The sequence below is a fragment of the Notothenia rossii genome, assembly GCF_949606895.1.
Source record: "Notothenia rossii genome assembly, chromosome: 5".
Lineage (NCBI taxonomy): Eukaryota > Metazoa > Chordata > Actinopteri > Perciformes > Nototheniidae > Notothenia > Notothenia rossii.
Genome location: NC_136903.1, coordinates 23,042,012 through 23,330,369, shown reverse-complemented (window position 1 = coordinate 23,330,369; position 288,358 = coordinate 23,042,012). Strand labels below are relative to the sequence as shown.

The 288,358-nt window shown below is 41.3% G+C and overlaps 9 protein-coding genes across 17 annotated transcripts in view; 4 read left to right on the top strand and 5 right to left on the bottom strand.

Moving 5' to 3' along the window:
* Positions 1–33,141: 33,141 nt before the first annotated feature.
* On the bottom strand, positions 33,142–69,373 carry mrpl23 (mitochondrial ribosomal protein L23). The gene is made up of 5 exons (XM_079681131.1): positions 69,223–69,373; positions 68,192–68,314; positions 56,951–57,033; positions 50,854–50,927; positions 33,142–34,394 (listed from the first exon to the last, which is right to left on the bottom strand). The coding sequence occupies exons 1-5, from the start codon at positions 69,240–69,242 to the stop codon at positions 34,230–34,232; spliced, it is 465 nt and encodes a 154-aa protein (XP_079537257.1). The 5' UTR covers positions 69,243–69,373; the 3' UTR covers positions 33,142–34,229.
* Positions 69,374–75,791: 6,418 nt separating this feature from the next.
* LOC307039251 (SITS-binding protein) lies at positions 75,792–102,699 on the top strand. 2 transcript variants are annotated; one of them, XM_079681129.1, is made up of 10 exons: positions 75,797–76,840; positions 78,275–78,446; positions 88,269–88,476; positions 88,698–88,848; positions 91,249–91,446; positions 91,874–92,142; positions 92,248–92,384; positions 93,120–93,241; positions 97,940–98,119; positions 98,254–102,699. In XM_079681129.1, the coding sequence occupies exons 1-10, from the start codon at positions 76,376–76,378 to the stop codon at positions 98,425–98,427; spliced, it is 2,076 nt and encodes a 691-aa protein (XP_079537255.1). In that variant the 5' UTR covers positions 75,797–76,375; the 3' UTR covers positions 98,428–102,699. The 2 variants fall into 2 exon arrangements, with proteins under 2 accessions (XP_079537256.1, XP_079537255.1); XM_079681130.1 differs by lacking the exon at positions 98,254–102,699 and having other exon boundaries at positions 75,792–76,840; positions 92,248–92,380; positions 97,940–98,078.
* Positions 102,700–107,539: 4,840 nt separating this feature from the next.
* On the bottom strand, positions 107,540–129,546 carry cpt1ab (carnitine palmitoyltransferase 1Ab (liver)). 5 transcript variants are annotated; one of them, XM_079682817.1, is made up of 19 exons: positions 129,406–129,546; positions 122,944–123,108; positions 121,787–121,929; positions 120,336–120,507; positions 119,613–119,714; positions 118,999–119,136; positions 118,765–118,842; positions 117,708–117,815; positions 116,916–117,003; positions 114,493–114,688; positions 113,679–113,867; positions 113,474–113,579; positions 113,075–113,191; positions 111,386–111,550; positions 110,746–110,877; positions 110,464–110,616; positions 109,710–109,823; positions 109,377–109,469; positions 107,540–109,283 (listed from the first exon to the last, which is right to left on the bottom strand). In XM_079682817.1, the coding sequence occupies exons 2-19, from the start codon at positions 123,082–123,084 to the stop codon at positions 109,200–109,202; spliced, it is 2,319 nt and encodes a 772-aa protein (XP_079538943.1). In that variant the 5' UTR covers positions 123,085–123,108; positions 129,406–129,546; the 3' UTR covers positions 107,540–109,199. The 5 variants fall into 5 exon arrangements, with proteins under 5 accessions (XP_079538943.1, XP_079538944.1, XP_079538941.1 ...); XM_079682818.1 differs by having other exon boundaries at positions 129,402–129,541; XM_079682815.1 differs by lacking the exon at positions 129,406–129,546 and adding an exon at positions 126,008–126,149.
* On the top strand, positions 129,293–154,354 carry LOC307040199 (uncharacterized protein). Of its 2 annotated transcripts, none has more exons than XM_079682813.1 (14): positions 129,293–129,353; positions 144,052–144,125; positions 144,464–144,549; positions 144,750–144,789; positions 144,902–144,982; positions 145,300–145,407; positions 145,513–145,622; positions 147,219–147,267; positions 148,695–148,815; positions 149,631–149,725; positions 149,949–150,014; positions 150,173–150,272; positions 150,954–151,106; positions 151,214–154,354. In XM_079682813.1, exons 1-14 carry the CDS (start codon positions 129,317–129,319, stop codon positions 152,599–152,601), a joined length of 2,508 nt encoding a protein of 835 aa, XP_079538939.1. In that variant the 5' UTR covers positions 129,293–129,316; the 3' UTR covers positions 152,602–154,354. The 2 variants fall into 2 exon arrangements, with proteins under 2 accessions (XP_079538939.1, XP_079538940.1); XM_079682814.1 differs by lacking the exon at positions 129,293–129,353 and adding an exon at positions 129,602–129,740.
* A 36-nt stretch (positions 154,355–154,390) lies between these two features.
* On the bottom strand, positions 154,391–159,768 carry uevld (UEV and lactate/malate dehyrogenase domains). Of its 2 annotated transcripts, none has more exons than XM_079682831.1 (12): positions 159,245–159,768; positions 158,416–158,500; positions 158,247–158,312; positions 157,983–158,146; positions 157,414–157,555; positions 157,246–157,337; positions 157,051–157,156; positions 156,134–156,304; positions 155,880–156,044; positions 155,564–155,651; positions 155,267–155,390; positions 154,391–155,106 (listed from the first exon to the last, which is right to left on the bottom strand). In XM_079682831.1, the coding sequence occupies exons 1-12, from the start codon at positions 159,284–159,286 to the stop codon at positions 154,942–154,944; spliced, it is 1,410 nt and encodes a 469-aa protein (XP_079538957.1). In that variant the 5' UTR covers positions 159,287–159,768; the 3' UTR covers positions 154,391–154,941. The 2 variants fall into 2 exon arrangements, with proteins under 2 accessions (XP_079538957.1, XP_079538958.1); XM_079682832.1 differs by having other exon boundaries at positions 157,468–157,555.
* A 342-nt stretch (positions 159,769–160,110) lies between these two features.
* On the bottom strand, positions 160,111–172,949 carry spty2d1 (SPT2 chromatin protein domain containing 1). The gene is made up of 6 exons (XM_079682820.1): positions 172,358–172,949; positions 171,889–172,003; positions 168,807–170,576; positions 160,909–161,065; positions 160,736–160,816; positions 160,111–160,634 (listed from the first exon to the last, which is right to left on the bottom strand). Exons 1-6 carry the CDS (start codon positions 172,415–172,417, stop codon positions 160,544–160,546), a joined length of 2,274 nt encoding a protein of 757 aa, XP_079538946.1. The 5' UTR covers positions 172,418–172,949; the 3' UTR covers positions 160,111–160,543.
* A 2,506-nt stretch (positions 172,950–175,455) lies between these two features.
* tmem86a (transmembrane protein 86A) lies at positions 175,456–187,342 on the top strand. 2 transcript variants are annotated; one of them, XM_079682837.1, is made up of 4 exons: positions 175,460–175,596; positions 179,642–179,835; positions 181,328–181,592; positions 182,209–187,342. In XM_079682837.1, the coding sequence occupies exons 2-4, from the start codon at positions 179,725–179,727 to the stop codon at positions 182,634–182,636; spliced, it is 804 nt and encodes a 267-aa protein (XP_079538963.1). In that variant the 5' UTR covers positions 175,460–175,596; positions 179,642–179,724; the 3' UTR covers positions 182,637–187,342. The 2 variants fall into 2 exon arrangements, with proteins under 2 accessions (XP_079538964.1, XP_079538963.1); XM_079682838.1 differs by lacking the exon at positions 179,642–179,835 and having other exon boundaries at positions 175,456–175,596.
* A 4,890-nt stretch (positions 187,343–192,232) lies between these two features.
* LOC307038766 (immunoglobulin superfamily member 22-like) lies at positions 192,233–204,842 on the bottom strand. Its single transcript, XM_079680445.1, is given in 22 exon segments — positions 192,233–192,407; positions 192,410–192,559; positions 192,939–193,027; positions 193,130–193,251; positions 193,405–193,602; positions 194,177–194,245; positions 195,218–195,278; positions 195,280–195,311; positions 195,313–195,323; positions 195,761–195,881; positions 195,884–195,893; positions 195,895–195,917; positions 196,035–196,069; positions 196,072–196,147; positions 196,395–196,441; positions 196,444–196,550; positions 196,809–196,845; positions 199,901–200,006; positions 200,403–200,608; positions 203,889–204,027; positions 204,119–204,334; positions 204,531–204,842. Coding segments are annotated over 20 exon segments (1,680 nt in total). The 5' UTR covers positions 203,908–204,027; positions 204,119–204,334; positions 204,531–204,842; the 3' UTR covers positions 192,233–192,246.
* Positions 204,843–212,482: 7,640 nt separating this feature from the next.
* Positions 212,483–288,358, top strand: part of b4galnt4a (beta-1,4-N-acetyl-galactosaminyl transferase 4a) — a 164,195-nt gene continuing 88,319 nt past the window's right edge. The window contains exons 1-2 of the mRNA XM_079682839.1: positions 212,483–214,034; positions 277,104–277,216. Of these exons, the coding sequence (XP_079538965.1) occupies positions 213,893–214,034; positions 277,104–277,216 (255 nt within the window). The 5' untranslated portion in view covers positions 212,483–213,892. The remainder of the gene's footprint in view (positions 214,035–277,103; positions 277,217–288,358) is intronic.

The window sequence follows — 288,358 nt, the reverse complement described above, 5'->3', positions numbered from 1 at the left end:
CAGATGAAAGTATTTATATATTTGCTCACAGACACAAAACCATGCAACTCCACTGATGGATTAAAGAGAGCATTTGCTCAGCAGTTAGCATTGTGTCCTCTCAGCTGGAAGCATCTTGGTTTGCGGTCCTTTAACAAAAGGTTATAGGAAATAAATTGAACCAGCCTTTCCACAAAAGGGAAGCCACTTATCACGCATTCTGTGAAATAAACATTATTTTATTGACTGACAGAGCGAGAGAACATTATATTTATGGTGTACTTAGGACAAGCATCTAATGGTTTGAAATTGCTGCATGGTTTTGGCAGCAGGCAGAAAGCTTTATGACACCCGAGTTGAAGTAAAACGTCAGCGGGCATATTTCATTTGATGCAAAAACAACCTCCATTGGCCTTTATCTAATTGTTTAGAAGTTTATTAGAGCCAAGTATTTTTGTGTTTCTGACAGATCCCCTTTTGTGTGTAACAGGAGGAGAGTTTTGGATCATGTGTGTCAGAAAGGGATTTAGGACGGATGTACAGTCATACTTGTTGAAACCAAACAATGTGACTTTTGACAACAACAGAGCAGAAATAATTTTTAAAAACAGCTTCATCTGGTTGTTACGGCTAAATTGCTAGCTTACACGAGAACCGTAACCTTGTCATGCCGCGTTTGTAGCAACACTGTTTATTAATCTAAAAGATAAGTTGGTTTTAACCAAAATCACTGCTTTTATATTAATACGGTTGGTTAATGAGAGCATTATGACTCAATCATAATATTCACATCATAGGGATTAACACATTACATGTCATTTGTTAGAAGCTTTTATCCAAAGCTACTTACATACATTCAGTACTGTGGACAATCTCCACAGGAGCAATTTGGGGTGAAGTGTCTTGCCCAGGATCACAACGACATGCTGACTGCAGTGGGACTCAAACCTGGTACCCCCTGATTCGAAGTCCAACACTCTATCCACTGAGCCACAGCCGCCCACCTCAAGGCTTTTTAATATTTTCATTTGAAATCCTTACGTTATGTCACTGGTAGCTGTTTAAACTACTGTGTTTTCTTTTTAAGATAGATGTTTCCACTTCCGTGTTTTACACAAAACGTAAGGAACCTCTTCAGGAAGTATTCTTTATCAGATGGAGCCTGTCTGTGTATATGTCATCGTTTTTATTTCACTGGCCTGTCTCTTGGAGGCTTCCTTTCCTTTGAGGAAGAGGGAGGAGGGGGACACACAGATATGCTTCCTCATAGAGGACCTGATGACAGAGATGAAGGAATGAGACACAATCACAGATAAGAGAACAAAAGAGATGAAAAGAGGGAAGGAGGTAATCTCTGCGTCACAAGATTAATCCCTCATTAGATCAGACCACATTTTCAGAAACGCCCGGCGTCATGAGCGCGGCGTATGTCTTTCCAATCCAAAATGTTCTCTCTCACTTTATGCATCCCTGTCCTCCTGGTGACCGTGGCATTGCCAGAAGTTTTACACAGGCCGAGCCGCAGGATGAGAGGCACCCTTGGGGCTACTGGAGCATTCTGTGACGTAGATGACAGAAGAGAGGCAAATGTTAAGCTGTCACTCTCTGACTCTCCCCACTACAGACATCCCAGGCTCTTCAGAGCTCTGTCACATCCAATGTGAGCAACACTAATTGTTTTTTAGTCAGCATCTGTGGTTACAATCTATCTGGAATTTGAACTTACGTGACAAGGTCACAAGATAAGATGTAGTGCGATTATAAATAATAAATACCATTGGTCTCAAGATGAGGGATGAGGTGACTGGTGACTGTGCGGCCAAGGAAGTGGGAGCAATGGTTAATCGTCAGATCAGAGCAAACAAGCCCCCGCGCTGGAGTAAACCTTCAGCCCCTCTGAAGGGAAACACAGGTCTTCTTCTGCCAAGACACGCCGGATTTACAGAAATCCTCACGGAGAGAAGGGATGGGAAAGGAGAGCAAAGCAAGCAGGGAGTGAGAAATAATGAAGGAATAAAAAGGATAAAGAACAGAGGTTGATTTCCTTAACCTTTTAGCCCCTACCCCATCACCCTGTGCAACCCTCAAAAGGTTAGGTCTGCACGCCTGGCATGGGGACTATATAGGCCAGAAGTAAGGAAATGGCAGGCGAAGGAGGATGAGAGCAAGATACCTTCCCCGCTCAGCTATTATTCTTTGTTAACCAGTTTTTAGCACTGCTCAGCCTCTCTGGTGGTTTTAATTAAGAAAGGAATCACCTTGGTTTTGCCAGGACCCCTAATCAAAACCAGACGCGAAATTTTAATTGAACCAAGATGGACCTCCACGTTGTACACAACTGGCTTAATGTGACAACTTATCCCATCACTACAGCAGTGTTTCCCAACGGACCGGGGAGAAAAACATACCCTCAGTGAGGGGAATCTGGGGTGATAGTTAATATCCCTCCGATTTCAGAGGGCTGTTGTTTTTGAAACAACGCCAGTCTGCTATTTAGTACCTTATTAGCCTCTCCTTCTGCGTTACATTATTTACATTATTTGCATGATTTGCATTGCGTTCGAGCCTCGACCTGCACTTCGTCGTCTGATGTTATGACCATTCGTACAGTACCGTGGCGGCATATGTCTGGTTCTGGCTGTTTTCGAGCCAGTGGAGCTTGGCAGTGGAAGAGCGAGGAACACATTGTGTGACTGTGTGTCCAGTGCGAGCCAGCTCTCTGGGCAGGGGAGCTTGCTTTTAGCTGAAAGAAAACAAGAGTCTGAATGAAAACGACAAGCTCAGAGCTGAGGATGTTTTTTTAGCTACAGCCAAAGCACCAGTTCCAGTTCTTGCTGTAACCCTGCCATAAAGATAGTGTTTCATTCAGCTTTCAGTCTTTATATAACCAAGGCCACTATTGACTTTTTTCCCTCTCTTTCTCTCACATGTTGACAGTTTAGTTGAACCAAAAAATTGCATGGGGACAGATAATCTACCTGCTTCATGTTCCCTGCCTGCCCCCTTCCCCTAATCCCCTGATAGTGTTTGGATTACCTTGAAAAACAATATTAATAATTTGGAGATGTGGCTCCTCGGTCTCCTGCTGTGTGCTTTTATTTCTTTGCTCATTTCCTTCTCAAAGCTCCCTTGATGTGGGGCTTGTTGTGCTTTTCTCTGAGGAGTGTGAGACTGCGGTGAGTTATTACGCAGGCCCCTCACCATACACCCTCTCTAACCTCTGAGACCAAGTTTGAAGGTAAACTTCCCATAAGAAACCGTAAAGTCCAACGTTCTTCATATGTTGAGTTAAAGCATGTGTTAAATAATAATCAGATAGAGATGTTATGTTGGAGGAAAAGCTGAATGAAATTGGTTTGATATGTAAATCCAGCAGTGTATTTGTGTGATGAATGTGCGCAATTGGACATGTCATCGACCACTCATCGTTTCCCACCCAGGCAGATTTACATGGGGCAAGTCAATGAACTGTCTACCATTCAAAACCCAAAGTCACCAAAGCCATGACCACAGGCACGAGCAGCATCCTCTGAGGGACAGAGATAAGAGGGAGAAAGACTTTCCACCAGAACAGTAAACTCTCCGTGTCATATTCAACGTTATTACTCATAAATCAAGAAGGCAGTTCGCCTTGTCATCATTTATCTTTTTCCCATAGATGTGCAGCATCCAATTTTCTTGGTAATCGCTCCCTAATGTTTAACCCTGAAATTTCATTCAGTCTTCCTGCTACATAATCTCTCTACGCATCTCTCTTTTTATCCTGCTCCCCCCTCTGGCCGCTCTCTTCCCATCCTGCGTGCTGCAGTGCAGCTGTGTGTGAGCAGCAATGGAGGGAGGCCCAGATGAGAGGGGCAGGGAACTGGCTGATTATTAGTAAGACAGAATGAGAACTAAAGGCTTCAATATGTCCTGTAGCATTTCAAGTGGGACAGGGTGAGTCTGTAGCCAATTTAATCGGCCACAAGGAGAGAGTGTTTGCCTTTGCTGCGCTCAAAGATTGTTATTCTAACCACCCACTCTCACTAGCATCCTAAGACCCTCCCCACTCCCCTCATTGTGCACACCATCCCGTTCCACGAATCCCCACCTCAATTATTTTACCCCAAGTTGGTCAGCTGCTTTGCAGGTCATGAAACTAGGAGGTTATTTTTCTAGAAAAATGTTTGTGATTTAACCACAGTACTTCACTGGAAGCCTCACATGTGGGGAAATGTTTAATAAGACCTTCATGTTTTTATGATGATTAGTATAGCATGCAAGCAGAAGATCCTTCAAGGCTCAAGGTATTGAAGTAGTCAAAGACAGCTGAAATATTGCAAACTCTCACTCAATGACTCATTCAAAACATCCAAATACTCAACATGCTTGTACCACACACAAACTCAGTGTCGTAGCTTCTGGTCCACCAGATGTCAACAGGCACTCTTCTCCCCGGGCTCCGTAATGTGTGTGTGTGTGTGTGTGTGTTTGTGTGTGTGTGTGTGTGTGTGTGTGTGTGTGTGTGTGTGTGTATGTGTGTGTGTGTGTGTGTGTGTGTGTGTGTGTGTGTGTGTGTGTGTGTGTGTGTGTGTGTGTGTGTGTGTGTGTGTGTGTGTGTGTGTGTGTGTGTGTGTGTGTGTGTGTGTGTGTGTGTGTGTGTGTGTGTGTGTGTGTGTGTGTGCACATGGCTTGAAAACATGCCTCTATCGGTTCCTTTAAGGACGGGAGGGGAGGGCGATGACACAGGCGGTGATGAGAGGGAAGGAGGGGTCACGTCACAACTCCCTAACATCATCCAGCCAGCAGTCTGCTCCAATACGGCGCCAAAAGGAAAGAATAGCTGCACCCATGGTGATAAGTGCATAATAGACATGAGCATTTTTATGTCCATCCAGATTCATCTGCAGTCTTGTGAGATTTTGATCAAAACAGGGAGTGTCAGAGAGTTGTTGATGGCTTGGCCTCAGTGTGAAGCGGATAGGCCCAAAATAAATAAATCCTAATATAATCTTAGTTGTGGTTGGACACAGCATGAGAAGACTTTTGATCTTCCCTTGAAATAAAACACTACTGTATATCTGCCTCTGTGAATTATCAAACCCCCTAATGTTTACTAAATGCCAAAAATACCATGCTGACCACAAAAAATGCCTTGTCGATTTCTGGATCTTACGTTATCTATAGTGGAAAAAGCAGACAGGACAATCTGTAGATGAGAAACCTCTCGTGACATGAAACACCAGCTAAAATGCAGTGAATACGTCTTGTTAGCATAGATTCCTTCTGCGGCTAGAGAGACCCTTGCTAACTCGGAGCTGTTAAAACAAACAGGGAGGTCCCTGAGCACAGCACTTTGGACAAAGGTTAAAGCAATATCCCCCAGCACTATTCATTTCAGAGAATCTATCCCACTCACAGGCTTTGATCGTCTCTCTCATTCTCTGCCCCTCTTTCTCTCTCTTGCTTACCCTGAGCTGGTGAGGAGGTGGTTGTGTGTGTCTGTGCGATGAGAAGGAGAGTTAATCTTGAATACTTGGAAACATCATCTGGCCGACTGCAACAGCCACCAGCGGGATCTCTCTGTGCCGAGGAAAGCACAGAGATGAAACCGCAATGATAAGTGCGATAAGTTTGATCTGCACCTAGATTCGTACATGTAAGCATGTGTTTGTGCCTGTGTGAAGTAGAGTTACGAAAGGCCCCAGAGGAAAGCTTATCCCTCAGGCTGTTTACCTCCACCAGAGCTGTTTACTTGACCCCTGATGATTTAGATGCATAACTAAATAAAAACAGCCAGGGAGGTTCAAACAGTGAGTGACGCATAAAGGGTGCACGAGGTGGGACAACACTGTGTCTAATGATGTCTCACAGCTGTCTCCCCACGTCACATTCAGCATTAGGGATGAATTAAGTACAACAGCTATAAATAATCCTACATCAAGTCCTTTTACTCAAGAACTACATGAGTAATTTATTGTTTTCAAAACACAGAATCCTTTCACGTGTTCCATGAAAGTGTGGGTGCCGGCCAAATAATACATTTCACTGAGGTTCATGGAAACGGGCCGTGATTCACACATTTCCACAGAGGAGACTTTTTTCTGAACTCACACAATCTTCCTATTTGTATTATACAGTATAATAATGTATACCATCCTGGAGCCGATTTCAATTCAACATTGTGAACATTTGGCCATGTATACAGTGTTGTTTATGTTTTGACAGGATGAGCATTGTTGTGTAGCAACGGACCATTTACATAATTTTTCGGTGTTGTACTGTAAGCACTTACATAATGCCCCCATTCATTTGGATTGAACTGCAGCTCCCTTCAAGGCCCCTGGACCTACAGACCACAGGACACACACCCATATGCTGGCTCACATTCATGGGCTCATACACTTTCTCATACATTAAGGGAAAAATAATTTACTGTGAGGTTTGAAACAATTTCACTCTGATGAAATTGATGAAAAAGAAAAGAAACAAAGTCAGTAAAATAATAAATACAAGTGGACATTTTTGGCTTGAATTCATTTCGAAATAATCACGAGCACACACCCTAGATTAACCAATATTTGTTGACATGCATATATCATGTTATGTCGTCAATGTGATCAACATCATGGGTCATGTGATTTACAGTAGACTCATGTTGCTGAACTTAGCCAACGCCAACACGTAATTTCGCTGTGGTGACGACTACAGCGTAGGAAATATGTGAGAGGTATAGTTTAGATCATGTTCTCACATAGCATGATGTCACTCCTTCAAAGCAGCCGTCTTCGCCTCACTCCCACACATACACAGAGGTCACAGCCATATTGAAGCTCTCGGTTATGAGTTGATTTATAGTTTGCGAAGGATTTTGCTAAATTCTGTAACAGACCATTATCAGGTGCATTTAATACACAGTTGTGTGTTTACTGGCTGTCAAGTGCAGGCAACATCGTTATGGAAATGTAGTTGATTTAGCTCTAGTTAAATCATTTTATCGAGGCAGTACCTTTACCACTTGGATCAGGCCACATTACATATGTGTTTATTAGTCTGTATTGTTTGTAAAGCTGTTGCTACACATGTCAGTTTGTTTATATGCCGCAAACAGCCATGGATTGAGGTTGTCACAAGTGGCATTTGATGTGGAAACCATGCCCATCGTGCCCCGTGATAGAGAACAAAAGTGGGTTTGCTCTGGAAATTCCTCTCAATAACAACAACATTTCAGTCTCACCATGAAAAACAGACTAAGTCATGAATTCGTTATTTAATTAATAACGATAGTGATTAAATGTATTCTACACTTGAGTGTGACGATTACGACATGAAGATTACAACATTTAATAATGTGTACATTTATCAAAGAAGCTGAGACTATTAAAACGTTGTTAACCTTGTCCCATAATCTCAATAAACATCTCTGCAGACACTAGTCAAAATCTCTGTGGAAAGCATCCCGATCACACACTTTGTGGTTTTCACATGGCTTTTTTGTTGCTCTCTATATGAAGCTAGGGGTACTATAGCAGCTCTAGCAGGACTTCCCATGTAGCTTCTGTAAGGCCCTGACACCGACGCATATATCCGTAATTTACACTCATCCAGTTTCTCTCCCAGAAGTGGAACCAGGCTGTGGTAACATGCTTTAAATAGAATGAAGGAGAAAGGAAACAAGAAGAAAAGGAGTATGAAGAGGAGGAGAAAGACACACAGTTGCAGATGCATTTACCAGCTGAAGGTAGCCCTGCTTCACTCTGATAGTGACTCACCAGCTGGAACAACGCACCATCAAAAATTATCAGCCAACCGTAGCAGGTGGCTAAATTTGGACATGCGTGCGGTGGCCACGGACACAGTGAGAACCATCTTCACAGAGACTTCAGGTAGTAGAGATGGGCAGCAAATATTATGAATATTCATTCTCATAATCCAATTATGGAGCACACAAAAATAGTCATATGTTAGGTGACGAAATTATGTGAAAATTGATATTTAGTCAATGCTCAGCTGTTTCTTTTGTGGTGATAGCAATATGAGGACGGTAGGATAGCCACTATAAAGGTTTTGGGCTTTAAGTGTGTTTGGCTCTGTTCAATGACTGAAGCAGTGACCATGCAGCTGCATCTGTCTGACACCACTCACCGAGGCTTTTCCATCTCACAATCTGATTACTGTTTTATTTGGAGAGTGTGATAGTCTCGCGCTCTATTTTACATCCACACAGTCATTCTTTTATACCATAATGTGCAATCACACCAACATGTGCACACAGTAAGTGTTTTCAGACAGGGCGAGTGAGTGATATTCCTGGTGTGGTTGAAGGGTGGAGTGGGAAACAGTGGACCAAACCTGGTTTAAAGTTAGAATCACGTTGCCATATGAAAATGATCTCATTTCTAAGTCGAGGGAAACCCTGATGGATACTTTGGAACACAAAGCAGTGGCAGTGCACGCAAAGTCTCTGTCATGCATGATAATAATCTCATAACACTGAGTGATATGATGTCAACTCCATGGCTCCTTTTTGGTGCCAGTGAGTCCGCTAATCTCATGACATAATGTCGTACTGTATGCCCAGTGCCTTATAGATGTCGAGATCATGGTTCTTTTTTCTCAATCTATATGATGAAGGAAGGAACATCTTTGTAATGGCTGTCATGGAATAAACCAAGAGTAATCAAGCAGATTACTTGGCTCTATATTGTGTTGGTCTTGCCAGCGGTGCGGCTTTTGTGCTGGTAAATATTTGCTGTGAGTTGAGTAGCATGGCATCGGCACATCACAGGGACATTTTGTGTTTCCCAAACATCAGGCAGGTGACGTCATGAGGCCCTAATGATGTTTAACAAGCCCACCCAGTCCAGCATCACCCCATAAACAACCCTGATATACCCTTAGTCCACTGTCCAACTACTTTGCAGTACAATAGAACCAAACACCCACTTAACCGGCCGTTCCTTCATGTTGTGTTAAGGTTAAGGCCATGGATCAGCTGTTTTGATGTGGGGAAGCCCTGTTTGATAATTACAAAGGAAGAACAATGAGTGACTGGAAAACCCATAACATCACCACTCCAAAAGTGAAAAAAATAAAAAAGCGGACACACGGAGAGAGAGCAGAACGGAAGAGGCGGAGGAGAGAAAAGTGACAGTAAAAAGTCATAATTTGTGACAGATTAGCAACCGCTAGTCCAATTAGAACAGCAGAGGACAGGAAAAACAAGGGGAAAGAGAGTCGGGGTCAGTGGGGTTCATTTCCACCCAGCAAGCCTCAAACACACACCCCCACACACACACATAAACAAGAACTTGCATGGAGCAGAATTTTCCAGCAGGAGCCCAATTTGTGTTTGGGCTCACTTACACTATTATATTGGTCCAGTATGATCTCAGCTCAGACTGAGGCTAAATGTCTGTGTCTGTCTGTTTGTAGGTGGGATTTTGGGTTTATGTGTGTCTGTGTCTGTGTCTGTGTGTGTATGTGTGTGTGTGAGTGATTGTGCCTGCAGTTATGTGCACGTGTGCATGCATGCATGCAAAATTTGCATGTGTGATATCCGCGGCGGCGGGCATATATGTGAGCGTGTGTGTGCAGGGCTGCCAGTGTGTCTGACAGGAGAGCAGAGGTCATGCTAAGGTTGGGATGAAGTCAGAATGTAATTATGCTTCAATGAACCAAAGGGGAAGTAATAAAGACCAGCTGCATGTTGTGTGACTCTTAAAGTTCCACTTAAAGCAAGCTGCACATTCTCCCTGCTCTCCCGCGCTGTGCTGAGAAGGGGAATACACGGTATGCTCATGCTCTTGCCTCGAAAAAGGGATACAAGGAGAGTTTAGAAAAATACACACATGTATGCACACACACCTGCACATACAGAGACATTATTAAAAAGCACAGGTTCAGCAGCAAATAAAGAGATAATAAAAATGGGCAAAATATTACCTCTCATATTCTACTGGGGCGGGGTTGCCAAGGTGACCTGGTGTGCAGCCAGGGACAGAGATGGTCTCTATATGGAGTGCATATATGGGAGGAAAAGGGGGTGGGAAGGGAGGGCGACTGACCAGGTGGTTTCACTCGGGTGATCCAGTCTCGACTGTCAAAAAAAGAAGGGAAGGGAAAGAAAAAACATCAACTGGCCCGTCAAAAACAAGAGGGAAAAAAGGGAGAACTTTATCTTCCCCTGAATGAGCCTCCCTCTTTTCTCTCTCCCTCCTGTGATTTTCCCCACTCTTTTCTTTCCCTCTGTTTCACTTAAATCCTAAATCTTTCTCTTTCTTTTCTTATTTTGCTCCCTCTCTCATCATCCTCTCCCCATCTGTCTCACTCAGACATGTTTTCGAGGGCCTGCCATCCATAGATACCGTTTCCACCAACAGTAGTCAGCCAGTGCTGAGTGTAGAGCCCCTGGGGAAGGTGGGGAGCTGGGGGAGGGCCTCGGGGGAAGGCCTGCTGGGTACGGGGTGATACGGCTGAGTTGGAGGGGAGGTCATAAGCCCTCCTACCTGATAACCACAGCAGCTCTATCTGGAGACACATGGAAGGAGGAACACACTGGCCCATGTCCAGTACAACAAAAGAGACAAATTGGACAGCAGTGTTAACAAAAATTAACAGAAATGTGTGTGTCCACCCTGCAGTCAGATCTAATCCAAAATGTTATGGGTTCTTCCCTGGCCGATCTTCCCTGGCTCATGCTACAGTGTTTAACCAAGTTTAATGAAACCCGGGCCAGTAGTTTTCCCGTAATCCTGAATACAAACTAAAAAACAAATCAAACACAAAACAGAACCACCTTGGAGGAGATAAATAGCCAGTATTATTTGCGAGCATAGAGTATGTTGTGACATTAATTACATGGTATGGGGATACATTATATTTATATTGCTATGCGTTAAAACATTTAAAAGTCACTTTTAAAATCTAGCTTCATATGTAATAGATGGAGTTTTGATAGAATGAAACAACATTGGTTTCCTGTAAGCTGTAAGTGATTGCTTTAACTATTGGTCCCCAGAAAATGTGAATGTGTTGTTTTAAGGTGATGTTCCTTGTATACTTTTATATGAGAACACTTCAACAACATTTTTAAATTAAAGTCAATGAACACACTTAATGAGTAGAGAAACAGAGGTTTCCACCGAGTTGATACACATGGTTACATTGTTGTATAAGATCTTCTGGTAATGCCTGGCTTATGGGGTCCCATGAAAGTATTTACGAGTTATTGGGAACTTATATGAAGGAGAGAGAGAGGTACTACTTGGCTCTTACAGCTTAGCTTCCTAGGGGGGGCGCCTGTATCCCAGAAGCTTCCCGGGAAAAACAAGCAGAACTTTATCAGGGAAAGAACAAGTCACCGGGACCTGATGTGGCAACTGGGGGCCACTGTCAGAAGGGAACTACATTAACAGATACTCAGCAGTCACCAGTCATCCCTGAAACATGTGGTTCCTGTAAAAACACCACCCCCACCCCCATGAACCCCTGCCACTATCCAGTCAGACTGCCCAATCGTCAGGGAGCGAGAGATGTGTTTTTTCCTGAGGGTGTCCCCCATGGGTATGATGTATGCGTGTGTTTGAGTGTGTGCACAAGCAAGACAGGGGAAGCTCATTATTTTAGTGTCAAGGTCCACACCACAACACTGCAACTGGTATTGATTTAGATGAGACTGAGCGGGAATGTTTTTCCGACAAAGTTGTATGCCAGTCTCTTCCAACTTAGCAATTAAATGGAAAAGTATAAACATTTACATTATGGTTTTGATTTTTTTTTCAGGCATTTTTCCTTTTGTTCTAGATCCTTTATGGAAAGACGGGGATGACTGGAAATGAGGGGAATGGCATGCAACAAAGGTCCTACAGGGACTCTCCACCAGACCCACCAGCATGATAACTCAATAAACAATTTTTTTAAAAAAAAATTTTTAGCTGATGTTCTAATAAATCAAGGATCTCACAGTGATTCTAACAGAATTATACACATTTAGTCTTTTTAGGCAAAGTCTTTCAAGCTACAAGAAAATCATTTGACAAAATGTACTGTTGTTTTAAACTCAATAGCCGGAGATAACCCAAGTTCATAGTTTTGTGAGGCACAAAGAAAATGGAGAATATATTTATTTGTATATATATACATATGTATATATATACAAATAAATATAAATAGTTTATTTGAAGACCAGTATAAGATCCAATATGGTTACAAAAATTAAATCTTTTAATTTGTGTGGTATAAAAAACGTATTTTCACAGACCTGATAATGGCTCAAACTAGATGACAATGATTATATCAGTAAAAGTTATTTATTATATTAAATATTGTTGGATTTGTCTGATTATCACATTTTCCTTTTGCTTGAGTTAAGTGTGTAATTCAGTTTTTGATCTATATTTTAATGAGAGCACTCTTTGGACAAGCTGTTTAATGCCTTTTGGAAATGTGATGTGAATGTATGCAGAAGTCAACGGACTGTGTTTGTATTCTTCGTTGTAGAAATGAGGAATATTGCGTGTGACTCTAAAGTCCGGAATATATTTTGAAGTTGATTCCAAATATTTGGAAATCCCAAAGAGAATTTGTCAAGGCCGGAGGAAGGTGACCAGGTCACTGCGAGGAAGCGAAAGCTAAGTGCTCAATAGAAGCAACATGAACTCAGCAACACTTATTTTCCATTCAACCTATGACCCTGCTCTGAACAGGGAACACACAAATAAATGTCATACTTATTCCTGGCAGTGATGTTTCATTTCAAAGCTGCCACTTCTGTAAGCATGTGACAATCCAGAGCCATGAACTAGTAAACACATCCTTTTGGAAAACTCAACACATCTCCTTACAATAGATATGGAAGAAAAACAATTCTGGAGAAAGCAACGCTTCTGAAAAACACATCAGGCTATAAAAAAAAGGGACAAAAACACATCCTGTCTCATATTTAAACCTTACTGACAGGCAACTGATAAAAGTACAAAAGGAATAACAGGCAGGCAGGTGTCAGGGTTGGCATCCTGGAGAGCATGCCCAGAGAGGGAGAGAGGTAGAGAGGATGCATCTGGGTCCAAGGTGGGCCTCTGACCCCTGGGCCCCCCTCTACCAAAGAGATGTCTGCAAAGCGGAAATCCTCTTAAATAACAACTAGAAATCAGACTGTCTGAGGAAAAAAAAGGCAGCCCAGGCAGAAGAACTCTTTCAGACTGAAATAGCACTGCAGCAACAAGCATAGGTTCCTTCATCTATTTCAATGAGAACATTGTACTTGCATAGCTGGGGTGCAGAGGGAGATATCCCGCTCCCCTTGTCAGCAGACCGATGTTACATCATTTGTTTTGCAGAGGAGAGGCAAACAAGGCACATATTGGGGGCACCAAAACATTATTGGAAAAAGGGGCCCCTAGATGGTTGGCATCAATTTGCTCTGCTGTCACAAGGACCGTTACAGGAAAACATTCCTGCCGACTGCCATAACACTGTACAACAAATCACCTCTGGCTGGAAGAGAACTCTCTGCTCCATAGCTTCTCTTGGTTAACTGGACTTAAACTCCCACTGTACATTTTACATTTATATTCAATTTAATATTTAATAATCCATTCCTTGCACAATTAATGTATATATAATATCCTGCTTTGTATTTTGTTACTGTCAATTTGTATTTCCACATGTATATTTTCTACATGTATCTTTTTTTACTTTATGCTATTTTATTTATATTTCAGAAATATTTTGGATTGTATATTTCTAGGGTTTTAATTTCTCTTATGAACATTGCCTTGTATTTTTATGCTGCTGCAACACAAACATTTCCCAAATTGGGATCAATAAAGTACTTCTTACCTTATCTTATCAATCAAAACTTTAAAGCTAAACCTGTCATATGATAGCTGAACACTTATTTAGGACAGCCCCCCCCCAGTGTTAGACTGCGTCCTGCATCATTTAAACTATAAACAGGTGCTAAAAGCACGAAAAATATCGTAGTGTGATCTTTTTGCTAATGTTCTATTTAACTTAGAAGCATTGAGGCAGAAAGCAAACTACTGTGACTCTGACACATATTAAGAGTTGTTCAACCCTGAACAGAGCATAAAAAAGGTTTTAGGGTATTGCATATTTCATTAAGTTACAAATATTTTCTGGAAAAAATGTTCTGCTTAACCCCAAAATTCTATGATCTACCGTCTGCAGCAGTTGGACAGATGAGCATAGTCATGAGATGCCCTATTTCTTCCACAATCGCTAATGCTGAACCCCACAAATAGCCTCTGTGTTGGTAGGGAGAAGGTTGATATTCAGAGAAGGAAGGAGGAGTGCATCAGAAATCGCTCCTTCCTACTTTATTCGTTTTGTAATTATATGGCAGACCTACAAACACAACGTTTTTTTTATGTGTGATAAAACACAGCTTCGAGGGACACATGCCCATGCTCCAAATGATGAAACAATAAAGGACAAACGAAGGCAGGACTGATGGAGTCAGACAGTCAGCAAGGTAAATACAGTAAGAATCCAGAGACACAGACAAGATGTGTCGGCGGACAGGCGTTAACTCAGGATACTAATCCATGTTGAACTTTTTCCCAGACGCTTGTATCCACATAACTGATGTTCTCCTTATCCACGTGCTATCCATTTGCTCTAAATCACGCAAACACATTCACTCTCATATACAAATGTATTAAAACATACACAAGGGCTAATAATCTCACTCCTCTCGCCACATAAATCAAGGATACACATTGTGTAAAACACAACACCATTAAGCAGATCACAGCCAAAAAAACACGTTTTACAAATGAAGCATGTGCCAAATTTTTTGTCTCAACCTCTTGATTCAAAGCAACCTTGAAGTTGAAATATGTTTCACTGGATACATTAAAAAGCTCTCTGTACAAATGTGTTAGTATTTTACTTGATAAATGAAAGCCCACTGAGTGGTGGTCCATACTTCAGCCGAGGTAAGAAGAGGACACAGAGTGTCCAAGGCCTAAAACCAAACACTTCAACCCCAAAGAGTCCCCCAACTCCACTATAAACCCTGTCAAAGATCTGTTTGAAGAGTTTTGTGTGTGTGTGTATCCCACCCCACATTTAGGAAAGTTCTGCCAAACACAGATCCATGTAAGGTCATTAGCCCACCTCGGACATCTCTGCTTTGTGTCTTAATGGCAACTTCCCAAACACTCAGTTCTCTCTGCCAGGGCTCCCCACCACTCACACGAACACACACACACACACACACACACACACACACACACACACACACACACACACACACACACACACACACACACACACACACACACACACACACACACACACACACACACACACACACACACACACACACACACACACACACACACACACACACACACACACACACACACACACACACACAAACACACACACACACACACACACACACGCACACACACACACACACACTCAAATAGAATACAACCTGGCTGCCATAGTGTAGAAGGCCTGGAGGAGCCCAGACATCAGTCTATTAATAGTGGTCCATCTGATTGTGTGTTGCCCAGGGCGAGAAGTTATTTAAACTGACTTTTGTTATCATTATTTCCTCTAATGTATCCAAAAGTCCAGCATATTTTAAATTCAGTTTCTCCTCTGAAGATGCCCTATCAATATGGAATCAAATTAAAATGTTCATTTGCAAATCCTTTTTTAGCTGATAGACTTCCCCCAACCTAGAATGGACACAGGACTGGTTCGCCTTTGGGTTTAAAAGACCAAGATAGCAACAGCAAAAATGCCAAACTCAAGACTTCCAAAACCATTTAACACAAACCAATGGATGACGTCACAGTGGCTACATTCCCTTTTTATGAACAATCTATGGTCTTTACAATCTGATGTAAAAGACTTGTAAAACTCAAGTGAGTATATTTCTGGCGGGAAGTCATTTTTCCTGTTTAATACATATGGGGTCTTTACTCGTATGTACTGCCTCCAGGAAACCGCCATATGCTCCCACACCGACAAAAGCTCTTGCGTATTCTCCTGTCAACTCGGTTTTTATGTTACCAAACGTATTCCCAGCCATATGAAGGGAGTTATTCCAGACTTACTGTGTTACCATACTCAGTCAGTATGCTACTGTGTGACAAAGTTTAGCTTGTGCCGGTGCTAACTGACCAGTTTTACATGTATACAATTGCTGCTGAGATCGTTCAGTACTACAAACTTGACAAAACTCAACTTCAAAACTCTTACCATATGCTGAAGAATTCCGAAAGAGAGCCATTAATGAGCTTGATTTGTTCATGTAGTGTTACCAGTTGTCAGCCTCTCGATACTAATCCTGGCTGCCTGCCGACTTTTTTGAGACTTGGTCCTGTTAGGAGCTAAAAGCGTTTAGTGCCTCGTAATGTTGATAATTGTTTTGCAATTGGATTAAAATACTTGTATTGCCTAAAGGGTCTTTTTGTATCTCAACCTTATTAAGATAGTTATTGTTATAAGTCGAGCACAAAGTAAGTCAAAGAAAAAAATGCCAGCTTCCATGTTATGAAACGTTTGTACCGGGCCGCTTAATATTTTGAGCATAATAAAGAGTCATGCTTTACTTGAACTCAATACCCCTGTATCATGCCAGTGTGCTCTTTTCTCTTGTGGCGCATAGGTAACATGACACTTGGTCAAAAATGTATCTCTTAAGTTATAACCAGATTTCCGGATGTTGCCAATCTTTTTAAAACTGTTTACCTATGGTTTGTTGTTTTAAACTTGCCCCTTTTATGAAGTGTAATAAATGGGGAACTGGCACTGAAGACGAAATGGACAGAGGACTGACCGTCTTGCCTTTGATACCTTCTCAACTTGCTGTTGTTTTCTTCAGATCTTTTTTCCAGACATCCTCAGGGAATACATGAGCTGTGTGATACTGGACTGATCAATGTGGGTCAGAACAGTCAGTTCCTCTCATCACCAAACAGCCACTCATACTCATAGGAGCCAAGTTTAAAAAATAAAAGAAACAGGGCAAGCGTTTGGACGGTTTTTCTGTGTGGCTTAAGCTCTGTGTGTGTGTCCTTACAATAATGGGGCCCTGTAACACAGCTCCCTGGCTTTCACTATTATACTGCCCCTCTTGTAATGCAGTAGGCGCTGGCCACGTCACTGTCGATAAGAAAATCTACCCTTACAAACAAAGATAGACTGAGATGAGATCACTTTCTTATAGAAGTCTGTGGGAAGGCTGTGCTCTTCTTTGGATTTACAGGATCGTGACAGGAGCCTGCTGTTCCTAAAATTCCTAAATGTTCACACCTCTGTCCCAGCATGCAGCTCTTACCGCCACGTCAGGAGACGGACACTATTTCGCATTTACATTTGCTGCATTGTAGGAGCGGCTGTTTTTGTTTAAAAATGATTAGGGTTTGAACCATACAGGGATTCTCAGTGGGAGATTATCTTTAATATAAAAAAATATCCACCAGTTAATCCAGCAGTCTTAACAACATACCTATGCAATGAAACAATATGGTTAAGTTGTTTTTCAGTGCGCCGTTCTGCACTCATCACCTGCAGTGAATTTATGAGACCCCTCCATGGATGAGGTCAGCGCGTTTAGGGTAAGCGATGTGCTGGGTATTTTAGTAACTGAAATGTACTCCTACATGCACACGCACAAACACACACTTCCACGGACAGTAACAGTGTGTACACACAAACACACACTTCCACGGACAGTAACAGTGTGTACAGACAGACAGACAGACACACACAAAAACACACACACACACACACACAAACACACACACACACACACACACACACACACACACACACACACACACACACACACACACTCATACAGAGAATGACTCAGACGAGCAGAATGTGTTTGCTGCCTGCTCAACTCTCATCTGGAAGTTCCAGACATGAGATAACGTGGATCCAATGATGACTTTCTGTCTGACCGATGGAAACCGACCCCTTGGGCTGAGAGCTGTTACTTGCTCCATGGTAGATACACACTTTCTCACACACACAACTGACACAATCACAGCAGTACAGAAACACCCCAGAGCTCCTTTGCATGGTTCAACTTATACCAGACAATCACATGAGGCGGCATGCTGATGATCTGTTGCATATGGTCGGGAGGAAATATACGACTCACGCCACACATTCATTTACTTAGCTGTTTGTCTACGATTAATCAGGGAACTATATCCTGTCAGCCGCCTACACAACAAGGCATACATCTGAAAGGCAATGGTGCGGCACAGCATGTGTAACGTTCAAAGACTGCTCCGGATATATTTGTGTATGCATGGATGGAGGATTTTTAAATGGGAAAGGGGTGTGAACGTGGATCAAATGCAGATCATGGGATGATTGTATGCAAGGAAAACACCCCGGTTCGATATGCAGGGCACGTAAACTGAAGTAATATCTGTAAATAAAATCTTTAAAGGTCCCCTATCATACTGTTTTTCATCAATATATTATAGGTCTCAGATAAATACAAAACATGTCTCTGAAGTGTTTGGCTCGAAATACCAAACAGATCATGCATTGTAGCATCCCATAAACCCCTCTATTTCAGCCCTGTTTCAAAAGTGCTGATTCTCTGGCCGTTTCTCAATCTTGAGGATGCTGGCTTGGTAGTCGCGTACTTCCAAGTCACTTCCTTCAGAAACGAAGCAAGTATGCTTCCAAGCCACGGCTTCGGATAACAAAGAAAAATGGAACAGGCTAACAAGCGTGCCACTCTCTCTAACGGTTTCAACCTAAACTGTACCCAAAATAAATACCTCACGATGTCTATCTAATTATGAACTTGCTTTACTTTCACGGAACACATTTTTGGTGATAACAAATGTAACAAAGTAACATATTTGCCAACACATGTTCTACGCCGCTACATACTTACATTTAAATGTGTGCTGCGTCGGTTCAGCCATTCTCCGCAAGGGTTTTTGAAATTGGTCCGTGCACAAAGCATTGTGGGGATTTTAAGGACGCGAAGTCTACCCATGTGCAGCCTCAACATTTCCCCCAAACCAAGGACGCGGCCTCCCTCGGTGGAATTCCAAGTATGCTGGAGATTGGAACAGTACTTCGACGGCACTCGATGACGTAGCATTCTTGAAATATTGGCTTGGAAGCCAGTATCCTCGAGATTGAGGAACGGCCTCTGTCTGTTACTTTAGAGGAAAATAAGGAGCCACTCCCCATGCCCCTCTGAGAGATATTTGGTTAAAAGAACACAATGGTGCTCTAGGAGGAGATTCAGGTGATAAGGTGGGGGGGGGGGGGGGGTATACCTTGGTTGGTGATTGGCTAATGGTCACACAAGCCAAAAAACTTTATGAAATCATGAAGTGGCCAAAATCTGATCAGCTCATTTTCAGACAGGTTTGTATATAAATGGATCAGGATAAAAAGTGAGCGAATCTTTTTTCCTGAAACTTTCAAAATCTCTTTCCACAGAGGGGACACATGTTTATGTATAAAAGACATGAAAAAGTGGATTTTGCATAATAGGCAACCTTTAAATCTCAGAAATTGCCGTTTACATCAGAGGGGTCCTCATGCGTCAGCTACCACACATACACACTAAGAGATGTACATGCATTTCAAGTTATTGCTACAGTATATACTTGTGACTACACAGAAGCACCTGGGTTCCTAAATCGGCTCATTCTGTACAAACCCTACGTATGCAAGTATCCCATTACAGATATATCCATGTTATTTTACCCCTTTGCCATTTCCCCCTCCGGCCAAACGTAACACAGTTTGGAAACTCAACATGGATCAGTTCCCATCATTGCCATAGTTGCCATTTTCATAGTGTTAGATTTTTCCAGAGTGGAGAACTTCTGTTTGTTTTTACTGCTACTGTCAAATTCGGCTGCCCTGCAACCTGATTCATACTGCCGAACCTGACAGAGCTCCTTTGTATCATAAAACTGGCACACAAACTGTGCGTCGTATATACTTCACACACAGACACACGTGCGCACACACACACGCACACAAATAAACACCTTACATGAACTTATGATTAGTCTTCTCAAACACACACACACACAAACACACACTCGAACGTAAATCTGGTTTCTTTACATCAGAGTTTCCTCCAGTCCCCCTTGTTTGGAAATAATAAGCGGCATTTAACAGGCACAGAATGAAAACGGGGGGAAAAGAAAGAGAGAATGAGCAGCCACACTGTACACTCATACACAGAGTGTGTTTGAGCGTCGATGTTGCAGATAGAGCATGTGAGTGCGCAATAACAACGATAAGGACTGATATGATATTTATTTAACACAGGACTCTATTCCTCCATAAGGTGCGTTCACACCGCAGTACTTTCCCCACAAAAGTTCATCACAACTTAGTTCATGAACTAAGTACAGATCGCGTTCACACCGGAATAAGTTCCTGGGGAAGGATTAGGCAAAGGAAGCCGCTGACGTCACTTCTTCTTCTTCGGGTTTACTGGCAGGACGCAAACAACTTCACGCGTATACTGCCGCCCGAAGTCCCCGGCCGGCCGGAGTCCCAGCAGCTTCTACTGAAGCCTTCAGAGTAAATCGCCAGAACGCCGACACCTCCTCATCTCCACCGCTCCCAAGTTTTCTTTTGTGTTGCCATAAGTTAGTCTCTCTGCGTTTCTGCGCTGGGCTAATGCTAATAATGCTAATGCAAGGATAATAAAATGGCGGCTTCACAAAACTTTTTTGGAGTTTTTATTGGCCCAGCCAATCAGACATAGGAACCTTTTTCTCCCACGAAAGTACTTGCTCTCTAGCAGGGACAGAAAACTGACAGAAAAGGGGATAAAAAGGTTCTCATTAACTAATTTTAGTTACAGCTCTTTTTGGTGTGAACGCGACATTTCTGAACTATATCGGAACTAAGTGGGAAAAGTACTGCGGTGAGAACGCGGCTATGGAAAAGCAGAAACGAAGGAGGGGGAGGGGTTGAGGTGACTGGGTTGGGGGGGGGGGGAGAAAAAACAACTGTATTCACCTGATGCCAGACCATAACATTATGACCCAATCCCTGTTATATTTACTGGTGGGGAACACTCGGTGGTGCAGGAAGCAGCTATAACATTGTTTTTCCCTCCTGTTAAAAAGCCTGTGTTCTAGTAAAACCTTAGGGGGCTCAAACCCACAGCTCCCTTCAATCTGCTTCCAGGGGGAAAGCTGAGTCACCTGAGCCCGCCTCTGCCCTCTGGCTCTCTCGTTCTTTCTTTCTTTTTCATCCTTCTTTGTCTCCATCTCTTCTCTCTGCCTTTGGAGGTAACCACAAAGTAAAGAAAGCCAAAAGGGGGGGCATTTTATATTGCAAATGTACTTACTGTTAACGATTCTTAATGTAAACCACAGGAGAATCTGCTTTAACACAATTACATAAATGGCCAGAAATATATACAGTGGATAAATACATTTGAAATACAAGCAAGGGTCTTTTGTAACTTTGCCTAGATAATGTTGTTATATGTTGTGCGGTCTACAGATTTAGAGATCGTGAGAGAGAAGTCAAAGAAATACAATAGAGTCCCTCTTTTATGAGTCATTTAGTGGGACATGGGCTGCCTTCTCAAGATGTCATCAACACAACAGAGGGATCTTTCACACACACACAAACAGATATTATGTTACAGGAACAACAAGGGGAAAAGGCTGAAAAAGAGAAAACAGGCCACGATCATAATAAGGCCAAGGCAAGATGAATCTGTTGTTGTCTGGATGAGGACATCGTAGAGCAAACTTTTTAATTACAAATAGGTCAGACCGTATGATGTTGTTGTGTGGTCTCTGTGTAAACTCCCTCAATATTTTGTTTTGAGACTTGCGTGGATTCCTTCCCTTTTGTTTGTCTTCAGGAGACCCAGGAATCTCTCTTTGCGACGCAGCACTTTGTATACAGGAAGGAGAGAGAGAGGGAGAGGGAACGTAGGTCATTGCTTTTGCAGATGCATCCTCAGCTGCCTTTTTTGAGTGGCAAGACTTGCCAGGGTGTTACACTAACACTAGGTTTTGGCGTTGAGTAGCGCCAACAGCAGTTCCAGTCACTTCAGCACCACAGATTAAGTGTCAGGCTGGAACTGCGGTGTGCAACATTAACAGGGCATTCACCCCCCCCCCCCCTTACCTCGGACTGCCTCTCACTCGGGTCCAGCTCCCAGGGCTGTGGGCTGATGTTGTTATTGTTGTTTTTCGTGCTGAGAACAGGAGTCCCAGCCAAAACGGACTCCTGTTACAATAACAAGACCTGGGGGCCACTGCTCTGTTGCTCCCCAGTTTTATTTCACCGGGGAGCACCAGCTACGATGCCTGTGGACAATCAACAACGAATTTGCTGAGGGGGGGAAGTGGGAGATCAGCCAAAGACTGTTCTTTTTCTTTGTCTTTAAAACGTGCGCTGAGTCTTTGTCACTATCTCTTCTTTTTTGGGTGTTATTGGCCTCCACAAAAGGCCACACATGTTAAAAGGCTATCTTACATGTACACAAGATCATTGAGGACGATTTAAGTCCTAAACATAAAAATGCATGCACGGAAAAACAGATAGACCAAGCAGACACACATGAAATGAACCAAACACACAGAACGTGGGATTGGGCTTCCATATGGCACATGTGCATACATGTGAAAACAAGCGGTATAAGGATCCGGTCAAAAACGTATATATTTAATTGCAAAATAAATATAATATACATTTCCAAAAGGACCATTTTTTTGCCTAATTTAAAGTCTATTTAACTTCTTTTTTGTGTGAATTCACCTAGTACACTTAAAAAAAAAATGGTTTAACTTAAAAGTACTTAAAATATTTTTGTTGACATTGGAATTAGAATTATACTATTTCTCCAGCGTGTTTAAAATATACCTAAAGGAGGATTCTGATTAGGCTTCATTGTTTTTGTGTTTTTGGAAATGTTCCAAGGCAACTTCGCAGCTTATGACTCACGTTAACGCCTCTAACAAACAACAACAGCAGAAGATTGTTTTCCGGACCTGGCCACATTAATCCTTGGGAAAGACTCCCCGACCAAGTCTACCCTCACAGGGGAGGGGAACAAAGGGGAGGTCAAGGACCAACTTGACCCAGAGAAAGTGAACAACGTTTTAGGTACAGATCATCTGTATTTAAATCCTAATCATGAATGGATTTCAATGGCATATATCGTCTAACTTATTAAGTCTTACATCTAATGTCTGCTTTATTTTTTTAAGGTGCAGTGAGCAATATTTAAGAAACACATGTTATTAATTTCTGCATTTTGTTTATTATTTGGCTGTATTTCTGTTAAGAAAATTGCCATGTGGAAAGCATTCATAATAAAAGATAGGGTGTTTGAAGTGCAGATTAAAGACATAAAAGTGTTATTTTTAAAGTAGGTTTGCAGTACATTATTTTTATTTAGTTTAAATGTATTTTTGGGTAAGATTATGTACTCTGTAATGTGGGGAAGGGGATTACGTTTGTTTCTGTAATGAACACAACAATGTATGGATTAAAGTATTTTTTTGTTTTTAACGCAGTTATAAGAAGGTATTCTCATATTGAATGATTAAAAAACACATGTTTTCATCATACTGTTATTGGCTCTTTGACATCACTGGTAATGGATAACTAAACAGAGTTTTTATTATACTAATAGTATCTCTTAGAGTACACTGCATAAATCACTAATGAGCTGATATTGTATTGAAAGGATCCAGGTAACACATTGACATTAATCTAAAAAGCTGTTATCTGGGGTAAATATATTCAGATAAAGTGAGAATAAAAAATATTAAACTAGGGAGATATCAAATGACAATACTCCGGAGGTCAACCAGCATGCACCTGCATGTTGTGCTTTAATTCTTATATCTTCATATCTGACGAGTTGACCATCCCTGACGTTGACTTTCATTTCTAATTTCACAAGACATAATACAGTTTAAGCCCTATACTGAATGCTTTTGTAGACATACTGTACACCTGTCCCCCTAACACATGCCAAGATATCAACCCACACACAGTCCAACAAGTATTTCATTTGTGGCCTATGGCAACGTTTTATCATGCAGATACATTACACTAGGGATTACTACAAAAAGTGCAAGCTTTCTGGTAACAAAGGCGTTACTGATGTTGAAGAATGGGGATGTCAGTGGAACCCCTCAGACCCCGCTGTGCCCTGACAAACTGGGGAAAGCCTACTCATTCCATCCAAACTATTTACATAACTCCATGGAAAAAATTGGCCCGTACGAGTTAGCTTTTCCATGTGCGCCACATAGTAGAGATGCTGTTACAATAATTGTCCTCTTACACGAGCAAAGGGCATACACAGTACAGTATTTACAGTTTGAAAAAAAGACGAGAAGGAAGGTGAGAGGGAGAGAGGAAAAAGGGAAAGAGAGGGAAAGTGAAAGAGGGAAGGAGAAAACTGCTGATCAGGAAAGAGAGTGGGGTTCCACGGATATTCCCCCAAAACAAACACATCCATGTTGATTTTTGTCATTTTCTTGGCTCTGTGAAGTAGTAGTTGGCAGAACAGTGAGTATGAACAGTATGAACAGTTTGTATGACTGGCTGTCATAGACTTATAGGTGGCTTCCCGCTGCCTCAGCGTATGCCCCTTCCCTCCCGCTGTGATGACCCTCACCTCTCTTAGTTACACTCTCTCTGTGGTTGGCCATTTCATCTCTTTCTCTCTCCTTCGACCCAGTTGAAAAAACAATCAACCTGGGCCCAGTTGTGCTGCTTGCAACACCTACTGCCCAGCTGGCATCCATTGTTTTCAATTAGTTCCAAGGCACGTGTTTGACAGCAAGCGTATTTGCATACGTGCAAACTTGCTTGTATGTTTTTGCAAGCATGCAAACATGTATCAGGGTGCAAATGTGTGCACACATCTGGGCATAAACACATTTTTTGGTGCATTGAATGATCAGCAGAAAATCAAGCAGCCTGGGAAACCCATGGAAGGACACGGGTCTGAGCGGGCCCAATTATTAGGAACAATCCATCAATATGCAGAGCAAGGCTCAGCAGAAAAACATGGCAAAAAAAGTGAAAGCCCAAAAAAATGTGGTTCTTACGAGGAGGGAGAGAAAATTCTGTCTTTACAATCCCCCTGTTTCAGCTTGCCAACTTTCTGCTGGCTGTTGGTAGTGCGGAAATGAGAGCGTGCTAGATTCTCCCCTCCCGAGAATAACACAAACCCCTCAAAGCTCAAATCAAACACACAATCCACGTCACAGGAAACCATTTTGAAGCGTAAAACCTCCCAATGGGAGCTCCATTTGAATGCTGCGGGTATGCGCTGCCTTGCTCGCCCCCTGCGCCTCCCCCTCTCTCCCCTCCTGCTCTCTCAAGGCTTCAACCACAACCTAACCCGAACCACATCACCTCTCAGACGACAAGACTCCCTTTCTCTTTCGCTGTCCATTTCCCCCTTTATTCCCTTTTTTTCTTTGTTGTTCTTCTTTGCATCTCCTTCTCTCTCACTATCTCTGCTATCAACAATTATAATGTCATCATCAATGTAAAATACAAGATGGATAGATGGATAGATGGATGGATAAGCACATCATTTAATCGGGTTAAGGGTCATTAGCCAGCCCTCTCACTTGAAGTACTCCAGTGACCTCTCCTGCCACCAACCATCGCCACCACCCCCCGAGATCTCAAACGTCCACCACAACTATCCTACTCTGTCCTTGCTTCTCTAAGCCACCTCTTCCCCCTTCTTCTTTCCCCTCACCGCTTTTTCCTCCCCTTTGCCTGGCAATTGAAAGCAGAGGTCAGGAGGGCATATGGGAGGCAATCACAGTAGTTTGTTTTGGCTCTCTCACCCCCACACGAAAGTCCTTGGCTATGCAGGAGCAATGCCGCCACCTTGCCTGCTTGCTGCCTGGGAAACAAACACATCCCTTAATCACCTAGGCCCTGTATCCGCCAAGGCCACACTAGTTGAGCCCCGTCTGACAAGCTTAGGCCAGAGAAGTTGGACTCCATCTGATGAACTCAGGCCATACAAGTCAAGCTCTGTCTACTGAACTCAGGCCACATTAGTGGCAGCCAGACAGTCAAATCCAGGTCGCACTAGTTGAGTACCCTTTGTTGAAACAGTGCCAGTGAGGACATACTCTTCAAGCTCAGTGCCTACTCAACCCAGGCCACTTTAATCAAGCCCTGATGTCCAAACCTAGGCCAGGAAAGTTACTCCCCATCGGGTGAATTAAGGCCACTAAAGTCCGGCCATGACCGTTGAACTGAAGCCAGAAAAGGCTGTGTGAGCTGTTCTGTCATTATGTTGGCTAAGTGTTGCCTAATAGTGGGATTCTCTGACGTGAGCACTGCACAGCTTAGGGCTGGCTACTAAACGAGATGTAAGACAGATGAGGAGACGCTTTAAGAAAGAGTCAGTGGCTAACAGCCATTTAGACCAGAGATGAGTTTAGAGAGTTATTTTGTGCCATCAATCCCTCCCTCCTAATCCTCAATAAAAGATATAGCTTCTTAATCTCCCTCTCTGTCCATCTATCTCTCACCAGTTCACCTTCTCCCAACAACTTCCGCTCCATGCTTTACTGCACCTTCACCATTCTCTTGCACCCCCTAGTACATTAGTCATGAACATGCTCAATTTGGAAGGCATTCAAGGCCGAGAATGTGTTGTGTTGGGTACTAAAAACCCGGGCAGCATTTTTTTCAGCTCCTCTTCCAGTGTCTGCTTGAAAATGTGAGCTAAGGCGGGGCCTCAGATTTGTGTTATACTGTAAACCACAGCATTCTCAGACCTTAAAGAATCTCCCCTTTGGGATCTCTTATTAGCATGTACTGGGTAAACCCATACACACATAGCCACCATGCCCACCACGTTACGCTCTGTCTCCATTGGGATGTCAGACAATTAACCTTGAGTTTCTGCTCCCTGGGTGATATAAAGAGATTAGAGACCCAGGTTTGATTGTGCGTGATGAGAAGAGGCTTGTGTTAAAGTACAGAAGATCTCATTGCTTCGAGGAAATGAATTCACCCAATCTCAGAGGCTCATTGTTCCCATGGTCTCGCGCCTCCTCTGTTCTCCTCTCAACCGTGTTTCAAGTCAGAGTGACCTGCGGGCAGGAGCAAAAGCAGTGATACTCCTGCTGATCCCCGTCCAGCCCACCGTGCAGCCAGGCGGCAGCTGAGCTGAGCAGGTACATGAAGCGCTGAGACCGGCTGGGACTTCCAGGAAGTTCAGCATCAGGGATCAGTGTGTGTTATTGACTTGGCAGAGCCTTCAGACAGTACGATTCCACCAGTGAGGGGTTCGCTGACTGCATATGCGTGTAGAGCTCTGTAGTCCAGATGGGTGGCCAGGCCCGAGTTGATTTCTGTTTCTTTATTATGACAATTGAAGTCATTTGAACCATCGGATTCTTCTCTCTCTCTCTCCCTGAAACACATGCATGCTTACTGCACTAAACCTACTCCCATCTCTTTGCTTCTCTTACGTATGTATCACTGTTATTAAGTTGTTTAAAATGCAAATGTATGTGTTGAACAGCTGGAAGGGACCACCCAACCAGCAGAGGAGTATTGTGTTGATAACAGATAAGCTGAAATGGAGTGTCAGGAGAAATTCTTCCCCTCCTTAAGACAGTCGTCTGTGCGTAAGCCTCACAAACACTATGCCACAAAACAACAATGCCTGGTGGCTCCTCCCCCCCTCCCTCCCATGGTCACCACAAACAAATGTCAGTGCAAACACAGATTAAAGGCCCCACCACAGTCCCTTCAGTGATGAAAGATGGCATGTGCCATCTTCTAGTGTCAGGGCTTCTAATTTATCCTAATTGATGTTGTGACAGGCAAAGAGCGGAAGGATTTCCGGAGGAGCGCAAAGTGGGAAAACAGCATTCAGTTTTTATTAAGCCCGAGCACTGCTGAAGAAAACAGAATAAGACGAGGCTGGTTCAAAGCACTTAAGATATTCATTGCTATCGGGATGTTAAGAGCATTCCATGAAATATAACAAAAAGTGTATCTCGAGCCGGTTTCTCAAACTTACCGACCCCACCTTTAACAACACAACTGTAAATTACGTGTGAAATGCTTAAAAAACATAATTAAAATGATGTTTAGATGGTAATGCATAAATAATAACTTTAACCTGTTAAACCCCGAGCCTGTTTTTCAGGTTTCAGGCTCGAAAATGACATTCCCAGAACAAATTACCATACATTCCCTTCTAAAAGGGTTAAATTAATAATCTTTTTTCTCAAAGTAATGATAAACCTGTCAGTTGGATGTAGAAAAGTCAGATTCAATATAGATGTTTTTTATTTTAAAGAAAATTCAGATTGAACTTGGTAAAAAACTATAAATTACAGTGTCCGTCCAAAAATATTTTGTACTTATAGTGAAAACTAACCTTGGATGATGGGTTAGTAGACTAAAAGCTTTAGGAATCCAAAGTGCAACATATAATTAGTACCCTGTATCAAGATTGATGCAAAACAATTGATATTTGACCTTTTTAGACAGATTTAGCACAAAAAAACTCTTCTGGGGCCATTTGGGTGGATTTTTCATATCTCTGGCTTCCCTTGCTGGATTTTGACATGTGACATATCTTTCTAACCGTCAGAGCCAATGGAATCGAGGGGAACTCCCACATAGTCCTTATTTGATAATGTGTGTGTGTTAGATTGCCGCATAGCCAAGACCGGAAGCTGCGATAACTCTGGTGGCTACCATTAGCAGCTAACTTTTGCTCTGCCATTTTTACATAAAAATTGAATTATGGATTATAAATAAGACAAATTATTGCCCAGAAACTGTATCAGCCTATGGATTAACCGATTCAGCCGCGTTTTTTCTCGTTTTAATGCCATTGAACACGTCTTTTGATCAGATTGACAGCTACGGTGAGACAATCTCCCTAGAAGCTACGTAAAGGTACGTGTTGTGATGTCTGTGTTTGCTTCACCTGTCGCAAGTTCGGATCACTCAGTGATGATACTATATACCTAAATAATCTGTGGAACCTCAGTTTTTAATCGGATATCTTGTATGTGCAGCTACGATAAGTAATAAGGGTACTTTTCTCTTGAGTTCTGTGCCAATGTCCGTTAGCATTTTTCGCTAAGGGGTCATTTAGATGCTTCTTATGAGACTTGTGTTTTGTTTTGGTAAAAATGGTTTGTATCGTCAGTTAGCTGAGATTATTTCCGTTGATCTGGTATAACACATTAATAGGTTCTTAAATATTAAGAAACCGGGGACCTTGGGGCTTAACTTAATCAATTCACAAAATCAATTCAACATGTTTTATCTATTAATGATGTTCTGTGTATTTACTTGGTTCAGTGTGTGCTTTAAATATACACAACATTAGGAAATGCTGTCATACCTTTTTAATAATATAAAGGATCTGTTTGATAGTAAAGCATACTGATTCTTTGTAATTTGAGCAGCGATAAACAGCCGGGCCACATGTTTTTTACAGCGTCCTGCTTCAGTTGTTGCTCCTGGCTCTGAGCCAGCAACTGTATAGATGTGAGTACAGTATGACCGTGTGTGCACACACAGAGGGGCCACATCATGGTACACTTTATGTATGTGTGAGTGGTTCAGAGTGAGGCATGAACGCGAGTAGGGTGTGTGCATACGTGTGTGTCTCTTTGTGCGCGTGTAGTACATTCTCAGAAAAACTGAAGATGTTAACTTTTTTTTATGTAAGGGTGCATACGGTACATGGACTCACACTGAAACAGACACACACAAGTACGTATACACACTTACGGGGTGACAGAGTGCACTGGCTGAGCTCAGATAAACCAATGGCAACCTGGGGAAGGAGGAATGTGTATGGCGCTGGTCCAAGAGAGGCCGTCAGAATCCTCAGCAGGCAACCCCGGTTGTCTTAGTGAACACGAGTGTGAGTGTGTGGGTCTGCACTAGAAGCTGGTAGGGGTAGTAATTGTGTTCTAATTTTACACATAGATTCTTGTGAATTGAGTGAATTTATGCAACTTCAATTAAACATTTTGTTGAGTTAAAGCACACCACAATATATGCAAAGCTCTCTCTTCTCAATATGGTGGGAATAGGATGAAGCACAGCATTGCCTTATCTGCAGCGTTACTATATCTAAATTCCTCAGCAGCTACTGGATGCAATGGAGCATCTGGAGGTGAAGAGTTTCCTTTCAAGTCGGCAGTAAGGAGATCTGCCCCCTAGGGAGGACATAGAGATCGAGGGTGGGCGTTGTTATAGTGCCACTCATCCCACTAATCCCAAGAATACAGCATGATGTCATGCAGATTCCAAGCGTGGACTGCAGCAGCTGAAACAGGATCATGTGTGCACTTGACTAATGCACACCCGAACATGAATAAAGTAAAAGGAGAGAGGTGTAAGGAGGGGAAAAGGAGGAGATTGAAGAACTGTTTAAAATATTCAACCCGCCTTCCATTAACTAGCCGTAGGGATGGGAACACGACCTGCACTGTACATCTCATGAGAGAGAGAAGGAAAAAAAGAGGGAGAGAAAGACGGTGCACTGTGGACCTCTCATCCGGTAGCCCTTGAATCCAGCTCAGCATTTTCTCAGTGATGTCATCTCTTTTTCACTCTCACTTCACCCTCTTCACTTTCTCCCTCACCTCCATCTGCTCTCTCTCTCTCACTCCATCCTTCCTGGGCTTTCTGCGTCTCGCACGCACATGTTCGCATCTCCCCCTCTCGGCACTTTCACAACGTGTGGTGCATTACAATATACGACGCATCTTGTCCAGCACACATCGATCCCTATAAATCTGTAGCGACGTGCAGTCATTCCGAGTTCAGCTGGGACAGGAGGTATGGGGCTCGCTCATTTCGGTGCATACCTCTCCATCCTCCCGTTTCTTCACACTCCAGAAGAGCAGCATCATCTGACAGGCAGGGAGAACACTGTGTTAACTAACATGGAAATGGCTGCCAGCTGCACGGACAGGGCCGGACAGGGGGGGGACACATTGTGCTTGCAGCTTTTTATTAGGTATGAAGAGAAGGGAGAGGTATGGTGAGAACATGGAGGAGAGGAGGGCAAGGAGAGGAGGAGTGTATCTAGCTCAGGCACACAAAAATACTCTTCCTTTGAAGTAGTCATTATTTTTTACAGCAGTGGAGTTTGATGTTAAATATTTACAACGTAGACAGGTTTGGCTCACTGAAGAAGAAAAAGTGAATTCCATGAGGGAAAATTTAACAAAAACTGAAAAGCGTGCGCTAAGATTTGTGACTTTAGGTGCGAGCCCTCTGCAGGAAACGGACCGGTCTCTGCCAGCAAGAACTGGTCTGATCTGCTCTTACAGAATCTCCAAACACCTGCTTACATAAACTGCTCTGCTCCTTGGACAAACTCATTGACATCAATAATGTACGTCTTAAAAGCTTAACATAGTCTTCAATCAGTAAACATAATTATACATTTAAAGATTATTTTTTATTCAGAAGCGTATGTATTTATTGTCTGTCCTGGTCTAGAGGTGTACTTTACAGTGACCATGTAGTTGCGATGTCACCAAATGTTCTCACTAAATACTCAAATGTTTTGGAAAAGATCACAACGTCAAAGGGCTGATGCTCCTTGAGATGTCTTACTTCATGTTCCACAGCCAGGGTGATGCACCATCGCTGATGTTCAATGTGACCTTTCACTCCTGACGGAAAGACACTTATCACTTCAGACTGCCTTACCTACTTAAAAAGGAGCTCTCTGCTGGAGTATGCAGCAATATGGGGGGCAAAATGTCTGCTCAATAAAAAAAAAAAGGAAAAAAGGACCCACAGTAAGAGCAGATAAACCGCTAATGTCCAGATATTTAAGAAAGTGATTTCGCATGTATCCCGTCTCAGAAGTTTGTGATGTAAATGTTGCATTTTGAGGTCAATCCGTGGTCTTTTCTGGCAAGAGAAACACTTTAATTCACGACCGAACACTACGCAACTTTGGCAGGTCCTCCACACATGTTATCACTTAAAACTGCAAGTCTATCATTTTTTTTAGCTCATGTTACATCCTTACTGGTCAGTATTATGTGCTAGATGATCTTGTCAGCAAAATTATCATGGGTAAAAAAATAAAAATATTTTTTGTCTTTTTTTCTGTTGAATCTTAATGATTTGAGAAACACATTTCTTCTATAAAAAAATTGAATCACTTCGAAAATATGTTACATTTGGTGACTTGATCTTCGTCTATGACTTCATTTATTGTTTTACTCATTCTGCCTCAGAATGTTTTTCTTTTTAATGGTTCTTCCTGTTTACTTGTTCTTCATAAAGAGTGAATATGACTAAGAGACATTTATCTGCATGAGCAATAGATGAGCTCATTGACTGTGTGTGTCGCAGTGTCTTTGTACGAACAGTATCCCAAAGGGCCAAAGCATAACATGTCAACAGAGTCATAATATCAACACATCAATGCAAGTTCACATCCAAAAGTAAGTGTATCTGACTTTAGGTGGCACAGGGTTTCCCCCTGACAAGAAACAGGGACAGATTAGTACTTGGAAAACACCAGAACTTGATTTCCCAACATTCATGTGGGGTCTTCTCGGGCCGGAGGAGAGCGGGAACAGGAATTTGCTCTCTCTCTCTGTTGATTAAGCAGCTGTTTCTCTGGAGGTCCGGACTGGGCAACGGAGAGAGAACAGAAAAGAAAATTGAGTGGCTGTGTAACAGGAGGCTTGTTTTGTTCAAAATCAGATTGCTTTATAGCGACGCAGGGGGTGAGCGGTTCCAGGCAGCATAATGGGCCAACAGGATCAATATTGACATTCTCCTTAGTGATAGCCGAGTTGGCTGGGTGAGGTCAGGGACTGGACCTTTGTATTAGCCGTCCAGCATTAGTGGTCACGGCTGGGGGACACTTACTGTAACCTTGGCCTCTCAGCATAATGGAGGGTCTGAGCGAGCCCAGGAGAGATCCCTCCCCTTTATGGGCCTTATTACCGTAAGAGAGCTCAGTCCTCCTGTGGCCCGCTTCACACAGATCATTACTTTGTCAAAACAGCTACCAGACCACGTTGGCACAGGGAAGGCCAGCTTGTGTGGCGGACAGCGTCTTGAAGTGCCAGTTGTTGAGCGCAGCAGCCGTGGGAGATGAGGCAAGGAGAATACAAGAAAAAAAAGTAAGCATAGCCCTTTTGGACAGCCAGCCATTTATTAGTTCTTATTCCAACAGCACTTACAATTAGACAGATTCACTGGCAAGTCCTGCATGCTAGGCAAACACACACAAACACTGGGCACTCTCGGAGTTATGGCAAGAGGTGCTACCACAGAATAATAAAACACTCCAGCAAATTCCGTGTTGTTGCTTTGCTCAAACAACATCTCGATTGTTGTTTACCTAAAGTGGTCAATTAATCCAAAGCAAACTCATAAAAGAGGAAAGGATGTGGGTTGTCCAGGTAGTCTGATCCAACTGGCTGAGAGTCAGGGCTACTAGGGATGCCACAGTACACTCTCCCCAGTGTAGGAGAGATACGAGGAGACAAAGGGTCAGCAGAGGAAACAGGAGAAGAGGAAAGGAAACTCCTGAGGAGAGAGGAGAGACGAAGGAAGAAGAGGTGCAGAGGTGCGAAACAGGAGGGGTAAAAGAAGAGGAGGTGGAGCAGGATGGGAGGATAGGAGGGCATCTGAGGTGAGGTTCTGCATGATGGGCTGGTTTCATGAAAGATGGACACGGGCCACTCTCCTCCTCCTTTGATTCTGGTCTGGCTCTGTTACTGGACCGAAGCCTTGCATATACTCTCTCTCTCATATACTCTCTCTCTCTCTCTCTCTCACACACACACACACACACACACACACACACACACACACACACACACACACACACACACACACACACACACACACACACACACACACACACACACACACACACACACACACACACACACACACACACACACACACACACACACACACACACACACACACACACACACACACACACACACACACACACACACACACACACACACACACACACACACACACACACACACACACACACACACACACACACACACACACACACACACACACGTCTCCAGTCCCCCACACACATGCTCATTCCTCTTTGCTACACACTTGTGACTATTTCTTACAGAAGTAGAAGTGACATCACAACAGTGGCGTTGTAAGCCAATACATGTTGCTCCCAATCAAACACCCACGTCACGCCATATGAGCACAGAGTTCCCGGTCAGTGGGCTGACTCAGAGTCCGAACCACTCCGTGACCCCTCCTCTCCTGGGGTCAAGTTTCTGCCTCTGCTTCTCGTCCTCCATGAACTTCTGCTCCATCTCTTCCATGGAGCCCTCCTCTGGCGTCTTATCTTTTTCTGGGAAGACATCCGGGAAGCTGAAGGTCTGGCCCTGGGCCTGGGATTCAAAGGCAAAAAGAGAGCAAAATGAGTAAAGAAAACATTATGATCCTTCCTAGTAATAAGAGGAATTCGTTTTTTTACTTTCACTTAAAATCATTTCACTTGTTTGTGCAAGAAGAAAGCATCAAACTGTATTTTCCCTTTCTCTTTGCAAAACGGAAAGTGAGATACTCATTCGGAATTCAGGAAACCGTTTCTCCTTCTATATTCCTCTTCCAGTTACACTGCTCTTTCTCTCTGGCATTCAATATATCCAACTCTCTCCCACATGTAATCTCTCATCTCTCTCCATTTCTCTGGTCTTGATTTATTCAGAGGGAAAGGATGGTATCCATTATTTATTCCATACCAACCCATCTCTGGCCATGTCTAATGCATCACTGGCCCAACCGTAGTCTGTGTCAGGCCGCCGTAGAGTACAGTACACACACATGCCTGCACACCCACACACACAAAAAATAACAGGTCAGCGGGTGCATGCATTCACACATATCCATAGCCTATCCCTCTCAGCCTCTCCCATGGACACCTGGCAACAAGAATTCACTGTTATGAGTCTCAACTGGAGCCAAATCATTGTAGTCCTTAAAGGACTCAACTTGATGTAAAACCGTATTATAACTTTTGATGATGAACTTGCACTTCAATGTGTCATTTGTATCACTGAGTGTTTGGATTGTGAGCAAACTGCTGATCCTCACATGTCCCCACAGTGATTAATTATCACTAACATTGTAGTTTACGCCCAAGACAGCCTCAACTCTATAATGACAAATAGTCAAATGTCATTATGGGACTCATACACTTCCATATTAATTTAAGGGGCCTATAAAATGAATTGCTTGCATGAGCAGAATTGTCAATCTTTTTAAATATTTGAACTATTTTGTTTGGGGTCAGTGTGTAGGCGTTAAGGAATGGTCTGGCTCTGATGTGAATGTAACTTTGTCTGTCTCCAACCCCCAAAATACCAAGAGAAACATGCATATAATTACCACATAGCATGGTTTCATTCCCAAAGGGGGAGACAACATGAAACTCACTCAGCCAGAGATACAGAATGAAGCTGGGCTCATCTGCAGAACCTGCTTGGCTGGGACAACCCACAGCAGGAGTCTTGGGAATTAGTATTTTATGTTTAATCTTGTGCAAGTATAATTGTGTTTGTTGAGGTGTGTGTTTGCATGTACTTCTATGCACGTTATGACCAGGTAAGAGAATAATAACATTCATATAAAACCAAATAACATGCAAGAAAAATAAGGACTGGATACATGCTGGTAAGCTAAATAACACACAAAAGTAATTAAAAAATATAAAATGTCACGTAAAAATGTGAAGTATTTACACTGGTTAATGCAAAGCTTATATGTGAAATGGAAATAAGTGAAAATGATATGAGCATGCACCAGAGGAGCTTAGAGTAAATGCTCAGGATGCAAGAGGCATTTTTCATTATACATTGTCACCTGTTTGTTTTGAAATCAACGGCAATTGTTTCTCAATTTTTTTATAAAAGTTAAAAACATTGAGCCCCAATAAGCCACTGTCTTTTCTCATTTTGTTTGTTGGAGAGACCACCGACCATCTTACACTGGCATTTCTTAGTTACTGACTAATGCTAATTAGAGGTTTTGAGTGATAAACAAGACACCCTGATGGGAGAGACTGGCTGGGTCTTATCCTACACAGACCCAGAAGTCATTGCATTAAGATATTAACTAGACTCAGTCTTTATGTGTGAGAACTAAAATCCAACCCGACATGTCCAGTCTGACAATACTTCCATGACGCTGTATCTAATTATATCCAACCATCCAAAACACACCTATTATGGAAAATTATGTTTTGGTATAATAATGTTTTGGTACACACACTTGAATCCATTTCAGTCTAAACTCTTTGATACCAGCTTTAATGACCAGCTAAAGCAAACCAAGCGCAACCTTCAATCAGAAGGAAAAACACCCTGTTCCTGTGCAAACTACAGGAGGGTTTCTAGTGAGTGCCGTAATGCAGGAAGAGAGACCTGAGTGCAGTCCTGGTGGGGAGGAGAGGGTTTAGTGAGGCACAGGGAGAGAGCTGCAGGAGGAGCACCTGGTGGCCAACGGCCCCACCAAGACCCTCGGTGTCTCTCTGTACATTCAACCATCGAGGAACGCATAATCCAGAACACAAACACTGCATTAGGCCAAGGGAAGACCAGTTTACTGAGGGAGTAAGAGGTAAGAGGAGAAAAGGATAAGGATGTGGCAGGGAGAAAGATGAGGGAAGTTGATGTGAGGACGTAAATGGGGAGGAGGAAGAGGGAAGTAGGGGTGACGGAGAAAAGGGGTCTACCACAGCACTGCAAACACTGAACCTGGCAACGGGGGGAAACAACGTAGCGGCGAGCCAAACAAGACCTCACCAAATATGAACCAAACGTTGTCGCATGACAATTCCCAGTTATACGGCGCAGTGCTGGACACCTCATGTATACACATGGCGAAGATTAATACCGGTCTCTGAGAGTGCGATTCACAAAAACAACAAAGCCCTAAGATTGAAATCAACAAAGCCCCGAGACTCGTTAAACAAGTCTTATTGTTGGCAGCAGGCTGCACCCTGTGTGTGTGTGTGTGTGTGTGTGTGTGTGTGTGTGTGTGTGTGTGTGTGTGTGTGTGTGTGTGTGTGTGTGTGTGTGTGTGTGTGTGTGTGTGTGTGTGTGTGTGTGTCAAGCGTCTGCTGGACACATTTCCGCAGTTAGAAAAAGTGCTGGCAGACAGCGCTCTTATTTTTGTTTGAAATATATACATCGCAACACAAACGAGGCAAAGCCCATGTCCCCTCGGTCATGATGTGCTTCGAGCCAAACGATCTTTCCTGTGTGTCTGACTGCCGCTTTCCAATTGTGTATTTGTGTGTGGGAGAGAGGGGGAGTGTGTGTATGACTGCAAAATGAGTGATTTAAAGAGGAGACTGACCTCACCAATAAGGACAAATGTGGAGAAAGACAGTCAGGCGTTGTGTTCCTCAACAGGTTTTCTTTCCATCATCCACTATGCTTCCTAGAAGACAAATTGTAGGAATAGATATTTTCCCTCACTCTGCAATCATCTCCACTATGCTTCCAATTGACTTAAGCTTCCATCCAGGAATATTGGGATGAGGCCCCACGCTGCTAGTGATGTAAACGTACTCCTCTTACGCACACGAACAACCCATTACACCCAAAGTTTCCCCTCTCAATGGGAAAAGAAGGAGAAACTCTGGGGGGTTAAGAGGGAAAGGCAAATGTTGTCATTGACACCCGACCAACCCGTTTCACTTTCCCCATCTGCGTGCCCGTGTATGTTTCCTTATTAAGCTCTAATTTAATGTCTCGCTCGGTTCCAGGAAATGTGTATTTATGGTGTCGGCCTGCACTGTGTCATTCGGGGACCACTGTCAGACTTTTAACCAGTTCATTCGGGAAATCTGTGAAATTAGGGACCACAATCAGCAGTTCCATTCAGAAAATAGTTTGGGTCTTTGATGGTATCTACTGCTTGCTTATAGTTTGTGGAAGCCTCAAGGGTAAAACTGTACTCAAGTAAAATGACTTTAAATCAAACCTGGTTTTGTGTAAGTGTGTATGTGCTTATGTTGATACAACAGAGTCATATAGAAACCCTAAGTAATCCTGTTTGCAGCCCCAGAGGGCAGGGGGGGGGGGGGGGGGAGAGGAGAGTGAAAATAGAGAAGACCAAGCGAGAGATGGAAAGAGACACACAAAGGACAACTGTATTCTATCTGATTGACCTTTGCTTCTGATTTGTAACAAACTAAGCATGCAGTCGTAACTCAAAAACAGCCGTAGGGTTGGGGTTTGGGGGGGGGGGAGAAGAGTCCTGGTGTGCGTTTGTGTTTGCAGCAGTTTCCTAGTAAGAGAAGGGGGAAAAAATTGAAGAATTTTCAAAGAATGGACAAATGTGTGTCCTGGAACCTTGGAATGCATGTGAAATCAATACAGGGGGGAAAGTGAAAGGGGTGACTATTTTATTATTCATTAGATTAGATTTAAGTATGAAAGCCTTAGTTGTTCTGGCTTGATGTGTTAAAATGTCTTTGATGAAAACAGGAAGGTGCCACTGCGCACAGTGCTCTACCGACCTGGAGCTGAATAGCACATTATGGAAGCAGTCGGCATCTCCGGACACAAAAGGCTGATTCAACCTGCTGCTTTGAGAAGTAAAACATACGGGACATGACCGGGCTAGACTGGAACAGAACCAGACCTCCCCATGTGACAGATGAAAGATATATCAGCATTTAAATACTTCTTAATGGGCTGCACAGTAAGCACAATCAGAACTATGGTACAAATGTGGACATAAAAAACTAAGAATTGGGCTTTTAAAGATGATTACTCAACTCCATTGTAGTAGGTTTTATTTCATTTTCCAATATCCTCAATCCACGGAACAGCCTCCGTCATATCAGTTTTTATGTCCTCTGGAATGAAGTCATTTTGGAGCAACATTTAACTACTATAATACTATTTAACAGCTGTACAATTACTTGAAAGGTCATATAGGGACTTCCATTCAGATAATCTACAACTTAAATATTGAATTCAGCACTCTTAAATCCTTGAGCACATAGAACTATGGAGCTAAATAAGATGTAACTGAGGGTTGGGGGACAAGAACACTGATTTCTTGGAGGAAGACACTTGACAGACTTAAAGAACAAGCAGCTCTCAATGTGGTCACAGTGACTGAAAAGCCTTTAAGTGGAAACGGAGTCATTTCCCCCCACAAAACCGTAAGAGACTGTCAGACACACTACATATAATTCTTGTTAATGACGGACCACGCAGAAGGCATCAGAAGATATCGACATTCACAAACCAGTCAATACAAATCAACCAGATGTTGGCAGCTGACATTAGAGTAAGGTCAAATCTGGACCACGCGCTGAAACGGAGAGGTGTTGACGACGACGGGGGGAAGTCTGATGAGGCTGTGGGTCGTGTGGATGTGGTGGCAGTGTGGTGGTGCGGTGGGGTAAACCGTGGCAAAGCTCAGAGACATCTTGAATAGAAGTGTGTGGTATTGAAACAAGAACCAGAGGTGTGGTAGAACCCTATTTTGGCCACACAGTAGGAGAGCCTGGCAGACTACAGAGGGAGAGACCTCAGTGATGAGGTTACCAGGATTAGAGCAAGGGCAACCCCCTGCTGAGTGTGTGGGATAAATGTGTGTTTGTGGGTGTGTGTCAGTCCATATAAACCCTATTTAACGAGGGAAATGTTGACTGCAGCATGCTCTTTTGCAGGAACTCATGCAGTTGTACGCATTGACACCTGAAGTTGCTTATTAAAAAAGAGCTATCATTTTCCTACCGTTGGCCAGTCACCAGTTCCACTTGACAAGTTGTAGTAGGCTGTACTCATTACCGTACAAGGGCAGCTCAACTCAAGAGAGGAGGATTTACTACACTCTTTCCAACCGGGATTTAGCAGCCAGACTGTGGATTATAAAGGTGTGATCACACCTTTGCAAGTGTGTTCTTTGGTCTCAACCACAGATGAAAACGCTGTAGCATTCTTCTCTTCGGTTCATTTAAGTTCACACTGCCCAATTACAAGTGAACCGGGGCTTGTAAACGAAAGTCAGATGGACTCACAAGTAGCTTGTTTATTGGACAGAGTTTTGGCAACCTGTCATCCTGCAAGATTACACATTTTGGCAGCCAAGGAGCAAGGGGGTTTGATTCCATTTCCTTTAGGTGTAACTAAGAATTTTGGACTGCTTTTTGACATCTCTGGTCTTCATACCAGCTGACCAAAGTGATCAGTACAGGCTGTGGTTTGCCCTTGCTTCATTTTGTTATGCTGGCCGTTCCAAGCATGAGTAACTGCTGGCTATCCGATGTAAACATCCGTCTCCTTGTACCCATAAAATCATATGAGACAATTACCAAACAATGAACAACATGTTCATGGGAATGTTCTTTTGGACTGTTTTGTGTACTTAGTTCACATTACATGACATGTTCTAAAAAGCTTTACCTCATTTAACTTACCAGGTTTGCGTCAAATTGTATGTTTCACCTGAACAAACCAACTAAAAGTTGGAAGTGTCAAAGAGGTCCACCCTGAACCGAGAGATGTTTTTCCCAAGAGTTAGATATGTTTGATGACGTGTGAAAGCTTAAACTCAGGGCGGTCTTACATACTAACAAACCCACAGTAATAACTCTGAAAGGCTAAAAGACAGAAACCTTGGCTTTCTCAAGTAGATGTAACACCAAATCTGCAAACACCCTAAAAAAGCTTCAGTGGTCAACTGACATCAGTCCACTCTGACACAGTCCAACTGTTCTCTGATCTTAGGTTGGATACCCACAACTGCATAGTGCTCTAATATTGTTGGTCTCTATAATGACTCAGCCTAGTCTTGTAGATTCTATGGGTGCTTTTAATCTTAAAACTGAATAAATTGTGGAAGAAAACTGGTAGAGGCGGGAGAGCAGAATGGAAAAGGGCAGAAGATGATGACTAGTCTGATAACTGTAAACAGCTCCTGTTGCCAGGCCCTTGGGTGGGCCACACATTCACTCTCACTTTATCTCATTGACACACACACACACACACACACACACACACACACACACACACACACACACACACACACACACACACACACACACACACACACACACACACACACACACACACACACACACACACACACACACACACACACACACACACACACACACACACACACACACACACACACACACACACACACACACACACACACACACACACACACACACACACACACACACACACACACACACACACACACACACACACACACACACACACACACACACACACACACACACACACACACACACACACACACACACACACACACACACACACACACACACACACACACACACACACACACACACACACACACACACACACACACACACACACACACACACACACCTCTGTCCAGTCCTCCTAGAACAAACCATGCCAGGAACTGAAAAGTGAGACAGAGATGGACAGAGAGTAAGGAGAAGGGAGGGTGAAAGGGTGAGGAAAGTCAATACCAAGATAGATAAATCTGGACTTTCGTTGTTCACGTAGGAGAGACAGTCAATTCAGAATGATTTAATAGGAAAATGTGAGAGAATACTATGAGAAAGTCATTTAAAAATGAGGTGAAAAAGTCAAACTGTTCAGATGACTTGAGGAATTTAGCAAAATAACAGCTGAGAGAAAAAGAAAAGTGAAATAACTTCATTCTGTTAAAAGACAGATAAGTGGCAGTGAGAGTAGACCACTAACCAATAGCATCCTGCTGTGGGTTCATTAAGGGTCATGACCCAGACCCTCCCTCCAATTACAATGACATCTCCTCCACAGTTTGGCAACAGCCAAATTACTTGGTCTGCTCTGGCTTGCAGCAGCGTATGTTTGTGTGTGTCTGCATGTCACTCATATTAAATGGCCTATGGGACATAAGGGAGATAGAGAAACATCTTTCAACACAGTTTGCAGACAATTGTTTTTGTGCATAGATGTATGTGTACACATGGGGGAATGAATTGCTCTTCGAGTGATGCTTGATTCAGCAAGGATGCTAATAACCTCTTCATCGAAATTCAGGGGTTTACTCCAAAACCAGGAGGTGGTTAAAAAATCTGTTTCTCACATATGACTGTCGGCTTCTTTTTATGCTTTAAATAAACTCTGCTTTGGTTTAAATTCAGATTTTAGCTGGAAACATAGTGAATTTAACATATATTTTGTTATCATGTTATGAATGCATGGACTCATATCAATTTTAAGAAACGATGTGATGTGTAGTTATAGCCTTACACTGAAACTAAAGCACTTTGAGCTGCACCCAATGCATTAAAAGTGCTATACAAAAAGCTTATTATCATTATTATTATTATTATTATTATTATTATAACAAATCGGAACAGTCCCAAGCAGTGAGGCATTACATTGTGATAGGCATTTTGTATTGGCCAATACCTTACCATGTTTGTGTTAGATTTGACATTGGCAGTCACAGAAATTCGGATTGGTTCATCAGTGAGGGTTTTAATACACCAAGTATTTTCAGTCTACCTGATTTTGTTATGATGAATATTATTCTGTTGTATATGTGGTCAGTAAAATGATAAAGTAAGTACGTGCTTTGTGGGACAAAGAGCAGGAGCAGTAGAGAGGCAGGTGGGCGAACACTGGCTCTGGTGTCGACTGAAAATACTTTAAAATCTTTAGCAGGGACCCTCTGACATACTAGTACAGGGCAGCCAGTGATACATACATAATAATAATAATAATAGATTTAATTTGTTAGCGCTTTTACAGGTGCTCAAAGACGCTTTACAGATAATAGTGAAGAGAAAAGAAAAGAGAAGAAAGGATAAGCAAATACTTCTGCCCGGAGACAAACGGAGGGTGCGAGTAAGGAAAGTCTGTTTGTGTGGGACTGTGTGTGTGTGTGTGTGTGTGTGTGTGTGTGTGTGTGTGTGTGTGTGTGTGTGTGTGTGTGTGTGTGTGTGTGTGTGTGTGTGTGTGTGTGTGTGTGTGTGTGTGTGTGTGTGTGTGTGTGTGTGTGTGTGTGTGTGTGTGTGTGTGTGTGTGTGTGTGTGGTAGTTTTCATGTCTGGGCATGTCTGCTCAAAGCCTGCTACTGGAGACATTAGACCCTGGTAACAGAGCTCTCAGGAAAAGATCATCACCATCTAAATACACACCCAGCCACCCACAAAGATGTTAACATTCATCTGGGCTTCAACTGGACACTCCAAGAATAACAACAACAACAACAACAATAATAATAACAGTCATGAATAACACGACCAAATCTGTGCATATTAGCAATAATTAAAAACAGTGAATCATATTGTTTTCAGCCATAGACCCTGACCAATGTACCTTAAAGTCAAATCACACCTAAACCTTGCCTGTCTGAACCCCCCACCCCCATACACACAAATAAACAGCTGTTCACTATCATTATCCTCTCCATCTATGTCATTCACCCCCCCAACCCCCACGAAGTACCCCATTTCTCTCTCGTCTACGCATGTAAACAACCGTCACACACCCTCCCCCCCCATTTCAAGCATCTTCTCAACCTACCCTGCCCCCTCTCAGCCCCAAACCCAACTATCTAGGCTAACAAACACATACACACGCACACAAACACACACACACAGTTAGACCATTGCACAAAAACACACACACTCACCCCTACATGAACATGCAACATAAACATCCAGGCATTGCCCCTGCCCCCTCCCTGACTCTGAAGAATGCGGGGACCAGCTGGTGGAGAAAATAAAAAATGAAGAAGCATACCAAAACAGGAAATGCATCAGCAGGGGCCTATCAGAGGGCTTTATCAGGTCAGTGGCAGCCCGCTGAGAACTTGGGTGGCGCCGCATGGTGATTGGCTGATCAAAGTGGCAGCTGTGTCATTACAGGTCAGGAGGTCAGGGGTAATCATGAAAGGTTACGAGCATGTGGACACGCACTGTGTGTGTGTGTGTGTGTGTGTGTGTGTGTGTGTGTGTGTGTGTGTGTGTGTGTGTGTGTGTGTGTGTGTGTGTGTGTGTGTGTGTGTGTGTGTGTGTGTGTGTGTGTGTGGTGCTAGGCTATCTTTATACAGGGGGAACCTGGAGGAAATGTGGGAGGAAATGAGGGTGATGAGAGAAGATGCTGCAGAGAGAGATAAGGTAAGAATCAATCGAAAACCACAGAAGAAAAAAACTATGCTGGATATGTAGGATGAGAGAAAGAAACCTCCGGATTAAACTGTATTCATACAACTGAAGTGTGGTGTTGATTAGAGGTTACATTTCACTCAATGTCGGTACTGTTCTGCTTTTTAGACATTGGTCTTGATTGTATCTCTTTTTTTCTTTCTTTTTTATTTATATAAATATCTAATAAGCATTTGCCGAAGCAATACATCTGCATCATAGTCCTGACATTAGAGCTTGCATCATCCAAACTCAATTGATCTGAGTCGAAAGTCTGAGAAAAAAAACAGACAGCTTCGACTGAAGCCATTCAAAAAAAGGTTTGCGTGTGAGGTTCCAAACCGGATGGTGAAGACCCTGCTCTGGTCTCTATAATTCATGTTCTTTCCCTACTGAGCTCTAGTGAAAATCTACACACACTCACACACGCATGCACACACACCATTTTTCTTGGGAGTGAATTTTCCAAATCAGGAGACACATAGGGAGATGGGGGGCCTTTCAGTGAAGCTTGATTGCCAGGAAAAAGCTTCACCTTTTATTAGACTCACCACCAGCATATGTGCGCACACCCATATATATTGTACACACGATAATTAGTGTATCAGCCCATTCCTTCCTTCCGACGACGATTTAGACGCCTAGAATGCTGACAGATACATTACAGTGAAAGTAGGGCTTCATGAATCTTGATAAAATGAGAATCAAGTTTTTCTCACCGAGAACTGATTCTAGAATTTCTCTCCCATTTGAAGAAAGAAGACGTTGCATCTGTCATATCACAGGGCCTATATGAGCTCATTGGAGAGAGTACGCTACAGTTTGGGCAGTATCAGATTGGATATTTTCTGCTGGATGTTCTGGTAAAACTTGGCCTTGATAGCTTCATAACAATGGATTTTGTGGTAATATTTGAGGTGATTGAGTAGGTTTTTGACATTGGATGTTTTTGTTTGCTTTCTGCTTTGAAGAGAAATATGTTGATATGCTGCTACCAACATGTTAACATTGATACATAAAGGTAAATAATGATTTTAGAAAAATGCAATTTTTAGCTTTCGCTTCAAGAAACACCATTAATATGCCACATAGAGGTTAAACATCTCAGCAAATACAAACTATAGAGAGTTCTATAAATTGATTAAAGATTTGTGTAAGATCAGACATAGAAACCAACATGTAAGTGTACAAAATGTGACCATCTTTTGACAGAGGAATTCTCTGAATCCATGGTCTTCTTGTATGTGTGTGTTTTGTTTAAATATTCATATTCAGAGTAGTGAAGATGACCCGACATGCTATTTAATTTACGTATTGTACGACAAGGAATAACATAAGGAATGCCCTATGCTATGAAAAATGACTTTTGAGTCTCAGCACCTTGTTATCGTATTCTACTAAACAGCAGCTCAACATACAGAAGAAGCATTAACATGTAAGAATTAGAAGTGGAATGGATTGAAATAACAATGTTCATTTGATAAATCTGTGAGACAAACAGAAAAGAAAAAGGCACAGGGGGAGAAATGGCAGAAGTTAAAAATGTTAATTGGCGTGATAAGCAAGGGTGAGGCAGCAAAGGGAAGTGAAGGAAACAGAGCGGCAGACAGACAGACAAGGCTGGGTGAGGAAAGCCTGTGTTTGCGTGACAAGGTGGAAAGGAGGAAGGGGGAGGGAGGGAGGGAGAGCGGGAGACATCATGATCCAAATAGTTGAAAATAATAAAATTCCACACAGATAAGCAAGATTTCCCCGTTGGCCCAACCCCCTGAATCAGCACCTTCAGCTTCAGAGAGCCGGGGCTTCGCTTAGAGCAGAGAACATGAACACGGAAGGGGGTGGGGGGGGGGTCATGGGGATCCTATCCTGTACCCCTCCCCACCTCCACCCCAGCCAGATAGGCATAAAATCTAACACACAACCCAAGTGGGTCTATTGTTGAGCAACTACGAGTCAATAACAGATAGGCAATAAGAGCGGCTAAAGAGAGAAGCTGTGCAGCAAAACGTTGCCATCTAGTGTCAGTCAAACAGAGGAGAGCCAGATTTGGCCACAGCTTCCCTCTCAATGCAGCTGTTCCCCCAACCCCCCCGCCCCTTCTTTTCAGCTGTGTCACAACTCCTCCATGTTTGCCACTCAGGCTCTCCCTCTGTTTGTTTGTCTCTCTCCCTCTCTCACTTCCCGCTCCCTTTCACTTCAAGTGATGCCTTCCCCGTGGATGGAGCGGGGGTGGAGAAAGCGACAGAAAGAAACACGGGAAATTAGCAATTTGAATGAAGCTACTACTTATTCTACAACTGTTGGTCCAACCCCGTTTGTTTTGTTTTGTGGTCGGCAGGTCGGGACGTTGCCATGGGGAACCGAGCCTTAGGACTGCTGCGACTGGTACAGCGTGCCTTCAGGGGCCGGGGCACTGGAGGAACATCTTGACACCTTATTTACTACTTTGCAAACTTGGCTACCAGGCATACAACCAACAATAACAAGCCTCTAGTGGCTAAATGGCATATTTGTGTGAAACCGTCTGCTTTCACTGCGAGAAAATGTGTAACCCAAGCAAGAAAATACAACCAATTAAAATGTACGCATACATTTATATGGACTTCCAGACAAACACACTATTGAAAAAACACCGGACATAATATTAAATAACATTTAAAAAGATAAAGAGTTTAGGATATGTATAAATGGATCTAAGCAGTCCTTAGCACATGATCGTGACTACTATCAAAAATAATGACATCATTGGTTTATGTGTGACCACAACTAGCTGTTCACTAGATGAAGGTCGGCATCGTGACAACACCCTAGACCATCTGTGCAACTGCTCTCCATCTGCTGCAAAGTTTACCACTCATCATCTACTTTCACTGCTTTCGCCCTTACGCAGACTCTCCGCTGACTGTATGAAGTGAGCTTTTGTCTACTGATAAACTCTGTGGAATGGAGCTTGTGTGGGATTTGTGCTACCACACCCCACAAAAGCACGGACTGACGACGATGCTCACAGATTCCCAGCGAGGTGTATACAGACTGTCAAACAACGGTTCACGAGTGTTGATTATTCTGCTAAATGGTTGAAAGCATCCAGCAGGTGCCTGGACGTGCCATGCGGTGCTCAACACGCAGAAAACACAAACTGATGCTCCTCCCTTTGAAACTCATCTGAAAACGTCAGAGAAAATGTCTTAAATGCTTTTCTTCACACGGATAACATCAATCAAAAATGATGGGTGAGATTTACTCACCATCTAACAAGCTAAATTAGAAAAAGTTTAAAATGTTTCCAAATGTAATTTATCTCTTTTAAATTAAATGAAAATTCAACCACATTACTACTCGGAATAAAAAAAAAAAAAAAGTATCAAAGATGTCTTAGAGAATCTTGTAATGTTAAAACCCAACATGTTGTTGGAAGGATCAACTCGCCAGCTGCAAACAATCTGCTGATTAGAGCTTGTAACTTGTATAGCATGCATTTGACATTTACAGCATAATGTGGCACTAAACTGGATCATTCAGAAAAGCTGACACTGGTCAGGCATCCCATTCATATATTCACAGCCTCACCCTCTGGGAGCTTTCAACATGCACTCTGAGCACTCAGCCTGCTCGAGTGCTGCAGCTGGCACCAGCCACCAGAGCTCTCTTGCAAACTAGCTGCCACTCCAAAGAGAGAACATAACCAACCCCCCCTCTGACCAAAACCCACCACAGCCTTTTTATCTACACGCCATGCAGAGAGGAATTAATAATACATGTTTGACTGACAATAATCTTGCTGAATAATGACTCAAATCCTTTAAAAATTACTTTAATTTCAAAGGTTGATTGTTTTATTTTTTCTTTGGTTTACAAAATGTTCAAATGGAAATGGTGGCATGGCGCACTTTAGCTGTGAGATGTGCCAAGATAATTTGAATTCGGGTAAACCACAAGGTATGACATGCATTATGAAGATGTAAAAAAGCCTTTTTCTAACAGATTTTCTACAAAAATGCAACAGGATTTCATGATAATGAAAGTAATGTAACTGTCTTTGTAAACAGTAGAGTGTTCCTAAAAACCTGAGTAAAATGTTATTACTCAAAAGGCAATGTGGGTCAGAAAATCGAATTACTCCTACTGTACGTGAAGTAATGTCTGTAACGGAGGTAAAAAAAGTGCAATTCACAATTAGGTATTCCAACAGCAGCCTTTACAGCATCAAATAAATGGAACCGTATGAGGTGACTGCGAAAATGGGCTAAGCTGTCGGACTCTATACACACACCAGTGCCATTGATGTGCAGCCAGACCTAAAAGCAGTCTGATAGACTCAAGATTTTCATTTTGTACTGCTGTTTTTGTCACCCAACCACCACTACCCTATCCCACACTCACACACACATCCTCTTCTCCTCCCCCTGATGACTTTGCCCCGGCTCTGGACCTCCCTGCTCTGGCATGACTCCATCATGCCCTTAGTCGCCTCCCTGTGTGTGTGAGCCCCTCACACACACAGTGCACATTTCATACATGCAGACGCTATCTCTCCCCCTGTTACTGGGGTCCCCCCTAAGCCTGAGGAAAATGGCCGTCACGGAACCCCGCTAACGGGAGGCCTCCCCTCAACCACAAACCAAGACTAAGGAATGAGAGAGAGAGAGAGAGAGAGGGAGCAAACATAGTACTGCTGCAATGTTAGCGGATGGAGGGAGCAGGGGGAGAGAATGGGGAGAGGGAAGGATGAGGGGAGAATGGGGGGACCGTGGTGTGAGCATCGACCCACAGAACACTCTCCCACATGTGGAGTCAATTAGGAACAATCTTGTTTTCTACCCACCACTGCAAAAGAAAGGAGGGTTTTCTGGGGCTGTGTGTGTGTGTGCGCGCTTGTGTAAATGTGTGTGTGCGTACACAAGAGAGGGAGAGTGGGGTAGGAAAAGAAGTTGAGAGCATGTTTTTTCCAAAAACCGGCCAGAGAAATAGGCCGGATATTCGGTTTTATATCAAGCCATTTTAAGCACAAAGAGCCAGCATCTGCCCGCTGTTCCCCGTCAAATGAGCATGACTTCAGAAAACCGCAACGTGATTGGGACTATAGAGCGAATGACACTCACGGAAAAACATAATTCCGTATGGGGTTGTGCATGCATGAATGACACACACATGTCAGAGATGTGTGTGTGTGTGTGTGTGTGTGTGTGTGTGTGTGTGTGTGTGTGTGTGTGTGTGTGTGTGTGTGTGTGTGTGTGTGTGTGTGTGTGTGTGTGTGTGTGTGTGTGTGTGTGTGTGTGTGTGTGTGTGTGTGTGTGTGTGTGTGTGTGTGCTGTTCTGCATCCTCACACCTATCATCGTCGTGTGCGTCTGTTGAGACAGAAGCATCACTGGTGACTCCGCAAGGAATTCCAGACGCACACAAAATCACAGGCCACTTCCTTGGTGTCAGACAAGAGGAAGTCTCCCCTTTTAAAAGATTCATGGCTGCTTCAATTATGTATCTTCTTTCAAATTGTCGTGTTTAGACAATTTTCATTTTTCATTCGTTTCAAGATTGATGGCTCCCAGTCGGGTGGGCGGCGCGGCATAAAGAAGTGTCTACACCGCTGCTGATTTATCTGGGCAAGATCAAAACGACAGGCACAAAACAAAGGGCCCTTGCTTTTTACGCCGGCATCAAAGGCGCGTTAAAACAGCAAATTATTTTGACGTTTTAGAGGAAGGTTTGTTAGATTTCAAAGAGTAACATACTTCAAACACTGGCAAGAGGTCCTGGGATTGGGCCTTCCTGACCCAAAGATTACCTCAAACACAGGTGTGAGGGCAACTGCTGTGATGCAACGAGGAAATCTTGTCTGACATCGGGAGTGTCTTATCAAACACACACACCAAGTGTAGATGATTGCTCACAGAAAGGAGAGCTACCCCAGATGATAAACATATCTCAATATTTCCTGTAATGAGTCTGGCATGTAACCAAGGACAACCTTTTACCCTCAGGCCCCTCAGAAACCCAGACTGCAGCTCGAGCAGAGGGCAGCCAGAGTGTGTGAACCCCAGAGGGGGAGAGAGATGCAAGGTTAGGCTGCACACTTTGTGAGCATCTACTTTTCATGAGAACATTTGATATGGCATTCGAGCAAATCAAATGTGTGCCCACTGATGTTTTATTGTTACGTGTCTCTTCATATCTGCATTTGTGTGCGAGTTAGTTTCAGAGCTCACCTTCAAAGGCTGCCAGCCCCTCAGGGCTCTACGGGGGCACATCGACTTACCCATCTCACCTCTCTCACCCGCCAAGTCTCCCTTTAAAAAATAGCCCATGACACAAAAGCTGAAGGCTCAAGGCCTGAACATGCCCTTTCCCCCCTGGGTGTTGTTTTTAATAATGCAGCCCCCACAATAACAAAAAACACAGAGGTCTGGCTGAGAGAGAAAGAGAGGGAGAGAGACAGAGAGAAAGAAAGAAAGTTATTGTGGCAAGGTCTTCACCTCCCATTGTGTATGGGACAGGAGTCAATGAGCTAATGCTACTCAAACAACACACTAAGCAGTAAACAGTCGGAGTGGGAGGAAGAGAGTGTGTGTGTGTAGGTGTGTGTGTGTGTGTGTGTGTGTGTGTGTGTGTGTGTGTGTGTGTGTGTGTGTGTGTGTGTGTGTGTGTGTGTGTGTGTGTGTGTGTGTGTGTGTTCTCACCAGCTGAACGTAGGCTACTTTGTAGTCAGGCTGCTTGATCTTCTGGTTTCGATGATTCCTCTTCTTGTTGGAGCCTGATAAAACGAAGAACAGCCGTTATTGTACTTGTTGGTAAACAGGCATGACTAAGTGTGAGAGTGTGGTTGTGAGAAAGCAGACCGTGCGACATAGTGAGGGTGGTGACATTTATGAACATGGTGAGAGTAAAGTTTCGCAACATAACGATATGCCGTTGAGACCATGGAAGTGTTTCATCTTGGAGAAACTTTGCAATACGGCCTATAATGAGGTAACTTGTCCTAAAGGGTCTTGTTGGACAATGTAGCAAAAGGATGAGCATGATTTTTGCTATAATGTATTGAGTATGTTAATTGAAGAGGTATTCCATTCACTGGAAGAGATAATGCATTTGTGTAACAATATGAACTCTAATGTAATGATAATCATTATCAGAGCCACAACAATTAGTGGATTTCTAAATGAAATGGCAAACATTTCTGAATACATTTTTTCAAGCAAAAATGCAAAACATTTAATCATTCCAAATCTAGATTTGTAGATATTTAGCCTTTGTCCTAAAATTGGGTTTTTGATTGTTGATTAAACAGTTGACATTTAATTGAATCACCTCGGATTTCAAGTCATAATAATGGACATTTGTCATTTATTTTTTGTAATATTAAGACCAAATGTATAATGTCGAGGGATAACGATGAATTAGAATGAAAATCAGAATGATTAATAATAAAGGATTATGGGATTTCATTCCGCACCTAGGTGAAAGTTAGCAAAATGACCAAGGCACTCCTTATATTAACCTGTAAAGCAATTTTATGTTTCATCCTTTATCTGAATAACAAATATTATACCATATTTTTTTTCCAAGAAATAATCTGTGTGTATGTGTAGTAAAGCAGAGCTTTAACGTGTTGACATTTGAGGTCAGATTAACCTCTTCCCCATCTGAAGATGATGAGGACATCAACCTCTTTGCTGTCAGACCTCTCTAAGCCTGGAGGACAGGGGACTCTGGGAGCTGCTCAGTGCGTGTGCAGTCTGGCTTCCAATAAATACATTAAAATGATATTAATTTAGCGGCACTTCACAATGTAATCTCAATCTTTACGCTAGGACAAAAACACTACTATGAATTGCGGATAATAACCACAGCATCATGTTTCATCTCGGCCTTAAACTCTAATCTCAATGAGACCCTGGTGGTCAAGTCAACAGGCCCTCTGAGTAACTGCCATTGCCGTGGGAACGGTTTATGACATGAAAAACAAGGGAAACATTCCGCTGTAATGAGTCACTTGTGTGTGTCTGTATGTCTATATATATATGTGTGTGTGTGTGTGTGTGTGTGTGTGTGTGTGTGTGTGTGTGTGTGTGTGTGTGTATGTCTATATATGTGTGTGTGTGTGTGTGTGTGTGTGTGTGTGTGTGTGTGTGTGTGTGTGTGTGTGTGTGTGTGTGTGTGTGTGTGTGTGTGTGTGTGTGTGTGTGTGTGTGTGTGTGTGTGTGTGTGCTTCCATCTGTGTGCGTTGTATGTGCAGCTAGTAATCACTAGCCAGGCAGCCTACTGCTAAGGGAAAGCCCTGAGCAGGGTTTTAAAACACCCCCACACGCCCCCCTGGCTAACTGGAGGCCCCTGTGTGGGTGTGAGACAGAGGTAACGAAGAGTGTTTGCCTCTGTGTGTGTATGTATTAGTGTGTGTGTTAGTGTATGTGTCTTTGTGTGATTGCTGAGGAAATCCACAGGGAAATGCTAGAACCTTTGAATGATAAAAGGTAAGACACTGACCTGTCCCTGATACACACACACACACACACACACACACACACACACACACACACACACACACACACACACACACACACACACACACACACACACACACACACACACACACACACACACACACACACACACACACACACACACACACACACACACACACACACACACACACACACACACACACACACACACACACACACACACACACACACACACACACACACACACACACACACACACACACCTTGAAAAAGGAACAAAGTGTTTCTCTTAATTCTCGTAGCCCTTTCCTAACACATACGGACACACAGACAGAGCTTTCATGCAACACTCGCAAACGTAAGCACAATTTCTCCCACTTTGAGATTGCGGTTTGGCAGCCAGCTATCACGTTACAAATCCCAGGCCAGAGGGGTAACCATGGCAACTCGTTCCAAAATACCCTTGCCGCCCATGGAGGAAAGAAAGGGTCGTTTGCGCCCCTGCTTTCCTCAGCCTCTTGCCGTCTTTACGCTGCCAATGGAGTGGAACCCCTGACGCAGACAGGGATACCTTCTCTGACGCACCTTGGGATCAACGGGGGCCCTGAGCCGCCCTTTCTTCTCCGTCCCCCCACAGTTCACTGCTTTCCTTCCACCCACCCTCCCGAGGGGCTTTCCTTTTCCTCTAGCTTTTAATGACAGAACCCTAATAAACAGCGTTAATGGGTCCTCCAAAATGTAGGCTAGGCTAAGCTAGACGCCTCTCCCCTCTTCTCCTTCCTAGGCTCTCCTCCAGAGGTAGAGGGGGCTCCTCGTGGCCGGCATGGAGAGAGCGCGTGCCTCCTCTTTTCAGCACATCCATCAGTTTCTCTCCAACTTCAAGCCACCCCTATGTCCTCTACTTATGTTGTTCCATGAACTCGCAAATTCCTTGACTTTTAGGGAGCCCCCAAATCAGTCCATGCTAACTCAGTTACCTCCCCTAATAAAAAGTCAAGAGGATTATTTAGTCAATGATATAACACTCTGGGCTTAGATCATCCTTGACAAGGGGCAGAGGGTTGGGATGACTGCGGAGAAGATGGGGCACTTAGGGTCCCGAAGCTGCAAGTTTGTAAGTGAATAGTATGTGTTTGTGCGGAGGGAGCGTGGGGTGTCCTGGGACAGCTGGAGGCTGGAATGCTGCAGCAGCAGATTGTCAGATAAGCAGCTGTGTGTGTTAGGGGGAAAGGAGAGCCAGGCACGCTAACCACTACCGCAACTAGCCGCTGGAAAACACTCCCGCTGCTGCATGTCAACGGGAAAATGCCTACATCGCGATCTGGAACTGCTAATCCCGGATAACCACCAGCTTGTCTCTCAAAGACAGAATTAATAAGACTTTATGCTTTCCAAGAAAGAATTACATTTCTGTGAATCCGACAATCCAACATTTCATTAACAAACTTGTCGACTGACACAACAATGGGATGGACATAACCGCAATGATCACAGAGAAAATAACCCAGTGTAAGAAAAAGTTTTTAGAGAGTACTTGTCCATGGACAAGTGAGTTTGGCAATGTACTTGTCCGAATACATTTTTCACTTGTCCGGGCCACTGGAATCTTCTTCTTCGCAGGCCCATCGTATTTTACATTTTCCCATGGTTTTACGACACCGCTAACGTAAGTGAGCGGTAAGATTTTACTGCATCACACATAGGGTTGGGCTCTTATTATACATCAATGGTTGGGTATCGTTTGGATTTTAACGATTCCGGTTATGCTTTTCGATTCCGGTTCTTTTCGGTTCTCGATTCCGGTTCTTTGAGAGGGTAAAAATAAGTCCCATGCCAATTTCACTGGGAGAAAAATATATTTCTGAAAACATTAAGTCAAATCTGTATTCCTATTTACGAATCACTTCATACAGTTTCATTTTGTTACGGTTATTGAATAAAATTATATAAAAATAATAATCTCTGCATTGTTTAGTTAGTCCTAAGTGGTGCAGTTTGAGAATGTACAATTGGCCTAGTCTCCTCTGATGTTACACTGCAACCTGCCTGTGAGACAGAGTCCAACCACACAGTCTGTCCAATACATGTCCTGCAACACATATGCTACAGCTGCCCAGCTGCTCACTATTTGTAAAAGGAAATAAATAGTATTTTCATTTCAATAATGTACTTTCTATACCCAGCTTGATAAACAATACTGACATCCCTGTGCTCCTCTGAGTCTGGGGGTCCGGGATGTGAGGACAGCGCGAGGACACAGACAGACAGACAGGCTGGTTCACTTCATAAAGCAAATAGCGGTCAATATTAAATACATAGGAACTAAATCGCTTAATAACCTTCATTACTTATCTGAATAACAAATATTATACCATATTTTTTTTCCAAGGAATAATCTGTGTGTATGTGTAGTAAAGCAGAGCTTTAACGTGTTGACATTTGAGGTCAGATTAATCTCTTCCCCATCTGAAGATGATGAGGACATCAACCTCTCGGCTGTCGGACCTCTCTAAGCCTGGAGGACAGGGGACTCTGGGAGCTGCTCAGTGCGTGTGCAGTCTGGCTTCCAATAAATACATTAAAATGATATTAATTCAGCGGCACTTCACAATGTTATCTCAATCTTTACGCTAGGACAAAAACATACATAGGAACTAAATCGCTTAATAACCTTCATTACTTGTTAGAGAAAGAACATAAGAAAGTTTGCGGATCCGCTGTGTGTGTGTAGAGAGAAAGAGAGAGAGAGAAAGAGGCTGAGCTGCACCGATCAGCTGATCCGGAGCACGGAGAGAGAGCTGCGGTCCGCAGGGACAATTTGCAAATGTGTTCTGCCTTTTTTGTAAGCTGAATTTATCAATAATTTGTCAATAAATATGGGCGAAATCAATGGAAATATGTACTTGTCCGATATTGTAAATAACACGTCCTGGACGATCGGACATGTGCTTTTTCGCACACTGTAACCATAATATTATTTATATATTTCCATCTGAACAAAAGAAATATCATGAAGCTTAAATGTTTTCCACAAGATTTACAATCTAATAACTAAATTGTTCAAAAGAGTCAAGTCGTGCAATTTTGACTTTTTTTTTTTTTCGTGAACATTTTGTATCTGGAATCCATGGTAACATGAATTGTAGCTACTTCACAAAGCCATCTTATTGCATGAATCTGAGGTCACTTATTTTTAACAAGTCATCAAATTACCTTTTAAAATACTTTACAGCGAAGAGGTAGAGTTTGACAAACAGTGAAAAACTAAGATGGCGGGTGTGTGTGTGTGTGTGTGTGTGTGTGTGTGTGTGTGTGTGTGTGTGTGTGTGTGTGTGTGTGTGTGTGTGTGTGTGTGTGTGTGTGTACCATTTGTTCAGTTACTCACAGCAGCTGCAGTAAAACTTTAGGATTTAAATTCAGATGAAATGTTTGTGGCTTGGTATTGCATTCCGTAAATCAAGTGTTTTCATCACCGCCTTAACACTCTCTCCGAACAGTTGGAAGAACTCCATGTCTTTACATAGATGTACAGTCATGCTTTGTGTTATGTTCTTCAATTGCTAGCTTTTTGCGTCATAATGTTAGTGCCTGTGGCTATAAAGTCTGTATTGTGGGTTTTTTTCTCCTCGTACTCAGTCCACTTACAGTAAATAAAATGAGTTTCATACTGGAAACAATAATAAAGCTAAATCCATAACATACCACAGACCTATACTGGGCCCGAGAGAAACAAATCTATAATGCTGCATACAATTGCTCTTACAGGAATAATATGGTATTGAATTGTGGGAATTGAACTAACTTAAATTGTCCTTATCATTTCTGTGTGTGTGTGTCGATATTTTACAGAGAAAACTGTCTACAATTATCTGGAAATGTGCCTTGGTAACTTTCACTCATGAATATATTATCTTAATGTTATCTGAGCTTGAAGTTATGAACGTCATCTGAAACCAACCTGGGGACAGTCAAAGCCAATTTGGAAAGACGCAAGGATAATCAGACCCGACCCAGAATGCATTTGACCCGGACAGACCCAAACAGAAAGAAACACCAAACCTAGCAGCAGCATGAAGCTCCCACAGCTATGGAGCAGTCGCTGTCCAAAAAAGGAGCAATACGTAATCTATCCTGCAAACCAACTCATTTTGAAAAATAAATAGATATTCTCCTGTGATAATGACGCAAGAGCAAGTCAACTTCAATCCATTCTATCAGTTAGTTTATGAGAAATACAAATATCTCATGAGGTAATGTCAATAACTCCAAGTTGTGTAAATAATACAGCTCCCTGAATGTATTTGAACACACTTACCAAACTGTATCCTGGTGCGAACTGCTCCAACAGGGACATTATAGATGTTCTCCAGGTAGTTCTTTATGTCACACTTGGTCATTCTGTCGCAAAGGGAAAGAAAAGAGGAACATGGGGAGAAAGGGGGGAGAACAGGGTGTTAAACAAGGCTTTCAGCATCAGAGATTACAGTCAAGCACTTGCAGGGTTACATGCAATCAGTGTCCATCATATAACATTAAGTTCACTTAATTGACACAGACAAAGAAAAATGATACAGCTTATTTCCACACTGCATTCCCATAAACTCTGCTGTTATCTTACCTACTGTAACTGACAGGACACTCATCTAAACCCATATTCAGCTGTTATACCCTGGCCCATAAAGTGGAGAGAAGAGAAATGTGAGTGTCAGTGTTCATCCAATTAGATGTCTGCATGTATTGATCGCGCCCGGTGAAACCCTACACAGGAAGCGAGCCTGGCACCAACTGATCCGGTGGGCCAGCTCAGCTGAAGATAGCCCACTTGGCAGCATTTGGAACGGAATGGTCCGACCAGAGGAAGAAAGGTTTTTAACTGCTAATCAATCTAGCCAATCGGATTAGCCTTGTAGAGAGCACTTCCCAAATGCGTCTGACAAAGTGCTTAATAGCGACGCTGTGGTCTGACATGAGTGCCTCAGATATGGCATATTCTATCAACTCATATGTTTTTCTGATAGCACCGGATAATATATATTCCCTATTTTCAGAGAAAACAACACAATACCTTGAGCTGCTGTTACAATATTAGGCAAACAATTGCATGAGAAAATCCCATCTGTGAACACAAAGACTCTTTGTAAATAAGAATGATGTAATATATGTTTCCATGCAGAGCAAACAAATGCCTTTTCCTCTATAATACGCTACATTTTGACAAAGCTAGCAGTGAAGTAGCATAGATTCCTTCAATGTGACATGCTCAATTGTGTTTATCAAGAAAGGTAAGCCTGTTTACGATACTTCAGTAACCATTTCCACATTTGGATCAATCTTTACCGAATTAGGATGGTTTGATGGGCTGACTCTTGAGTATTATGATTTTCTATCAAACACCAACTTCAGGAAGCTAACTTAGTTACACTACCTGAGTTCTCGCTCTCAGACCCAGTACTGGTCCATGAGCACTGGGATTGTTAGGGTGAAAGAGTTGCTGCATCAGTATGCAAAGAAAGATGTAAACGTTTTAAGGCCCTTTGAAGCCAATGGTCCCCCCTTTACCCAGCCGAGAGGAGAGACATTTGTTTCTCATGTGACATGCATCTTTCTGCTCCATTTCCACCCACCTCCCCCCATAACCCCAATCTCACAGTGTGTGTTCTGGAGGGCAGTGAAGTGTAGCGGCCTGACCGGGGGTACTTGAGATCAAGAGACGCAGAAAGAGAGAGTGATAGTGTTGAGAGACCGGTTTTCCTAGAAAGCAGGGGAGGGGAGCTGGAAATAAGGAAAGTGGCTCGGGGACTGCGAGGTCTCGTCCGGATCATTTAGCAGACGGACACTGATCCTGATTAATGGCGAATCTAAATCCTTCTGCCTTTACCACTCAAATGATCCAGTCACCACAAATATAGAGGGGCATAAGACATCGCACAAGCATGGTCATATCTGATACTCTGCACTAATGTTTATTTTGTCCGCTATGTTGTTTGTTTTAGTCTTAGTTTATAGTCTTAGTTTAGGTCCTGTATCTAATGTATGTATATACACACAGTATGATTATATATTTATTATTTTTGTCAAGTTTTAGTTAACCTAAGCTAATTCAGTGTTATAAAACTATTTTAGTATAGTCAATGAAAATTGCTGACATTTTAGTCATCAGATTATAATAAACATTTTACTCAATCTAGTCTAGCCAAAATATAACCTTGATTCTTCCTCCCTAGCCATGTTGTTGTTGTTGATATTGTTTACTTTAACTTGGTTTCTGCAATTCTCCTCACTGTGCTGTTTATTCTGCTGGTCGTAGTCCTGATAGAACTGCTGCATTGAAGAAAGAAATATTATATTTAGTCTCCTGTTATTTGTGATGGAAAAGGAAAAATCATTATGGTGATGTTTTTATTTTTAAACTACACTTAAATATGTCTATTTGTTGTCAAGCACTGTTGGTGCTTGTCTCGTTACAGTCTTTAAAAAAGGTTATGGCGAACTTGTATACAAATATATTTAAATGATATATCTGAGTATATATATATCTAGGTGACACAAAGATAAAACAATGAGAAAAATGAAAACCAATAACTCACATAAAATTAATGATATACATCATTATGTATCTTTATCAGTAATCAATACCAGTAGTGATCTAAATAGAAAATGTACCACAAAAAATACTAGACACTGGATTTACAGGGGTTACAGTAGAAAGCTGTTTTTCTCTGACCTGAGTCAATACATGACATTTCAGCACAACTGGAATCAAGTCTGAGAGGAAGCCTTGGGCTGAAAGCTGAGGAGAAAATGTCAAGTTAAGTGTACATAAACAAGGCTAAACTTAGACAAAGGCGTGGTGTCTTCCATGGTGATGCAGGCAGCATCTGATCATCATCCCAGTATAAACACCCATCTGACTCCACAAGCTAACCTTTCACACCTCTGTCTCGCAGGAAGAATGAAAACCTGCCTCCAGCAACTGCCAGGGCGAAAGGCATCGTTCCTCAGCAACTGGTATATATTTATACGCAAACACACATGCTACAAAGATTCCTCGCCCAAGATGATGAAAGAACTCCAAACACAAAACCTAGAAAGGCTTCAGATGACGCAGACGATGGATTAGGCTCAATTATGGTCTGTTGTTGCTGAGCAGGTTTAAAACAGGCACACTGGCACTATTGTTAGAAAACAATTAAAACAGTTATACAGTTCTGAAGTGTAGATGTGAGATGAAAGGCATTCATCTGATATCCAGTAGTGCTAACACAAACCGGTTTCTAAAGGGACGCAGACATGGATTAAAAGTAATGCCATTGTTTCACCTTGCTGTGACATGGGTCTAGAACAGAGGTGTCCAAACTACGGCCTGGGGGCCAACCTGCGGCCAAGGGTCAATTTTGTATTGGCCTGCAGCAAATTCCAAAGTATAATGGCCAATGGCTCACACATTACAAAGTGCTTCTCTTATATTGTATTTCTTAAATATTTATGTGAAAATATATTACAGTATTTATAATAAGCCCCATTTTCAAATAAATGTAGTCAAATCAAGTTGAAAACCTTTTTCTAACGATGGTAGTTGATAAAAAAAAAGAAGAAGCCAAATAACTTATTTGTATAACAAGCTGGAAGTACACCCTTCCTATTTCCCCTCATTATAAGCAATCTGAGGATTCTGTTTTATGGGATAAGCTGCCAACACTTTTTGTAACGAAATAAATGAAACCCTATGGACAGCTGCAATGTAGGCTGTTTTTTTTCTTAAAGCATATTCAATTATCAAGGAAAATTGACCTACATTTGATTGATTTTGCTCACCTCAGTGAAAAATGTTTAGACACCCCTGGTCTAGAACGCACACCTCTATCAGCTTCCCTCTAATGTAATCCTTCCTCTGCAAATGAATCCTTACTGTATGCTCCGGGATATTTCCTATTCACAGTTTGGACTAACTCACACTAAGCCCAGGAGATGGGGAGTATCAGTTCCAGTAGTTTAAGGCAACCATTTACACCTGTGCCCCGAAAGCATATGAGAAAAGTAGGTGAAAGGGCACATTTAGAAAAGTGCGGGACAGGACAGAGGCAGCTTTGACAGTCTTTGACAATGAGGATAGTTAATGTATTCTAAAAGCTCAGAGACTACTGCTTGCCCCTTGTCTATTAATGTGTTGGTGCTAAAAGAACATCTGCCAGGTGAAAGGGTGGTGCCTCTTTTGTACATAAAGGATACCCTATACAGCTACCCACTCTCAATTATCTTTAACCACAAATAATACACAATATTGACTGAAGACTCACTGTGCAACCCTATGTTTGACAAGGAGATTAAACAATTCTTGAGTTTATCGAAAAATAGCGTCTTTTCAAGGAATAAACTGTTTCTGCAGAGAGAAATATAATGATAAACTATACTATAAACTTGCATATAAAATATGTCCCTCTATTGTACATGTATTTCAGCTATGTGTCCAAAGATGTACTCAGGCAAAGTATAAAGTAGAGGGCACAGCTTTCAAAAGGATGGATGAGTTAATGGAGAAATCAAGGCGTCTACATCTTATAATATATATATATATATATATATATATATATATATATATATATATATATATATATAAATATATATATATATATAAATATATATATATATATATATAAATATATATATATATATATATATATATAAATATATATATATATATGCAGACGACTCAGCAATATATTTGGCAGCCTCTCAAAGTCATTGGTCATGCTTTACAAAGGGAACAACATTGGGTGTTGGAATTGATTGTGAACAACAAAATAATAAAAAATAACAGTTGTAACTGGAAGTGTATATTGACAGTGTCATCAATGTTGCTACTGAGACTTAAAATGTACAAATCTAAATTGTGAATTAATGTTGACCTTAAGAGGTTGAAACATATTTTTTAAAGTATAGGGTCCATCAATCTGACCTTTTTAAGAAAGTGTAAAAACGTAATGCTTAAAGTGGACCTATCATGCTATATTTGAATAATATAGTATAGGACCATACCTATATAAGGCATATTTATACTTTTTATTTTTCAAAATACCAAACAGATCATGCATTTTAGCCATTCCTCATTTCGCTCAATTTAACACTGTCTTTGCATGGGCTGATTCTGTGAGAACAGCACCATCTACAGGCTTGGCATATGTACTACAGCGTCTCCAGCGCTTTCGAACAGCAATGTCCGTGGCTGTCTCCTCCTGATTGGTGGAGTTGGCCCAATAGCCGTAGCGCCACTTCTGTGACGTCATAGAAGTGTTAAAATCTGGATCAGTCTGTATCAGATCCGTTGCAGCCCCTTTTTAAGAGATTTGGGTATGGAGGAAAATAGAGAGGGTTGTGTTTTCTGACACTTGGTGAGTTCCCTGGAACACCGGGGACATATATTCATGTATAAAAGACGTACAAAAGTGCATTTTGCATGATAGGTCACCTTTAAGTACTCAACTATGGCTTTTTAAAATAACAAAAATTGCAAAAGGTATGTTCCGCTTAAAAGACATTTCCAGAGGCACCAGCAATGTTGAATTCGATAACGCAATCAAATGTGTTCGTACTAACACATAGCACTCTTGCTGTACTCATATTGCTGTCACCTTCAGGGTTGACCCATAATAACCCATAATAAAAAAATTGAAAGACATACCAAAAGATATTTTATCACGATAACAACCAACAGTTTGTTAAGCGGTGGAAGCGTGCGTAACTGAATAACTGTTATATGAAATGTCAATATGGTAGATCATTTTCATCGTTAGGGTGGATTAGTGGTCATCACGGTGCGTCATGTTTTAAATATGGTGCGTGTAAGTCAGTGTGAGACAAAACTCACAAACTGGCATCGTTGGTCTCCGTGCTGCCTGTTTGTGGAGTCCTGGTATGTTTGTTGAAACATTATTCATTAGAAAGCAATGTGTCTGTACATAGTACATGCAAACCACTGCAGATGTAACTCATTTCATCAAAAGGAAGAAATGCATGTCAAGTAATGATAAAACATCAATGCTCCAAACATGTTCTCACTCTCTCCTCCCTGCCTTCTTCTTCTTCTTCAAAAATAAATAAATAAAAATAATATGGTGCGTGTAGTCTACTGTATAAACAGAATGCCATGCCACAGTCCTTATAAATTATTTGATACAACAACATTTGATCCAAAGAATGGGGGTGTTGCTGTTGTCATGTCCTTGTTGTTGCATGAACAATACTTTGCATAGGAATGACTCATCATGCTTTTTTGTGGCTCTCATGAATCCTCATTGGAAAGGTTGCTTGTTTTAGCAACTTGACATGGCAAACCACTGGAAAACTTTAAATGTGGTTCCCCGTTTGATAGAAACTGGGCTGTATCTACATTTGGTCTTTTATGGGGCCTTTTTGGTTGGCAGATAAGCATGATGAATGAATGCAACAGGCACTTACTGCAGTTTGGAGGAACCTCAAGCCCTTAACATATAACTTAACTATTTGGCCTGTTTATTTTGTATGTAAGTATCCTTTTGTTGTGCTGAAGTAACATTATTAAAAAAATTATGACTTTCAAAACTCTGTTAAAAAGGGATAGTTTTGAAGTGTGGTCGAATGAGGTAGTTATTAGGCTGGCTAGGTAGGCGGTATTAAAAAGGCATTTTTGGCATACACCAATACAATGTTATCCCACTGCCTCCACTGATGTTTTTTATTTTTTATTTTATAAAGCCCTTTAAGTTTATTTTTTCGCATTTCAGGGTCCACGCTAATAAATAAAAAAATGAATGTAATGTGTAATCAATACAGTCAGACAGAGGAACTTTTATATTAGCTATGTCGTTATGGAGAGTTCACAAACAGGGTTCTGTATCAAGGCGAATACCATAAGCAATATGAGAATATTTTAAATGCAAAGCAATGTTAATAGGAAACTAGATAAAAGTGTCGAGGCAATCTCAGCCAGTACAAGGAATGGATGATTTAATGGTATAAGATAAAGATCCAACGTCATGATGAAAACATGCAAAACAAGAAGAATTCATTAGCAATGAGGCGCAGCATACGTTAGGGTTAGCAGTCACTGTCAGAAAGAAATGACTTGACAACTTTAATCTGTGGCCTCAAAGCAGAATTACCCTTTTGATTTACGCTTTTCTTTTTTTAACAGCTGAAGGATCAGTGACATGCTGATGTTTTGTGATCAAACAAGCATCTCAGAAATGATTTAATGTGTAACACTTATCAACACATCGTTCAGTAAGGTCAAGTCTGAGGTACAACAAGTTGTCCACACACACACCTAGACACACATACTTGCACACATCAAAGTACATTGTGTCAGAGCGGCTTAGTGGTGAGAATGAAACAGGAGAGTTGTTTTCTGCGCAGATGAAAGGCAAAAGAAAGCCGCTCCTCATTGTCAGCCTACCCCATTGTCAGGTTTGGGTCGAGATATGCACACTCACTACTTTAACCCTCCCATCTACAGAGACAATAGATGCACAGAAGTTGCTCAACACTAAGTATCAAGATCATAATAGCAGACTTTGTTTAAGGAGAAAGCCATTGAGGAACCTGAGATTTAGGGAGAGGAGACAGCTGAGAAGTTGAGAGTATGAGAGCAGCGTGTGAAGGATTATATTTATTGTTTGTGTTTTTGTCTGACAATAGAACAGAAATAGATCAAAGAACAGGTCACCAGGACTCAGTAAACTCCTCACAGAGAGACGGGTCAACAGTTAGTTACACTCCACTACCAGCTGACTAAATGTCCTCCTATGACATAAACTGAGGTTAATTAGCCTGAAGAATACGCTAAGTTCCAACTTGTTTATGAAGTGGAACGGGCGAACAGAATCAGTGATTGTCATTGCACTCATAACATTGTTGGATCCAACAGGTGCTGAGTGGAAGGACAATGTGAGCTGCTGTGTGCTCATGCCTGATTACAGTGAGAAACCGCAGCATGGTCTGGTTTCATAGTTATTAGACAGCATAGCAGCATGAAATGTGACTGAGTAGTAGACCGAACACAAAGTTCAGCTTTCTTCTCTTTGTGGGTGTATGTGTTTGTGTTTGTGAGTATGAGTGCTTGTGCGTGTGTAGTGTGGGTATGTGTCAGTGCTGGCCTCTATCCATGCCAGGTGAGGCACAAGAGGTGTGTGTGTATGGGTGTAAACCCAGAAATTTGATGATGTTCCTTCTAGAGCGGGGAGGAAATACTAACATAGCACAAAGGGTTTGAGAACAATCAAAAAGACAAACAAACATGTCCCTCCAGCAGGTAAAAAGAGAATTATGAGAGAGCACGGTCCAGGTGTCTCAAACAAAAAGTGCCAAAGAGGGATTGGTTTTGGACTCGGTGCAAAGGGTTTAAGAAAAGCACAATAAACAGCAGAGCCCAGGGTGGGTCAGAGAGAGACATGTGCAGATGATAGCAAGTGCATATGAGTGGAAACAAGCAAGAAAACGACATAGATAAAATAAAGGCCACAATGTGTTATTGCCCTGAGAACGTCAACATTACCACTTCTTATTAACAGCTGCTCAGCACTACAACATATCCAGGCCAACACCCCCTACCCTCGAGAGTCATAACTACAGCAGCTCTTAATGTAATGATTGCTCAAACCCATCAATAAGCCAGAAGTGGGATTGATTTATGGTTTTTGTCACTGTCTCTTTGTGTGTCGATTTACTACATTTTGAGTATGAAAAAGTAAAAAAATAACAGTGCTCCGAGCCCACACTGAGGCCCCAGCAGCATATCAATCAGCCGCGCACCTCTCCCAGGCATCAAAGACTGCAAGGAAAAAACCCTTACACACCCTTATAAACACACAGGCACCCTGCACTTACCCACTTTTGTGCATATATACACAAAGACACACACCATTTTTACAAACGGACTAACCCATACTGACAAGCGCGCACACAGACACACACACAATTACATAATCACCATAGGAGTTTGGCAGAGAAGAGGCAAGAATCAGAGTGGGAGGCCAGGCACCTGGATGAAGAGATTATGGTCTAAACCCCACCAGAGACACATAGATGATCTGCCTCAAACTTCAATTTTTCTCCCCAGTGTGGGCTCTGGCCTTCTCAGCGCCTGAGGAGCGCTGCTAACCTCAGTGACCTTGGCTCGCAGAGGTACTCAGAATCAGATCATCACTACTAAGTGCTGAGTAGTGTGGACCTCCTGCTGCATTATATGACAAAATACCTCTTGTCTAAACCAGTTCATTTTGTTAAAGATAACTATGTGACAATGAGACCTCATTAAACCGATTGTAGTAATATATATATGCGCTACTATATAAATATGTGATCAGCCAATCACGTGGCAATTCAATGCATTTAAGGAATGTAGAAAGGCTTAAGATGATTTACTGAAGTTCAAGCTAAGCGTCAGAATTGGAAAGAAAGGTGATTTGAGCGGCTTTAAACGTGGTTTGAGAATGGTTGTTGGTGCCAGAGAGGCGGGTTTGAGTATTTCAGAGAATACTTTTCTACAGGAATTTTAACGCACATAATGTCTATCATTTAAAGAGAAAATACCCATTGACTGGACAATAACGGTACGTCCACACGGCAGCGTCGCGTGTTTCAACGGAGACGCTTCGCATTCACTTTGAATGGGGTGACGTCACGCTCTGCCGAACTGCATTGTGGTTCCGTTGCGTCGCTTTGTCTCCGTTGCTTGCTTCGAAAGTTGAGAAAAGTTCAACTTTTCAAGCTTCGACGGAAGCGCCAGCCAATCAAATCATATGCCAGTACAAGCTCTAGCCAATCAAACCGCGTGCTTGTGTGTCCAGGGCGGGAGATTAATGTGATTGGTTGTTGGTTGCACGCCAGACACGCCCACCGGCAAGCTTCAACGCGACGCTGCCGAGTGGCTTTTTTTATGCTAGAGGTCAGAGGAGAATGCATGATTGTTTAGTAAAGGAGCATTCATGTGCAACACTAGAAACAGTAAAGTAGTATAACAAATAATAAAACCCATTGGACATGAACTTGGAGAATGATCAAGAACATATTACTATTATTCTGTGTTTAGATATTAATATTGGCTCCTTTTTGTTCCACATAACGCTGTCTACAACATGGACCTGTGTAGCAGAACATTAAAGCACTTTTGACCTTGCCTGCCGCCCAACGTCAGCCTTTTGCAAGTCATCCTTGAAACTGAGTTCATAAAAGACAGCCATAAAGTGGTGGTAGCTGTCGATACTGTTAAAGACTGGGCAACAGACTTCTGTTCTTGGGGCTGTTACGCCACCTGGTGGTGATGGTTACCAACTCAATAACACTGCATATTACTGGTCCAGCTGGTTTCAGTGAGTGCCAGTAAAAACAAATGATTGCAGCCTAAAACGTGAAACATATGTCCATTATATAGTAGTTCTGAATTCCGTTTAAATAATAGTATATTATATTACAAAATAACCTAAAATATTTGCAATGCCAAATAAAACAGCTGATTTGTATTTTCATAATATTGCAATTTATGCAGGGCGTAAGCTTGTTATATTTATATTTGCAAGAAGCACTGTAAATGTTGCTTTAAGAGTTGTTATAGTCATTATATCCTCAAGGTCCAGGATCCCTGTGGTAATTATCATCCAGTCTTCAGAAAAACACATGGTGCTGAATCCATACCAGGTCTACAAAGCTGTTCTGAAGCTGAACGGCCTGTACTTGAGGAAAAAGGCAGCTAAGAAGACAAAAACATAAGCCTTTTAGCATTAGGATTGATGTTAAATTTACAAATTCACCTTAAAAGCAACCCATACGTTTCAAACTATCAGAAGCTATTATTGTGAGCAGTAGCTGTTTCAGAGGAATATATGTTCTTTGTAATGTATTGTACAGCTCTATTGAGACTGGAGAAAGAAAATACAAATAGAATTGTCCATAAAAAAGAGAGAGGTTATTAGATAGTGGTGATTTGCAAGTTCTATGGTAACGTATGACAAACTTTTAAGTAAAGTAGACTAAATTCCGAGTGATGACATGTTTTCCTGTCTTCCTCTTAACATGTACATCAATACACAAATGCTTACTTATTTCCATATCCTTGCAGTACTAGTAGTAATCGTAGAAGTAAGAGTTTAGAATATTAAAATGTGCAATACACAACTGTGAAATTTGCTGTGTGGCATAGGTACAAAAAAGTGGCAAGTTTGCACACAATACATATTTTATTTTTTTCCTTTTAAATAAAATGGTACAAATTACTACTGTTTGTACACAATACACATTCAGTTTTCTCTGTAATAATAAATAAACATCGATAGTTTCAAAAGTTGGCAGCAGTGTCAACTTTTACTTTGGAAACTAAATATGGCTAAAATACAAACAACCATTAAATTATTCACAGACACACATAAGCCACATTTATGAAGATAACAATCATTGTTTTAGTGTTTTCCTTTTCAGAGCGTAACTACACACTATGAACATTTGTAATGGTAGAATACTGATCATTTGTACTTCCTTTTATGCAGCTCTTTGGAATGAAAGGAAAGATCTGGAAGCAAATACTTACTCCATTGGTGTGCGAAATTGGACCGTGTCAGGCGGCTGCTCTTTTCCGGGTCTCACCAGAGTCAGGAACCAGTTGGGTCTAAAGATCCTTAGCTGAGGGTTTCCCAGCTGGTACAGAGGGTATCTGAGAACAGAGCCAGATTCTTATCATCCACAGTATCATTGCCAGACATCCTGTAGTATTTCCTACAATCACACTAACAACTGGGTAATCATCAAATTACATCGTGTGGTGCAATTTTTGTTTCATTAGCTGTAACCAATTATTGTCAAAAAGGTGATAAAAGCAAAAGTTTCAAAAGAGAGAGGCGTAATGAAAAACCACAGGATGTGATCACTGTTTGTGGTTTGCCATCCAAATCACACAAACCACACGCTTTTCCTTTATGGGATGTAGGTAATGACTTATGGAGATATTTGGCTTTTAAGATGCTAAATGACTTAGTATGTTCACCAGCTGCACGTGTAAAGGTTTAGCAGTTTTCACTTGGATCAGCTGGAACCTTTTAACATCTTTTTATGCACGAATAGTTTATATCGTAGATGCATAAACTGGCCTGCTTTAGATTGTTTTGTTATAGCCATGGGAGAGATGTCGGGCCCTTCCGTGCTAAGAGAGGAATACATAAGCCTGGTGAGTTCCTTCACTTTCTAGAAACCATTGCAAGGTCCTGGGTGTCATGGTAACCCACATAGTAACAGTACTCCGGCTGTAGCTGCATGTAAGCGGAAGTTTGTTTTTAGCATAGCTTGCTAATACTCGATACGTTCTTATGGCATAACATCATTTTCGATTCACACTAAGCACACACACACAAAACAAATTGAAGCGCACTCCACATGTGTAAAATGAGAAACCAATGGGCGAAAAGCTGCATTAAGACATAAGGCTGGAAGGGCAGCTGAAAGAAGGCTGACATGCTAATGTTAGCTGGGTCTGCTATTATACCAAACTAAGATTCAAACACAGATGTAATCTCTACTTTGGACGTATTTATGCCTATAAATACGAATAGCAAACTTGAAACTTACAGTAGCCGTGTCACTGGCATCACTGGAACCGTTTTATCAAGCAAGCTGTCAGGTAGTTGTTTTGTAGTCTTTTCAAGGTTGTCAAATGCTACACGTGCATGTTTCTACTTCCGGGTACACTCAATCAGCGCATGCGCACTGGATGTAATCCATGCCCTTGCAGAAAACTTCACCCTTGCACATTTAAGAGACTGATTGAAGGTCCACTGGAAGTAGCCTAACTTAGACCTGTTCTGGCTGAAGTTATGTCAATGGACTTCAAAAAAAGAGATCTTAATATATTGAGAAGATACTTTGTGAGTGGTCCTATATTATGTTGGAGCAAGTAAGTCTTAAAAATCTGAGAACACTGAACTACAAAGACAATATATGGGAGTCTACTATTGAGCAATAACACTCACAATGACGGGAAATATGGGACATGAAAAACCAGGAGTTGAGGTTTTGTTTTTTTGATTACATAATGAGATAGGCTACCTTTAAATATCTGCTACCAATTGGTATCAAACTGAAAATTGAATTAAAAGTCATAACACTCAATAATGACAAGTCTGAGTCCTAATGCCAATCAGACAAATTTGCTTAATTTGAGACAAACCTAATAATTCATAATTATCATGTAAGAATTGAAAATAAATCAGTAAAATATAAATAATATTAATAAATATTAAAAGGAGTGCTTTGTTATAATCACCTGTTAAACGTGTTTCTCAAATGGTATTGTCCTATTTGGACCAACAGCTTTAATCTCTTCCTTGGATAACACTACAGTAAATATAATATTTGTAGGGCTGTCTTTCTATTGTGGCAATGTAACTGCTTGACAAGTATTCAGGGCACATATAATGAGACAGCAGCAGAGGGAGACCTTGTCCCATCTCTCATTCAGACCCTTTGCCCTGGCGTCCGACCTCACAGCCTACGATGTGCTTGCAACAGGGATAAGAGACTGAAGGACCCCTCAGTGAAACTCGACCCCCTGGCTCAGACCTCAGACCTGGCAGGAAATGGACCACACAGACAGCCCACACTATGCCAGGGAGGGGAGTTTCCATCCATATGGTGCCATGGAGTGTGTGTGGACAGTATAAGGCAGTAAGGCATTTGATTACTATGCAGTTGTTGTAATGTTTACTAGTTCGCCCATGTATTTATCACACTTTCAGTGTCCTGTCATACCCTCAGTTGTCTAATTGAATGTTTTGCTATGAAGAAAAACAACTGATCCATGCAAGCATTTCATTGGTTGTTTACTTGTGTGTTGCTCTGGAACTAGTTCACAGGAAAGCTGATATGAGAATGTACTTTCAGAACTACTGTAATGTAATGCAAACAACTGGTGCATTCAAACTTTAGATTGTTTATTAATAAGATAAATAGTTAATTTATATTGAATTCTATTAACTTTCAATCAATGTATCATCATATATGAAGAGTGTATAGTAGAGTACAGACCGCAATGTTGGTAACAACTGTTCCAGTAATACAGTGTTATCATTTATGCATGGCGTTAGAACAGAGATTGATTGCTTTTTCAAATTCCCGGATCAGTCCCAGACAACTTTTGCCTTCCTTTCATAAACCATTTATTTGCTACAATGTTGGATTATGAACTGGAAAAAAGAACGACTTCTTCAACACGCCAGCCCAAATCTCACTGTTAAGCAATAGATATCTGGATTTTCTTTTTATCACTGATCAATGTCAATAATATGAAACAAAAAGGACATAATTAAAACTAATACATGACAATAAATGAAGAGAGACTAAGGAACTAACAAGCAACAAGCCTTAATGTATTTTTAAGCTGAGTTGTTGGGCTGTTGGGATGAGATACAGTGTTATGCATTGCCCCTGTGTTGTAGATTGGCTCTACTATTTTTAATGGCTTCATTTATCCAGCTGATAATCATTTTCTTTTTCTTACATTTTCATTTATTCAACTCAGGTTCTAAGGGGAGTGGAGGGGTCCGCAACATGAACCGATACAACCTTAAGCCAAAAGTCCACTCTCACACAGTTATCCACCTGTGCCATTTATAGATGTGATTCAAGCCTGTTTAAATCTACACTATCTAAGTATGTTTTATTGCTTTTTAAATGACTGAGGCAAAAGCCTGTGAGGAGTCTGCTGCCCTCATTACTTTTTCAATTTAATCCTTACGAATTGTCTTTTTTTACTTATAGTTCAGTCTGGCATATGTTATATTCCACTTAACTCCCTGCCTTTACAGTTAAATTACTGTAGTGTTTGTGACATGCAGTCATACAAAAGCAAACACATAATACACAGCTCCTCACAAGCATATGTTAATACATGCACATACATTTCTTACACCCATGCTCAGTTGGACATGTACAATTTAGAGAGAGAGAGAGAGAGAGAGAGAGAGAGAGAGAGAGAGAGAGAGAGAGAGAGAGAGAGAGAGAGAGAGAGAGAGAGAGAGAGAGAGAGAGAGAGAGAGAGAGAGAGAGAGAGGGGGGTTTGGAATGAAAGTTCAGGTCTGGGGCAGTGGAAAGTGGCTGTTTTTGTCACATTAAAAAAAGGGTGAAAGTAAGGAAGGAGGAGGGAGTGCTCTACAGCAGAGGTGGATAGAGGGAAACAGTGCAGTCTACAGCGGTATTGTCCCGCCAAGAGCGGACGTTGGGGCCACATGGAAACTTTCCCCTCCGATTCTCAGGCAGAAGAAGTTGTCGGTATTGAATATCCTAGAGAAGAAAAAAGGGAAAACGTAAATTGAAGATCCAGACGTGAAGATGGAAAAGTTTGTCAGTTCAACGAGTAGTTTTGGATGTAATGGGACTATTTGAGTGTTTCCCTGTAAAGCCACTTCCTAGACCATACAGATGCTTTAAATCATTTCCCTAATTAGTTAGTTAAAATATTTGATAATGAGTTTTCATATAATACAAAACACATAATCCAATTACTGTAACAATAGCAGCACTAGCACCATATAGGGGCGTGGATGAAGAACAGGTAGAACTTGATCAAAGACACTAAGAGCAAACATTGAGAGTCCACATTTGAATCAGTGGTGGCTTGTTAATGTCTGCGGTCATATGCAAGGCTTATACAGTAGGATTAGGCTGCAGCATGTTATGTGTGTTATGTACCACAGTCAGGGATAAGGCAACTGTGTCAGGGGAGCCAATTATCATTTTTGGCAAGAGTTGTTTTTAAAACCATTCTCATCCTCCGTTGACAATCTGTAGCAGATGTTAGCAGATGTTAGCAGATGTTTCAAAGATACAAGAATCACAAAGCCTCAGTGGCTTGTTATCTATAAGGGTTTACTGAACAAGTCAGTCTATCCATTCCTACATTTTTAGATACACTTATGGTACAGTATGGCTCTAGGAAGGATTTGTCCGCTTTGGTTCGGACTAAAACAAATCTCAACAACGATTTGATGGATTGAGATGGTGTATGGACATGCCCAGTGCCTAGAGGATGAATCCTATGAATATGATGATGCCGTTTTCTTTTTCATCTAGAGCCAATAGCTAAGCCAACAGTTGTCATTAATCCAGTGAACTTCTACCAAATGGATAGAAACAATATTTGTACAGGTCTTTTGGTTAGGATCAAGTTGCATCCTCCGGGTCTCAAAAGTTAAGTCAATGTGCTATTACCTGCTTTCTTTCTGATGGCCAACAAGAGGCAACTCTAGTAATGGCAAAAAGAAGTCCAAATGTACAGAAGTCTTAGAAAACTACCATAAAGAGTTTGACTCCTTGATGGAATATACAAATGAACTACATTATCTAATTATGCTGGTTTCAATAAGAATGCTTGATTCCTAATGCCTTTATGGTCTCAATCACTTGTCTTGTTACCCTTACATATAGCATGATTTTGAAACTGCAGGTACATTTGCAGTAAAATACAGAACAAAGCAGAGTATGCTTAAGGGGGGTTCGACAGGTCGCTACCAATGGGTTGACCTTTTTGAATGTTGCCTGTGTTTACTTCATTTCAAAGTGAAATGCTTCCAAATGTTCAGTTTCTGTCAAGAAAAGTAAACTGTCATATTTATGTTGCCTAAAGTGTCTGCTTCGGTTATAATGTTCTACTCAGTCATGAAATTTCTGGTTCCAAAATAACGAGATGGCGACGGCCAAATATTCTTCAAAACAGTAGTCCTTAGTAGTGCTAGTTTTGTTTTATAATGTCTATGGTTATGATATAGTCCCTGCACATCTAGACAAGATAATCCTATCTGCCTCAGTGTTACTTTGTGGTTAGTGCTAACAATCAAATATTACCATGCTAACAGGATAAACTAATTTTTAAATTAAGTTCTTAATACTGCTACTTTGAACTTTATGTAGCTTGAGGCAGCCCACTTGACACACAACTTCTAAACCATTAGCTGCTTCACCCCACAACTAATTAAACCCCTGCCCCCTCGCCATCAACACTAACACTACACTCGGTCCGAGGAAGTGATCAGTTCAGGTCAGATTCCTTTGTTTTTCATGTCCCGTGTTCACACTCTCTAAGGGAGCTGGTGCATGCAAGCAGTCCTCGGACTATTAATAGTCGTGAGGGATGGAGTCGGGGGCAATCTGGATGGTGTGTACATTTAGACCCTCCCCCCTGGATGTTTTGTTGATGTCATAAGGCTGACCTCTGACCCAGGAGCCTGGCTGCCAGAAGGCCCATGTTGAACTTGAATTGAAGGGGTCCAAATGCAAGCAAACAAACTGCAAACACATGTACAGTTACATGCCCAAATGCACTAATTGAATGTATAATCCAAAACTGTTTTTAAAATAGAGCTGGACAAATATGTCACCAAAGCGCTCATTGTTCAGTAGATTATTCCCCAAGAGAAACTATCACATGACATCTTCTGACACACTAACTGGCTTTAGAGCTTATTTGTCTTTCATTCTCAAACTAGTCGGTGTGCGGACAGCAGCACCGTTTTTTTCCCTCATAAATAATCAAAGTATCAAATTAATCATCTGCCGTGTTCTGTCCTGAGAGTTTTGCACTTACAGTAATCCATAACGTCGTACACGATCAAGCACTGATTTTTAAGAGATTTTGAAATACAGTTAGAGTAGGGTGATTGGGTAAAGTGCTCACACAGGTTCCCACAGCCTGATCCAGTGTCTCTGCCCCTGCCAGAGTTATGTGATGGATCAGAGGGCGGGGGGGGTTGACATGCATAAACGGGGACAGAGGCAACTGATCTTCAAGGTATGCCAGCCCACACTCTTTGGATATCTTGTGCACAGCACCGCGGAAGAGACCTTAACCTACAAACATAACAACATTGTTCAAGCCACGATTGCTCTTGTCTTATTTTTGGGTTTGATACAGTTGTTGTTGGATACCGATAAAGCCAGTACCATGTAATAGTAAGAGCTTTGTTGAAATGAAATTAATAGTGATACCGGATTAAAACGACTCATCTGTATACAGTTTAGGTTTCAGAAAGTTATGACAAAGGATATGCTTCTGTGAGAGCCAAGAGTCGAGAGCTGCTTTGAATTGTACACGATTTTGCACACATGGATATTGACTAGTTGATAGTCAAACAGTGGACATATGCTTTGATTATAACTCTAGACACAATGGATGTTGACAGTCCAAATGCCACCTTTTACCCTTGAGGAACTCACAAACAACATTCTTGCCCTGAAATGTCTTCCACACTATATGAACAACACAATTTATAATATATTTTATATCACAACCTGAATCTATCACAGATTTGTCTTTATTGCTTTACATTTATATTTCCGTTGTATCTGATTCTTCTAAAGCAAAAACAATTACATGCAAAATGTTGTTTTCTTTATTAAGGTTATTGTAAGTTTATTCCTGACACTTCATTAGATTCTGCATTGATTAAAAAAAAATGGTTAAAGTTTACCAAGACTTAACATTCAAAGGGACAGAATGCAAAACAGTCCATTATTGCAAAACATAAAACTTTCGGCCACATGCAGGTTACAGATTTCTCACTTTATTTTATTTTAGGTTAAAGAGAACACCCTATATATTTGCATACAACTTCCTAGATTTGTTTCTATACTGAAATGTATTTCACCTACTTAAACACCTTTTCAGTTTTAGCAAGACATTTCTTCTAATGTTTTGAGATTGTGTCAATATGACAATAGTATAGTGTGTGTAATGGCCAAACAGTAATCTAAAAGGACTTTAGTGCAGCAGAGAGCCCTGGAGCTTGAGCAGGAGCATTTGGTTATCCATCTCACTTTGTAAACTTGGCCAAACTGGCAATACAAACTGTATCCAACCCACATCTTTCAAACGTACTAATTACCCAAACCCCTCAGGAATAATTATTATAAGGTGAAAATGTTGTTGTGACTTCTTGGTTAGTTTGATGAATATGTCCATTAGATGTAGCCAATAAAACATGCAAAATACACTGCTAAGATCATTGTGCTTATGATTTCAAACAGAATCATCACGATTTCCTCTCTAATAAAAATATGAATCACCCACAATATCAAATTTGGATAAGGAATGGCAATTGACGCCCCTGACCATCAACAAACCACCGGGTGACAAGTCTCCACAGTCTCTACGCACGGAGAGCGCACGGTGAGTTTGCAAGCAAGCATGGGGATCCCTCCCTTCCATGCTCTCCGTGGCCTCTTCGCCCGGGCGGTCAGTTCCAAGACTCAGCCAAACCCTCCCGATCCCCCATTTCCCTCTCCCTACCTTTCCCCTGAAGAAACAACCCGGCGTTACGTCAGAAAGTGCAGGGCAAGCAAGACAGCGTCTTAGGAGCTATTCGTAGGCATTGCTGCCAAACCCGGCTTCGGGCTGCTCACGAGCTCACTGCAGCCAATGCAATTTACAAATGCAACCCTTTTGAAACAACAGCAGTATGTGGTAAGTCACTTAATCATCCATACGGTTTTATTGACGCGCTGGGATTTTTTTCTCTCACAGCTTTCTTCACATGACAGATCTCTGTTGGTGGCACAATTGCGCAAAAAAGCAACAGCAACATTGTAAACGGTGTAAAGATAAATAGTAGGCTGGTTTACCCTGTAGCCTCACTGAAAACACCATGACATGATGAAGCAACAGAGATACTTGTCGCACAGAGATTTCTGCAGCATTTTTTGTGTGTGATTCTTTGCTTATCTCAAAGACAACATGCCCCACGCTCGAAATAGGAACCCCAGCCCCATCCCAGAGGTAACATGGGACACGGGACTGAAGGAGATGAACGAGACCTGGAAAGGAGCTATAGCCTGTCTCGGGGTTGCCGTCTTTTTTGTCATGACTATCGGGATCATTTATTGGCAAGTGGTGGACCAGCCTAACAAGAACTGGATCCTCAGGGGGACTTTTAGCGGACTGATCTGGGAGAGAAGAACCCACTCGCTGGTCATACAGACCCTGGCGGAGGACAAGACCTATGTGGAGATAGACGTTGGGAACGTGGGGAACCCCGACATCGAGGTTCCCTTTGTGAGGAACCTGTGCTGGCTGAATAAAACCGAGTTCTGCTATACGTGGGACTCGGTGGCCGAGGTGAAGATTTCCCTGGAGGTGAATGAGGAGACGGAGTGCTACAGTATGACCTGGGTGCCGGTGCACTGTCATGTGGAGCTGAAGGTAAGGTTACCCTCTTAGAGAGCAATACAAATAAGTTGAACCAAATACAATCAATATGCCATTTTACTTACTATGTCATGTGCAAAAGGCAGTTTTGCATATATATCACTTTCATGCCTTAATTTGCAGTTTACTTGATGCTTATTGGCATTTCATTTCGTATGGCTCTTGTGATTTTGGTGCACAATGTAAAACACAAAATAAGCGGGTTTTTTCTCATACAAATGAATTACAAGACGTCTTGTTAGTTGTCTGTTTTATATAATTGGTCTTCTTTAAATTATCAACTGATTTCCACTATCAAGGCTGAAAAAGATCAATTAAATGTGTGTCCCAAAAACACGGTATGTTTGCAGCATACTATGCTGTACAATCCAATGACATAAATAACTTTATTCATTAGATTCAGATATAAAATATTGCAATTTTTTATTTATATATATTTATTTTGATTTCAATAAATGTTTTTGTATTAATACTTTTAAATAATACATTTCGGAAACCATGAAATCCTAGAATATTTTGATTTGAGTTATTATTTAAATGTATGTTATAGACCAACAATATATTTGCGTGACTGCCTCATCCCTCAATTTAACTACATTCAATTTTTAAGGCTTTTTGACATGCAAAGTACTTGCTGTACTTCCCCCCCCCCCCCCCCCCCCAAGCTTAATTATCAAAGGAATTTAACTATTGGGATGTTTAGAGAGGTTAATCTGTCCCCACTGGAACATTCCTCACAATAACCCCCTGTCATGTGATGTGCCTGCTCACAGAAAATCTTTCCAAACCAAAGTCGCCTTTATTTGACCATTTTACTTGGCACCTGTTTCCAAACTCCTTAGCAGAGCTCGGATTTGCTGACGTGAAATAAATAAGCTGCCATTCTGCACATTTGTCACACTTTGAGGGAGGACAGACTTTCTCTTAGAAAACCCTCTGTCATTCAATCCCTCCTGCGTGCAATGCTTTCTGAGACAGTCTCATGTGCCAGCCATAACATACCGCAGAGTGCCCTGCATTTCTCCAGTAAAGTAGCAGTAACTTGCTCTGTCAAAGATTAGAATCATCAATACTAATAAGTTATCAGCTATATAATGTGATACATCTGAAAAAATCGACTCCACAGTCCTTATAGCCACTCATGCTTTTTATTTACACCCATTATTTACATTTTAGTCAGCCAAAAGCATTTGAGGAAATTGAGTGTTTTTCTAATACCATCTACTGTCTTTTAATATGCCTTAACACTCTTTTTATCAATAAACTTTTACAAATATTTCCTTTTTTCCAGTCAGCATCAATTTCACATCTCTAACAGCTAACGTCTAACAGCTGTCTTGCCTCTCTCTTTATAAATGTCTACCTCTTTCATTTCATTGTGGGTCTTTCTCCCTAACACTGTTTTTGTGCATGTCTGCATCCTTTCAGGACTGCTTCTCCATGACCAACGTGTCCTGGTACGGTGGTGCTAGTGTCCGTGGTCAGACCTGGCCCATCAACGATCAGAACGCCACCATGCAGCCGTTTGTTGTGAGTGATCTTAAGAGCAATCCATTTGGCTTCGGCTCCGCTTTGGAGCGCTACTTCCTGGGCTCATCAGGTGAGAGGTCATTGTTGGAATCAATCATTTTGAATCAACTGAGATGTACTGTTAGTGTAGTAGACTGTCATGTCATTAGCAAAAGTGGAGTAACAGTTCTTCTTCACACCTTGGTCTGTCACAATAAGTAGGACCTTTCGAAATCTTTCATATGACACATTGTCAGCTGTTCTTCCACACTTGCCATAAGTGCAGGGTGAGCAGAAGGGCTTGGGAAATGTGACCCCATATCAGCTGGTATAAGATGTGTGGCGTGAATCCCAGGGCGTGAGGGAAGCCCTGTGGATGTTGTTGTGTTTTTTCCCCACCCCCTCATGCATGTGTTTGTTTGTGTTTGAGCTGAGAAAAATAGTCTGACCGCCTCCAAAACCAGCTGCCCTCCCAAAAAAACACAAACCACTGACTGGATAGGACGACCCTCCCAGTAATAGAGTGTAACACGATACTGTCTGTGGAATCTTTGTACATTAATTTAGAGATTAAACTACAAAGGGAAGCAAACCATCTTAAATTAACTCTTAGGGATACTGGGGTAATTGGCTTTTGTTTCTATTAAAAGGGCAGGTTGGATGAGGGACCTGCTGACTCTTATAACTCACCAGGTTATTTAAGGGGTGTTAGATTTTTTATCCTGGGGGCAAACGGGGGGGATGCAAGGACCAGTGGCGGATGTGAATGGTTAATGTGACTGATGAGGAACTTGTGTGTATGTGTGTGTGTCTATATGTGTTGCTTTCAAGCTGTGTTTGTGTGGAGTTAGCTTACTTGCTTACTGCTGAATAAACTAATCACCCTATCTTGAAACATGAATAACATACTCTGATTTACAACCAGACATTTCAAAATCCCATTTTACACCAATGAACATTGGAAAATAGGCTATTTTTTACATTTACTAAGATGTTTGACTTTGCTTGGGAATCCTTTGCAAGTATAAATGTGTGTATTAAATATCTTGAAAGTTCTCAAATCTAAATAATATGGAATAAACGCCAATAAGGTCAAACAAACAATTATCGATAATGGCTTTGCTTATTTTTAGCAGCAGTCTCACATACATTAATGACAGAAACAAATGCATGCACATGCACATACACATTTTGGGATATTATGTAACACAGTGGCAGGCTTAAAAGAGAGTCACATGACATAAATCCCTTTTCCACCTTGTGAAAGGTCGCCCGTAATTATCAGGACCCTTTAACCCTTTGTTTCTCCGTCTAGCTTTGCACTGAGAAAAAAAACCAGAGATGAGATCCCTGTGAGAACAACTGTTTGAACGTTGCCAAGAAACGACTCGCAGACACACACAGTACATAGCCCCAAACATAGCAAACTGATGCTCAGCAATGACAGCAATGCCTAATGAAGCGTTTAAGGTATATTTAACATGATATCTTGCTTTAAAGTTCAAGGATGTTTTTGTTTGGCTCTTATAATGTTCCTCAGAGAAAAATGTTGTCACAACTGAAGACGTAGTGCAATTAGTATTGGCTGCTCTCCTTTATCTAGGATCTGTTTAAATAATTACTGATGAATGATCATAATTTGGACAGAAGTTGGACTGCTTGCTTATCCACGCAGCTCATGAGTTTAAAACAAAAGAGACCTAACAATGTAAGCTGTCAGGCTTTAGACTTGGTAAATGTGTTCAGAATATTTCATCACAACTAACAAAGGGTTTAGCCATCTGATTTGGAAGGTCCCATGCTGCAGGTAGAAAAGTGCTATTTTCATTTTCAACACAAACTTGGTGTTTTGGTGGGGATTCATCATGAGCCCTTATCGGAGAATAAGCGCAATTACAGTGTCAAATGTGCAATTCAATTATGGGAAATAAAAAGTGTCCGATTGTTACTGGTATACACAAAAGTCTGCAGCCTGTATGAGGGTCGGTTGATTCCCTTATTTCAGGGTTAGGTATAGGTTCCATTTGTTGTGCATTTTTTGTGTGATGCGCACAGGAAATCCAATTGTTATCTTGCATAAATCTTCGAAGTCCTTATTCGAAGTCCTTCGGGCTCCTGTAAAATAACGTGTAACTGTGATATGCACATCAGTCGGGTTGACCATCATAATTACTTTCGCCAAGGAGGTTCTATTGGGTTGTTTTGTAGTTGTCTGTTTGTCAGCAAGAAAACTACTGGCATGATGTTCATAAGATGTGGTGGAAGGGTGTACCATGTGCAAGAAAGACCCTGTCAGAAATATCAGAATATCAGACTGTCACTGCAGCATTAGCCATTCTCTTCTTTCCATCAGCTCTGACTAAGCCATAACTGTGTTGTTGTTGTTGTTGTTGTTGTTGTTGTTGTTGTTGTTGTTGTTGTTGTTGTGTGCTGGGAAACAATTGAAGCAGCTTTAATGGGGATAAACAATCCACAAACATGTGAGGATAGTTAACAGGGTCCTTCTTGGAAACTGTGAGTTTATGCAACCGTGTGAGGCTTAATCAGATTATCGGTTTGATCCTAGTTTTGGCAGTAAAATGTTATTGTTTATGCATGTAGACTGACCAAAATCAAATTAAATGCAGAGCTAAAAAGTACTTACAGCACTTAAAATACAGCCAACATACTAAACCAACTATTTTCTATAGAACAAATGTAAATTATAACCATATTTATGTGTCTTGTGGTTGTTGTGTTTTTCAGAAAATAAAGGGACTCTGCTTTCAATAATCCTACAAAAGTTAACTTAATTACAAGATTTTAAGTACATTATTATGTAAACCCTACCATTTGTAAATAATTATCCTCTCAGGAAATGTAGCTTTAATGTTCTGCTTCTAACTACTGTATGTATCATTCATTATGATTCAAGCCTCATTTCTAAATTAGTTGCGGGTTTGTTTCTTCAGCTCCCGTCGGGTGAAAAAGACCTCTAGTATGTTTGTTTAGCTCAAAACAGATTCCTGAAAGGCATAGCACCATGTCTAATAAAAAAGCAAAGGTCAGCACTTGTTTAAATCATTTTTGGTGAATTGTACTTACAGCATAATTAACAGACTGACAAATCTACATTTTGATGCCTCATGTTTTACTAAATCTGCTTATACTGCCGTTTTAGTTTAATATTGGCTTCACAGCTGTCTAAGCCCAGAGACTGTATGTATGGGACCTGTCTCCACTGCTTGTAGTTGGTCATAGGAGCACATTATAAGTGTGGTAGGCAATATGGAGCTGTGACTGACGTTAGTAAGCTAAGAGGACTCCTGGGGACGGTTTAAGAGCAAGACAGATGGACTGAAACAAAAGAGCAACAGAGTGACCGGAATGTAATAGTCAATATTAACCAGGGTTTGGAAGAGAGCGCAAAGAGTAGCAAAGTAAAGAAGAGGTAATAGAGCAAAGCAGAGAGACAGTAGACAAGATATATGCAGCTGTGCCGTAGAGTGACATTTGAGAGTGTTGCCAACTGGAGGAACTTGTCATAGCCCCACCTGTCTTTATCCATACAAAAACAACTGGGCTACCAAGAACAGATTAGATATCACTGAAGCTACATCCTGCATTAAAGACATAAGAAGGGACAAGTTGTCCCAAAGCTTTAGCAGCTTATTCCTACATTTACTCAACTGGAGGTCTTATGGATACAGTCCATGCAGAGTTACAGTGAGCACATGTAAGCGGAGATAGTGTAGGTACCTACTTTGGAAAGTATTGAGTGCACATGGTCAAATCACACGACAGTGATCAGGTGGCTTGACAAAATACTGGAGGACCATTACAGTAAGTGATGGCTCTCTATTATTTGCTTTTATCGTGTCTATTAAGGGTCAGTTTTTTTTCATCAAATAAAGATATTAAAATAATTCAATTTACAACATGAATAGACATTTTCATTTATTTCCTCAATCACTCACTCTATTCACAACTCACTTATTCACTTCCTAACTCACAGCTGGTGCCATTTGTGATTGATCAATTAATTGTTTTATTAAATTAAAAAATAAAGACTTGACTGACAATTTACAGTCAGTCTAAAGACAAAACAGGGACTAGGAATAACTAAATAGTGAACAGTGATTTGAAAGTACAATTATCAAGTAATAAATAAGAAACACATATAGTATATTAATATTTGTATGTGATTAACAGATGCATTTACACACACATTCTTTTCCTTACTTTTAAATGAAATATACCTTTGTTTAAAATGATGAATACAAAAAGGTGTTCTCAATATGAGCATTATTCATACTCTTTCAAATTCAAGTACACTGAAAATACTGAACGTTGACTTTAATTAAATGTATTATGTCAGCACAGTTCACATAACTTTATTAGGTTAGTTGAAAGCAATAATATTAAAAAACTTAACAGTCATGTGAAATCTGTTGACATTCAGATGTTTAAGTGTACAGATGTACAGTATGAAAATCCGACAAATAACGGCTCTCATGAATGTTTCCTCGACTTGTCACTACAAATAAGGACTTGGAGAAAACCTGTTTGTTGAGTGTGTGTTATCTCTTACTTTGATATCATCTAGCTCTGGATCCAATAAAAGTAATATATCTACTATCTCTTCTTATCTGCTGTTTTCCAAGACACCCTCATTTTAGTGAGCAACAGAGATTACAATCACATATAATTTCTAGCAGATTTATAAGACTTCACAGAATCTCCTTAAAATATTAGACCACCTCCACACACTCATGCACACACACAGTGATAGTATATGTGGATGGTGCTCTCTATTTCTTTTTTATCTCTCCATCATTCATTTAGCATCGTTTCCTCTCCCTTGGCATCAACACTGCTAACCATTTAACTGTATTTCTGCGCCTGACTCAATCTTTCCATTTGGGATTCAAAGAAATTATACTTTGTTGCTTCTCCTCGTTTGTTGTTTGGTTACTCAGAAGGAATCGGCCAAGAAAAACACACAGATAGGGATTAAAGTTATGTAACAGTTATGGAATTTATTTGTTTTCTTTCATATAGTGATTATAATCAGCTTCATTTTATACAACAGAATTTATACTGGCTAGGATTAGATAGATAAGTAAGTAAGATGAGCAATAGTGGCGGCATTAGAATAAAATCAAAGACAAAATGAAAAGTCAAAATGTTTTTCTCAGCACCCACAGACAAAGTGTGTGAACAATGAATATATTTGAGCTGTTACTGTTATACTAAATATATAAGAAGCTTAAGTTTAAAAACCCAACATTACAAATGCACAAAGTTTAGGTGTTGTAGACTATATTCTGACTTTATGCTGTCATCTAATTGAAAAAATACGTACTTAAGCCTTAAAGGTGGTGTAGGTAATTTTGGAGAAACCAGCTCGAGTGCGCTAGAATTTGAAAATACACAGCCAGAAAAAATCTGCCACTTCCTTACAGAGCGCGCACATGACCAATGAGGGCACGAGATAAGTTTGTGCACAGATGGAAGGCTGACAGGCAGGTAGGCCATCCAGTTATTTTAGCCGGGCCGGCTAAAATGATTGGTCGTGCTTTTTACAGTACTACGGCTTCCAGAGATGAAATTCTTTAATGGATTTTTTGTCAAAGGACTTAAGATATCGATTGCTATCGGGATGTTAAGAGCATTCCATGGAATATAAAAAAAAGTGTATCTCGAGCCGGTTTCTCAAACGTACCTACTCCACCTTTAAGTAAGTTGTTTAGTAGGAATAATAGGGAAAAAAGAAAAAAGGCTTGTTTTCTTATTCTAAATAGCTCCTGGTTAAGTATTCCCTCAGCCTTTTCTTTGTCCTTATTCCAACCCCAGATCACTGAGTCACACGAAAACAGAATTAAATGCTTAAAATATTCAGCTCGGATGTAGGAGGAAAACAAGCTGCCCCTCTGTTACTCAACGGGTCAGCAGGAGGTGCCTGCGGGCAGCTGCCCTGAAACCTCCACTCTGCAGGACAAGTAAGAGGTGAAACACTTTAACAATGACTCACTTGGCCAACTGAAGCTTTGTTAAAAGAGAGCTGTCATCTCCTGTATAAAAAGGCTACTATAATATGAACATCATCCCTCAAGATTTTCCACAGTCCATGTCCTACCTAATACTTTCCATCAAGGACAACAAGCAAGAGAGAGACAGTTTTTAATGGAGGGTTTATCCAGCCGCGTTAGTACACTTATATTACAGTATCAACTGTCCACATTAACACAACATGTGATCAGTCTGTGGTTCTTCATCACAGCTCTGTTTATTTTCTAAATAATGATCTTCTATATAATTGACCTGTAAATAAAGTATTTCTTAAACCAATATCCAGCAATGAAAAATACTTTTAAATAACATAAAAGTATTTGAATGTTGTATCTTCTGATCTCCTTTCACAGTTGTGATGTTTCTACGGAACACAGCGTCTCACACGGGAAACAATAAAGCTGATTGATGACAGGAATGGAGCAAAGAAAAGGCCTCTTTAGTGTTTCATTGTTTTTCTTCAATAAGTGGAATTGGAAATGTACTACCATGGCAAGATCCCAGTTTTGTGGCCATCAATTTCTTGAGGTTGGGCAAAGAAACTAAGTTTCCATTGTTAAGGAAATGCATGCCTGAACACGCACGCACGCACGCACGCACACATACACACACACACACACACACACACACACACACACACACACACACACACACACACACACACACACACACACACACACACACACACACACACACACACAATGAGCATTTGAATGCACCTTTTATAACCTAACTCAGGTCTGTAAATGTGCACAGGTGTCATAAATAACAGTATAAATATGACAGGTAAAAGAGTGTAGCCCATCTGGCCCGGGGCAGCAGGGAGTCATTCAACTTGGTTTCCCACCCAGACCAGCCAGTCTCCGAGGGGCTAGACGCCACATTAAAACCTTCCTGACCCATCAGAAGGTGCGTGGGGTTAGACTGAGCGAGAGAAAGTGCCGAAACTTTAGGGCCCTATAAGTTCTGCTCTGTTTTCCTTGGATGTCTACAGTTTCCCATTAAAGGGAGTGTGTGTGAATACACAATGTGTGTGAAGAGGCAATCTTCATTTGTGTGCCCCCTTAACAGCTGTAAAAAAAATGAGGCATGTGTGTGTCAATCATTCAAAACTGCCCAATGAACTTAAATCATTTTTACGTTTTGCCTTTCTGCTGCTTTAAAGGTGAGCGGATACACTCTGTCAGGCGTATAATTTTGCTTTTGAGAGCTAGTGGAAAATATTTCGGGGGAAGCTTGAAGTGTTTAAGGAATTGTTCTAAAAATAGGGTCTCATCCCCCCACGCTTTGCCTTTAACTCCTGTGCACCCCGCTTTGGCTGTAACTCAAGGCCTCAAACCCGCTTCACTTTCTTTAAATAACACTTATTGATTCCTGTTCCAATCTGGCACATCCAGAGATGTGTGTCTGAGCCTTAAACTTATATAACTAGAGGTTAGAAGTTCATTTAGAATCAGGAGTTCCCCCTATACTGAAACTAAATGTGTCAAAGTGCTTTGAATAGATCTGTTTAAACCCCCAGAACAGATTTAGTATATTTAACATTAAAATCGGCATGTTTAAAAGCTAGAATAAAAGGTAGAGCTGTTCCTGACCAGATTGTCCCATTTCTCTGAGGCCCTGCAGTGTCATTTCCCATACAAATTAAATGTGACTCCAGAAGTCGTGCTTGCAAACCTCACTTTCCACCCTGTGTGCACTTTGGTAAAACACACTGTTTGCAGCCTGCTGTATCTGCACATCATTCTACGAGGCTGCTCGGTGTCTGGTGTACTCAGTAGCCTCTATTTCCACTGCCTGCATTCCTCTTCCATCCTTCCATAAAGCTGTAACATTTTCTCCTGCTGCCCCACTTTCTACACCACTCTGTATATTCATTATTGAAATGTGCAGTTTCATGGCACCCCTGTTATCCCCTGTTAATTATTTTATCTATTTTATCGCTCAAGGTTTGAAATATATAATGCAGTTTCGATCAAAACCCTACGTTTATCTGGCATTATGAATCTATAACAAGCAGTCGGGGGGTGACCTAATACCTTGTGAGGGGCAGCTGAGGAGTTACCAGTATCTCTTTGACATTATCCATTGCAAACACGTTAGCCGGTTGTTGAAGGCTCTTCAATAGGCTTTATGCAGCACTTGAAGACTGATCTTTAAACTATTAATCTGATTATAGACCCGTATCCTGCCGGCTCCTGCAGGTCCCTGCCTGCAGGAGAACAGTAAGCCCATTGAAACTAGAGAGGGGGTGCGGAAGTGAGCCAAGCTTCCAGCCCCGGTTCTCAAACTGTGAACCCTCTTTGGTCTCAAATTCTAATCTATTTATTGATCAGCTCCCAAATTCCAGTTTGGCACCTTTTGAGCAGTTGGTGCAAAATGTAAGTGAAAGAGAGGCTGGGTTGGGGGTTCTGATCAATACTGGCTGGGTTCTGCTGACCTGAGATGGGGCAGAGTAGCAGCAGAGAGGAAAGGAAGGCAGTTAAATCTGGGAGGGAGAAGGTGGGAGTCAGGACGGGTGAGAAGTGGTGAGGATATGGGGTAGGGGTAACCTGAGAGGGACAAGGCATTCCTTGCAGGGCAGCTACATCTGCGGACACAATTATCCGCTTGACAAAATCTTACTTACAGTAGGGGAGAAAACGAGAAATGTTCTGAAGACGTAGGTGTTGTTTTTCGTACCTCACGACCAAAATTAAGAGATGTTCCCTGGAGTAAAACCCAGAAGAATAAAAAATCATCTTCAATGTGACTTTGGATAGGTATCCCAGACTTCTCCCATTGCTGTGCAGTGTAACCTACCTACCGAGAAGTTGCCAGCAGTGCCGGTGTAAACTCATCTAACCACATACTGTGATATCTCATACTCAGGGGTGTTTTTCTCACATCTGAGCGGAGCAATATCAGCTGACACAGCCCACACTCTACCTCCCACAACACTCCATCCGTCACGCTCATCCTCGTCTCAGTATCACTCGCGCACTATGTCATATCAGAGGAATCTGCGATGGACCGTCTCATACTTCCACTGCTTTTCATTGCTGTACATTAAGACTTGCAATATATCTGTTTGAAGAGGCACATATTATCTGAGGGTGGTAGCTTTCAATTATATTATATTTTTCAAAACATGTATTTTATTACTTTGGAGTATTTGGCAGGACATAAAACATAAGATGTCATTTGATAAAAAATATTTTAGGGAGTTTGAAATTAAATGCATTATTTTCCATTTCGTTTTATTGTGAAATAAGACAATTTTACCAGTCTACCATACAGTATTTATTTGTGTTACCCTCCACTGCAGTGTTAGGTGGTACATAGAATACTATTTGTTCTAGATTGTTGTCAGTATTAGGTGGAAGGACAGGGGTTTTGTGGCCTTTGCACTCAATCAATTTGTCGCTTGTAAAGTTGGAGATGTTTTGGGAATTGTGTTTTTGGGAACTTGCTCTACTGTTCTTATATTTATCTTTCTTAAAAAATCATCTCTTTTATTGTTATGAAATTATGAATGCGTCATCAAGGACTGTTGATGTTCTCCAGTTGCTTTTCTATTGGTTGTTCTCATTCAATTGTTACTTTGACTGTCAGAGCCTCCCATGATGCACCATGGCTTTCCACCTTAAATCTATGATGTGGGAAATTGACTGATCTGACAGAACTTTAAAAAAAGAAATGTGCCTACCCATATTTTGTATTTTATTTAAAAATGTTCACTGAGCAAGTATTTTTAATTGGTAACAACACTATTTTTGATGTATTTCATAATATAGACAGATCTGAAGCATCAAGTATGGATCTCTGACCAGTACAATGTGATAAACACCCTGTGCCCTCTCCCCTCTCTTTCTCGTTGCAGGTGTGGCAGTGCTTGTTTCTCCTGATATTCGTCTGCAGCTGGGGCTGGACAGCCGACAGCAGTTCTGCCTGCAGTCGCTGCCCAGTATGGAGCGAGAGCCTCTGCAGTACACCGTGTGTGTGGCCAACAATGTGAAAGCTGCTCACCAGGAAGCAGTGCAGCAACTGTACCAGCACAGCAGGGAGCTGCCCAACATGAACACTCTGTGGTACGTTCAGTTAAGATGAGGATTAGTGGTGGGTTACTTGTCAGAAGTGGAACTGTGTTGATTCATATTATCAATAAATCAAGCCGTGGTGCATCTCTGGTTCCAGTTACCACAGACTTCAACTTTCTGGGTATTTAGGGAGTGATAAATACACCAAGGTAGGTATATACCAAGGTTCCTCAGAGCAGCAGATCCGTATCATCCCTCTGTGTGTACTACAGGCTGCCGTTCTGGAAGCTGCTCACTAACATGGATTCGGGGCCGAAGGTGGAGAGGGAGCTGAGGACTTTCTCTAATCGTCTGAAGAGACACCAGCTTGGGGAGGGAGTCATCAGCCTCAATGAACATTCCACCACCCTCCTCTCCGACATGGTACGAGCTCCTCACTCCTCACTGCCCGCCACACTGTCTCTTTACTGCAGCCTCAGAGTCTTTAGTAGACTGGCAACCTTTAAAAGATAAAGTCATGCTGTTCTGCAGATGGATATGACTGGCACATGCATTGGTCCCTTGTTGCTCCTTAGCAATGGACTGTTCTCTTAAAAGAAAATTAACAACCTCTGTAATGTCCAAATTGACCAATCAGAATCAAGTATTCAACTACGCTTTGTTATAAATCACATTAAAATGTATATCTGTGGGTTTTGACCAGACAAAGCAAGACGTTTAAAGGCATCACCTTGGACTTTGAGAAACTGGGATAGACTTGTTTCTATATTTTCTGACGATCAACGATTAATCGTGAAAATAAAGTGTGAGTGATGAATAATTGTTAGTTGCAACCCTTGGCTCTAATTATAAAAAAGTATGTTTGTACCAACAGAGAAGCTGTTTTACCAAAATGTTTGTAGCCAATGTTATCAAAGTTTTACTTTCTGTCATACTCTGGCAACCTTACAGTAGTTCGCATTTCACTTAAGCATATTCAGTTTAGTAGCCTTCTGCTATAAGCATATCTCTAATGGTGCAAATGATCTTTTATTCAGCCTTTATTCTTGCACTGTGTAGCTGTAGACTCCTGTAATCCTCCTCCTTAACCATCTGGGCTGTGAAGCTGGCGACGGTTCATTGGTCAGAGGCTCAAAACTGGTCAAGCCTACAGTAGAGATGAAAGACTTTTCAACTTAAGTAAATCTCCAGAGTGCCGGAGACGGGCGAGGAGGGAATGAGGGGGGACGGGTTCACAGAAATGTCACAGCGTAGAAAAAAAAGATGGTTGAGTACTTCATGTCCTTATGTTGAAAAATAAGTCTGAATGTAAACCACAGCACACTGGCCACTTCTTGGAAATATGTCTCATCATTTGTAAATCTGATATATCATGATCACAGACTATACTCCCAGTATTTGGGATTTAATTATACTGCCTAGAAACAGGACCACTGTCAAGTGGATCTAAGTCAATACTTGAGATCTTCCATTACAAAACAGATAAGAGAAGACAAACAGAGACTCTCAGAACTGATCTCAGGTTGCTCTGAGAGTGGTAACCGTGGGATGGTGAAGAAATGGTTGTGTTGAGACAAGAAGGGATGTCAGCCAAGACACACTTGATGCAGCGATCTGACCTGAACATGAAAGGTAATATACACACACACAAAGCCTACAGTATATGTTTCCTTTACTAGTTCAGAAGGTGTGAAAGGATTAAGAAGAGGGAGAGGAATAACGCACGTCAGTCGACGTTAAAACAAGTTTCCTTTACCCACAATGTGAAGTTTTCTGGTACATCAAAGGTATTGTTGTCATCCAGTTCCCCTCCATAAATGCCATAAAGAATAAGCCATGTGTACTGTACAGTGCTGCCTGGAAACGTATGGAATTTGTCCATTAAGTGTACTGAGGTGCAAAAGGCAACAATGACCCTCTGTAAATAAAACTAGGCTTCTCTTTAAAGCCAGTTTTACAAGTGTTTGTAAATTATCAGTCACACTTCTTTCCGAGTTTCCATATTAGTGTGGAATTACAGGCACTGGAAGTGGAGTTATTATTAGGCTGTCATGTTTCTAAAAACATTACTCAGACTAAATAATGCAGCTTTTTGCAAATCTACTATAAAAAGATGTTTGGGTCATCTTTTTCAGAATTTATTTTATTTTGTCAATTATGCGGAACTCAAATTCAGGGTAGAAGCAGGACAAAGGGGAGCATTACGAAAATTACATAACCTGCTAATCCACCCTTTTCTTCCCACAGCTGGTTTACCTCCTGGGTTCATTCGTTGTATTCTTAAAAGGTTTCATTCCAGAGTTATGTAACCTGACATCTCTGTTTTGACTTGTCCATGTAAATACCAAAGGATTATGATATACGGTAAAAGGGCAAAAGTCATATTGTAGGTCAACCCTTTGAGAAACTCTATGATCAGCCTACCATTATAATAACATGTTAACATTGTCTCTGACTGCAATGTCCTGTACCATAAAATCTAAAATATAGAGTCCTACGATTTAATAAGGTGAGATTAAAGCATTCTTTTCGTGGATCAAATGTCGGCAATGGGTCTTGAAAATATTGGCTTTACCGATTGCAATGTTACGTTAAATGTATTTTCCCTTGGTTCTTGTCCTTGTTGATGTTGGAAATGGAGCTGCTGACTTGAAATGACGAAAAAGTATAATTGTATCGTATGTACGATACGATACAATGATTTTATCGTCATTTGAAGTGTAGCATTTATTAAGATGTAAGGCTTCCCTCTGAGTGTGGAATGTTGACAATTTTCTAACTGTTGATTCAGATATGACAGTGAATGTCTCTGTCTCTCTGCAGGACCATGACTACCTCAACAGCAGGAAAAGGGGGATGTCCAAGAGACTGACCAGGGACCTCCCACTTGTCAAGCTTCTTAACATTTCCATCACCCTGTCCCCTTTCCTGGGCGTGGACACCACGCAGTTCCACACCTCCCTCATGGACGGCACCGAGGCCTTCTGGCTCAGCCTCCCCTCAGCGCCTCAGGGACAGCTGGTGAGAACTGAGTGGACTTCATCATCATCCTGAGAAGCACTTGGCTGCGTTCCCTGTGCTCTGCATGTTAACTTTTACCCGAGGTTTCTCTAATTTCATTCTGGTTGTTGTTGTAGTAAAGAGTTGCCTTGTGATCGGTCCATTCACAGAAAACATATTCCATGTCTAAAACGTAGAATTTTCCTCAACTTTTGAGAACCCCCATTAAAAAGAGAAACCAGAAACAGCTATTTTTTCCAAAGTAGACAATTTCCATCTGCCTTGCAGCCTGTCTCTTCTCACAAGATGCAGATTGATAAAAAGCAGAGCAGTTTGAGCATGGCCTAAAACAGAAAATCTAAAACTGCAACAGCGGAGGAGCCGTAGTTAATAATGAATTGCAAAAATTGAAAATGATCGTTGTGTAAACTCTACTTTTCCCCTTTAGATCCCTCTGATGAGTCAGTGGCGAGGAAAGTTCTGCGTAAAGCTAAACATCACCAACCCTGGAGCGGTGAGCTGGTTTCTGGACAGGGTGGGGTCCCTGCAGGCACACCTAGGGATGGAGTATGTGGTGCTGGAGGGGGCCGAGGGGAATCTGTTTGAGGAGCAAGCTCTGAGGCCTCCACAGGCTCTCGGGGGAGACAAGTACATCAGCCTGCTGGCCGACATGGCCACACGGATAGGAGACTCCACCATCGTTACAGCGGGGACACGGTAACTCCCTCGAGCATCAGTACCAACTGCCACTGTTTACAGAAAGAGATGTTTCCCAATGTGAGATTACTCCTTCCACTTCTTATGATGCTATTTGTGTCTCAGGTCAAGCCACAAGCCTCTGTTTGTGAGGATGAGCCCCTTGCAGTCCGACTGGAGCCCAATGGGCCTGAAGGGCATCATTCCCTCCCTGCTGCACCACACTCTGCTGGGATACAACTTCCTCATTCCTGATGCAGTAGGTAATACCACAGCCTATGAGTACATTTTCTCACCTCAGTACATCATATGTCCTAAAAAGAGCATCTTTATTTCACTACTTCATCAAGAAATAGGCACAAAATAGCTCTAGATGTTTTGGACATAAATTAGGTTAATTTGTGTAGTATAGCAATTCCTGCAATAGCAGTCAAACAGCTGAGGGTGTCAGTGCTACAGACAGAATAAAAGACCTGATATACTGTAATTGCTCTCTGACCATCCTAAAACATGGCACGTTCATGTGCCCCATACTGTATGTCACTTCTGGTAGGTGTGAAAATTGTGCAAGGATTATGCAACTTTATAATTTCCTTAATTCACTATTTCCTCCTATCAATGTGTTAATGATTTATTTATTAATCAAACACCATTCATATAAGCCAGATCCTGAAACACCACAAAGAACAAATTTGGCAAGTTCTTTACTAGAAGCCGCTAGCTTTTAAACATGTTTAATATTAATGACTGACATTAGCAACCATTAAAATGACTTCTGTATTACCTGAGGGAGCTTTACCTGATGCTAGCTATGTTAAAAGGTTCATTCACTTCCAACTCCCTCTATGTTTTCCCGTGCTTTAGTAGCTTATGTCCAGCTAAAAAGACAACCTGACCATGTCTCCAAAATCACCTAGCGTACATGTTTCCTCTTGGATATTTTTGAGTCTACCATTTTCATGTTTGGCATTTTTCTCTGCCTCTCTCTCTCCTTGCAGGTGGTTCTCTCTCTGGAGACCTGGTCACAGATGAGGAGTTGTTCATCCGTTGGCTGGAGATCACAGCTTTCCTTCCTGTTATCAGCTTCCACACGCCACCCTGGGTCTGCGGAGAGGACCGGGTAAACTAGAATACTTTTTGTAAAAAACTCAACCAAAAATACATTACAAAGCAGAGCCCCCCATGAAGTCACCTTAACACACTCTAACCCTGCACTCTGAATTTGAACCACACCGCAGAGCCATGCAGGCTGAAGAGCAGTCTTTACATTTTTCTCACTGACATTAGAAAAGATTACAATAGCGTTAAAAAAACAGGTTTGTGTTTTTTTCAAGATTTGTTAACAAGCAAGATTATATTTCCTTCTCGGAAAAAAAACAAGAGAGCAGCCTCCCCTCAGTTTTTGAGGGTCAGGATGAGAAGTTCCCACCGGTGTGTTTGCAAGAGGCATGAGGGCTGCTGAAACCTGGTCTATCAGAGCTTCAGATTCAGGACTAAACCCTGTCCCTCTCTGCTGGAAAGCAGGAATGTACAGTTCACCTTGCCCGGCAGGAAAACAAAGCCTACAATCTCAGCGAGTCCGGTAACTGACAACAATACTTTTCATGGCTCAGGTTCCCACCAGGAGGGTTAGGTCTATTTTCTTACCCCCTCCCTTGTCCTTTCCTCAATGGGAGCGATGGCCTGGCCCCCTCCCGACATCACCTGTGGTTAGGAGTACATCTGTTCTGAATTACAATCCCTTCTCTAGATGTATGGCTGACTCTCACTCTCAAGAGCCACTTGAGCAGGAATGATAATGAATTTGGGGACAAGTCTTGGAAAAATACTTTATTGTGGCAATTAACATTTCCATGAGTAATTGACAAGTGTGACAGAGTGGGAGTGATCAACTTTTTTCTTCCACTAGGAGAGAACTGAGGCAGCGAAAATATATTGGTTGTGATTTGTGTTGCGTGACAAAGATAAAAATAGGCCTTTTGGACAGCTAGACGTTTGACAGCAGCAATGTTTTCCATTTCGGTCTCATGCGTGGCCTTCAATTTATAAACTCGGATGAAGTGGGACTAAGAAGAAACTTTGGAGGAGACCTGCTTTATACATGCTTAATGCTTAGTTTAAATGTGACACACCTTCATTTCCAGAATGTGGGATTGTTCAGTCGTAGACAGGTCACAGCAGCAGCTTTATTGGAATCAAACCTCAAACCCACACACATGCCTGGCTTCTCATTTAGAGAAAGATCCACTCAAACCCGAGCTGTGTCTTCAAGCTCATTCCTTCAAATGTTCTCAATCCCAACTCATAAAAAGAAATGTTTTATAGATGTGGTTTTTGTCATGGGACACTGAAGAGGATGTGACCCTTCAAGGAATGCTGAAGGAGTTTGGACAGAGGGAGACAGGAGAAAGACGTGGACACTGTTAAAACCACTAAGTCAACATTGAGTCTTAAGTTTTGTCTACATGTCTGGATGTAGAGATGGCACAAATGGATTTAGCAGAGCTCATAGTTATATAATATCATACATAATATATAATATGAATACTATTCATGTCCTGAACTACTTAAGGCAGATGATTTTGTTAAGGAAAGGCCTTTTTTGCTTTAGTTTTTCAAAAATATATTTTGCCGGATACTAATGAAACACATGCTTGGTATGCAAAATGAGACCCACATGTTGGCTGACAATGACTACACTGTAACATTTTTGGCTGTACATTTACAGTAAATTACTGGCTACTAGTTGCATGGATTTCACAGTAATTTACAGTAAATTAGAATAAAAGTACAACTACGTACTGTGACTTTACAGTTACCATGCCCATGGAAGTACTGTGATTTAGCAGTACAGAGCTGTGGTATTATGGTACCTTGCTGTACATCAGTGGCGAGCCGTCAGGGCCTAAGATATTCTAAAAAATAATTTTTGAAAACATTCAAAAAAAAACATTTTTGGTGACGTTGTGACTATCCTGGACAAAGATATAGGGGGGCTTCCAAATCCGGCAGTTACAACACCTGCTCTGCCGGATGTGGAAGCCCCTCTTTAGTTTTTCACCTGCTGGGCCCAGAGTAAAATGCTTTTGTGAGCACAAACTAGAGGGGAACAGCACCAGTGTGATGTTGGTGACGTTGTGAATGTCCTGGACAAAGTTGTAGGGGGGGTGCCATATCTGGCAGGAGAAATACCTGCTCTGCTGAACATATTATGTAGAGAACAGTGAAGATCTTCCCTATTGACACCAGGAAAAACCTAGTCTAAAATAAGGAACATTAATAGTATAGGCACAGATATAAGATCAATAATACACTTTATTTTAGGAAACCTTTCAAAACATTCAATGTCACTTTAAAATAAAATAAAAAATATGAGTGGCATTACAATACAAAAATGTGTTGAGTAGGAAACCACAGAGGAAAATTACATTCAAAGGAGCAATTAAAGCGAGTGGAGCTAGTTTGAACAAATTATCTTTTAGGCTTGATTGAAAATAACAGTGTCTGACATTATCATGTTATATCATTACTCTTATATCATTGCTTACTATTCGTGGTTATCAAGTATCAGACACTTAAACAACAGAGAGGGTTTTAAGAAATAGGACTATACTGACAAATTACATCTTATCCTTTCATTGTCTGTTCTGTAGGAAGGAGGAACATAACAGAGTGGGACTACACTTAAAAACTGAAGTTTGTTCCAATACGAAGATTGTGTCCTTAAAATGAGCCATCTCGCAATTGTATGCACATTATTTATTCAGCCGTTTGCTGTTTAATCTGATGGGAAATACAGTATATCATTCAAAAGAGAGAAAAAAGCTTAGAAAACTAGGCGAACGCTCAATTCAGGCGAGGACGTCACCTTTGCGCGTCCCCGCGAACAGGGCTTCAATCTAGGGCAAGCCTTCAACCTACGGCACAACACCGGTCTTCAGCATATTTTACCAGACTATGACCGTTACCGGCTAACAGAAACTCTGAACACCAGTTATTTCAGACTGTCTGCGATCACATTAAACAAAACTGGAGCAAGTCTAAATAAAAGCACACATTTTCATTTAAGTAAAGGGGAACAAAATGCGTTGAATTACCTATCAGAGTAGTGACAGGTGTTTCTTCTCGTCTTTGCTTGGCGCCGAGTGACTGGGGGTGCTTCTCAGGGGGTTTCTCAATCTCGAGTAAAGTTGCTCCAGAGCCACTATTTCAAGCATACTACGTCATCGAGTGCCGCCGAAGGACTGTTCCAATGTCCAGCATACTTGGAATTCTACCGAGCCCGGCATATTTCGTTTGGAGAAATGTTGAGGCTGCACATGTGTAGACCAGTCTATGGTGTAGACTCAGCATTCTTAAGGTCCCCACAATGCTTTGCGCACGGACCAATTTCCCCAAATCTGTGGCAGAAAATGTAATACGGGGCCTCTCATATGACGCACACCTCCTGCACACTTGCTCGCCTGTTCCACTCTTCATTTTCCGAATGCCAGGAAGAATTCTTGCCTCGCTTCTGAAGCAAGTGACTCGGACATGTGTTACCAAGCAAGCGTACTCGAGATTGAGAAACACCCACAGAGTGGCCGTTGCTCAATCGTAAGGATACTGGCTTGGTAGTCGCATACTTACAAGTCACTTCCTTCAGAAACTAAGCAAGTATACTTCCAAGCCACGGCTTCGGAAAACAAAGAAGAATGGAACAGGCTAACAAGTGTGCCACTCTCTCTAACAGTTTCAACATAAACTGTACCGAAAATCAATACCTCACGATGTCTATCTAATTATGAACTTGCTTTACTTTCACGGAACACATTTTTGGTGATAACAAATGCAACAAAGTAACATATTTACCAACACATGTTCTACGCCACTACATACTTACATTTAAATGTGTGCTGAGCTGCGTCGTTTCATCCATTCTCCGCAAGGGTTTTTGAAATTGGTCCGTCCGCAAAGCATTGTGGGGATTTGAAGGACGCGAAGTCTACCCATGTGCAGCCTCGAAATTACCCCCAAACCAAGGACGTGGCCTCGTGGAATTCCAAGTATGCTGGAGATTGGAACAGTCCTTCGGCGGCACTCGATGACGTAGTATCCTTGAAATATTGGCTTGGAAGCCAGTTTCCTCGCGATTGAGAAACGGCCAGTGACTCCTGACTCGTACCGTTCAAAATCTTTTACGATCCCACAATGCAGCGCGGTTCACGCAATTTGCCGTGTTATCACCGTATCACCGGTTATCACGGAGGATGGTCTGAATACAGTATTTTACTATGAAATAATACAGTAACATGTTGGGAAATCCTGGTAATAATTTATCCTGTACATTCACAGTAATTAACTGTGCCTGCATTGATTTCAATGTGAAATTCAAAATTACAGTATTATATTGTGAACATTACATGTAAAGACTGTAAAGTGGTAAAACGGTAATTTATTGTAAAATATTACAGCTAAATATTGTGAAATCATGGTAATATTTTACAGTGTACATTTAATTATTCAGAAACTTAATTTAATTAGAGGGCACATGGAGGCACCACTCAATATGGAAATAAATCATCATACAAAATAATAAATAAAATGTTAAACTCTTAAGTAGGGAAGGGTTTATGTAGGATTGAATTGGTGATTGCGATAAAAATACTTACGACCAGTTGATCGAGGTGAATTTCCAATATCGAGATATTATCTTCTCATAAGGCACTTATGAAAACAATAGAGCCTGGTATAAAAAATAAACAGCGTTGTGCTACCACTAATAATTTGTTGCTGAAATCTTCATCTCGTTTATGCTCTTCTCTCTTTTGACTCATAGGTGTTAAACCTCACACGGGCCTACATAGCGAAACACCAGAGGGATGTGGTCCCACTGATAGAAAAGTATGCAGATGAGTGGCAGATGACGGGAAACCCCATCTACAGGCCGATGTGGTGGCTCAGTCCCAGTGACCCTGTGACTTTCACCATCGATGACCAGTTCCTCATCGGAGACGAGGTGACCTGATGGGAAGGGATGGGGTTACGATGTACTTGGCATGGATGGTTTATGAATGTAACCTGATGCCTTGCTAATTAAGTGCACAATCTTCTTTGACATCTGAATTTGTTTTTACCAATTTGCATTTCCAGGTTCTAGTGGCACCGGTGCTGGAGAAGGGGGCAGTGCAGAGGGATATTTATTTACCTGACGGGGGCTTCCAGTGGCAGGACAGCCGCGATGCTCAGGTGTTTGACGGGGGGACGTTCCTACAGGACTACCCTGTGCCCTTGGAGGACGTGGCTGTCTTCTTTCGCAGAAGCTGAGTCACATGACTGATCCACCGAGTCACCTGACTTATCCTGTTACTGTTTTGAATCAAACCCTTTTTTTTGTATTACTAGTGCTGTTCTTAACTTGCACTTTTCCACTAAAGACTATTGACCCTGTCTCAGGGCTTGAGATGATATGTAGAAAGATTTTTTTTATACTTGCACTTTACAGTTCATTACGATTTTTTTTCCTTTGTCACAATTGTTTTCTTACTTTTGAAAAAATGTTAATCAGTTTTACCTCTTGGCTGATTTGTTTCCGGACTTTTTGATCTGTTCTGCTTTTTTTTGTATGTAAGTTCCGGAGAAATCTGTGCGTTTACATACCGCATTTCTACAGTCTTTAAATTGCTTCTGGCTCTCTTGACAAGGAGGAACAAAGAATCGGAATCTCTGAAGAAGACCAAATGAAGATATAGCAGAACTAAGGAAGAGGCTTATTGGGAGGAACTAGCTCACAGAAAGCTTCGTACAGAGGCCGACGCACCGTGATACTGTATGTTTTGCTAACTCATCGGAGAGGCTTTTACTTGAACTATTCAGGCCAAAGGGCTGATGTTTGATGAAGTTATGGTTTTTCAGTGCTTTACAGAGTCATTAGACAAAGCAATCTTACCCCTCAGCACTTATTCAGTAGTTCAACTTAATTTATCAACATACCACTCTGTCGGACACGTATGAATGTCCTTTAGTGCTGTAGGCCAGATATACTTGAGGCCAAGCCACTGTAATTGTACCTCTGGCTATATTTGAATTTAGTTTATTTGTTGCCTTCATACTGACCTGCTGTAGTAAGGTATTTCAAATGGGTTGCTATTTTTTTCTTATGTCTGATGTTGATGTGCTCTTCAGAAGAAATCCTTGTTGACCACAGCGCATAGGTTGAAATTAGCTTTTTAATAGATAGTTACAAATGTTAGGAAATACACTTATTTGCTTTCTTGCTGAGAGTTAGATGAGAAGACCGATACCTATGTCCCGTCCCAGTCTGACGGCATTTCGTGTTATAGTCACATAATTAATTGAATCTATTGATTCGTGTTCACCAACACGATTTCCGCTTTTCTTTTGTGTCACACGGAACGATTTTAAAAGCAATGTATTTCTATTGGTATGTTTCGTGCCTGCATCATGTCATTTTGTCCGGTCGGGTCTTGGAAGACCGGAAGCTGTGTGGTTCATAAAAACATTTTCTTACTCAATATCTTACCCTAAGCCTAACCCTTTCATTTTAAATAGTATAATGTTGGAGGTTTTTTGCCGTCCGCGAGGAAAATAAATGGGGCTCAGTCAGAGCCTCAGAATACTGAAATCTGTGTTTTTTAAAATCTTTTTTTCCTTCTAATTTGTTATTATTTGGTGCAGGCACGAAACATACTACCAATATAAATACATTGCTTCTAAAATCGTTCTGTGTCAGAATACTGAAATCTGTATTTTTTTTAATATCTTTTTCCTTTTAATTTTTTATTATTTACATTGCTTTTAAAATCGTTCTGTGTGACGCGAATACATTGGGAAATCGTGTTCGTGAACACGAATCAATAGATTAATTTCGTGACTATGACACGAAATGCCTTGAGACTGTTTTGCAACATTGAGCTATTGCAAGTGGCTGCTTAGCTTAGCATAAACAGCTAGCCTGGTCCAAAACTAGCATAATCTGGGAGCATGGTCTTCAGGGTTCTCTGCTGCCTTGGTCCTGTATATTCCCAGATTAACATCATCCTAATATGTGTTACTAAATTGATCTTCAAAATATGTTATGTTCTCCATATGTTGAAATCATCCACTTCCAGTTTATAGCCCGCTAACAGTTGTACTCCTTCAAACGTACACATTCAAATTTGCAGGCAAGACCATTTTTGGATTTATAAATTCATATCTCCACAGTGGCTTTACAGATTTGTAACATTAAAAATGTCCATAACCCTTTGTTCTTTTAAAATTTCAACCATTTTCTCACAATGTCAGTTTATATCAAGAACATACGGGAGTCATTCTACAGAAAAGGTGGAATCTGGGTGATACAAATCTGCTGAAATATATTCCTTCTAAACACATCTAAAACCTATTAAATAGCAATAACTAACTTTTAACTTGATGAATCCACAACAAGTAGAGCTTAAAGTATTTTTATTATTTTTATACATTATACAAAGCTTATTTGTATAGGAATGTCACTGGTGTGACGTGTTACCAGGAAGAAGAGTAACACCAGTGACGGTAACACCAGTGACAATTTAGAGAAAACACCACCATTTTAGCAAAATGGCTGCAATGTGTCAGACCAAATATGGCTTCAGTCAATATCAAATCGTTTAACTCTTCAATACAATACATTTTCCCATTAAAATGTTCACCCCTAGGGCTATGCAATGAGTAACACTAATGACAGACTTGAAAGACGCACGTAAAATTTGAAGATAAAAGGACACCTTTAACAAACAAAGTAAGAAGTATCTGACCTTCCTTATGTCTTTGTCCACTGCACTGCCTCAAATGATCTCTTGTTACAGGAGGCACTTCAGAGACAGTACATTATTTCAAAATAAAAGCGTTTGTGTAGCAGGACACAAATGACGTAATTTTGGGTGACTGACATTTATTGGATATTATTAATAATAATTTGCGTTTTTTTTACCATTTCAGTGTTGCTTGTAATGTTATGTAAATATAAATTTGATTTATTTATTGAAAAAAAAATGTTTAAATGAAAACTATAGGCTCCACTTCCATGTATGATCAAAGTGACAAGGCAGTTCCTTGAACTTGGCATTTTAAATAATTGCCATTTACGTATAAAACCATTTTTTATTTATTTTTTATTTAGTACCATTGCAAAGACAATCTCTATTTATTCAACATATATAATGAATGTGAGTATTAGGTCAACGTCATGTATTTTGGTGTCTGTAAAAGTAAGTGACAATACTTCCACCTTTTCTGTAGAATGGCCCAGGGATTACCCACAAAATCTGACTACCTGCACCTCTAAAGAGGACTCTCCATCTCAATCAATTTAAGTCTTGACAAGAAAGCAAATAACTGCATTTCCAGAGATGTCAAACAATTTTTCCAATAGGACAACTTGGGGAAAGCAGCTTTTTCTGAACCCAACATATAAGGCTACAATGCTATCATTCATAACAAATCTAACAGACATCATGGATTTTATTATTGCCGATACAAAAAGTCACAGAGGTGCAGTGGCCACTTCGTATAAACCCTGACGAGTAAGCATCTTACTCTTTGGTTCATTGTAATCACATCAGCATGTATTGCTTGCCTTAATTCAGTTGGATTACTTATGTGAAATGTTTTTAAATGGGTTTTGACCCTAACTATATGCTTTAAGCTAATAATGTGCAAATGACACAACTGATTTTGCACCATTTATGCATTGCTCAATGTACAGTTAGTTAGTTTGCTTTTCTTTATTGATTTGTTCTTCACAAGACAATCTTAACTGGCCAGCAGTGAAGATACAGACTCCGAAAACGTATCACTTTTAGTGAATGCTTTACCACTAAACTGATTGTGGGATTTTGATCTAAAACATTTATTGTATCAACTCAAACACTCAGGTCAACTGAAGCTTATCAAATCACCAAATGTCTTAGTGCAACGCAGTATATTGTGAACCCATCGACGTCTTAATCTCTCCTAGAGCTGAATGTACAATGGACAAACTGTGATTTCCCCAACCAAGCCCTTCGTTCGAGGAACTTTGTCTAGTTCCCGTTCTAATGCTTTTATGGAATGCCGTGGTATGTTCATGTATAAATTGCAGGAAAAAGCTTTGATGTGTTTATTCCTTCTCTCTACAGACTGTGTGTATTGGGCCTTAATATGCCACTCTTAAATCTGGATGACACCAGTGTCTGGATTATTGCAGTATCAGCAATGTACATATTACGATGACTGTGCCATTACAAGTGTTTTTTTTCTTCTGTAAATCAGAGAACTTAGAATGACAAAGTTGCAATAAAGTTTACATTTTCTTACTTCACTTTGATTAATTTAGCCAATAATTATTTCAAGACATCTTCATGTGTTAGCAGTGCACACAGTGGGAAAAGACAAGGTTCTTTATATCTGATAACATCTGGCCTGAGGTCTGAACATGTGCCTCTGTGTGTTTTACTGTCTGGCAACTGGTCTACCTGCCACCAAAGGATTGTGGGATATGCTTCAACAACCAGTATGACCCTTATGAGATACATGCAAGTATGGGAAATGAATAAATGATGATCTTGGAAATAATTGCTTTACTTGTGATATTTGTTGCATCTATATCCATGTCAGCTGGCTCCTGTGTGAGTTTAGGCCTACATGTGTCAGTGTGCAAGGCTCTCATAATTAACGCCTCTTGCTCTTCCTTCTTCTCATGTCAGAAAATCTCTCATGTCAGAATGTGTATATATCTGTGAACATGCTGACGACTAATATTTCCACTAATTCCACTTTAACCCAATAAAAGTTATTTATAGATTTGGTGAGCACGCAGTGAGAGAGATTCTCAGAGGAATCACATTCAGCTCAACCTCCCGCTAAGCTTCTCCTCCTTACCTTCCTCTCCTGCTGCCCCTTTGGCTGGGCTCCACCTCGGGGCCCCAGGCTCTGCTCCTTTAGGGCAGTCAGACAGGTGCAGCAGGCCGCAGACATGCCGGCCCCTCCACGCCAGCCACCAAGCTCTCCCTCTCCGTTTACACCCTCTTCTTAATCACTTAGATTCATATGGCGCTTTTTTGAAAAACTGGGCGCCCAGTTCTCAGCCAGATAAATTCACAAGACATACTCGTGTGGCACCATGGTTTGTGAGGTGATGAAGTTACAGTGTCGGAGGCTTAGAGGGGAATCTGCTTCAGAGGACAGCAGAGGTTAGAGGGCTTGAGCTGGGTAAAGTTGTGAGTAAAACCTTATGTGACCTTTATCAATCTTAAGGACTTTTTGGTTCAAATGAAAGGTTCATGGGATATACAGTATGAGCAGCGTGTTTTAAAAAAAAAATCTTATTGAGTAAGTATTTTATTAAAAAAATCGAAGATCAACCCTATAGTATTGTCACAACATCAATATTGAGGTATTTGGTCCACAATATCGTCCTTCAGGATTTTCTTCATATCGCCCAGCCCTATAGGGGGCGTTTCATATTCACAGGGTCTGCCAAGTTGCACTGCCATGTTACAACAGTAGCTCAGAATAGACCAATACCAGGTTAAATAATGACAAACACAAGCTCTAGAGTGGACCTCAAAGACCCCTTAGTTCTCTGACGCATTTATAAAACTGCAGTAATGCCAGCACAATGAATTTCATTGCTTCTAAAATAGTCATATGGTAAGGATGGCCTCTTAGTAGGTTCAGGTCCTGAAAGACACAACAGCGTTACCACAGTTTTGCATTTAATAGTATTGGTCCTTCATTCTCAACAGTGAACCTATTTCCTGTAAGGTCAACTTTAATGTCAAAACAAGGCACAATAACACAATTCCTCCCAGAAATCTTGTGGTCAGAGACCACCTTACAAAAACATTTTGCAGCAGGAACATTATTTTCACCACATTCACATGTAACATCAACCAAATTAGTTTGGGGCAAAACAGAGCCTGAGGTAAGTTGCCCAGCAGTGCAGGAAAAACAAATTTTTCTGACAAAACCCAAATGAAGAATGACAGGAATTATCTACAAACAGTAGCGGCAACAATGCTTTTCTCCACTTTTCACAGCTCCAAGTGATAACCACCAGACGAACTGGGAACATCCAAGCTCCTGCATGAACGATTAGCTTATAAAACAGGAGCGGTAACATCGGCTCCCCTCTTGTCTTTGAGGTTGTTGTGGAGCAAGTAGCACATGAATTAAACTGGTGACAAGCAGAGGCTGCAGATCTCTCCCAAAGTCTACTTTTAGAAAGTGCAAGTCAAGGTTTTAGGTTTCACTGTCTGCTCTTCTGTGAATGGGTTTTCCAGCTTGCCAATTAAGTGTACAATTTAAATGCTTGTCCGAAAGCCAGGAGTTTGTAGTCTGTTGATTATGCTGTATTGATTTGTCATAGTTAGCCTACACGCCACAGGCCTTAAATAAAGAAGAGTTGCCTTTCTCCTTTGAGTTAATATGAATAAAAACGTGCTAAATGCAGAGAAAGACAGGACACACGTCATGAATTTGATTTGAAAAAAAAAGTAACCAAACTGCAGGTTCCCAGAATAGATGAGGAGGAAGCAGACCTCAGGAACGCAGTCATGAAATGTTAGCATGCTATCGGAAGCCCAGGGCAGAGTGATGGGTGTACCATTGTGGAGGTGTGTGTGAGAAAGAGTGTGTGCAAGTGAGGGACAGGAGCTATAGAGGAAAACTGTCACATGTAATCTCATTCCTGCTTACACCCTCCTTTGAAATCTGTCATCTCACGATGCATTTAAAAGTCTTCTGTTTAATTCATGTAGCAATATACACTGAGCAGTCCCAGTAGAGGGAGTTATTAATATCCTCAGAGATGGAACTGGTTCTTGGTGCCGTCCACTTGTGCCCAGCCACCTGGCCAATGGCCTGCCAGCTACTCTTTAATTAAGTAAACACTGAGCTAAGTAAGGAAAGATCTCATTTTCACACCAGACCAGTTTCAGGAGGTTTACAAATTGTCGAGCAAAGAAAAACTGATTAACACATGACCACGAGCCAATCCTCTGATGCTGATGAGGGTTTCACATCCAAAATAAACCAAGGCTAAACCACCATCATGGTGCAAATTGCTTGCACTTTGAGCTTGAGAGGCCATTTCAACTCACCTGAAGCATCATAAGTTCTCAAGGAGGGAGATGCTAGTGACATGGCCAAAGGATTACTATGAAATTTGGCACAGACATTCATGTTGCCCAGAGAGATTCCTAGTGACTTTTGTGATTCAGACCTTTCCTTTGGTGTTACCATTAGTGAAATGTATGGACAATAGGGCAGATTTCAATGAAACTGCTATGAGCTCCAGTCCAGGTAGCAAGGCTAATTGAAAAGCTAGCTGAAAACAGCTACTGTTAGCATCAATTTAGTTTTCTATCAAACTCCGTAATTCATCAGGAGTCAAAGCAATGCATCCGGAGAAAAGGACCAGAGAAAAACATAAACAAATTTCTTCACATAATATTGTTGTTTCACCAAATTCAACTTAGTGCCATAAAGACTTTTTAGAGGGCTGCCAACACTCACGCATTGAGCGTGAGAGTCACGCAATTAACCCATATCTCACGTACTCACGCCACACTTGCCTTTCCTCACGCTAAGTTTTCGTCCAAAATAAATGTATATAAAAATGAATTGAAGGAACCGCAAACCGAGCGGTCTACGAAATGAGACGGTCTTCTGGCTTAGTTCAGTAAAGTTGGAACGATATTGGGAGATTCTGATTTCACGGATTAATAACTCATGAACAAAAACGTTATTCAGACAGAAATGACGTCTCCTAAGTACCGTGGTAAGGTTGACAACGAACTACAATCACATTTTGATCAAAAAAAGCCAATATGCGCCGTCCTCCGAGCTGGACACATTACATTGGTCTCTATCCGCAGCCGGAGAAGAAACGAGTGCTCAGGGACCGCCTGCAAAGTGCAACTGCGAAATAAGTGAATACAATAATATTCAATCACTATTATACAGCTTATTACTACCAAACTCACTACTACACAATAGTCTCATGGTGGTCATACTACGGCAGAGAGTTTTGAAAAATATGCTTTCTGAATAATTTTGGGGAATATTTATAATGTAAAATCTTCAATAAATATGGCATCGTCTTAAATAACTTTACTGTTATACAGTATATTTCTACCAAACTCATTATTTGCATTGTTGTTGTTAGCATCTGGTTAGCTAGCTGCGCTAACGGATAGAAGCTGTTTCTCAAACAATGAGAGGGAGAGCTCTCTCCTGTCAGACTGAAAGAGATGACTACAGCTCAGTGAGGTAAGGGACTGTTTAGATAGTTAACTTTAGTCTAGTTATCTCAGTGGGTCTTAAACGTTTTGGTCACCATTTATGAGAATAAATGAAAAACAGTTATGAAATAGCCTACTATTACAGTAAAACAAGAATACAGTTTAAAAGGAGAGTGATTTGTAAAATATCCATAAAGAAAAAGAAAATCTGTTTCCAGTTCTGTTTCATATGGGTGTTGAGAGATGTGTCCTTAAATTCATTTTGCTCTCAAAATGCACCAGGTTGATGCATTTAACTTCAATATTAAAAAAAAAAATCTTCCCGGGGGAGCAGGCCCCCGGACCCCCCGGAGGTGAGGACCCCCCCCCCCCACTTATAAAATAGCACTTTACCTCTGCTATGCTGTGAGCTGATTATCGAGCCTTCATTGTAAGAGACGCGGGTACACTGTGTATGTGCGTATTCCATTGTAGCGCCCGGTACATTAATGGGAAACCCTAGTTTGTACATGTTCAATACATTTTTTCTAACACTGTACACATGAAGGTTTATTTTTTCGGTTCACCAAAAAAGATCTCATTCCAAGCTGAACTCAAATGTTGCCAGCCCTGCTTACACACTTCTCCTGGGAGCAATGGAACTGACAATGAGTAATAACATAATGTTGCTTTAATAGAGGTGAATGGAGTGTTTTCCCCACATTATAACATTTAAAAAGATAAAAAGGACAATAAAAGACCTGAGAGGCAAGTAATCCAACTTGTTTTCTATGAAACCTTAAGAATAGGTCAAAAATAAACATTTTGCCGGGGTCATTTTTTTAAGTTTGTTTGGAAAATTGTTCTCTCTTTTACTTGTTTGTTGTTTTAAAACTATTTTCAACCCCAAGAGGCTGTCCACCACTACCCCTCACTTCCAGGTTAGCTATACTTTCTCCATGCATTCTAAAAGAGTTCACTTGTGTGAGTAAGGGATGGAACGTTATTGCAACAACAAACACAAGAAGAATGAGCGTGACAAAAAGGTATTTCTCTACCAGTTTTTCACAGATGAAAAATTATGTCAAAACAAGTTACATCAGACTTAGAAAATGGATCATCAATTTGTTTGCACTTGCCTCTCAGGGCTTCTGTAAACAGATGTAAATAAGGGACAACAGACTCTGAGGTGATGCAGCTGTCTGACATTCACTTTATTGTTAAAATTTGTTTTGGTATATCAGCTGCTTGTTTTTTCTACCTCCATATTTCAATTAAAGGCAAACAGATACAGCTTCTTCTTCAAAAACCATGCAGCAGTGTAAACATGAGGTCTACCGAGATAAAAAGGTCATACGACTAAAACACACTGGCAAAGAGTCATGTGAAGCAGTTGGTCTGTTTCACTTTCTAAAGCAGCAAAGCTTTAACTTAGTGCTCACCGTTTGCCACATATAGCTGGCAAATATGCATGTTTGTACTGTGAATAAAGGGGTTAAAACAGGGGGAAAAATAAATAATGTGACAAACTGACAACATATACATAACAGAAAAGCATTTCGATGTGACATCCCATTGACATCGGCATTTTCTAAGCATTACTAAAAAAGGTGTTGTACTGCACAGGAGACGCATCCTATTAGGCAAATCTGAGCCTCATATTGATGGTTGAAATACCACTTTGCTGTGACTGACAACTTTTTTCGCTGATAATAGAAGGACCGGTCATGAAGTGCATAACAGAGTGAAACATACAGTTAACCCGCTCTTTTTTTTTTAACACAAGCAACAGGAAATATAAATGTCGGCCACACATAGTGTTCGTCAGTCTTCCCCCTGCCAGCAGCCCCTCCTAGTCAACCTTCACTTTCACGGCAAACTTCATGTTAAGACACACCAGCTCCTCTGTTCACATGACAATTTTACTACATTTCAATTTCTTCTACTGTTGCACATGAACACAATAAAATAGTCATCTAATGATATAGCCAGCACCCTAGAATAGCAGGACAAGTTAGAAAAACCTGAGAATGAAAACGACAAAACACGCGCACACAAATATGACCTGCCTTCGCGCTACATAATAAAATCATAGCTGCTGAAAAGGACAAACACATTGTGTACTTGAGTCAGAAAGGCAACGTTGATCCATTGATCAGAAGGTCACTTTCCCCATGAAAGCTAACCATAGATCAACTGTTTAACTCCTTCTAGCCTCCGTATATATTCGATTACTGGATACATTGTTGTCGGCCTAGCAAATCAGACATTCTAATCTGTGGTACATGAAATTAATGGACACCATGCAACATGCAATTTGTTGGTGATATTTAAAAATCAAGTTTGGCCAGTTTACACATGACTCGGGCTGCAATTGGAGTGACCAGATGAAGCCTAAAAAACTAAAATAATTCACAGATTTTCAAAATTGGAACAAAGACTATTGCACCATCTCTGAACTTAAAACAAGATTTAAACGTTGGATGATGCCACTGAACAATTATTTAACTCAAATTTCTCTTAGTGCGGTAATCAGACTAGAGCTCTAATTTCCCCCTCCCTTTCTGCCCTTTTTACATTAGTGAGTCTCTAAGGCACCCGTGCGAACAGTCCTGTGAATAAAAACTTTGATCTGTGCACTATCTGTACCCATATCACCACAATCTCAGCTTCCCTATACATACAGTACACATAAACGCCATATCGACAAACACCTCTCAATCTTCCTTATTTCTGTAACATCAATTAACTTAAAAATAACCCAAAATCCAATATTTTATTATATACAATCTTCGTGAGGAAAACATTTGTTGCTAAACACAATGTTACTTCCACCAATGGAGAGGACAATCACTTGGTTTTCTTGTCGAGCTGGAAGAGATCCAGAATTTCGAGCATGGCCTGTTTGATGTTGCCGCCGAAACGGTGGGAGTCCTAAAATAAGGTGAAAGAAGAAAAAGTAAGATGTCTCATCAAGTCATCAAAATGAAAGAATCTAAATTGTCCTTCAAAATGTCAAACTCTTACTGTTTCTGGGCTTGAGTGTTTGCTGGAGATGTGGAAGTTGATGAGGTTCTCACCAACGATGATATAGGACACACCGTAACCATCATCAGCCACCTTTAGGATGAGAAAAGAGGAGAGTTTAGTCTCATAAACTCAATCTTTTCCTAAATTTGAGAATTTCTGACATGGATACACAGACCCTTTTTAAACATTAAAACACAGCCAGATGGAAACATATGTGTGTGACATGCTATCCCCTAATTGAAGATAAAACAAATATGCATCCATCCATAAAGAGCAGAAGACTGCGCAACCTTCTTTAAAATGTATGCCAAAACCAATGGGATAACTTACCGGACCGAACCCCCCTCCGGAGGACACATACTCGGGGTATTTGACCAGGTCGAACAGCTCCAGCTGCTGCAGAGGCGTCTGACTGGTGGACAGCCTCCACGGATCAGACAGGACCTGAACAGGAAGGATACACAGTTTCATTTAACCTGGCGGAGCAAACTCACACTGTGTTCTCCTGACAAGCTACAGGGTTTCTAGTCTTGTTGAAGCATTTTTACTTCATAAAATAATTGTACAATGAATCTACATTTACCGAATAAATAATTGTATGTGCCTGTAAACTTGACGAACCATGGTAATTAGAAGTGATGATTACTATACTATAGTGAATCTTGTAATAAAAGGCGGACATCTCTTTTAAAATGTGTATTAGTTATTTCTTCATTTATGAAGCTTTTGGTAATATTTATTTGAGTTGAACAAATAACATTTATTGAGTCAATTCAATACAACAAGACAAAATTAAAGGAAATCAGCTAGACTTGTTTAAAAAACACTACTTTATTCTAGACTTAGGCTGAGACCTTTATCTTGGAAATTGTTCAGTGCAAAATTGTAAAAAGTTTAAGAGGTCACCAATTAAACAAAATGTCCTCATAGTTAGAAGAATTGAGCAGATGCACTGGGCCATAGCTACTTCTATTGTTGATGTTCTAAATGAATAAGAACACAGTACCTGGTCTGTGGTAACTCATAGTTACACCATCACACTGCTTGGGGAAATATAGAGCAGCCATTGTTTCACACTTCATACCTCCTTGAGGAAGGCTGACTCTTCTCCCAGGTACTTAGACACCACATAGAGACAGAACAAGTGGCGATCGATTCCCCCCCCTGTCATTGCCAGGCGGTACAGGTTCTGGTGCTTTTCCGCTGCCAGTTTCAGCAAGTTCATACGCTCTTCTCTCTGAAATGGAAAGGAGAGAGATCCAGGTCAAACATATGAAGAACACAATCTGGAAGCTTTATTAACAGTCAGCGGCTGATAGCAGATCTGTAATCAGAGGTGTGGTGTGTTGCTGAGATCTGGCCTCACCGTCTCATCTCTGATCATGGCACGAACAAAGGCACAAGTCTCCATGGTGCAGGAGCGCACAGTTTCTGTTCGGCCCTCACGGAACAAACGGGTCATGGAGGCTTCGTATGTCAGGCAGAACTTCTTCTTGTCCTGTTGAGAGAGAGAATAGATCAGATTTAATAAGACACCCCACAGGAGGTTGTTTCATTATGTTTAATGCTTTCTGGAATAAATAACAGAAATACTTAACCGATACATAACATTACCAAGACTGATATCCAAGGCAATTATCTGAAGCCAAATCATAAATAGCAATAATAGTCAACTTTATTAAGATGTTGGATTATTGACCCCTTGATATGTGCCTTTGCTGTGGTTTGCATTTTCTTTTACTGCCAAACAAACAGTAAAATACAGCCTCAAACTAAAGCTCAACTAAGTTTAAATTCAATCATTCTATGGCAATGTTTGGCAGTCTTCAATGCCATGTTGAGACTGCCCTCTGCTGGAATTTGAGAGGAATTTCCATGAACTGAGTCAGTTATTATAATGATAAGTCTGTGCAAAGACCAAAAAAAGGACAAATGGATGAATGAATATAACTGTAATTATTTTTTATTTAAAAAATCTTAGAAAACTGTGAGATGAATGTACTTACCCTGAAATGGGCCAGCTGTAGAGCGATCTGGATAAAGGCATCAGGGCTGGTGCGGCACTTCTTAATCAGACCCTTTCCAAAGTTGTTGAAGGGGAAAATGTGAGAGTCAACGTCGTCAGCCAGAGTCCTGGCGACGCTCAGAGAGCTCTGCACCACCTCCTGGCACTGCAGGGACACACAGGCATACGTTAGGCTGAGCAGAGGCAGCATAGCATCGCTGACAACATGTACAAAACAATAAAAAAGGCTTTATCAGTGGCACTAGTACTTTTTAGGCTTACAGTAACATGAGTTTAGAAAATGTGGAATTTCAAATAAAGAATACCCAGAAGCCCATTCTCTATATCTTTGAGTCTTTTAAGTAATACAGACCCTGGTGGTGCATATATTTCAAGCAACCAGCAGAGGGAACCCAATACACAGGGTTCGAGTTATGTGGGAGCCAATGGGAGCTGAGCTCCCTTAAGGAGGGTCTGAGCCCCCACGGACGCAGTGAAATCATACATCTGTGGGGGTCGCTAATACATTAACAACAACCATTATTTTAAATCACAGATAATGCATGTGTCAATGTAATACAATAGAATATAATTCCTTTATTGTCATCGCACCAGGTACAAAGACATTTAAAAAAGCAATCCTCGCAGTGCATTTCCACATAAAACGAATAAATATATATCTATATAAACATATACACACATAAACATATGCTCACACATCCATACCAACATGCATACATGCCCGCACATCATTTAAATACAGTTTACAATATAAAAAACACAGGGATGATATTTTGCATCTCTGATGTCGATCAGTTAATAAGTTAATAAAACTGAGATAATGAGTATTATATACATTAACGAGGTAAATAGGCAAAAAGAAAAACATGTTTTCCAAAAGAACTACGCATCTCTTGAATGACAATATGCCTGCACTGCACCTCCAAGGTGCGCAACACATTATTTCGCAATCTATGCCTGTGAGCGTGCTGCGCGAGCCGAGATGATGTGTGTGTGCGTAGTTGAACCTTTTCATATTTAAGTTTGTAGCAAGTAGAGGGCTGCTGTGTGTGTGTGTGTGTGTGTGTGTGTGTGTGTGTGTGTGTGTGTGTGTGTGTGTTTGAGTGTGTGCGTTAATTTTAAAGACCCCCATAGAGCTCATTTTATAACTCGAACCCTGCCAATACATATGACTGTCAGATATCAGCCCGGTGTATGAGACCATGAAGTCTTTAGCTTTCAGTATGCTTTAATAAAGGTGCTCCTCAGATGGTCAATGAGCTTAATACCAACCTCACACCACACATTAGCAGCAGCTGAATTTGGCGGTTGCATCTATTAGCTTTCTGTAACCAACAATTTCATTTTCACACTCACTTTGTGTGGATGCGAGGAAGAGAGCAAGGTATGAACTTCTTCTGTTTTCCATCATTTAAATAACAATTTCTGTTGTTTTTCATGTGTAAAAAACAGTGCGTCACTATAAATGTCTTCCAGGAGACTTTCTGAAAGTTTGCACAGTTATTCACACATAAACTTATCGGTGTGCATCCTATTGGGGTGTTCCATCCTCTTTATAGCCAGTTGTTCTCCTCACCCTCAAATGTGGACAGCTGTTAAAACACTTTTGCCTTCTAATGTGGTTCGACAACATGTTGTTGGATCTTTTTTAGCATAACCCGACCCTTACCTCAGCAGGGATGTCCCATGACAGCCTCAGAGGACCTGGAAGGTTGGGGTGGGGCTCTCCGTGGCAGTGCCCCTCCTCAGTATATCCCAACTTCATAGGGTCCATGGAAAGAACATGCTGCAAAGCAGAGGAACGTTTTAACATCTCAGCTAAAAAGAGAACATGTGTGATTTGTTTTGCATTTCTGTCTCAAAAGCTTTGACTAGTACCATCATGCCAACATTTTTGCCCCTTTCCATTGTGCTTGGTCAGCTTGTTGAGCTAGTTGAATATGTTCCTTTTTGTTTTACCTAAAATTGTTTTCGTCAGGACCCAAATCTAAGGTATTCATTTCCTTATTTATTCTTTGCGATATAATGCAAACATTAAATCCATTAGATAAAAACGACATGGCCGTACCTCCCACAGATGGCCAATGATGGGAGCATCTGCCCAGGAGTGCTCTGCGTTCAGTCCCATGGTGCCGTTCTTGAAAACGATCAGGTTAAAGGATTTATCAAACCACCTGAATGACAAACAAACATTTTCAGTTTATCTTTATAGAACTTACCCTGCAAACTCTCAAATATCTAAAAATGGAATATAGCTAGTTGGTCTGTCCCACCTGTCGTAGCACTTTCCGTGGAGCAGGGACTTGGCGTAGCTGTCCAGAGACTTGACCGGGTTGGCTTCATCGTAGCGCTGCTCAGTGTCGTCGAGGGTAACAAAGAAAGCTGCCTTCTCGATGACGTCCAGAGCTTGCTTGTTCTTACCACGGCTGAAGTAGGTTTCACGAGCCTTGGCCCATGGGGTCCTGTAGACGGTCAAATAACAGGTTTTTATTTTTTCACCAGGTAGACCTCAGGCAATGCCTTACAGAAGTCACACTTTCTATTCTTGTAACTATTCAATACAAGTTTCTCCGAAGTGTAAGAAAACTGTCATTTTTGTGTTGGAGGTACTTTTCGTGCATTTCTGTGATCAATACACATAAATGTGTATATGTCACTACCTTCATATATTAAGACAATACATCATCTGGATCGATATTACGCGCTGATTTTAGCTTACCACAGACATCAAGCAAATCTGTCAGCTAAATAAGTAACAGTACATTTACACTGCTGTTTGAGTTCATTTTAGTAAAATGTCCAGCTAAGTTCATATCAAGGTGTCAAATTCAGGTAATACTTAAAAGGATAACAAATATTGATATCTGTTCCAATTAATTTGATGTATGACTGTGTTTACATAGTCTAACAACACTTTATAACTACAGGATGCAAATCATTAACCGGCTTAATCAACCTTGAAACTTATGGTTGCAATAAAAGCCAATTTCCGCACTTTATTTCTTTACTTCCTGTCATAGTTCAATGCATAGTGTTAACTGTTTGTCTTTCTCAATATGGCTGCAGCTGCCTCTGTACTGCTCCCACCTGTCGCCTGCGGTCAGTGCCGCGAGCTGCTCCTCTCCTGGCAGCGGCTCCGATGTGTCGGCCAAGATCCTTTCCATCTGCTGCTCTATCTCCCGTGGCAACAACAGCCGTCCGTCATAAAACATCCAGACCTTGAAGAAACGGCCCTTATGGTACACAGCTATGTGTTTGCTGTCGTTCATGTGCTGAAGGATGTCTGGGAGAGAGGGACCAATTGTAAGTAGAGAAAAAGAGGAGAACAGAGACAAGTGGAGTGTTGGGGGTGGCGTCACTGAGAGCAGATTTATGTGTATGTTTATGCATTTTAAAATGTAAGTTGGATAGGATTTTATCTCAAATTGAAGGCACCAGTATAGATGGAGTGTGGATGTCGCAGCATTTCATTCCTGGGAACAGTAGAATTGTTAGTGACCAGATCCTGGTCCCACAGGTGAAATGGTGTGACATCCACAACATCCACATGTTTCTGTGAAGGGCAGAATATTTTTTGAGGACTTGATCGTTACATTTTTGTGAACATCCATACAAATTTGATCGGGAAGAAATGAACTGAATTCAAAATGAAACTACATGATGGGACTGCTATCAAGTTCAAAGACTAAAGCGGCTTGAAATGAGAGGTGGGGGAGGTGAGATGAAGAGGGAAAGTAATTTGGGAACAGGGTGGTGGTTTGGAATACAACAAGTTGGGGCAAAGTTAGTTTGAACAGCACTGCGCATGACACAGAGAAACCAATTCAAAAACACCAGCTACATCTTTGATTCACAGCTATTATGATGATATGGTCATGCTCATGGTGTTCAAACAAACATTGCCCTTATTACAGGCAAGACAACGGAGGGGATACATAAGCTAGGACCAACCCCATTACCAACAAACACTTCACACCCAGGTTAAAAAGGCCTGCACCTCAAGCAATGTCAAAACTGTGATCCCATTATATATCCAAACTGGCTTTAAAAATACAATTTATATTTAACAAAAAAAAAGCTTCCATATTCCTAGGATTAGTAATGTATATATTTCTGTCTCTTCACTAACCTATAATAGTCTGAACAAATCTCTACATTTGATTTTATTAAAATCTTTTAACATAAGACAAGTAATTATTTTATATTTTTCAATGCTGAATCTCCCATTTCAATTATTGTATACCTAATCATTATCCATAATCAACCCTTTACAGCCAGAGAGATAACGTAGTCTTTCAGGGCCTTACGTTTTATATTTGTTTCTCATTAACATCTTAATATGTTGTCAGACATTAGGATGACATCACAGCTCATTGTCTTGGTCCTGAGGTTCCAGCTATGGGCTATCATACTTAACTGGTCTTCATCTTGGTTATATCATGCATTGGAGGTCCTCTCCACACTGATCATGCATTATATATCATTTATAGTTCTACGAATGGAAAAAAACAGTTTCTCATTTAAGTTGCTTTCAATGCATATCATGACATTCTTGAAGGAGAATTCCTTCATACACCTCCAGATGTATTCACTGTAGACAACAATAAAGAAACACTAAAGTAGCTGTGAGCACCACGCAGAAGCTAATATGATACTACGATGTTTAACATCTTTCGCAATCTTGAACGTATGTACTATATGTGATGCAATACCTATAAATATTTAACGTATCTTTTCACGCCAGCAGTGTTTTGACATTTCCAGGTCTTACCTCGTCAAACTTTAGTCACATGCACATTAGTCCTTGGATGTGCATAGACCTTCACACATGCGTTATTTATTCATGGTGGTCAGATTATTTCTAGTTCAAACACACAGACCAAAGTCCCAAGGAGCAGTACAGTAGGAGTAGTGTGGAGGAGGCGGACTGCTAAGGACTCTACCTGTGTCTACACCTGGGACACGACTGCTGTTGAACATGAGCTCGTATTGGGCTGAGCACATGGGAATAGTTTGTAGGAGCATGAGCTGAAAAAAGCAAAAGGGGAGAGTCAAACACACAGAGAAGACAGACTATTTCACTAAAATCCCCCGAGAACAGCAGCGGACAAACACCTACAGGGACAGGAGCATGGGTGAGGTGGAGAGGGAGCGATGAGGATTGGTTTGATAAGCAGCCTTAAGGAGGAGGAGGGACCTGAGAAGACTGCCAGGGAAAGAGACATGAGCAGGGTCCAGAAACCAGTGGTCTGCCAACTCATTCACACCAGCATAGCCCTGATATTTGCAGAAAACATTTGTACTAAGATGTAGTTGGGTTTACATTTTAGAAATGTAAATATAACCCAAAGAAAACTACTACAAGCCAATAAGAAATAGGATTGTTTCAGGGCTGCGCTGTTGAGAATGAGTCTGGGAGTAAGGATTTCCAACGGCTGGTGCCGCATGAATAGCTAAGGTCATGGGGAAGAGGTGTTGAGGGCACGGGCGGAGATCTGCCCTCCTCTTACCTGTCTCCAAACCTGGGACGCGTGTGGTGTTAAACATCGCCTCCCACTGAGCCGAACACAGAGGAATCTTGTTTGCCAGCAAGTAAATCTAACGCAGCGTCCGACACAGTGAAGGGACAAAACAGTAAAACAGAGAGAACTGAATGTGAGTGTGTAACACAGCAAGCTCATGCATTGGTTTGAATAAATGTCAATGTGTTTTTCAGGGAGATCAGTTTGTATTTCTGCAACATGTTGTTCAATGTGTGTCAGGATTGTGCAAATGAAAATACAGAGTTTGCACTCAAGCGTCATGCAGGTTTCTAAAGGAAAAAGACTGACACAGGAGCGGGGAAGGATGACACTGATGTGCGTCGGTAAAATCGCACAGCATTCATCGAGCCTTAAGCCTTCACATGATGCGTGCGACTTTGCGTAATCACAGCTCTTCTTGTGTCCAGACAAACAAAAAGCCCAGGGAAAGGCTATTTCTAAAGTCAGAGTTAGACAAAGTGAGCTGAGGAGAATGTGAAATATTTACATAATCGTTGCTGACATAAGAAACGTTCTTTTGAGAGTACACAAGAAGACTGTGGTAGATAAGCCGCTCTCATTGTAAACTTAAAAGACAAACTGAGATAACAGCCGTTAATCAATAAAGGACAAAGTTAAACATTTACATAGGATTGATATGGTCAAACATGTGCTAATGCTATTTATATCACAGCTTTCACAATGTCTGTGGATTACCAGAGCTTAACAAAACCATTTAAGGAATGTAACAGTGAGGAAACACAGCAGCTCTCCACTCACAGGTTTGATCTGGGCTCGGTCCAGCTTCCTCCTGTAGAGCATGGTGGCGTGGATGGCGTTACCTGCCCTGGCAGCCTGGATGGAGGTGGGGAACACATACAGGAAGTCCTGGGAAAGGAGTTTAATAGTTAGCAATTCATTATCTCTAACATTTCACAATGTCCTGAAAACAAAAAAGGCATAAGACGTGACCACGAAAGCACCATGAACACAACTGTGTCACTGTGTAAGGCCGCCATAGATCCTTTGTTGTTATTTTGGTCAAGGACAGTATGTGCACATACAGTAGCTATCATCACCTGCTATGTCAAGCATGTCAAGTTTTGTTCCACTGATCTATACCATGTCTACCTCCTTAGAAAGCATAAGAGATCCAATTTTTTGTTGACATTTCCATTGTTACTATTTGATAACTGCTCACAGACAAAACAGATTCTCTGTCTCTATGAAGAGTGAGTCTGCTCTCTCAAGGCAGGAACAGCCCTTTGGCTCACTGTTATAGACCCTTAGGTCTGGCCGCTAGTATTTCTGTTTGGTTCACTAGGTCTACTGGGATTATAAATCTGACACAGATTTTGAGCAATCAACCAGCCCACGAGTTAAAATAAGGACGCATTGTAAGGCAGTGATTTAGCAAAATGCTGTAAATCCCCAGACTGTGAGGCTGATGTTGTAATGAGCTCCCCTAAGACCACGATGCATGGAATGTAAGTGTGTCCTTACATAGAAAGAAAATGTGCTAACCAGTTGAGCACAGCTATCACACATAAAATAAGACTATCAGTATGCCATGAAATAGTTCTATCTAAATACTCTTATTGAAAGTTATTATTATATATAGCTTACAATGTGGTAGAACAACAATTCTCAGGTTTGTTTACATGTTTTAACTCTTCCTGAAAAAACAGTGATGTGGGTAACAGAGCTTAAACATGCTAAAACACACCTTCAGCAAGAGAATCAATCACAACTTACATGGATATGCTTCCTGATTCAACTTTAAATGAAAAAGGCTGAGCCATTATTGCTAACATGTACTCAGTTAGAGATGACTCACCATGGCATAATAGTTACTGTTGACCATGATGGGCCCACGGCCTCTCAGGTAAATATACTCCTCCCACCAGTCACTGACCTGTGCAACACAAAGAGAGGGAAAGGAAAACGGGAGACATCATTAGACAGACTGCTTTTCTTTGATTGTTTTTGATGAATCTGACCCGGGACAGTTTCCAAATCTGTGACAAAAGGCTGAAGAAGAGATTAAGGGAAGGAATGATGTGTAACTCACGTAGTTGGAGGCCCACCAGGACTTGAGTTTGAGGTACCACTGCAATCGGGGTCCCAGGTTCTTCTCAAAGTCTTTAGCCAAGCCCTCCATACGTTCATACTGCTCATCCTCCATCAGTGGGCGCACTGACTCCAGGTACTATTAACAATGAAACAGGGAAGTCACAAAGAGGGATGCAAAGTCTAATCACTTTTTAAACAAGGAGAGAGCAGACAAGACAGAAAACGGGTCATCTCCTCTTTCCTCCCCCCCGACAGATGGGAGACAGGAGGACCAGTGTGTTTTATGGCTAAGCCTCAGGCGAAGAGTCTTACTGAAATGTAAAGAAATGTGACTCAGCACACTTTAAAGTAGAGAAGCATTCTTTCCAAAAACGTAGTACTACTTCAGGGCACATATAGACCCCTTATCTATGTTACATGATGGAAAAAGATAAAGGATTTACATGCAGTTCAGTGGTATTAAATGTATTCTTTCAAAATAGGTTATTCAAATTAAACATTTACGAATGCTGAGCCTTCTAAAAATGTGTTTCGAGTCCATTAGCTAGGATCGTTATCATCATGAAAGATTGTGCACACGAAACAGGAAGTAACACGGCAGGTGGAAATTACCCGACTGCAGGTGTCCTTGACACCGGGCACAGGAAGCCGGGGCAGGGAGTTCTGGAAACTGTAGAGCATTGGCTTCCTGCCGGAGAACACCTTCACTAATAACTGGACAAGAAGAAGAGATAAGGGAGAGGACAAGGAGGATTGAAGGTTACACTTTGTGTTTCACCTGGAATGTGTCGGGGTCTGGAGCAAAGTCCAAAAACGTAACAGGTGGGTTAATATAACAAAGACCAAAACAGCACATGGTCTGACAAAGACTTTACACAAGAACTTTGTCCTATCAGTCAAAAATAAATGGTGACCCAGTATAATCACTTTAATAGGACCTTATATTCTTAAGTCTTGTGGTATCTTTAAAAGACATACTTCAACGGGAAATGAATGACCTACAGCAATGCATAGTAGGCCTTGATTCATTTACATCAAATTAGATGAACAAGTGAAAAAAGAACATAAGGGCAAAATAATGTGTTGAGCAACAGTTCAAACCGTTTAACCTGTCTCATAATATCCTATTAAATCGAGAACTGTTAAGCCCTTGTTAGCAGGAATTGTGTAATAAAAACGCAATCAATGTTTTAGCTCTTGACTCTCATATGTTTGGCTTGTCCTTCATACGAGGAAGCAAAAACGTACTTCTTTGTTATGAATAATGGCACCAGACATTCCTGTCTGTGTTTGCTCTACAGGGAATTGACCAGAGGAGGACATTGATTGTCTCACCATCCACAGACGCGTAGACAAGGGCACAGAGCCGTGGCGAGCGTGCATCCAGCCGTGCCACGACAACAGGCACTTCAGGACATTCCTCATAACCATGATTATGGTGACCCACAGGCCCGTGCCCACCAGAACCCCTCCAACTATCTTCTGGCTGTCTTCACACATGTATCGACTGTGGACAGAGAAGGGGGGACAGAGGGAGGCGTGACCAGAACAAGACACAGAGAAGGTCAATATAAGATTAGCAAAGCAACACTTTTGGTTCAAAGTATGGGAAATTGTAGGAAATATGACTTTCCCGACTAAAGGAAAAACAAGAACAATGTAAAGATATGGCATTCAAAGTAATAACACAGGCCATTACATGTTCAAGTTTGATTAACTTGTGAATATATGAGAGTGTCCACTACAACAACACAATGGACACATTGTACAATGATGACACATAGCAGCATACAGACTTGGCTGAGTTCAAAGTCACATGAAGTCATGGTAAAAAAAGTATTACATTTATCTTTGAAAGGATAACAACTCTTACACATTGAACTGTCAATGGTAAAAAATTATATAACATCTATTTTACAATCTACAACTGCACCTCGTAAATACCAGAGGCATGTGCCTATCTTTATAAATGTAATAAAAGCTTAAAGACGCATTCCATTGCTATGCAATTGGCCACATGATGCCTTTTCACATGTTGGATTTGTAATCATAATTCATAACTTCCTTCACGCCCATTTTCTTTTTGTTGCCAAATCCCTACTACGGAATGGTCACTTTATTTGTTTAGGGACTTCCTCTTGAACACTGAGCCAACTTGTGAACAAATTAGCATGGTGGTTATGTCTAGACTTGAATAAATCTCCTTGGTGATTTGTATTGTTTTAAGGCCCCAACACCAAGCCTATTAATCGGCAGACCGTCAAGTTGGGGCCGTGGGTGAGCGTCTGTCGGCCTAGTTTCTGCGGTGGGTCTTGCACCGTCCGCAGAGGGTGTCAGCTAATAATCACTGTGATTGGCTGTTAAGCTTATGGGAATCACGGCACGGGGAGATAAACGGATGTGAGGGAAACAAACTAAAACTAAAGTCAAGAGGTCACACACATTCCGCCTTTTCATTTTTTATCTTAACCTATTCTGATTAATACACGGATATCTTATTTATTTACAGCCCTATCTTTTCTGGTTTCAAGCCCCATGCTGTTATGCAGAGTTATTTTCTCTCACAAAGATGCAGAAGGTACTGGAGAGTTGGATGTTGGCTGTAGTCTTTGTGGTGTGGTTAAGTGTGAATTTTACGGCAGGATTTACGCAACATGAGGCGACAATAGTTTGCTCAATCGCAACTAGTTCTATGACTTTGGTTTGATGTGTATAATGCAAAGTTTTTAGCTTTCTTTGTCTACTTATATAGAACAAAACATCATGTCATGCGAGGCAGATCTTACCTGATGGGTACGTGTTGACCCAGCCTGGCAATCAACCCCAGAGAGGGATCCAGCACGTTATATTTATTATAGGACATGTAGGACACAACCACCACCATGAACCCACCAGGGCTGCCCGGGTACACACCAGTCATTACCCCATTCTGTGGAGAGGTAAACCAAAGGGAAGGTTACAGAGGGCAAATCATCTATAAGGATATTGTTAATACAACAAGTGCTTTCATATCACTTTGTTTTGGATCCTGCTGACCTGTGTGAGATATCATAAATCTAAGTAAACAAAAAGGAATGTGTGAAAATGCCTGGAGGTGTTTGGGTTTGAGTGGCCCTGTGTGGTGTATGGTGTAAACACACAACTAGGCCAAAGGCTATGACACTGAGAATTCCCAGGAAGGTTATGATCACTGCTAGCTAATCGTGTGCGAGTAATACAAGACTAACAGTCAGATAAAGATCAAATGGATAAATGAATGTAAGGATTACTGCAGCCCTCAGATTATGTTTATTGCCTCAATATGTATTTATTTTTGTAAAGACATTCTTATTTAAAGCAAGAAATCCGTATACAAAACACAGTTACCCAAAACAGGTGCCCTTCGAAACCCAATCTTTCACTCTGACATTTCACAAGTCAAACACACATTACAAATGTGAAAGCATAAGTTATAATATTAAACATTAAATCAAGTAAATTAAATAAAAAATGTAATCTGTATTGAATAATGAATAGGTATAATATCTACTATCCATACATGCCTTTTTTTTAAGGTTTTATTTTCCAAGGACATAAATAAGTACTTTATAAACATATGCTTTGTGAGTAACCAATATTAGTCAATCACTCCAGATTGAATACATATATATGCTGAAAACATTTAAAGTGATGGTGTGTGTGTGTGTGTATATATATATATATATATATATATATAAGCATTCAACAACATTTTCAACATATGTCTGTATCTTAAGGCCCTCCAAAGAGTAAACAAAGTTCCCTTATCGATCAGGTGATTAACAAAAATGAATGGAATGTTTGCTAATAAACTTAATGTGGACTTATACTTGGTAGTAACTCAGTCAAAGATCATCAACAATGTCCCCACATATTGTACAGAAACCCTCTAGACCTTATTCTCCATACGTCTAACACCTCTCACCTTGAAGCGAATGAATCTTTTCTTCCAGGAGTGGATGCCAGAGAGGTAGATCTGGCGCAGAGCCTCGTGGCACAGCTGTACGTCGATACCATCGGGGGAAACACTGAACTGGAAGGCCACCGCCTGGTGAGCTTCTGCCATGGTGGCTTCTACTGCACAGGGTCACTGAGGGCAGAACAAGTGCAAGATAATAGAGTAAGTTAAGAGGCAGTTTCAAGAAGACTTACAGCTATCATAAAAGGTCAATCACAAAGTAAATATGGATACTAAGTACAAGAATGAGCAGATCCCAACAATGTCAAATCACCACAGGCTGACATCGGGATAAGGCTGTGCATTACTGTCTTCAGGCCAAAATGGAAACATCCTGTTCTATTCACATGCTCCTGGCTGTCACAGTTCTTTGAAATCAGTGGTTGTTATTCCTCGAAGGCACTGCAGGTTGCCTCATTCCCAAGGTTTATTCAGTTTAAGCTCTTTGTAGGAAACTGGCCAGTAGACCACGGAGTGACTGGATAAATGCAAGCTTACTTTCAGAGGCAAAACTGTTGAGTGTCCATGAAGTCTTGAGTTACAGAGACAATATTGTAGTCTTGAAACCACATTTGTTATATTCTCTGTATGATATTGGTCTTGCCTGCAACTTTACCTAGTTTTGATTCTTTTTGATTTTTTTTTATTCTCTTTTTGGAGAAGATTCATTTAGAGTCCCATTTTGTATACTTTCTAAAGACTGTCGTGTGAGAAAGCAGTGGAACTAAAGGGCATGTATATAAAAACACAACATCAGATACTTGGTACAAAGCAACACTGTGTTCTTTAACTGCAATACAAATGCCTTGTAACAACGATTATTGTTTATTAACATTGAATGACAAAGCAGCATCCTTTATAAGGAAGTGATGTATTTTTAATACAAGTAGGTCCTTCATAAATCAGCTTGACATGCATGTTTTTGCATTTGGCTACTGTATCATCTGAACTGGATCCTGCAAGCTGACACCAGAGGAGATGCACTGGGAGGTGACTGTGTTGCATTACTGGTACTCATCACTGGACCAGTTAGGCAGGTGTAGCATCTCTATTATAAACCTGAAGATCATTTTATTTCAAATGGGCAAACCTCTCTGAAACCTGTTTAAATAATTTTAGAAAGCATTTTTTGTTTTTATGTGAAATACAATGTTAACTGATATAAGTGATGCTTTACTTAGTAAGATTAGTTAAATAAATGACAGATTTTAGACGTACTATATGACCACCATTTTCTATAGTTTCACAGACTCAGAACCCATGTCTTGGCTTCAAATTACAATGGTTAAGCCTTTATTTGACCACCGTTGGTATGGGACACCAGCAGAATGTGTGAAGTAAATACCACCTGAATTATATAATGCCTGGTTGACTGTGGCGTTGTGAGGGACCTGGTGTTTTCAGCTGCCTTCAATAGCAGTAGGAAATACAATAACCACATAAGCAAAAACAAGTACCTCACGAGTGGGCAAGTTAAAACTGGCCATTGATTATACAGATCGTTAAACTGAGGTTAATGTTTTGCATCCTATGGCATGGATTTGCTGTATTAGATGTTCTCTTCGCTTTTCAATAAGACTACAGCAACGTTTCCCTGCAGCCTCTTCTTAGTTTCTGAAAAAAAAGTTTTTTCTTTACACAGTCAATTTTTATGTTATTCAATGAGAGCACTCTGAAAGCAGGACACGTATCTACGTTTTTAGTCCTCGGAAGGAGCACCATCCACAGTTGGAGGCGTGAGTCCCCTCCCCCAGCAACTTTCCAGCATCACATGATCCACCCTGTGTTGCAGAAACTAGGGGAAAGGTCGCAGCACTGCGCCGCTTAGAAACTGGGTAAAACTGGCAACATAGTAGTAGGTATATCTCATTGTGTTCACAATAAAGCCAACCAAAAAAAGATTGTTCATTTTGGGAATTGTATGATAGGCGTTTGTTCATTTTCTATACTTTACAGCAGTTACACAGCCATTGCTAGCGTTAATAAATTATGTCAACCTCCCAAGTCTTCAAGCACTTGACGTTATGTCAACCTTATCTGCAATTGATTCTGACCAAAAAACCACATAAACCACTCCATAAAGCCTTAAGCCTGTTGTCATTACTATAACATTTAACATGAAACTACACACAAACGCGTACATTTGTTGCATTAGCCTATTTGAATTATTTTTCCCACGTGGTCTAGGAGAAAGGGGGTCACCAGTGTGCACCCCCGTTGTCAATACAATATTATATTTATGAATAAAAAATAGACAGCGTTTTCAGTCACATGTAAATAAACTACGGGTACTATCTGTACGTTTATGATGCTCTCACAAGAAGGACACCATGACGAATCTACTGACCTTCACTAGCAGGTGACATTTACACACCTTTTTAAATGTATCTTTTGCTACTACCACACATTATAACTGCAGACAAGCTATACTGTACTATTGTTATTATTAGAGTAATACAACTGTATCTAGTGTTATAGAGCTTCCAGGTATCTGTCAATGAATGACCTTTACTTGGACTTTTGCCTACATTTAATTTATGAACAACACAGGGGTGCTAAGGGACCGTTTAACATTCGCAATACAAAAAAGTCAGGGTCGATTTTAATGCAGATATTCACGAGGCCTTTTCAGCATTTTCCACAACCTGCTGTTAAAACCCAATAGCATGGCTGTGAGGACAATAGACAGTTACGCTCGAGGCATAGTTTCCACTTTCACAATTAGCGTTGATGCTGTCAACTTAATTTCTGACTGCCACAGGCCGCCCGGCAATGTCAACGCTAATGTAGAAACCTACTGTACGCCATGTAAACACCGCGGCGCGCAGCTCTAAAGCACTGCGCCGACACGGAAATGCAACAAACTGACATTAACTGCGCAGAGATAACGACAGCTTTTAAAAAGGTGTTTGCCTAGCTTGCCATGTTTCTTTTCCCCCTGAAGCTATATTTTCACAGCTTCTTCCAAAACTGCCGAGAGGGGCATAAAGAGAGTGAAGAGGCTTTCAGAAAATGGATAATTATTACTCACCAACCCTTTCGGTCAGTCAGAGAGAGCTGAGCTTTCTGTTTTGACGAGGATGTGACACGGCCTAGCTGTCGGCGGTGACTGCGTTACACTCTGCATGAATGAGAGGACAGACTTGAATACAGCCTGCCCCCTTTCTCAAGTGGCCGACAGAACCATCACGTCGAGTTATAAACAGCGCCCCCTTGAGGTATTTTGTGATGAAATGTATGGTTTGTAAGAGGACAGCCAGCAGGTGAGAATTGGAAATACATCTTGCTGAGAATGACGTCACATACACTATGAGTACCCAGTAGGCCTGTACCCATATTGTTAAATTGTGTAGATGATAGGCAATATGTTAAGAATATCCAGACAATCAAATATAGTCCAATAGGAGGGGCAGTATGGGTACAATTATCTATGTTAGGTCTTTAAATCTCAGTTTTATAGTAACCTTCTTTGTGGAATTTAGATTTAGTGTATCGATAAAATAAGCAAGGAATGGGTTTTTGGTTGATGTAATATCAGAAAAATCCTATAAACATCCAACAGTGGCATAAAACAGTCTTACCCTGATTTGCAATCTTCTCTACAATGGTTTAATATATTTAGAGATAAATAATATAAGTGCTACCACAGTGTTAACAAAATGTCTGATGGTTGACAATTGTACACAGTTTTAAAATACATTGTCAGACAAAACTTCACTTCTCACATGCTTTGATTTGCATCCCTCAAATACAAACAACACATAAAAAGGTGATACCAAGCTCAGTAACACGTCTATAAAACAGCATACAGCAAGATACTTTTATTATATGGCATTATATTAAAGCAGTGTTCATATTAAATGTTGTGTACTACTCTCCTTTATATATATATATATATATATATATATATATATATATATATATATATATATATGATGTTGACATAATGTTGACATAATCTTACTAATAAAAGAATGTCTTCTCGTGGTCTGGCAATGATTTTTACATTGTGTTTGAACCATAGTTGAACTCTAAATGTAAGATGTAGATTTGTAACAATATAAATAATTTCATTACATCAAACTATAAAACAATGCAGGGGGATACATTTTGGCAATTGTAATAACTTAGTGTAATTCTAAGAACTAAGATGTCCGCTATCTAATAAACATTCATGTGTGTTCTCTGATGCTGCCCTCAGAACAGACTTCTTGCTACCTTCCCCTCTTTGCAAACCACTAGTGAGTAACACAGAGAGAGTCATTCGTTCCAGTGCTGACAAGAAATGACTAGAACCGTAATTCCTTAAGTAACCTGGAAGAATTGTGGCCCATTGCCACCCGAGCTACTGAGTTGCTTGAAAGACGTCTTTTTGAAGTTTTTGTTTTACCGCCCCTTTGAGGATGGGAAGCCTACACCCTTTTGACGTTGAATACGTTTTGTGACCACAGCCAACTCCCAGCACTGCTGTACTCAGTCTTTTCACAGTAGACTTCTTGAAATGCCATAGTAGGGAAAGCAGAGACCTATTTATTCACATGGATGAAGGATGCATTCCACTAAGCTGTCAAAGCTTCAGGGGTTTGGTATTACTCCTGCTGACTGTGTACATGTTTTTAGTTACATCTGGGCATTATTCCATGAAAATTCCAACTGTTTGCTGTGAAAAAGGAGCTGGTCAAGTAAGAAGGTCTGGCAACAGGGCTTATTAAAAGCAAACATTTGAGCTTGACGTGCTTTTTCTACGTAGACCTGTCAAAAGTCTTCCACAAAAATACCTCATGGTAATAGGAGGTAAATCTATTCAGAATCAGAGAGAAAGGCAGCACAGGGCTTGAAGTGCATCCAGACACAGGGGGCACTCAGTTGCATATGGTGGGCCAATACTAAGCAAAGGCACTGATCTGTCTTAGTCAATGGTTTCCACTCTTGCATTTTTAAGTGGACACACAACAGAGCAGTGTTTTCAACATCACATGACGTTTCCATGATTATCACTTAATCACATGCACACTGTTAAATACATTATCTGTTGTGGTATAAAGGGTGTGTCATAATGGGGTTAGGTTAGTCAGCTTTAAAGATAAATATGGTGAGTAACAAGGTGGGGATAAACAAAAAGAACATGTATTTGTTACACAAAAGGATAATTACTACTTTCTGAATTGTTTGCTTTCAATAACAGTGACGCACTAAGCACATCATTTATCTTGCAGTTGGCTCAACATAACTATCAAACACGACATGCAATAGAAGGAAGGTTCATGTTACCCAAAACTTAATCCAATATAAAACAGTAAACAGTAATATACAGAGCCATGGTCAGCTGGAATTCCAGAGTGCTTTTCAAAAGATTGCTTAAACAACATCTCTGTATCATAAATTACAATATCTGTGTCTGTGGGTATGTGCAATCATGGATTGTATTATTTTATGTTTGGCTTAAGGATGGTTATAAGCCAAACCCCAGGAAGAATAGCCAATGCTTGTTTTAGTGCTAATGGGGATCCTAAAAATAACAAAGAACAAAAGAACAATTCCATTTGCTTGTGAAACACTGGGTATTATACCCTTGCTGCTAAATACCAACCAACTATGTGCAATATATATATATATATATATATATATATATATATATATATATATATCGTTAAAAATGTGCTACATACCTGGCTGCTAAATCCTAAGAACTGTTAAAGGATGTGTATTTTGAAAATGATGTAACTTTCTTTTTTTCTTTTTTTTTTTCTTATATATTTTTTCTTATATCATAACTTAGTACTTTTTAATGCATGTAACTTATGTAAAATTAAGCTGCCTGTGGCTCTTTTTTCTGCTGTAACTACGTAAATGTCCCCTCTGTGGGACTAATAAAAGGTATTCTGATTATGATTATGAACAGATCTATGATCTCTTCGAGTCCCAAAGGGGGCTAGAGAGTCAGCTAAATATCTTCAGTTTATGCCCACATTAAAGACATACCTTGTGAGGAACGTACTAACTAAACCTTTTCTTATTTTAAGAATTTGAAAAGCCAAACACACCTGGATCTAGATAACTCATGAGGCAACATCCCAGTCTCACATGTGTGCCTTGTATTTGTCCAACAGAGGGCGCAGTATCACCATTATCGTGAAGGTTTGAGTTTAAACGATAATCTTTCCTCATAAATACATATTTTAAAGTTGAAACCAGTAAGGTATTAAGCAAGTCCACAAATTACGGTATGTTAGCGTTAACGTGACAATTAGCATTGCAACGTAAGCTAACTTAACTAAACTAAAGATGACTCCTCGTGTAGGAGGAATGTATCAGCTAGCACAACTGCAGGAGATGCAAAATGGGGAGAGAAAGGTGGAACTTCCTCTTGTTAAAATGTAAGTACCGGTATATGTACAAAAAACAGTTATTAAATTATGGCTTACCGACCGTGTGTTATGTCAGCTCCTCTGTGTCAAACTTTCCTTCAGTGAGAGTCCTCCCGCCTCTGCTCGTACGCGTGCGCGGTGCTGTCACTGTGTCCGCCGCGGAGAGTCAGACAGCTGCAGACCGCCGCGGCATGTGGACCAGGGCGAGGGGGTGCGTCCGTTTGACCAGCATCGATTTCAGCGAAGTGAGTCGACAGTCGAGGACAAGTCTTCAGCACAGTGGCACTGGCAGTATTTAGGTGACACGGCTCCCCTTGGACAGCGAGGGGGAGAATGAGAATAGTGGATATTGTTTGTAGGCACCGCGAAGCAGAAGAAGGAAAAGTCACCCAAAAGGTAAGCAGCGACGACGGCTGATACGATAGCGTCTCCACTAAACTAGTTACTCCTCACTCAGTTTACAATCAATGGCGCTGGAAGTGCTCGTACGTGGGTGGCCATAAAATACATGTCACCTGGGTCTCTTTATCTGGTCATTTTGTGTTTTTACAACTTGCCAAATCCACTACACACCACCAGTAAAGGAAGCACTAATTGTATCGAGTACTCATGCGTATTCATACAGCTGTGCAACGTTCGAATGTGCTCCCATGTGCACTTGATTGATATAAATGAAGATTGATGGCAGTTTTTGTTCTGGGAACTGATACCCTTTACTGTAAGAGTAGATGGCTTGCTTAACATATCCTCACTGTGGTAAAAACAATGACCGAGCGCTTCTCTAGGGGAATTTCTGATTTGTGTCACCCTTCACGGGGTTTCCAGCTTTCTAATGCCATGTAAACCCCTTGCTAGGATGGCAAGACGTGTTATCCGTCTCTTAATGTTATGGTACCCATTCCAACAAACAGTATCTGTTTTCTGTTGAGATATATCTTGGTATGGTGGCAATTCTCTGCTTTAGCCTTGACATCCTTAAGTTCCGCATTTATGCACAAAAACAGATATGAGGCAAGTGTAAGAATCAGGAAATATACGAGTGGTCGTCCAGACATAGCTCTTGTCATTGAAGAAGTAGGATTTTACCCTAAGAAGAAAACGGATGCCCCAGCTACAGAAGTAGGTTACTGGTCTGTGTCATGCCATGCGTGGTCCCCTCCTGAAGGCTGACTGGACGTCTCGCTGGTTCATGCAGTGGGGGAGGTTACAGACAGTCTGAGTGAAACATCTCCAGCAGGATTTAGCTCTCATCCTCTACCAGATGTCTGCTGCTGGACGTTGTTGTAGGCTACTGTCACTGCCCCCCTCATTGTGTTTCTGTTTACAATGTAGCAGATGTGCATGTTGCTAATGGCAAAGCTTGTTAATTTTTTGTATCCATTTTCCCCACGTAAATATGCACTGTCATTAATTGGTGTGAATCATTGTTTGGGAAGGAAACAGATTAATATGTTTTCTGTTTGCAGTTGTATGCTTAATGGTGCACATGATCTAATTATCTCTATTTAATGACGAGTTATTTCCCCTTTGATTTACACTGAACAGAAATATAAACGCAACACTTTGGTTTTTGCTCCCATTTTTCATGAGATGAACTCAAAGATCTAAACAATTTTCTACATAAAGAAAATAACCATTTATCTCATATTGTTCACAAATCTGAAAAAATCTGTGATAGTGAGCACTTCTCCTTTGCCGAGATAATCCATCCCACCTCACAGGTGTGGCATATCAAGATGCTGATTAGACAGCATGATTATTGCACAGGTGTGCCTTAGGCTGGCCACAATAAAAGGCCACTCTGAAACGTGCATTTTGCTTTATTGGGGGGGTCTGGGGGGGTCCGAAAACCAGTCAGTATCTGGTGTGAGGGTTAGGATTAGGGTTAGGGTTAGGGTAATGTTGTGAATCAAGTGGCCCATGGTGGTGGTGGGGTTATGGTATGGGCAGGCGTATGTTATGGACGACGAACACAGGCCACTCGATTCACAAGATTACCCTAACCCTAACCCTATTGCACACCTGTGCAATAATCATGCTGTCTAATCAGCATCTTGATATGCCACACCTGTGAGGTGGGATGGATTATCTCGGCAAAGGAGAAGTGCTCACTATCACAGATTTTTTTCAGATTTGTGAACAATATTTGAGAGAAATGGTTATTTTGTGTAAATAGAAAATGTTTTAGATCTTTGAGTTCATCTCATGAAAAATGGGAGCAAAAATAAAAGTGTTGCGTTTATATTTTTGTTCAGTGTACATGCAAACATATATGTAAGCACAGATATAGCATGGGGTGTTTTGTTATTATAGTTTTTGAGTCTTTAGTGTTTCACATTGTGTGACACTATGCTTGTGGTTTGAGGAGGAAGCCCACACCGGAAAGGTGACAGCACAGTCAGTGTACTTTTGTGTGATGAGAGCCCCCCCTCTGCCCTACCTTCAGCATTTATTTCCTTGTTCATTGTGTCCCTTCTTTGGCTCTGGTGTTCTGCATGAAATTGTTTGATTTCTGATCATCTTTGGTCAATAGTTAACAGATTTACAATATTTGCTCCCCTAAATTCTTATTGGAGTCATGTGTTTATGAAAACACTCTTCTAGATGTATCCCTCATCGCCAATTCAAAGACGAGTCATCACTTTTTGCTTGGGAGTGGAAGTTTAGTCTTTCAACAACCTATTCCAACAGTAAAGTTTGACTTGGGTGCCAGATGAACTTTTCTGTAGAGAAGCATTCTGGAACTTGAATGTACACTTGAACAATGATCTGACTGCCCCCTCTAATGCCAACCGGATGTGAGCCACGAGTGAGGCAGAGCTATGAGCCGTTATTTAGATTTCATGCCCGTGAATGGGCCTCAGTCAGCTGCCTTATTTTAGTACTCTTTGAGATGGTGAATAAGACTCTTAGTCATTTTTCTACTGTAAATTACCACATATCTCACTGCACGTATTTCTTTGAATGAATGATGTGTTAACCAAATTTGGTTAAGAAAATCTATCGGAGCCAATTTAACGGTAATCTATGGTTCTCTTGTCACCCTCTTCAATCAGCAGCCTTCATTGTATTCTATTGTGGTAATATTAGTTCAGTGGAGAGGCATCAATGGCCTTTTTGTCTGCCTGAATGGCGGCTTTATAGATGTCAAAGACCCAATGCTGAGTGTCACAAAACGCACCAGAGAGGGAAGCCTTCAGCCAACCATAAAGAAGACAGAGAGGCTTCAGGCCTGCCGTGTCACTCATGAAATGTCTCTCCAGAGTGTCATTGTTATTTTTCAAATTTCTTGGAACTACAGCCATTTCCCTGCTTATTTCTGTAAGGGTCACAAGTTCCTGGGGCCTATCTCGACATACACTGGGCGATAGTCAGGGATACACCCTTGACAGGTTGTCACACTCACATTCACACCTACATGCTATTTCCAGTTAAAAAAAACCTGCATGTTTGAGCACTGTGGGAGGAAAACCTCTGACAAAAAGGTGTCAACCCGCCTGCTGGATTTGAACCATGACATTGCTCATGGTATTTCTGACCAAGTATCAGTCATACGCTTTACGAAGTTAGAGTAATACTTTTTGAAAACTGCATCACATTAAAAAAAATGCAATCCTTAAGGCATAAAGACAATGTTTTTGTTATATCACAAAAAGAAAAAAAGCCCAAATCCTTAATCGTACATAGTCTTGTTTCATATCATGACACATTAGTACAATGTATGAATTGATATGAGTATGTTTGTGTTTGATATAAATAAGGATTATTTCCATAAAGCTGTGTGTAATGATTAGATGAATGATTGATTGATTAGTCAATTAGCAGAAAATATATTTATTATGAAAAAAAGTTAGATAATTAATTTTTCTTTTAAGTAATTCTTAGCAAGAAAAAATACTATACTGTCAAATCAAAAGTCGGAATCCTACTTTACTCCAAAATCCTCACACTGCACCACCATCTGTTGGTTCATTTGATTCGCTCTGCAGGTTCAGCCTCTGCCAGGAGCAAGATAACATTTAGCACGAGCCGAGTTTGTCTATAAATTTGCCAAATCTATTCCCCACACTCTATCGTTAGTAAAAATGTAGGTCACACTGCTGTTGAGATTGCAGATTGTCACTGAAAAACAGACAACACCACTGAGGAGATGAGTGATGGCTCTCTGGGATAATGGTAGAGATAGTTGTTTGTCTTTTGGCATTTGTATAAAGGCTAAATTGGGCTGACTTGGAATTTCCCCCTCTATTATTGTCACTAGTTTGTGTCTTTTTTCGAGGCCTCTTCAGATTTGTTTTTGCTCCAAATGCTTAACCTCCTTGCGGCAGAATTACAGTTCCAGGCTGTAAGGCTGCTCCTCTTATGTGTAGAATCCTCCGTTTCAGAGCTTGTAACTCACAATTACAACATGAAAACTATGATAACCAAATCACCAGAGGAGTGCGCATCAGTGAACCTAACGTCATTTCTGCTTCGCATTTGACTAGAGATCAGTCTCCTTTGGCCCTTGGTTGAAATGTTCTCTTTGGGTGACACATGTTCACCTTTTGAATAATTTAATCAGGTTGGCATTGTAAGAAACTGTGCTGTGGTGCAGTTTTGTAGTACTAATATATACAAACAAGTGTATTGTATGTTGTCGTGAGACTATTGATGGCCTGGGAATTTGCATCATGTACAGTAAAAATGTTGTTTGTATTGCAGAAAGATTTGTTTCCGTTTGTGATTTGAAAAACGATAGGGAAAAGATGTAATATAAAAAGAACATGCCTGTCAGTGAAAGTCTCCAAAGCTTACTTAAACAATGAGTTATGATTTTTCAACCATGTATTATGTACTGTTCAACTTCATATTCAAATATGACTTATCAAATCATTTTAAAAGCTGTATTTCTAGGTTTGAATGTAATAGATCTAGAGAGTTTTCCTCTGTCTTCACTTATGACATCCCTTTATGAGAATGTGGCTTTCTCAGCAGGGTCCTGTGGGTTTATGTTTATGAAACTGTTCCCTTGACATTCCTGTCCTTCTCATACCAACCCCTGAAAAAGTGCTGCCACTGGGAAACAAGGCCTCTCTGGCTGGCCTGCGACTCCAACATCTACAACTTTGTGTGGTCATTGTTATATTTAGACACCCTCCTCCCCCCCAGGTAATGGGGGAGGCCGCAGCAGCAAGGACCAGAGATGGTTCTCAGGCCGGGTGTATTGGAGGGTGAGGCAATAGAGAGAGCTAACCCCCCCCCCCCCCCCCCTCAGACACAGACTTGTTATTTCCTTTAAGAAAGGGGAAAGGTTGGGTAGTTTGGGATGGTGAGTGTTGTTAGTGAATCTATGTGCTCAGCTTTGGAAAAATACGATATGTCAGAGCGACAGTGGTATTGCAGAGTGGAGCAGGACAGAGAAGCCCCTTGGGGAAAACGAACTATTCTGAGCCGTGTGCTTTTTTTCCCCAGTCCCTGTGCTCAAGATGTTTCGCCCTTGGGTCACACAGTCTCTGCTATTTTCTATGCATAAACACAAACCCTAAAGCGTACAAAGGAATCGGAGGGAGAGAGTATCAGACAGAAAATAAGACAAGGAATCTGTTGTTGAGGAGACGACGTGCACGGCCATCAAGGCCTCCCATGAGTTTCCTCTCATTGGCCTAATTTGGTATCATTCTTCTCTCTGTGCCTACGTGAATTTGTTCTAGTTTTAAAGGTTTCAGTGGTCGCCTTAACCATGTCCAGAATAGATTAAGTTAGCACACTATTTGTCATTCTTTTGCTGGGAGTCAATACGACTCTGTACAATTCCTGAGAGGAACCTCTACAGTAAGTGTAAACAATTGGCCATTGTCCTTGCTTCATCGCACCTGCAAAACACATGTTTGGTAGCACTGGGCTTTGACATTTGCATCCTTCTTACATTATGTTAGGTTAATAAAGTGTCTGGTGTTTTCTTTTTCATACACATCCTCATTAAAACTAACATGTTATGATTGGGTGTTGAGGGCAACATGTAGGAAGATGCCAAGCAAGATAAAACCTGGTGGTAGCCTACACATGTTTTTATACCAGTTACTCACACTTGTGTATGATTCACAGATACTCAATCTCTCTCTGGCTAACACGAGAGCTTTCAACCTATGGTTCTCCATTTTGAGCAGCTTTACTGTATCTGTAGTTTCATCTGGACTCTATACTTTTCTTTAAAGAAAGAGAAGTCTGTTGAGCATCTCGTAAACAGCCTGTTTGGATTTCCTGTACGGTGACTTTGTGATATTCTTCGTCTCTCAGGGGCTCACTTTTTATAACAAGACTCTGTTTTCCTCTGCCAAATCGGTGTTGTTTTGAGAGGAAATTAACAAAAGATCTGTTTGAAGTGAATGTGAATGCAGTCTGCAGCAGGATTAGGTACAGGGGGATATGAGCTTCATAATCAGCACGAAGAAATCAGTACAATTATTTTTCTCAGCCCCTGTTGATGCCACCTCAATCCCTGTTTCCCACTCGCTCTCCTTCTTTTTGAATGTGTATGTTCACAGTACACACACACACACACACACACACACACACACACACACACACACACACACACACAGACACACAGACACACAGACACACACACAGTGTATCTCACACCAGTAGAAACTGCAGCTCTGAAGCCATCTGGGACTTCAGACTTCTTCATGTGGAAATTAGAGCCATGTGGTCGCTTGTTAGCCTCCTTCCTTTTTCTGAACTGGAATGATATGCTTGTTCTCCGCAATCACCACGGGCCTACAGCATTAAGCTAATGTAATGACTGGGATGATGACATGGAGTACATTACAATTCATTCTTTGAAGTTGTTTTCCGTGAATTATATTTGCCTAGTAATGAATGAAATGATTAGCCACCAGCGCAGTTGCAAAAGTAATGCTTTAATTGGGTGTTATGATATCTTCAGAAAGGTCTTGTATACATCATAACATTGTGCAAACATATTCAGAAACATGGATGTCATGAGATTTTTAAATACTGCAGACAGGAAGAAGAAGACTTAATCACACAAATGAGGCATGTAATAAGGTTTTCGGTCAGAAGTAAATAGCTCTAGAGCTCTATAGGTGTCCGGTATTTTTTAGATTCTTCCATTTAAGATGTTTAAAATAAATGAATACGAAAACAACAGTTTTAAGGATCTTCGATCACAAAAAGGGAGGCTAATTTGTAGTTTCCTTTGGTAATTTCAGTTAATCTAAACATATACAGTACATGAGGACAATAATGCATACCGGTAATGAAGGACACATCATCATGAGTATGATAGGAGAGACCGGGTATGGGAGTAGGCTCTGTGAGGTTAACCGGGTTGAATGAGTCCATGGCCGAGGCCCCGTCTGATCTCAGAGCCAGAGCGGCCCTTGGCTGACCATGCAGCATTTACGAATCATTCATTGGAGAAACGATCCAAACATCTGTCGTCTTCTGCCACGTTAGGCCATCAGGGGTTTTGGGAGTGTGGTTTGAGTGCCAGCCGCAAAGAAGAAGCTTGTGTCAAAATGTGATCAGATGTTAGAATTAGATACATCGGACCATACATGTAAGTAGGACAAAACAGGATTTATTTCTGTCCTTCATTCTGTCAATATAAACTTTCCACACCCTGATGCAGTTTCCAAGATATCTGCCCAATAATACCCACATACTTTACATACATATACAGTAAATACGCCCCCCTTACTATCAGTCCAGTGAGGCTCGCTGCACTCAGAGTTTCCAGCCTCCTACATTTCGACCACTGCCAGACTCCTTCTAATCTCAGGCTGTCATTCTTATTTTGCTCTTGTATAATCCTCTGCCTAAACTCTGCTGCTGAGATTAAGATTGATTGTACGCCAAAATAGAGACGATTATGGATCAAGGAAATATAAATGTGTTATGTAAAAGAGATGGTACATTTTGGTGATAAATCAGCAAAGGAGGTTTTGTCTGCCCCTTCTCTGCTTGAAACTATGTTATTAGCTGGATGTTAATCAGAGAGATGTGTGAGCTGCTTGTGGTGACAACAGCGCAGAGGGAATTTATATAGGCATGCTAGATTTAGAGATCTATGTCATAACAGGAAATGATGTCATGCAGACTCAAAATCTTGTATCCTGTATGCATGCAGATTAACGAAATGTAGAAATACAATACATTTTTCCAAAGCATATTGAGTCACTTTAGTGCAATGCTAGCCAAAGTCTGCCCACTGTCTAAACAAGCCCACATACCAGATTCTCAACCCCTCTTCTTCACTCTGCTTACATTTGTAGAGACATGTGAACAAATTGCTTTTGTTTCTGTAATGTAGAATATGTGAATTCTTATTATTGAGTCTCTTTACTTTAAATATTCAACTTGTAATTGACTTAAAAGCTGAAAATAATCGACACATTAATAAATCTCCTTTTTCTATATCTGTTCTCACTCGTAGGACGCACACCCCTGCTTACTGGAGCAATACACACTCCCCCAGGTGTGATGTTTAACTGTATATGTGATATCTCTCCCACCCAGTGACCTTCTGCTGCTTACTCACTGCTTTTCTCCAACTTGGATCTGTTTGAGACCCTAATCCCATCCACAACCAGCCACCTTTCTAGCCACCACTTGAAAAGAGCTGTTTAAAGCACATTTATTTTAACCCACTGTAAGATGTTATGCCTTCAACGTATCGCCCACTGAGGAGGGCCTCAGCTGGGTTGGTGACTCACTAGCAAAATGCCAGCAGGGTTAACGTGAACTCTCCACTTAAGGAATAACTCATGTCTTTTTTGCTGACTTCAAACACCAAGCCTGGATAATTTGAAGCTCTGTCACTATGAGGGTTTTCCTTAGATGGAGTGAAACCCATTTTGTTGTTATACTGTTTTTTCAGTTCTCATTGAACCTGTTGTTGTAGGAGTGGCGGTCACTGGTTTCCTTTTCTTCCTGATCCTAACACAATACTATCAGCAGTCTGGAGACTCAACACAGGAAGTAAGCTGCTGGAACCTAAAGATGAATCATAACCGGCTGCTTACACTAATTTACCAAGTACACAGAGATTGAAAATAGCTCACAATTACCCACGTGCAGCTTGAATAAAACACAGCTCTGTATTATTCCTTCAGACTCATTTAATGCCCTTCCAGAGCCTTGACGATATATCTAATGAGTCATGTGTTACTTAGAATGTCTCACAACCTAAACTAATCATGTGTCGTCATGTCCTCATCTGTAAAAGGAGAAATTGAGACGATATAAAAAATTCTTTATTTTACGTTTGTTAACGCAGTTATCATTAACTTAGCCTAGTATCCAATTGCAAACAAAGATGTTTGAAAGGTTACGCTTCAACATTTTTCTCACCACTTTTTAGCGTTTCAATGTGTTTTTAAATAGGCTTTCATCACAACTTTTCGCATCTCCGGTCTTTCTGATTTAAAATGTTTCTGTAGTTCAGACATTTAAAACCTCACACCCCTCGGGAGGCCAACAACTTCCTTAAGCCTTGTCGGGCTTTCTGATAATTTAGGCAAGGTTACAGACAGTAATGTTAGTGGCACCATCTCACAGTCTGCTTATTCAGTGAGTTCAGAAAAATCTGCTGATGCCAGGAAAAACCTGGAATGGTTTGACCTGAGATGGATGAGAAAAGGGAAATTCAAAAAAGGAAAGCACTGAAGAGCAGAGGCCATCTGTTCAGTGGTCAGTTTCACTACTGAGACTCAGCTGTTGTTTGGATGGAGAAGACTAAATGCTGCTGGGGCTTTGGGGATTAGGTTTATATTGTTGAAGGACTTGGTACCTGATGATAAGACAGTTTTCATGCGGAAGATATTTAAAGAGGGAAATCAAAACATTCATGATTTTTTTTTTTTGCAAACTGCATCTTTTAATTTGAAGCCCAGTGAACTTCCCCTTTAAAAGTTGTCTGTGCCCAATGTTCTGGCATGGAGATGTAAATTATGAGGGGTTCAATGTCACATGGTTTTGGATTAAATGTGTCGTGGTCAGCACTTAGGGTCTGTAGTGAAATGTTAAAGGGTGTTTGTGAGGGGGGGCAGGTGCCTTCACACCTGTTGCTGACAGACACACATACCGCCTGAGGCCTCAGCTGGCTCTACATGTTAACGTCAGTAAAAGTATTCCCATGGCCTTTCCCTTAGAGTTTTTGTTATTGTTTGCGATCTTATCAGGCAAAATACTTTGAATGAATGCTCCTAAAGTAAGTCATTTTGGTTACAATTCACAATTTTGCTCTTTTTAAATGCTGTAGCTTATCTTACGAATCTATGTCTGTTCAACCACCAACGTTTAAAGTTTTCTATGACAACGTTTAAGGTTGCTGCAAAACAAAGACCTTTTTGTCTACCTTGTTGCTTATAATAAACACCAGATAGTAGCAGGTGGTCCCTAACCCTCGTGCTTTAATGCCTACAGTACATCCAAATGCTCAGACCGGCCTGTCTCTTGAGTCTGTTTATTTTATCTCCTATCATTCACTGCGCCTGCTAGGCATAACTGGCATATTATTCAAATCCAAACACCACTCTGATGCTGGTCTGGCAAACGTGAGGTGAGGCTGTTCTCTTTCTCTCTCTCTGTCTCTCGAGCAAATAATTCAGCCCTGACAACTGCTGAACAGCTGAGCCGGCTGTCTGTGCTCATGAGCCCTGGGAAGATGGGCAGACCAGGGTCAGTAAAGTTGTTGTACTGTGAGAAAAAAGGGAGGGGTTGAGGCTCCAGCAGAATAAGATTTCTGGTCTTACCAGTGGGTCTGGCTGCTCGTCTCCTTCTCTTTCCCTGGTGCTTTCTTGCTTCATGAGTGTTGGCACCAATGCAGCTATAGGCACACAGTGGCCGTTTCTCAATGTCGAGTAAACCTGCTGGTTTTCAAGTGACGTGACGTGGTATTTCAAGTATACCACGTCATCGAGTGGCGCTGAAGGACTGTTTAAATGCATGTTAAATGCCCAGCATTCTGCGCCACTCGATGACGTAGTACAGGACTGTCTCAGAAAATTAGAATATTGTGATAAAGTTCTTTATTTTCTGTAATGCAATTTAAAAAAAACAAAAATGTCATACATTCTGGATTCATTACAAATCAACTGAAATATTGCAAGCCTTTTATTATTTTAATATTGCTGATTATGGCATACAGCTTAAGAAAACTCAAAAATCCTATCTCAAAAAATTAGAATAGTTCCTCAGACCAAGTAAAAAAAAAAAAGATTTATAACAGCAAAACACAATCAAACATTTGAAAATGTCCATTAATGCACTCAGTACTTGGTTGGGAATCCTTTTGCACGGATTACTGCATCAATGCGGCGTGGCATGGAGGCAATCAGCCTGTGGCATTGCTGAGGTGTTATGGATGCCCAGGATGCTTCAATAGCGGCCTTTAGCTCATTAGCATTGTTGGGTCTGGTGTCTTTCAGCTTCTTCTTCACAATACCCCACATATTCTCTATGGGGTTCAGGTCAGGGGAATTTGCAGGCCAATCGAGGACAGTAATGCCATGGTCAGTACACCAGTTACTGGTGGTTTTGGCACTGTGGGCAGGTGCCAGATCATGCTGGAAAATGAATTCCTCATCTCCATAGAGCTTTTCAGCAGACGGAAGCATGTAGTGCTCTAAAATCTCTTGGTACACAGCTGCATTTACTCTGGGCTTGATGAAACACAGTGGACCAACACCAGCAGCTGACATGGCTCCCCAAACCATCGCTGACTGTGGGAACTTCACACTGGATTTCAAGCAACTTGGATTTTGCTCCTCTCCAGCCTTTCTCCAGACTCTGGCGCCTTGACTTCCAAATGAAATACAAAACTTGCTTTCGTCTGAAAAGAGGACTTTGGACCACTGTGCAACTGTCCAGTGCTTCTTTTCCTTAGCCCAAGTCAGACGCCTCTTCCGTTGTCTTGAGTTCAGAAGTGGCTTGACCATGGGAATACGGCTATTGTAGCCCATTTCCCGGACACGTCTTTGAACAGTGACTTTTGATACCTGGACTCCAGCTTCAGTCCACTGTCTTTGAAGCTCCCCCAAATTCTGGAAGCGACTCTTCTTCACAATGCTGTTAAGGCTGCGGTCATCTCTCTTGGTTGTGCAGCGTTTCCTGCCACATTTCCCCCTTCCAACAGACTTTTTGTGGATGTGCTTTGAAACTGCACTCTGTGAACAGCTTGCTCTTTGAGAAATTTCTTTTTGTGTCTTACCCTCCTGATGGAGGGTGTCAATGACGGTCCTCTGGACAGCATTCAGATCAGCAGTCTTCCCCATACTTGTGATTTAGTTTACTGAACCAAGCTGAGTGTTTTTCAAGGCTCAGGAAACCCTTGCAGGTGTTTCGAGTTAATTAGACGATTCAAGTGATTCGTTGAACACCCTACTAGTATACTTTTTCATGATATTCTAATATTTAGAGATAGGATATTTGAGTTTTCTTAAGCTGTATGCCATAATCAGCAATATTAAAATAATAAAAGGCTTGCAATATTTCAGTTGATTTGTAATGAATCCAGAATGTATGACATTTTTGTTTTTTTAATTGCATTACAGAAAATAAAGAACTTTATCACAATATTCAAATTTTCTGAGACAGTCCTGTATACTTGAAATAGTGGCTCTGCAGCAGGTTTACTCGACATTGAGAAACGGCCAGTTAGAGACGCGAATGACTTCCTGCATACATGTACACACATATTATGGAACGTGAAGTCCCATGACTGTCCCTCTGTGTCATATATATGTTCTTTCCCCCTTTTATATACATTTTCCAGTGGTTCAAGGTTAAAAATGAACCTGTCTGAGTCTGAAAATACACCACTGGATTGTTTGTTGGTCCAACGTTGAGGAGAGCAAATGTTTGGAAGGATTCCTTGGAACCATTTCACTGCACAGATTTTTGCCGAGGTTAAGCAGTTCAGTCCAAACCGTTCAGATCCACTCTCAGTCTGACCTGAGCTGACACATTCTTTGGATTTAAATTTACCATGGAGAGTTGGGACAATGTTTTCTTTAAGATACAGTATACATATCAGTGTACCATTAATTTAATGTCACACTGAGAATATTTGGCCTCAAAAAATAGTCTAATCATGGCAAACCGTTTTGTCATCTGAAGCTATGGGCACACCAACAGGAAGTTGCTGATGGCCTTGTGGCTTCTATCTTCACACGCGGGCTCCTTATAGATTTCAGCATATGTCTACTTTTGAAGAAAAACTATTTGTACAATTTGTTAGTTTGGTTAATGTTCCTCTTGGGTTTTGGTGATGGATAAGTAAGTAATACAGTTTATAATATTAAGCTGATATAATGGTGAGACGTATTCTTCTGTTCTATAAGTAGTCTTTTTATTATCCCAAGTGATGACAATGATGGCTGTTCTGTGTTCCTTCCAGCCTAGCCCTGCCCTTTTGTTGAGCTGCACTCTGACCTCAACTCGAATGGGTCATGTGTTCATGTGTTCATGTGTCATGTCCAAGGACTTATCAAGTTAACTTAAACCTTTATTTTATGTCAGAACATGTCCAAACAGAAGCTTTCCTCTCTGCTATAGGCAAGCAAAACTCGGACTTGAGTGCCGATTTTCGGGACTCGTGACTCTACTCGGACTCGCGCACTGATTGTACGCGACACTTGAACTCGTAAATTCTCGCGCTTCTCCGACTTGGACTCGGACTCGGACTCGAGCAAGTTTTCTCTGGATGTCCTCTATCCCTGCGTGTGCACCTGCTAGGCGAGTTCACCTACTGGGCCCCGCTATTCCAGTCTAAAGATGTCTAGAGACACACCTCGCATCGTGCTGTATGCTTTCACACATTCTGCTTCCACATTGGAAAAGAGCAGCGCAAAATGCTCGTTATGTGAAAAAAATATTGAAGAGGAGGCTCCGTAACACTCCAAGGATCGAGTTCAGACATATAGGCTGTCTTGAACACTATCATCAGAGTAACGTGATCTAATAAATAAATAAAGATTCAGCCGATAACACGAAAGCACATGGCTACTTAACATGCAGAATGACGTCATTTTGCATGCTAAGTAGCCATGTGCTTTCTGGGGCTTAATCTTTATCAGTAAACCGATTTAACCGGTAAAAGTTCCTTCAAAATAAGAGTCCCGATCTTATTACTATCAAAATAAAAGTGCAAAACGAAAACTTTACCATAGGAAAATATTGACATACAAATATAATCACTTCTCTAAAAGGTAACTCATTTTGAATATAGTTAAACATATTATAGGTAATTTACAATAATAATATTAATATTAGTAATAAGCTTTATATTTGTATAGCACCTATTACAAGAATTGTAGCCAAACTCGCTTCACAGTAGTTCAATAGACAGATTAGTATGAGATGATAAAAGCAATGTAGAGGAGCAGCTACATTTCAACACATATATCCACTAAGATTAATACATGAAGACTTGTGACTCTGACTTGACTTGGACTCTTCTTAGGGGACTTGGACTCGGACTCGAACACAGGTAATGATGACTCGGACACTCCTTGGGTGACTCGGACTTGACTACAACTCTCCCTTGGTGACTCAGACTTGGACTCGGACTCGAAGAGTGGTGACTCGAGAGTGACTTGGACTCGTGAATTGGTGACTTGACTACAACACTGCAGTAATATGGTTTATGCTCTTTTTTTTTATTTTTAAAAAGCCATTTTTGTCTGCTTTCTTCCAGTTTTTGACATGAAGAAAGACATAGACACATTGATAGCAGAGGAACGAGCTGAAATCCTCGCTAAATATGATAAGGTAAGCGTGTGAACAGGAAAACCATCACCTCACTCTGACAATACTCAGAACATGTATGATGAACACAAATAACAGAGTTGAAGTTAATGGTTCAGTTGGAGGAAACTAAACGGCAGAGCATTTCCCTGCCGTTTCTCTGGGACACATTTTAGAAATATGTTATAGTGAACCATAAGAATCTGTTTAGTGTTCATTGTCCTTAGCTAGCATATTACATGTATTGTACTTGTTCATCTATATCACAATGCAGCCCACAAACACACAACCATAAGTCACTTTCTAAACTGTTTGTTTTGCACATATTTTCTAATAGGTGTTATGGTTTGTGACTGTTTCAGGGCAGGCAGGAGGGGGTCAAGATTGACCCCTGGGAGGATGCTGACTACAGCATCTACAAGGTCACTGACCGCTTCGGCTTCCTGCAGTAAGTTACCTGACTTAAAGCTCTGACAGGCCTCTTGTGGCAGTTTGAATTATAGCAGAATACCTTCATTTGTATCTAGATTGTCTTTTTCCCTCTTCCCCTTTTTTCTTCACCATATTATGACGTCTTATATTGGTGCTAAACTTAGATGATCCTCTGTGTGCCTATTACTTATACATGTTCTGCTTTTTCTACTCCAGTGAGGAGGAGCTGCCAACACCCAGTGCGCTTGAAGAGAAGGTATTATCTATTTTAAACATGCGTAGAAAGTCCAGATTTGGACTTTCAATATAATATATTTACATCGGTTGACACAGTGGATAACATGTATGTTTATCTTTCCTCTCCCCAGCAAAAGCAGCTGGAGATAGAGCGAGTGGAGAAATGGCTCAAAATGTCGAAGAAGTGGGAGAAGTACAAGAACAGTGAAAAAGTGAGTTACTCACCAGTGGTGGACAAAACCAACATCTCAATTTAGCCCTTTTTTTCCTGCTTCGAGGACTTGATGTATCTTTTAATAATCTGTTTTCCATTCCCCTTTTAGCCTCAACTTCTTCCTTCTCCACAGCGTAGACAGTTAAAGCATAAGTGCCCATTATGACTTCTTGTCATTTAAAAGAGCTAACATCCCATAAAGCAGCATTTATAAGTGACCCTCTGCCTCTCTCTTGTAGTTGTTGTGGTGAAGACTGTCTCTTTATGTTTAGAGAGACCCCATTTATGTCTGCTCATATGTCACATGTGTTTCAGTTGGTGAAGCGTGTATATAAAGGCATCCCTCTGCAGCTGAGAGGCCAGGCCTGGGCCTTGCTTTTGGACGTAGAGAAAGTCAAACAAGAAAATGTTGGAAAATACGAGGTAGGAATCTTAAAACGGATCACAGTTTCTCTCAAAATAGGGTACCATGTTAGGATACATTCTGACATCTAGCCTCTAAAACATTTTCCTCCATCTATTCTCCAGAGAATGAAGCTGCAGGCTCGTAACTTCTCCACTGAGATCAAACAGATCGACTTGGACGTCAACCGAACGTTCAGGAACCACATCATGTTCATGGACCGCTTTGGAGTCAAGTAAGTTCCTAGCTTGGCTCAGCAGAAATATGCGTCTAGGGCCTATATTCCAATTTATTTCAGAAACCCTGTTGAATTTGTTACCGTCATAACAAATGTCTTCAAACCTTTTTTCTTCTTATTTTCTTTGTCACTCTGCATGTTCAGGTTCGCCCTTGCTAAGTGAGCAGAGTGTGACCTCTGACTTGAGGCAGCCCCACACACACTCAGGCACACACACAAAACCAAAGCGGTGGTTTCCTCCTCACTGTGTTTTATTAGCCTTCCTGTCAGTGTGAGCAAAACCCCACAGGAAATGGCATTTATACAGAAATGTGCACCAACATCAAGTGAACAGAATGACAAAGCCCACAAAGCTCAAACATTTGAAATAGAAAGTTTGAACATAACTTAAATTATGTTCCGAACACAGTTGTGAGACAGCTGTGAGTTTGAACATCTGTAAGGTTTGTCGGTGTAAACTCTGACTCGGTGCTCTCCTCTTTGTAACGTGTTTCCCCGTCAAATTCAAAGCCATGGAGTCCAAACAGACCAAAACACCGCTCCATCCTGTCTCACTGCCCACTCCTTCCCTGCAGTTCAACAGCTGTCTCACTCACACAGAGACACTGACCGCTATTTAAAGCTGCTTTTCCTGTCTCTGTCTATAAGTCATGTATTTACTATAGAGGCCTGGAGGGGAGACATCCTCTCTCTTCTGCATTTGTATTTGTTAATGCCACTTCTCCGCTCGGATACACATTCACACACACACAGAAGCAGCCTTGTTTTCACTGTGTGAAACAGTAGAGACTCCAGATGTAGTCAGCCATGCAGCACGCCACCCTATGGACATAGACACTGCTGTTTTGTAGAGCTGCAATAATTAGTCAACTTATCGAGAAAAAGTAATCACCAAATATTCCGATTTTTGATGTATCATGCATAAATGTCAGAAAATGCTGCTTTTAAGCATCTCAAATATTGAATAAATTAAGCAGAATACCTTTGTTTTCTAAAGACAAACAAGACGTTTAAAAAAAAATTAGGAACTGGGGTGGAGTGTTTGACAATTTTCTGATATTTTATTGACCAAATGATTTATCAATGAATATAGAAATTAATATTCAGATGAATTGATATTGGAAATAATCAATAGTTGCTGCCTTGGTGCTTTGAAAGAAGTGATTTGATGAAAGTTATTGCAGCTTTATGTTGATCCCTTAAAACCTACAATATATTCGGCAAAGACCTTGCACACACACCCTGCATTAAAACACACACACACACACACACACACACACACACACACACACACACACACACACACACACACACACACACACACACACACACACACACACACACACACACACATACACACAGATTATGCAAACAGTAGAATGATAAAATGGTTAGCCTCCCCAGAAATATTTGCAGCTGTTCAAAGTCTGTCCGTGTTGATGGATGGAGTTAATTTGAGGATAAGGTGGTTGAGAAATCATCAGTTATGCGGCCTCTGGGAGTTTTCATGGAATTTACTGCAAGCATTGTTTCAGCTTGCTCGATTGTTGCACATCCTAATTTTAACCGGTGGTTTCTCTGTTCCCTCTCTAGGCAGCAGGCCCTGTTTCACGTACTAGCAGCTTACTCTGTCTACAACACGGTAAGTGTGTTAGTGTGTAGATGTGTGCATTGAAAGGTGTGTATTACATAATACGCGCAGCACGTCAGTGGAGCAACAGTGTGTTTCCATACAGCGAAGAACAGGCCAAGTACTCTAAACCCATCTGTTCTCTTGTTTAGAGCCCTGGGTGAGATTTTGTATGTATGAGTGTGGTGCTGCATGAATGTTCAGCAACACAGTGTGACAGTCAGACCACCAGCAAACCAATAGTCAGCAGTCACATCGTGAGACCCAGTTCCTCTTTTATTATGTGTCGTTTAACAGTTGAGGAAACAAAATAAAACGGTTTTGTTGATTTAAAATACTTCGTCAACACAAAAATTACACGTTTTTTTCCACCTCAAGTACTTATTTGTCTTAACCAGGCAGTTTCATCCATTGTTTTAATTGACACCATTTATATCTAATCTTACCAGTCTTTTGCTTTATAATATTGCATTTAAAATGCATATGCGCGTACTGAGGTTAGACATAATGATGATTATGGCCCCTTTACTTTCTCCACCCAAAGCCAGAGTTTGACTCTGTAGGCAGAAATCTGGCTTTTATAACTAAGTAGGAATGTTCCGTGTCAATAAGTATTTACTGAAATATAGTACATGCATGCATGTATCTGTATCTCAGCATATGCATGTGGATTAATCTGTGTATATTAATTTGCGTGTAAGCACAGATTGCTTCCGTTTGGTATTACCATTCAAAGAGAGCACATTATTCCCATCACACGAACACAGTCATGTTTTTTCTGATTCAGCTCTGGAGTCTGTCAATGTGCGATAGAGGTGAGCCAGAGGAAATGGGCATGTGCTGCTCTCTTTTTGCCTCCTCACACACTGCTCAGAAGAATCTGGGTCAGTGGGAGAGAGCGAGAGAGAAAAGGGAGGGAGGGGGGAGTGTGTTTGCCGTTTTGCCTATGTGATGATAGTGAAGAATGTGGAGAATGTGGTCGTTTAACCTGAATGTTACCCTGATTATATTTACTGTATTTCCTTGAAAGGATACTCCGGAGTGTCCTTTTCTGTCTGCACCATCAATCTGCCTTAATATGGACAAATACCAAGTGTGTGTCTGCTTTTGTGTATCTGTGCTTGCCAAGGGTGATGTGTTTAGCTTAAATAATTGGATCATTGTGGAGTCAAATTGGCAGAAAGCCAAGTTAAGGACACCAAATGACTATGAATGTGTAGCTACAGTAAATATTTGAACAATCTTCGGTAAAAGTGTTTATAATGTCGATGCAGCGCGTAAGGTTTTAACACACATCCACAGTCTGGCTTCAGACCGCATCAGACATTCAGGTGCTCTCATGTCTCGGCCAGTGTGTGTCTGTGTGTGTGTGGGCTCTATTAAATTATGAATTGTCCCATTCTGTTTAATTGAACCTGTCTCTGCTGTGTGTCCCCCAGGAGGTGAGCTACTGCCAGGGGATGAGTCAGATCGCTGCCATCTTGCTCATGTACCTGAATGAGGAAGAGGCCTTCTGGGCTCTGTCGCAGCTCCTCACCAACAGCAAACATGCCATGCACGGTGAGAGAGGGAGGAATGAGGACAGGGAGGAAAAAAACAGGGCTGATTAATGTTGAGACATATCAACTAACATAAGTCAAAGTCAACTTTATTGTCAATCTTTCAGTTTGTGTGTACAGACAGAGAGATCGAAATACCGTTTCCCACAATCCCTAATGCAATACAAATATATTTAAAAATATGTATGCAAATATGTAAATACCTATATATCCACAATCAAAAGACACATTTATACATATGAACACATTAAGACCTAAATGAAAGCACAGCAATCAATATATACAAAAGAACAGTCACTTCTATACCTTTTGAGAATGTACATCAGTGCAAGACTGTCCATAGCAGCGACAACACAACACCTATTGATAAGGACAAAAGTGTGTGTCCATTTTGAAACTGTAACTCAATCCATACTCAGATTTGTTAACATGTACACTCATCTCTATGTGCGCATAACATTAGTAAGTGTGAACTCAACAGTGTATTGAAAACAGTTCCCCTTTTTTATATAAGCTTCTCAATTAATTAATTAATTCTAGATATGATATTGTAAACTCTCCACACATTTTCATATAATATTGCTAAATATTAGGCTTCTAGGAATGGTTTACCAAATTCCCATAAACCAAAGCTTAATGTGAGTCAAAGAAAATTAACCAAATGTTCCAAATAATCAAAGGACCTAAATTATTTTGTCACGCTTTCTCAGTGCCCTTCAGCAATCTTTGAAAGAGGGGAAAATAGTAAATATCATGAATCTACTATTCCCATGCACCAGTATGGCCTGCTGATGTGTGTTTTTCTCGCCTTGCTAGGGTTTTTTATCCCGGGATTTCCTAAGCTGCACCGTTTCCAGGCCCACCATGAGCTGATCCTCTCCAAAATGCTCCCGAAGCTGAAAAAACACCTGGTAAGTTAAAATACGTCTGACCATGCAGGAGAAACAAGGAGCTGATGTATTGCTCAGAAGGTCTGCGGTCGATTAGTATGCTTAATTTCTCATTATTTGATGAATCTACATTGCAGAAGGCCACATGTTCAGAATGTTAGTGCAAGTGCAAGAGTTAGATTTATGACTCAGGACAGTTTATGAGGCGTGAGCTCCCATATTCCTCATTCATTCTCCCAAACAGGACAAGGAGCAGATGACATCAGGGATTTACACCACCAAATGGTTTCTGCAGTGCTTCATTGACAGGGTGAGTATTTGACTCAAATCCTCCTTAAATGCTCTTCCCTGTTTGTACCAGACATATTCTGCATTTTAATCATTCATCAGAATTTCATTGTGCATCCCATCTGTGTTTTTTTTAGTGCTTTATTTTTTTAATCTGCTGCTGCGTGTCTTACATAACAGACCCCGTTCACCCTCACCCTGCGTTTATGGGACATCTACATACTGGAGGGAGAGAAGACGCTAAGCGCCATGGCTTACACAACCCTCAAGTTACACAAGAGTGAGTAAAAAGAAAATAACTATCTCCCGTGCAGCGTTGAACGCATCAAACCAGTTTTATGCCCAGATACAGCCCCAGCTGCTGTTGCTATACCAGTGAGCGTAGCGCCGCACGCTGCCTCACGCTTGGCTGCCTCCTAACTGGATGGCTTACATAATGCAAGTGGCCGGTTGCTGTGGAGAAGAACGGAAAGCTGACTTTTCATTGGACGCCTGCACAAGCTTAGCCTCAGCACAGTTGTATTCCTGCAAAGCAGCTCTTTTGATGTGGCACTTCTTGACTTGGTGTCTTAAAGTTAAGACTGGGTTGAAGCGGTGTATTCAACATCATTTATGCTCATCACATAGGTTCACTAGTGACCTCATTGATTAGAAAGGCAAGTCGATTAATAAAGCGAATTTCAATAACCAGGCAATTTAAAGTGCTTTACAAGAAAACATTAAAAGCATTTAGACATAGCAAATAGTGCAAAAGAAAAACATGACAACATGTATAGAAAAATATGTTTAAGAAGTCATTAACAAGCCATGAGAAGACAAAATGATACAAGCTGAACTAGAATACAAGAATAACAAACTACAGTGTAAGATACGAATAGTTCTTTGGTTTTATAAAAGGCAGCGACAAAAAGAATAGTCACCTTTTTTTCTGACTGTATTGTGTGTGTGTGTGACCAATCAGAGCGCCTGCAGAAGCTTCCGATGGAGGACCTGAGGGAATTCATCCAGGAGCAGCTGGAGGTTTCGTTCTTCCTGCATGATGATGTTGTGGTTGAACAGCTTCAGGCTTCTATGTCAGAACTTCGTAGTAAAAAGCTGGACCAACCTCCTCCAGGTGCAGTTTTTATTCTTATTCCCTCTCCATGTAAAGCTGTCTAAATTATCCTAAGGTATATTTATTTTCACCTTTTGTTGATTTATTTCATTATTTTCTTATTTTAGCCAAATCAGAGGAGGTGCCAAAGAAACCTCTGGGTCAGGAGAGACCGGTCGCCCTCCTGCCTAAGCAGCCTGACTCTCCTCTGGAGGTCAAAGTAAACCTGCAGCCTCACAGTCCCCCCACCACAGAGGGCCCTCAGATGGACAGCATCACCCGCCAGCAGACCCCGTCTCCTGCAGACATGAGAACCCCTCCTCTGGCTTCCCCTGAGCCCGTTGTAGTCCACACACAACGAACACCTTCTCCGATAAGGCCTTGCAGGAAACCTCCGCTACCTCCAAAAGCAGAAAAACCCTGTGCTGAGGCCGGGCCGGACCGAGAGGGGAAGGGGACGCTTCCTGAGGTAAGACACACCGAAAATGTTCTTCAGAGCCAGCCTGGAGACCCCCAGACCCAGGAGGAGCCCGTTGATTGGCCCCCGCCCTATGAGCCTCCTGCCTTTGAAGCTGTGCAGACTGACGCAGAGATCATGGACCTCCCAGATCTGCCGCCTCCACCTTTCTTCTACACCGACCCGGTTGACGGCGCATCTCCCTGCCCGGCTGTCTCAGAGACCCCGTGGCACCCTCCTTCCCCCCGCTCAGCCCCACCACTGGTCACCCGAACAAAGCCAAAACCATGCCTGAAGCCACCCACGTCTCTTGACCTCACACAGAGAAAACCCCCTCCCTCGAAGCCTACCCCTCCCCGTGCCCTCACCACATCCTCCACTTCCTCCCCCAGACCTCCCCCAAAGCCGACCAAGTTCCCCGTCTCTCTCTACGTCCCGGTGCCAGCGGGCGACAGACGGCCCTCCAACACCTCGCAGTACGACAACCTATCGGAGGCCGAGGAGGACGAGCGCTGCCTGGAGAGGCTGCTGGGCTCCACGCCTGAGGAAACTCACGGCATCCCCCCCCACACCACAGACAGAGACTATGACCCCACTCTCTACACTCCACCTCCTGCGTTCATCCCTCCCTCACCTTCTCTCGGACCTCCCCCGCTGTGCGCCCTCCCCAGTCTGCCTCAGGAGCCAGAGTACGAGGGGGAGGACAGCTGGGTGGAGGACTCCATCATCCCCCCTCCTCCCGCCAGTTTTGCTGACCGGCTCACTTCCTTCGAGTGTGGCGCTGCCAGCTGCTCGGACACACAGAGAGTCGCCTCGCCCAGAGCCTCACCCAGAGCCGCCTCACCCAGAGCCGCCTCACCCAGTTACTCTAAGCCTTTCTCTCGGGGCCCCAGGGACCATTCTGCTTTCCCAGCACCACTGTTGTACACAGGGTCCCCACCAGGCCACCCCAGGCCCTCAGGACAGTCCTCCGTGGGGGGGGCCCTGGTCCGATCCAGCCCAGACTTTTGCAGGATGCCTCCAGGTGGACAGCCACTGCCCAAATCAGTGACCTTTTGAAGTCTCATTCGAGTGTTTCTGATTTATGCCAATATGATTCAGACTTCCTGTCAATGCTTGATTCGTTTTCAAAGCGGTTAAAAGGCCAGTAGCTATTCAGTGTGTCAAAGATTTGTGTGTGTTTGTTTGAAAGGACTTTTTTCATCGATTTGTACAGATTTATGTAATACCGTCACCTTTTTTTGTAAGGGCAGGTAACTTTTTTTAAGTGTCAAACTTCTATTTAAAACTGCTGTCCGTGTTACTGTTTGCTGCACAAAAAGTGAGTGTATTATCTCGCCTGCTTGTTAGTGTGTGAGACCAGATTCAGTCTTTAATACGATGGGTGATTATAAGAAATGTACACAGATATAAGGGGAACTACTGTAATACTAGCTTTGAATTACAACCGGTGCTTCATCTGCAGTTAGTTTCATTTTGTTCCAACAGAAGTGTCTTAACCTGACTGCAGATCAACACAAGGGCTTTTGAGGCTGCAGAGTAAGCTCATCTTTGCTGAAGCACCCAAAGCCTATACATTTATACTGTGTTTGTTGGTCAACTGTGAGCAGGCTCACAACTGAAATGAACAATTATTAATATACAAGTTTCTGTATAGCTTAAGATCAATACTTGATAATAAAGGACTTCTTGCATCTAAGTTAAGCTTCAGATAAAGTTGTAACCACCAGCAACAGGAAATACGAGGTGCAATAAGTCACTGGTGTAAATACAGAAGGTAGTTCAATTCACATGAAACATATTTTGCCCCATACAGGATGCAGTGGGTTCTTCGCTGCTTTTTTAAATTCTAAAATCGACCCAGTAGGATGACCAATTTAAAGAGGTGGTTTCAGTGCTATTTCTGTTTGTCTGATTTCACAGCAACAATGTACTGTTCCATGTGAATTTACACACATGCATCAAAGCTAAAGAAAAGGGAAATATCAGACTTAAAGGAAGGATATTATGAATGCGACATATTATCAGCACAAACAGCCACAGTAAAAATCCATATCACAATATGTATTAAGAGTAGGTCCATCTAGTGGTTGGAAGTGTTACAGTAACTTACTTCAAGCTTTAAAATGAAGTCCTTGCTAGTGACAGGAGGCTTTTACGAAAAATAATTCTGACATAAAATGCTACCTATAATGTTTATTTATGAATGTGCACATAGTAAGCTAGATTTAAGAATAAAAGGACAGAGCCCATGTTAATGTTCTATTCTGTCAAGGGACCAGGGAAAGTAACAAACGAAAGCTGATTTCTTTCATATGCATAGCCATATTTTAGAGCCATATATGTAGAAACTGGTGTCCATTTGTTTTGAGAAGAAAAAGTGATTGAGGAATGGAAGTTGAGCCATATCATATTTTACAAGGACCTAATATTAAAAATGTTTATATAGTTTCATGCAATTATATATTACATTATATTCTGTCTAAACATCTGTTGTATTTTTTGCACTGACCTTTGTCTTCACCAAAAGGTTTCGTAATCCTCTAAGTATTACGTTGATTTCTAATGGAGTTCCATGTTACTGCTAAAAAATCATTTCCATCTTGTGATGTTACCAGATGTGTTATGGTTTGTTCATTAGCTTTGGTCTCGCTTCTACGTTTCTCAGGCTTCTTTAGTCATGTGACCTGACCACCATTTGCATCATCACTGCTCCTTTTATAGACCTGGTTAACATCAGTTAGGGCTCAGACCAAAGTTTATGTACATTTATGCAACTTCTTATTTGAGTTTTATAAAGAGATAAACCTTAGTTGTCTGTCTCCTCTTCCTCTACAGAAAATACACATCTGGTTTAAGACATTTATTGCACACCCACAAAATTGTGTAGTCTTCCTGTACATGTTTTAGATTGTGTTTCACACAAAGGAAACGGAACAAAGATTTAAATACAGAAAGAGCAAAAAGACTGCTAATAAGTATATTAAAATATGAGCTGCAGTATAATAAACATTTTATCTGCCGACACCCTGATTTTCAAAGTAATTATTTGATTAATGGGTGAGAACAAAAATAAGCATAATCTCCAAATCTTTGGTAAACAAGCCGCCAAATTCAACAAACATATAGTTGTTAAAAACTAAAAGCATGACTCTACTTTTAATGCTTTTACATAGAATGTCATGGCATTCCAAATATATAACAGTGCATTCATTTGGAGTGTTATTGCAAACTTTGAGACATGAGTAACCTCTGGAGTGAATTTAAATACAAAATCTGTACATTGATATTAACCCACCTTAAATACACAGACATTATGACATATACATATTTTAGCAGTTTTGTCATTAACTTCAAAATCCTAGTAATAGTTAGCCGTCTCCCAAACTGGGACTAGGGTCATATCCTCAGCTGGCTGATGAGGTTAGAAAGCGAGGTGACACTTTCCCTCAGTTTGGAGTCTTCCTCCTGTCCCAGAGACACCCCGGCCAGGCGCATGGAACCGTTTGTTCCCATGATGCACGGCAAGCTGAGAAACACCTCTGCACCTATTCCACCCCAGCCCTAAAGCAAACAATCAGATTTCAATCAACACATCAAAAGGCACATTTCATTTAATGCTGATACTGTGTCAAGTTTGACTACCAACTAAATGTAGTAAAACAGAGAACACATGAAATAAGAATGATGCTTTTGCTTTGATAGGGAATGCACAGTGTTTTACCTGAGCCAGCGTGGAGACAGAGTGTGTCTTCATTTTATTTGTCAGGATACTGTTAGTGATGTCAGCGATGGACAGACCGACAGACCATGAGCGCTGACCGCGACTCTTCATCATCTCAAACGCTCTAAAAGCCAGGAAGAAATTGTACTTTTAAAAAAAAATCCAGGAGAATCGCAACCACTTTGAATCCCTTCTTATTCTCTACATCCATGGAACCTCCTTTAACTGTGACACTACATTGAGTCATCTATAGATTGTAACTACTTTACTCAAGGTCATGTTCATTCATGCCAGTACCTGTCTAACAGTGGTTTGGTTGAGCTGGATCCTGCTGCAATCTCCGGCTGCACATTGGAGCTATGCCCAGTTTTACTCATCACGGCAACTGCAAGACAAACATTGACAAGATTGTTCATGTGCTCCGATTATTAAAAGGGCCCTTACACACATTCAAGTTTAAAGTTCAAGGCTTTATTATCATGTGCAAATTAGCTACAGTGTAGACATGGCAATGAAAAATTAAGTCAGAGGCTCCTGCAACAGTGCAACATGAATATATATAGGACATAAAACAAATATCAAGAATGGGAGAAATGTCTCCTTTGTGGCTCACCTTTGTTGTCTGAAAGTTCTCCTATGACCCAGGCTGGTTTGTGGGTGTTCAGGTTAATGTCCAGGATGTGACTAAGACGCTCTGAGTCCAGGTTACACCCTGCTCCGATCACATGTGTCGGAGGCAGGCAACTCTGTCTCCAGGCAACATGGGACATGATGTCCACTGGAATTGGACGAAAAAGAAAACAGAGGTGAAAATATAAAAACCGGGTGGTTTACTCCTTTAAGAGGGACTTTTTCTCTGACACTCACCTGGCTGTGAGGCGATGAGCATTACTGCGTTGGGGCTGAGCTGTGCTACAGTTGGAATGATCCCTCTGTACATGTCCACATTATTCTGGACCACGCTCGCATATGACTGCTCGCTGCTCCATGAGTTCGCGGTCACCACGACGACCCTGGAGCCCGCAGAGGCTGACAAATCTGAAAAAGGAGCGTCATCAGTGTGTGATAGGTCGGCTAAGAGACTCAACTTTCCTTTCTTTTAAACTGTGGGATCTGAGATGATGGTGTATGGTTCCCACAGTCCAGTAACAATCATCACACCTTCTGTATTATTCTGAATACTAATTATTACATTTTAGTATAACTTACAAAGCTAACAAATGCTAAAATGACAGCTTCAAGCATCCTTTCCTCCAATGTCTTTATCACTACTGATGTAGCCAAGGAGGAAATATTGCAATATGTTTTGTCTTTGATTGCTCTCTTCATTTGTATAATTACTATGCATTTATAAGTTGAATCTTGCAAGGCATGTGCAATATTAAACATATACGTGTTACTGTCTTTGGTGCACCTCTGCACTGCCTGGTTTGCTGCTTATGGTTTTAGTTAATTGCAGCTGTGTGTAGCATTACTGCCAAAGAACATTTTTAAATGTTATTATTAGTCAACCCATGCACACATCTATCAGCAAACCTTGAGATAAATAGCTAAAACTGAAAGGCAAAGTCTCTCAAGTAATCACAAATGGATACATTGTTTTCTGTTATCGCTCTGAAAGGTCTAAGGTAATGGAAGTTGGGGTTCAGTGCCTGTGTCAGAGGCAAGTCATCAGGGATAGCTTTCCTAAGCAAACGTCACCTTTGAAACAACCTGACATCAGTGATGACTCAGCCAAAAAGCACTTTGAACATTAGAGTGTGACAGTGCAGAAAGTGACGTACCTTTGGATACCTCCACCTTCGGCAAACTGAACATCTCTAGATCTGTGCTGCCGCCCTTTGTGGAGCTCTCAGCGACGTCAATGAAAACAAGTTTGTCAACTTTACACTGGGGGAAAATTAGAATAAGAAAAAATGTGTGAGCATTTAAATTTGAGGTTGTGACTTTGGTAACATGGTAACCTTACTGACATATACCTTTGATAAAATGCTCATCACCGATGACATTCCTAAATCTCCTCCCCCGATAACAGACACTTTGATATTCTGTTGATCGTGTGTTCTCCCACCTGAAATAGACACAAGTTAGGCTAAAAGTTCACAATCATCTGGTTTGTCTTATATGCTGCATGTCAAATGAAGTACCATCATTGATCTGGAGATTAGAAACAAATGCCAGGAGCTCATGGGGGTCTTTACTGTCTACTGTCGTCCTTGAGGATAGGGGAGGGTCCTCCTCAAACTTGGAAATCATCTCAGTCAGAAGAACTAACACGGTGGACTTGGGCTGTGACAGAGAAATAAAACAAACAGCAAGAGTGATGAAAAAGTCAGTTTTATCCCACAGGCCATAAGACTGCTAAACACCTGAGCTCTGTTAAGTGCCTCGATAAACATTCATCTGTTTGTCATCTTGCAATCTACTTATTTATAGAAATAGTTATCACCACAATAAACCGTATTTAATTTCTTCATAATGTACATTATTTAATTTCATATTCCATTCTTGTACATATCATAATCTATTTACATGTATATAGACTTCTTGCACTATTTTTTATTTGTATTTTATTATATATGTTGCATCGTTGGAGGAGCACGGGTCAGGAGAATTTCATTGTCATTTCTACACTGTAGCTTATGTGCATATGACAATAAAAGCTTTGAATCTTGAATGCAATTTCAAACTTCACCAAGAAAGTATTAAATCTTACATAATCCCAGTTGTGCAGGCCGGGCAGGTGGAGCCGCCCCTCCTTGTCGACATGTTTGCCCTCTCTGATGACCATGTTGGAGGTGGGTCTCAGGAGGCATATGGGAGGGGTGAAGGGGAAGGAGTCCATCAACCACAGTTGAATGGGAATGTTGTAGGAGCGGCCTTAAAATAGAGACGCTGACATCAGTACAAAAATAATGACTTCATGATACGTCACCGTTTTCCTTAACTGAGTCGTTTGGCTCTTATAGGTCAGTCTTACCGCCATAATTCACAGGGACGTTGCCAATTAATTTCAGGAGATCTTTTTGGGTGTTGTCACTGAATGCTGGAATTGACAAAAGGGGCACACACAGTATCAGCAACCAACATATTTGATGTGTGTTGTAGATGGCTACAAATAGATGAATATAGTGATAAAAAAAACATACTGTATGTCCCTGTGGATGGCATCATCTCAGGGTAGATTCGATAAATCTTCTGCAGCTGCTCAACAGCAACATCGTGGAATTTGTACTAAAATACGGGAGTCAAAAAGAGAGGCTTCTTTGTTGTGTTTTGATGAAGGCTTGCATGTATAGAGTGAGTGAATGAATGACTAAGTGTGTATATTAATTAAATATCCTGTTATAACTGATGGGATGGTAACATGTTTGTAATTATGAACAGGGGAGGAGGAATAACCTACAGTAAGACTATTTATTTTTGTTATAGTTGTCAATTTGCTGTTTTTTCATTTTTCTAATTTTATTTTAACATCAGAATGAAGAACTGTCAATGTACTCTCAATAATGTTAAAAACACAGTTGAAGGGCTAATGGATCATTCATTTGTATGTTGCTTGTTATAAACACATTCAAGTGTTTAGTTTTTTACCTAATTTATAATAGCAGTTTATAAAGAGATAGGAAGACACTGGGTAAGAATTAGCCTTCAATAGACATCCTTTTGACCATTCTGTAACTTCCTCTGACTTTATGAAGCACTGCGTGTCAGGGGCTGTGGTTTTATATTCATCATGACTGCTCAACACTGGATTTGTTATGAAAAATGTTAACTAGAAGTTCGTATTCGTCTCACATTGTGCCATATTCCGGTATCGTCTCTTCAGGGTTTGGTAAGTTACAGAGCTGGTTCAGCCAGTTGGAGAAGGCTGACAGCAGTTTTGAGGGACTGGCCTGCTATGCTAACCGGCACTGGTAGGTAAACATTCTACTTACAAAATACTTTTCAAAGCTGGTTCACTGGTAAACAACTAACCTTGGAGAGTATCCGCTGTATTTTCTCTGAACGGAGGTCCATCTATTGAAGTACAACAAAAACAATCACGTGTTTCTCTGATTTTAGCCTCCTGACGGGGAACTTCCACTTTGCACGTTAGCTGTAAAAACTAAACTTCCGCAAACTTTGAGCAGTATCCAAGCGAGACGACAGGCCCCGCCCACTCTGTGCGTCATGAATGGCGATTAAAAGGGAAGGAAAGGCACTTGCATATTTAAACATTTTGAATAAAATATACCCTATTTGCTATTTTTCAAGGCAGCTATGCTTTGGTTATGGAATATTGCACACATTTTGAAAAGATCTGAACCCTCACTTTTTTTAAACTACTTATTAGTTGTTATACATGAATCTAAATGAAAATCATAGCACTCTTGAATATCTGATTAATGTCACTATTCTTTAAGCGGTTTCTTTATTCAAACTGAAATTGTAAATATTATTCTAAATCAGTTGCTAATGTAAACCTTTTCTCCTAGAGCTGCTTTCTCTACTCTCAGGTCTTAGCCTTCGAAAAAGGATTGAACCATTTCCATTGAAACCTCCAGAAAGAATATAATAATCTTTAAACTAAAAAAAAATAGGAGATTTCATTTAACAAATTTCATATATTAAAAAAACAAATTTCCACACAATAAATGGCAAAATAATATTTCATTGCTTTAACCTAAAATCATACCATTTTCTATAAATGACACTTGTAGTGGTACCCAAGTTCTGTATATATTACTAGGATTGTCGAGAAAACGTTAACATAAAGCTAGACATTTAAATAAAACCCTTTAAGCAATCATTTCTCTAAACTCCCTTTAAAAGAGAAACAAACAACACATCAAGTGGTAAAGTGTGTTTCTGCATATTGTAATTACTTTACAATCATTTGTTTTGGAAAAATATGCAACAATTTCTGCTGAAAATAGCATTTTATCAACACCTGTATGTCATTGTTTGTCTGCAAAATATCACTCTTCCATATTTATAGTTCTCAGTTCCTTTTAAGAAATGTGAGACTGTTGACCGTGTAAACCCGTCACTCAGTGGGGGTAATAAATAATAAAACAGGGAAAATATGAGATCTTTGTCACAGGGTGCTGCCTGAATGATTTGTGCATATGTTGTCTTTGACTAAGTCTTCTCTTTTTCTCTGGGCCAATGCCACGTGTCGTTCCACAGTTTTTGTCCCACAGAGGCCGAGGTGGGCACAGTCACTGGGCCTCATGGCAGACCTCATGGGACACAGCTTTTTAGTTTTTCATTAATCTCAACGAAAATAGGGCTTCAGTTTTTTTTCCTCTTGGCAGTTTGCCTTTTCAGCTCTTGTAGTTCTCTTTCCTCCTCCTCCTGATCTTCCTTCACGGCCATTCGCAGGCTAAAGTAGCAGAGGGACACAGAAGAAAAATCACATTATATAAAAGATGGTAAATATTACATCTGTATATTTGAGGACTGGGAGTTTTATTTTCGTCTTACGTCCTAGCCTCCTCTTTCTGCATATCTTTCCAGCTGCTTTCCATGAATTTAAGTGCATAGTCACTCTCGTCCGCCTTGTATCTGATGAGGTAAAAAGCAAAGAAGTGATGTCATAAAGAACTTACTATACATGGAAAGTACTTGTAAACTGTGTATATTAAGTCAACACTTACTTGTTTTTATCATATCCAAAGATTTCCCTAATATGCCTGGAAATGTCTTGTTCTTCTTCTCCCTCGTCAATAAAATCCTCCATTTCTGAGTCATACTCGTCCTCGTCATCCTCGTATTTCCTCTTGTATGCAGAGGTGATTGGCGGTAACCTTGGGACTGGAGAAAACATACAGAAAATAACTTTCAATATTGGCACTTGGACAGTTGCTGAACGTGAAAATCCACATACTGTATGAAGGGGAGATTTGGCCATGCTCGGGAGGGAGGAAATGCCTAAACTACCCAGCTTGCGATTGGATTATAACGAAGGTTACAAAAGTCAATATTATGGTACAACGTTGAGGACATTGAAATGAGATTTTGTTTATCTATGTTGGAAAGATAGCTGCTCTGTGACCCCGGAATAACGACAAAGGCTGCTGATTGTTGCTGACACACTTCATTCAGTTTGGCAAACAAACCCCTGGCCCTGTCAAAATGACCGCCGTACTTCAGGCTGCAAAATGTCAGACGTTGTTTGTAATTTATTTGTCTTTAACCTTTATTCAAGCAGATAAAAAGCATTGAGATAAAATCTCATTTACAATGCTGACCTGACCAAGAAGGCAGCAACGTTACACATGTTTACACATAACACAGACATATAAAATACATAGAACACAACTAAGTAAACAAAAAAAACTAAACGAAAAGCAGTCATTACATTGTGCACATTTGGGACAGTAATAAAGGTACACTACTTATTACTGCAAGAGCAGCTGGTAGTAAGGACCTCAGAAAACTTCAATTTAAAACTATAGGGACAAGTGCTGTCAGTATAAGGCTTGATTGAAGGTCATTCCAAGACCAAGGACCATAATGAAAAAGAGTCCTTTTTCCAGCCTCAGTCCGCACAGCAGGAACCTGGAACCGTATCCAGGCACTGGATCTGAGGTTGTAAGAGTCACAAACTGGAGCAAAACTGGCACATATGTACAGTGGAAGCTCACCTAAAATGGCTTTATACATTAATAAAAAACAATGCTGCATCCTACGCATACTAAGTGACGACTATCCCTTTAGGCTATAGAGTTTGCAATGATGAGTCTTATAGGGTGCATTTGATATATATTTAAGTAATAGCTCACGACAGGCCGTGGTATATGCTCATTATATCACAGCTAAGGGGCGTGGTTCGGCCCGACGCGAAGCGGATGGTCGAAGTGAGCTATTGCGAAGTGAGCTATTGCTTTTATAAAACGGTTACCAAGTGTGGCAATATGAAAGAATAATACACACTCTAATTTAAATAGTTTTTATTAGTAAATAATGATGTTCAAAATAAAACAGTCCCTCCGTTGCCTTCTGCACAAAACATAGTGCGAGGTGGTTGCTATGCAACAACACTAACAGCAAGCGAACATATTAGACAGAGAGCGTTGATCCATTATTTGGCTGTTTATTTACATTAATGTGTATGTTGCTGTTTATTGTGCATCCACTGAAAAACTGTCCAGCATCAGTAGCATGGCTTACGTGGTCACTTGTATAGGTTGAGGTTGTTCGAGGCTGTTGCTTGGCGTGGCGAGAATATTGCTCCACTTTCTCCGGTCCCCGAGATTGGGCTTCCAGTAGCTCTGGAGAGAGCTTTCGCACCTGTGGCCACTTACGGTCATAATTTCTCTGCTTTGTTTCAAGACCCGCATCAGAAAGCTTTTGAATGGTGGTACTTTTCCAGTTGGTCTACCTGCTCTTCACGTAGCTCTGCATGTCGTAGTTTAGGTGCTTTTTTTTCTGGAGATAGGCACTGCTCAATCCACTCCTCCATACTATAGTAAGACCCCCCCGGAGGTCGAAGTTAATCTTAAATGTTTCCATCTTATGCTTTGTAAGTTTGTTTCGTAACAGAAGAAATGTAAATATATTTATAAAAACTGACAAGTCAAATCAAGCAATCTGATTGGTCGATAGCGTTTTTGCGGACCTCTTTGATTACAGATTTGAAAACATCGTTGCTTGCTTTAAAAGTAGCACAATTCATTATGTCAAACCTTCAAAAGTATCTAGATATCCCTGCCCTAATGCTAAAGGAACTGCACACTGAATATGTTTTGCCGTTTGATGTCTATGTCTGGACCGCTGCGTGAAAAAAGGAGGGCTTCTGCCCCGTTACTTCTCCGCTGCTTTCTTGTTCCAGTATGAAAAGCAAACTGCAGGCAGTTTGCTTTTCAGCCCAACGGTATACTGTTTTTCTCAGACGCGGAGGGATACTGACTTGTTGTGAAAAGTAACTTACAATTTTACCCGTGGTATACGCTCAGTATATCACGGCTAAGAACCAATCAGATTGCTTGATTTGACTTGTCCGTTTTATAATATATATATATATATATATATATATATATATATATATATATATATATATATATATATATATATATATATATATATATATATATATATATATATATATCGCAGTGCAGCATGGTAGAGTGGGTCAAGTTTGGCCAACACAGTGGGACAGGCAAATCTATAGATTGTATCACCATAGTCAAGCTGGGACAGGAATAAGCCAGAGACCAACCTTTTACGGGAAGAAGTTGAAAAACAACATTTAAGTCTATAAAGGAAGCTAAGAGTGGCTCAATGGATAAACTCAACGGAGACGCCATCAAGGGTGTCAATGGAAAGGCAAGAGGACGCTGACTTGGGAGCAAAGAGCATTGCTTTTCTTACTGTTCAATAGCAGTTTTGAATCAATAAGCGCATGCTGTAGCGGGACAAAATCAATTTTTAAATTGGAAATGGCCATATCCAGAGAAGGAGCATGAGTATACAATAGTGTCATCAGCATACATATGATAGGTAGAAAATTGCATCCGATTACAAATATTGTTTACATATAATAAAAAGAGCAAGGGCCCCAAAATAGAGCGCTGTGGAACTCCCTTCTCCAAGGTGATAGGGTCAGAGACAGTACTACCCAACCTGACGCTTTGAGTACGGTCGGTTAAATAACTTTGAAACCAGCAAATGGCGTTATGACCTGAACGAGACATCAACATAACATTAGACAGAATGTGGTGATCTACAGTATCAAATGCTTTGTCTCGGTCAATAAACAATGTAACACAAACATATTTTTTTATCCAAAGCAGCCTTAATATCGTCTAAGATTTTCAGACTGGCAGTCACAGTACTGTGCTTTGATCTGAATCCAGATTGCATAGGGTTAAGGATGTTGTGTGAATTTAAAAAAAGTTTAAGCTGAGTAGAAACTAGGGACTCAGAATCTTTGATAACACAGAAAGATTTGAGATGGGTCAATAGTTATTCAAATCAGTGGGATCACCAGCTTTCAAGAGCGGCGATACAAGAACTTGCTTCCACACAGCTGGCAGTGTGCAAGTGGACAGGGAGAGATAACAAATATCAGTAATTGGTTGAGCTATAATCTGAGCTGCAATTTTTAAAAAGAAAGGATCTAGGCCGTCAGGCCCGGCAGACTTTTTAGGATCAATGAGTGCAAACCGTGTAAGACTTCAGAGACCGAGAAAGAAGCAAAATCAAAAACAGGGGAGTTCAGGGTTTCCCAAACATAGGCTATACTTGGGCGGGCCGCCCAGGTATATTAACAGCCGCCCAAGTTTTTTGTTTTTTTTCGTCCGCGACCACGATGCCATCTGCGATCGATTTACTTGTGGACAATGATCCCTCGCTCTACGCCTCCTGTACCCAGTCCCGGACTGGCCATCGGGAGGACCGGGGGGTTTCCCGATGGCCTGGCCTGTTAAGTGGCCTGCCTCATAAAGGGTGAGTGGCTGTCTACATGATGTGGCCTGCCGACATGGCCACTGTCATACAGATCATAAAACAAAGCCCTTGATTGGTCTCTGTGTGTCATTCAAGCTCGGGATAACCTCAGCTAATGTGAGGTAAAGGACTCTCTGATTGTTTAGATAATTAACTTAGTCTAAGTTCTCAGTGGGTCTCAAACAGTTTGGTCACCATTTATGTAAACACATATTTCCATTTGAGGGAGTAGTGATCAGTGAAATATGCATAATTTTTTTTTTTAAAGTTAACTAGGTTAAAAAAGATAACTTTTAAAACTTGTTGAAGGCTAGTCTTTGGTACTGCCTCAAAGAGGAGCAGGGGTGAGAGGAGGGATTCAGTAGCACACACACACTCACAACTATAAATGAACCAAAAATAAATAAACAAGTTTCAGTGTTTTTTCATATTGGAAATTGTATGTTATTGGTTATGGCCATGATTTTATGATTATTGAAATGTATACAGTTCTGTTTCACATAGGTGTTCCCATAGATCTAGTCTCTTTATTTTCCCCTCAAAGTGCACCAGATTGATGCATTTAACTTCAACATTTAAAAAATAATCTTGAGCATTAAAGGCATTAGACATATCATTTGTATCTGAAATAAAAGAATCTCTAGAATCACTGACCTTCAGTTTTTGAGGGAAACTAGAAACCTTCTTGTTCTGAAGTGATTTAATTGTTTTCCAGAAGTTAGAATGGTCATTAAAACAATCAGTGGTTAAGCTCAGATAGTAATCAGCTTTAGCTTTTTTAATAAGGGCTGAACATTTATTTCTGAGGACACGAAAAATAAGCCAGTCATCACTAGTGTTAGACTTATTAGCTAAAGACCATTGCTTATTGTAATCATGAATGAAATCAGATAATTCTCTCGTAAACCATGGAGTGTTCCTATTCTTAACTCTGAATTTTCTAAGGGGGGCATGTCTATTAATAATCGATAAAAAGTGATCAATAAAGAATTGGACCGCAACATCAACAGATGGAATTAATGCTATGAAGTGCCCTTTAACCTCTGCCAGATCTTGTAGGAAAGCCTGCTCAGAGAAGTGTTTGAAGCAGCGCCTGAGCACAATAAGGCCCTTGGCTTTGGGCAACTTAGTGCCCCTAACGCAAGCAATAGTGCAATGGTCGCTGGTATCATTAGGAAAAACACCAACAGACACATACTTATGAGCTGCATTTGTTAGAATGACATCTATAAGGGTATCGTTATTGTAAATGAAAACATGCATTGTTTTGCAATGTTCATCGTAGTGTATGGATAACTGGGTATGTGTGTTATGAGCTATTACGTGCTTAAGGTTTATTTTTATTGTGTATATAGTACAAGGACATTTGTGTTGATATCAACATGAGCACAATCAATCATTTCAAATTATGAGTGACAATAGAAATATTTTGTATGTACGCAGAGAGCGAAGTGATGGTTTTATTTTCTGATTGTATCAAGCCATTTCCTTAAAACTAAAAGCTGTGGCCAACAACAGGCTGGAGATGGATATGTTGCTCTTAACCAAAGCTTGAATAGACTGGCAGGTAGAAGGGGTTTACTTTGATAAAAAAAAGCCTGTTCTCAAGAAGGCAAGTGCAGTGTTTACAGGGATGCAAACTCATCAGGTATGAAAATCCGAGCCCCCGGCTCCCCCACCCCCACGGAATATCGGCTTTAAAATGAGGAATAACAGAGGATTTCAGCAGTCAGAACAACTAAAGCAGCAGTGTTAATAATAACAGAAACGCCAAAGAGTCACATCTAATAGAAATATATAAAAGCATTTATTTGAATTGTGTAGCAGTCAGTTTATAATTTTGGCAGCACTGTTGAGCATTTTAAAAACGTATTTTCATGCCTCTGTGCAAGGCTTAGTCTTTCTATCTTTATAGCCACATGGTGTAAAGTAACTAAGTTCATAAACTCAACAAGTACTATACTTGGGCACCATTTTGAGATACTTGTAATTTATTTAAGTATTTCAATGTTTTGCTACTTTGTTCTTCTACTCCACTACAGTTCAGAGGTACATGGTGTACTTCTAGTCCCCTACATGTATTTAATACATTTAGTTACTTTACAGATGTGGATGAATGATGTGAAATATAATCAAGTGTTAAATCAGACTTTAGTTCCACCTGGAGTAAATCCACAAGCTACCCTGCAGTATACAAAGTCATTCAAACTAGCTGCACCTTCACCAGCTTTGAGAACACTTTCATGATCAATCATTATAAAACATATCATATCTATTATTCTGAAATGGACCAATCTGCACAATGACTACTTTTACTGTCGCTACTTTAACTATATTTTGATGATAATACTTTTCTACTTTTACTTGAGGAACATTTTGAATGCAGGACTTTTACTGTAACAGAGTATTCCTACACTCTGGTACTATTACTTTTACTCAAGTACAATATCTGAGTACTTCTACTTTTACTCAAGTACAAGACCTGAGTGCTTCTACTTTTACTCAAGTACAAGATCTGTGTGCTTCTACTTTTACTCTAGTACAAGATCTGAGTACTTATACTTTTATTCTAGTACAAGATCTGAGTACTTCTACTTTTACTCTAGTACAAGATCTGTGTGCTTCTACTTTTACTCTAGTACAAGACCTGAGTACTTCTACTTTTACTCTAGTATAAGATCTGAGTACTTCTACTTTTATTCTAGTACAAGATCTGAGTGCTTCTACTTTTACTCAAGTACAATATATATATATATATATATATACTTATACCACCTCTGTTTATAGCCTATGAAAAAAACTATTAGAAATAGAAGGCTAAAGCTAACGTTAGCAGATAGTGACAATGTATGCTAGCTAGCTAGCTCAACGATTCCTTAAATAATATTGCCACAGAAAAACTTTTCAGTTCACATCACGCTCTGCCGCTCCGACAGGGAGCTCTGCTCTGAACACCTGAACAGCCCGTTCTAACAGCTGTTCACCAGCGGTCCAGTCTGTGCCACAGTGACTCCAGAAGCACAGTTAATATTAACGAACGCACCCGTAGGTAATATAGCTGCTGAAGCTAGACCATCATCTCGGAGCAGCAGAGCCTTATTATACATCCATGAGCAGAGCCGACAGGCAGGAAGACTCGAGCACACAGCTCGTACTTCATTATAATATATAAAAAAAAGAACACCATGCGTGTCATTATGGCACATAACAGCTCACGGCCGTAGATTACTCCGGGTCCCAGACCCCCCCATACCCCAAAAATATTTTTATTGCAGATCTACATGAATCAAACAAACGACCTATTTTGGATTAAAAACGGCGAATTTCGCCGAAAGGTGACAAGTTTGCATCACTGCAACCTGTACCACTGCTGTGATTTTAACACATTTCACAAAGCACTTTTGCCAGAGTCCACCATTGTCTTTAATTACATATTAGGATTCCTGCAGTAACCTAAAAGGAACTTTAGTTTCAGCAATAGGCGCTTTCACACCGCAGTACTTTTCCCACAAAGGTTCATCAGAACTTAGTTCATGAGAACTCTTGCTAATAATGCTAATGCGAGGATAATAAAATGGCGGCTTCACAAAACTTTTGGGGAGTTTTACGGGGCGTGGTTTGCATTCCGCCCAGCCAATCAGACATAAGAACCTTTTTCTCCCACGAAAGTACCTGCTCTCTAGCAGGGACGGAAAAGGGGGTAAAAAGGTTCTCATGAACTAATTTTAGTTCCGGCTGTTTTTGGTGTGAACGCGACATTTCGGAACTATATCGGAACTAAAGTTGGAAGAGTACTGCGGTGTGAACGCGCCTAATACTACTGTTAATATCTTTACCCTTGATAGTACCTTTTTCTCTGCACATTTGTATACTGTTGTGTATTCCCTAAGTGACAAGTCTAGTTTTTGGCTAATTTTATATATTTTCCCTATTTTGCAATTTTTTTCAATCTTGCATTTTGTCTAATTAGCATTGATTGTTTCTTATACACAAATGTTGCACTGCTTGGAAGTTTGAAGCATCAACATTGTACTACGCATGTGTGAAACATGACAAATGAAATCTCTTGAATCTTGAACACCATTATCTTCCCTCAGATTATTACCTGGTGGTCTGTTCATCCCGGGTCTCTGTTGCATGCCTGGTCTCTGTTGCATCCCGGGTCCCTGTTGCATCCCTGGTCTCTGCTGCATCCCCGGTCTCTGCTGCATGCCGGGTCTCTGCTGCATCCCGGGTCCCTGCTGCATGCCGGGTCTCTGCTGCATGCCTGGTCTCTGCTGCATGCCTGGTCTCTGCTGCATGCCTGGTTGAGGAGGGACTCCTGGTTTTGGCCCACCAAAATTCTTGGATGAAATGGTCTCGGACACCACAGTGCACGTGGATTTTCCAGGGCCTGATCCAACGCTGCCCGAGGGCCGTCCAGATACTGGTCCTCCACTGCCAGGCCGAGCAGGCCCCGTCCCTGGCGGTCGGGGTCCACCTCCTCTAGGGGGACCATTTGGGCCACTCCCACCAGGCCTGGCCTGTGGGACACCAAGAGCTTTTGCATGGAATGTGCCTCCAGGCCTTGACTGGGGCTGGGCCCCTGCCTTAGGAGGGCCCCCCGAAGAAGGTTTCATCCCTGAATTACCACTTGACTTTCCAGCAGAATTAGTTCCAGGCCTCAGAGGTTCTCCCTTTCCAGACCTGTTTCCTCCAGCTGAAGGTCCTTGCTTCACACCCTGACTGGGCCTGTTCTGTTGGGAGCTCCCCTGTTGAGATCTTTGGCCTGATGTAGATGGACCAGGAGCCCTGGTCCCAGGAATGCCTGAGGGTCTTGATGAGCTTTCTTTTTTGGGGATAAGGTCACTTGAGGCACTTGATTTGTGGCTGGATGAGGGCTTGAGCCCCCCTTGTTTGGCTGAAACCTGAGATGATGAGCCTTTTGAAGGAACTTTACTGTTTGTGGCACCAGAAGCACTTGATGAGGCTGCCTTGGATCGGTCTCGATCACTGTTAGACATCTTGGATCGATCTCTTTCACTGTTAGACATCTTGGATCGGTCTCTATCACTGTTAGACATCTTGGATCGATCTCTTTCACTGTTAGACATCTTGGATCGATCTCTGACACTGTTAGACATCTTGGATTGATCTCTGTCTCTGTCATTAAAAGAGGGCCTAGAAGAAGAGTGGCCTTTATCACTAGAAGATGTGGGATGCAATTTCTTCGCTGAGCCACAGGGCAAACTTGGCTTTACTGAGGAGTTATTTTGGGGTTTACCATTCTTCTGCTCCTTCTCAGAAGTGTTTTTCCTCATTTTACTAGAGCTAGATTGAGACCTGCTGTCTCTGTCTCTCTCTGTCTTTGAGTCTCTGTCCATTCTCTTAACCTTGCGCTCCAGCTCCCGCTCCCTTATCTCCTCAGCTGTTCGGAGCCTATCTTCTTTTTTCACTACCTTTTTTACCTCAACTGGCTCAAACTGCTTCTTCTCTGCCAATTTGAGTAACTCTGCAAAGTTCAATGGAGGTGGAGCAGGCTTTTTAGAGGATTGCTTGCTACTACTGCTCCTGCTACTAGCACTAAATCCAGGGGTTTTTGCAGGTCTCCGTGGTTCTGGCTCCTGCTCCGACTCTGAATCTGAAGGCTCATACTCATAATTATCCTCATCCTCTGGGTCAATGGAGTTGTTCGTAAATCCTTCGCCATTCAATGCTCTTTCTTCCTGCATTTCTTGTTTTGTTCTCCTCTTCTTAGGCAATTCTACAACTGGGACGCCATTGTAGCCTCTGAAATTGTCTTTGGTTCTGGAAGCCATGGCCCGGGCTTTACGGTCCGACTTCATTTCAACCCTCTTCTGTAGTAGTTCATCCTTCTTTTTCTTCGTTTGAATTTCTGGATGAACACAAAAAAACATAAATGAAGAATGCAGGGCTCGACATTATAAATGGCCCGCTGGCCCGGAAGAACTATTTAGACACCCCGGGCCAGCATAACGTACTTTCCACTTGCCCGCTCGAGCCACTAAAAATATTGCTTAAAAAAAAAAAAAATGGTCCTGTGGTATTGGTATTTTGACTAGCAATTTAGTTAAATTGTTTCGTTTATTAACGCTACAACATAGCGTTTCGTGAGGCGGTTGTCGTTGTTGGGTGAAAAGCAAACAGCTGTTTGCTGCGGAGCGCAGCGCGAGCAGGCTCCCGTGAGCGCGCTCCTTCTTCACTACAGACTATCGCGCCACCTAACCATTCAACAAAATGTTTTTAATACCAGCGGTAACCAGCCAAGCGCCGGGCAAAAAACAATCTTCAAATAAAATAAAGTCACCGGAGGAGTTAAAGGAGAGTGACAGGGATTATGAGAAGAAGAGGGAGAGAAGGTTTGAGCCACACTGTAACGCGTCCTAAAATCCTTTTATAATCTATCGATTAGATTTATGATTTGAAAATGATAAAAGTAGGGTAACAAAACGTGGAGATTATCCGGCTGAACAAAACGTGCATTTATCAAACAGGTTTGTTTTCCACAGACCTTATTTCCAGCTATTTTCCAAAACCCTGTGGAGAAATCCCATTGCATTTTGTCGAGGGAACCAGCAGCTTACTTCCTGGTTTTAGGACGAGTCACTGCACCTCTCAATATGATGCCAATATAAACAAGGTCGTCTGTCGGGTCTGTACATCAATGCCGACCTATGCTGACAAGTAAGTGAAGAGTAGAAAATAAAAGGTATTGGCTATAGGGAAATGTCCCAGCAGTTTAGGAGAATGAAGGTTCTAATCTATTACATAGCCATTACATTTCTAACTCCTAATGACAGGAAGGCAGAAAGCGCATTATTCAAATAATAATACTCATAATAATAGCAGACATTTTTTAACAATCACCACAATATCATTATTTTAATAAACCAAATATGAACAATTGAGGAAAATGAGGAAGAACTGATGATTCAAATGTTGTAGTACAAGTAGTAATGTAGTTAGTGCATAAATTACTATTGCAACAAATGTGTTAATTTTTTTCATTATAAGTCGATTTTTTTTTTTGGACGAATGCTCCGGGCCAGTGGTTACAATGGTGGGGCCAGTGATAATACAATTCCACCGGGCCGAAGGGCCAGTGGCATTTTACCCTTAATGTCTACCCCTGGAATGTATTCTGTAATGGCTATAAAATCACTGTTATAACGTTAACTTAGCGTTACCTTTCTTTTTGTGATCAATGGTTTGCTTCTTCAGAAGTGCCTGCACAGCACTAGGATCTACACCTCTCGACCGTGGGACTTTTTTCGGTGGTCCAGTTTGTAGACTGTATCTTTTCTGCTCAAAGAAGGACACAAAATACATGAAAATGTACAGCATATTGAATATTAGGTAGTTACACATGTCTCTTTACTATTTGAATCGTTTAGAGGTCTAAGTTATAGGGAAATACGATATAATTACCCACATATGTTGGTCTAAATATAACTTTAGATTGGAAATATAAAAACTTGACAAGCTTACAGGTTTAAGTAAACATCTGCCTTAGCAAGCAGGCTCACGAGGGTGGAAGTTAGCAGCTAGCTACATTATCAAATCCTCTCTGACAGATGAGCTGGCAGTTGTGTGCTCACAAGATTTGCCACATAACACAAGTTTACTGATAGGAATGAGTAAAGACATTTGACCTACCTGGACACTGCTGAGGCCCTGGTTCTGAGAGGCGAGGTCTAATATATTATCAAAGTCCATCTTTTAGACTGCGAGTGATGAAGCAGGCTGTTTGAAACGAACCGAGGGATCAACCAGGAGTGTTGATTGCTAAAGCTAACGCTAGCGTTTAGCTTCCAACCCAGGTAAACTCGCTCGAGATTCAGCGTTACCAAACGACACCTAAATAGCTATAAGGATAACACTATTTCAAACAGACTCCGTGGGAATAAATACTGTATATCAAACCGTTAGAGATATTTGTACTACATTCGATTAAGCTAGCGAAGTTAGCGTTAGCTAACCATACGTTTACTGACGTAAACTAACGTTAGCAAACCAAGAAGCCTGAAAAGACGAACTTTTAAACTGATACAACACAGCAAAATCCATCAAAAATGTTCATACGAATAAAGCCTAAAGATAGAAAAACACTAAAAACTCAGCCATAATGTTACCACGGGTGTTGGTAGGTAGAGACTAACGGTGTGAAAGACAGAAGAATTAAAGGTCCAAAGATGACTCTAAGGAAGTGAGAGGAGTCCCTCCTGCGCGTTTCCGACTTTGTGAGACACAAAGAGTCAGTAGTTACAATGAAGTCCATTATGTTTTCCGTCCTGGGATTTGATAGTTATCAGAATAAAACAAACGCTTCATTTTTTTAAATTCAAAAACATATTTTTGTTTGACAAATGTTGTTGTTAAATGTGTACAAAGCGACTGGTTGTTGATAGCGTAAAAATAATTTGGACAAATGCAATACAACGCAAGTTTACATTAACTGGCCTGAGTGGAATGTAGTTATTTACATTGTTTTTATTTTTTGTAGGCATATTGGAAATGAGTACACTACACACAATAAATTGTACTTGAGAGTTGTAAAATAGTTGCCCAATTATGTCATGTAAATCAGCGCCGTATAGGGCTTTGGTGTAAATGCATGCGTAGAGTGGATGTCTGTCTTGAGAGAAAACAAAGTTCACTAAGGTCGGAAAATCACTTTCATCGATAAGTGGAATTGATTTTATTTGTTTGATTAGGCAAAGTAGGCTAGGTACAATATCTCAATATATTAAACATAGTTTTGACAAATGAACGATTAACAAAAATGGTTCGGAAAAATATTTTTGACAAGAGTCATATTTAAAATTATTAGGCTATATTTACAGGATCACACGCAAAAATAAATGTAATTACAGACAAATCATTTAACAAGATTGGCCTCTATCACTAAATGCCTATGTCTGATATATCTAAAGCCAAGGATGTTTGACTCTCGTTCTTATTATACATCCATGGTTTGATTTCACATTTACTGTAGTTTCACTTCCGCTTTCCCCCATGGTTTCTTTACGTAATGTCCGGCCAAAAATAATTTAGACACTCTTAGAACCACAAGATGTCGCTACAATTTTGGATATTCTTCTTCATTTCCCTGAATGATACTGTTATATTATTCTAAGGCAATTACTAACAAAGCCATATACCAAATAGTTTTAACTTTATAGTTTCCAGTGGAGAGGGCTGATTTAGCTTACTGAAATAAAAGTAACCTTATCATAATCTAAGAGTAGGGCAAGCTACTCAATAATGCAAAGATCCTGCATTTAAAACTGCATTTTTAAAAAGTTGCATAAACATGTTCTAATATCGGCCTCCCTGAGCAAAAGTCTAGACAATCATGCAGAATGTTTTTTAGAAATATATTGTATTATATATGTGTTTTAAAGTCTGAAAATCAGTGTGTTGCTTTAAAAGTCTCTTATTATACTATTTGTAGGCATATATTATAGGTCTCAGATATATATAAAAACCTGTCTATGAAGTGTTTTGCTCAAAATACCAAACAGACCACCCATTCTAGCTCATTCCCCTCTATTTCTGCCTGTTACTAAAGTGCTGATTCTGGGTCAGTAGCTTCAAACATTCACACTTCAACATAAGACATGTTATGAGTTAAGATTAAGCAATAAGGTTGAGGGAATATGATACAACCTTGAGAACAAAATACTGTGGTCACTACCGAAACACTGGATGTTTTGTAAAAAGTCAAGTATATTGACTTATCAAATAAAATGATATGATACTGATTGGTTTAATGTATGTTCAATTTCAACAATCATCAACTCTGGAATCAATATGATCAGTATTATGCATTTTACAAAGAAAAATTGCATTGAGATTTTTATGAATTGTATAAATTGAACTTTGAAATTTGATTACAAATTACATTTGCATTGATTTAATTGCGAAAACCCTCAATAAATATTTGTTAAAATACTATTTAGAGAAGGGAAGGTAAAACAATCTTAACAGGTTAATATAATACTTTTTTACTACAGTGTATATATACTATGTTTCGGTAGTGACCATTTTTGGTAGAGGAAGAACATTCCAATACAGTCTGAAAATTCGATATAAAAATATACGGTTCTTTTACTAGATATGTGTAACTTAGATATGGTACAAAATATATATGGACAAAGTTTTGGGAAAAAAACATACAACATTTAAAAACTGTTGCAACCTGACTTTGCATCAATTCGGTAGAATGGCCCATCTATGTAATACCACTAGTAGCCTAATGTCAATTTAAGAGCACTCGTATATTCATGATATTTTATGGGAAAACGGTCTGATTAGTTGACTGGGGAGCTTTAACTGAAAGGAAACAGGCAGAATATCCACAAACTGTATTTATTAAAAGCATTCTATTTGAATCAATGCAATCAGTGGAATCGGAAATCACTATATTGTATTAGAGCAACATTTCGATCTCTTATAGATGTTTGCCAGGCTTTCTTGTCTGATTTCTAACGTCTCATCTGACCCATTTCCAACGTTTTGTCAGTCCCAATCAATAATAAGATCAAAAGGCTTTCAAGAAGCTCCTTTGTAAAATGTAAATAAAGGCCATCTGCTCCGATATGTAAACAGCAGCCTGACTCCTCCTATCAGGGCGCCCTTTTGCTTTGGCCTTCCCCCTCCACAACACCTCTCTGCTCCTATTGGTCAACTGAGAAAAACGTGCCCACGTTTCGGCTTGTCTATCACCTCCTACCGGACGTAGGGCCGCCTACCGGAGCGAGGACAAAAACAATCGGCATCCCTCATGCAGTAAAACACAAAGTGGAAGAACCAAAGCTGATTTTTTATATTTAACACCCTTGTCATCGACACAGACACCACCGAAGAAAAACATGGTTTCTCCGGTAACCGTGGTGAGTAATCTGCTTTAAGCATTCTTTGATATTTTCACACACAAAACAGGAATAGTAGTGGTAGCCATTTAGCTACACGATAACACCACTTCTTAAGATAAGTTATCCATTCTTATTAATGTTTCTCATTAAGACATTGTTAAAGTTCATTGTTGAGGGGCTGGAATAACTTACTCACTGTTTATTGCATAATTTTAGTTATTATTTATAGCATAGCATTTCATACTCTGTCGTCGAAGGCCAATGAATGCTCAATACAATAAATAGTTTATTTATCAGTAAATAGGAATGTTTGTTTGGTGAATTGAAAATGCCCTCGGACACCCGTGTTGTTGTCTGCGTCTTATGCTCGTTATGTCCTGATATGCGTCTGAATGTGTTGGAGACTCAAAGCAGGAACTTTAATATTCAGCTGATTCCCTCGAAATCTTGACGCGTTTTAGCTGCGACTGAATGCACCGTTCCGTCTCGATATTCCACCAACAAAAGGACGTTTCCACATATTTCCAAAGGCAGCCCCCTGACAAAAAAGCAAACTGTCATGTGACGACCTTTTTTTTGTCTATTTTTCTTTCCCCCCTGAGACGCATGCGCTGAACAGTGCTGCTGTGGCTGCCTTTTATTTTTCATCTCCTTTGCTCTAGCAATGCTTCAAATAGAATAATGTGTCAACTAATGTTGTGCATTTCCAAAACTTAATTTACCTAATGCTACTGTAGGACATTGGCAATTTTAACAAAAAACATTGACAGCTAAATAAATAATTTAGCCGACCTTAGCATCCTCTTACTTTGACAGAGCTGCTATGAAATGTTACCCCATGAGCAGGGGCCAACTTGGCCTGTAGTAAACTCTGATCTGACTCTCAGCCTGTGAGAGCAGCCTTTTTGGAGAAATGCTTGCCATATAAACTGTTTTCCTTAGTGATGGTGATGCTCCCAGGGCTGCTTAACTTAAATTGAAAGGGAATGCAGAGGCATAGTGAGATAAGAACACTATTGGAAAGGGTAAGACAAGTATTAAATTAGAAAAGCCAAGAAGCAAATTACATCAACTATTTAGTGATCATCATGGAACATTACTTTGACCATTGCAAACGAGAGCCAATTAATCATCATTATTTTACTTTTGTATAGGGGTCTTTACAGGTCATTCTTATGTTTACGTGTGTATCATGTTTCAGACCCAGGCTAGAGAATGACCCAGAACAATTGAATAGATGTTCATCCTGGCTGAATGTTATTCAAGGCTTCATGCTGGGGTTGGGTTGCTTTATGACTGGTGCAGAGGTATTAGTGACTAACAGCTGCTTCTTCCTTCCTGGAATGCAGTAACCTAACGAGTTATGCCAGTCACAAAAGTGTAAACATTTGTAATCATTTAAGCATATTCACCAATCATTTTGTATTTTTCTTCACACATATATACTACTTAGATATTCTTAATTGATTCTGCATTATTGTCTAGCTTGAAAGTACATTGATGTGTAGTTTAACACAGTTAGAAGAGCACAGCTGTAGTTAGAAAATAGGGGGAAATAATTTGTAAAAATCCTTTGTTTGTTGCTATGAAAGAGGGAGCCATTCCATCCTACTGTGACCCTGCAGTCGATCATTAACCAAATCATTATTTAACAGTGGCAGGTGTTTGCAGCAAGTCATCTGTACTGTATGTGCTACAGCACTTTTCTGCAAACAATATCTATTTGTAATCCTTCCGACGTCAAAATGATAACAACATTATTTATTTTGTTTGCTTTCCAAATTAAGCAGTATGTTCTTTTCTTTTCTGCTGGCGTCAGCTGACTGTCACACAGGGCTCATGTCGGTCACTGCAGACAAACTGACATCTTATTCACTGTGAGAGGAGTTTGTTACAGCTGAGAGGATGCCATGCTGCCTAAACTCTGACAAGCAAATTCAGGTACAATACACTGAACAGGGAACTAGAGCCTGAGAGAAATAAAACCATTACACCCACTTCGGACCAGTTTTCCACCAGGCAGTCAAAGTCATCCTTGATGTAACAATGTGATACAATGCATAAGAGGTAAACAAAACAAAAAAATACCACCCGATAATACAGCATTTGACAAGAAACAATATCAAGACAATATGATATTTTTTATTCATTCCAAGTTTAAACACTGTTGGACATTTCAGCCAAGTTTAAATAATTCATAAATTGAGATAAATATACGTAGAGGATTTGAAAAAGTAGCTTTTGTGTGCTTTGGGACATAGGTGTGTCGGACGTACTAACAGCTGTGCTCTCTCCTATTGCGGCCCTTTTATTATTGTGTAGATACAGTGAGTTTACATGAACAACAATGGAAAGGGAAACTGCAAAGTATGGCTCAAACACAGTATAAATGGGACCAAAGGTAATGGGAATCTCTGACTCCCCCCCCCCCCCCCCACCTTCCTCCCTGGAATTTGCGGTCACCCTCCAAATCCCTTACTACAGCCATCTACACATCCCCTGAGTTTTTCCCTCACAAATAATAATCATACTTTTTGTTTGTGTTCTTGGATCTGGAACCTAAATCAATGGGGCTCAGCCGGCAGATCTCAGGTGTGCAAGTATTCCTTTGGTGCACTTTATTAAATTGTAGATAGTCTTTTATGTGTAATGATCAGGACAGTACAATAACCATCTGTTGGTTCTCTTGCTTCCTGTGCTTAAGTAGCCTCCAGTGGCCCGTCTAACAGAGATATGCTATTGGTTAGACTTGAAGTCCTGCCAGTTTCACCTCCTCTGCTCGGCACACATTTGGCCTTAATGGGATAGATACAGTACACACACACACACACACACACACACACACACACACACACACACACACACACACACACACACACACACACACACACACACACACACACACACACACACACACACACACACACACACATACACACACACACACTTCTCTGTGTTAAGTATTTAATGTATTAAGAAGCTGATTGAAAGTAAATCATCAGTGCATCGGTTCACACAAATTACATTACATTTCATTTAGTTGTTGCTTTTATCAAAAGCGACTTCAATACCCAAGGGCTTGGGATTGAACCACTCTGGTTGCCTTAGACACCCATTCAACACCTGAGACACCCACCGTGTTCCTCAGTGAAACGGTTCCTCCTTTACAACTTGTATCTGTTGGAGACTGATAATATCTTAATGTGTAAGCCAAAAGCTAAGTCTATCCATCTATCTATCTAGAAAATTGCTGCTTGAGACATTTATTCAGTAAACCTGCTATTCCTCTTTTTACCCTCTTTGGTAGAGGAAATAAATAGGTACAATGTGGCAACAATAATACTACTGAATGTTTAATACTGAAAAAAAGATATTTAAGTAAGCTTTCGTAACGCTAATGTTATAATAGTCAGATTGCTCTGAAGATGGGAGGTGATATTCTATTAATTTTCACAATCACACAGTCGGTGATTTTTGCCGGCCATCTTTCCTGCAACGGCAGTTTTTCTGTATTTCCTTTCTCCTGTAATATGACTTGATCACTTTAAACTCCACACACTGAGCTCTGATTGGTCAGCAGGCAGTGCTTTCACTGAGTTGATCTCTTAGCCTGCAACCTCAGCATAAGTTATCTAGCCCGCTAAAAAGAGAACCAGCGTCGTAGGAACGGAAACCCAGAGTTTTCCCTGAAGTTAGCTCGCTAAGCAAAAATCCGGCTTCGTAGTACAGGCCTCAGGGCAGGCTTGAGGTCAAACATTTAGTCTGATCTTTTTGCCCACAACCTTTTTGAGCAGTTGTGCAATAACGATCCTCCTTAGGGGTTACTATAGTTCATTTCCCAGGAGTGGGTGTAAGACTGGGTGTAACTCTACGTCCGACGTAGAACCGAAGGTTAAGACCTAACTAAAGTTATGAAGTGCACCACTTAGACCTAAGTCCTGTATGGGTGTAACTTTTACGCCTAGTATGGAGCAGGTTTAAATTTGAAAGACAGAGTAGCATTCATAGTAACGTAAAACAGGCAAGAAGGAAATATAATGATGGCAGTGGGTCTTGTTTACAGGTTTAACAATGAAAGGGCATTAAGACGAGAGAGTCGTCCGTGATCGAACAAACCCACTGGACATCTATTCGGACAATGAGCTGATGGAGAGGTTTCGTTTCGACAGACAAGCCCTTTTTGAATCAATCGAGGAGATCTCCCCTCAACTACAGCATGGATCAGACCGAAACGCGGCGCTCTCCCCAACCTTGCAGGTGCTGATTGCGCTCAGATTTTACGCTGACGGGCTGATTTGAATGGAGAAGTTCGAGTGTTAAGTTATGTAGACGTGTGTTGCTTGGCAACAATTACTGTTTCGTGTGTATTGACGTGGACGTGCATCTTAAGAATAGGCTGATTTGAATGGAGAAGTTCGAGTGTTAAATTATGTAGACGTGTGTTGCTTGGAAACAATTACTGTTTCGTGTGTATTGACGTGGACGTGCATCTTAAGAATAGGCGCAGCTACGACCGTGACTAATCAGGCTTGGTGCACTCTGTGTTAATTTGAATCATTAAGTCGGACGTAGCTAAGCCAGACGTTAGAGTTAAGACCTCCTTTTTTACGTCCAGCTAGTGCACTCCACTCCTGGAGCATAGAAAATATGACTTATAGTAACCCTTAATTTTCTCTCACCTCCTCACCTCCCTCCCAACTGATTTGTTCAATCCTAAATCTAGCTGTCATCTGAATGCTTGTAACCCCATCTCTCTCACTGTCCCCCTCCCAATAGCGTCACTTCCCCATGATTCATCCTGCTTCTTCTTATCTGCCACTCTCAATCAGAGCTTCGCTTTTTAAATCATTTACCAGATGGATGCGAAAGAGCAACTGGAAAACTGTCAATTGGGACATCACAACCCTTCCCTTATTTCACTAGAACCCCTTCTTCTTCCTCCCTTCCCTGTCTTTTGTGTCTCCTCCTCATCTCTCCTCCAGTGATCTCAGCTCTAGTGAATCCTCACTCAATTCCTCTCCTTTGAAACTCAACATCCCCTTTCTTCTCCCTCTTCGATTCCCTAGGGCTTTTTCCCCTTAAGCATTTCTCAGACCCATTGTTGGGTAGTCATTCCAGAGGTGTTTCTTTGTTTCTTTGTGACCCAGTTGGGCCTCATGTATTTGGACAGAAATAAATATGTTGTATCACAGCTTGAAAGACGGAATTGAGACTTCAATATGCTTCACAGTTCTCAAGAGATACTGAGAATGAAGGTGAAACAGGAGAAGGAGAACACAAACGCAACAGGGAGAGTCAAAAAATGAAGAGAATAACAGGTTACAGGAGGTCAAAGGAACACTGGGGAGCCTTTTTTCATTTCCCTTCTTTTTGCTGTTCCTACAGAGTTTCATTTCAGCCACAAAAAACATGCATGTCTGACACAGAGATGCAAACTAGTGACCACAAAGCAACCCTGAAGGCTGTTCCATTCTGAACCCTAACCACCAGGAGAAATAGTTGCAGTGTTCTGCTGATTATGTTTCCTTTTTAATCAATGTGAGAAACTGTCCCTCCACCACACACAGTGCTGTCTGCTTCCTGTCTTATCATATCTCAAGCCCTCTTCCTTGAAATAAAGGGACTTTTGTTAAATCTAGTTTAAGGCAGAATGTAAATGGTGTCACACGGCTCACTGAATAGGATTCCCTTATGTTAGTGCAACCAGCTATGACAAAATAATTAATGTTAATATTGAAACTGCTTACAGGTCAAGAGTGAAGGCCCAAAGCTGGTGCCATTCTTCAAGGCCACCTGTGTGTACTTTGTGCTGTGGCTGCCCACCTCCAGCCCCTCCTGGTTCAGCGCACTGATCAAATGTCTACCCATCTTCTGCCTCTGGATGTTCTTACTGGCACATGGCTTCAGCTTCCTAGGTGCTAGCTCCAATGCTCGCAAGATCTTTGCTGGCCTCGTCTTTTCTGCTCTGGGCGATGCCTTTCTCATCTGGCAGGAGCAGGGCTACTTCGTCCACGGTGAGCCAAATCCACACTCACTGAGTTGCTTTATTATTATTTTCTACAGGACTTATTACTCATTCATTTTACATCTCAGTTTGGGCCTTATTTTCGAATGTTTTGCCATCATTGAATATGGGAATTGTATCTGGGAACCCAAAGTTAACTGTAAAGTTTAAATTAACCCCCCCCCAAATAAACCTTTAAGACAAAATGACAACACTCAGCACATCTGTTGTAAACATTCCTCATTGATAATTATTATTTACAGACAGAACTTCTGGGTTGACTTTGACCTGCTGTTCTTACTTTTTCCCCCTCCTACTTCCCGGGTTTACCTCCATGAGTGGTAGCTAGTTTGACAAAGCTGTTGGCTTCATTCTTTTTTGGACCATTAGACCTGTTGTGACATGCTGTTGCAATATCTCAGTGTTTCCAGTTCGAAGAATGTACTATGGAGAGTTAAAAAGTTGTCATGACCCATAAAGACATCGGTCAACGCTAAAAATATAACATCCAAGTTGTCATTATCCCTTATTTTATTGTGTCATGATTCAAGCTTTGACCTACGACAGATAGGTAGGATACAAATGTAAAAAACGTTTTTTTACTTTTAAATCATCTTTTCCTGCAGGCCTTCTGATGTTTGCCATCGCCCACATCCTGTACTCCTCAGCCTTTGGGATGAAGCCCGTTAATGTGACTGCTGGCCTGGTGGTCACTGCTGTGTCTTCAGTGAGCTACCTGCTGCTGTACCCCTACCTGTCGGGGCCCTTCACCTACCTGGTGGCCGTCTACATCGGTCTGATCGGCTTCATGGGCTGGAGGGCGGTGGCCGGCCTGCAGCTGGCCAACGACCTGTGGACCTGGACCAAGCTGTGCGCCTGCCTTGGCGCCGTGCTCTTCATGGTCTCCGACCTCACCATTGCCGTCAATAAGTTCTGCTTCCCTGTTCCCAATTCGCGCGCCATCATCATGGCCACGTACTACGCCGCCCAGATGCTGATCTCGCTCTCTGTGGTGGAGTGCCAGGACGCTGAGGGGGCCAGGAAGAGGGCGTGAGGTGCCGTGGGGCTGGGAACGTAGCAGCCTCCTCTCCTTCAACCCTGAGTGATCATGGACACATCTCACTGCCAGATCCCTGGCCCGCAACCCTCATCTCTGTGTGGCGCTCCCACACGGTTGTTACCATGACAACAGGTTAATTAGATTCTTCACATAGCTATCAGCCTCCTGTCCCTCTAGTACGGTAGTCTCACACCTGTTGAAGTATCTTCAGCCTCTCAGTCCATCTTCCATCCTAGAATGACTGTCTCACAATTTAGTTACCATGGAGACAAGAGTAGTGTTATTTACCTGCTTTATATATAGAGAGTATTACTTTACTTTGAACAGTTATGTTTGAATTTTAGGGGAACATGTCTCTGGGGACCATCAAGGAGTGTGTGGGAGAGCGATTGTGTGTTAGTGCATTTTTGTGTGTTTGATTAACAAGCCTACCTCGCTTTCCACACAGTCCCATGATCACACCAAGTCACCACACTGATCCCCACCACGTCACCACACTGACCCCCACCACGTCACCACACTGACCCCCACCACGCACATCTACTTCATATGGTTCAATAACACAAATTAAAGTGACAATAGACGACTTTTCCGCAAACAATGGCACAATCAATAACCTTTATGCAATTTAATGCAGTGACTTGGCCGATATGACAAAAAGCCTGCCGACTTTTAGCTACTTTTTCATAGAAAATAGTTGGCAACGCTGCACAGGAAACTGTAAATCAAGCCTTAATTTTCCCAAGGCAGACAGAATTGCAATTGAGGGAAAGCGAGGCTGATAGGAAATCATTCTGAATGCTGGTCGTCATTGCACTACGGTCATCAGATTGCCCACCCTTTAATTCATAATGATAAGTAAAACAACTTGTCTATTGCCACTTTGACATCTTATTTTTGTATTTTTTTGTGTTGCCTGCCTGAAACCAACTTTCCGTCATTTTGCTTTGTGTTCTCTTGAATTAAGGGTGCTATTCTTAAAATCAGGAGCGTATTCACACCTGCTTTCTGAGTCCTGTGCATTTCATTTAAAACAATTACAAGGCCTTTGTTCACCCCCTTTTTTAATATCCTCAACAAATCCACATCCAGTCTCAGGATGATTGAATTACGATGTCATTGAATAACATGTGAAAAATAGGCAATGAGGTGGAAAGCTGCGCACTTTGTTGACTGCAATAACTGCTGTGTATTGTAGATTTAGTGATCAAGAACCGTGGAGGTTGGTTGTTGAAGCTCGATTCTTTCTACAGGGATGTTATTGACACTGCCCTGTTGTCACAATAAGTACATATTATAGTCCCAGCACACCCCTGTACACATTTGAAATGCCGTACAGTGCACTTGCTTCGACTTCTGTTGTTAAGTCTTTAAGGAGAGTGTTTTTGGAAACTAGGTGCATGTTGAAATGTTCACACACCTTACACCTACGACCCCTGCTGCTTCGGTTATAGGAGAAGTCCACGAGGTTCTCAATGCTGGACTAGATCAGCCGACCCATGCTGTCATTGGCGTGAAACCATGTTAAAAAGGTTGAAAAGATAGGGCCAAGTAACTGGCTGGGATATTTGAATCTATAACCATCTGTGTATATCTGGGCCTCAGAAAGACACGCATATAAACATACACATTGCCCCAGGGTAGCCTGAGTTAAAAAATAGGAGATGAGGGTAATGGCTTGTCATGTGAGGGAACAGTTATCCCATTATTCCCAATAGTCCCTCTCAAAGGACATTTCATCAGATTTAATCCCGCTAATCCACCATGGCTAATCCCCCGGCTGATTTTTTCTCTTTCATCTATCACACACTTCCCGCTCTCACCTTTCATTTGTTTCACTCTCTGCAACCAGGAAACGCCACAATGAAGTGTCTTTCAGAAACATTGAAGAAGCATACTGTAACCCCTTCCTCACATGTCTGGCTATATGCATGTTCGAGTGTGTGTGCATGTTTGGAATTTGTGTGTTGCCCTTGGCTGTTTAGTGAACAAGAGTGTAGATGTGACAAGTCAGAAAAAGACTAAAGGACAGAAATTCTGTGAACAATCATAGCTTATGTGAAGTAGTAGACACTCTATTGGATATATTTAATGTATTCTCACAAGGCTTCTAAAAGGTCTTTATTCCTCACACTCACGTTTTACAGCATCCCCAAATGTGTTCTCATTCAAATATAACTTAAAGGTACAGTATATGTTTACAGTATATCAAAACTGTAACTATATCTTATCTTTTAGTTGAATTTGACCTTAATAGTAAGCATTTCCATTGCTGGACAAGCCTTGTTGTGATTATACCCCACCTGTAACCTAAGCTACATCACTGGCATTATGATTATTACCACTAACTGATTGTATACTTGAAAGAAATCAATTTTATCACAAATGTACGCCAACAAATGTATGTATTGATTACAAAATCATCAAAAATTTTACTTTAAAAATGTGTTTTATGGTTTGGCCCTCATGCACTTTAATGTGATATATTGAGCTGTATATAAAACAAACAGCTATGGAAAAGAAGCAGACCCATGTTGTGGGTTGCTTTTACTCGGTCAATGACCCCTGGAGCTGTCAGTAACACACCCTCATGCCCAACAACACACACACACACACACACACACACACACACACACACACACACACACACACACACACACACACACACACACACACACACACACACACACACACACACACACACACACACACACACACACACACACCAAAACATGTCTATGCATCACATCAGCCACCATGACAGATCTGCAGGCAGACCGTGGTGTTGACACTCATCAAGGTTTTTTGAAGCAGCTGACCAGGAAACACTCTCAGCTCAAGCTTCTATTCCTAGCAGACCCTTTGCCCAATATTTCCTCAATCTCCTTTTGGCCTGTCAGCATGCTGGTCAGCAAGATATTTCTGCCTTGTCAGTCAGACCGGTTTCGTCAGGGTGTCTGTGTGACCAACCTTCTTCTGCCCCGTGTTTTTATTTGTAGTCCCAGCACTGTTGAAACGCCTCCTCTGCTGTACCCTCTCTTCTCATCTCGTATCCAGCCCCCAGCAGAATTTTCTGTCCACAATTAATTTCAGCCTTTGTGCAGAGAGACATCCACAGTCTTACTAGCTGAAATGCAATTGTCTGCTTTATGCTCTCATAAATCAGGGTTTAATGGAGTTCAAGCAGAGATGCTGGTTAACATGATTGACTATCTAGTATGCATCCTGAATTAAGACCATGAGGGAAGAACTTGATTCAGTCGAGCTGTCTTTGTGGGAGGTTTATGTAAGCACCACTTTCTTTGTTTTCTGCTACATAAAGCTGCCTGACTTTAGTTCCAAATGGCTACATGCCAGAACACACTGAAGTATTTCTGAGACTTTTATGTTATCCAAACTTGGAAGATCTCCAAGAGAGTTGAGTTGAGTTATGCAACAATTCAAATATTGAAGCAGTAAGTTGCCAGTTATTATGCCCATAGGCAAAACAGAACCAAAGTTTAAAGCACAAAATGAAAGTTTTTATTGAGTGGATCTTAGCAATAGAGGCTTCTCATGTATCAAGCAACCTTTGTTTAGCGGGAGGCAGAGGACCCCCTCGTTGGTGCTGGAGGTCATTTTCCCCCCCACTTACAGTAGAAAGGAGGTCATTGTTGAGCGATACCGTAGCTGTAAATTAAGCGAGGAGGTGAAATATGACACACAGGGGAAGACTCTCCTTCCATCCGGGTTGTTAGCTGCCATCCTGTCCCCACAGATGGCGGCCAGCAGGCGCATCACTTTACCTCAGCCTGTCAACAGCCCTGTTGTTCTGATCTTTGTGTGGCAGACAAAAGGGACCTGAGAGAGCTGTGGGAGGCCTGTGTGTGAGTCAGGAGCTGAAACCAGTAACTGATAAAGAGGGCCCACAGTTTCACTCAATCCTATGAATTAAAAAAAGGCACTTTTCTTTGATTCAAAGTTTTCTCTTTTTCTTTTTGCTGCCGTTTCTCGTGAATTGAAGCTTAGCTGTTGAAGTGCTGTGTCCATTATCGTGCAGCGGTGGTTGACATTCAAAGTATAGAACCGTGAAGTTTGTTTATCTTTACACACGCATGACAACCAGCTTGAATCCTCCATGTCGTCCACCGTGATGACATTACTCTACGACTGGCAGTCCTCCAACATCAGTATGGATTTATACTATTTGTAGTATGTACAATTAATGCAATTTCCTTATTATGATATTAATCTGAATCTACTATGGCCAGAAAAAGTGTTTGAAACAAAACAATCTTTGTGTACTGTTTTTCTGTCTTAAATAGAGACAATAAAGTTACTGTTTTGATTGTTTAAGCACAAGAAAGTGATGCAGTGACGCATGAATCAGCATTTTTCTTTAAAAGGTATTAACTGCTCTTAGTGTTAAACTGTTTTGAAGAGTAAAAGCCACAAATGTTATATTTTGTCACCGTGGAAAGAGCTGGATTTGTTTTCCACAACACATTTTTTTTTCTTTGAAGGCCTTTTTACAAAGCATTATTTGACTTATTTCTATGAACAAATGTTTTTTTTTTCTACCATAGAATTGACCTTTGTTGTCCTTGATTTCACTTTGTGATTTCTTTCTTTCATGACCGTAGAGATGAAATAGTTTCTTTGCTATGAATGTGAATATCTATTGGAAAAATAAATGCAATTAAAATGCAACTTCAGCACAACATGCTTCGGTCTTTCTATTCGTTTTGCTGGAATCAAATGTACGCCATTCAAATAGTTAGCTATTCAAAATGTTCGCTGATATTTATAACTGTTAAGTGTTTCTACAGAAGCTGTTGGCCCTTAGCCTCTAAAGTGCCATTAGGGCAGAAAGGAGTGCAGGACAGCAGCGAGCTCTGTTCTGGTAGACGCTGCACTCTTTTGTCTGGTGGAGGTGGAAATTCTGCTTTCAACAGGCTTTAACTGTTGAAAGCAATCCAGACTGCAACCAATTCTTCCTCTTGCAAACCTCTTGTTCTGTCGCCTTTTATTCTCTTTTTTTTATAAACACACTCATCACATCTAATAGTTTTTCCTGTAGGAACCATGCCAGTTCTCTACAAAAGCGTCTCATTCATTCACAGCCATGGTCTCACCATCAAAGAACTCCAGTCTTCTACGAAAATGAAACATGTCTGTAATGGCCCTAATAAAACCAGCAGGGTGACATGTCCTTCCACTCAAATAACATGAACTGAAGCAGAAATATTCAAGTGTTGTAAAATATTTCCTCATTCAAGTTCCTATTTGGAAAACCATTTCATCATTAATCTATTGAATTAGGTATATAAATGCAACATAATAAAAAGGCAGAAGAATGATCTGAGATTCTCTTTCGCCATTAGTTTCTTTCTATTCAGGCTTTCAGTTCAAACTCCTTCAACCTTATTGTGTCGTAGCCGAGCAGTGAGGAAGAGGAAGGTGCCTGTGACGTAGGTTGGTGCCTTGGTTTGGAACTGGCAGCTGGACCCTGGCAGTCCCCTGGTCTCTGTATAGAAATGGAGTTTGTGTGAGCCAGCACAGTGACGTCAGGCTGGAGAGGGGTTTCAACCTGTCTGTGTGTGTTTGGCAGCTCCTTACCGGACCCCACTCATTCTCTGGAGGAGCAGCAGACCGCTCAGAGACAACGCCCATACAGAGGCCTCTTTAACCTGAAAGCCATCACTGATGTCATTCAGGGCTGCAGCCAGGGTGCAGGAATGAGCGAGGTCGAGAATTTGATATCTTTATCCCATTGAATGTATGAGAGCCTTACTGCATTTATTCCCCCATTTTCAACGAATCATAAACTTGATATCATTTATTTAAAATGTTTCAGTTGCTTCCTGTCACATAACATTATTAATGGGATTTTTTAAAAAAGGCCTAGAGCTGCTTAGCACCTCACTCTCATTGTTTTATTTTAATGGCCTAGACCAGGGGTGTCCAAACCTTTTTCACAGAGGGCCACATACTGGCCCTCTGTGAAAAAGCTGGGTCACTCACTAGAGGTATATTGCCTCATAAGTTCAGTTATAAGTTAGCCAAATCAATCAAATGTATATGCTTGTGAGTGTTGGCAGCTCATTCCTTAAAACAGAAGCCTCAGATTGATTATAATAAGGAGAAATAAGAAGGGTGTATATCAAGCTTGTTATTTAAATAAGTCATTAGGCTTTTTTCTTATCAACTAAGATGTTTTTGAAAATGTTTCCAACTTTAATTGACTGAATTGATTGGGAAAGTGGTCTTATTAACACATGAATACTACTGTGTAATATATGTTTACATTTATATTTAAGAAGTACAATATAAGAGAAGCACAAGTTTCATTTGTGGGCCATATTCCATTACACTTTTACAATCTGCTGAGGGCCGATTCAAAATGGCCCCCGGGCCGTAGTTTGGACACCCTTGGTCTAGAAAGAGCAGCATACGGTCAGTGGCCAATCAAAGTGAATATAGTGGCGAAATCTGAAGCAGACTTCTTACAAAATGACACTGTCTTTATCAGCATTATATACATAGTGGAAAGTTATTGATTTAGGATTAAATCAATTCTATGTTTTTCTGAAATAGATTAGAATGCATTAATGTGTTATTTACTCAATCGCCCAAAGTGGAATTCTTCAGGGAAGAAAAGACGAGGCCTGATAGAAGTTGTAGACTAGATTCAAACTCAGGGCTTTGCATGTTATGCATGTTAACAAACCTTACCATTAGGACACCTAAGAGAACTTGAAGTAGGATCGTTGCATGATTGGCAGTGTGCCCGACTGCTCTCATACCCACCTCAGACTCAAAGTGCCTGTGGGAAAATTATACACTGCGATATATAGGACAGACACATCTGCTAACATGGAATGTGGCCTTGCACACCACGCCTTGTAAAACATTACATTACATTACATTGCATTTAGCTGACGCTTTTATCCAAAGCGACTTACAATAAGTACATTCGACCAGGAAGATACAACCTTGAAGAAAACAGAATAATATAAGTACATCAGGTTTCATAGAGACAAACATTTCAAGTGCTACTCAACTGGCTTTAGATAAGCCAGTCCTTTATTAGTATATAAGTGCTCTGTTAATAATTCTATCGCTCGAAGTGGAGTCGAAAGAGATACGTTTTCAGTCTGCGCCGGAAGATGAGCAAGCTATCTGCTGTCCTGATTTCAATGGGGAGCTCATTCCACCATTTTGAAATCAGGATAGCAAACCCATGTATCTTTGCTGATGGGAACTTGGGTCCCCCTCGCAGTGCGGGTGCAGCGAGCTGTTTGGCCGATGCAGAGCGGAGTGCACGTGCTGGGGTGTACGGTTTAACCATGTCCTGGATGTAGGAAGGGCCAGATCCATTCGCAGCATGGTACGCAAGTGCCATTGTCTTGAAATAGATTCTAGCAGTTACCGGAAGCCAGTGAAGGGAGCGGAGGAGCGGCGTGGTGTGGGAGAATTTTGGAAGGTTGAAGAACAGACGAGCAGCTGCATTCTGGATGAGATGCAGAGGTTGGATGGCACATGCAGGTAGATCAGCCAGGAGGGAGTTGCAGTAGTCTAGGCGTGAGATTACGAGAGCCTGGACCAGAACCTGCGTGGCTTTCTGGGTCAGATGGGGATGTATCCTCCTGATGTTGTAAAGCGTGTATCAGCAGCAATGTTTGCAGTGAAGGACAGTTTGTTATCTAGGATCACACCCAGATTCCTTGCAGTCTGAGTCGGGGGAACAACAGAGGTGCCGATGTTGATTGTTAGGTCAAGAGTGGGACAATCTTTTCCAGGAAGGAAAAGCAGTTCAGTCTTGTCAAGGTTGAGCTTGAGGTGATGAGCAGACATCCACTGAGAGATGTCAGCTAGGCAAGCAGAGATGCGTGCGACGACCTGGGTTTCTGAGCGGGGAAAGGACAGAATTAGTTGGGTGTCGTCAGCGTAGCAGTGGTATAAAAAACCATGCGGGCTAATGACAGATCCGAGCGAGTTTGTGTACAAGGAGAAGAGGAGGGGACCAAGAACAGAGCCCTGAGGGACCCCTGTAGTTAATTGACAAGGGTCGGACTCGGACCCTCTCCAAGTTACCCTGTAGGTGCGGTCTTTGAGGTATGAGGTGAGGAGGGAAAGTGCAGAGCCTGAAACTCCAAGTTTTTGGAGAGTGTGAAGGAGGATCTGATGATTCACCATGTCGAATGCAGCAGACAGGTCCAGAAGGATGATGACGGAGGAGAGGGAGGCTGCTTTAGCCGTGTGCAGTTCCTCTGAGACAGCAAGGAGAGCAGTTTCTGTTGAGTGACCTGCCTTGAAACCAGACTAGTGCGGATCCAGAAGGTTGTTCTGATGGAAATAACAGGAGAGTTGTTTAAAGACAGCGCGTTCAAGTGTTTTAGACAGGAACGGGAGGAGAGACACAGGCCTGTAGTTTATAACATCAGACGGGTTGAGAGTGGGTTTCTTTAGGAGAGTGTTTACTCTTGCCTCCTTGAGACTGTTTGGAAAGTGACCAGAAGTTAGAGAAGTGTTGATGAAGTGGGTGAGAAACGGTAGAATATCAGGAGCGATAGTCTGAAGGAGGTTTGAGGGGATAGGGTCCAGAGGACAGGTGGTAAGACGACTACTAAAACAACTGTATTTGGGCTAAAACTGTGAACGCTTGAGGAAAAGATAAACGTACACTTTATATTGAGGAAAGCAGTTGTGATTTAGAGAGAAAGGATGACCTTTGAGTGAGATGACTATTGAGTTAAAATTCCTTCAACACACCAAACACTAATCTGCTCCTGGGGCAGAATGCCTTAACAAGAAAGTGAGCGAGCATGACATCTAGTGGCCATTTGATGCATTACTAACACTGAAAAAATTGGGTCAAAGCAAGTTGGAAGATGTTGAATAAACAGCACTTTAAACAAAAACTAAATAAACTAATGTTCTATCTGATCTATAGATTTCTAATCTATTAAAGATTAACCACAGCTTAAGTCAGTTAGTGGTTACAGAGCATGCAGCATACGGTCAGTGGCCAATTAAAGTGAATCTAGTGGCGAAATCTGAAGCAGACTTCTTACAAAATCAACTTCTCTTTCTTTGCCTGCTTGGTCAGGCTCTCAAACAGACCTTTGTCATCCAAATACAAAGAGACAAAGAAGAAGTGAAGAAAAGGACGACAATTCAGGCAAAACATGCATGTTATACTATTATCGGTATTCAGTTCAAGTTAGCATTAGATAGAGCCTCAATTTCATTTTCAACTATCTTCTTTAGTAGCAAGCCCATTACATTTTTATTTCGATCTATATTCTAAAGGATTTATCAGAGGGGTTTGTTCATATATCAGACTTAGCCTGGGGCTGGGACACTTTGCCTGGGGGCTCTGGGTAAAACACAAGTGAACTAGGAGATATGGAAAAAGGGAGCTGGTAAAGAAGGTGAGTTTAAAGATGACATGATCATTTTAATGGCTGTGGTGATAATACGAATGAAGGTTAAAATTATAAGAACAATGATGGTGATTACTAGTCTTCCCTCTATCTTACTTTGCACAGTTTCTTCAATGTTTTGAGAGATGATTGTGAAGATGCCATTTTATAAATAATAATAAATATTGTACTTATAATTAGCTCTCACCTACAGGTTCTCCAGCGTGCACCTCCTCTGTCTCCAGAGGGTCGCTCATTCCCTCCACCTTCACGGCCCTGATGCGGTACTGGTAGGCCCGGCCCTGCTCCACTTTGTTATCTGGGAAGATGGTGGCCCTGCTGTATACTTCACCAACAGGGTCCAGGACTTCTTACCAGCCACGATCCGTTCAATCACAAAGCTGGTCACTTGCTTACCTCCATTGTACCGCAGGGTTTTCCACCTCATCTTGTTACACTTTATTGATAGTTCAAGAAACTCCACTTTCCCTTGAGGAGGCTTAGGATGGTCTGTGGAATCTTTTTCAATGAGAAAATGCTTTTAAGGAATACTTTAGCCATAAAATTAGCATTTGTATATCAAGTACTATTTTTAGCCTCTAAGATGAAAGAAATGATTGGGACAAACATTCCCGAGCCCGACACTATTTATGCTCAAGTATTTTGATGGTGCTTTACGATGGTTAAACATGGCCCTCATATATTTTAATTCATAAAGGATTTCCTCTTTTTCTTTAAATGTGATTACAGTAAACGTATGTGAGAATTACAAATAATTAAATTTATGAAAAATGTATATACAAATAGTCCTTTTGAGAATAAAATATTAAATATTTAAAATCTGCGTTGAATGAAACCTTTTATCTGTCAAACATGTGTTTTCACCTACCAATCACATTGAGGTGCAGGTTGGCCACTGCACTGTTACAGTCGCTCTTTAGACGGAGCATAATTGCTCCACTGTCTTCTCGCACACATAGTAAACATCAAGAGTTAAAGCAGAAGTTTAATTATATTTTAATTTGTGTGTGACCTTTTGAAAAGATCATTAAATATCTGAGTGGATTACGCCTCACTCACCTGCTGAGCACCAGCATGGTGCCGTCAGCCGTCCTCTCCACCTCAGTCCTCTCATCCTCCATGACCTCCGCACCTTCCTTGTACCAGGTGACCTTGGGAGGGGGTTTGCCCTTAAAGAGGATCTTAACATTTTGAAACCATTATATGTTTCAATTGCAAATGTAGGTTTATAGTTTTAATTGCCTTTCAGTATCGGTTTAGTAGCATTAGTCTGAAGGATTTGAAAATGACTGACTTTAGCGACTCCTAGTGGTAGTATCAAAAAAGATACTCAATTTAAGCATAACACTTTGTATGTTTTCCCCATCTGTGAATACATACTCAAATACAACATTGTAATACAAACCTGCAATAGTGGGTACAGCCTCGCTCTCAGCCCCCTTGGCTCTGAAAGTGTCTTTGCCCTCATAAGCGTCAGTCACATCAGAGAAGATCAGCCTGTGGACGGCTCCCTGTTTGACCACAAGGACCCCCTCAGCTCAGAAATCTGTCAAATGTGACACACATATTATGTTTAAGAAAAATGATGAAAGTTGTTTTGGTAACAGACATTGACTCACACAACGTTAAACTTCTCCTGCGAATGACTTGAATAAATAGGTGTAATATCAAAGTTTTTTTAAGTTGTGTGAATATGCCATGGGTATCACTTTAACACAACCAAGAATGCACATTAATGCTGTTGCTCTGCAAGGCTGTACTGCCTGCTTGTGCTGATGTTAACAACCTCATTTTCAACCTCTCGGCAGCATGGATGTCTTTACCTAATGTCATGCACATCCATCAGTTCATCCCATTGTTGTTGCTATTTCTCAGAAGAAAAAAACCAACCTAGAATCCTCTTGGTGGCCAAAGACAGTAAAGATCAGGGGATCACTAAAACCATTAGGATTAATTGTCATTGTAACACAGATGTATTACGTCAAATTTTCATGGCAATCCATCTGTTGAACTATTTCAGTATGTTCAAGGCAGTGGGCCGACAGTAGATAAAACACTATGTATGCTTGACATTTTTAAATGCCAGTTTAAAAAAATAAGTTTGACGCACAGCTCTGCAGGGGAGCCTGTAGGACACTGAGCATCTGACATACTGCTCTTGACTGAGGCAAAGCGCTCTGGCACAGAGAAAACAGCTTTGTTCATTTCTTATTTATAACTCATGTTGAAATATTTGAACTTAATGAAAATAAGATGGAAAAAAATCCCCTCGCGCATGAAGGTTGCAAAGTTTGGTAAGAACAAAACGATAAGTCACTCTAACTTTTTGGACCTTTTGAAAATGTTTGGTCTTTTCTTTACTTGACATACCCGCAAAAGAAGTTTCAACAAAAAAAAAGAAAGGGAAATCAAGATTATAAGGTGAACAAGCCTGAATTTTGTAACCTTTTTAGATTTCTTCTTTTATATTCAGTCTGAACACATGCAGCAGCTTACACGACTTATACATAACAAGAGATATACAGTCTTCTCATGAATAACCTTAATTAACTCAACCTCAATTAATATGCTTCTGTTCCTGCAACCCCAGAGGACAGCCACATGTCCTTGTGAAGATATTTACATGCTCCAGCTTGCACCTTAGGCAAGTAAGCATCTTGTTAGACACAGGCGTAATAAATGAGCTTGTTGTGAGGAGGGATTTGCTTGGATTACTTTCAACTCATCACTAGGAGAGGATTTATTATGCTATCCATACGTCTTCATTTGGACGACACAGGGAAGATGAACTCGTTAAGCACAGCTATGAAAAAACCATGCCTCTGATCTCAGGGGACGAATCCAAGGCAGTAACTGCTCATCTCCACGAGTCTGAAGGGGGAAGTTTGTTTCCTTAGAAATGCTAGCTCCACTAAAACAGGAAGACACAGGCCTGTAGGGAAAAAACAAAGCATAACAAAAAGTTTGGCCTGTAAAATATGACACCCTACGTTCTATAAAAAGTGGCACGGTGGCAGTGAGGTGATGCTGATGGGTAGTCAGTACATTTGTGTGTTATTTTGATTTCCTAGATGTCAAAAACTCCTAGAAATATAGCAAATATATCATACGCTTTTGGAAGAATGTCTTTCTGGGTCACGTACAAACCTTCCAGATTAGAGGTGAATCCGTCTTCTGAGAGAGGCGGACTTCGAACATGGCAGTCTGTTAACTTTTTGGGATTTAAGTCGGACAGGAATTTTCAGAGGTTCATCTGAAGGGCAGAGACGAGAGAAAAAGACATCCTCATCACATGATTTGAAGTGTATACTTAATCTTGTTAACACTTCACTAGGGAGGAAGCCATACCAAATAGTAGGATTTGTAAGCTACAAACTACGTCTGGCAATATTTACTTGAAAAATGTGACAACAAAAAGAATCCCTTAAGAGAGAAAGCCATCTCTGACTGATGGTTTATGCTACATAATGTCCTGTAAATGGGATGAGGGATGAGACAAGACAAATAACTGACAATAAATGTACAAAAACATCAGACGTGCACGTATGGGCATTATGCTTGAATAAAACATGTTCCTATCTGTTAAACAAACAAAGAGAGAAAATGACACTAGGGTAATTTAGTCAATGATGACCTTGTCTCTCTGAGTTACGAGCAGTTTGAAAGACTTGAGTCTCATTCTGTACTTGCCTATGACGTTAAGTTTGGCTGACAGTCTCTTGTCTGCAACCTGCAGAGTGTAGGTGTGCGTATCACCGAGGCTCAGGCTGGAAATGCACAGCAGGTGCTTGGTTCCCATCTGTTTCACTTCCTATACTTCCTATTGGATCCGCAGCAGCTCTACGCCCTGAATCGTAAAACAAAATGCCAAGATAAAAGGGGACTTGCACGTTTTTTGGGATAGAACAAGCACTTTTGTATATAGAAACTTGATTCAAAACATGCCCGCACGTCAGTTCTTCACCAGAAACCAGTGCATCCTGATGTTTGGATCTTTAGTTTCAGGATGGTGTCAAAGACGATGTTGGTGTCAGCTTTGGCAGTGATGTCCTCAAGGGGCTTCAGCACACCTACCATCAGGAAAATAAATAATCAAACATTTTTTTCAGGCACACCACAAAAATGTCAACCCCCTCTCATTCTTCACATAAGTTGACTTTGGTGTTGCTATGCGACAAACCTTGGTTGCCATTCCTGTGCGACATTAAACCTTTCTTCCCCCTTTTCCGTTCTTCTCTATTTTTAGCTGTTTTACATCCCACTCCTTTTCTTCCTTATATGTGATCCTGCGGTACCAGGCAAGCTCTCTGTATGACAGGCCTACCTCCACCTCCACTTTCTTCTTCATCTCCTTCAGCTTCTTGAGGATGCTCTGAAGTCGGTGCAGATCCTCTCGTCGTCCTTTTTGTCGTCTCTGGCCAGGATCTTCAGCATCTCCTCCTCTATAGGGGGCCACTTCTCCTCCCTCTTCCCCACATTACTGCACAAGGAGGGAACACTTGTGCCAGTGTTTGAATGTACTGTGTGTCTAACGCTATGAATTGGTGCAATGATAGCTCAGGAGCATCTGCCCCTGCAGGCAGACAATGGTAAACATTGCTCCTCTTTAGATCTCATGCTGAATATATCTATGGATGCATGCACAAAAAAAGATCTATGGGTGGATGAGAAAAAGCCCCCTCACACCATGTTTTAGCAGTGTCAGGGCGAGTATTATACAGCAGGCTTGTGTTCCTACCACTTCTTCAGCATCTTTTTGAAGACCAGCGCTAGATCTGGAATGAAAAGCAGAGCATCTTAACCTGAGGCACTGAATGGAAAGCAGCATGTAAACTAAGCTGAAGATACATAAATATATCAGGACTAAAAAAAGTGCATGATAAACTCACTTTCTGTAACAATGAGAATACAGAATAGGGGGCTTCTCCGTGCTTTTGGAGGCAACAGCATCTTCCAGGTTCCGGTTGTTTATCTGGAATTCATTACATGCAGGTGAAATCAATTAAATGAAAATTACTTGCTTGTTGCTCACTGCAGGATCTAAAACTGTCATACTGTCATTGCATTGTCGGGTCACTTTAAATCCCACTGCAGTACTTACGAGGCGCAGAAGGAGGCAGTGCCATGCTGGGAATACCCAGTAAACATTTAGCGCCTCAACTTAACAGTCATCCCTCACCAGAGAAACAGATGGCAAGGGGAGATGCATATGTCAGCACCCACAAGTTAATTGCTTTATAATAGCTATTTAAGCTTCACTTAAGCTCCGAGGCTGGTACAGAGAAAGTGCTAAATCCACTCCAGAGTGGTTATAGATAAAGGGATCAGAGAGTTTTTTTTTCTTTCTCCCTACTTTTCCTCATGATGCATGGTGTGCCGTCTAAGTTGACAGAACCAAGATGGCAGAGCCCCTCGGATTAAGGAAAGGCTGCATAGAGCTTCTGTACTTACAGCAGTGTGGTGTGGTCAAACACCTTTAAAAAAACGAGCCACAGTATCTTGGAAAACGCAATAAGATTTACTTGAGTTGTTAATTGAATTGCTTTTAGGTAATAGAATATAATTGAGCTCCAGTCATAGATTTATTTTAGATAAGTGATTATCAGATTTGGACAGATGTAATGGATTTATCCATTATTAAATAGTTTTGTTTTAGGTCATATGCCATCAATGAAGCAACCAGAAACAAGTTTGATATATGCAACTATTTATCGTGTTAAATGACTGAAATAATACAAACATTGAGTTGACTAATTTACAAAAGTACTTGTTCAATATAACATATTGCAAAGTCATATCAAACTACACAAGGGAGGAAAACTAAAGAGACTCAATATACATAGATGGGTGTTCAAAACAAACATTATTTCTGTATCGGGCCCATTGTTGTGTTAAATCAAACTCCTTGGTTTGACTTCAAGTGTCAGCGAGATCCTTTAATAACTGGGGAACTCTGTAAGCTGTGCAGTTTTGGTGACAAACCTTGAGTATGCCGAATGTTTATGTTGTCATAAAAAGATGTTATAGTGTCAGACAGCTGGCAAAGCACCTTGGCCTTGAACACAGCATTGTCACCTATTAATGTCATAACAGACAGATCAGGTTAATGCATGTAATCTGCTCAAGATAATTGAGCAACAGAGTTAGTACTGTTACTCCTCTCTTTTATACATTATTAATTATTGTTAACAAAAATAACAACATTAACTACAATTGGTTAATATTGGAATAAATACCGCCATCTTTTCCTGTTTTCCTTTTAGTACAGTTGAGTTTAAGGTCATCCCATGAATGCTAATGCTATGGCTACTCCGCAGTGTTCTGCATATTGTGACTGGGTGTCTTAATCTATAATTCAGGTAGAGCCAGAGTGGGGCTCAAACTCTTGCAGGTTATGTAGAACAGGCACTAGTATTCAGCAGAAGCACATGCACCTCTTACAAACTCTATCACAGCATCTTTTAGCTATGTGGGGGTCTTATTCAGGACATTGATCAGAGAAGATGTACACTACCCAGAGAGTGAAATCTAAAGTTTACACATAGAAGTAAAAAACTATTACTTCCCTTTGCTTGTGTCATCTGGAGTTTCTAGGCAAACTATGAGTAAGGAACTCAAATTTGCTTAAACGTAGCTCTCTCATAGTCTCAAGGGCCCACAGTTGAACCTGTTGAGCCCCACGGCCCCCACCGGCGGGGGCAAAACCGCAACATCTGCAAGAAACAGCGAGGGCTTCTTAACATTTAACAACCTATTAATGTCATACCCACTTAACGGGAAGAAACTAAGCTAACTGACGTTATGAACAATTTTTACCGAAACAAAACAACTCTAACGCCGAGCCTCTGAATTAGCCCTGAGCAAAAAAACGCTGACGCACTTAGCACAGAACTCACGGTATAAATACTGTATTACTTATCGGATCTTCACAAACGAGATATCGGATTAAAGCTGAGATTCCACAGATTCTAGAGGTATAATTATCATCACTGTGCGACCAAAACTCAGGGCAGCGAAGGCAAACCCAGACAACACACCACATAGCTTTACGGAACCAAATATGTCTTACCTTTGCTGTTTTTCTGATCAAAAGTTGTGTTCAATAGGATTAAAATGATGAAAACGCTGCTGAAGGTTAATCCAATGTCTCTGTGTCACTTTGAAAGGATTACTGATAATCCATCATCATATTTATTGCTATAGCAGTTTTCAGTTTTCAGAGCAGTTTGGGCAAGCTGCGTGCGCATCGCTCTCATTCCTCAATGGTAACGTGTAGGTGGATTTAGGAACTTCCCTCTCGATTCCATTGGCTGTAACGGTTCAAAAGAGGTCTAAGAGATATGGCAAATCCACCCAAAAGACCCCAGAAGTGTTTTTTTTGTTGCTAAACTTCTCTAAAAGGTGAAATGTCACTTGTTTTACATCAATCTTGATACAGGGTACTTATTATATGTTATAGTTTGGATTCCTAAAGCTTTTAGTCTACTATCCCATCATTCAGGGGTGGTTTTCACTATAAGTAATGTTTTTTGTTTTGGACGGACGGACACCACCATTTACATTTTTTTACTATGTTCAATCTGAATTTACTTTAAAATTAAAAAATGATATATTGATTCTGGCTCTTCTACTTCCAACTCACAGGTTTATCATTGCTTTGAGAAAAAAGGTTATTAATGTTCCCCTTTTAGAAGGGAAGATATAGTCATTTATTCTGGGAATGTCATTTTCGAGCCTGAGACCTGAAAAACAGGCTTGGGGCTTAAGAGGTTTTTAATAATGCATTGTGAAGAGAGATATTAGGGGACGCAAAGGGCATTTCTACTTCACCCTCTTGGGCAGTGATAGGGCACAGCTTCTCATCAAAATCTGGGACAGACACTCCCTCTGAGATCTGAGGGGATTTCAGTACCTGGCTGAAGGACTCCACCAAGTGCTCTGAGGGAGCATAAAGGACATCATAATCATGTACAAAAAGCATGCAAATGTGATATTATCATTATGACTTTGAATGTGTTTTTGTTGCACTGAAGTACAGCCATAATGTAGTTGGTTAGCTCTAATATTGGTATGCATTTGGCCAGGACATGGCAGCCTGACATAATTGAAAAGTTTCAAACGTAAAAAAACACTGTTCCGCACAGTAAGAAATATTTTTATGAAGCTACTATTTTAACCCTCTTACATTCATCAATTGTGCCATTTTTGCTCAATAAATTGATGACTCCTATAATAGAGGGTTCTTCAAGCAATGTCTCATAATTAAAAAATGTTATATTAGCAAGTATATCAGATGTAAAGGAGAAGTTGATCTAGGTGGATAATTCCTAACTTCCATGGTCCTTGACAAGCCCTGAGAGACTTTTCGCAGCTTGGTGGAGCTTGTGGAGGAGGTAAAGGTGGAGGAGGTGGATGAGTAGAACATTTGCATATCTGACATCTGTCTCACCTGGCCCATCTGCTTTTCCATCTGCTGCACTCTGCCCCCAGTGGACTGGAGGAGATCTAATTTCATGATGATGATGATCCGATGTGTTCCTGGTCCAAACAATACAATGAGGAATGTGAAATGATTAATTGGCAGAAAAGACTCAATTGACTCCTCCTTCCACTGGGTTGGTTTGTCCCTTTATATCGCCTCCAGCAGATAAGAGAAGTAAGGAATAGCCCTAACCATCCTCTCTAAATGTGCAAAGTGTACACATGTGTCTTGGTGGTAATTGGGCTTGTGTTTCCAAAAGCGCACATCAAAACATTTTGAAAGTCACTTCCCTTATTATGCTCTCCCCATGCCCTTTGCTTGCTCTATCACATGCCTTCCAACAGTGACTACAGCAGTCTTTTGCCTTCGCCAAACTCGCAAAAAGATCCAATTAAAAAGGTAATCCACACACCTGCTGCGTGAGATAGAGCATTGTGTTTGTTCCACTGATGAACTGTGCTCTTCCTCTGGTATTTTGGATTCAGATTCCTCTCTTGTTCCCTGTCCCCAAGTCTTTCTTTCCTTCAACGTGTGTGTGTGTGTGTGTGTGTGTGTGTGTGTGTGTGTGTGTGTGTGTGTGTGTGTGTGTGTGTGTGTGTGTGTGTGTGTGTGTGTGTGTGTGTGTGTGTGTGTGTGTGTGTGTGTGTGTGTGTGTGTGTGTGTGTGTGTGTGCGCGCGCGCGTGCACGCTTTGGATTGATGTGTATGTCTATCTTTGCCTGCAGATGATGTATCCACTTTAGAAGGGGCTGAAGGAAGAAGATTACATACATTAGAACTGTTCAAAGCCATGTGAGGGAGCGTGGGCTCTATCAATTATTCTATTTAAAAAGGTATCACTCACTGTTCCTACTTGAGAGAATTCAATAAACTAAAAATAAACTAAAAACTCAGTGCGCATGATCATAGCCATATTTGCGAGATTGTATCAAAATAGAGGTATCTTTTCAGCAACAGCTTGGTTTCAGGATGTAAATGTGACATCACAAGCGAAAGGAACAATTCACCAGAAGATTAGTCTCTGAATGGAAAATGTAAATGTGGCTTCCTGCAGCAAACACACTACATGTTGTTGTTACTGAACTAATTAGTTCCGGAAGCTTTGATACTGACTAAAGGAAGTTGTTTTTATGCGACCACAGCAAACGCTTTGATGATAAAACTTTACAGTCTAGGGAAGAGCAAGTGACTGTGAGCTACAAAGGGCTGAACAGGTTGCTGTCACAGGTGGAACACAAACACATCTATTTTACCTTCCTTCCTCTCCCCCTCTTTGTTCAATGTCCTTGATCTCTCTGTTTCTTTCTAACAGCAAACAGCATAGCAAATTGCAAAAAATATGTATTTGTTGCACTCCCCCCTGGCTCTATTATTTCTTGAAAAAACGTACTTGTATTAGAAAAGCCTTTACTTTCTTACAGATTTAGTATGTGCTTCAGGTTTCTGGCTCAATTGCTTCCAGCTCAAAATCTTCTCTTGTGATGTCCTTCATCCACACGCTGCTCCCCTCTTTGTGAGTTCCTGCCAAGGCTGGAGCATCAGCTTAAGCTCCTGCTGTGTCCTGACTCTGGACAAATAAGGCTCTGATCTGTCCTGGATCTGCCGGTCAGTCCTGAGCTGGGTCAGTACATCCCTAATTTCTCACAGGTCAGTTAGCCACTGTGGGCCGACTAATTCTAGTATTTAAGAACGCTAACACTCTACAAAGAGCATGTGGTGATACTGGTTCTGCCTCTGATATTCATTTATGTGTCAGTGTGATATACCTTATTTTATCATTTTAAATGCAAGTTGCAATAGTTTAAACTAGAACACAAAAAAGTCAAAGTAATAGTGTTATTTGTTGGTTTGTGACAGTGTACTACTCTCCAGTGCCATTTAGGTTGTTTGAGCTTTCAAGCACTTAACTATAGTGTGGTTATCAGGATCATCCAGACCACATTTCTAAAAACATAAAAATACAATTAAATACAGAATATAAAAATGTGTGAAAGGCTATTCAATACTTTGAATTTAAGCTCAATTTGAAATGCATTTAATTCTTCTTTTTCAACGCTGTTATTTTCCTAGCTCGGAGATTGTTGAGATGCTGCCTAATGCTAACTAATAGGGATAGCCTTTAGCATCAGGGACATGAATTCAACATTTCTTATTTCCAGAATAGCCAATGAAAATGAAGGAAATAATGGAAGAAAGCTACAGAAACTACAGAAAACTATAAACTTTCCTGTGATCAACGCAAGCAGGTGCACGAAAAGCTTCATTTCATGTATTTCACAAAACTATTTGTAAATGAAACGTTAAGACCTTAAAACGAAGCTTAAAACGAAAACTAAACGTCCAGGTTTTTTTTAATGGTAATTTACAGACTGTGAGTCGCTTAGTGGTAGCTCATAGTCATGATTATTGTGGTTAAACTTTTCGCTCCGTATTTTGATGGTAGTGGTGTCGAATCCTGGATTTTTCATTCATTCATCACTTCTTTTACGTTCCCACAGAACTAAACTGCATTCTCTCTCAGATCTGGTATGTGGTGAGCGTGCTCTCAAACTTCCAGCCACACATTCTCAAACAGTGAGGGCACCGGACTCTATAAATCCTTGTATATCTTCCTGTACATTTTACTGTATATTTTAGAATGTATGTACATCAAAGTGACTAGTAACTGCAGGGTTCAGATAAATGTAATGGGTTAAAAAGTACAATATTTCCTTTGAAATGTAGTGCAAGTAAGTTCTCTAAAAATGGAAATACTCAAGTAAAGTACAACATTGCATCTATTGAACAAAGCTACAGATAGATGTTATCAAATGTTTGGCTTGGTGACATTTGTGTTTAGTGGGACATGTTTAATATGAAAGTCATTAATATGCTGTAAGTGTAATCCAGTTTTTTTTTTATAGTACTTCTATTCTGTTTTTAATTTGTTTACTACCAAAATGTAATAAAGTACTTCTATTCTGTATTCAACTAATGTCAAACTGTCTAATTTGCATCATCAATATAATCAATAGGGCATACAGACCCTCACACTTGTTTACACTGTTGATTTCTCTCATATTGTTAGATTCAAATTCCTATATTTATATATTTCTACTATTACCCTCTTACTAGTTATGCTGTAGTACTTTAATTACTTTTATTAATTTGTATATTTGTACCCAGTTTAACCACCTGTAGGGCCTACATTGTATTTATATAGAATGTACAGGTGGTTAAACTGGGTACAACATATACAAATTAATAGTGTAGTGTTAATCAGATGTATGTGTACAGAGCTGTATTATATAGGGGGGGTCTTATCATATTCCATAATTACAGTATATACGTTTCTCACCTGGTGGCTTAGGCCACATCCCACAGCATATTTCCTGCCGCAAACTTCTACCTCAAGTGTGTCTTCTGCTGCAAGGTAGCTTATAGGCGCATCTGTCATCTCTTTCATGAGCTTGTATTTATTTGTTCCTAGTGTTTGCCTACACAGAAATAGCATTATTAGCAAGAACATGACTGATGGTAAATATGGTAAGTATGGTAATATGCAGTACACAGAATGGAATAACTTACTTGTTGTGGGTATAGTTGGATGTTATAGGCTTCCGCTTACGGTTGACTTTGGCCTTGGCTACCACCACATTGAAAATAGCTTGGTCAGTTATTTTTTTCCCTCTGGCTTTGTGCCATTGTTGAGGTTGGCTTGTGGAGGAGATCTGTTCTGTTTTTGCACGCCAAATGTCCAGTGTGTGCATCAAGCCCACAGTATGTGAACAGTAACCTGGCATACTGTAAATTATTTTAAAAGATCAGCTTGGTGGCATGTTTATTTCATGTTTCACTCGACTCATTTATTGTACAGCTACACTTGCAAACATTAGCTAGCTTGATAGGATGATCAACATCGACGTTAGCCCTAAATAAAATAACTAGATGTACGATTTCAATAGCAATGACAACTCGATATTACAAAAGCAGAACATACCCAGCAGTACACGAACAAGCCTGGTCCACAATATTGTGCTCATCGAATTTGACATACAGCTCATGTGGTTTTTCACTCTTGCACTGCGACCTGTATGCAAGTGCCTCTATTGATGTTGTGCCTTCCTCTTTTCTAATGTTTATACTGTGGATATAACCCTCCATAGCGTATTGTAGCCCCTTTTGTCGGGACCTGGAGGATATTGCTGCGTTATTGCTCCAAAATGAGTCTGTTAAGGCGACTCCGACGTTACGGAGACCCTCCATTATGGCTTTGTTTTACGCATCTGGCTCTCAGCTTGTCGGACTAGCAACAGTAACCAAGGGGGGGCGTGGCTTTGCGAAAGGTCAATTACGTTTAGCCAGAAACGTAATTGACCATTCTCCCACGTTACGTTTGTTATCAACGTATCTCAAATACGTTTATTTTCTACATATCTTCTAGAAACATATTTTCTCCCACGTCACGTTAGTTATTAGGTAAACCCACCAGCCTTCTGTCTCTGACCCTGTACTAGGGGTGGGCGGATCGATCCCAAAATATCGATACTTCCGATATTATGTTATGTTTCAAAATATCGATACCAGAGCCAATAGGATCGATACTTTTATACTTTTTTCCCGTCCCCTCTACTCGTCAATTTCTTCAAAAAAACTATGTGCAGACGAACACAAGTGTGCTCTTTTCTTCTCTCTCCACTGCTGTCCTCCGCTCCTCGAGGCTCGCGCACGCGCAGCGCGCTCCCTGCCTGAACGCCGATTATCAAGCTGATTGACAGCAGCCGGCAGGACAGCAGCAGACAGCGACTCTCGAGTGCAACACACACACGCGCATGATGGCTGAGAAAAAGAGCGAACTGTGATGTGTGCAAGTTTGCTATACTCTTGCCACTTTGTATTGTTATTTTTCATGTTTGCACTTTAAATTTGCAAAAGTAAAACGTTTATTTGTCCATCACAAATAGACTAAATCTGAATTCATTTTCATGAATACAGACCGGACAGTTTTTATAATTTCAGTCATGCAGCTCTCCCCTATATATGAAAGTACATAAGACGCTTTTCATTAAAAAAAAAGTATCGATATCGGTATCGGCCATACTGGCCCTGAAATACTTGGTATCGGATCGAATCCAGATTTTGTGGTATCGCCCACCCCTACCCTGTACCCGCTGAGTTTTGAAATTAAACATTATGACAACTGTTCCCGGTTTCCTGTGTGCTGCGTTTGGGTTCAAACGTTCAAACCTATGGTTCAAACAATCCCTGCAGTGGATTTTCCACCTCATCCAAAAACTGACCTCTGCTGCTATGGCTTTTTATTATTGCTAACGAGGGTGGAAACAGATGCTTTAAGGAAACGTTTGAGAAGTTTTATAATCCTTTTGGCTGTACTAAAAACAAATATACTCACTGATCCATGCAACTTTGTATTTGTCACTTATGTTTTGTTTTGCAGAACTAACAGCTCCCTCAGTGCACCCTTGGTTAGTGACTACATAAAGACTTTGTGAGTACACTGTTACTTGATCGAACCCGATCTTGGGTTTTGTTTGAGTAATCTTTTCAAATATATTTGATTTGTTTTTTGCTTTTGTTACACTATGGGATAAAATGCACAAACAGCTGAATTGATATGATTTACCTTTCCAATACATGATTTGCATCTTTGAAAAAGTAGAACCCACCCACCAGTACTTCATATAAGGCCTAAGACATGAGCCAGAAGTAGATCTCCAAAAATATTAATGGACTTGTTGAAATGAACATCGACATGTAGTCTGAATGTCATATTCGCTAACAAATGCTATCTAGACAACTGAAGTGGCCTGCTGGAGCTCATGTTGTATATTTCATATTCCAGTTTTTTAACAATGACATCATGGTAGCTGCTCATATTTTTAGATTAGATCAGTTTGATATTAATATTTAATCTCCCCTGTGGAGCATTAACAAGGGAGACTCCTGAAGCACCCATGTACCTGTTGACTAGATGTGTGAGCCCTGGCTTTTATGATCTCCCATTATGAAATGTAATAAACAATCCTTATTTAAAGGTGACCTATCATGCAAAATGCACTTTAGTACGTCTTTTATACATGAATATGTGTCCCCGGTGTTCCAGGGAACTCACCAAGTGTCAGAAAATACAACCCTCTCTATTTTCCTCCATACCCAAATCTCTTAAAAAGGGGCTGCAACGGATCTGATACAGACTGATACAGATTTGAACACTTCTGTGACGTCACAGAAGTGGCGCTACGGCTATTGGGCCAACTCCACCAATCAGGAGGAGACAGCCACGGACATTGCTGTTCGAAAGCGCTGGAGACGCTGTAGTACATATGCCAGGCCTGTAGATGGTGCTGTTCTCACAGAATCAGCCCATGCAAAGACAGTGTTAAATTGAGCGAAATGAGGAATGGCTAAAATGCATGATCTGTTTGGTATTTTGAAAAATAAAAAGTATAAATATGCCTTATATAGGTATGGTCCTACACTATATTATTCAAATATAGCATGATAGGTCCACTTTAATGATCTTGGAAAAAAGTGAATTATCGAAGCAATGCATACATGTTATATCGCAGGTCGGTTCTAGCTGTTGTGTATGCTCTTTGACGTGACTGCAGAAAGCACTTAAGTGTGATTGTTTGGTTTGAGAGACAGGAAGAGGGAGAGAAAGGGGTGAGAGACATAGAGAGGGAGCCTCATTGGCATTACTTGCCTCTAATCCTCTTTGCGCTACACCTGGCTAGCATACTAATGATGAAGAAATGACCTAGATTTCTCTCTTAGCACATTCTCACAGCACAAAACATAATGAATGAGTCGGTGGAGATGTTATTTAGTGAGAGTGCTGTTTTTCTCTGTCAGCATTGAAACTGAGAAAGAGGCCAAGCATGGATATTCACTCAGTTGTTTGAGATTATTCACTAGCTTCATGATGAATGCAGTCTATGCCTTTAGAAAATGGCAAATAAATCATATGCGTGATGTCTTTTGACAGTTTCCTCATAACAAATATGCCATAGCTGAGAAAACTGCAGTAGTCACCATTTAAATGGTTACAGCTAACATAGGACTGGCAGCAGAGCTATTTTTACTGTTGTGTTATTCACTGTTAACACTTCACCTGTTTAGTTCGGAATAGTTCGGAATAGCTTGCTGTTAAATTTACTATGGCAACGCCCAACAACACCGCTGACAAGATCTTTGAGAAATAGCACATCCCACTGCAGATCTGCAAAAGGTTAACCAGTTAAGCCCCGAGCCTGTTTTTCAGGCCTCAGGCTCGAAAATGACATTCCCAGAACAAATGACCATATCTTCACTTCTAAAAGGGGTAAATTAATAATCTTTTTTTCTCAAAGCAATGACAAACCTGTGATTTGGATGTAGATGAGTCAGAATCAATATACAATCTTTTTATTTTAAAATAAATTCAGTTTGAACATAGTAAAACATTTAAATGATAGTGTCCGTCCAAAAAAAAAAACATTACTTATCGTGATAACCACCCTTTAATGATGGGATAGTAGACTAAAAGCTTTAGGAAGCTTTTATTATCCAAATTATAACAAGGACCATTTTAGAGAGGTTTAGCAAAAAACAAACACATTTGGGTGTATTTGCCGTTTCTCTGGAACCCATTGGTCGATTTTGGTGATTGACATGTCTTTTGAACCGTTAGAGCCAATATAATTGAAGGGGAAGTTCCACATACACACACGTTACCATCGAGGAGTGAGTGTGATGCGCATGCAGTCGAAAGCCATGTTACGCTCTGAAAACTGAAAACTAAATATGGAGATGGATTATCAGTAATCATTTCAAATTGACATGGACACATTGGATTAACCATTGGATTAACCTTCAGTAGCGTTTTTATTGTTTTAATGCCATTGAACACAACTTTTGATCAGAACAACAGCTAAGGTAAGAATATCTCTGTGTTTCCTCCGTGAAGCTACGTGTTTTGATGTCTGTTTTCGCTTCCTCTGTCACGAGTTCTGATCGCTCAGTGATGATACTTATATGTCTGGAATCTGTGGAAAGTTTGTGCAGATCCGATGAGTAATACGGGTATTTTACCTTGAGTTCTGTGCTAACTGTGTTAGCATTTTTTCGCTCAGGGCTAATTCAGAGCCTTTGTTATTACCGTTTCGTTTTGCTAAAAATTGTTAATATTGTCTGATAGCTAAGTTTCTTCCCGTTAAGTGGGTATGACATATTCATAGTTTATTAAATGTTGAGAAGCCCTCAGACGCTGTTTCTTGCAAGATGTTGCGTCATGCCACCGGTACCGGGGGAATGTGGCTAAACTGGATTTTGAAGTGGACTGTTGAACGTGTGTGGGATTGTTGCTCAAACTTTTTGAGGAGTCAGAGAAAACCCTGTAGAATGCTTTTTAATACATCAGCAGCTGTAGCTTATGTGATGTTAAACGCTCCGTATGAGCTGAACATCTCTGGAGAGGTCTAATTTTTAGATGTGTCGAACCGTATTTGGAGGAAACAGCTGCAGAGGAGTGCATGTGTCTGTCTTTGGTGTGTCTGTGTGGGATGCTGGGCAGGGCCTGAATGCAGAAATGATGAAAGTAAAAAAAAACTTCTCAAATTTGTAAAAATACAACTTTCAAAACTAATCCCTACGAGTATTTGCCTGATTTTCTGACCCTTGCTCCCTTTCGATTTCTCTTGCTGCATCTACACTTCTCTTTTCACCTCATTCCTCCTCATCTGTGCACCTAACCCCAACCAATCTCCCATTCCTTACTCATCTGTAAACATGGAGGGTTCTTATTTCCCCAGTAGAAAATTCAATAGGGCATAGTGGAGCAGAAATAAATGGCACTCCACACCTGTTTTGGGGAAGATGAGGCACAGCCACAGAGGGCATGAGCAGAACTGATCCGGAAGGATGCAGGAGGCAGAAACCCCTTAATCCCTGTGACATTTTAGCCCAGACCTCATGTCAAAGTCTGAGCTGCTGTGCTCCCTGGGAAAAAGGAAGGTTGGAGCAGTCTGAAGAATGATGCTTTGAAAAGAGACTAAAGAAGGCTGAAATAAATACAGACAGCCAACATAGACAGACGAGGCAGATGTTGGATTAGAAAAAGGAGAGAAATCTTAAAAAGCTGCAAGATCAGATGACGTGCTTATCAAATCTGCGGCAGCCTCAAGTTGAGGTCAGTCTCTCCTCTGTTGCTTGTCTGCATAACATCTTCTCTGTTCAAAATTCAAACACCATCACACTCTGAGAGGATGCTCTCGGCATACCGAGTCCCGAGCGATGCCTTTCCCTTCGGCTGTGCTCAGTGGTATCATGACTTCAGCCACACTTTGACACCTGTCACGGCCAGCCAGGCACTCACTCCTCCCTGAGGGCTCGGTCTCTGTAAGACCCCAGAGCACAGCAGCTCCCCTTCCCTTTTATCAGTCCCCACCTTGAACAATCTCTCTGTCCATATCATCCCACTGCACACTGCCTCCTCCTGGGTTCATTCAAGCATGGACATCCCCCACAGGTTGTTCCTATAGGTGCCAAATGTGACTGAAGGTAAGACCGAGGAGACAGACAGGGGAAAACAGCACAAAGTACATTTCAACCGGGAAAAAGACGGTGACTATAAAAACATTTCAGATAATATTATCTCAGCAAGTTTATTCTTCCCTGTGCAGCTCACCAATAAATTGGACCATATGCGTTTTTTTTCTTTCTCTTTAGCTTTAATGTGAGTTCAAAGTGTGCAGGTCCCTTAGGTGCATTGGATGCTTATTTGCCCTTGGAGCACTCACTGAGTAAACAATAAACTTCTTTGTGACATCAGCCTTACAAGTCATAAGACCAAACATAAAAAGCAAAATAATCAGGCCATCAAATGAAAATGTCCTGCAACCATAAAAGAGAAGGAAAAAAGAACGATGCATGAAACTATTTGATGACTTTCAAACCTGGCGTGAGTGATGAAATACCTTCAGTCTTCCCTGCAACAGCCCCTGCAAGGTGAAGGCTGTGAAGTTTTTGTTTCAGCGTAAAATGATGTTTGGCTGAGGTCGTTTACAAAGCGCTCATTTCAATACGGCCCAGATGAATACCTAAGCATTTCATTTACGCGTAGTGTTTGCTCTGAAGATTACATTATTAATCCACAGAGACGTAGGATTATGGTTTGTGGTCTGACCGATGGGGAAGACACAGCTGGGACAAACTCAATTGAGGTCATATTCTTGTAAATCCAGGTTTCATGCCCTTTGATCCTTCATCTGGATTCACAATGGCATCAATAGCTTATATAGCTTCAGCGGGATGATTGGACATGTATTTAACTGGGGATAAACTACATGTTTGATGCATGTCAACCTATAGCAAATGATACACTACATTCACACATCATGTTTTTTTTTGTAATCTGTTCTTGCATTTTATATTAAAGCCAACTCACACGGCTCAACCCCAAAGGTATATTAACTTAATCTGCCTCTTCTCACTCAGGACTGCGTAGGTCTGTGTAGACAGAACATGGTTGAACTCTTTCTCAATCTCTTGTTAAATCTGATGTCACCTGTCACGAATGTGGAACAATGTATATATTTTATTGTTCTCAATATACCTATTCTCCATACCACCCACTAACTATACAGTATGTATACTAACCATATCGCATATGTTTTTTGTTCACTAATTCAAAAATAAATCAATATATTTAACCATTTTATACTAACAGATGATACAATACTTACACTGTCAAACATTATTCATACTGTGACTTAAACTTAGAGACGGCAATAGTGTTTTACAAACTGTATTTGTGTCATCACATCCATAATTCATTTAGATGTTTCTTTAGTACGGCTTTGAGCAACTCTAACATTTCTTCTATGCACTTTATTGTGTGTAGTACTTCCAAAATGTGGGTTTTCAATAAAGAAAATTCACACGTATAATTAATAACATGAACAATGGCTCTATCAGTGTCTGTGTAATGGTGGGAAGCTATCATTAAAGATTAGTTCCACCTGTTGTTTTCCTTCTGTGACATGTCCAAATGTTAAAAAGGCCAATTTGATCAATCTGTTACTAAAAACTAAATTAACATGACTAGACTACATAGTATTGCAAATCTTGAAAAAGTAAATGTTGATAAATGTGAAGTTACAACATTTCTCTATATGTACTCTCCAAAAAATAGAACACAATCCACTTTGCTTATTTGTAATGAAGACTAAAGACTCTGTTGCCTTCATGTAATCATTGGTCTTTTATGATTGACCAGACGGTGGCAGCCAAGTGCGCATGGTGCGTCTGCAGGGTGTCATCACACACAGTATGCAGGCTACATTATGTGCAAATCCTTTGGAACGAGCGGTGTAAGCCACTACACTATAAGGAATCTTATTCAAGCCAAAAAAAAATGATACATTTAAAGAATAATCTTAACCTTTTCTTTAAATATCAGACTAAATTAATTGTTTCAAAAGCGTTCGCTTTAGTAAAAGGAATCTATTACATTTTTACCCCCAAACAAATACAAATATCAACATGATATTTCCTCATCTACTAGGAGGAATAATTGTTTTAATAACAATTATTTTAATAAGTGTTTAGATGGGTGCCTGAATCCTGACACAAAGCGAGTATTTCTCCATATCCTATTACTTTAGTGTCATTGCATTTCCATTGCCTGAAAAACGAATATTTATTGTTTATCGAATTAGTATACTTAATTGATGGTGCAAATGGCACAATGGGAGAGCTTAACAAGTTTCAGTCTTCAGCTATTGGATGATGGATCACATCAGTAAAACCAAGCAACGGTGAGGGCAAGCGTTGTCATCCCGCCTCCTCTGAACCTTTTCCAGCGTTTTAATTGGACGCTGGATTTGTCATTCTTCATCCGCCCAGGTTAGGTTGCTCCGCACCGTTAATATGCTCAATTGATGGGCGTACTGAGCTGTGCAGTGAAAGGAGATACCCTTACGCGTTTCTTTGTAGCAAAAAAAATGTTCTGTCCTGGTTACATCACTGCTTGTTGCTTGTTTGTCCGCGAGACTCAGCTGTTTGTTCTCTCTGCGCGCAGTGACAAGCGGGTCGGACGATGCTATTGCGGTGTTTTAAAAGGAAAAAAGCTCATGACAGAATAACAACACAAGGCAGTGCATCGCCGCTAGCGATACATATCAGTGTTTATTAGTTTAATCCGGACGCGGTTATTTGCTTTGGACCTTTCATGCACGCTCGGTGGACTCGGAAAAAGCGGCTACTTTGGGAGATTTTGTGGAAACGCACCTGCCGTGAGACACTGGAGCACATGGGCATCGTATCGGACAATCACATCTGAGTATTTCCGTCAAAAAACTCGACTGTTTCACCGCCATGGAGGATTCACAGATTTTAATCTACGTCGGTTTATTATTTACTCATCGCGGGGCTTCAAACCAACCCGAGTATGGGGATGACAGCTGATCGCCCCTCCTCTCTCGGGACTTAAATAAAAACGCGCTCCATCTGAATCCACTGCCCCTCGATCGGAAGCCAGAGTCTCAGTTTCAGCTGTGTTTAACAATAGATGGAGCGCAGAAGGCTGTGATGTGTGTTTTGATTGACACCTTTCCCTTATCAGGTTAGCTTCACACCGATCATTCCTTCAGAGGTTACACCGGCGACACGTTTCACTGAAGGCCGTTTTAATTGTATTTAATCTTTTGGACAAATAACCCGTATAAATCGTTCTGCGAGGAAGTGTATCAGCTCTGTGGAGATGCTCTATCCGATCACCCCTCCACATGGAAAGTATATTCCTCTTGCTCTTTGCTTCTTCGCGCTAAACCCATGGCCGGGGATGATCCCTGAGTAGCCGATAAAATAATCAGCGTCGCGGTGTCAGAACCTTGAGCTTCTGGGGATTTGTGTAGATTATCTCCGGACTGCTATTTTGTTCACTCGGCCACACTCAACTGAATTTAGCTGCTTTTGATCCGCAGCCTTTTCCCTGCTGCCTCCTGGAAACTCCAGCAGGGAAGCCTGCTTACAAGCCACGCTATTCATAGGGAAAGGGGGGAAACCGGGTTGCATTCATAAGCAATGACTGCCACAGAGGTGTTTGGACCCAGATCTGAGGATACGACACATTTGGCGCTGATGTCACCTTGTGGATCCGGGGGAATGAGTCGCGCTTCAAGGGTGTAGATAACACTCCCTGTTTACTCGCAGCATGCCTGCTGGGATGCCGTCGCTGTGACCGGGAGAGATAGACAGTCAGAAAAGACTCGGACACCCAGAAACACAAACACAGCGCACCGACTTTCCAGACCGTTTTGACTATCTACCGGGCGGCTACCGGAGGATGTTTGAGTCAGGATGCTGCGCTTCCCCGTGAAGAAGATCCGGAAGCAGTTCAAGCTCCTGCTGCTTCTGGTGCTGCTCACCTCCGCCGTGTGGTTCACCTACCTGCACATCAACCAGGGCAAGACCATCAAACTCCACTTCAACTATGGAAAAGGTAGGCTTTATTTAAAATAAAAAAACATGATCTATTCATTTCATCTAACACAATTTCAGGCTTTGTAAAACAACTTTTGTTCTATACCTGGATGGATATGAAGTAGCCAAACAGCCTTTGAAGATATTTAAAATAACATTTATTAGCCCCTTTATGAACAAGTCTAATGTAGCGACTATAAAGTCAACACTGAGAAGAGTTTGTTCCTGCAGGATATTATGAATATTAAGGTTTCATCCTTTAAGATAATAATGCTTTACAGCATGACAATTCCATTATAAAATGACCACATAATAACTTATAATGTATACAAATCAAAGTTGTGAGATGCCAAAACTAACGAGAGAAATATAAACAATACAATTATTTCTTAGGTGCAAGGATTTATGACAAATATGTCACTGGAACAAGTATCTACTGACTCATGCTGATTGTTCTCCCCTGGGTAATGTGAGGAGAGGATACGCTCAGAAGAAGTAGCACAGAGAGTCAGCGTGTCTCATAAATTAACAATAGTTTCCTTCTCCATGCAGGCTGCAAAGAGCACCACGGTGTCGGGCCAGGTCGAAAGCCAGACCCCCACCTTCAACATTAATAATCAAAGGGCTGTTCATAAAGGCGGCTTCAGAGGTCACAGGCATGCCAGTCAGACTTGGGAAAATATCCGGGGTTGGGCAGTACAGGGGAGGCAGATTTCCACCTGCTGCTGCAATGCTTCTTATTGCCAATGGTTGATTGTGATCAGTCACTGTGCACAGCGTGGTTGATGCGTATCAGACAGGAATAGCCACTATAAATGAAAGGAATACTGTTATAGGTGCTGGATGATGTACCATCACCTACTACAGATCCAACATGGGACGGGGGTGTTGTCTTTCTCCTGCAGCTGTCTGTGTAAAGTGATACCTGATGATTATGATGTCCTTGAAGAGTGAACACCGCACATTCGCAGACGATGCACTTTTCCAAGCAACAGACTAGATTTAGTTATTTTTTTATGATGAGTTCCAAACCATACTGTTGGCTGAAGGCTGCAACGCTGTCCTGTTGCATTTGATAACAGTAGTTGTGAGTTTGTCAGGATTTAGGCAAAACATTTAAACCAACCAGTATTACTGCAAATTACCATTAACATTCATGAAGTGTATCTAATTGTCCCCTTCTGCAACCATATTATACATGTGGTTATGATATTGTAGATCACATTCAGACTGTGAAGTTGATATAATGAATGGTCCCTCTCACTCTTCCTTTTTAGGCAGATATCTTAGAATGATGCCCTTTTTAGCCTTTGTCCTTTTGTTTCAATTTCGCTATTGCTGCTAATTTTGCGGTTACTTGTCTACGAGCATGACGACTTCTTCCTTCCCTTAAAATCAGAGACCTTTGGACAATTACATTTTCGATATCACTGTGTTCCTCATTTTAAAGATTCCAGTAATAGTCCGCCATTGTGACCAGTCTGCTGTGGCCGTCTGGAGGAGGAAGGAAGCTGTTATGCTCTACTTTGCTGGTCTGTGTGTCTAATTGACTGTCTTCCATTTAGCAGGCATCTGAACAGGTCAACTCACTTAACCTCTTATGAATAACATGTCCCCCTCTCGCACCAAGGGTTTGTAAGTGAGATGTAGCCATTACTGAAAATGGGGCTCTATGAAGTGTGTAAATATTCATATCAGGCTGGCGGTATTCTCTTCACACAAAAACCTTCATTGATTCTTAGCACTGAGGTGGGGCAGGTAGGAATAATGTAATTTCATTTTTGGCCTGAGTCCTCCCTTATTTGAATATGAAATGACAATTTGTCAAATTTCCACTCTGCTTGTCTCTATATTGGAGAAAATTTGATTTATGTCAGCCAAATCATCTCCTTGAGCGGGCACACGTATCAGACAGATTTCTGCTAGTACTTCATCCTCGAGCTAATGTCTTATTGGCACATGACCAACAGACTTATGAGACATATAAACACCTTGGCATAAAGTGCCCCATCGAGGCTGCATCTAACTAATTGTGAATAATGATTTGAGAAGTGTCGAAGAAAGTTTACAACAGACGATTATATACACCGTCTGTCAAATGTTTCCAACTTCAATCTACGCACTGCTGTGTGCTCATGTGTTGGTTGACTGGGTAAACATAATGAGAGGAGGCCTGAGACTTGGAGAAGAGGCCTCTTAATCGTACCCTGCAGAGTCTTATTGGCAAACAGTTTTTGTTGTACATTCCACATTCTGACAAAACCCATTGTGTCTTCTAAGAATCTAACAAACGCGTTGAATATATTTTCTATTTCGTAAAACATTTGCAATGGCTTGTGTGGATGCTTTGAAACGAGCTTTGTTTACATACGTTGGCTGCCTTTGTCTTTACCTCTTATCACGGGATTGCTACCTTATTTGGCTCATTACATGCACAAGCTGTAACTGCACTCTGTCTTACAATATCTATCAATGTCACTGTGTGTGTGACCTGTTAGAGACACAAATATATGGTAATCTAATCATGGATTGGTGAAAGAAAGTCCCTGGATGAACTCTTTGGACTGGCTGACAAGGATCTGGGTGTAGCAGTGACATGTAAGCAGGTGTTGATCGCATTGACCAAGCTTTGAATAAATGTTTGTTTTTGCCTCGCTAGTGATTTACATCCTGGGTTGTAGAGGTTTTTTTCCATTTAAATGAGCAATGACATTGCTAACCCTACCTTTGTATAGTCTGGAAACTGTGATTAACACCGGCCTACATACTTATTTGAATAGGTTGACGGACACATCATTACTCAGAAGTCATATGTGGTCATTAATATAACACTGTGGTATGTTGGCAAAGAAATCAATTACACAGAAATGTCATCAGGGTCATTTTGATTAAGAATTGCCATCACTCAGAGCACTAAGCCAGCCGCAGACGTATTGAAATGGTCCATCATTTTCTGTCACTAAATTATTCACTACAGGATGGAGCTGTGTGATAGACCGGTGATTGAATGGTGATAGGCCGTGCACTCACCTTTTTGTGATTTTATAGAAGGTATAGAGAGAAAGAGGGATCCAATATCAGGGAGATAATGGCACACCTGAACAGAAACGCAAGAAGTGAGGAATTGTATTTATTTGTTACTTTTATTTCCTACTTTACGAATCCTCTCCGCTCAAAAAGAAAACCGTATGGTAGGCAACGTATAAACAACAAAACCATCTTGATTTACTTTGTGTGAGAATCTATCACATGTAATATGCCGGTCTTGTTTATGAATACGCCATTCAAATATAACAGCACAATATACAACACCCACCAATGAGATCTTTCTGGATGTGAGGCTGTCTGTTGGGGCATTCATTTATCTTAACTTAAAAGCCAAGGTAGCTGTTTAAACCAGAGGAAGCCAAAAAGGTATAATTAAATAGTTTTCAGATTGCACACTGGCCAGACTAGCCTTATTTAATCAGAATTTCAATGAGGAAGTGTGTTGGCAGGCAGTGCTGCGGTGCATATTAGATGAGTGCCACATTTATGCGGCCACCCAGTTGTACAACAGCCCCCCTGTTTCCCAGCATCAACAGGTCCACTGAGGAGGAGGAGGAGGAGGAGGAGGAGGAGGCTGCTGCATACAGGCCTCTATTGATTAGCTATGATTACACATGTGCGGAGGAACACACATATGCATAAACTCAACCACCCTTGAACAAACACAAATATGTTGCATATATACTGGTAAAATGGCACATAATCCCAGCATACACTTCAATTCATCAGCACTCTGAAAGGATAAGGCGGAAGTCGGAAGGGGAAGTGTCAGGGGCCGTGGCAGATTGGCTGCTTGGTTGCCCCTGGAGACAACATATGGGAGAGGAACGCGCTGTGCTGGTGGGATGGTTTGGAGATTGTTTTTGTCGTGGCCGATGAATTCAATGTTTGAGGGAGCTTGAATGTGCTGAATATCCAGCGAGAGCTTAAAACAAATAAAACCCACACAACTTGTTGATGCGGGGCCATTTTACTAGTATCTCTTAGTAGTAACATTCACTCTTACAGCATACTTGGATATTGTTGCAGTTCAGTATCAACTTGGATTTGGCTTGTTGTTGTATCTCAGCAACAACACCCTCAGACTGGCTTGCTGTCATGGTAACCATGCCCTCCGATGTCACTTTACCTAATTTTAGCTCTTGTGGTTCTCACGGTTGGTCAGCTTTATCTCGGCCAGAACCACTCTGCCAGCATTTTTACTACGGCATCTTTTCATTTGATTATTTATTCATGTAACAATAAATATCCTCAATTGCCTTTTCATATTTTTGAACAATGCAGCTGCCTGATGCGCACTTCCACCTCTTGAGGAGATGGAACATTTGTTAATGGAAGAAGGAAGAACAGAGCAACATCATATAAACACTCTGCATGCTTAGTAAGAAGCAGGTGTGTTTCTGACAGTTGAATTTAGCAGCTTTTACAGAAACACTGAGCCCAGTGTGGGTACAGGGTGTAAGTCCACATCAACAAAGTGGTTTGGGCATTTTAAATTGGGGACACGTGTGAACCCAGCTGGGAGGTGCAGCTTTTAAAGATTGATTCCATTTAGGGATGCTTGGCCCTTTATATCCTTGTGGATGGAAGAGCCCTTCTAATCAGATGAAAATGCAGAGACTTCCCTAAAAGGGTGAATTATGAAATTGTATCTCTTCTAATGTGGTGATTTATATTCTTTAGAGCCATACTGTTATGCTGGTTTAACAGAATTATTTTGACCTTCAGATGGAAGTTATTGCTGCAGAAATGTAGATATTTTAGTGCCATGATTAAACAATTGAAAGCTGGAATCTTACAGTATAGTCAGGGTAATGGCTTTACTATCCTTGAGAAATAGTGAATAATCAATTAAACCAATATGGGAAACTGTATTTTATATATGAAACTGTCACTTAATTTGAGCGGCTTTATCCTTGGCATTTTATTTAAAGAACCGTGTCATAAAAGCATGTGGCAGTCAGTTCATTGTTAGCTTGTGTCTGGGGATCTGGGATGGGGACTGTCAGAAGCTCAACCATGAATCTGCCCCACAGCTTATCTGACCAACCCACTAAATCTCTCTCTCTGGGTGATTCCACTGCGAGGATGAATGGTGTCCCCATAACAACTCACGCTGCATCCTCAATGTGCCTGGGAACTGACTGCCAGAGGTGAAGACAACAGAAGGATTAGGAGGGGGAAATGATACCCTGTGTTATTTTTAAGCACATTTGCGTTTGCTTATTCTTCCCTGTACAGAATGTCACATTTTAGCATTTGCCTATTCTTGTTTTTACGTGCATTTAAAAAAATGGTCTAATTTAACCCTTATATGGTGTTCATATTTTTGTTACTCAGCCAGTGTTCGTGGGTCTGGTGGACCCGCTGCCTTTTTGGGCTTCAATTCAACACAATCTAACTATTTTATGTTAAAATACTCAACAGATGTTTACTTCATCTCAATTACAAGCAATATAAACAGCATATATGGTTAATATTTCCCCTTTTACTTTTGTTAGATCACATTAATGAATTAAAGTGCTACTGGTCTTTTGCCCGCTGACCGGCTGGTCCTGTGGCTCGTCTTTTTTTTGTAACTAGCTGATGCTCGATCTCATCCGCTTCTTCAAAGTCACTGTCGGACTCAGAATTCTCAGAAATGTGATCCTCACATTCTGAAACATCTTCCTCTTCCTCTACATCATCATCAAATGGTTCTCTCTCTTCCAGAATCATTTGAAAGGCCCTCTGAGCAGAGAATCTTTTGGCCATCTTGATCAGATGTGATAAGGACCCAAACCGGCAAAGCTTTATTTATTGTGTCCCGCCCCAAATGTGCAGCTGGGATATAGTTTGAAAAAAATAAAGATTGGTTCCCGCAAAAGATAATGCGGGGATGTGAGAGCAGACAGGTGTCTGTGCTTGAATTTATCAACAATGTTAAAACCTTGTGCGGGAATGGCAGGGGCAGACACACACACACACACACACACACACACACACACACACACACACACACACACACACACACACACACACACACACACACACACACACACACACACACACACACACACACACACACACACACACACACACACACACACACACACACACACACACACACACACACACACACACACACACAGACAGAAGGCCCAGACAGGTGCACAGGACCCAAACACCCTGTATGTAATGTAAATGTGTTTTACAGTGGGTGGTCATTGAAAATATGTTCTGATATATGTTCTTCACAGAAAATGAGCCAAGGCCCTTGAGGGTGAGTTTGAATAAATAATTTTTCATATCATTTTTCTTTAGCTAAATAATGAAAACGGGTCCCAAAGACCTGAATACCATACAAGGTTAATCTCAATCAATTACATACTTGTCCTCCCTTTCAGTCATTTAAGAATGTTCCATTTACTTGGTAGGGCTCAAGCAGATGCAAAGTGCTACTGGATATAATTTATGGCCGCGCTAAAATGATCAACACTCAAGATGTGTTACATTCCCACCGTTGACTTCACAACCATCAAGTGTTAATTGTGGAGTTGCACGTAAATGTGAATTTAGGACTGACAGATGAAAGCAGGATGGGTTGGAAGGTGAGCAAAACTGTTGGATAAACGTTGAAAGTCCAGAGTGTGTTAACCCCGAGGTTAATGAAATTTGTGTTGGCCTGCCTAACAAGCCACCATCCAGGTACCTGCTCTGCCCCATGCAGATGAGATTTTTGGCCCGCTGCCATGGCTTTGGTGTGTGTGTGTGTGTGTGTGTGTGTGTGTGTGTGTGTGTGTGTGTGTGTGTGTGTGTGTGTGTGTGTGTGTGTGTGTGTGTGTGTGTGTGTGTGTGTGTGTGTGTGTGTGTGTGTGTGTGTGTGTGTGTGTGTGTGTGTGTGTGTGTGTGTGTGTGTGTGTGTGTGTGTGTGTGTGTGTGTGTGTGTGTGTGTGTGTGTGTGTGTGTGTGTGTGTGTGTGAGATTTAGTGTAAAAGAGAGAAATATGAATGTGTCATGTTGTTTTTTTCTTTACTGAGCATGTTATTGCGTCCCTGATCTGGCTGCGTCTGCACTTTAGCCCCAGTGTTTAGCCAAGCAGAAGAGGAAGCTGCTGAATGATGGCACTGTCTGCCCGCTGGCACTCTCTCTGTGAATGGAGAGCATTTTGGGAGAAGGGAAGGGGGGGGAAGAAGGATACTCTTCTCATACAACAGGTGGGACATGGAGAGGATGTGGCTCAAATTAAACCCTCACTGTGTACATTGGGTGTAATCTGTTGCTACCTGGAACCATGTTTTCTTGTTTGACGTGTACCCGTCAGATGAGCTTCACTCTGGAAAGCTATTCAGGTGCCTCCACCTTAATAGAGTGGGGGTGTCTAATAATGTAGCAATTACACTACTTAACAATGCCATCAATATTTAATTAAGGCCAATTTTCCTCAGTAGAGAGATAAAAACCCACACAAGTTGGACAATTTACTAGGACACTACTGGGAGATGCCGAGGAGGGGGAGTGTGAATAAGAACGAGTGACTTGGTGGTGAGTTTTGAGAAATGGGAAACCATGAAAGAGAAAAAGAGGGAGCGCCATCAGAGAAAGATGTCAGGTGGGAGTGTCGACTGTGTAGACGATCATGATCCTGGTCCATGATGGGATTTGTCAGTTTCCCCTGCGCTCAGGCTCGGTTCCGCTCTTTACTCCCTACCTCTGCAGGAGGATTTTCTTTCATAGGGTTTCTATGCAGCGCTTGGCTGTATCAGCTCTGGTGTTGCCTTACTGTAAGTGATCCAGACCTTACAGGATTTCAATCAATCATCAAAGAGTGTGTCTGCGCACTCCCTGCTGCTCAGTGAGCTTTCTGTAGCGGTGGTTTAATGGGAAAAGGTCACCTCTCCTCGAGGCTGTGCTGGCTCTGAACAAAGGCGGAGGAAGGAATCACAGAGGGACGGATAAACCTCAGAGACAGAAGCGACAGGGATGTTGGCTGCATTGTAAGCAGCTTTGGGGAATCTTTTACTGCAGCTCTGTTGAACACTTGAAATAAGAGAGTAAATTAACCGTAGCATGCAGGTCCCCGTGTGCATCTCTCTTCGTAGTTTTCACTCGTATCCACTTTCACCCCTTATTTTCTTCTGAAAGCACTATCATGCACACTTTGACTTTTCAAGCTCGCTTATGAATATTTACACATTTGTGGCACAGATCTGGAGGAGGGATAGGAATTCATCTCCATTTATAAACGCTAGCTAGATAAAGTTAAACAGTGAGTGGGAATGTTTTCTTCACTTGAAGTTCTATTACTATCATGTCTGGAGGCCATATAGATAAAACTGTAACCTGCGCTTTATATGTGGCTATATATACTAAAGGATACAAATAGCAAGTGTGTGTTAGTGAGGGTGATAAGACTCCCCACAGCTCCACAGCCGGTCTGACGGCTCTCCCCCGCTGACAGCACTGTGAAACTCTCGTAGCGTTTTTTGCGTTCTGCTTAGTTGAGCTGTATAATATTCTGTATATATTTGTATTTTAAAATCCCATATTACATTCTATAGCCTCTTGTTCCACCTTATCCATAATCCAAGTTATCCTTTAAATCTCTTTATCTTAATTTTCTTTATGATGTATGAGTATTGAAAGAGGCGGCAGAACTGAAGAAGGACAAGGCCGTCACTTTGTCATTCTTTTGTTTTGCATCTCAAAGTCCCACTCGCCGCCCTTATTACGATGACAGCAGCTTTGTGAAGGAGCGCATCATAACTCTCTTTGAAACACGGTTCCCTTTCTTTTTTTTTATTGCGGCCAGTCACGAGGAAAGATATTTAAAGTAATGTTCTGGTTGACTCTGGAGCTGTGTTTGTACAACTGTGCATACATGCTTTGAGAGTTGCCCTGACAGCGTGCTCTGAATTTCAACATCTCTTCATTAATTAAATACTTCACTTTAATTAAGCACCCTGGTTCAGTATTCACCGTCTCATACTCAAGTTCTAGTTTATCCCTCTTATAGTTTCAATAACACTGATATGTTCTATGTCAATGTTCAATGCTTGTTTATCAGCTTTTTTTACTGACAATATTATATTGACTAGAGCTTAGTTTGTTCATTGAAATTACTGTGGGGAGAAGTTGCAGGCAAATAAAAAGAAAGTTGTCACAGAAAATTAAGTTAGACTTTTTCAACCCGTGGCTGATGGTTAAATAAATGTAGCAAATGTTTTTGTATATTCTGCCCCATTAATTTTCTTTGGCATACCATAGATGTTAAAATGTTCTTTTATGGTTTCATTCAATTTGGCAGTATATGAAAAGTAAAAAAGTACTTTGGAACTTTCTTGAAACAGAAATCCGTCACAGTAAACTTTAAATCTATTTTCCCTTTTTGTTTAAGGCTACATTATTGCTTTATAGTTATCCACTTACAGCTGCACACCATGTAATCTGTTTAATCTGTGAGTGTAAAAAAGGCAGTTTAGGAGTAGGAATGGATTCTTATGGTGCAGGGAAACGGAGATTTCAATGACTAAAACTACCGCATACTTTTGGAATTTTGTTGGGCTCTGGGTACTTCAACCACCTCAGAGGGTACTTATAATTGTACTTACATCGCATCCATCTTCCAATCCCTTCAATGCAGCTCAAGGCACAAAGAAAGAGGAGGCTTCTGGTACAGGAGCGAGGAAAGACGTTAGTATAATGAAAAGTTCCCAGGGAGTCTTTAACTTCCCACCCTATACGATTTTTTCCACCTTGAAAGGACGTCCTGGAAAGGCCACTTCTCTCACCTTCAAGTTCAACCTCTACCAATTACCTGGCTGGCTTTGGGACAGCTCATATCTTCTCCATTAAATCACCGCTGAGAAAATCACTTATCAGTTTTAAATCTCAGCACTCCATCTCTTTGCCTCGGTTGGCTTTGACTCAAGTCAGTATTCCCAATTTTACATGATAATGGCTGCTGCCAAGGGCATCGTCTAGCCTCGTCTCTCCTGGACAAAGAGTGGTGCTGATCTCAAGTTATTTAACAGTTTGGAGAACAACTTTTCCCTATAGTTTTCGCCTTGTTTGTCCTAATAATGTGATGCGGAACTTCCTCTGCACAACATCACTAATTTCAATAGGTCCTTATAAAACGATTTGTACGAAATCTTAACCCTTTAAGCCCGCAACATCTTGCAAGAAACAGCGTCTGAGGGCTTCTTAACATTTAACAAAGTATAAATCTGTCGCACTTAACGGGAAGAAACTCGGCTACCTGACGATATAATAATAATAATAATAATAATAATTTTATTTATATATCACACTTTAAAGACAAATGTAATCTCAAGGTGCTTCACAAAGCTATAAGGAAAAATAATTAAAAATATATCTAAAGGAGCATATTGGATAAAATATGGCAATATAAAAAATAAAAATAAAAGGTTAAGAGCATGAACCATTTTTACCAAAACAAAACACAAGTCTAACGCCGAGCCTCTGAATTAGCCCTAAGCGAAAGAGTGCTAACGCACTGTAGAAATATGTCATACCTCATCGGATCTGCACAAACTAGATATCATAAGAAAGTTGAGATTCCACAGATTTCAATTATATAAGCATCATCACTGTGCGACCATAACACGCGGCAGCGAAGGGAAAACCCCTAGCCCAAAGACAACACACAACCTCACTTTACGGAGCCAAAATGGCTAATACATCTTACCTTTGCTGTTCTCTGAACAGAAGTTGGGTTCAATGGCATAAAAACGCTGCTGAAGGCTAATCCAATGTCTCTGTGTCACTTTGAAATGATTACTGATAATCCATCATCATATTTATGTCAATAACCAGAGTTTTCACATATAGCTGCTATGAGAGCTACGCGAGTGTTTGTTTAGATGGATTTAGGAACTTCCCCTCGATTCTCTTGGCTCTAATGGTTCAAAAGTGGTGTCAATCACCAAAATCAACCGAGGGGGGCCAGAGATATGGCAAATACACCCAAATGAACCCAGAGGTGGTTTTCTTTTTTTCTAAAAAGGTCAAATGTCACTTGTTTTGCATCAATCTTGATACAGGGTACATATTATATGTTATAGTTTGGATTCCTAAAGCGTTACTATCCCATCATTCAAGGGTGGTTTTCACTATAAGTAATGTTCAATCTGAATTTACTTTAAAATAAAAACATCTATATTGATTCTGACTGTTTTACATCCAACTCATAGATGTAACCTTGCTTTGAGAAAAAAGATGATTAATGTAGCCCTTTTTAGAAGTGAAGATATAGTCATTTGTTCTGGGCATGTCATTTTCGAGCCTGAAACCTGAAAAACAGGCTCAGCGCTTAACAGGTTAAGAAGTTTTCTCATTTTCTGTGTTCTTTCCTACGAATTTAGCAACACATGTTAATTTCTACTCATAAAATGCATACAGTTTGAAATTGATTTGTATCTAGCAACTTGATTAGGTTGAGCCAACAAAACTACTTGGTTCGGTTTTGGATATCATTGGGGATTGGGCTAAAATAACAAAGGCTGCCCCCGACTAAAGTAGTGGGATTTTCACAAAATACAGTGCATTCCTTTTGATAGGTATGGACACGAACACTATACAAGAACCGCCTGCTAAGACTTGATATGACTCAGTGACCAGTGCTGTACACAGCAGAAAGCCTTCTCTGATGTAGCAGTGCTGTTGTTTTTCAGAAAGTCTGGCTGGCTTATTGGCTTTTTGGTCGGATGTATTATTCAGTCTGAGGCTTTTGGTGTGCCACAACAGCAGCAATAAAAAGCAGCAAACAATGACAATAGTAAAAGAAGGAAACTCCTGCCTTCATTTAACAGGGGACAGGAAAGGAAAAAAAATGTGTGATGAGAATGGTCTGAAAATAGTATATATTATCCAAGCCCAGCAGGGCAAGATAATGTATGCGCGCTACCTGTAGCTATTGTTGATTTCTTTAGTTTTAGATTCACATATTGTAGCAAATCGCTACATGGCTTCATTTACATGATGGCACAGAGAAGACATTCTTAAAAGCTTGTCTGACAGATGTGGTGTGTATAGAATGCCACCACATTTTCCTCCCCCTCCTCTCCACCCTCTTATCTTCCATTTCTCTCCTGCTTGGTTGCTCTTCCTTGTTTTGTTATACCTTGCTTCTCAGCCTCCTTTTCGCTTCATAAAATGACACATCTATTCCACCCCCTGTGTTTTTTTCCCCTTCATCAATTTCTACATCTATAAATGAGATGTGGGACAAATGCAAGCTTTTCACCTTCCTCAGCAAAGTAAGACGATTCAACTCTATTATCTCTGTCAAGCAGGCTGCTGCTACCCGCCCTGCCGGTGGAAGTGATGGAGCGTTTTTTACATCACTGGGGTGGATAGGAGGACTGGCAATGAGCCGCCCGGCATAATTGTTCTTGCATTTTTTCTGACCATTTGATTGTTTTTCAAAGCATAAAACATAGAGAGAAAAAGGACTTGTATGTATTGAGCGCTGGAGGATAGAGCAGTATTCTTAATGTGCTGCATTTAAAGTAGGTTTAGCAAGCAGAAGGGTAGAGCTGTGAATATATGTATGCTCATTTATACTGTTCCGGAACTGAGATGGAGAGATGGATCCGGCGTATTACAGTTTTATGTGTGTGTGTTTTTGTTAGTAGGAGGAGCATGCTACTTATACTGACCCAGAGTTCAAGTTTGATCCTGTCGTGCATGAAAAATAATGCAGTCGGCTAGTGCAATAAAAAAGGCTTGTTCTTTGGCTCTTCTCTCTAATAAAAATGTAGTACACTTTCTCAAAATCATGCATCAAATGTACATTAAACAACAATATAATACCTGAATAAAAACACATTGTAGGACATTAAAAGTACACTTAAAACAACAGGAAACACATCAACAGAAGAAATAAATGTAAATACTGACAATGAATACAACTAAATCAAAAGTATTTATATACTTGTGCCAAGTCATGCTAAAGCTACGTTCAGCGAACATGTTTTATAAGTTTCACTATGTCTGCTGACACAGATGAAGAAGATGTTAAGCGTTTCCATATGAAAATGTTTAAGCCATAACACTGTCATTATAGGCTTGGTTTTTTCACAGGTTTTCACTTTACTAACATCTTTGTCTGCTTTTCAACAAATGTATAGGTCATTTCTTTGTTATGCATCAGTCCACACTGGACTGCAGAATTCCATGTTAGCTGTCACTCCATCTTTTTCAAATTAACCACTTTACAGCAACATTTGCGATAACCGGTCGCCACCGCCGCTTTCTCAAAACGTGTCTGTTTTTAATTTGATAGAATCTCACCTAATCACTGAGAAGACAAAGCAACTGTGTAACTCACTTATTTTTCATGATTTAAAGTGCCAACTTAATTAGCCACTACATATCTCTTAATCTAAGTTGATATGTAGTGGCTACTTGCCAAGTTGATGTTAAATGTTCCATCAGCTTCTCACAAATGCAGAAACTGCTTTTGTTGTTGTTAAAAGTACTGCTGACTGTGTGCTGTGGGTTAAAAGAGCAACAATAAAGTCAGTGACAGCTGCGATAAATGTTTTTAAAACTGATTTCCCAGCATACCATGGAGATTCTGCAGTTTTGCAGCCTCATAGCCCTGTTTTTGTGTGTGTGCACGTGAGGATAAATGAAGTATAAAAAACGATTATCTTTTGTTTACAAGAGTGTTTGCTACCAGCAACTTTAAAAGCTGAAGTAAGTGATGGAAAAAGTGATAGTGTGGTTCTGCAAACAAGGTCGTTGTGGCCTGATAACTCAGAGTAGACCTTGTCTGCACCTCCTCTATCTTACTCTCGTTTTTGCTTAGAACTGTAGGAAAGCCGATTGTTTTGCCAATTCCTACTAATCTGCTTTCAGCCCACACATTTGTAGGACAACATGTACACTCATACTCGCACAAACAGGGTGTGGATACAGAGGGGCTTACATTTTTTTTTTTCTTCTTTGTTTGCCCTTAATGCTTGCTGGTGCTTCGAATAGAAAAATCATCTAATCAACAACAAGGTCCTCGCCGTTAAGCCTTACTTCTGCCTGTTCAAATGGAGTTGTCACAGGCTGAAGTGGATGCTGCTTATTACCTCCATCAGATTGCGATACACATTCAATGTGCAGGTGAAAGCCTCATCTAGGTTAAGCTAATGGAACTTCAAATAGAAGTGTTTATCAGAGCTGTGTTTACCTGGATGCATAGCGCAGTATGGACTTGCAATGCCGCCTTGAAGTGTCTTTAAGCCTTTCTGTTTAAATGCAATCATACTGTAGAAAGCCTCTTGATTCTAAGCAATGTTCGTTGTATTATGTGCGATTAACTATTCCTCTGTGAGGAAGAAGGGCAAGGAGATCTTTTTTTTGTGTTCCATGTCATGGTTTGATCATTTTACGTTTAACGAGTGTAACTGTATTTTGAAACGGACATAATATTCTAAGAATAATTATCCCTGTGAAGGAGCCTGACAATATATTGGACATGGATGCCATGACAGATCATACTAAAAGGTCAACTTAGCCCAGTAGTCCAGTTCAGTTTGTGTTTACATACAGTACATTATTATGAGACCTTGGAACTGTGACATTACATTTGTGGGATAAACAACAATACCACAAAACCTCACCGATCCAATGCAGTGCCAAGACTGAGTATCAGTTTATCAGTCGGGTAATGCTGCTTTCACTAGGGACCAACGGGCCAGCTGAAATATACCCACCTTCAACATTCTCTTGAGCTTTGTCACATCTTGTTTCATAAATAAACCGCAGAGGTGTGATGTCACACAGGAGGTTTGCTAAGGATTTGGGGGCTTGCTTAAAGTCCTTCAGTATGGGCTCTTTCTTCACTGCAAAGACTAAATGAATCTATACACAGTATTTGGAAACATGCCCCTTCCTTCTAATTAATGCTTTATCTCAAAACAATCAACACTAGTTAAGGGCATTGACAGTGCCAGGACTTGAAAATGGATGATTGATATATATAATGGTATAACGATGGAACATAAAGAGTGGTTTTCTTTCTTGAGCATTTATCTAGTGAGCTTAACAACATAGTCTGTGCGTCTCTTTCTGTTTACCAAAATGTGTGTTTCCCACTCAGCTGATTTAAAGTGCGGTTTGGCCGTTCTGCAGGTGGTGTCCTTCCATCATTTCAATGTGCCATGACAAGCTCTTGCTCTCTCTGTCACTCTTAACCCCGCCCCCATTACCACCACCACCTATCCGTGCCTGTGCTACACTGAGAATACTGCCTTTGTGTGATGTGTCTAGAATGTGGCACCTGTGCACTGCTGCAAGCTGCCCCCCCCCTGGGTTGGATGTTATTCCTGCTGGTACTCACAAAAACACACACACATACACAGGCACACACACAGGCACACACATGCCCTCCGTTCCCCTCTTTCAAGCACTCTGTGCTCATTGATATGCTACAAGGGAATCCTATTTTGCTGCCTAGATTCTATTCCTTCCGGGATTGTGGGACGCGGCACCTGTGGGGTTCGCACACACACACACACACACACACACACACACACACACACACACACACACACACACACACACACACACACACACACACACACACACACACACACACACACACACACACACACACACACACACACACACACACACACACACACACACACACACACACACACACACACTCGTGAATTTTGCTTGCATGCCTCCTATTTAAGCCGTGGGGAACCTGACTGGAAGCATTTAGATTTGCCCCCTGGATTCCAGCTGCGAAGAAAATAGGTGGAGGAGCTGTAGCGGAGACATGACAAATTGAGGCAAGAGAATATCATCAGACACCAGCTGCCATGAGAAATTCATTTTCAAAAGGGCTTATTGTGGACTGTGCATATTTAAAAAACCTACGGACCTGTTAAGCCACATCGCACAGAGTGTTTATTGCCTTTCAATGAGAATGCAACTGTTTCTCTGCCACGGAAGGGCTTTTTATTTCACTGTTAATGTTGTCAGACACAGGTAGGGGATGTGAAAAACATCAGTGCGAAAACCTGAAACTGCTGAACACACAAGAAAGATGTGCTGGATACAGTGTTCAGAAATGAACTGAAGTGTCATATAGATGCAGTGTGTGTGCTCAAACCATTATATAAAGGACAGTGAAACGACCTGAAGCGTAGCCTATATCCGTTTTCCATCGCAGCATTTTGCTGTAGGCAGGTTGACTCACAGCTACATGTGAGTCAGCTGAGTTTGACATCACATCCCAATGGACAGAAACTCGCATACAAACTCAGAACTGCATGTATACACATAAAACTATACTCTCATACCCACACTTAGCAGCCACAGCCCCTTCTCCCACTCAGAAGATGAATGAAGTGGACATTAGTTTAAAAGTCAAGCTAAAAGTGGCTATCATTACTCCGCTCCCCGTCCACCATCCCACAACTATGTAGTTTGTTTGTACTTGACTGAGCATCTCTGGGACTCTGGCATCACAACTTCATCCTGTTAGCTCAGAGTAGCCTGCAGCCCTCAGCAACGTTAGCGCTTTATTCAGGTCAGAGCGGAACACAACCTCTCCCCACTGAGATTTAAAGGTTCCACCCATAATTTAAAATGTAAAACAAGGGTTGATCGGACAAATAATAAGCCACTCAAATTATCCTAAAGGAATTCGAATGGATGGAAAATATATTTTGAAAAAAGGTGAAGTTTTAAGGCAGGATAAGAAGGATTTTTCGAAAAAGAAAACTCACTTATCCTAAATGATCCTTCTCAATCATCACTTGTGACCCACTAGAAGTGTGCAGTGGTGTCTGAATCTGCAAAACTCTGCCTGTATTTGTGAGTTTCAACCTCTATAAAACATGTATCCACCTGGTACAGATGGTAAGCACGCATTCAAGAGGAACCTATACGAAGATTACAGACATTATGGAGAACATTTTCAAAAATAGCTGAAGGCCCACCGTAACCCTCTTTAAGCTGAGAGGAGGGGCCAACCTTGCATTTTTACAAACTGCTACCAACAGATCCTACTCGTTCTGCCTTTAACATGTAAAACGAATAACCCTAAGATCTGCATGACTCACTCTCAAATAATCATATTTTAAATCATGGTTAATTTGACTTATCACTCCAAAAGTTGCTCTTCACACCTACCTTAATGCTTTAGTAAATACAGAGTTCTTTTTGTCTGACAACGCCAGTACTAAAGAATGAACAGAAAGGCAGAGACCCCCTGCTGTTGCTCTCTGTTTTAGGAAATATGTTTCTCAGCCCTGGAGCTACAAGGCCAAACTAGAATAGAGAGCAGGGAGTCAATCATCGCGGTGAAAGGTTCACTTAGTACCACTTCTAAACTCGTGAACTCCACTTGTCAAAGAAAACACGCTGGTTTGAACTGTACATTGCATTCTGCGTTGACTTTTCCTTCAGCCTCACATGATGATACTTCAGGTAGTGATTGCCTACGTTGCCCAAGATGACAATCAACAACCATTAAGTGAAGTGTGTTTCCTGAGCTCTAAAGACATGTGTGTGTTTCATATTAGAGTTGACAGATAACAGTGAAAGGAAAAGTAGAATGAGTGAGGATGTAGACCGAGGGTTGTTCTGATCCTTAAAAAGTAATTAACCTGGCTGCCAGATAGCTCGCTGGTTAGAGCTGATAACCCATATGCGTTCACTACTGCCTAGTACGAGGGTTCAATTCGAACTCATGGAAAAATCTGGGAAATGTCCTGCAAGGAGTTTATAAATCCAAATAAGGCCTTAATTTGTATATAAATATCTTAGATCAATCTTTCAAAAGTCTTCAAAATGCAAATATATTGGAACAAAAGATTTTTGAAATCTTCATTGCAATTTAAAAATCTGAAATGTACCCAACGTCTCTCACTTTAAAGTCCCATATATTGGGGTAATGAAACCAACAACTCTTATTTTGTTGCAGTCGATGCACCGAGGTGTGTTTAAAACAAATTGCCAAATAGACTATTTAACCAATTTTGCTTAAGTGTTTCAAACTCAGAATAATATTTTTTTTTTCCGGTTATAGTGAGTTGATTGTAAATTCCCCTCAGTGGCATTAAAACAGTCTTTAAAATCTAACTTCCCCTAAGCGATAGGAACCCTGGTAGCATATGGGACACAACACTTTAGCAGTAGTGTCACAGGGAGTCTCGTTTCACACTTGAAATGTTTTATAGCCGATTAGGGCCTGGACTCGGACCCGCCTGTGGCCGATTAACAATCAGAGCTGAGCCTCTTTAACCTGCCACTCTCCCTGAATGTTGAAAAGCTCTGGGAAGCTGGAGCAGTCTTTTCCTGACCCTCTCTGTTGCCCTGCAGTTGACAACAAAGGGATTGGAGTGACAGTGAGCACTCTTCCTTGATGTAATATTTCCCCTCGAGAGAATTTGGATGCAAACCTTAGTTGTCTGACAATCTGTCCAAAACCCCAGGAAAGTTTCACTCATCCTTTGTTGCTCTCGCCTCCCGAAAGGGACTCTTTCATAAAACCTTTTTGAACCCGGCTGATAACAACCTCTGAAGTCCTTTTTTTTGTCCCCTATGATAAAACTGAATCTGATCTGATACATCCGAAATAGATAGATCCGTATAAAGGATCCTCCTTCTTACATTGCATTAAAGAATGCAAATAAACTGTCAGTTTGGTGACATCCCTATCTCTTCGCTGATGGATTGTCTTGTAATTCTGTATAGTTTGACTAGTTATCTGTGAGAGAAAGAGGGGAGAGTTCAGTACACATTTGAACAAATGAATCAACCCCTTAGGTGCAGGGTAAATTACATTACATTGCATTTATCTGACGCTTTTATCCAAAGCGACTTACAATAAGTGCGTTCGACCAACAAGATACAAACTTGAAGAAAACAGAATCATATAAGTTCATCAGGTTTCATAGAGCTAAAACATTTAAAGTGCTACTCAACTGGCTTTAGATAAACCAGTCCTTTGTTAGTAATTCTATCGCTCGAAGTGGAGTCGAAAGAGATGAGTTTTCAGTCTGCGCCGGAAGATGTGCAAGCTATCTGCTGTCCTGATTTCAATGAGGAGCTCATTCCACTATTTTGGAGCCAGGATAGCAAACCCACGTGTTTTTGCTGATGGGAACTTGGGTCGCCCTCGCAGTGCGGGTGCAGCGAGTCGTTTGGCTGATGCAGAGCGGAGTGCACGCGCTGGGGTGTACGGTTTAACCATGTCCTGGATGTAGGAAGGGCCAGATCCATTCTCAGCATGGCAAGCAAGTACCATTGTCTTGAAGTGGATTCTAGTAGTTAACGGAAGCCAGTGAAGGGAGCGGAGGAGCGGCGTGGTGTGGGAAAGAGTATTCAGCTAATTAAAAAACACAACAGGTTGATACATTTAAACTCGCATAATATCAGCTGTTTAACATTTAGTACTTCAGAAGGAGAGTAAAGAATGTGACATGCAACACAGTACACTGTGTTGGTTAACATATCACACAATGAAGTTTCCTTGCCCTTCTCTCTCCTCTCTTCCCCCTGTCCCTCTGGCACTTTCTTTTTTTAAATGTGTTAGTTTGTTTGTAGCCTTTATTTAACCAGGTAAAATCCCATTGAGATCAACGATCTCTTTTTCAAGGGAGACCTGCAGCACATTGGTTACACATAAAAACAACAGAAAACAAAAAGGACATCATACAACATAATTACTGGGGTACAAATTACAACCTATTCACAATGACAGGTATCAAGTAACATTTCATCTATCCGAGCTTTAAAATGATGCAGGGGAACCAAAATGCTCAGTTTAAAAAAATTGCATAGTGTTCCAAGCTAGAGGAGCAGCGCACATTAGATATTTTCTCTGCCCCTCTCCCCCCCAGCATTTCCTCTGCTGTTGCCTTTTTTTAATAAATGGTGATTAAAAAAACGAGAGCTAGCATGATTGATGTGTCAGAAGGCTTCAGGGCCAGTAATACACATGTAGCAGTACGGCAGCACTGTGCGGATGTTGCATGGTCACAATCATGCTGTAGCTACCATTCCTCGTACTTACTCCATCTTAGAGTTAAGATGTCAGAGCGTGTGTAGCCCACTTTAGAAATTAAGTAATTAGACTGCTGTTTGTGCACGTAGCCTCCTATTTATGTTGTTCCTTGGAGGTTAAAATAAGTGTTTTTTTAATGACTGTAATTTTTTGCATGCCTGTCAACACACTGTCTTTGTCTCGTTACACATCAAAGGCATAATGAACATCAGTGACGTCAACAATGCAAGCGGCAAAATAAAAAGGGGATCTCTCTCATTATGCATTTGCTTCTGCCTTAAACTACCAAATACTCTGTGTAGCTGGCTTTTCATCACAAACAAAACAGTTTTACCCAGTCATGGCCATAACATATTCTTTAAAATAATTCACAAGAAGTTTTCTGTTTTGAAAGCATGAGTTTCGGAGACTGCTGGACTCCTTAATAGAAAAGAAAATGGGAAAAGATGGCAGCACAGTGTGAGATAGGCAAACTCGGGACCTTTCTATCAATAAAGATATTAATATACCTGCTCTGAGTTATTTATTTTAGCAGTCTTTAGTAAGCTCTGCTAGGCAACTGTTGCCAAGGACTTGTTCTTTGTTTGTGCAAAATCTTTACTTCTTTACCACATCATAAAACATCAACTTATTTTTTACCAGCATGTCAATTTACTAGCTGTCTTATTACATTTTCTTTTTAAAATTATATATTTTCCACTTTCAATATCCTCCGGAGCATCTCACAGACAATATGGGGCTCAGTGAATTGCTGTCCTCATTATTCAATTTCATAATTCCCTCTTTCCTAGCCGCTTGCGAGGCCAAGAGCAGCCGAAGCGCAAAGGGATATGTGCAGTGACGTGTGCACAGTCAGTAAGGGTGAGCGGGTTAGAGGTTTTGTGCAGCAGGCTGCTGTGAGAGTAGAATAAACTGCAGGTTTAAGAACTGCTTTTCTTAAGGTGGCGTGTGGAGGCAGGTTTCTTATGCACTTATAAAGTTCTTGTGTCTGCTTCAACATCTTCAAATGACTTGTTTTTCAACCTGTGTCCCTGGCATAGAGAGTCCTCTGATCTTTCTGCACCTGTCACACTCATCCCATTCTTTTTGTGTACACTTTTACTGGCATTTAATTTCTTAAAAGCAGCTTGAATATTATTGAAATTCTGTCCCAGTACATATTATTATAGAGTGATCTGACCTCATGAGATTTCCTTTTTTATTACATTTTCGGGAATATATTGTATTTGTTTGAGTGTGTAAGCTCCACATCGCTCTGCAACCCGCCCGGTCTTTTTCTGCATCTCAGTTCGGGGCTCGTTCCTTGGCTCTGATCTCAAAATGTCTTGGCATCCATTCATGGGTGCACAAGCGTGATATTGAATCATACAAAGAGAGAGTGCTCTGATTTCCCCGCTGGGTTTGCCCTCCATTGCCCCTCACCCCACCCACCCCACCCCTCACATTGGTTGGCACAGAGACGCATCATGGCCAGAGGAAGGACGCACAGCTGATGTAACCGAAGACCACGGGTAGCACGATGAGACAAAGGAAACACACTGCTAGCTTTCCTTCTTCGATGAAAAGTCATAACACTGCCATGGACTTTAATGAATGCATACATTAAAAAGGTAATTGAAAGAGAATCTGTAAACCTTAAAAGCAAAGAGCGCTTTATATTCTTCATTCAGAGGAGAGTTAGTCAGTGCTTCTCACCATGGATGATTGGAGTCATGCTGCATTGTAGGCCAACACTGACCAGTCAATATTTCTGCCATCAGCTCTGTCACAGTATGCTTTTATTAGCACATTGGCTCATTGACCAAAATGCAATGGGGTGGAACCAGGGTGACAAACTGACCAGTTGATGTTAAATGTGGAGCCCGATGTAGGTTAATGATCCTCCAAAGGCTATTACAGCGAAAGCACAGAATACGGATGTTTTTTAAAGGTTATATTTATATCCTGAACATGTTGTGACTTGAGCTTTTTATGCATTTATTGCTGCAGTGGTTCCCTGCTGGAACACTCTCAAGTATGACATCATTAATCTGCTAATGCAGGGTAGATTAAATGAACTCTGTAAAAGGATTGCACTGGAGTTTTGAACACATGAGAAGACTGCAATTCTGCTGCTAGTTGTTTGTCAAGTGGATTATTAAACCCTACATGAGAGGAAGCAGCTATCTGTCCTCAAATTCTGCATGCCAAGGTTTCTTTAATGCCATCAATGGGAATAAATGGGGATTTGTTTCTGCATGTGACACTTTTTTCCCCCCCTTTCTCCGTTTCCTGCGGAGGTGGTGTGCAAATCGATGGCTTTGAACTTACTCGAACAGCAATTCAGATGGGAGCCAGGCGTTTAATTAAATCCTGCCCACCGGGGACACACTCGGCCAATTCGCCTGATGCAGAAAAATGTGTGATCTCTAAGAGGTAGATCTCCCAGATATATGTTTTTGATCATACACTGCTATTACCCAATGAGTGCATTTGCTTAAGATATGCTGACTTGCTCGATATCAATGTGACATTACAGTATTTTGAACTGATACCCATTTACCATCCCCTTATTGCTCTGCGCAGGTGGGCAGTCTGTGCCAAGCCAATTACTTAACCCTGACCTAAGATGGCAGGATTTCAGACTTCAGGCTTTGGAGCTAGTGGCTGTCTTTGATCTTGAAAAAGAAAGCAGTAAAGCAGTGTTTCAACTCAACTGGAGGCGTGCCTGACTGCAAGCTGGAGTTGCAGTAAGGTGGCTACAGACACTACTCTTTTTATTCTAAGGTACCGGGACCAAAACACACAGAAACACACAATGGAAAACTGATCATATGATTAGCGAGCTGCTGAGACTTGAGTCTAGACTCCAGGCCTTAGGGATCTTGATTTCGTCTCGGTTATTCTCCCTTCTTTCAACCTTTATCACATAAACTGCTTCACAAACGTATTGTCATGAGGGCTGATAACAGCGCTTTGTACTTTACTGAGAGGAGAGAGACTCCCTAGAGCCATTCCCTTCACCTTCTACAAACCAAGCTCTCTGAGGCCATGTCCGACCTTAATGGTGGATAAACATGAAGGCAAAATGTATTTGTTACAAGTATTCTGTCCACACTACTGTTTCTACAGGCTTACAATCCACAGTGTAGTGCCGAAACATTAACGGGAGAAACGCTCAAGTCTCCTCTAATGCTCCAATTGTGTTTCAAAAGAGGTGTTCTTCTTCAGTGAAAACTTTGCTTCTGTTTTGTTGGTGACTACATCACTATAATGAACGGTTTGTACTTTAAAATGTGTCAGAACTCTTTTACAAAGAAAACTCATCGGCGGTCATGAGTATGTTATTTGAATCTGAATGGTTTCTTTGAATCGAATAGCACGGGAATGAAATATACTTTCCTTGACAAGTTGCTCAAAAAGTTTCTAAATTCCTAATTTTTAAACACATAATGTAAGCATTATAAGTAAATTAGAGTCAATTACAATCTTTAAGCTTGCCTTCATTTCTTGTTTTGGCTGTTTGCGGAAGCTAATATTAGTTATGCACACAAAGACATGCTCTAATATAGGATAATACACATAATTTCTCTTGGTATCATTATAAAAAAATCAATAATATTTGTATTTGTTTGTAAAAATGCAAAAATAAATATGTCTGACAAAATGAAAGTAATCAAATGCGACTCTAGAGCCCCCCACATAACCAGCGGTGTGCTTGTGTTGCACTTATATGCCCACATAGACACAAACACACATCGCTAACCCTTGTGCACTTCCACATCACTTTATGGAGATTGCCCGGGCTTTTCATGACTGAACAATAGGTTTGAGTGGCGTTGTGAGAGTTGGAGCAGGATTAGACATAACCTCTGAGGGCTCTCTCCGAAGCCCCTTTTGTGTGCGTTTGTGAATAGAAACATGGTTCCCTGAGTTTGTCTCTCTCCCTCCCTGCCTGCCTGCCTGCCAGCCGTGTCCTACATGCTGTCTGCATTTTTGCCTTATTTGAAATAAGTATCAGTGTGTGTGTTATTGGGTGCGTACTTACACATGGGACATCAATGGGAAGTTTTCTTTCCGTCTCTAGACTGTCAGGTCAGGCTTATGTGGTCCAAGTCGCATCACAATTACTTGAAAGCCTGCCTCTTTATTTTATTTCTCTTGCTGTGTAATTGTGCCTCAATGCAACATAGCAGTGGGCTCTTTTAGTCCCTGAAGTTACACAGGAGACCAGTGTATCTGCTTTTCATTCCAGCCTGCATGTTTGACAAAGGCGTGAATGGTTAGATCTTGAATTTAACCGCATCCCTCTGTATTCTTTGCCTGTCTAATCAAGCATTTCAATTGGCCGCCAAGAGCATCCGGACAGTTGTTTGTCTTTTCAGCTGGCTGAGAAAACACAGAGGGAATCAACAAATCTCGGCAATCATGGCTTCAGTGTAATTGGCTGCCTCAGTCAGTAATCATGCTGTAAAGCTCTCTGATAATAACAGTGCATCACCACTCCCTGATTGTCTAAGGGCAATTCAGTAAGATGTTATCCTCCTTTCCCCCCTCTCCTTGTCACACTGAAGGGAATGTAGGAAGGGGGGAATAGTTTCAGCAGAGGGTCAGTCGTGCATGAACGGAAAATTACCGGGAGAAATCACTTTCCCTTTGCTTAGATTTCAGATTTAGCAATTACCCCTCTACCTAGGATTAATATTTGACATGCTGTGGTTTAGAAGTGAACACACAGGGTGGGTGGGTGTGTGTGTGTGTGTGTGTGTGTGTGTGTGTGTGTGTGTGTGTGTGTGTGTGTGTGTGTGTGTGTGTGTGTGTGTGTGTGTGTGTGTGTGTGTGTGTGTGTGTGTGTGTGTGTGTGTGTGTGTGTGTGTGTGTGTGTGTGTGTGTGTGTGTGTGTGTGTGTGTGTGTGTGTGTGTGTGTGTGTGTGTGTGTGTGTGTGTGTGTGTGTGTGTGTGTGTGTGTGTGTGTGTGTGTGTGTGTGTGTGTGTGTGTGTGTGTGTGTGTGTGTGTGTGTGATGATTGCCAGCCCTCTCCATCTTGTGACAAGTTGACCTGGTTTATGGTGTCAAGCGCTAGCATGGTCAAGGGGGGGGTGAGTAGGTGCTCCATTCGTCCCCGAGAAGTAAGCACTTGACAGTACTGGTCCACCATTAGGCCCTGTGATGGATGCTCCACCGTGCAACAACAGATAGGTGGAGGCCGCCATGGATTGAAATGGTATTTTGTTTGTAGACATACACAATATATTTTAGATTTACTGAAGGAATTCATTCATCCACAGCACCAACTTTATAAGAAAATGTGGCTCATTTCGAGTTATTTCCAGTGCAACAGGAGATTTAGCTCGTATTCCAGGCTTGCAACTTTAGTAGTAAATCTCAAGATAAATATGAATTGAAGAAAGTTAGTTTTTTTCAGTTGCTATTTAACACACTAAAATCTCACATAAATCATCATTATTTAATTCACACTCAAAGGGCAAAACCTGAGCTCAAATCCTCAAAACTCCAAACACATTTTCAGGGGCATCATTTGTGTTTACACAACTGTAACTATGGGTTGTGCATGAATGTTGCACCAATTTGTATTGGACAAAACTTAAAGTACAACAACAGTATTTCTGTGTTTCTGCACATATTTTTCTTGACTTGAACGATCTTTATGTGCAGAATTCTCTACACAGAGAAAGCCCTAAAAGACGAGTGTGCTTTAGATTGAGCACAATGGTGTGTAGCTGGTTGGACAAAGAGTCTTGTATTATAGATGAAGTGTGCATCATTTGGTGCAACAGTTTGGTTTTGGTAAGTGTTTATGCAGTTTTGGGTGCAGTGCTTCCTTTTGCAAGATATAGGTGTTTTCCACTTTGTGTGTGGTTTTGTGAATTGTGTCGAGTGTTTCGAGAAAATGAGCCCTGTTTAAAAAAAGAAATTGTTTTTGCAATTGAAAACTTAAAAGTAGGAAAGAATGGAGAAACGAGCTTGAGTGCGCTAGAATACATTTTGCCCCTTACGAACGCAGCCGAAAAAAATCTGCCCCTTCCTTCAGACTTCCTTACAGCGCCCCTCCTCCAACACACACGAACACGCACATGACCAATGAGGGCACGACATAAGTTTGTGCACGAGATGGAAGGCTGACAGGCAGGTAGGCCGTCCAGTTATTTTAGCCGGGCCGGCTCAGATGATTGGTCGAGCTCTTTACAGCGCCACGGCTTCCACAGATGAAATTTTTATTTATTTATTTATTTTCAAAGCATTTAATATATTCATTGCTATCGGGATGTTAAGAGCATTCCATGGAATATAACAACAAGTGTTTCTGAAGTGAATTACCTACCCTACCTTTTAACTAAATGAATGGCATTGGATGAATCCATGTTGCAGACACTTCGGTCCAAAGCGAACGTACCCCTATAATGCAGATATTTATCACGCTCTTTTGCGTGCTGTGTTTGCCCGTTGTGTTGCATGCTTGTTTTACTCAGCCCTTCTGTATCACTGATGTTTGTTTGCATGCCCTGAGCGAGGACCCAGCAGTGTGTGCATGTGTGTTTGCTATCCTCCTCGCTTGTTTGCCCCTGTTTGCACGGATGAATACAAATTGGGCCCAGTTCCTTATGGCAAGAGATTTTTGTACCGAGGAAGATTTCTTTCCCCCTCTTTTCCCATTTCCCATTTCTGTGCTCTGCTCCTTGCTGGCTTTTTGTGTGTTACTCATATCCCCTGACACAGCCCAAAGTCATTTCGGGATTGTGTTATTAGTAATATTGTCACCCCCCTCTCCAGTGTTTTTTTGTGACCCTCGGTACAGGCAGAAGTGTGAGAGCTACTGGCTTGCTGTCTTGAGAGATGAGCATCATGAGCGTTTTCTCCACTCCGTATGCGTCACTGCTGCTTGCTTGTTTTTCCTTTGACCCCGAGTTCAGCCTTAAGTATTTGTTTTGTAGTTGGTGTTGCATGCCTTTCCATCTATGCCTCTTCTGTTTTTCTCTCACCCACACGTGATTGCCTTCTCCATCAAACCTTCTTTTTTGTTTGCCTCCGGATGCCATATTTTATATCCTGCTGCCTATAAATATCAAAAAAGGAAGTAGAGGAAATTTAAAATATTGCACTTTTGCATCCCTCAGCATGTCTTTTTTACCTCTGTCTCTCACTCCGCTTGCTCTCCCGCTCCCCATTTCTCTTTCTCCTCCTTTATACAACTCTCCATCCTGCCTCCTCTCATTCCCCAATCTCAAACCCACACCTTTGCCTTTCCCCGAGGTGGACCGGGCTTATCTCTGGCCAGGCAAACATTTATTCGAGGCCACTGTCCTCCTCTCCTCCAGCCAGTCTTTCTACCCCTCATCTGCTGTCCTTCTCACCTCGCCGCAATCTCCTCCTTTCTCCTCTTCTTTCCAATTTTCTCTGCTCAAATGAGATGTTTTGTACAGAGGAGAGTGTGTACATTCCTTATCGCAAGCTCCTGTCCGGGTATTAGGTGGGGGAAATGGGCCTGTAATGAAACGGAGAGTAGTGCTGTGCAAACACACAGATGCCAGGTTTCTGGGTATATTTTGTGTTTGTTTGTAATTGGTGTGTGTTTGCATTTCCGCATTCTTTCTTTCTGGCGAATGTCTGATTAAGGTCACCTTCTTTCTCACCTAATTACTTCCGCCAGTGTCCTCGCTTGTTGTCTCACTCCAAGCTTTTCTATTTCTTCTATACTTTACCATTCATCTCTGTTAAGACCTGCCACTGTCTTTCCACTTGTGTTTTTTTCTTATCCTAATCAGTGCCTCAATCTCACTTCCTTAACAATGTATGGTTGTAAAATTATAATTATCCACAAATTATTTGATATAAGGAACTGTACTGTGTTGTGTTCCTTGTCCAGTGCTCTGTGTGTGTGTGTGAAACGGGTTTGTGTTTCCGTCTGCGCCATTCTTCTCCACCTACACACCACCGCCCTGCATTGTGGTGCGTGCCCTCTTTTCTCCACTGTTCCTCATGCATAGTAGATGCTTTTAGCCACAACAGCAGCAGCTCCGTCTGTGTGCACTCTCCCGTTTCCCACACTGCTGTGTTGTCTGGCATGACAATTGAATGTCTTCTCTCTCATAACTTGTTTTCCGAGAGCGCATCTTCAACGAGCCCACACTCAGCAGAATGGGCTTTTGTCTTAAGCGATGACAATCACTCTCTATTGTTCGTACTCCCCAACATAAATCTTTTCTGTTCCTATTCTTTCCGCACTGCACTCATCCCTCTTCAGGAGCTTGTTGAAATAGGCTGATAGCTTAATTGGATAGGGGTGAGCGTAAAGATAGTGTAATGCCTATTAAAGTGTGTCAGATCAGTGAATGATAGGTAGTCTTAAATTCAACACGGTGGTAGCCTACAACTTAAAGCCGGTGATAGGTTAAAGCCGCAGTGAGAAGTGTGTCAAAGTTGAAGGGCTAGGGATAGTTAATGTGGAGAAAATAAGGGAAATTAAATATGAACACTTAATAATGTGATGGTATTATGAATATGTTTTATGTCATCCTTAGAATTACATAATGCGGATCCTCAAGATTTCACTTGGAGGACATGTCGTCTAATCATCAATTTTTTTATTCCAGTCTACATCAGCTATCAGAAAAAGCATTTATGCAATATCATGATGATAAACAGATTTCAAATAAGTCCAACAACAGACATGTTTTATCTTGCTACAGTACATTGACTGACTCAAATGAAGTAGGAGATACATAACAGACACTACAGCAGAAACAGAAAACACTAAAAGTGATGGAAAGAAATAGGATGGAGAGTTTCTGCCAGGTTATTACAGGCTCTCCTCTCGGGGTAGGTTTTGTTTCGTGTGTGCACACCGACCGAACAGGGTAATAATGGTCAGCGTTGCTACGGGTTACAGATTGAAATATGCTTCCCTGCCTCCAGCTCGTGCTCCGAGTCAGCATGGTTGCCCAAGGCGGCGGATTTCACATTAAATCCTCCCACAGGGTATATGACTGGTTGCCCAGAGAAACGACTGCAAGGGTCCACAGACTCTGGTTTACCACGAGAAGCCTGGTTCATATTTCTGCCAAATATTAGTTATTTGCTGCCTACCAGTTAAACGTGCCTTAGTTAAACAGAATGAAAAACTACTCATTGTAATTTCTGTGTTTGCTATCAGGGACGCACAGCTATGATTACTGGTTCATGAATGGCTGCATCGTAACCAGAGTTCAAATATTGGTCATAATACACTGCATATCAGTCACAGATGAATAAACTGTGTCAGCCTTCTCCTCTCCTCTCCTTGCCTCTGCTCATCTCTCCTAGCCTCTCCTCTCCTCCCCTCAAATAAGGTAATACAAGGAGGCTCTACAGGGAAGGAGACAATATAATATTATAGGGTCTAAAGGTCCTTACACACCGAGCCGATTTTCGGCGTCGATAGATGTCGGGCCGTCAATGAGCGTTGTGTCGCCCTACTCAGATTGGTGGGTACTGCACCATCGTGTCTTTTCGGCCGTGCCGACACCTTCCGCCGACACTTCAACATGTTGAATCGGTAGGCTGTCGGCCAAAGGCCGTCGGCCAAAGAAATCACTCTGATTGGCTTTTCAGCTAGCGAATCAGTGCATGAGAAGCGAAACAGAAGTGAGGGACCCAAACAAACTATCAAGAAGGCAAATCTGAGATTTCATTGAACTCCAGCTCTCGACACAGGTTCGAGAAAGCCCCATGGGCTTCTCGTTGTAGAGTAAAAATGGAACGCACACGCTATTTGTTGTTTGTTTATATCACGCAGTCTGTTCTTCTTCTCTCTGTGTATCACGCAGTCTGTCTTCCGGTTGTTGCCTCTTTTGAATGACGAATACACACTACCGCTGCCTGCTGGTAAGGAGAGTTATTGCCACTCACGCATGCGCAGTTCGTACGTGCAACTTGGCCGTCGGCTGAAGTCTTTGCGGTGTATTCCAGTGCGAAACATGGCCAAGACGCAGGAGACGTGAGGACACATTCCGTCGGGACGTGTTCTTTGGTGACAGTTTTGTGTGTAAGAGGATAAGCATCAGTGACTGTGCTTTAGGCCTCACATTGGACTCCACTAGGTCTACACATACTGTAGTCCTCGTGTGTACACAACCTATCCGCTTTATCGATCTCTATTTATCAAACTCCAGATGATTTTTATTTGTGAAAGGTCTTTATTATCTCATGTGGCAAAACACATCTGGTGATGGATGGTCTACGGGTAGTATAATATAAATACAAAGGGATGAAATGCTGTCATAAAGTACATGAAGCAAACATAAAACACAATCTAACTAGAGCATGAATGAAAATCTGATTCATCTGATAAAACCTGTAATACCTCATTCACACCAACGCAACTCCGGTTCAAGCTCCGCTCCGCTTTTCAGGTTCAGAACCGGTTCTTCGGTTTGGCTCCGGCTCTTTTCACACCGCCCAGAGTCCGACTGGTGCTGCGTCATTGCGTCATTGTTTCCGTCATGACGTAACCGTTTGCGTGCCTGCTTCATAAAGCCAAACCGCGCGGATACAATCAGTTGCATTCATTTCTTATGGCTCTATCTGCAGCTTTTCCGGAGTCATTTCTGTGGTTTAGACCAGTGGTTCTCAAACTTTTTTCAATAATGTACCCCCTTTGAAAAAAAAATCAGCCAAGTACCCCCTCATCAGCGCAAAAAAAATGGTTAGGGAAAAAATGCCTAGAGGTACAGTACTGCACCATCAGTGTCTGATTTATTAAAACAACAACCTTGTATATGAGAAACACTTAAATGCTACATTTCAAATGTTTACAATCCATCACTAAATTCGTTAAAGTCGGCGGCTTTCCAAACCCTCCGGCTCCTTATTTTTGTCAAAAGCGACTAACGACTAATCTAACAACTTGTAATGGTGTTATGAGGAACTTTTCTGTTGTTTGGAGACTCACGTATTGTTCAGCAGTTAACGAGCCGCAGGTGCTGCCGTGAGCCCCTCTGCCCCTGCTCTGCCCTCCCATAGTACTCACAGGCGCTAGTTGCCTCCCGCAGCAGCTCAGCTGCAGTCACGGCCCCTACACACGGCGACGTACGTTGTTGCTTGCCGGCAACAACCAATCACATGAATCTCCCGCCCCAGACACACAAGCACGCGGTTTGATTGGCTAGAGCTTGTACTGGCATATGATTCGATTGGCTGACACCTCCGTCGAGGCGGCAAAAGTAGAACATTGCTCTACTTTTGCAGCGAGCACCGCGAGAGAAGCTACGCTTTGCTCCCACAATGCAGTTCGGCGAATCGTGACGTCACCCCATTCAAAGTGAATGGGCAGAAGCGTTGAAGCGGCAACGGATGCCGCATGCACGCCGCCGTGTGTAGGGGCCGTTACGGCCCCTACACACAGCCTCAGTCACTTAATCACCTCGTCCACTGTGTGTGTGCCTCTCTGTGACAAGCTAAACATTCACGTAGGTCATCATGTCACAGTCTAAATTGTAATCACAAAAGTAGAGAAAGGAGTGGGAATCAAACCCTGAGTTTAAAGGATGGTTGAAGCCATTTATTGGAGATGACACACGGGCATACTGCCTTTATTGGAAGGGAGATTTCTTCTAAAAACTATTAAAACTACTTTCGACTTTTTCTAATAGACATTTCTGATCTACTGTCGTCTGGATTTACTCTGGTTTCAAGTTTTGATCCTCCTTGAAGGGGGTGGAACGTCTTTTTACCGCCATTACATGATATGCAAATTAGGCAATGACGTCATTTAGAGACTTCTGGCGACTTTTCGGACACCCAATAGCTACTTTCCTTACTATGGAGTTGGCAACACTGAAACCTTTATATATACAGTCTATGGCAGAAAAACTGAAACTCTGAAACTCTTGTTAAGTTTCTCCATCGTTGTGTACACACTGGATAAAACGCTGGCTTTTTGTTGTTGTTCAGGAGTTGATCCTGCCCCTGCCCCCGCCTCGACGTAAGCGTGACGTATGCAGTGCTTTTGCTCTGGCCGGACAATTATTTTTTTGGAGCTTGAAACTAACCGGATTCCGGAGCTAAGAGGCTTCTCCGCTGCTGTGTGAACACGAAAACCCGGTGCTTTTCAAGCTCCAGCTCCGAACCGGCCTTGAATTGGTGTGAATGAGGTATAAGAGAAGTGTTGTATGGCGTATGCATTTTGAGTTTACTTGTTAAAAGAAAGCAGCAGCAGCAGTATGATGGTATAGGTTTGTGTTCCTCTATAAACAGGGCCGCACATAACTGGTGCGCAGGTGCGCATGTGCACCCCCTGCCAAAAAAAGAGCACCGGATAATTTGAAAAAAAGCGCATTTGCACACCATTTAGGTTTAATTTTATTGTATCCGTCCGCGAGCACGAAGGCATCTGCAATCCATCGCTATCGCGTCAAGGGTCTACTTTATGTGCTCCGGCAAACATTTCATGAGCGTGCTCACTAGCGCACCCCCCCCCCCCCCGTTCATAAAGTCAAGAACCCCTCAAAAGGTATGGTTTATTTCATTTTAAGGATGCGCACCAAGCAACATCTCCAGGTGCTTCTTTGAGAACCAGGGCAAAAAAGGTATGTGCACCCCTGCCTATAACACCATGAAACCCTATCATTTATTAACTTAAGAAAAGTCTGGCACTCTCCAAAATTCACTTTTAGCAGAAAAGTAAGCATTGCCTATTTCTCATTTGAACCACTCAATAAACTAGTATAATTTGGCGCGTTCACACCAGAGTACTTTTCCCACAATAGTTAATCAGAACTCCGATATATTTGCGTTCACACCAAAAAGCCCCCTGAACTAAATTAGTTCATCAGAACCATTTTTACCCCCTTTTCAGTCCCTGCTAGAGAGCAGGGACTTTCGTGGGAGAAAAAGGAAAAAATGTCTGACTGGCTGGGCGGAAGTTTTGTGAAGCCGCCATTTTATTATCCTCTGTTACGTTCCCGACTGGACTAGGGGAAAGGAAGGGAAGCGACACGACCAGAGTGGAATTTGTAATAATTATAGGTGGTTTTATTATACCGGCTGGGCAAACAAAATGGCAGGCAGGCAGCCTGGAACAAACAAAAAAAGGGCAAAAAGGCGCAAGTTTACATAAACGACCCAACAAAGGGAGGACTCTAAAAAGGAGTCTGTGTACATACACTAAATAAGAAAGAAAACAAAACCTCACGGTAAACGTGGTACAACTGAAAATGAGGAAGGCAGCACCCACACAGCTGCAGCTGATCAACAGGTGCTAATCACCTGGGTCTAAGCTAACACGTTTACACAAATACTAACAGCTGATCAACAAGTGCTAATCACCTGGGTCTAAGCTCACAATTATAAACGCAACACAACACGAGGCACAACACACTACTTGCACTCTGCTAAGTAGTCTACGGATTACAGGGGAGTTAATAGCTTAAACACCACAAGAAAAGTATCAAGAGGCTAGAGGCGTCTGTCTCCCAACACAGAGCCTCTCGAATGATCTCCGTTCTCAGCCTCTGTACTCCTCCCCCGGAAGACGTGCCGGAAGAGGGCGGGGATTGGATGACGTCTATCCAATCATCGGTTCGGATGTTGCGAGGGCGGGACGACCAGTGGCATCGGAGGAACTGCGCAGCTCATGCACACACACACACACACACACACACACACACACACACACACACACACACACACACACACACACACACACACACACACACACACACACACACACACACACACACACACACACAAACAAACGGAATTAACAGCCCCAGGAAGGCAGCGGCTGTAACACCCCCTCCCTTAAGACAAAACCCCACAGGGTTTTTGTGAACCATAACACATAATAACATAACGAACACAGAACACATCACTACAGTCTGGACAAAGCATCTGCAAACACGTTCTCTGAACCCTTTTTGTGTCGGATTTGCAGGTTGTAGTCTTGGACGATCAGAGCCCACCGCATGAGACGCTGGTTGTGATTTTACATGCGGGACAAAAAGACGATGGGGTTATGATCAGTAAACACTACAACTGGCAAGGAACTGGATCCGACATAAACCTCAAAGTGCTGGAGAGCTAACAACAAAGCAAGGGTCTCCTTTTCAATGGTCGAATACCGGACCTGGTGCTTATTGAACTTGCGGGAGAAATAACAGACAGGATGATCAACTCCATCCGCATCCTACTGCAGTAGAACAGCACCGGCCCCCACTGCACTGGCATCCACCTCAAGTGTAAAGGGCTTAGCAAGATCGGGAGCAGCGAGCACAGGAGCGTGACTTAAGAGTGTTTTTACACACTCAAATGCATGTTGGCACTCAGGGGTCCAAACGTAGTCCACCTTGGGACTTATCAAATTAGTTAGGGGTTGGGCTACAGTGGAAAAGTTGCGGCAGAAACTACGGTAGTAGCCTGCCATACCGAGGAAACGGCGGAGGTCACTCCTGGTGCCGGGCACAGCACATTCAGCCACCGCAGCAACCTTAGCTTCCACTGGTCGGACTTGGCCGTGCCCAACCTGCTTCCCTAAATAGGTGACAGTAGCTTTCCCAAACTCACATTTGGCCAGATTCAACGTAAGAGACGCCTGTGCGAGGCGGGTGAATACCTGCACCAGGATCTTCATGTGCGTCTCCCAAGTGGGCGTGTACACGATGAGATCATCCAAGTATCCGTTACAGTTACTTATGCCTGATAGGACGGTATTCACCAACCTCTGGAAAGTAGCCGGAGCATTACACATACCAAAAGCCATGACTGTGTACTGCAGAAAACAGTCAGGTGTAGCGAAGGCGGAGATTTTTGACGCACGATCCGTAAAAGGTACCTGCCAGTAACCTTTTAAGCAGATCCAATTTACTGACGTATTTAGCGGAACCTAAATTGTCGATGCAATCCTCCATTCGTGGCAAAGGATAACAATCGGACTCCGTAACGGCGTTCACTTTGCGGTTATCAGTGATAAAACGGGGAGAACCGTCAGATTTAGCCTCTACAAGATACGGAGAGCACCATGGGCTAGAGCTCTGTTTAGCTAAGGCATGAGATACAAGATATTCAGCCTCCTGTTTCATAAGCGCGCGCTTGGTTGGGTTTGCTCGGTACGGATGTTGCTTGATTGGCCTCGCGCCTTTTACATTGATGTCATGCGTTATCACATTAGTTTGTTTCGGGACATCATGAAAAAGGCACGGGAAACGAGCCACTAACTGGGTTATGTCATGCTGCTGCTCCGCCTGCAGATGACCTAACGTAGCGGACAATGTCTTTATCATATCCGAGTTACATAACCGGGCACCCGGCTGGTGATGTGAATGCATCACCAAACCATCGTCAGATGGGCCGGAACTATCTGTAACAATCAAGGCGGAACCAGCTACTCTTTGATTAGCCAAGCCGGCCGGCTGGTTATCAGAGGCGGTGCGTGAATGGTAACGCTTCAACATGTTAATATGACAGACGCGCGTTTTACGTCGTCTCTCGGGAGTACCAATAACATAATCTGTGTCACTAAGACAATCACGGATTTCGTATGGACCAAGGAATTTGGCGGAGAGCACAGCGCCGGGAATAGTTAATAGTGCGAGGACCTTGTCACCTATCTCAAAGTGCCTAGGAACAGCGACGCGGTCATAATTACGCTTCATGACAGCCTGTGAAGCGGAGAGCTACTCTCTAGCGAGTGAATTTGCCCGGTGCAAACGCTCACGAAACTGACTAACGTAATCCAATACGTTCTTATCTGGAGGAATATCAACCGAGAGAAACCCATCATGTAAGATTTTAAGGGGACCGCGGGGCGTATGGCCGAAAACGAGCTCCGCGTTGCTGAATCCGAATGATTCCTGAACAGCTTCACGAGCTGCGAACAAAACGAAGGGAATTCCCTCATCCCAGTTTTTTTTCGTTTCCATACAGTATTTCCGCAGCATGCTTTTTAGGGTCTGATGCCACCGTTCTAACGCACCCTGCGACTCTGGGTGATACGCACTGGAAATGACATGTTTCACCTGCAGTGTTTGGAGGACCTGTTTGAACAACTTGGATTTAAAGTTTGTCCCTTGGTCACTCTGGATTACACGCGGGATTCCAAATGTGGAAAAGAACTTGGTCAAAGCCTTAACTACAGCGGCGGAAGTAATACTACGCAGCGGAATAGCTTCCGGAAAACGAGTAGACACACACATAATGGTGAGTAAGTACTGTTGACCCATTTTTGTACGTGGTAAAGGGCCAACACAGTCTATTAACACCCTCTCGAATGGCTCACCTATAGCCGGTATAGGATCTAACGGAGCCTGCGGAATTTTCTGATTAGGCTTGCCGACAACCTGGCACACATGACAGCAGCGGCAAAAGCTAGAGACATCCTTCTTTAAACCTGGCCAAAATAAATGTTTGAGAACGATCTGATAAGTTTTAGTCACGCCCAAGTGTCCTGACCATTGGCTCTCATGCGCTACGGATAATACGTGCTGACGGTATGGCGCCGGCACAACTACCTGATGCACTACACTCCAGTCAGCTTCAGCAGTAGCAGTGAGGGACCATTGGCGCACTAATATCTCCTTATCCAGCACATAAGCTACCTTCTCACCCCTTGCTTTATTATTACTCACCACTTACTCGAAACACTTTGCAAGCGTCGGATCAGCCCTCTGCGCAGCGAGTAAACGCTCTCGGGTTACCGGGAGTGTCGAACCGTCAACAACTGGGCTGGCAGGTTGCGCTGGCGCAGCGGCCACGGCAGGGAAAGCGGAAACCACAACTTCAGTTTTTTTCTCCGGCATCTTGTCATCTGTAAACAGTGTCCCAAACATAGTATAATTTAAAGACACATCTGAGTCACTCTTACGCGCCTGCGCGTGAGTGACAGCACAAATGGGGAAAATGTGGGCATTACAGCCTGAGGAGAATCCAATATTTCAAGTGCAGGAGTTACCTTACCTCCTGCAATGTCATTTCCCATTAAGAAAACTATACCACGTATGGGTCATGCTGGGCACACAGCAACAGGGAAAAATCCAGTAATCAACTTTGATTGTATGTGTACATTGTGTACGGGCCGGGGCACGTAACCCATTTCAATGCCAAATAATATCGATCCATACCCACACGCTGATTGGTCGGAAAATGGCAGGGCAGATACCAGAATCACTGACTGGGAACCTCCAGTCGTAGTACAGATGTAGCACTGAATTTCAGACTCCAGCTTACAGCTTCCTGCCTACGACCTGCCAAAGACCAGTATAGAGGAATGTTAAGCCCTCCCACTATTTTCCAAGAGGGCGTTGCCAGATTTTCAATTTCAGGTTTTAACCAGGAGATGGCGCTTCATTCACAAATACAGAAAGACAAGTTTCATGGACTTTCAGTTGTATTTTGAAGAGCATTTGAACACATCAATATTTTAGATCAACTAAAGTATATCTAATCTTGTAATTCAATAATATATAGTCTTTATATATTAAATAATCATAATGTAAATGTTTACATTACACTTCTTTATTTGTTATGCTCATACTTTAACCTTTACAATCGTTTGCTTTAATATGCAGTATATTTTTTGTATATTTTTGTGTTTGCTTCCTCCTGCTCCCTTTCGGACACATACTGTATGATTTATTATTATTATTAATATGAATATATTATTAAGATAAGATGTTACTTTATTGATTGAACATTTTAGTTTAGAATGTGCTGTCCCACGGTAATTCAGAAGGCTCACAGGTCACATTCCGACCATTATTTAAAACAATAGGTGCTTTGACACCGTCTACAGTTTGATTTGTATAGAGGGAGCTCTGTCAGTTTTCGAATGACCCATTTGCTTTCGGGGAGCCCTATTTTTCAGAGCACATCCTGCTACTAAAAATGTCACACGCACGCTCTGTTGAATGGCGCAGCAGCGCGGATGCGATCAATTGCTATAAAAACACTCTTCTACTAATACAGACGGTGTCACTATGCCGGCGGATGTGGCCGTGGTTGAAGCCTCTCCAGGATCCGCATCGGCAGGCCTCTTCCTCGGTGTGGAGCTGTCAAGCTCGACCCTAACGCCGCTTGCAGCCGGCCAACTAAAAGTTGTTTTCCGTTCACGTTGTCATTTTTAGACTCCTTCGCTTCTTTGCTTGTGAATCCAAAAGCTGTGACGCTTGGCTGTTTTCGTTTTGCCATATTTTTTATTACAAAGCCAGAGTTAAAAAAATATCAATATGAACATTTCAAATACCGCGCCGGCATCACCGCCATAACCATAGCAACGTAAGTAAGAATGCAGCGCCGCCACGTACAGATGGCAACACCCAGACATATTCACAAATATAAAACAAATATTCAGAAACTGTAATGAACAATAACTATTATTTATTTCAAGAACTGTTATTTACAGAAACTCAACCTTTCTAATCTGTGTGACACAAATATGCACGATTGTTTTGGGCTCCCCCTATTTATCTCAAAATCGGCCTTCAGGGGAGCTCCCTCCCTCCCCCTAGCTCCCCCCCATTTCGAACAGTGTCTATGGTTGAATGGCCAGCGATTAGGTGCGGCGCATTTATCATAGGTGATCAGAGCTAACTGCCTGCCGTCAGATTTCATTTAAAAAACAGATCTGATTTTAAGACTATTTCTGCGCTCATAAAGAATGATAAGAATAAGAATAATGCGTATTGAACTGGTTTGATTAATTAGTGAGTTTATTTAACACTAAAACCGCCAATCGGGTCAATTTGTGTGATGTGTGCAATGTAACTTTTTTTCAATAAAATATTAAAGTCTCCCAGTCCGTGACTTTTCCTGAAAGTGTGTTATGTAGCACCCTATGTTGTTAAAAATTGCATTCTAATGGCGGGATTTGACGGGTTTAGGTAGGCCTATACAAAAACCTCTGGCGGTTCTAGTGTTAAGGTAATTAGGTACAGTAGAAGCCCTTTTTTATCAGTAACGAATTTAGCAGTTGAACATAAAAGTCAACTAACTGAGGGTCACTTGCAATGACAGTGTTGTGTCTAACTGTAAGCTTGTCACTCAGAGTAACCTACCGTTAATTTAGCTGCTGGAGAAGAAAGATCAAGGGGGGAGGGGGGAAAAGACTCGTGGTTGATGGGCCATTAGTTGTGTAAATACACAGCTGAGAGCTGCCGTTTCATTCAGACTGTTTAAAAAACGGTAACAACGGACTATTTTTCTTAGCGGATGCATGTCAATTTAAATCAATACATACAACTATTTTTTAAATCAATAAAAACATTTTCTAAATCCATAAAAGCATTTCAATTAATATTGGGAGTCATGTCGTTACTTTGTTGAGAATGTGGCCATGTAATAAGCGGGATAATTTGCAGTGACTTGTTCCTTATGGGGAAAATAACACCCTTCATCCAGATGAGGATGTCTCCGCTACGCTTTGGGATCCTGATCGACCGACGAAGCTCCATTTAAAATATACATATTTTTGGTGAATTACTGAGTTTAGGCACGTTAATAACGTTTTAATGAAGTTTAATACAGTATATTCATATGTGTCAGTGATTTCATGTCAATTCGGCGAACATAAACATAAATGATCATGGTGAAGATGATGATTAAATTAGGATTAAAAATCGAGAGCCGGGCTGCATTTCTTCCCGTTCGTTTTTTTCGAATAAAAAAATTATTTTGTTAAATAACAACATGGTGATGTTTTGTAAATGATTACATGTCTCTTATTTAGCACAGTAGTATGATATCCGTGACATATGGATCTTAACAAAGTTCCGCTGTACATCCAGCGTACTGTATCTGACTTTATTTCACATGAGCTCCAGTATGGAACCCCACTGCACCCCCCGGTGGATCAATGATCCATTGCAGCTGGCTTCATTATAATTACATTTATCCATCACAGGGGCGGTCTCAAATCAAGCTGGAGGTTTTCCCTTGAGCGAGGGCAGATCACGTACCAATCACGGCCCTCGCGTTTCAAACTGTCTGAAATGAATCGCTACATCTGTATGCGGATGGGTCTCTGATCATCCGACTCACCTGTTAAAGATATCAATCCCTATACACATATATATATATACTGTATATATACAAAAGGCTTAAAGCAGGGATCTATTTCTTCATCTTTGTCAGAGGAAGAAATATTGGGTGACTCCGCATTAATTAAACCAATGCCTTTCGGCCGGGTCATGCTTGGTGGCTGCTCCTTACGTTTAAGAATCGTGCAGTTAGCAATAACATGTCCAGACTGATGACAATAGTAGCACTCTCTCTCCTCTTTATTTACAGTGAAAGCTTTCGCTGGCTGACCAACAGGTGCACCGGGCATACGGCGAGGTCTCTCGGCAACAACCGGAGAGAACACCGATGTATGCGTCAGCACGTATTCGTCAGCCAGTACAGCAGTTGCGGAGAGAGACTGTAATTTCTGTTTGTTTATATATCCCACAATGCGGTCAGGCAACCCCCTTTTTAAATTCTTCCATGAGAATTAATTATTTAAAAGCAGAGTACTCTGCGGCGTTACACGAGTCAATCCACTTTGTAAATAACATCCCCTTCTCCCTGTCCAACTCAACGTGTTTGATTAGAACCCTTTCTGTGGTTCCTAAACTTCTGCCGATAAGCTTCGGGAACTAGCTCGTACACCCTAAGTATGGCACGCTTCACCAGGTCGTAACTTAGACTGTCCTCTAACGAAAGAGCAGCAACTGCCTCTTGAGCTCTCCCGTGAAGCTTACACTGTACTAACAGCGCCCATGCTTCAGCCGGCCACTGTAGTGCCGCCGCAATGCGTTCAAACGCACCAAAATATGCATCCACTTCAGTCTCGCGGAAAACTGGCACTAATGCTATATTTTTCCCTACATTGAAGGCAGTTGGATGAGAAGGAAGTGGAAAGGATTGCCAACAACACCGGATGCGCGCAGTTCGGAGTCTAGCTCCATCTGTCGTATCCGGATCCGGACTTCCTTATCTGCTTCGATTTTTCTTATCTCTAACTGAAAGTGCCTGTCTTGCTCCCTGTCTTTAGCTTCCAACTGAAGTTGCCTGTCTTTAGCTTCCAACTGAAGTCGGGCAAGGCGGAATTTAAGTTTATTCCCTTCCCGGGAATCTGTACTGCCAACAGGAGAGGGTGGACATTTGCGAGGCGGCATGAGCGGTGCTTCACTCGGCTCGCCCCCCTCGCTGCCATCACTCTTTTCTTGGGTAAATGTAAACTCCGCCGCCTGCCTCTGACTTAACGGGTCTTCAGTTAAAGCGTTAGACCCTGGGAGCTCAGCGGGTACAGCCAGTACTAGTAATTCCCTTCTCACCATCTCATCCCCTACCAATGCCTTCAACTCTTCTTTTAACATCTGCCGACTTACCACAAGACTGAAGTGCAGCGCTATCTCTATCAAATTGTCCTTCTTACACCGGTCCAGCTCCTCATAGGACAGCCAAACTAAGAACGACTCTAAGGCGAAGGACGCCATTCTCGGGTGTACTGCCCACACGTATTACAAAAAAGATGTGTTGCTATAACACAACCAACTATAACCCCAGGAATTCTGTTAAAAATATCCCGGACACGAGCCCCCACGTGTTACGTTCCCGACTGGACTAGGGGAAAGGAAGGGAAGCGACAAGACCAGAGTGGAATTGGGAATAATTATAGGTGGTTTTATTATACCAGCTGGGCAAACAAAATGGCAGGCAGGCAGCCTGGAACAAACAAAAAAAGGCCAAAAAGGCGCAAGTTTATATAAACGACCCAACAAAGGGAGGACTCTAAAAAGGAATCTGTGTACATACACTAAATAAGAAAGAAAAAAAAACCTCACGGTACACGTGGTACAACTGAAAATGAGGAAGGCAGCACCCACACAGCTGCAGCTGATCAACAGGTGCTAATCACCTGGGTCTAAGCTAATACGTTACACAAATCTAACAGCTGATCAACATGTGCTAATCACCTGGGTCTAAGCTCACAATTATAAACACGACACAACACGAGGCACAACACACTACTTGCACTCTGCTAAGTAGTCTACGGATTACAGGGGAGCTAATAGCTTAAACACCACAAGAAAAGTATCAAGAGGCTAGAGGCGTCTGTCTCCCAACACAGAGCCTCTCGAATGATCTCCGTTCCCAGCCTTTGTACTCCTCCCCCGGAAGACGTGCCGGAAGAGGGCGGGGATTGGATGACGTCTATCCAATCACCGGTTCGGATGTCGCGAGGGCGGGACGACCAGTGGCATCAGAGGAAGGCATTATTAGCATTAGCACAGCGCAGAAACGCAGAGAGACTAACTTATGGCAACACAAAATAAAACGTGGGAGCGGTTGAGATGAGGAGGTGTCGGCGTTCTGGCAATTTACTCGGAAGGCTTCAGTAGAAGCTGCTGGGAGTCCCAGCAGCTTCTGAAGCCAGTCCCCAACTCCGGGGACTTCCGGCCGGGGACTTGGGGTGGAAGTATACGCCGTGAAGTTGTTGGGGCCTGCCAGTAAACCCAAAGCAGAAGAAGAAGAAGAAGAAGAAGAAGTGACGTCAGCGGCTTCATTTGCCTAATCCACCCCCAGGAACTTATTGCGGTGTGAACGCGATCTGCTTTAGTTCATCAGAGCTAAAAGAGTTCTCATGAACTATTGTGGGAAAAGAACTTGGTGTGAAGGCCCCTATTGTCTATATCAGAAGATGAGTTAATCTCATGTAGCCTTATCTGCACACAAACCGAACAAATGTTGCATATACATTTGAATTTGATCTGATAGCATTAAGTCAGTCATTGAAGACAAATGAAACGCGATCACATTAATTGTGATCTTACATCCATCAGTCAGTTTCTAGCGAATGTATCCTTTGTTGAGGCTTCTTGTTTTTTGCCAAGCAGTGGGACGCAGAAACCAGAATTCTGACACTGCGCTTGGACATGTTGTGATCTGGCTCAGCCAATCAGTGGAAACAAACTCATTGATTGAGGCTCTGCTCATGCTCCAACACTGAGCAAACTGGGCATCTCTTCAGTTAATCACATTAAAATGATTTTGTTGCACCCTGCACTCAACCTAGTAACACCATTTCCCTCGACAATCCCTTAAAAATGGAAGTGGAGCTGTCAGATAGCTCGCCCAATTACTCGCATACCAACATGCAGCGTTAGTTTTATTTATTTCCCTCTAGCTTGTTTGACTCGACAGTTTTAAATCATTTGATGTCTTTGATGTTTATAAATACACTTTTTTTTGGGGGGTTATTTTTTCAGTTTAACATCACGAAACTGATGAGCAGGCTAGATGTGTCGTAGGGTTTTTGGTGCGTGCAGTTTACAAAGCAAGTAAGCACTGTACAGTAAATCAAAGTAGAGTAATGTTACACACCTGCATTTGCATATCCATCAGTTAAAAAGGTTTAATGGTACACATATATTTCTTAATAGCAGATAATGTCTAATACTTTCTTAATAACATAAATATGGTGATTAAGACCATGAGATGCAGATGAAATGTGTAGAAGAGCTAGTGATTGGACCTTGAGTTAAGATTTTTATCAGGCAAATTATGATATTTTATAGAAATAGTCCATTGCTGCAAAGCCAGTTTTATGATCAATGATTAGACAATTGCTCTTCATACATGAAAATGCACACACTAGTGTTTGAATGTAGGCTCAAATGATAAGCACACTGAATTAGTTTTCTCAATGAGTTTTCTATGCCAAGGCTGAGCAGGACTCTTCCCCCCCCCCCCCCTTCCCCTTCTTGTGAGGTTAATGCGTTGCCTCCCTGAACTCGCTCTCTCACCTTCCTTTCAATTTTTTCGTCGGAGTTGTCGATCAATGGCTTCTGTTGCCTTCATATTTGCGGCGTGACCAGCCTCTGGTGTCGCTGGAGAATAGGAAAAGGAACACCCATGAATAATTTACGCCAAGCTGGAATATGTAAACGGGTAAACAGAGAAACAAGAAACAAAATGCAAACAATTGCAGCAGCTTGCATGAATTAATTGCCCGTGTTGGAGCTCTCTGCCCTTCATGACTGATTCAGGGTCAGCGGGCCATGGGGATTTTTGAAGCAGGATAAGTGAGGGAACTGATGGTGGGCCGGGCTGACGTGGGAGCATAATTGCATTACAATTACGTGCATTTGTTTGCTCATTCCGTTTACCTACTGAAGCTTAATCGTAGCACACACTGTTATCCTGTCTCACTCTCCGCCATAGCAGCAATGTTGAATCAACATCGTGCACCTCAAAAAGTCAGTAATAGCTAAGTATTGCAGTAATTGGACTGTTCATTAGAGAGACGCTGGCGAGGCAGTTTGCTGTGATGTCGAATCTTGTGTAATGAGGTTTCTGCACATTATTATTTTATTGAACCGCTGTGAAACATCAATGTGGTAAAGTAATCAAATTAATCCGTTGAATTAGAACAATTGGTTCAAAGTAGATTGTGTTGGCTACAGTCCTTTATGCTAGTAACCAGCAGGATGATGTGTTGAAGTAACTTTCAGAGTGAAGGGCATAGGATCAGGAGATAGGACGTGACAGAGGAGCCACATTTGAAGTTGTCACCGAGTCCCAGGAGGGACGACATGGGCCCGAGACGAATCGCGGCTCAGCTGGCTCCCTGGCATGCTCCTATAAGTCGCCTGATCATAATAGCTCGGGCTCCAGTACAGGGTGGAGGTGGTTTGTCATCAGGCCTGGCCCCAGCCGGAGCACTGACTCCCCGACACGAGGGGAATTTATCACTGTACACAGTGATAAGACAAGGCTATTATTGTTTCTGTCCTCCTCCTATTCTCCTCCTTCCTCGTTTGTTTGGAATGCATAACCCCTTCCTCTTCTTCTGAGTTCCCCCCGCTCCCTTGTCCTTTCCTCTGCCCTCTTAACCATCTTTTTAAAAATCTTTTATTACACCTTCTTTCTGCTCCCTCCTTTGCAACCTATCGCCTTCGTCCATTTATCTTCCTTTCAGCTGATATTATCAGGAAAGTAATGGCTCCTTTGGTCGATGATAATCAGGTACTCGGTGGAGGATAATGACCACACCAGGGTATCTACACGGAAACAAAATTCAGGTATTAATCGCTGCTGACGTGTCAGATGGCTGCTGGGAGTGATGAGAGGAACAGGGAGAGCAAAGGGAGAACATATGAAAAGGTGTGTAGGAAGAGCTAGTGCACAGAATGAGGTGGCAAGAAAAGAAAGGGAAGTGGAGGAGTGTTTGTGAGGGAGACCAAAGGGAGATGATAAACAGAGGCAGGTTATTCAGGAGTCAGTCTTGTCTTTAGTATTTTGAAGTTTCCAAAATACAATTTGTCTCTTTCTTTTAGCGAGTCATACCTAAACTCTCCATTTTCCTCATCTTAAATCCTCTTATTTTTTCTGACACCTCTGTGTCTCCGTCTTCTTGTTCCCACACAAAAAAGTTCTTTGCTCTGTCATTTGTATTTTATATCCAGCTCACAGCTTTCACTGCCCGAGACTCAAAGTCTGGGCATCGACTCTCAAGATAATATAGTGTACTTTCTTTTTGGGATGCAGACCTGGTGCAGGCTGCTCTCTCATTGTCTCCCTGTGCAGTGCCTCAGCTGTCAGGAGCCCAGAAGATGGATGAATTATTTCAGAAAGGTCTCCTCCGGCGCTGGTACCTCATTTCGATGCTCTGTTCTGCTCCGACTCTTGCTAACATCGTGACACGTTAGCCTAGCACCAAGGCCCTTTTTGTTTATTTGTTTACAAATGTATGCTAATGAGCGAGGGGGGCTCAGGAAGTGTGCAACCGCTGCATGCTCACTCTAATTCCCTCCCCGGTGACACATCAGCTGTGACAGTTGTGCCTCTGCAGCGGCTCAGAGTAGCCCCCCCTTATCACCTGCGCTGTGATTGGGGCAGCCGCTTCTGGTGTGTGTGTGTGTGTGTGTGTGTGTGTGTGTGTGTGTGTGTGTGTGTGTGTGTGTGTGTGTGTGTGTGTGTGTGTGTGTGTGTGTGTGTGTGTGTGTGTGTGTGTGTGTGTGTGTGTGTGTGTGTGTGTGTGTGTGTGTGTGTGTGTGTGTGTGTGTGTGTGTGTGTGTGTGTGTGTGTGTGTGTGTGTGTGTGTGTGTGTGTGTGTACAATATCCAGGCATGGGCATAATTAATACCCTGGAGACTGAGAACTCTGGACCCTTTTAGATTGTATGTGTGTTTGCACAGTCACGTGTGGGGACTCGCCTCCCTTATGGGGACAAAATGGAGGTCCCCATGAGGGGAATCATTAATTTTAGGGTGAAGACTTGGTTAGGTTTAGGTTAAGGGTTAGGCATGTGTTGGTTAAGGTTAGGATAAGTCTCCAGGAAATGCATGTAAGTCAATGTAATGTCCCCTGAAGTGATGTGTACATGGTGTGTGTCAGTGTCGGGTGTAACGTGTTACAAAAGTAACGGAGTTACAGTAATGTATATTTTACTGTAACGCATTACTAATGAAATTTGGGTAATACACTACCCTTTACAATTCTCAGTAACGCAGTTACAACTCATTTTAACCCAAAATGAAATGGTGTTTTGTTTTTTAAGAATTCACTAACATCGTGAGATATTCCGACACCAGAGAAAAATTGTGCCGGTAGATTAGTAAACCTGGTGTTTACGTAATCAGTCAGGCTGATCTTGATGAGCCTCAACTGGGTGTTCTTTTCCCCATAATGACCAAGTCGCTGCACATTATCCCGCTTATTACATGGCCAGATACTAAACAACTAAGGAATCAACTCCCAATATTAATTGAAATGAATGCAGTGAAAACACTGCAGAGCCCATACCGTGTTCCTTTTAGTGTTTACTTATTGTCCGTCTTCTTCTGTTCATTTATCTGACGTCCAGCTCTCCGTCTTTTACCCTCTTTTACTTTCTCTTTCTTGATCCTCCTTAACAACGGAATTGGCCAATCAGAATCGAGTATTCAGCTAAGCCTTGTAATAAAAGGTGTTAGTAGCCTTAAGGGCCTACACAGTTGCTGCACTAAACTACATTTTAGCATTTAAAATACCTAGCCATTATTTTGCGGTTATTTGGGTGAAAGTAACTCAAAAGTAATATAAAAGTAGTGTAACTCATTACATTTCAGAGACAGTAATATTGTAATGTAACTTATTACTTAAAAAAGACAGTAATATGTAATGTATTACATTTTGGAAGTAACTTGCCCAACACTGGTGTGTGTTTTAAATTCCATCCACTTTAGGTGCTGCCGTTCATCTCTCCCTCTTGTCTATCTCCAAAAGAGGCTCAGGATGCAGCTTCAGCCTGAGCCTCTTTTTGAGATGTTTTTTAGCCGTTGACCATGATGGAAATGTTTCCCTTTTTTACTCTTGTCTCCATGGCAACCCAGAGTAGGGCAAAAGCAGACCGTATAGGCCTCTGGACAGCCGGTGAAGTTCACAGAGGCCTCGGGCAGTAAGCAGCAGCAGGAGGAGATGGGGAGAGGCAGACAGCCATTTAGAGGTGAGCGGAGCGAGTGGGCTGGCAGACTGCAGAGGGATCAGACTGCTTTGCTCCGCAGCGTATGGCCAAATACCAACTAGGTGGGAGATTGACAGAAAAAAACTCTGCTTTTTTTTCATTTTGAACTGTTTGCCAATATGGCCTTATGGCCCCTAAAAAAAAAAATCCCAAGCTCAGTCAACAACATAAAGCAAGATATCAATAATGGAGTCCTCAATATTTACTATCACTCAGTACACTATATAGATTTTCTTCAGAAATATCATTCACAATGATTGCTCTAGGATTTCCTAGGCTCTGTTCAGCTGCCAACGTTGAGATGAGTGAAAAAACCCAAGAGCTGGTAATGTTGATTTAAGTTTCAAGTATAGAGCAAGTGGGATAAACCTCTCTGGAGCACAGATGGTGTGCGCAGTAGGCACATCCTGGCTTTCACAGCTTCCATTGTGGATGTAATATATATATTGATTACTTAATGACACCCTGACCCTTTAAATGTTCACATTGCGTTGAGTAGAGATAAATATGTATAAATGGACAGACAGATATTGTCTTTTATATTTCATACACGTGCATAAACACACTTACTACCCTTTGAATGCAGCACACTATACTCAAAGTGTTGTCCATTCCCACACCTTATCTGCTCTGCTATGCTGATGTTCAATTGATTCCATTACATTGGATTGAAAACAATACCCTCTGAGTATCAGTGTGTGTGCATCCGACCTCTGCAGCTCATCCAGAATGCAACCTTCCTACATTTTCCCACACCACACCGCTCCTCCGCTCACTTCACTGGCTTCCAGTAACTGCTAGAATCCACTTCAAGACACTGGTACTTGCGTACCATAATGCGAATGGATCTGGCCCATCCTACATCCAGGACGTGGTTAAACCGTACACCCCAGTGCGTGCACTTCGCTCTGCATCGGCCAAACAGCTCGCTGCACCCTCACTGCGAGGGCGACCCAAGTTCCCATCAGCAAGAACACGTAGGTTTGCTATCCTGGCTCCAAAATGGTGGAATGAGCTCCTCATTGACATCAGGACAGCAGATAGCTTGCACATCTTCCGGCGCAGACTGAAAACTCATCTCTTTTGACTCCACTTCGAGCGATATAATTACTAACAAAGAATTGCTAACAGAGCACTTATATACTAATAAAGCACTGGCTTATCGAAAGCCAGTTGAGTAGCACTTGAAATGTTTTAGCTCTATGAAACCTGATGTACTTATATGATTCTGTTTTCCTCAAGTTTGTATCTTGTTGGTCGAATGCACTTATTGTAAGTCGCTTTGGATAAAAGCGTCAGATAAATGCAATGTAATGTAATGTGCATCTTCTGCGTGTGTGTTCATAGCCTAACATGCAATAAGGTCATTCCATTTTCTTTCGGGCTGTGTTAATCTTTGACTGCACCAGGCCTCGGGGTTCAGATTTTATGTTTGTCTACACCAAAAGCGTTGTTATTTGAATTGTCCTAAGTGGCAGCTTTAGTGGACTGTTAGTGGAGTGCAAAACATGACCACAGCTCTGAGGAGAGAGGATGGAATAGAGGAAGACACTGAGACCTTTTTGCCCCTGACCCATATTCCAGCACATTAGGCATCTCTGCAATCCCTCTCTCTTTCTGCCTTATACACCCACAGGCATACAGGCTTACATGTTCTGCCTCTGTATCCCCCCCCCCCACCTTTAATTTATCTCTGTCCCTCATAAGTCTTTCCTTGCCCCTCTCTTTTCTCTATTTATCTCATCTCCTTATCCTTGTTATGCTTCTTTTTTTCTTTTCTTAATGCAATCCTGCTTTCTTAAGCAGGCTGTGTTGTTAGAGCTAAATTAAAGGCCAGGCAGTGCAGCACTCGGCTCTATTCATCAGTTTCACAGCAGCCCACCACTCTGCTTCATTACTGACTGGCTAATGGCGTAGATCAGTGCAGTTTATTTGCTATAATTAGCTAGATCCATTTAGCAAGCATGGCCCCGGTGAAGCCTGGTACACTTGTGCTGCCCCCTGCCACGCCACCCTGCACCTGTGTGTGTGCACACGCTTGGCTGTTGCCCCAAAACGTGTCATTAAGAAAACTATACTGGCCCATCAGTTTGACATCCTCCATTTCCCTATGTCAACCAGGTCTTATAAAGTCATGCCTGAATGCAGAGTAAAAAGCCTTGTAAAACTTTATATCCCCTGCCCTAGTAAAAAGTATATTGAAAATACATTAGAGCAGGGGGAAATAGGGATAGAGGGAATGAGTGAGTGGCTAAGTCAATCAGGTAATGGCCGACTGAGTAATACGGGATTAAATGGGCGAAAATGCGAGGAAATGGTAGGCTGTCACCATGTGGGTCTGCCCTCTCCTTTACTTCTCTCTCACAGACTCTCGTCCTTGCATCCCACTTCACTTCCTCCAACAGTCTCCACCAGTCTCCTCCTTGACTTCCAGCTTAATCTCCTCCCCCGCACCCTCTTGCGTTCTACTCCCCTTGCACCCCGTCCACCCCTCTTGCCAAATCTCCCCGACTCTCTTGCGCTCTAAAAAGCTCCTTGTTTCGTCGTCCTATGCCATTTTAATCTTGTCCCCTGATGGTGGCAGTAGAGGAGACGGGTGTATTTTAATATTCTCCTGTGCTGCTGGTGCTAGCTTAAGGGCAGTACGGCCTACGTCACTAAAGTAGAGTCACATAGAACTCACTGAGAAGATCGCCCCTGTCAATAATTTACACAGAGCATGATGTTCCTTGAACTTAATTTTTTTCGAGAATTCTTTCATACCTTATTTCCTGCCTTTACGTTTAATCCCTGATTGGAGTTTCTTCGATTGTCAGTACCTATTCGTCATTTCCAATCACCAACAGTATTCAATTGTAAACTTGCTCACCGTTGCAAAAATCTCCTTCAAGCGGCTAATCAGTATGACGCCACAAGGTCAAGTGGTCTATTAGTTGTTAAACTACATATTAGAACAGGATAGGTGCGTAAGCTAAGCAACTTTGATTGAAATACGGTTGCAGGGCTAGAGGTTGTTGTTGATGTTGTTCCAGCATCACAGCTGGCCTCCTGGGAATTGAATGTGTTAAAGAAAAAGAAAATGTGCACTCTGCGAAAGCTTAAGCAGGCAGAACCACCTTGGCAGTGAGGAAGGTCAGGGGCAGGTAGCCAACGTGAGCCCCGCAAGCATGTACAGCTCAGTAAAACAGTGCTTTAAAGAAATACATGTGTTCATCAAACCTAGAGAAGCAACAGCAGGGTCACTCTTTGTTCAGCTAAGAAAAAAAAGAGGACAAAAAGGAAGAAGCTACCACCACATGGTCAACAAACTAAAAAGATCAAGCGTACAGTGTATATACGTTAGACCTAGTCTCATGAATCTGGATCTTTGATGCTGCATGCAGACCTCTGGGGGAGAATTTGAAGTAAACGGCATGAAGTCATCCATCAGGCCTGCCTTGTGTCAAAGGAACAGGCGAGTGGTAGCTGTGTGGGAGTATTTTCTTGCACAAATGAGGCCCTGTGATGTTGTGCTTCATTTGAATGTGGGAGTCTTCTCAAGCATTGTTGCTGACCAGTTTTCATTTTTCATATGGTTATCTCTAACAAGGGTAGTGTCACTACAACTCTCTTTATATTGTTCAAATACATTTATAAATCCTGGATTCAATACAACACATCATATTTGTTGTAGTATTCAGATATTGATAACATTTTGTGATACAAAAATCATATCACTTCCTAATATGACAATAGCACACAATTGAATGTGTTTCTGAAATGATTATACGATGAGTCAATCAACAGAAATACAATCCACATTTCTTATAATAAAAGTAATTCAAGGTTGCAACCCTAGAAATATGTACTGTGAATGTTAATGTTTTTACCGTGTTTTGTAAAATGTTGTGGTTATCCGTAACCATGAAGCTTCTTTCTCTTGTGCTCTGTTGTCCTCGATTAGCGCCGAGCATTAAGAGTGCTTGACTGCGCCTTTTCAAAGGACACCATGCTGGAACCTCTCTTGAGATAAAACTGGCAAATGAATTGTGAAAATGGCCGTTGGTGTTGTTCTGTAACCACTTTGAGCTTCTCCGTTTGACTGTGTGATATTATGTACCCTGTTTACCAGAGGGCCATTACGCCGAGCTGAACCTGAGGGCTCCTAACAGATTATTAGTATCTAATGTGTTATGACTGGACTTTGTCACATGGGTTTAAAGTGAAGATGTCTTACTTAACCACCACATTTGTATGTCCATCTTCTATAATGTTCATTGTTCTCCTAATTTTTGTTCTTAGTGCCCTTCATCTGCGTTCCTGCAGCTCCATTTGAACACTTCTTTGATTCTGCGATTAGCATTCCACTGTATCACCATTCTGTCTATCACTTAACATATAGCGGAGCATCGGCTTGCACTGAAACCCACTGCTTGTTGTCAGTCTTTTGCAAATATAAAATGAGACGCAGAGATACAACACACACTCATGCATGTATTGTATGCATACACACACTGAAACACACTGATACATATGAATTGGCAAACGTACGGCTGAGATGAGAGCTCTGTCAGCTGCACTTCGTTGAAATTAGAGTTTAGAATATCATATCGTTTGGAAAGGCAGCCAGACAAGGTGAACTTATTACTCATTTTTCAAATGAAGAGGAAGCTGGAGAAAGTTCACCCCCCCCAATCCTCGTCTCTATCTAGAGATTACTTTGACATCAACCTTGGATAAGACTCCTGTTTATTGTAGTTTTTAATACAATCCGTCACACACTCCAAAAAGCGGTCTCTATCTGTGTCCTCTAGAGGTTATAGAACTTGCTCTCCTCCATATTATCTGCACGGTAAATAGTGCTGTAGTTTCTGAAGCGGGGGGACAGATTAGGCAGAACATGAGACAGGAGTGATTAGTATTCCTCTTGGTTTCCTGCGGGTGGCGACGCTCGTAGTCGATTGGCTTCCATTAACCTGCCAGTGTGCTCTTCATTACTTCATTAGAGGCGGCGTGGAGGCTGGAGAAAGTCCGTCACAGTCCAGGGACTGAGCCCTGAATCGCTGCTGCTCTCCACGGCCGGCAGACCCCCCCCCCCCCCTCTCTAGGCTTCTTCTCTCTCTGTGTGTGTGTGTGTGTGTGTGTGTGTGTGTGTGTGTGTGTGTGTGTGTGTGTGTGTGTGTGTGTGTGTGTGTGTGTGTGTGTGTGTGTGTGTGTGTGTGTGTGTGTGTGTGTGTGTGTGTGTGTGTGTGTGTGTGTGTGTGTGTGTGTGTGTGTGTGTGTGTGTGTGTGTGTGTGTGTGTGTGTGTGTGTGTGAATGCCTGCAGTGAAACTTGTTCTTTCAGTCCTTTTTTGACTTTGTGTTAGTGAGTTATGTATTTCAATGCATGTTGGTTACTTTAGAGAACAGCTGTTTTAAGTGTAGGATAAAGCAACCAACCTCATTTGTATAGTTGATTTAAGACTAAATATCTCCTCACAAATGCTACCAGTACCTTTCATGGTGCAATGTTTCAAATAAGGTATTTTAAAGCACTATCATGAAGTAGTACAAGCTATATATAGACACACATACATAGTTTAAGGAATGGTTTGAAATGCATGAGTCTGAGTTGATCTACTCTCAAGTTGGACCAATGAGAGCAGAGCTGAATGGCGTCTATCCAATACTTTCATATTCGGGACAGAGCATGCATCTATGTTAAGGAAAGACAAAAAATCAACATCAATTTTTCACATGTGTTAATTTAATTCAGCAGAACTAAAACTGAGTAAACTATGTATGCTAAAGTGCAATAAACTAATCCAAAAAACAATGTTTTCCCAAAAGCTACTGTACTGTATACAATTAGGGGAAGAAGCTTTCCTGCCAACAGGGGACTTTATTAACGAGTCATTGAAATTAAAGCACCATCTCTGTAAGCATGTGTACACCCATGCATTATTACATTCATACACACACTCACTCACATGCAGAACAAATATTGTTTAAGAGTGTTAAGGAATGTGTTGACGAAGAAGATTTGAACCTTTATCCTCACGCACACTTCTACAAAATTGCTTTGCCGTTCTCATTTTCATCCCCTTTTGGGAATGTTATAGAATTTATTATAAGAATATTAGCAGTCAATGTTATTCCATTTCTTATCAAACATTTATCCATATAAAGAGACTGCACCAAATGAGAACTACTGATTTAAAATGTAACGATATAATGATATAAGTAGCTGCAGCAAACATTTTCTTCTTTTCACTTTATTCAATAAGGCCCTTTTCCTGCGGCTCTGCATAGGGTGCAGAGATGCAGTTTGTACTTTTAGTGCTTAAGAAGTCTTATTCTCTGAGCAAAGAAGTTCACTCAAACATTGTTCTCCTTAGACTTCAAAAGACAATGCTTGAGGGACTTGAAGAAGAAGAGGGAATGATTTGAAAGTGAATTCTTTGTAGAAGTTTTTCTCCTAATTTTGGCTGAATACTTTGTCATCTTGAGGATGTTTTCAGGTGATTTTCTTTCCAAAAAACTCTAATGCTGTAAAACTTTCTCTCTCTTTGTTGAGTGTAACAGTACCCATACTGCTTAAATATTTTCTTGCATACGGAGTACAATGCATTCCTTCTCCTTATTGTATTTAAAAGTAGAGATCTTTACAAGATTGATTTAAAGGCCCTTTTTATCCATAAGATGTATTTGAACCATGTTATCTTGGAATGTGGGTCATTTGCTGTTTCACTTTTGAAGTTGTCACTCATTTCACTTCCAAGTAGTCCTACATGTGTATGTTCTGCATGCTCATTCATATTTAAGGTAAATTCTTACATAAAAGAGGTGAGGAGAGGGCCCCCCCCTCTCTCACCTGGCTGCTGCAGCGTTGTCTCCTCGGATACACGGTTTAGGGGAGATGTGACGCCCATTGACTCATGCAGTGAGTCATGCAGTGTGTCATGCAGTGTTTACTCAAAGGAAGAACACAAATAAACATATGGAAGTGAAAGATCAACTGCAACATGTAAACAAAAATGGATTTGTTGTTTGGGCTATTTGTTATATCCTAAATGAAGATTTATATTCGTCAGTATAATCTTTGTTATTTTTTTTAGATCAAGATGGAATTCATGACTAAGCGCCTTCAAACACTTTTTACTCAGAAATATATGAAATCTCCATCTACAAATTAACTTAAGTCACATAGTCAGATCTAAAGTCAGGAGCTGAAGTTCCCTGCTATTTTTGGCTTGACAATTGCAGGAAAGCCAGGCTTGAAGTGAGACGAAGTTGAATACGGCTACTTTTTGGTGCTCTTTGATCGGGGGAGCTTTGATATGCCCTGAAGGCCGTTCTTAGTCTGTCCGTGTCGTCTGACAGCTTTCGGCAAGGTTCCTGCTTGTTCGACAAGGAAATGGCACTCACTGAAAGCCTCCTCGACTTATATTGCTTGGTGTTATCCTTTTTTTTCAGTTTTCTTTTGGAGTTGCGATGACCTTTCCAGTCCACGCTCAGAAAGTCAGAGCACGTATAACACAATTTATCCTTTCACAATCTGATAGAGAAATGTAAAAAAGTAATACTTACAACTTTTGCAAAATGACAGGAAACCGGGGGACGATTATCAAAGCTCAAACATCTGTCAGGTGGTTCAGGAGATCCTCCCCTGGCACTTTAAAAAAGAAAAGAAAAAGAGCTCTATTTGTCTATTTACAAGTACTCAAAATGACTTTTGATGATGAAAATGATTGTGAAGAGTTTAAACGGCAGGCCATGAGTTGAGAATCTGTACACTCTCTCCGCTTTATTTATTGATCAAAAGTTGATAAGATCAGATCAATGGAGATTTTTTAAAATTGTTTTGAAATCTGACATTGAAAAGAGAATGGAGGGAGACATGCGAGATGATATTAAAACAAATGAGGAAAATGTATCACAAAGAAGAATATTGCTGGGCACTTCCTCTGGGATGCAGATGGAAGTTGTACAAAGTTTAGCTGTTGCTACTTTTTTATTGAGTTTTTTTCATTGTTTTTCGATCGTCTCCTATCTGACACTTGACGTGAATGATGAGTGAGCATGATCCTATCTGTCTTTCCTCTTCTCCTTGACTGCTTCAATCTCTACACACACACACACACACACACACACACACACACACACACACACACACACACACACACACACACACACACACACACACACACACACACACACACACACACACACACACACACACACACACACACACACACCACTATCGTCTTTCACAAACAACTATAATCTAATAGAACATTATAATAGTGTATGTGAAAAGAGGATAGTAGTATGTGTGTAATCGGTAAACAATGTATGTAAGACAGAATAATAACATATAAGAGGCAATAGTATTTTATGTTAATAACAATAGTCATACAGTATGTAAAACAGAATAGCAGTGAATGAAAGGCCGAATAATTGCTTATGAGATAATTGACTATGTGTATAAAACAGAATGATTGGGTGTGTGCATAAGAATAGTTATGAGTGTGAGAGAGTATGATTGAAAAGGAAGTGAGTTTGATTGAAAAGGAAGTTGGACTAAATTCTAAGTTCCTGATTGGCTAAGTTTTTTGTTTGAAGGACACTGCCCAAGAAAGATAGTAGAATGCTACTAATTTTCCCTATGCAACCTGAAGAGTAAAAGGGTCAAGTCCGTCAGAAAGCAATGACTGTAAGGATTAGTATTAACTAATATTGTGTTGATGTGATGACATTTGGAGATGTTTAAACTCAATGAGAAAATGTGTTAGCATTCGCGCTAGCGTTAGCATACACGCTAGCGTTAGCCATAGTAGCCTGTAGTGCAGGGTTCCCCAATTATATTTACCAAAGGGCCAATTTTGTTATGTGTCACTAAAAGTTGTTTTACACTATGTGCAGATGTTACCTCTATTATAATTGTTGTAGTAGTGGCAGTAGTAATTAAACAAACCCTGTGTTGAGAGTAAAGGAAAAATGCATCCTTGAAACAAAATTAGACCGAAATCAAACATTTATTAACAATAATAATAAATAAATGCTTTAACAAATACAAATGATTTTGCTGTGGTCTGATGGGGCATAACAATAAAACAAAAATAAAAAACAACAGAGTGAACTCTGATCAAATAGTCAGACAGGTCCACATCCAATTCAGCAAACACTGTAACACACACACACACACACACACACACACACACACACACACACACACACACACACACACACACACACACACACACACACACACACACACACACACACACACACACACACACACACACACACACACACACACACACACACACACACACACACACACACACACACACACACACACACTGGGAAAGACAGGAAGACAGAGAGAGAGTTTCAGTTAGTTACTTTTATAATGTCGTACCAAAATACACCACATTATTAGTTTTAACATTTTTAAATATGTGTACCAAATAATATCAGGCTGTAAATAACAAATAGTATTGTTTTTTTTTTACTTTATTTGTAATATATTATTTTAATGTTGTATTCAATTTAACCAGTTTGTGGGCTGTTGTTAAAAGCCCTACATTATCCAAAGTTTTTTCTCTATCATAATAATAATTTGTTTTTAATTACGCTGCGTAGCATTTTATTTAGGAAATGAATGTATATATAAAATATAACTATAAAATGGTTATTTTTGTCTTAATAATTATTATACCACAATAGAATTGACAAATTGCAAAAATAAATTTATGTTGTTCACTCACCAATCAGTGAGAGAAGTTAGAGCGGCGGGATGAGGCAACCTGTCTGATGTTGGGCTTGTATTCTGTTGTGGCAATCCTGAGGCACTGTCCAAGATGTGCACTGGAGAGTCTGTTCCTGTCCTGGCTTTTGATAGCATTCATTGAAGAAAATCCTGATTCGCAGATGTATGTTGAGGGGAACATTGTGAGTAGGAACATAGCAATAGCTCTGGTGTTTTTGAAACGAGCTTGGGGAACCACGTTGATCCAAAAGTCACACACTGGTGCGTCCTTGTGTTGAGCTTTCAGCAACTCAGAGCTTCCCATCTCTAAGACCTCCATCTGAAGAGCTCCCTATTCTATGGAAGGCACCAGCCTTTTGGCCTCTCCAGTCCACTGCCCGTCTGCTGACACAGAGAACGGCTGTCTGAGGAAGAGGAGGATGTCAAGTGAGATTTTAGGGGAGCTTTCAAATCGCTCCTTGAAGTTTTCTGCCAGTTTTGACACAAAATCCTTCATTACTGGATCTTCCGGCATTTCATTCTTCTCGCAGTGCTCACGCAGACATGGAAAGTGCAGCTTCCTCCCATGAATATCTCTCTCCAAAAGGTGCAGCTTTGACCGAAAAGCTTCAACCGCCTCGTACATCTCAGCAACAGTGTGGTTCTTGCCTTGCAGCTGCAGGTTAAGGTGATTTAACATGAGACATGATGTCACACAAAAAATGAACATCTGCTATCACCTTGGTGTCAGTTAAAAAGCTCAAAAACTCATGGGCTTTTTGGCTCTGCAGGCTTGATAAGAACGACACCAGTTCATCACGCAGGTCGCACACCCTCTCCAACACACGGCCCTTGCTCAGCCAGCAAACATCGTTGTGTAGTAAGAGATCCTTGTGTTCAGATGACATTTCCTCTAGCAACGATCTAAAAAGGCGATGCTGCAGACTAGAGCTCTCACGCACAAAGTTAACCAGTCTCGTCACAGTATCCATCGTTTCTTTCATTTTTCCACACAGTTTTGCGCACAACACTGATTTGTGAATGATGCAGTGAAATGTCAGAAGCGCCGGGTTAACGGCGGAAAGCCTGCTTACCAAGCCTTTGTGCTTTCCAACCATCGACGGAGCCCCGTCCGTTACAACAGAGACGATTTGACTCACATTCAAACCATTCTTTTCGAAGAACTGTGTCAGCTCGTGGAAGATTATTTCCCCGGTCGTGCTCCCGGGCAGAGTAAGCAAACACAGCAGCTCTTCCCGGAATATCTTCCCATCAAAAAATCGTACGAACAGACAGCTGTTCCATGTCGGTTCGGTCACAGGAGGAGTCTATGGCTAAGGATATAGCCTCTGCTTTCTTCAAATCCGTGAGTAGACTGGAAAAACACTCCTCCGCTAAAACCTCTACTCTTCTGGTTGCCGTGTTAGCCGACAGCGGCACCTGCTTTAATAGCTCTACAACCGTTTTTTGTTGTTTTTCATCATGATTTAAAACTTCATGAGCCATGTCTATCGCACACCGTTTAATTAACTCAGCATCAGCAAACGGCTTCTTGGCTCTAGCAAGCGTCCAAGAGACGTGCAATGTGCCGATGTTGTTTTCGACATTGTGGAAACAGAGTGCTTGTATGATGCAAGCATACCTGCTATCTTTTGTGTGCGCTGGTCGGATTTCTCTGGATAGTTAGCATTAAAACTGGCAGCATGAATAGAGGTGAAGTGCCGCTTCAGGTTGTCTGATTTGATTACAGCTACATTCTGCATGCAAATCAAACAAGTCGGTTTAGCATTGACGTGGTCCGGTAAAAAAAAACAATACTTCTCAGTCCAGTCAGTTTTGAACTGACGGTTCTCCTGGTCTACCTTCCTCTTCTTAGCGAATTCCATCCTGGGTTTGAGTTATCCACGGCCCGTTAGTGTCATGTTGGTCAATCGCTGGGCTGGGATGACAGGCGGCTAGCTGGCGAGCTATTGTTTATATGTGTTTGCCGCTATTCCAGGTGGTGACGAGTAAGTCAAGCGCGCGAAGCACGTCTTGCATATGCACGCGATAAGGTCATGGGTCAGGTTTACGAGTGTCGACGGAGGTCAAAAATAAAGCGAAACCGCGGACATTTTATTTTATGTTTTTATGTTATAACAAGTGAATGCCAGTAGATCAGCGCGGGCCATGCATTTGCCTCTCCGGCCCGCGGGCCGCTAATTAGGGTTGGCTGCTGTAGTGTATGCTTATTGCACAGCTAGTGTAAATAACCCCATTTGTGTGTTCTGTGAGACTGAAGGGGATGTTGCATTGTTTTTGTTGCTTTCGTTGTAGTTTTATATACGTCTTAAATTTAATTTAGGTTAACTTCCTCTTTTATTTAGATGCTTTTATTTTGAAGGCGAGTTTACGCTGTTGACAGGAAGTTGTTCAGCGAAAAGAAATATCTTCTACATTTAAAGACGGAGAAAGTAAAGAATACAGTGTATGTTTAAATGTTAGCGACCCTGACGATGCACAATGTTGGTATTTACTATAATATAACATTGTAGGTTGTGTCCTAATTTGTTTATAAACTGTTTTGTAGCTTTGCTGTCTGTTTACAGTTAACTGTTGGTAGTAGCTAAAGTGATTATAATACGGATTGAGCCTAAATGTATTTGTTATGTTTGTGTCTTTATAGCTCTTACGTTGACTCTGGAGTTTCAATACATTCAAAATCATCAGTAAAGTCTTTGACCATATTTCGGAGGGATATGCTACAGCTAGCATTAGCTATATTAACCTTGTTTACACTTAGCGGTCCTCAGTGTTAATCTGTGTATGTTACCCTTGCATGTATGAGATAATGAAGTGCCTTGTATCTTCTTTTTTTATAGTTTCACTCCGTTTGAATGTCAGTGGAGTGCAAATAAGTCAATAAAGGAGCATGGCTGCTGATTCCTGGCTCTCAAAAGAGTTTGGCTGGCTGTTTAATCTATGTTCACACTGAGACAGTACAACACATAGAGAGAACAGTACACCTATTGTGTAAGTACATACAAGCAGGTCACACACTATGATCACAAATACATTACATCTGTTACAAATCTGTTTTTATTAAGAAGCATACAGGCTGCACATGTGTTCTCAGCCTTGGAGAAACTTGACATGTTTTGGGATGTCTGAACCTCTCTTTAGTGGTTTAATAAAACATATATTTCAACGTGTGCCTACTTTGTTCATGTTCTGTTGAGGTTAATTTCAGTAGTTGTGTGCTATAATGTATTTACAAAGTGTGAAGAGGAGGCAACTTTAGAATAGGGAACCTGTTCAGGTCAATTAGAGTCAAACTATTAGCTCTTTGGTTATGAACAAGACTTCACTTTAAAATAGGGAACATATTCTTAGATAGAAATATTAACACTTATAGTTTCATGTCTTGTTACATAAGAATAGATCCTATTTGTTAAGTGTTATTATGGGAGAATTACTATTCTTGTGGTACTAACATATTAAGACCAAACAACTTCCTTATTTGCAATAAATAAACACTAATTAGAGGGTTATTGAGGAAAAACTCTCAACTAATGGCTTATTACTTGTAGAATATGGTCATGTAGAACAAGGCATTAATAAGTGTTTTATAATGACTAATAAAGAGCCAATATACTGCTAATATGCATGTTAATTAACAACTAGTTGATGGTGAATTTGTGTACCTTTTAATATAAAGTGTTACCAAAAGTTCTTATTGCTGCTCAAATTTAGCTAGCAGTGCTCTGAGCAGCTACAGGCTTTGTTTTCAAGGCTGTAAACCAGGCAAGGAATGAATATTTAAACTGGCTTCCTGTTGGATCAACCTGACTTCCTTTTAAAGTATAGTCTCTCACAACCAGTACAATGTCCTCTCACATAAACTGTCATAAGCTCTCAAAAACACAAGCATTGTCTTTCACATACACTATCATTCTCTCTCACACACACTATCATTCTCTCTCACACACACACACACACTACAGTTCCTCTCTCACACACACTATCATTCTCTCTCACACACTACTATACCCTCATACATACTACAATTCCTCTCCCACATAGACTATCATTCTCTCACATACAGTGTTCTATCTTGCATACACTAGTACTAGAGTATTATATTGTAGTATGATTTTGTCTGTAAGTGGGAATAATAGTGTTTATAAGAAAGTACAGTTTGGTATGTAAGTAAGTCTGATTTATGGACCAGACAAAATTGTGTGAAAGAGGGTATGATTGTGCGTGTAAAAGTGTTTAGCAATATGTATAAAATATAGTTAAAATAGTTTAATGGTGTATGTGTGAGATTCTGATATTGTTTGTAAGACCAAGTATAAGTTGAGCACGCACACAAAACCCCCGTCTAATTCAGCCCACTCAGACTCATTGTCAAGGGGACATATTGGAAAACCATTAGCTTTCATTATGCTTTATAGCTGCCCATACTGTCTTTGAATCAGTGTGTGTGTGTGTGTGTGTGTGTGTGTGTGTGTGTGTGTGTGTGTGTGTGTGTGTGTGTGTGTGTGTGTGTGTGTGTGTGTGTGTGTGTGTGTGTGTGTGTGTGTGTGTGTGTGTGTGTGTGTGTGTGTGTGTGTGTGTGTGTGTGTGTGTGTGTGTGTGTGTGTGTGTGTGTGTGTGTGTGTGTGTGTGTGTGTGTGTGTGTGTGTGTGTGTGTGTGTGTGTGTGTGTGTGTGGCTGTATGCATGCATGTGTGTACACTATAGCTACCCTCTGTAATGAACCACTTTCACTGTAATGCATATGGGACACCACAAAGATCTCCCCCTTCCTCCCTCTTTCTTTTTATGGGGGAGTCAATGGCACAGGCGCCACCTTTTATGGCAGCCTATCGGAGCCGTAGCAATGTTGTGTATTCAGAAGCCATGTTGGCCAAATGGGATCCAATGCTCTGCAGTAGAAATAAGAAGAGATTGTCGTGAATGGGATATGGATTCCCTTTATATGAAGTCCTCGTAGAGGTACAACACCTTTATAGAAAACCTTATGAGTATCCGTTGGCTCCTTGTAACTCCAAATAACCAGACGCTCATAAAGTGCTGAATATCCTGTTACTGCTCCATATTGAATTGAGCTCTGTTTTGATTATCCATGATACCGTGTGTGTATGTATGTGCGTGTGTTAGGCTGGCAGCACAAAGCAATTTTGACCATATTCTCTGTGACGGACACACACACCGAAAACACTTTCACACACACACACACACACACACACACACACACACACACACACACACACACACACACACACACACACACACACACACGTAATGAGTGGATTTAAATTCCGGATTGTTCTCTCCCGGCCAAGGCAACTGTCATCACTGTGCAGCAAAACTCCCATAATCCATCTGTGGCATGACAGCATCCTAACAGCTCCACTTCGCAGCAAGAAAAGCTATTCTTTTATATCTCTCCATTTCACGATCTCTTCCTTTTCTTCTCCCATATTTACTCCACCCTATTCACATTTCCCCTCTGGACTGGTTTTTATTCTTCTCTCTTGTGTCTGCTCGCTTTTCCAATTACAGTTTTTTCCACTTAATCTCCTTTTCCTCTGGAAACTTTTATCTGGGTTTGATTACACAAGGGAGGCTCAGTTGGAAGAAAATGTGTGATAGCTCCAAATGGTTGTTGACCATCATGACGATGGTAATAAAGATATTCCTAATAACAATTATGTTACAGAGATGAGAATGATGCTGTTAATGATGATAATCAAAATGGAGATAAGGATGATGAAAATGAGAGATGATGGCGGCGACAATAGGGATGATAACGATGCTTGCTGGCTTTCTAAGCGGTGTTCATGTTTTCACCTTGTCCCAGATGGAGAGAGACAGACGGAGGGGACGGACGCCAGCCGGAAGAGGGACACTCGCTCCTCCGCCGGCCACCACAAGAGCGAGGACACCAGTGACAGTAGGGAGGACGATGCTGCAGTGAGTCTCTCTTTATGGCTGTCTTTCTTTGTTTTTGTTTCTCCGCTCTGGGCCGAATGTTAATGCAATGTCACAACCTAAGCACACACATCTTTCCTAGGAAGCAACAATAGGGGTTTATTGCTCATGGAGGAGCTCATCAGGCTCCAACAGTCACGGCCTGCTTCTTAATCATCATCAGAAACACAGGGCTCCTTTCTCTGTGCCCCCCCTGATTAATGCTCCAACACGGTCCCCTCTCTATAATTGGAAGGAAAAAAAAGTATAATTCACTTTAAAACAGATACAGGTTAAGGTGTATATGCGTTTTGCTGATACAGGTGGGGAACATTGCAGAATTTGTAATCAGATTTTATTGTTTTGAAACCTTTTGCTCATTAATACCCATCTACAGTTTGGCCTCCTGACCCCATCCCCTGCCTTGAATATGAGTAATGTTTTCAGCTCAGGCAGACTTAAAGATAAATTGTGAATTCATCATGCAATCTTACCTCCTCCTCAAGCACGTAATTCTGTGATAGTTTCCATAAGGAGAGATGTGAAAATTAGAATATATCCAACAGCAGAGTTTGGACCTCCTCCAGAGAGCATTACTGCTCGGTACATGCAGCAAAAAACCTCAGACCTTTTGACACTCAAACTCCTATTTCCCCGGACATTGGGTGGATTTTAAATACAGTTTACTCAGAAGCTCCAAATTAGGATTATTATCAATCTTGCTCCGAAAACGTTGACAACCCAGTGTAAATGTTTTTCAGTCTGATCTGAATGTCTGCTAAACAGTATTACAAAGAGATATTTGTGATTGGGGTAAAAAGTCATTTACAATCAGGAACTTTAAACACAACTGCTTATTTCTGCTTGTCCGGTCTCAACAGGGCAACATGTAATACCACAATGAGATTGAATACAACTGAGTTTTATTAGAAGTGTGAGAGAATAGAAAGTGCGATCTCTCTGAGATTTAAGAAATAACACCAAGAAATGAAGTCAGACTGGTGTTGCTCTTTTCATAATTGCCAATCTTTCTTCCTCGAGATTGCCGTTCGGCAGCGGGAGTAAGAGGGAAAGATGGTATCACAGCACGCCAGTCTAACAGAGCAATTCAATATTCAATCCGTTGAGTAAACAATACAGTGAAAGATATGTGAATAAACTTTACATTTTTTTATTTAATACCAAATAGTCTACTTTTTTAAACAAGGGCTCCCTTTTTAAAATGTAATAACCTGGTCCAAAAATATCACAGCACCATGTTCGGTTCAATGATATCATATCATATTACAAACCAAATCATGAGATAGATGTAAAGATTGATGAGCAGGCATGTGAAGAAAGTAGATGCAGGGTTTCAGATCAATGGAAAAGGGCCAACAAACTAGGTGTAGTTAAGAAATAAAAAAATATCACTTGTCACTTTAAGCCTGCTGAGCAGTCACAATCACACTGTTCCTCTTTATGACTCTATTCTCATTTTAATTGAACCAAGCAGTTTCCTGTCTTCTTTAGTAAAGTAATGACTCTTTTAATACTCTCTTCACCCTTCATCCCTTGGCCTTGAGGCAGGCAATTTATTATTACTCCCACCTCTCTCAACCTCAGTCGAGCAGCTTTCCAGGCCAGCACTTGCCCCTCATGTTGTCGGGCTCTCTACCTTGAAATGGTATCTGGCCGGAGGCTCAGGTGTACGACTACCTGTGGTACGAGGAACTTGGCCGTGAAGGCAAGCAATCTGCAGCAATTAAATGTTCACACATGTGGCCGGCTGTGGCTATTTTGGCTTCTTTTTATATAAAAGAAGCTAAAACAGTTGTAGAGCAAGGGATTTAGACGGACACCGACTAATGGATGTGTCAGATGAAGTTATTGGTATTTGTGTAGTGAAAAGCTTTTATCTCTCTGCCTGTTAGTGAGCATCATTACACTGGGCTATAAAATAAATCCCTGAGAAGCATCTGTGTGGATTGAATTCAAATGAAGAAACATATTTTCTTTATTCTAAGTAATGATTTAAAGGTCCCCTATAATATTCTTATTCTCAGTTATATATACAAAACATGTCTCTGAAGTGTTTGGCTCGAAATACCAAACGGATCATACATTGTAGCATCCCACTGAGATATATTTGGTTAAAAAGAACACAATGGGGCTCTAGGAGGAGATTCAGGTGCTAAGGTGGGGGGCTACCTTGGTTGGTTATTGGCTAATGGTTACACAAGCCTAAAAATCGTTATGACATCATAAAGTGCCCAAAATCTGATCAGCTCATTTTCAGACAGGTTTTTATATAAATGGATCAGGAGAAAAACAGAGGGGGTCCTTTTTCCTGAAACTTTCAGAATCTCTTAACACATGTTTATGAATAAAATACTTTGTGACCTCTAATCTATTCTTCATTTCTCTTTTTTCCATATATAACTGATAATTAAGAACCGATTTATAATGTTTTACTATATCTAATAACGTTGTCCGTCTCTGTATGATGGTAGTCACACTGATTTCTGACCTGCATCAGCAGCGTAACATCATTTTAGTTCACCATCCAAAACATGCTCTGCTCAAGCTGTGGCTGCAGGAGTTTAATCCCTCAAAGTTAAAACCCAAATTGTTGGGATATCGCCGAAGTTCTGTTGACTAGCTTAGGGCACCATCTGAAAGAAAAAGACGATACATCTAATTCCATAAAATGCAGTCGTCTTCAAAATCGATTTAAGTGGAGGCTTTAGGAAATGTGCTCGAAGAGATAAGAGTCATGAAGTGGAGCTGGCAGGGTTTTTTCTTTTTTGTGAACGTCCGGCCTCTAAACTCTACAACCTGACGGATAGCGTTAGGGCTCGTCTTCTGTAACAGTTAAATGGAAAGCGGCTCTTGGGATGAGTCAGTCTCCCGCACTGAAACTCAAATATTCAGCTGCACTGTAAGCATTCTGCTGAAGTCACTTAAATGTGTCAGAAAGTTTATGGCAAGGCCTTTATGGATTTTAATAGCACCGCTTTGTCATTTGTTCGCTAAACGACGGCTGATAGATTTGGTTTGCTTCTAATAATGATCACTTGGATGAACTGTGTTCACACACGGACGGTAAACACGCTCTAAATCATCACAATTACAATATAGGAGATAGAATTGGCCCATTGCAGGAGGTGCTTAGTTGGATTTACGATCTGTAAAGAAAAGACTGAACTCCATTTATGGTTATCTATAACACCGCTTTGTTTTCTTTCTATCCTCTCAAATGTGTGTGTGCGCTCACCCTTAGGACCCTTTCTGTAAGGCTCTATAACCACATCTCTCTTCATCTATAATTTATTAGCCCATTTATTAGCTCTTTGTTTCAGCAATGTTTGACTTCATAAGTGTGTGCTTTTATGTGTGTGCAGGTAACATACCCTGTTTCACATTTCTCCCTGGCTGCTCCGACATCTCGAGGAAATCCAAAGCAAGATAATTGACAGCTTCAGTCGATGTGACGAGAGCGCTCCTTCACTTAGAAAATGTCAGAGCCAAAGGCCAAAGCTGTCGTCCTTGTTTGCAGACCTGATAGCCAAAGTTAGTTCAACACCAGACGTGCGTCTAAGAGAGAGAGAGAAAGATGGAGAGGGAGAGACATATTTGGATGATTTGGTGTTTTTAATGTGCTGTGATATGGGTCAGGGGGACAGAGGCCCTTCTCCGTTGTTTGCTTCCTTGGTTAATCTTCTCTAATGTTTTGTTCTGCACTAATAGCTCACTAAAGCTGCCATTTCAGACATTTCAGACAATGAAACTAAAATTGCACAGATGCAAACAAACAGAAAAGCCTCTAAGGCTGTGAGCACTCAAGATGAATAGGAAGGGGAATGGCCTTATTGCAATTGGGCAGCACAAACAGCAGGGAGATTCAAGGACTGTCACCCACACACAGGTAGAGAAAGATTTCGGTGTATCTCCTACTGCTTAAATGAATTTAATGAGGGCTTTTTTGAGACCTGCAACCGAGAGTCTAAATTACACTCTTTTCATTCGCTTCACCTCTCTGTGTCCCACACTTTCTGCCTCCTGCTTCCTCTCTTAAAGTGCAAGTGAAAGAAAGGGCTAAGTGGTATTCTTGGTGCGAGAAAAGGTAAAAGTGTGGATGCTTATTTTTGATAAAAGCCTTTTGAATGTATCCTGCGACTCTCTTGTTGGTTTTGAGATGGATGGAGCAGAAGAGAGAAAAACCTTTGAGCACATAACAGGGAAGTATGCTGGAATAAAACAAGAGAAAATCAGAAGTAAAGAGAGGTGAGAGGTAGAGGAGCAGGAAGTAATTACACTCCTTTCTGCCTCTGTGAAAGGTTCAGGCAAATGTTTCCCTCTGCACCTTTCTTCCTTTGCCTGCACATCACCAAGATTGCTGCTTGAATAGATGACAAAGTGTGTCAGGTTAGGCAATTACAGGAACCAACCGAGTGTTTCTTTGTATATATATATTTTATTTTTGGAAAGACATAGAGTATCTTTGTGGCCACCTGCTTTTAAAGATAAACCCTAGAATTGATTTAGAACAGTCACAGTGTGTGTGTGTGTGTGTGTGTGTGTGTGTGTGTGTGTGTGTGTGTGTGTGTGTGTGTGTGTGTGTGTGTGTGTGTGTGTGTGTGTGTGTGTGTGTGTGTGTGTGTGTGTGTGTGTGTGTGTGTGTGTGTGTGTGTGTGTGTGTGTGTGTGTGTGTGTGTGTGTGTGTGTGTGTGTGTGTGTGTGTGTGTGTGTGTGTGTGTGTGTGTGTGTGTCATAGACTGTATATAGGTGCCAACTCAGAACTGGTTACTGTTTTTTTCTGCTTTACTACATTTTTGTGTGTAATATGGATGAGCAGTTTATTCTGTTTTACTACTCGGATTGCTTTCGGGGCTCCCCTTCTTCATCTTTCATACCTGATGAGAGCAAGAGAAAAGGAGGTTTGGTGCTTCACAAAAGACTGGAGGACAAAAAGAGACAGAAGAGAAGGGCAGATGAAACTGCGATTAATTATTTTTGATTGAAAGATAAATGAAAGCATGCATGTGTCCAGAGGTCTTTTGCTTGACAGTCACAGATGTTAGATGGATGGTTATTCACACCGACACACAAACAAGATTGGAGAAAAGAAAACTAAAGATTGACAGTTGCCATGTATGGGAGGAACTTTTGGTATTAAAATGAAATTTTAGTATTGCAGTGTATTAATAATTATATTTTTGAGTTATCTATTGTCCCTGAAGATGCGTTCAACTCCTTGGACGTGCATCATACTGTATCCCTGATTGTATCTAGCTCCCTAGTATATAGCACATACAGTAAAGGGCAGGGCAATGACTCTCAGTGCACTTTCCCAGATATTAATAAGGTGGGCGGTAATTGGCCAGTTAGTCAGGGTAAAGGCCCGCAAATAAGGTCATGGAGATGAGAGCAAGGGAGGAGGAGTGTGAGGAAATATTTCACAGGAGGCTTCAGATTAAACGTGGCACCATTGTCTTTTACCTGACACAGATTTGAATCATAGTGGCAATTTTACAGCAGCTCATAAACTGCAGTAACCAGGCCTCATTGTTAACCTTCAATTCCTTTTAGGGCGGTAAATATGGCCGCCTTACACCGCTCTGGCCTTGCCGATAGTTTATGGGAGATGAGAAGTATCTGGAGCTGGCACTGGGAGAGAATGATGAGAAGCACAGGGCACGGACTGACTAGTAAATAAACACATGGCTGATCAGAGAGACTCCACTCTGAGTGCATCGCACAGATTTGGCCGCGATGATGCTGTGTGCTCGAGACGGGTATCAGGCTTTGTGTAATCTGTTAAAATTGACCCAAACATAGGGGATTAGCACCATAGCATAATTGCTCAATTTGGCTTTTAAGAGTTGACCGTGGCGACCAGTGACACATGACTCATTTTTTTCAGGTACCCATTACATTTATTTAGCATTTCAAGAGTTGTCACAGATTTGAAAGGATTGTCGATGAGCCAGGCAGGATGAAGCATCCAGGCGGTGACTCAGTGGCCTCATCTCTGACATTTGGTTGAGGGATTTCTCTGCTGCTTATTGGATCCGCGGCCAGCCAATTGGAAATGGATCTCCTATGAGGCATTTGGTACATCAGCTCGAATGCCCAACCCCAGGATGTCTGAGCTCACACTGCTTTTGTTTCTGTCACTTTTCTCGTGTGATTTTTCACCCATCTTACCAAAACAGGTGAATCACATTTTTGTGCTTGATGAAAATGTCTTCTGCCAACTGGAAGTCTGTGGAGTGAAGCTGAGAACAGCTACTGGTTGACAGTCTAAATGGGAGATAATAAAGCTATTATTGGTGGACTCCTCTCTGTTCCCAAGTAAGCAAAGCAGTAAGCTGTGAATTATGAACTCAGAGCTTTAGATAATGGTGGGTCATTTCCCCTTGAGGCGCCCATGACAAATTGGAGCGGAAGGTTGAAAGACTGAATCTGAGACAGGGAGACAGTAACAAGCTATACAGCCAACATAATAGCCCTCAAACGTTTAAGAGTAAAGTAGTCATGAAAACCCATGAGGTCTGACTTTGTCATTCAATAACATCACTTAAGAAGTCTACTGAAACTCGCATGAGGAGCAATTCAAGGACAAAATATGAATAAGGTTGTTAATATTCTTAAAATGGAACAAGTGCTGCAGTGAACTTATTTTGATCTTAGAAACAGTGAATTCGTTGAGCTTCCTGCTAAGTGTTTCATTTCAGTTTTGAGTACCATCTGATCCCCAGACCAAGGCATCTGATCCCCAAACCAAGGCTCTATCCACTGCGGTACACGCCTCCCATAGTTCTACTTCAACCCGACACACCAGCTGTGGTTTGTTTTCTTTGAAAAGGAGGGATTACTGCTGACATTTGCCTTGTGCTTACTTTTAGTTTTACCCTCAAATAAATGCGTTTATGTAATATGTGTGGGATTGGCTTGTTGATAACATAGTCTGATTGTCTGACTTCTCTTCTTACATACGTTGCACTCATAACAATGGCCACAGCTATAGACGTTTAAGTGTATTGTGTACACATGTAAAGGACTAGAGCCCCAAAGTACTGACTCCTATGAAGCGATGCTCATCACCTTGATAATGAATTTATTCCCTTGGGTGTACGTAACTGATAACTAGCTGTAACCCTGCAGACTGTGACTTATGACTGTGATGTGAGGCTATTCGATTCAAGAATACTTAGTGCTCTTGTTGTTTCAGTGCTTCACTCATTCTGCCCATCACCTCTCAGGCATTTGTCTGCCTGGTGTTTGTTCACAGAGGATGGAGAATCAAGCTGAGGGCTCCAGCACTGAGCTCTACATTCTTTAAAATCTGCTACAATATGACTAGATTCCAACACTCAAGGCATGCAGACCTACTGTTGAAGTTGTAGATAATTCCTACATCCACATAGCAACCTAAACAAAGGAATCCATGACCGCATTTCACTTTCCTTTTCATCCAATGTAGGGATAAAGACTCACACCAGGAGTGTTCTCAATTATTTTAGACACACTGTTGGAGATTCCTCCTTCCCTTTCCACTGCTGTTACTCCAGCTGCCGCTGTTCCAGCAGTGGACGGTGCTAAGCTGTTACCTGCTGGCTGTTTGCTGTTGATGGTCAGATTCATGCTGGGGCCATGCTTGCGGAAGGTCATTAGGTCATAAGTCATGACTCTAGACTTATTGTTCGGTTGCACTGATATGATTGATGCCTGCTCTGGGAACTTCAGCTCAGGGGGTAAATGGGAGTCTACCAATCAAAAGGTGAGTTGTTTGATTCCTAGCTCTGCAGTCTAAAGTGTCCTTGGGCAGGATACTCAAACCATAATTGCTCCTTTAGGCATGTATTTTGTATTGAAGCGTTTGCAAGTCACTTTGGATAAAAGCATCAGCTAAAAGGACATGTCATGTTGGACAGCTGATAAAGGCACTGGAAGTCAATGAGCTCAGGACTTCAATTATTAAGGAAAAGCTATTACGGTTGTGAATTTCCAGAATCAATTGTTATCTGGTCAAGTCTGTCATTTTTCGTCATTGTTTAAGCTTTTCTACATAAATTTAAAATAAAAACAAGTTTGAAATGGACCCCAGGTTGTGGGAGTGGATGGTTAATGCAGTGTTTCCCCTAGGATTACTGCTTTGGGGGGGGGGGGGGGGTTTCTTAGGGTCAAAAACACTAAACTCACAACTTAAAATGAAAGTGTTTAGTTTCTTTAATATAAGAGCACATGTTCAATGTGAAAAGTGACAGTAGATATAGATTAGTTGCAATTTGGTGATATATATATATACATACAATGGTAGGGGAAACACTGGTTAATGTATAGTGTTACCTGCTTCTTCAGTTTAATAATGCATATATAACCTCTGTTTAAGAAATAGATTTCTTTTCCTACCCATTCTCGGATGAATATCCATCTGCTTATTTCACAAGGATACAACTAAAACAAATACTACATTATAAGTGTTCTTACATCATAACATGGCAGACCTACTCATACAGGCTATGCAGCGTTACATGATCACAATCCTTGAGAACATAAAGTGCTTATAGTCAAATGGGAAAATGCATCAACCTCTGCAAGACAAACTTTGTTAAGCGCTTAATGTTTTAAGTGCTTCTTGGAGGCTCGATCATAGAAAATGACCTGGCAGTGGGTGCTACCCCTTTATTGTGTATGTATGCGAGTGTGTAGGAGCTGTCTGTGTGTCTGCCAGATTAAACAAGCAGGTGCTGCTCCTGTTGTCCCTTGATAAAGAGAAACAAAGAGAGTGCACACCTCCATTTTGTTTTGTTTTGTTCCATTAAGACTATTTATAGGCAATAGAAACAAGGCAGGGATAAGGACCTTATTAAACAATAGAAGCAAAACTCTCTCCCCACCCTCTTCATCGTTCTCGCCAAATCTCCCACGACTCCACGAGGCTTTTGAAAAGAGGCCGATAAGGAAGACTTTGCAGAGTAGCACCATGAGTAGAAGGATGGATGGAGCGTTGTGAGTAATTGAATAGGAAGATACAATTATCAGTGTGGGCATGCTGAATATATGTAGGTCTAAGGGAGAGGTTCATTTGCATTCCTGTGGGAACACTTCCTGCTTTCATCAGTATTCCCTGCTCACCAGAGTTGGAGCGAGTGCCATATCGCTGAAGAGTTGGAGGAGATTTTCGTGTTTTGCTTCAGCTTCCCTCCAGGGAGTTTCTATAGGTGCCAGCTTTCAAGTGCCTCTTTTTAGTCTGCACTCTTTAATCTAAGAGTGGCCTCAAAACATTAACAAGTGTATTGAGAGAAGTAACTCATTAATTTTCCTCACGGAATGAGTCCTGCTGATAAAAAACACTGATGACAATATTACAGGTTAACGTTCTTGTAGGCCTAGAAACACGCTGGTAAACAGTGTTTTGATTTAACTCGACATCCACTCCCACTTCAGTTACCTATGCAAATGTTTCTCATACATACAATTGACTTTCAAGGTTAACGCCTGTTCCTATGCGCGTCTAACTCTTTCTGTAGCTCTCTTCACGACACAGGTCGGTTCTTTAAAACGGGTGTTTATTTTGGGCGTTTAATCTTGTAGCCTCCCTTCTTCCATTACGCCGTGAGAACTACAACAAAAAATAACATATATACAGCCAAAGACATTAGCATAGTGTGCAACAGATACAAATATATGAATGAAAATAGGACAGGACGCCCACATGAAAATATGAAACAAATACCTCGTTGGCCGCTTGTCGTGAAAGGAGATTATTTGATTCTTTTAAGTTTCCTTTCTGAGTAACTTTATGTCACAATGATAACTTTATGTCACAATGATAACTTTATGTCACGGACTGCAGCAGAGCTTCGATAAAGACATCAACCCACGTTGAGTTGCCCAGTGCATCAACAAAACATGCAGTACTAGTGCATGAACAAACATTAGTTCCTAGGCACAAGAAAGAACAAACACTTACGCATATTGGTGTAACATATAAAACAAAACTGTATTAAATCATGCCATATTTTAACGATTATAATATTACATGAAATAAAGTCTTTATTTATTGAATTTAACTATGAAATGAATTGTTAATCTTTTTAAATAAGGCGACTTTGTTACGTCATTTACACTTTCAGTATTTTTCTCTGCGTCTTTACCTCCGTCTCCTCTTCTCCCCATCTACTTCTCTTCTCCCTTCTTTGCTTTCATTCCTTCTCCCCTTATTCTGCCGGTGTGTGTCTCCAGTCTATAATTTATGGTCTCATGTGGTGAACCAGCCCGTGGGCCTGACTCCTCATTGATCTCTGCTGTCCCAGCACAGCCCAGACACATGGAGCCTGTTGATTGATCTCCTCTTCCCTCACCACCCATGGTCACCCACCTTTTTCTCCACCTACCTTCCACTATTTGAATTGCCCTGTCATCATTCCTCTGTCTCCTCTCCTTCTGCCAGTCTTCTTTTCCCCTGCCCAATGAAACAGAATGATCTGGGTTTATGTCCTTATGTAGTTTACATGGAAACTCTTTACTTCAACTCCCCCATTAAGCATTTATAAGTACTATGTATACACTTACTACATTATTTATAATTGGATTGTCGTTTCATGTATTTTTCACCAAAAAAGAATGTATCCTTTACTGTTGTATATACATTGAATCAATGATTGATAACACAGCTCAACATATTTCATGGTGTATGATGTACCTGTACATATCAGTCAAGCTGATTAGAAGTGTTTGAATCTCAAGAAGACATGGTGAGCTTGAAACAAAAATGGACAAGGTTGTTGAGGGCTTTGTAAGTGAAAAGTAAGATTATAAAGTCAATGCAGTGTTTGATGGGGAGCCAGTGGAGGTCATGGAGGATAGGGGTGATGTGGTCGGAGCGTCGGGTGGAGGTGAGCAAGCAGGCAGCTGAGTTTTGGACATATTGAAGTTTTTATATCTACTACTACAGTATAGAATAAAATGATACAACATTGTGTATCTCAGCTTCCTGAACCTTCGCTACTCTTCCTCTCTCCCCTCCTCCCCTCCTCCCCACCTCATCTTATATGAGGGGAATGGTATGCTCTGCATTTGCATTTCAATTTCATTTTACATTAAGTGCATTATGATACTGGTATAATGATGTAATTAAAATGCCATAATATTTAA

Excerpts from the sequence above, each read along its gene's own strand:
- tmem86a (XM_079682837.1), top strand. The coding sequence starts at position 179,725 with ATGGAGAGGTTTCGTTTCGACAGACAAGCCCTTTTTGAATCAATCGAG. Across the intron at positions 179,836-181,327 it reads CGCTCTCCCCAACCTTGCAG|GTCAAGAGTGAAGGCCCAAA; the intron begins GTGCTGATTGCG and ends AACTGCTTACAG. Across the intron at positions 181,593-182,208 it reads GCAGGGCTACTTCGTCCACG|GCCTTCTGATGTTTGCCATC; the intron begins GTGAGCCAAATC and ends CTTTTCCTGCAG.
- uevld (XM_079682831.1), bottom strand. The coding sequence starts at position 159,286 with ATGGACCTCCGTTCAGAGAAAATACAGCGGATACTCTCCAAG. Across the intron at positions 157,556-157,982 it reads GCCTGCACAACTGGGATTAT|CCCAAGTCCACCGTGTTAGT; the intron begins GTAAGATTTAAT and ends TCTCTGTCACAG. Across the intron at positions 155,391-155,563 it reads ACCAAACCACTGTTAGACAG|AGCGTTTGAGATGATGAAGA; the intron begins GTACTGGCATGA and ends CCTGGCTTTTAG.
- mrpl23 (XM_079681131.1), bottom strand. The coding sequence starts at position 69,242 with ATGCCAGTGACACGGCTACT. Across the intron at positions 68,315-69,222 it reads ATGCCAGTGACACGGCTACT|ATACCCTCTGTACCAGCTGG; the intron begins GTAAGTTTCAAG and ends CTCTGTTCTCAG. Across the intron at positions 34,395-50,853 it reads AAGTAGCCTACGTTCAGCTG|GCCCAGGGCCAGACCTTCAG; the intron begins GTGAGAACACAC and ends TTTGAATCCCAG.
- cpt1ab (XM_079682817.1), bottom strand. The coding sequence starts at position 123,084 with ATGGCAGAAGCTCACCAGGCGGTGGCCTTCCAGTTCAGTGTTTCCCCC. Across the intron at positions 118,843-118,998 it reads CCTGGTGGGCCTCCAACTAC|GTCAGTGACTGGTGGGAGGA; the intron begins GTGAGTTACACA and ends TGTGTTGCACAG. Across the intron at positions 117,816-118,764 it reads ACAGTAACTATTATGCCATG|GACTTCCTGTATGTGTTCCC; the intron begins GTGAGTCATCTC and ends CTCCTTTCCCAG.
- spty2d1 (XM_079682820.1), bottom strand. The coding sequence starts at position 172,417 with ATGGACTTTGATAATATATTAGACCTCGCCTCTCAGAACCAGGGCCTC. Across the intron at positions 172,004-172,357 it reads AGGGCCTCAGCAGTGTCCAG|AAAAGATACAGTCTACAAAC; the intron begins GTAGGTCAAATG and ends TTCTTTGAGCAG. Across the intron at positions 160,635-160,735 it reads CAGAAAGAGGAGGCTAGGAC|CCTGCGAATGGCCGTGAAGG; the intron begins GTAAGACGAAAA and ends CTGCTACTTTAG.
- LOC307040199 (XM_079682813.1), top strand. The coding sequence starts at position 129,317 with ATGGGGAGAGAAAGGTGGAACTTCCTCTTGTTAAAAT. Across the intron at positions 144,126-144,463 it reads TCCTCGCTAAATATGATAAG|GGCAGGCAGGAGGGGGTCAA; the intron begins GTAAGCGTGTGA and ends TGACTGTTTCAG. Across the intron at positions 144,550-144,749 it reads GACCGCTTCGGCTTCCTGCA|TGAGGAGGAGCTGCCAACAC; the intron begins GTAAGTTACCTG and ends TTTCTACTCCAG.
- LOC307039251 (XM_079681129.1), top strand. The coding sequence starts at position 76,376 with ATGCCCCACGCTCGAAATAGGAACCCCAGCCCCATCCCAGAGGTAACA. Across the intron at positions 76,841-78,274 it reads ACTGTCATGTGGAGCTGAAG|GACTGCTTCTCCATGACCAA; the intron begins GTAAGGTTACCC and ends GCATCCTTTCAG. Across the intron at positions 78,447-88,268 it reads CTACTTCCTGGGCTCATCAG|GTGTGGCAGTGCTTGTTTCT; the intron begins GTGAGAGGTCAT and ends TTCTCGTTGCAG.